Genomic DNA, 245,994 nt, shown 5'->3' with positions numbered 1-245,994 from the left:
AAACCCAGAGAAGGAGCATATTAAGGGAGCTTGTCTATTACAAACTAGATGTTGGGGCGCCTGTGTGGCTCAGTGGGTTGGGCCGCTGCCTTCGGCTCGGGTGGTGATCTCAGGGTCCTGGGATCGAGTCCCGCATTGGGCTCTCTGCTCAGCAGGGAGCCTGCTTCCTCCTCTCTCTCTCTGCCTGCCTCTCTGCCTGCTTGTCATCTCTCTCTGTCAAATAAATAAATAAAATCTTAAAAAAAAAAAAAACAACTAGATGCTGGGTAAGGGGAGAAAGATTCACTTTCTGTGATGTTCCCCCAAATCTCAAGTCAATTATTTTAAACTGGTCACTAGTCAGAAGAAATAAATTACCTGGATGAATTAAAATCATATCCTCAGGGTGCCTAGGTGGCTCAGTGGGTTAAGGCCTCTGCCTTTGGCTTGGGTCATGATCCTGGGGTCCTGGGATCGAGCCCCACGTCAGGCTCTCTCCTTGGCAGGGAGCCTGCTTCCTCCTCTCTCTCTGCCTGCATCTCTGCCTACTTGTGATCTCCATTTGTCAAATAAATAAATAAAATTTTTAAAAAAATCATATCCTCTTTGGTAGAATGCATTTTCCATCCAGACTTGAAATGATTACTACATATAAGTTTCCACTGTACATAAAAGCATTTAAAAATCACAAAATGTGAGGATAAAAAGTACCATGAGCATCAGCAGAAAAAAAATGGCCAGCAAAATTGTACTTGCATATATTTTAATGTTAGAATTATCTGATACAGAGTGTACCTATCCTTCCTTCATGTTTAATTCACCCCACTGCTAAATAGATCAAAAGCCACTCAATTAAAAAAAATATTTTGCTTAATTTTAACCAGAAAAATTATGCATATTACCTGACCCCAAGAAAACAAAAATTAGATAGAAAATATATCAATTTTTTCCCACAAAATAAGCTTATATAACAATAACTTGTAACAATATATATAGTTGTACATAAGCTGCAATGTAATAAAGCCTTATTGTAAACTTTTCTTCCTTCTGCACCATTTCCTTAACCCATTTTTTCAATCTTCTGGGCGGCTTATAGTTATTTTACACTCAAAGTCCAAGTGCAGAATAACATGTTTAGTTTAACAAACCTATGGCTTACCAGGCCTTACAGGACTTGGCTCCTTTTGGTTGCTTTAAGCTCTTCTTCCTTCCTATTCTTTCTTTGGTGTCTGAACTCTGGCCCACTGGCTTCTGTTCAGATCTTCACACTCCACGGACTCTGCTGTGGCTTGGAATTGTCGGATCATTGGCCCCTCCCATCTGGAATGCGTCCTGTGCTTCTCTTTACCTGTGTGGCTCCTTCCCAGGATTCTAATGGCGCATGAAGTCTAAGGGACATGGAGATGCTTCCCTCTGTTTTGTGGGAGTTCGTCTCTCTTCTCCTGTACTACCACCCTCCCGCCAGACCCAGTGATCTCTGCACAGACAGGTTCAAGAGCAAAAGGTAGAGAATACTCAGTGGGATGATTCAGGAGGGCTGCTCGAATTGGGACCTCAAAGCTGATGGAGCTTATTCCCTTAGGGAAAGAACAAGGACGATACCAACTGGGTCAATGTTTTGGAGAGGCCCCATAGCAACAGCAACCTGTGGACCGTCCGGGCTGGTGAGTATTACCTGCAGCTCTTAGTAATACTGAGACAGTTTAGATGTGCCTATTCCCTCGAGCCCTGAAGTGGATCACTTTGTTGCTCTGCAGTCCAAGGATTCCTGGGAATTCGGTGGATAGTCCTTGTGCTACCTACTCCTACCCGAGGCAGGGGACCTTAAATGGGACCAAGTGGACTCAGACTATATATAGATCACTCTGAGTCCCTGATATCCTTGCCCATCAGTGGGAGCCCACTTCCAGGATCTCAGTGGTAATTTTGTTATTCGTGCTTGCTGATGGGTGAGAGGCCTGTCCCTCGCACCAAAAGTTGATATTTTAAAAGATTTTCTGTGGGACGCCTGGGTGGCTCAGTTGGTTAAGCAGCTGCCTTCGGCTCAGGTCATGGTCCCAGGGTCCTGGGATCGAGTCCCACATCGGGCTCCTTGCTCAGCAGGGAGCCTGCTTCCCCCTCTGCCTCTGACTGCCATTCTGTCTGCCTCTGCTCGCTCTCTCTCCCTCTCTCTCTCTGATAAATAAATAAAATCTTTAAAAAAAAAATAAAAGATTTTCTGTGCCTACGGGACCTCATCCAACATCTGGCTCAAGTCTGGCAACCTGGCATCGGTGAAGGTCATTCTATCTGCTGTGTAGAAAATACATGGGAGGTGAATATGATGTCCAAGTACCGAGGTGGTCCATGTGGCGCAGAACTTGAACACTCCCTGTAACTGGTGTATAGATACAGGTAACAAGTCCTGCTGGATACAGGTTCTATATACATTTTGTGGGATCCATTCTATTATGTTTACCGATTGCATGGTTAAGATTTAGGAAATTTCTGTAAGGTTTTTCTTTTGGTTGTCTAACCAAAGTGTCCTGAAGAAGTGTCCTATGTAACAAATTATTTCTCAAGAGTCACCAAAGGGATTGGGAGAGAAAACAGGATTTGGGTTAGTTATTCTGTCCACCAAGTAGCCATTTCTCAGCCCTAGAAATCCAAAGGGCAAGGTGATCTCCCACCTCTACCGAGGGCTTAGCTCTCCTGTTAATATAATTTTGATTTCAAGATTCCTTCTCCGTGTAACTGAAGGAAACTGGAGTTGAGTGAGCATGTGATAAGGTCAGTGGTTAAATGGGTTAGATCCATTTTCTGCTCCTCTTGCTTTGACAGGCATGTAAGTCCCACTCCATTCTTCTTTATGTGAAAAGCCCAGGTGAGCCCAGGAGGGTGCCTGGTCTTGGACTGCATTCATTTCAGAATGCCCCTTGGCCTAGTCCAGCCCAACTCAGCTTTTTCTCAGGCTCCAGATTCCTGGCAGAGGAATTTTATGTGCCCTTCAGGTGATCATAAAGAAATTTCTCTCAAGTTGTAGCACACAGCCTTTCTGGAGAAGAGCATGCATTTAACCCAGTCCCCATCTCCACCAGTGCCCCACACACTGTGGCATTTTCTTACATCTGTGAATAAACCCAAGAGATCCTAAGTAAAACCAATCCCTGGAATCACTTGTCTTTCCACCATCCCTAATGAATTAATCTCAGAATTCCATCTTGAAACAAACAAGTTAAAAATCTGCTTTTAGCATTGTGCTGAGTGAAGTATTTCACATCACTATTTTAGTTTTAATATTAAAAACTAAATTCAAAGGTAGCAGTAAATTCATAATGTTCCAAAAATTTACTTTTGATTAAATGCATTATTAGTAACTATACTATGTAACACTCATTTATTTCCAAGGAGCTGGATGTTAGAACACAGCTAAATTCAACCCTGGTCACTGAAGAAAAGTCATCTTATTTCTCTTTGTGTTTACAAGATCTTATTAACCATCTTCAAAGTTCTCCAAGCAGTGGCTTCAGAAAAACAGAAAAAAAAAAAAATCTTGGCTAGTGGATATCCAAGATTTATCTTCATAGAAAAAATTAATTTGGCTTTAATATATTTAAGGATAGGACCTCCTCAGAATGAAAAACCTCCCTTTTCTTCCTTTAGGAAATTAATGGCTGCAAAGAAAAGTTTCAGTGAGAGAATATAAACTCACATCAACCACTGCCGTTCAATTTCTTATTCCAACGCCTTACTCCTGAAGGAGACAGAAATATGAAAAACAGCACATGTCATTCCTGAGCAAAAAGAGGAGTGAGGAGCCATAACTGTAACAACCCTTAACTAGTTAATCAATTGGCAATGGTAACTGAATTCACAGATAATTTCAAATTCTCATTTTGAAAAAGTTCTCCTTTTTAGAGATTAAAGCGTAAACGGATACAAATTTCAAATACTCTCCTTTTGCCAGTGAGCAGACTCAGTAGAGAAGAAACAAAGACAAAATCCTCAGTAAATGATAGACTGGAGAGTCAGGTTTACAGTCACCAAGAGTTGACTGGCTTTGTTACCATGAAGCATTCACCAGGGTCTGTTGGAAAGGAGACTAAACAGCCATACTACCAAGAAAGAAAAGAATAAAGAAGGTTTGTAGGGAAAGCTTGAGTGAAATTTTTGGGTCCTCCCCAAATCTTCCTTCACTGAAGAAATGTGCTGGTAGTGTGACCAGGAAATAACCGTTAGACCCTGGGCTCCCTATTGAGGGGATATTGGCCTTTGTTTCCAGGCATTCAGGGGGTTGTGGGGGAGCCACTTTTTTCTGTGGGGAAGCCATTCACTTTCTGTGGGGAAAGGGGAAGTGCGTGGTGCCCAGTGGAGAGCTCTTCAGTTTAGACTCTGAGCTTTGAAAAGTTCTCTGTAGAGCAAGTAGTAGAGACTTGAGTTCATCTGTGGGGAGGGCCTTTTCTTTGTTCTGTGAAAAGCTACTCTAACGGGCCTTTGAGTGGTAAGAACTGAAGCAAGTCTTCACCTAACGCAGTGTGTTGGGGGAAAACGGACATCGCAGTTAATTTGAAGGCAGATATTCTAGAATTAGACTGAGTAGCAAGTGAGCTGGTGTGTTAACAGCTGTGTACAGTTCAGTCACACTGTAATTTGGCACTCAAGTAAGGGTACCTGCCTAAATGAAGTAGCTCCGAGTTGTCCTAGATTCCAAATGAGTATTTATTTAAAATCAAAGTACATTATAGTGGTTTAAATTTTTTTTTTTAAATTTAAAATAGGATTAAGAATCAGAAATCAAGATAATGGGGGCTCCTAAAGGCCAATGGGATGAATCATTACAATTTTTTCCCCTTGATTCCATTTCATCCATATAAGCAGAAATTTCTCCACAAAAATTCTGTGAAATATTGAATGACTCAGGGCTCATGACTCCGTTTAGAGTTTTTACCCCTTCACAAAATAGAGCATTTTTAGGATCTTAGAAGGTACTTAAATCCTTGTTGATTGGGGTGAGATTTTGTTTGCTAGAAAAGAGTTTAGTTCACTTAAAAAGTCCTTGAGAAATGAATGCACCATTCAACGCACACACTCTGATTTGACAGAGAGGCTCTAGCTCCAGGAGTCCAAGCTTCCGTCCTTTAAATCAGTGGAAGAAAGGAAATCCAGGCTCTTCAGCTTAGCTTCTGCAGCAGCCATAAACTCCCTGGAGGGTTTCTGCAGCGGAGGCCGGGGGGGGCCCATTGGAATCCCAGAGACCAGAGTCATGATGGCTTTGGTCTGTGACACCCCAAAACCTAGAAAGGAAAAATAAATAAGGAAAAGTGACTGGGACCATTCACTTTGCCACAAACATCCTAAAACAGAGATCACGGTCTAGTGACTTCTACAATAGGATAAGGTGGAAGTAAAAGAGGGGAACATTTCTTATCACTACGGCAGACTGAGCAAAGGAAATCCCTCTTTCTGCCTTGAACATGTAGAAAAGCTGGCAAATTGTTAACAATTTGACAAACTGTAAACCAAAACAAAGGAAGACTCAAAGTCAGCCTCAAAAGGAAGAAGGAGGGACCAAAGGTATCAGGAAGAAAGAGGTCAGTGTGTGAGTTGCCGAAGCCAGGTGGTCCATGAAGATGATCTGATTCAGGGATATATGGCTGTGGATCAGAGGACACAAGACTTCATTGCTAAGGCAGAATTGAGTTCAAGCACATCTAAGAAGTCCCTGAGAAATGCACTCCTTAAGACGTTGCTGTTTTAGAGCTCATGTTTAAAGCTGGGGCAGGAATCCAACAGGAAGCCTTGGGTCTGTGCAGAGCAGGGGTCTGAAATTAAATGCCCTGGGTAAAACTGGGAGTCAGCCTTCTATGAAAGGCAGTGGAAGAAAACCTGGCCTGCTGGCCTGGGGACAGAGAGGCACGAAATCTTGACTTCTGCCAGGCTGTGGAGGGAAAACGATCAAATGAAAGAAATCCCAAGCCTGTGCTATTGATGAATGCTGGATCCAGATTTGCATTACGCACTTGGTGTAAAAACTGTACTAAGAAATTAACCTACATACTGGTTAGAACTGGTGAAACTATAGTGTCCAACAGAGGCAAATGTAAAAATGTAAAAATAGGACAACTCTGAGCCTCAAATTGTTAGGACACTTTATAACCTACAGCTCAATGGATTCTCTAGAAAACAACAGTCTCTGAAGACAAAATCAAAGTTAAAAATTATAAAACACATGAGAAAAAAGCTGCACAAGAGCTTGCAAATGCACAACTGACAAATCCCACATCCTGGGAGTAAATGATGCACAATTCTGAAAGAGATCTCACAGAGATAAAAGGAGGAATAGAAGCCATAGGCTACAAGAAGGGCATATAAATAAAGAACAGGAAAATCTTGGGGTGCCTGGGTGGCTCAGTGGATTGAGCCTCTGCCTTTGGCTCAGGTCAGAATCCCAGAGTCCTGGGATTGAGCACCGCATCGGGTTCTCTGCTCAGCAGGGAGCCTGCTTCCCCCCTTTTTCTCTGCCTGTCCCTCTGCCTACTTGTGATCTTTCTCTCTCTGTCAAATAAATAAATAAAATCTGAAAACAAAAAAAAAAACAGGAAAATTAAAAAAAAAGAAATGCTAGAAATGAAGAAAATATATATATTTAGTGAAATGAAATAGTACAAAGCAGAGCTGAAGATAGAATTAGGGATGTTGAAGGTAGATCTACCAAAACAATACAGCAGAAAGAGAAAGGTATTTATTTTAACTGGCTATACTTTTAGATCCCATATATGAGAAGTAACTTTGTTTTGCTAAGCTAACTAATAGTAACAATTGAGCATCAGGAAGGAAACTACTAGTTTGACCAAAGATATACAGTATATTTTGATGAATGCAAAATGGCCCTTCCAGGCCTATTATAAATGGCAGAACGGGGAGCTACCCTCACAATAAGGCTACAAGTTTATTTTTTTTATTTTATTTTTTTTTTAAAGATTTTCTTTATTTATTTATCAGAGAGGGAGAGAGAGCGAGCACAGGCAGACAGAGAGGCAGGCAGAGGCAGAGGGAGAAGCAGGCTCCCTGCCGAGCAAGGAGCCCGATGTGGGACTCGATCCCAGGACGCTGGGATCATGACCTGAGCCGAAGGCAGCTGCTTAACCAACTGAGCCACCCAGGCGTCCCAAGGCTACAAGTTTATTAAGCTAACTCTCTCCTTGCCTAAACTGTGAAAGTTCCAACCTGCCAAAGAAGTCTGAAATGATTTCTTTAAAGATACATTCTTTTATTTTATTTTATTTTATTTTTAAAGATTTTATTTATTTATTTGACAGAGAGAGATGACAAGCAGGCAGAGAGGCAGGCAGAGAGAGAGAGAAGGAAGCAGGCTCCCGGCTGAGCAGAGAGACTGATGCGGGGCTCGATCCCAGGACCCTGGGATCATGACCTGAGCTGAAGGCAGCGGCTTAACCCACTGAGCCACCCAGGCGCCCCAAGATACATTCTTTTAAATCATAAAACTTATCTTCAAGAGTCCATTTTAGCTAGCTAGCTAGCTAGCTTTCTTTCTATCCAGGGAGGGGGGCAGAGAGAGAGAGAGAGAGAGAGAATCTTAAGCAGACTCCAGGCCTAGCATGGAGCCCAACATGAGGCTCAGTCCCATGGCACTGAAATCATGACCTAAGCTGAAGTCGAGTTGGGCACTTAACCAACAGGGCCATCTAGGTGCCCCAAGTCCACGTCTTTAAAATGCAAATATTCTGCCTAAAGAGTAAATTTTTTTAGCTAATATCTTAGAGCTGTATTTGGCAAAAATGTTGTAGTCTCACTGGTGGTATACAGAATGATCTTAAATAGACACAGGTACACTTTTGGTTCTAGTTTTAATAGTTCAGTATTTATTGGGACGCCTGAGTGCTTCAGTTCGTTGAGCCGCTGCCTTCAGCTCAGGTCAGGATCCCAGCGTCTTGGGATTGAGTCCCACATGAGGCTCCTTGCTTGGCAGGAAGCCTGTTTCTCTCTCCACTTCTGTCTGCTTGTGCATGCACTCTCCCTCTCTCTCTCACAAATAAATAAATAAAATCTTAAAAAAAATAGTTCAATATTTATTTATTTATTTTATTATTTTTTTTAAAGATTTTATTTATTTATTTGACAGAAATCACAAGTAGGCAGAAAGGCAGGCAGAGAGAGGAGAGGAGCAGGCTCCCCGCTGAGCAGAGAGCCTGATGTGGGGCTCGATCCCAGGACCCTAGGATCATGACCCGAGCTGAAGGCAGAGGCTTTAACCCACTGAGCCACGCAGGCGCCCCTCAATATTTATTTAAATGCACCTTAGGTACATACATAACTATCACACCTAACCCACAATCTTGTGAAAAGTACTACTTGGGACAAGGGAATGATAATAGGTAACTAATGATACTTGTGGCACATAATAATGACAGAAATCATGAAAGTGAAAAGCAGATGGGAAACACTGTCTTTGAAGGATTAAGAGAGCGAGCAGAGAGCCCTTCAAGAATGTGGGCCATTGGGGCGCCTGGGTGGCTCAGTGGATTAGGCCGCTGCCTTCGGCTCAGGTCATGATCTCAGTGTCTGGGATCAAGCTCCACATGGGGCTCTCTGCTCAGCGGGGAGCCTGCTTCCCTCTCTGTCTCTGCCTGCCTCTCTGCCTACTTGTGATCTCTCTCTCTCTGTCAAATAAAATATAAAATCCTAAAAAAAAGAAAAAAAAAAGAATGTGGGCCATATCACGTAATAGGTGCTTGGGCTTGGGGGGGGAGTTGCCAGGATAAGCCAGAAAGGCTCTGAAAGGGACGTGGGTGGTCTGCCAAGAATAAACTTAAAACTTTTCCTGGACTTGACCCAGGTTCTCAGGAAGGACCAGTCTCCTCAGAAGTGGAATGAATGGTGGCATCTGTCATCTGTGATGGGATAATATTTAGGAGACTCTGAAAAGGCTTCTCTATGCAAATTCAATGTATTTCCCTCAAATTTTACTTTGTCATATTACCCAAACCTCCATCCATTTGAGCTTACAAATGTTAATAAACTCTTTTTACATTACAAATACTCTTGGGAGAGCTGTCAGTCATTCACCATTTAGTAAGATCTATATTCAGACTGCCTTCCTCCAAGTACTCAGGCTGAAATCAGCCAAGATGCAGTAGAATTTTAATGAGCAGAGGCACGAACAGGGAGCGAGTGCTGGGAAGAATCAGAAGATGGTGCGCAGAGTGGGGAGGCAAGCAAAGCGCGAAGATGGACGGACAAGGTTTGGAGAAGGGTGACAACCAGATTTACTTCACGACTTTATAGGTTGGCCCTGAAGCTAGTATCGGAAATAAAATTCTGCTTGCAACAGAACACTGAAAAGTGTTCTTGTTGAACCCTCACAGAAAGTGATGGTCTTCCATTTCCCTAAAAATCACAGCAGACAAAGTAGAAAACTTACCAAGTTTGAACACAAAGTTGATAAATCTCTGAATACAAAACTGGAAAGGAAAAAAAAAATTGACAGTCAGTATCACTAAGCTATGATAACAATGTAGAAATTTTGGAGGTCAAAGGACAGAAACCCCAAAAGAAAAAGCCCACCACCTTAGTTTTCTGAAGGCCTGTCAGAGTGGAGAAAAACCCCCAAGTGAGGATGGCTGAGATCCATCCAGGATAAGGTAGGCTCTTTTCATACACATAAGCTTTATAAAAAGGGGCCATGCAGAGAAGTGCCAAAGACAGAATTGCACAACAGAGTTAAGAAGGGGGGTGGGCTGTCTTCGTCACCTAGCTGATCCTTATCCATCTAAACTTATCAGCTACTGTGGTTGTTTTCAAACTGGGGTATGCTAATTTCTAAGGTACTCTCTAAAATATCTAGGAGCACTTAGGAAGGCTAAGATTTATGGGAATAAATAATTTCTGGATCCTTAACTTCTGTAAGTGCTATTTTTTTTTGTAAGTGCTATTTTTCTTAAACTAAACGAGACTAAGAATTTGCATGGAGGTGTAGACTGTTTAGATTTCCTTTTCGTGAGTGCTCCTCTTCCCACTTTTGAAAAAAATAAAGATGTACTTCCTATATCATTGCTTCGGCACTGCCTATATTACTTGGGACACCTCTGGGAACTGAATAAACGAGCAAATCAAAATATTGGTACTGGCATCGACAAAGTGAAAAAGCGATTCCTCTAGTTAACAGGTATCACGTCCTCTAAAAAATTATAGGGCTTTCAACTTTTTGCTTTCAATACTGCTTTCAATGTTGCTTCTCAGGCTGTCAGCTGAAAATCACTAAAGCATTCTATGGTTTTTAGCACAACTCAAAAACCTGTTCAAAGAATTGAGTGACATTACTATAACAGAATTTCTTCTATTCTTACTACTAATTTATATGAACAGGGTTTCATAGCATTTATTTCTCTAAAACCAAAAAACAAAAATAGTATTGATGCTGAAATGCAACTCACCCTAGCATTAAGTAATCTTCATCCATGAACGTGTAAGCTAATTCATAAAAACAGGCTCTCATCCATTTCATTAAGAGATGCATTTTTGATTAACATTTTATGTTGTTTTAACCAATTATATACAGTCTAGTAACAAAAAATTCAGTACAGAATGAACTTTTAACACCCAGAGCCTTAAAACCATGTATGTATATGTTCTTTTTTTTCCCTCACACACAAACTGTAGTATATTACATTTACAACTCTATACTCCGCTGCTTTTGTACACTCAATATACCATGAAATCTTTCCAGATTTGTACATAGAAAATGATCTCGTCCTTTTAAGGGCTGCATATAATTCCATCGCATCACTGAAACATGATGTTTTTAACCCTTTCCTTAGGGCTGGGTATCTGGGTTGCTGCTGCCTTTTGCTCTTACAAACAACACAGTACGAAGCATCTCTGCACACGTGTCATTTCACTTATGTAAATACAACAGATGGCATTTAAGTCCATGAGAATGAATAAATTCCGCCCTGACTTGCTGGTCTGCTTCTTCACTTGACTGCAAGTTCCTTTACAACAGAGACCGGCCTGACCGAAGTTACGCACTTGGCTCAGCCCTTGGCATTTGAATAACGGCGTCGATGAGACACACGCGCACACTAGCCTTCTGTAAGAAAAGCCAGAGAATGGGGTAAGCTACACCCCTTACCAGTACCTTTTCGAGCAGGATGACTTATTTGAGTGAGACTAATGGGGGGGGGGGTCGGGGGGAGAGATGGAAGCTGGACCAGTCAAAACAAAAAGAAGCTGCTCAATGGAAGGGTTCCTCTCACAACCGTTTCACTGTTGATTCTGTCCTCTGGTGTCCCTCTCATACACAATTTTCAGAAATAATTTTCACTGGGAAGCTACACCATCGGGGCTGAGCCCTATTCCAATCTTGCTCATGCCTTTCGCTCTCACTTATCTTTTGGGGATACTCCACTCGGTTATTCTTACCATCTTAAAAAGTCCCTACGCCTCTTGACCTCTGAGAAGTCCTTCTCTTGTGCTTATGCGGTTTCTTTCCACCTCATTCCACCGACCTCGAGCACACATCCTACCCAGCTCAGAGACTGCTTCTTCCTTTCGTGAGACTCTCATTCTCCGGACAGCTGCCTGCCCTCAGTGTAACATTAGCGGCAGCCGCCATTTCTCCCCACCTCGGGGCTTCCCTGTAACCCATCAGCTCCTACTGCTTTTCTCTTCCTCTTTCGGAGCCAGTGTCTCCTTTCAGATCACCCGCTTGGCTCTTGTTTCTGCTTCGTAGATGCTTCCAGTTCTCAACACGTGGCAGGTGAAAACGACTGACCTTGACTTTGGATTGAGTCTCCCTGTTCTGGGTTACCAGCATCACGGCTTCTTCATATACTCTGGAGACTTGGGTGTGAAGTCCTCAAGGGGGCGGTCATTTCCCCAGAACACTATCGCTATTATTTTATAGTCACAAAAATACTTTAAACATAAAGTGAACGTAAGATCGTTTCTAGGAGGAACACAGAGAAAGATCATTCCTGTATGGGGCCTGTCCTGATTGGACAATGTGGGGAACACAGACAATCGGGATAGGTTTGGCTTTAAACAAGAACAGGGAAGAAGGGGTGCCTGGGTGGCTCAGTGGGTTAAGCCTCTGTCTTCGGCTCAGGTCAGGATCTCAGGGTCCTGGGATGGAGCCCCGCATCGGGCTCTCTGCTCGGCAGGGGGCCTGCCCCCCCTTTCTATCTGCCTGCCTCTCTGCCTGCTTCTGATCTTTCTCTCTGTGTGAAATAAATAAATAAAATCTTTAAAAAAAAAAAAAGAACAGGGAAGAAGCGGAAGGAAAGTAAAGAAAGAGGCAGTGAGGCAATTTTAACAAGGGCAGGTGGGCTAGGAGTGATGTGAGAGAGAACAAGAACTATCCAGCGGGAAAGGAAAATTAACCTGATGGTTCAGGGCTGAAGAGAAGTCCTTTCGTTCAAAAGCCTCCAACATCTGGTTTGTCTTTTTTCCCAGGTAGTTATAGGTACTGGAAAGAAAACAGTACACACTGCAGGATCAGTGACTCAGCGGGAGACACCTCAATCTTCAAGTCCCTTTGATGCCTAAAAGGGAGAAATATACCAGGCCTTCCAGAAGTCTATTTTTTGGCCCTAGTCTATTAGAGATCAGGTGTCTTCGCGTCTGAGTTATCTAGCAACAGTAAGCGGTGCCAAGAGGAGGCATAGAATACCAAAGACGATAAAGAAAAGAAAAGTGGGGAAAGGATAAAGTGAGAACAAAGGGAAAAAAGCTAGAGATGGAGGTCTATTTGGTAGGGAGGGACTGAAGCCAACACTGCCCGAGGGCACACGCACAGGCACAAAGCTAGATTCGAACTGTGGGTAAAATGAAGTATCTGAGAGGAGGCCTAAAAGCCTTATGCTGAGGAACTGGGTGAAAGGGGCAAATCCCAGCAGATTATCTGAGTTCTCTGCCAATTTATGTATTACCTGTAGTATATACGCTTCCATAATTTATATATTACCTAGAGACTACTTTCTAATAATATTAATGAAGATGATAATAAAATGAGAGATCATTTATTATCTATTGTGTTCTAGGTGCCTGACATAAATCGTGTCTAATTCTCTCAAAACCCTGGCTTCTGTTTGGTTGTGAAGAAACTATGACTTACAGAAGGCTACACAATTGTGGCAGAGGCTTTCATCATTTCATGCTGCCATCTGCTACCACTTAGCAAAAATGCAAGTGAGAATAAGTTATTTGATCTGATAAAATGTGGACTTAAAAAAATAATATCCAACTCTACCAGTAAAGACAAATACCTTAGACGAATGACTGAATTCTTCGAGAAATCAGCAGGGTAGAAGTTTACAGAGATTCTTTTTTTTTTTAATTTTTTTTTTTTTTTGAAGTTTACAGAGATTCTTAACAAGGATGTTTCCCTAGTTTCTAAAACTTCTCATATAAGTCAGTCTTAGAAAAATACATTTATCTTGATATATCAAAAATAGAATGCTGTTGGTATTTCATACATGGAGACCCTGGAGTAAACAGCAAGGGATTGCAAGAATGTGAAGTTCACATTATCTTCTGGCAATAAAATAAGGAAAAATAAAATTTAATAGCTGAGGTAAGTCACTTACAGATGTGAAACACTCCTAAGTCACAATATGTCTGAGGAGTTTTAGAATCCTAAAATTCAAATCCCAGGGGTCTTAGGCATATTTAGTCAGAGAGGAATATAATTATAATTAAGAAGAAATAAACTCTAACGAAACGTACTTCACTTACAGATTATGTTGACAGAATTAAAATGCCTAGGATGGAGGCCAAAAAACAAAAGTAAAAAAGTGTAAGAATTTCATGGTCAGCAGATCCAGGCATTCAGGTTCCCATGGTAGAAATGTCCCTGCAGTGGCAATGGATGTTGCGGGCCATCCTGGCTTGGTGAATAACTTACCTAACTTACTTATTCTTCATCAAAGCTATGGTCAACAAGACATGTTATCAATATTATTTTGCTTCTCCTACCCTTTTCCCATAGGAAGGAAATGTACTTTCAGTTGACATGAATATTTTTCACTCAATCCCTTGCAGGCATGTTTCTAATGAACTAGGTAAACAAGTGCAGTGGACATGCTAATTGAATTGCCTGCCTCTGCTGAGAAGGCATCAGGCCACATGATTCTACTTCTCTGGCTGTAGCTGACTGGACTTGGGCGAGCCAAACAGGCAGTGCTATCTAGTGATACCCTGAGATGAGATTCACGACCGGGCAGCCACGATTGTCCCTGTGCATGCTGAAGTGTAGAGAGCCCACCCAAAGAGCAAAAGAGGGAAAGAGAGAGGTGTGCGGAGAGACGCAGGGGGAGAGTGTCCAGAGGAGCACAGGTGGAGAACCATCTGTCCTGCCTGTTGAGAGCTTTGCGGTCCTAGGTTCTCACCTTAGCTGAGGCCTAGCTGCATTTCCTCCTCTTGAGTTTTACCCAATTTCCCAGTAGTTGATAATAATGTATCTTCTTCCACATTAGCTACTTTCAATGGGTTTCTGTTACCAGTAACTAAGTAATTTCTGGCAAGTTCTGTGCAGGCTCTTAGCTCAAGTTCCTCACCTCTAATTGCAGCAGGCGCTTCTAATAACAGTGACGGAGTTGCTAATAAACTGCTAAGCTCTACTTAATTCCTTTTTACTGAAAGACTGAGGGAAAGAAAGGTAGCTTTTATTAGAAAAGGTGTCCGTGCAAGAAGTATAAACACATATGCAGCAAATGCCTCCCTGGGGGTGCTCTGCAGTTACAAATGCTGGGAGAAATGAATCCGCCTCACCTGCCCACTGCTCCAGTTGCTCCCATCACCAGGGCACTCAACAGTTGCTAAGCAAAAACACACAGAGGATTCACTTGAATGAAAAAGAGTGAGAGAAAATATCTTGCAACCTAAACAGCTTACAGACTGTTCCGGAGGGTAACTTCTCTGCTGGGACAGGCCAGTGGATAACTTACCTCATCCACCCCAAAAAGGAGAGCAAACTGTCGCTGGCGATTCTGATCAACACACTGCCCGAAGTCTAAGAGATCGGTGTCACTGAACTTCAGCCCTTGGAAGGTGGGGATCTTCTCCTGGATCCTGTCCAACAATTCCTCAGCACGAACTGCTCAAAACAGAAAATGCCTCACGAAACTGCACATGTCCAGAAAGTGTTAAGTCCCATCATGTAGAGCCCCTCATATCTGCGCTGAGTGCCAGGGGCTGTTCGCAGCTGGACGTCACTTGCCCCCACTTAGTAGTTCCTATGACTTGTTAAATTTCAGCCCCCAGGCTTCCATTCCTCGAAGACAACAGATGAATGTTTTCAAATCACAACATCTACCTTTTTTCTTTTGAGGAAGTAGAAAGGAACAGAATCCAAAAAATAATCTCCTAAGAAATTTCATCTAACTGTAACAATCCCCTTTCTGGAGAAGCACAGTAGCAATAAAAGAAAAGTCAAAAGAAGGGGTGCCTGGGTGGCTCAGTCAGTTAAGTGGCTGCCTTTGGCTCAGGTCATGATCCCATAGTCCTGGGATCGAGTCCCACATCAGGTTTGGGCTGCATGCTCAGCAGGGAGCCTGCTTCTCCCTCCGCCTAACACTGTGTAAAAACTTTCATTATAAGATAGTGTCAGTGATCGGTAAGAGTGAATTATTTTTGATAAGACTGACTTATTTTGGAGCCAATTCGAACTATCTGGTCAACAGTTTTAAGCTTTTGTGACCCGGGGTGGAGTGCAATGGAGTGGGAGTTTGTTACCGAAACAGGGTAAGATGTGAGAGATGGACGGAAAGAAAGACTGGGAGAAGCATTACTTACTCTTTACCCCTGTCAAGGCTGGAATGTGATAGTAATAAAATGGCAATGCTGGGGCAGCAGCAGCCACCTCCTTTAGGAAATTAATCAAGACATCTGAAAGAACAGCAGGAAAAGCCACCGTGTAAACAAGTATAAAACACTAACTTCCCCTGGTAAAAAATTAACCATCTACTGGAATGCAACCCTCCCTCTCAGAAGCTGAAAATTTTCGATCACTCTCACCACCCCTGAGATTGGTACTGCCATGTCTTTGCAAATCATGTCATTCAAAGGTTTATTTTCCTTTCCATAGAAAGGCCAAAATAAGATGATCACTTTCCTGCCATACTAAAATACTATTAAAAAACTGGTGTAAACCTTCCCACATATTAAGAGAAGCTCATGAAATAATACTCTTATCAAAGCCAGACGCCCATCAGTAGGACTCTTGTGCCCTTATCCCAACAAGGGCTAAATGTGGTCAGTGAACAAGGGATTTGCATTAGGATCAGAATCATCAAGTTGTAACTGGGAAAATTCTACAACAAAAATATAAACATTGGCTCAAAGAGGGAAGTTATAAGAATAGTGGCACATGTCACAATAATTCAACCAGAGGTTGGCACTTCTCCAGTTTTGGGAGAAATCCAGATAGAGCAGAAGAGAATTCATTCTAGTTTACTCAGGATTTGCAATTTCCTACATCATCCTCCGTGAGTTTTCACTGCGACATTGCTAAGGAGGATAAATAAAATCCAGCAGACCTGCTTACACTAGGGAGTGGGAGAGAGAATCTTATGTACTTCATCTGAATACTGTGATGACGTACTCTGCCCATGATAAATACTTGAGAAAATTATTATGTATAACTCATTATCTTTCTTTTTTCTTTTTGGGAAATGTATTGACATAAAATTTTTATAACCATGTGAAAAAAAAGTTTTAAAATATGTTCATTCTGAACTCTCAAAATGGCAGTATTTAAATTACTTATCCTATATTAAGTTATTTTCTCTCTACCAATACTAGATGAATTTCACAATTACTTTGACCCAATTACATTTAGCTATGATTTTATTTAATCATTCATGCAATCATGGATTGTCTGTCTTCAATCCTTTCAAAATTTGTACTTCTTTGTTTGCTAATCAGAAGGATTAAAAAGACTCAGTACACTTGGAAGCCACAAATAATTGCTGTGGAGAAAGCAGAGAGGGAGAAAGCAATTAACTTGGTATTTTGGAAGACAATGGATCTTTCTCTGAAATCTCCCTCAAATTCATTACTCACCCAACCTTGACTAGAACATGAAGTCTCAAGATGCCCATCACTTATATTCCTCTTTTTTTTGAGAAAAATGACCCATGCTTTGCCATGTGGCTCTGACACTACACAACCGACTGGACTAGGAGTGGATGCCTAACCTGCACCTGGAGGTTGACCTGGGGTTTGGTGGATGACCCAATCAGATTACTTGGTAAAAGAGCTGAAGCCCTTCTTAAAGGGGTCTTTTCTTTTATGGATCCAGGGAGACCAAATATTCTGGGCAGTTGCTGTACCACCGCAACTTCACGCCGTCGGTCCACACAACTTTACTTTCAGGACTTCAGTATGATCATTTTGAATGAAGGCAAAAAGAAGTGGACCACGTGAGGCACCGTGTTTAGACTACCTGCTTACCTTTGTTCCCTGGCTTGAGAAAGAAAGGTGCAATGACAGCGATGCCATCAGCTCCGATTTCTGCTGCATGTCGGGCCTTGAAAAGAAGAAAGAAGACCTTTATGGGTCTGGTCACAATTCTGATGTTTGTGGGTTGTGGGGTGGTTTCCCCTCATCAACAGGAAATTCTCCAATACCAGCTCCATGTCCTGCAAGCTTACTCAACTCTGATACTATCTACCTGGAGACAGAATCAGACTGCACAGGTTAAGGGCTCAGTCTTACAAGACAACCCCACTTCCCTGAACTTTAGATGTTAATCACAAGTCCAGGTCATCACCTGTGCTTCTGACCAACTGGCTACAGACTTGGGAGGTTCTAACGATCCCCTCCTTGGGCTCACAGAACTTAGGGGAACATGTGACTTATTAGACCAGCAGTTTATTATAGGAGGATAGAACTCAGGAGCAGCCAGGTAGAAGAAATGCATAAGACAAGGTATGGAGAGAGGGCCTGTAGTTTCCATGTCTTGTCCAAGTGTGGGTGTGCCACTCTCCCCAAATTTCCACATGTTCACCAATCTGGAAGCTCTCTGAAACCTGCCCTTTTGGGTTTTAATGGAGACCTCACTGCATAGGCATGGCTGATTTCATCACTCGCCACTGGTGACGGATTCAACCTCCAGTCCCTCCTTTCTCCCCAGAGGTGGAGGTCGGGTAGGACTGAAAGTTCCAACCCTCTGATCACACGGTTGGTCTCCTGGCAACCAGCCCTCATCTTTAGTTGCTTTCTAAAAACCACATCATTCATACAATAAGAGATAGCTTTATTGTTCTCATCACAGAAAACTGCTTAGGAACTCTGTGCCAGAAACTGGACAAAGACCAAATATATATATATTTATTATAAATCACAATATCACAACTATCTTGGAATAAGTGACCTACTACATTTGCCTATATCTTATATACTGAGAGTAGCAACAAACCTCAAATTTGCCAACTGATGCATCACTAGAGAGAAGAAAATAAGCCAAATTTAACAATGAATGTCAGCAGGAAAAATCCCAAATTGCAAAGTAGAGAACTTGGGTGGAGGTGACCCGTGCATTTAATCTTATACTTCTTCAGACTTTGTCAGCACAAAAAAAACCTTGCTAACAGAGACATGAATGGTTCATTGTAATAATTATAACTATTATTAGAGAAACTTGCAAGTGTAATTTCTCTTCTAGTGTTCAGCCCATTGGATGAAGCTGTTTTTCCTGCCCAATGATATAATAGTCATATTTTAAAGTTTATTCTAAATTTATTTAAAAATTTTAACTTATGGATTGGGAATGCAGTTGAAAAATTTTAAGAAGAAAAAGATTATGCACATAAAGGAAGATACAGTGTACCACTATTTTAGGGTTTTCTTAAATTCCTCCAGAAAAAAAAGACCATTTCCTTCTGCTGGGCCCTTAAAAACATTCTTAACTATTTTGAGACCTAAAATCTACTACATTGCAAGACAGTGTGTACAGTGACAATTCTCAAATAGAATGAGTTCCTACAGGCGGGTGTGAGATCTTACTTACTCTCGTGTATAGTTAGTGAATTATGGTGATAAGCACATAGCAGGGGACTTGCTGAGTCCTTCAGAACATGTCCCCCTACCTAAAAGGGAAAAATGTTTTTCTCTACTACTTTAATAATATCTATCTCGGGACGCCTGGGTGGCTCAGTTGGTTAAGCAGCTGCCTTCGGCTCAGGTCATGATCCCAGCATCCTGGGATCGAGTCCCATGTCGGGCTCCTTGCTCGACGGGGAGCCTGCTTCTTCCTCTGCCTCTGCCTGCCATTCTGTCTGCCTGTGCTTGCTCTCCCCCTCTCTCTCTGATAAATAAATAAAATCTTTAAAAAAAATAATAATATCTATCTCTAATAGATGTGATTAGCTTCCTGCAAAAGTAGGAGAGCCAAAGAGAAGACCAGGATACAGTCCAAGAGACCAATCGTGACATTGGGTATAATTTCATTAACACCAATTGGATGTTATATATTTGAATCATTTGTTTAGCACTCTGTTAAGGACAAGACTAGAAGGATAACCTTAGCTGAAAATAAGGAAAAAGGAAACAGCTAAGAGACAGTTAATGGCAGTGCCCATTCAAACAACATCCAATGGAGTTATGGCTAAGCAGATACCAAATTACAGTCTCATTGGCAAGATTATCCACATAGTAGGGGATTATCCCTATAGCAGGAGGATTACCTCTATACTAAGATTATCTCTGCTCTATTCTAGAGCTCAGCCTGATGGATGACAATCTTTCCTGTCATGACAAAATGTTAAAATTTATATCATACATAGGGGAAAAAAAAGCAATTAAAAAGAGATGAAAACAAATTTCCTACATCATACTACCTTAATTGAAAGGCCTATTGTAAGAACAAATCATGCATCAGAAGGATAAATCAAGTCTTCAAGTTTTGATTCTAGACTTATTAAGCAACAACCTAGCAATATGCCTTCCCTTGTGGCTTGCCTGACAATAGTGAATTACGACTTTGCAAATATATGTTATACATCTCATTTCTAAATTCAGTAATAAGGAAAACAAAGAGAACCCATCAGGAAGATGCTGGGGCTAGATCAAATCATTGTAATCTTTGGAATCAGAATACATAAATTCTGAAAGTATGGTGAATTGAGTAGTGGTCCAGGTACTGGACCATCGGTAAATACCTCAACACTTTCAAGCTTTCTTTTTTCACCCAATTCACAAAGTCCTCAAAACCACCAGGTTATGTACTTTTCTGCCAGAAAGTATAAGTCCTTCCATTCCTGCCCTGTGCACCACCTGATCTGCTAATCTCTAAACCTGGAGCAATCCAGCTGTTTGTATTCTGGAACCTATGTTCTGGTTGGAGACTGTACTAGAAAGAAATTTTCATGACTTTGTTGAATGGTGGTAAGACAAATTTATGACTTATGACTTCAGTTGGTCTTCAGCACCATGGGCAATCTTTTTTAAAAATTTAACTAATTAGGGGTGCCTGGCTGGGTCAGTTGGTAGAGCAAGGGACTCCCGATGTTCAAGCCCTATGTCGACCATAGAGCCTACTACAAAAAAAAATTTGTTTAATTGCGACAAAACCACATAAAATTTACCACCTTAATCATTTTTAAGTGTTCAGTAGTTTTAAATATAATCACATTGTTATAAAACAGATCTCTAGAACTTTTCATCTTGCAAATCTGAAACTCTAGACCCACTAAATAATTCTTTCTCTCTTCCTCTAGCTCCTGGTAACTACCATTCTACTTTCTGTTTTTATGAATTTGACTATTTTAGATACATCACTTCAGAGGAATCATATTTGTCTTTTAGTGACAGACTTGTTTTATTTAAACATAATGTCCTCAAAGAGGTTCACCTATATTACAGCATGTGATAGGATGGATTCCCTTCCTTTTTATGGTTGAATAATATTCTATCGTATTGTTAAAAAGAAAACCACAGGACCCAAATGGAGTCACTTACGTTAAGGCCCCAGGTCAGCAAACCAAGATTTAACACCTAACCTGGCTGTAGTTTCAATCCTCCCAGGAATGTGATCTTTATTTTTTTTTAAAAGATTTTATTTATTTATTTATTTGACGGGGAGAGAGAGAGAGAGAGAGAGAGAGATCACAAGTAGGCAGAGAGGCAGGCAGAGAGAGGAAGGGAAGCAGGCTCCCCAGCAAACAGAGAGCCCGATGTGGGGCTCAATCCCACAACCCCAAGATCATGACCCGAGCTGAAGGCAGAGGCTTTAACCCACTGAGCCACCCAGGTGCCCCGGGAATGTGATCTTTAAACTGTCAACATGGAATTTCCTGATCAGCCCTAGGAAATCCACGGTCAGACCCCTACCTTTCCTCTTTGGAGGGTGACCTTGCTTAAAACAATGTGCTCTTTGCTAATAATTTCCTTTTTCTTGCTCCTTCTGTCCTTAAAAACCTTTCCTTTTCCACTGCTCCACAGAGCTCTTTTCTATTTGCTAGACTGGATGCTGCTGGATTCATTCAATAAAGCCACTTTGATCTTCCAAACTACTCAGTTGTATTTTTGTCCTTTAGTAGTAGGTATATACCACATTCTGCTTATCTACTCATCCATTGACGGGTATTTGGATCGCTTCTGCATCTCTCTATTATAAATAATGCTGATATGAGCATGGGTGGGGACAATGTTTCTGTGTTTCAGTTTTCCCTCCCATTCCCGCAGGCAGCAATTCTCAATTTTTACTGCTCTTCACATCTGAATCCCATCTTCCTTTATGCCCAGCAGATGGCTTTGCCTTTTGCTTCGTAGAGACACTGAGCTTGGCTCAAGTTCTTCTCCTTATTTGCAAACTGAGCCACATCTATACCCACCCCCACTTGGCTCAGAGGAAGAGGTGTCTCTGTCTCCTACTCCAAACTCTGCTATGGGAATTAGTCACTCGGGCTACCCTCATTATGGCTGTGTCTGCTCCTGGATCGTGAGCTCTGACACCGCACATCTCATATTCCCCAATAACAGCATCCAATATACAGCAAAAATGGTATAGAGTTTAATTTCAGCATAAAAAAGGAGCTCCTTCCCTTATTCACAGTCTAAAAGAACCCAAAACGAATAAACAAATAAACAAATACTAGCAATGGACTCGTAAAAACAGAGAGCAAACTGGTAGTTGCCAGTAGGGAAATGGGCAAAATAAGTGAAGGGGATTAAGAGGTACAAACTTTTAGTTATAAAATAAACAAGTCACAGAGATGAAAAGTATAGCGCCCGGAAGGTAGTGAATAATATTGTAATAATGTTGTCGGGTGACAGATGGCAACTATACTTATCCCAGTGAGCTCTGAGTAATGCACAGGATTACTGATTCACTATGTTGCACACCTGAAATTAATATAATATTGTATATGTCAACCATACTCCCATAATAAAAGGAAAAGGAGGCCCCTGGAGTGTTCTCTCCCAGATGGACTTACATACATACCAGTTCTTGTGACTCTTTCAAGCTCAAGGCTCCTACGTGAATTACCACCTGATCCAACCTATAAAAGAGGAAAAACTGTTCATCACTTGGAAGTTTACAGGAATGCAGAAGGGCTGAACTACCCCGGTTTGTGCTGGTTTTGGCAGTTAGCTAATGGCCCTCTAATCTCAACCCCAAAACTATTAAATTCTATGGTGGTCTATTTAAAATTAGTCTAATGAGGGATCTAAAAAAAAGTCCAGGGAGTAAAATTTTGACACCGAGAGTCAGTTCATCAGTATGTGAACGCGTGTTTGGACAAAGCACTGTTTTAGATGGTGTGTTGAGGTGATCTGTGTGTGGAGACTGGGGTAACATGGAGGTATTTCTGGTTGGGGATGAAAATAAAGAGGTTCTTCAAAGAGTACAGCCAGGAACAAGTCACATGAGAAATGAATTCCCTGTAGAAAGCTTTTTCCTATCTTGTAAGTCCTCAGAATTTGGCTTCTTCTGAGAGGTTTCCTCTGAAGACCCCACTATTCATCTTTGGGGGTGTTCCATGTGGCCCCACGGGTGGAGGTCACAGTGAGCCTGGTGTTCTCAGAGGAGGATTAAGAGAGCTCAGTTGTGAGTCCAGTCACCCCAGCGACTCCTCTGAGGGGCCCTGAATAACGCACATGCCATTTTCAAGGGATGGAGACATGGCGTTCTTGTTTAGGCCTGCTCACTGAGTCCCTAGGGACTCCTGACTTCTTGTGTCTCGGGTGAAATGGGGCCCCACTAAGGAAGTATTGTGATCAGGGTTGCATTTTTAAAGATTTTATTTATTTGAGAGAGAGACAGAACAAGGGAGGAGCAGAGGGAGAGGGAGAAGCAGACTCCCCACTGAGCAGGGACCTGGAGGTGGGGCTCAATCCCTTGACCCTGGGATCCTAACCTCAGCTGAAGGCAGATGGCTGACTGAGCCACCTAGGTGCCCAGGGCTGCATTTTTAAAGGTTAAGACCTCTGAAAGGAGAAAGGAAGGCTGACTCAGAGGCTCTTACTCTTATCAGCCGCTTTTCTGTGTGACCTCCTTAAACCTTTCACACTCCTTCTCCTGGCTTAGGTTAAATGAAGCCATTCATTCCTTCTCCCTTCCCCCCTGATGCTAGGTGCTGCTAGAGAAAACCACCCTATGGCTTTCATCCCAACTCGTTCTTTCCCAACTCGGGAGAACAAGGCTCCAAAAAGCCTTCTGGTCATCATGACTTACTTCCCTTCCAATTCTGTGCAGTGGCTACTTCAAATCTGGACTCTTCTCAAGCACATTTCAACCCAATTCCTTGTTCCTGGCAGATGTGCTCACTTACAACACACAAGAAATACACAGAGGCCTCATACACAGATTACCCCATTTTTCCTCTTCTGCATCTCCACACTTGGCCACATCCTGGCCCATGCTTCCCTCCTAGCTTCTGGGCTGTCCTCTAAAGTTACACTACCTACTTGAGGTTTTGTTTCAACCCCCCACCCCCAGACCTTCCCATCAAAGGTATCAGCTGGGGGATATAGCTCAGTGGTAGAGCATTTGACTGCAAAGGTATCAGCTGTCTACACATTCCTACTCTCTTTGCCAATAACTCTCTTTTCAGCAGAGAAACACGCTCAAGACTTCCCCAGTTTAAAACAAACTACCCTTCTTTCCATCTTGCTTCCTCTTCCCTCATCCACCACTCCATCTCTCCTTCCCTTGACCAGAAAATGTTCTGAGAATGAGCTGTGGTCGTTGCCCTCACACCCGCACCTCTGCGGCGATCTGCCCATCCACAGCTCCCTGTGGGCCACTCCTGTTTCGCCAGCCCGGCTGGCTCTGCTCTCTCTGAGGTCATCGGTCACAGCCACTGCAAGTTCACCGAGCATCTTCTCAGCCCTCCATCGACTGACTTTCATAACATCTAAAATTTATTACAAATGTGGTGATGAAACAGCATCTACTGCAAGTAATGATAATGAATTCCTGTATAAGATTTGTGACTACACGCCGGGCACTGTTTGAACCCTCACCACCATCTTATAACATACATACTTTTATTCCAATTACAGGTGAAGCACAGGGCAGTTAAGTGACTTGTCTGAGTTCAGAAGCCTAGTAAGAGCCGGAGTCAGGACCCAAACAGCCCGTCTGGCAGTACCGCCCCAGGCTACACCGGCACACTCCGAAACATTCTTCCCTAAGCGACAGGATTCACCCCTGACCTCCCTCCTGCCCTTCTGAGGGCTTTTGGTCTTTGCCCCCTTCTCCATCTCCCCATTCCTGGTGCTTTTCTTAACGTTGATCCTTAACCTTCCCTGTGTTTCTCTGTCCACAGTCTTTAATCTTTTGGGGCCCACGGTCTGACTGGAAATGAGCTAAAAGCTGATGGATCGGCAGAAACTGCTTCCGTGGCCATGCACTCAGCCTTGGCATACAGTTTCAGAGTACTCAAGGTGCTCTGAAGCCATTTAAGGATCCTCAAGGGTCATGAGCTTCACACTGACGACCTCTGCTCCAGGCTCGCTTGGGACGTACCTCTAATCTTTGCCTCCTTTTAAGGCAACATCAATCATTGCCTTCTCTGATCCCTTTTTATGCTATTTATCAGAAGAATCAGTGTTAAATTTCATGATCTGACTTCTCCATTGGATGGCAAGCAAGCTAAAGTCAGAGAGCGTTCATCTCCCCTGTAGGGCACAGAGCATAGTAACACACAACAGAACAGACAACAGATAAAGTTAATTGAGTGTACTTATGGAACTGATCCTGCTCTATTTGTCTGCCATGGCATGAACTGGGTCCCTAAGACTACAAAAGGAAGCACCGTGGAGAGCTCCACAGAGCACACAGAGCGGATATAAGCATCAGGAACCCATCCTGGGAGGGGAATGAGTTGTTCAGAAGAGCCAGGGGACAGCACAGTCCGTCACCAGCCCCTTCCCCTCTTATTCCCTCAGCCCAAGGACAAGTAACCCAATGGGGCCAGCTTTTAGGTAGATAAGGGGCAGCTTCCAGCTTTCAAATGGCCCCCTTGGGAGCTGGGTGGGCCTCGTAGTCTGGCTGCCCTTCCACCCAGAAAAGAGGGGCACTCCTCTGCCTCAGCTCCTTGCCACAGCGCCAGGATCCCCATGCTTCAAGCCTGACCTCTGGCCAGAAGGTGGGAGGCTGTGTCATCGGGAAAGAGCCATCCTCCAGGCAGCTCTGTGGAAGGGTGCCCTCATCCTGATGATGCCACTCACTTGTTCCGCCCTTGGGTCACCCACTCCTCTGCGACCTGGCGACGCTCTGAGATGCTCAGGGACAGGCCTTCTCCCGTCGTGCCATTCACTGTTTCAAACAGAGAGTCAGTGAGTGGGGCCAACCCATTCCTTTTGCTCTTCCAACATGGACACAGGAAGTGCAGGGTCAGAATTCCTTGCTTAGGGGAAGGGACGTGGGGACAGATCAGAGGTTGGAATCTAGAGGGGAAATGCCACGTTTCCATTTTTATCTAAGATTCTCTTCTTTCCATCTTCACCTTGTTCCAAGCAGTGGGAAGCTTAATTATGACTTCTAATGACAAATCCACCCTTGCGATTAGGGATGGAGAGTGAGTATTTGAACACAGACTGAGATAACTGCCCTCATTTTAGGCAAATGTCCAATCACACCACCTAATTTTATTATCTGGGCTTGAATAGCAGGAAAATCACCACCACCCAATCCTGGGCTGTCAAAGGGATCATAAGGACAGTGGTGCGTACTACAGATCTACAAAGACCTCACTCTATAGTTTAGCATGATGGTAGCGTTCTAGGACAAATTTTTCATGATAATTCATAAGAAAACACCAAGGATATTAATATTTCTTATTTAAGCACTCTTATAACAGCTATTCATTCTCACAACAGCCCTGCAAAGTGCAAATGACTCTTCTCATTTATAGATGCAAAGATGAGATTCTGAATCACTAAATAGATTTGAATCCAAAGCTGTGTGTTTCCAAAACTTTCCCTCCTTTTTTTTTTTTTTAAAGATTTTAATTATTTATTTGACAGAGAGAGATCACAAGTAGGCAGAGGCAGGCAGAGAGAGAGAGGAGGAAGCAGGCTCCCTGCTGAGCAGAGAGCCCGATGCGGGGCTCAATCCCAGGACCCTGAGATCAGGACCTGAGTTGAAGGCAGAGGCTTTAACCCACTGAGCCACCCAGGCACCCCCCCCCCTTTTTTTTTTTAAATATTTTATTTAAAAACTTTCCCTTCTAATATGATAATCTCTTAATGGATCACAGAAAGTATGTAAATGGCACTAAGATACATTACTGGGCCCTAATGGATTTGGATCTCCAAATACTGAGCACTCAACTGGGGTAGAGAAGGCGGGGTGAGAGTAGGAAAGAGTGTTTTTATCACTCCTTTGGGGTCTTAAGAAACTTCCAGTGTGCTGTAGGAGTAGGGATGTTCCTACTTCTTCCCGATACCCAGGGGAGATCTGAGGCCCTTTGAAGGGTAACAATCAGTCTTTGCTGGCCACGGCTTGGAGCCGTAGGGGCACACCAAGTGGTTCTGTATTCAGGTTCTGGTTTTGACATGTGCCCTGACTGCCTTTTCACAGAGTTTTGACCTGACTCAATTATGATCTTATGCTTCCAGTTCTTGAGGGACCCCTGCTGGTAGAGCAGCAGCTTAGAAAAAAGCTGTGGTGGGGCGCCTGGGTGGCTCAGTGGGTTAAGCTGCTGCCTTCGGCTCAGGTCATGATCTCAGGGTCCTGGGATCGAGTCCCGCATCGGGCTCTCTGCTCAGCAGGGAGCCTGCTTCCCTCTCTCTCTCTGCCTGCCTCTCTGTCTACTTGTGATCTCTCTCTGTCAAATAAATAAATAAAATCTTAAAAAAAAAAAAAAAAAGAAAAAAGCTGTGGTGTCCAGTCTAAGGGGCCAATCACCTACAACACCGCACAAGGGGCAACTCGGTCACAGGTAAGTACAGTTCTCAGGCCTTGGGTGTACAAGATGTGATTTGAATCCATCGGCTATGAAATAAGTGAGTGTAAATGCTGGACCTGGGAGTCTTTCGCGTGCTGCCTTTAGAGTCTCTCCACAGTCACCACATAAAAGGTCTGGGTGAGACACAAAAAAGCCCATTCTTAAGAGACAGAAGTCTAGATTTCACCGTTCCTCTACCATTTTTGGCTAAGTGCCTTTAGGCACCCGAAGTACATCTAAATACATCTGAGCCATAGATTTTCTTCTTCAAGGTGGGATTAAAAATAATACCTTATCTGTTTTGAAGGTATACCACCAAACTAGGAAATCTCTTGAGGTGCTTTCCAGGTCTAAAACTGATGAGTCTCTAGATTCACAAATTTTACTTAGCTTAGCCAGGCTCTGTCATAACCTATGACACAAGACACTGTGACCTCCTAACTAGCAACCAGGTGAGAGCTGCTTTCTAAGAACCGGGATAGAGATGTCTAGAGAAATGTCTGAAGATGACTCACCAAAAATACTCTTCACTCCCTGTTCCTCCACAAGATAATCCACATACCGACCGATGACTGAAAAGTTGATTTCTCTACAGGACACAGGAAAAAAAAAAATGGGAAAAAAAGCATATTTAGTCTTCAGATTATTATTCGACCACTCCTCAAATCTATAAACTACTCTTTTGTTAATAGTTATTAAAAGTCCACCCGGGGGCACCTGGGTGGCTCTGTGGGTTGGGCCGCTGCCTTCGGCTCGGGTCATGATCTCAGGGTCTTGGGATCGGGCCCCACATCGGGCTCTCTGCTCAGCGGGGAGCCTGCTTCCCCCTGCCTCTCTGCCTACTTGTGATCTCTCTCCCTCTGTCAGATAAATGAATAAAATCTTAATAAATAAATAAATAAAATAAAAGTCCACCCAGCCATGTTACACTAAGTGAAATAAGTCAGTCAGAGAAAGACAAATACCATATGATTTCACTCATATGCAGAATTTAAGAAACAAAACAGATGAACATAGGGGAAGGGGAGGAAAAATAAGACCAAAACAGAGAGGGAGGCAAACCATAGGGAACAAACTGAGGATTGCTAGAGGGAAGGCGGTGGGTGGATGGGGTAACCGGTGATGGGCGCTGAGGAGGGCACTTGATGTAAAGAGCGCTGAGTGTCGAATGCGACTGATCAATCACTCACCTCTACCCCCAAACTGATAATACACTATATATTAACTAAGTTGAATGAAAAAAAAAAAAAAATTCCGCTTGGCCAATTTGTAAAATACTTAACTTGCTCTAAATAATGCCTGGATTGTTCCTTGTTGTTTTGAGCCTGGTGATTTCTCTACTTCTCCTTAGATGCCTCACTGACATAAGCAACAACATTATTTTATCACAAAGGCTTTACCCCCTGTAAATGTAAACATCCCCACGAGTAACATTTAAAAATTAATTATTTAATAATCTTGTGCCCTTTTGGGGGAAGAAGGATGATTGGGGCCATGGTTAAATGAGAATTTAATATTTTCCACTTGGTGAAAAGCAAACATTTTTTAGGCTTACAAGATAGGAAAGTCCGATCTTAATAAATTTAAGAATTTTTGCACTTAATGTTTGTGACAGCAAATGAAAGCTTCAGTGGTATTTGCCAGTTTTAATCAATGAGGATTACACTGGAGAGGAACTTTGCTCTCACCGCTTCTCAAAGCACAGTCTGTGGAAGAGCCGCATAGGGATCTGGGGCGCCTGCAAGAAGGTCACAGTCCCCGGCTCCACACAGTCCTACCCAGTCAAAATCTGCGTTGTAACAAGATCCCCCTGGGATGTGCATATACTCAGCGGTCTGAAGGGCAAAGACCTTGTAAGGATCTGATGCTTAAGGCAATAAGGGTTCTTTTCCTTAAAATCACATTGATTTTTTAAAATCTAGAAATTGACATACACACATCATATAAAGTGACCTGTTCTTAACCAAAATGCAAGGGGGGACAACGGGGTGGAGAGTGAAAATCCAAAGGAAAACTATGGCTCTGGCTCTAACGGGTGTCATAGGTCACCAAAGCCATGGTTATATTGCCAAGGACAAAAAGTACTAGTAGGCTCCATTTACATTTTTGTCAGTGGGGGCCCGAGAATCCTTGTTTAATTTCAAGCTTATTAACATCCTTTTACTTTCTGTATTCCTTAACAAACCAAAACAGAACAAAAAAATTGGATGCATACAGAAAACAAAGACATCAAAAGGTATTTGTCAAAGGTAACAGGAACAGAAGGGATAAAAGCAAAGAATGCACAGGTGATCACTGTCCACAACATGCCAACGACATCTGATCCAGCCACTTGGGAAGAGTGTGCTTGGGGCAGTTGTAAGGCCCCCAAGGGGAGCACACTCCCTCCATAATAGCTCATGGTACTGTAACATTGCCCTCCCTGCCCCACTTGCTCAAATGTCAAATCGTGGCCTCTCAGTCTTGCTGAGCAGAGAGGCTCCCTGAATGCACGACAGGAACAAACTTAAGTTGTTCTCACCTAAAGGGAGGAAAGGCAAGTTATCTGCCTAGACAATCTATGTCAACACCTTCCTTTAGGTTAGCTTGACCTGCTCAACTTGAAACGTCCACACCTTGGACAGTCCTGACCATTTGGAACCTGTTCCTGGTTGCTTCCCTCAGCCCTTCACCGCTTGCCATAAGCTCTGAGGTGCAGGAACAATCAGCAACAGCTTTGTTTGCAGGCTATAAACCCCGATTTTGACTTGCGATGTTCCCCTACCAAAGCAAGCAACAAGGAAACCGCTCCTAATCACACTTTCGAATCACAGCCTGGAAACAGGAAATAACACCTAGTGGCCACAGCTTATGCTGGAATCACAGATTCCAATGCAATGGCTCCCAAGCACTTTCACTGAAGTCCTGGCACCTCCCCAATCCCATCCCAGCCCCGTATTCAAGATCATCTAGAGTGGGCCTGGCTTTTTCACAGAGAAGGAGCCTGGAGAGGTCTGGATGGTCAAGGGCTGGTAGGTACTGTACTCTGTCTGGTGTGTGTTTTTTTGGTTTAATCTAATGCTTCATCGTTTGGTAAGGGAATCTAGAGAGCTTGTTTCTATTTTCAGAAATACTTAAGGAGAGAAACTGTTTCTGTTGGGGTATGTATGTATATATCCCCAGTGTGGACACTAAGCTCAGGAGGGGCCTACACCACCAAGCCGGCCCCTAGCGGCCGGTCTACTACACGTGCTCCGCATTCTACCTGGCTCCAATGAAACGCCCGGTCAGTATGGCTGTTACTGCTTCTCATGATGAAACCCGGCAATACTTCAAATACACCTCATACCCTCATCAAAGTTCACATCTCTACTACCATGAGGATCATTTTGTAAATTGTTTATGCCCCCCCTCCAGGCTAGAGCAAGGACTTCCTGAAGGCAGGCACGGACAAGGCCTTTTACACCTGACTATTCCTTCCCTGCACCTGCATAGTGCAGAAGCTCAAGGAGGATGAAACCCCCGTGATCTCTGCCTTCAATGCGGCTTATCTCCACACCTGCAGGATCTACATAAACTCCATTATTAACTGAGGAAAGGAGATGGCTAGAATATTAAGGAATATTAAGGACTAGAGTAACTAGAATATTAAGGAATGTATGTTGAGGGCTATGACTGAGTTAGAAAGTATATAGGGATTCAGAAGAGTCAGAAGAGGGTCTAATCTTTCCAGTTAGGGAGGCTGGGAGAGAAAATTTCTTTTTCTTTTTCTTTTTAAGATTTTATTTATTTATTTGACAGACAGAGAGATCACAAGTAGGCAGAGAGGCAGGCAGAGAGAGCAAGCAGGCTCCCCGCAGAGCAGAAAGCCCGATGTGGGACTCCATCCCAGGACCCTAGGATCATGACCTGAGCCGAAGGTAGAGACTTTAACCCATTGAGCCACCCAGGCACCCCAGGAGAGGAGATTTCGAGGAGGAGGTGGTTATGGAATAAACAGGATGAAATTCTGCGCACTTCCTTCCGCCTGACGTTCTTGAGTTGCTGTTTGTCTGGCCCTGCCTGTTCTGGCGCCCTTCTCTTTCCACGGAGTTGGCTGCACCCTTAGGCAGGTGTAGGCCTGCATGTGAAATCCACAGTTCCTTCTCCTTCCTCAGTGAACTGCACACTTCTCTCTGTGGCTTCAGTGAAGTGACTTCTATTTACACTCACCCCCTACTCCTTTAGGCTTTGTTGGATGACAGCTACGATTTCCCTCAGGTTAGGGGTGCTAACGGGTGATACATTCTATCCCTTTAAGAAAGCAGTTTGTTGCTTCTTACAAAATGTCCCTAGCCTACAAGAGTGACACTAACAGTAGAATTTCTGGGCAGTGGCAGAGTCACACCAAAATGTCCTTGGACAGATGGTTTTTTGGAAATACCAAGTCCTCTTAGAGAGAGAAAAAGGTTGAAAAGAGATGGCTCCTAAATGTGTTTTGACTTTCCCAATGCTATTAAACATTTGTTTTCTGGTTAAAAAAAAAAAACTGAAAAGCCAGATCTGATAAGACCAGGCCTGTATTTCTGTAGAGCACCGAATGGTGGGGGAAGAGCCATGGCTGCCCCCTTTGGAGGCTCAGAAGCCCCCAGACCACCTCAGGGATTTCAGGTCTCTGCCTGACTAGAGGGGCAAGTTTGCAGTCCTTGGCACTGTTGTTCAGTGGCTACAGTCACAAGTGAGCGCAGGGAAATCACCCAGAGCTGTTATCCTAGCTGTCACAAAGGTACCCCAACAGCAGGGCCAAGGTAGGAGCAGGATAATTCTCTCTGGGGACCTTGTTCCCTTCCTTGTTTTCCCACTGTAATCTGCCTCTCTGTGGTGGGTGGGCAGCCACTGTATCAGCCATCTGGAAGTCACTAGAGATAGTGGGAGCCGTAAGATTGGATTATTTCCTCCTCATTGGATGGCGGTCTGGGGCTCATTGCTCGTGAAAGTGAGAGATGGCACAAGCCAGTTCTCTTCCAAAGGCAGGACTCGCTTTCCATGGCCTGTCTCTTCCTTTGTGAGCCCCAAGAACACATCTCAGTATTAGCCTCTTCAGGGCTGAATGACTCTGAACCAAATGCTTGCTGAAGTCACTTCCCTACTTAATTCCAATTTAGTATCTTAATTTCAACTCCCATAGGTTCAGATTCTTTGCCTTAGGTCCATGATTTTCTCTTAATTTTTCGTGCTATAGAAGCTTTGTCATTTACTTTTGAGAAGTACACACAATAAAAAAGGACAGGAAAAACCCACTCATTATCTCCTTGGAGATGATCACTCTTATTAGTTTGATATTTTCTATTCATAAACACACAATGCAGGATTTTCTTAAATGAATATGGCCATATTGTACAAATATTGTAATTATTTTTTCACTTAGCATGCCATATTGAGTATTCTCCCACATCTTCAAACATTCTGTTCCTATACTGGCTACACAGCATTTCACTGCATGAATGAAAAGAATTTAGCCGATCCTCTACCTTTGGACTTCAGTTTACTTCCAAACCATGTAAGAGGAGAGAATGTTTTTTTTTTTTTTTGTTTTTTTTTTTAGAGGAGAGAATGTTTATCCAATTATTTTTGCAATAAATTGAGGCCCCGGGTGGATACAGTCTGAAACAGCATGTCGGCTGTATCTCTTTTCTTAGGACAGAAGAGTAACAGAATTTTTGAGAAGTGGCTTTTCAGAGAAAAATCTCGACTGCTGTTCATTTCCTCTCCTAGTGCATGACACAAAGTGAAAGACTTTCACTTTATTTGAGAATACAGAATCACCAGGGAGGTCTTCTTATAATTGGGACACATGTCAGAAAATTTGATGTTCCTTTTTTTCTTTTTGCCTTTTACATATAACTCTCACCATTCAAAATCAGATGGAAGTTATTTGTGCTTTTGGCCAAATAACTACTTGGCTACTTTAAAACTCCTTCGTCAGAGAAGTATTCAGGGACCGTAACTTCCCTGCCTTGCCAGAAAACATTCTGTTCTGGGAATCTGGGTCATACAGTCTCCCGACACAGTTCAAAAGACAATACACAACTCCAACTCCGGCGGTCCAGGCCCCTTCTGACTGGGGTAACCAGCCTGTTTTTACTACAGCGTGTTGTGAGGATTTCCATGGTGAAGCCAAAGGCATCTGAGGGAGAAAACATTTTTTTTTTCTTTTTGACATTTTGGCCAATCTGAAATGGACTTTCTTCTCTCTTTTTTTTTTTTAAAGATTTTATTTGTCAGAAAAAGAGAGAAAGTCAAAGAGACAGAGCCCCAGCAAAGGAGCAGCAGGCAGAGGGGGAGAAGCAGGCTCCCCTCTGAGCAAGGAGCCTGATGTGGGACTCAATCCAGGACCCTGGGATCATGACCGAGTTGAAGGCAGACACTTAACTGACTGAGCCACCCAGGTGACCATGAAATGGACTGTTTTAATGATTGCACTTGGCCAAGGGAATAAGTTACTTCTTGAAACAACTAAGGAAAGCAAGTATCTTCTACAATACTGCAGAAAGATAAGAGTTGAGATGGATAGAGAAAGATGTTTCTCTCTGGCTCCATGGCTGGGTGCACTGTGTTAATGTTTAGGGTCTTGTCTCATCAACTGTGGAAACAAGAGGTAGCAGTTCTCTTTCAGAGTTATTACAAAGATTGAGTTATTACAAAGATTAAAATGCCAGCATGACTGACACGTAGTGTTTAGCCAATCAGTGTTAGCTTCTTTTCCTCATGAAATAACAAAATTTAGCATTCACTGTGCTAGATGATGAAGACCCAAGGATAAATAAGAAACCGGCTCAGTCCTTGTGTATTACCTGATGCTGAGTAAATATCTGTGAAATAAGGTTAAGCAGCTCAGAGCCTACTGGGAGAGGCAGGAATCTAATAAACAGTTATTATAGTAATTTTCATTAACAAATAATTCTGATGTAATGTGAAAAGGTGTGCACAGGCTGTTGTGGGATCACAGGGGGAAGGACTCTGAAATTCTTTATAGGAAATAGGGAAGAAGCAGCAGAGGATGGTTTTGATGGTTGAGCAGAAGTGTTCACGTGGATTCGAGAGAGGAGAGCAGAGTGGCAGACAAAGGCAGAGGAAATAGAACGTGTAATGGCATGGAGGGAAGAAAATACATGACATGTCTGGGGGCAAGAGAAATGTAGCAGGAGAGGTAATCCAGATATCTGGCCTTTACCTTCAGATCCTTTCCTCAGACTTTAATGTGCTAAAGAATCACCCAGGGACAGGTAAAATGCAGGTTCTGATTTAGTAGTTTGTAGGAGGACCTGAGATTCTGCCTTTCCAGCAGGTTTCTATGCGATACGGAGCAAACAGTCCAAGGACCACATGACAGAGTTAGTAAGGCTTCAACACAAGGGGGTCAGCAGAGAGTCTTAAAGAGGGAAGTGACACAATTAGATTTATTTATGAGGATGCTCACTGGGCTGCAGTGTGCAGGTTGGACTAGGGCCAAAGATACTTTGTGTATCTTCCTGGGGATCACTACAATATCCCTCATGACGTAACAGCGGAGAGCTGCACTCTTTGAATTCAAATGGGACCTGGAGATGATACGGCTGAACTCTTTCCAGAATATGAAAGAGAACATTTAGCAGGTGACAAGACCTCCCCAGGGTCAGACAGCTAATTGGTGGTAAAGCTAGGGGTCAAGAACCCAGATACTCTAACTAAAATCCATTTAACCATGTTCTTCCTGACAACTTCCCCACTTCAGAACACCAGCTTACATTCAGAATTGCATCCTGGTATTTCTTAGAATTATAAAGAAAAAGGGAGGGATGCAGGGGGAATAGTTCTTGTTCAGCCATTCTCAGTCACGGAGACTATGGCTTACTTTCCGAACCAGGTTAGGAAAGCTCCCATGACTGGCAGGTCACGAGGCAGAATTTCCAGTTATTTGATTCCATGTGACCCTTCTGTCTCCTGGAAACATGTCATAAGTTCACACTCCCCTGTGGGCAAGTAGGCAAATGCCCACCTGTTCTCAGATCCAATCTTGCTTTGTACCCACAGTAATGTCTGAATGCAGCAGGTGGTGGGAGAAAGGGGAGCTAATATAGCTTACATGCCTACTATGTGCTCTGTAGTGATATACATTTCAATTTAATTTAATTCTGAAGGTCCTTGCAAAAAAAATGCATTCTTATTTTGACTGCACACATCAGGAAAGTGAAGGTCCTAGAAAATCCTAGAAGAGAAAAGAATTGATGAAAAAAAGAAGAAACAGAAATGGAGGAAGAAGGACCAGAGGTATTGCGGACCGGAGAAGGACCCAGAAAACAGAGTCATTTATCTCCATACACAGGGCCTGACGTTCCTGGAAACAGCAGAATAGGGAGGAAGAACACACCAAAACTCTCAGTGAGTCCCAAATGAACAATCGAGCCTGTTCAGGGAGTCTCTTCTAGGCTGCGGGCTCTGATTAAAAAGGTTAAAGCAGCATCAACCAGATGTAGTTGTCGTTAGCCTGCAAACAGGATCCTTCTCAGTAACAGGAAGTGAATCCTGCCTGCTCATGCAATCACATGATCTGTTTTATTGGCCGACAAGCGGCGAAAACATCGACAAAGAGCTGACTTCAGTCTTTCCCTGGACTTATGGAAATGGAGAAGCAACAGGAAAAAAATTGCTATGAATCACTGAGTAATCTAAACGCCATCTCAGCAAGAATTTGATGCAGAGCTAGATGGGATTTTTCATGAAACTTAGAAACTGGAGGTCTTGAACTCCAGTGATCGAAGGGTAAACTGTGATGCGGCCAACTTTGAATGAGAATACTATGTCATAAGAAATGTCACTTATTGGAGTGTCTGGGTGGCTCAGATGTTCCATGATCAGGTCATGATCTCTAGGTCCTGGGATGGAGCCCCATGTCCGGCTCCCAGCTCAGTGGGGGGCCTGTTTCTGCCTCTCCCCCTGCCTGTGCTCTCTCTGGCTCTCTCTCTCTCTCAAATGAATAAATAAAATCTTAAAAAAAAAAAAGAAATTTCACTTATTTTTAAAGGGGTAGGGTTAAGGTTTATAAATCCAGCAACAGAAGACCAAAAAAATAAAAGCCTTTCTGAAAGATCTCTTAAATGCCACAGCTCCCTTTCATCCCTGTCTGGTTCATATAAACATACTGACCTAAGGGCCTCCTGACCCTGTGCTGAGCACCATTATTATCCATGGATTATCTCACGTTAACACCCAGAACTCCAACACACAGGTTAATTATTGTATTTTATAGAGAAAGAAAGGAGAAGCTTAAAGAAACCAGAATTCTGTTTTGGTAGATTGACCTCTCTAATGGGTCAAAAGCATTTAGATCCAGGTGCATAAATCCCCTCTTCATCCATGGCAATGTCCAGAGAGCGGTTCTACACCTGTGGCAGGTGACCGTTAGCAGACAGCAGGAGCAAAGGGCCTGCCCTAACATTCCCCCAGGAGTGAGGGCACTTGTTTGGGGAATGAATTCTCAGCAATCATCTGTGGTTACCTCCCACTCCCACAGGCTCCCAGGGTTTAACCCATGTTGAAATGAGACTGTAAACATACTAAGGGGTCTACCTTGCAGCTAACTTCCCCTCTTTCCTCAGGCGAGGACATTTTCTTCACATCTATGAAGAGGCTGAGATGGAATCATGCAGCTTTCTAGGGACAGGATCTAGAGGGGCCATGCCAGGGCTTGGGAGCAAATCCTGCTAAAATGAGATTCTCCTCATGCAATTCCATTGGCCTCGTTTGGGAAAGCCAGACCTCCGATGAAATCCAAGGAGAATTTATTTCGTGGCACTATAGATCCTGGGAGAAAGGCAAGAATGCCGTATCTTACATTCTTTCTGCACTTTGTGATACAGAGACTCTTCTCTGACTTGGGATCAGAGACAGTACAGGGGAGGGATGACTGACAGAAGCGGCCATTGGCAAGAGTACCGCACAGGTGCAGAATCTAAGTGACTGTGACTATAGAGAACTTCTGCCATTTTGATGGAGAACAGATTCCCCTTAGGGCCCAAATGATAGTTACCCATGCTCAGTCATTGGCGTGATGGTTGCAGCAACGAGACCTTGAAGCTTCTTCTTTGGGGAGGCCATTGAGCTGCTGAAAAAAGTCTGCAAAACATACAGTGTAAGTCTTCTCCTTCTTCAGGGAATGTTCATTAATGATAAAACTCCCAGGCAAAGTCCATTCCCAGTTTGAACTGTGAAAAATGCTTACAAGTACACAAACACACAGAGCAATTGAAAAGAATGTAATGTAAAGCGTAATTCTGCGGAGGAAACTGTTTTTTCAGACAGGAGAAGGCGGGGAGACAAGAAGGGAGCAGTATCTGGGAAAGCACTAAGAGAAGGCTTCCCACATTATCTATACAGCTAAATCAGGCAGTCTGAAACCTCAAAGAGCATGGGTAAACAACAGCAAACCCAAGAAAGAACATGAATATAACTCAGGAAGTCAAGTATATAAAAAATTACTATTACTTAAATTGTAATTTGGTCAGGATAAAAGGGACATCCCTTTCTTTTTCCATATCTTCATTCTTTTAAGCAATAATCTCACCTAAAACCAACACTTAGGAGTTTTAAGGCTTCAGGGTGACTATCTTCAGATTTTACCTAACTATCCTTTCATATTCTAATTTTGACCAGTTTTGCCCTTTTTTTCCTACGTCTAGTAAACCATGTAAACTCTATCATAATTGTCTATTCACCTCTCCCCGACTAGACCAAGCTCCCAAGGACAGGGAATACATTTCACTTGCCTTTGCTTTTCCTGCACTGAGTTACCTGCTGGACACTTTGTGTTCAATTAAAAAATGATGAATATGTGGGTAACTTAGTGTTGTTTCCAGATTGTAGCTGGGTGATGGCTTGCACAGACAGGGAGATCACTGCTCAGAGACTCAACCTGACCCCACTCATCTGGGCCAAAAGGATCCCTCGCCATCTGACAGAGGGTACACATATCATGCCAGTGGAAAAAAGTCTAGAAGTTGTGGAAAACAGGCAATGAGAGGCAACAGAGTATCCTAGTCAATAGCCTGGATTCCACAGGCCGACTTCTGGTTCAGCTCTCAGCTTTGCCACTTACTAATCACAGAAGTCTTACCATTTTTTGAGCTGTAAGACATAAAAAATTCAAAGCCACGAATGCAGAGTCTAACAACTGCAGAAAAAAATTAAGTATAATCAGAGTGTTTTTGGTGACAACTGGACAAAAGATGGCTGGCTTAGAGCCAGCTTAGAGCAAGCACCAGTGATGTTTATGGGTAACAGAGAATATGGGGTATGTTACAGTCCTGAGGTCACTGGCATATTTAAAAACCCAATGCCGCTTAAATTTTACTCACGTAGTGTAATAATTACAAACGATCTCATTTTGTTTGCTCTTTATAACTGTTCATTTTGACTCTCTAAATGGGAGTATAAACTTAGAGAATACATATACTATATCTTCTTTTTCTGTATCTCCCAAGAGTTCTGGCTCTGGTAAGCCCTTGCAGCCAGAATATAGGACAAAACAAGGACAAAGACATGGACAGGCACACTATGGCAGAAGTCACTGCTTTTATAGAAAGCCAATGTGATACTTTCCCTTACAAACAGGTACGTGTCCCTAGCAAAACTTGCTCCTGAAATTAAGCCCAAATCCTTCAAGTAGTTTTGCTCTGCACTGAAGGGCAATAAAGGGGAATATAAAAAACCTGATATACGGGATTCCAGGATTTCCCTGATTTTTCCTAGTGTGAAGATGAGACTAAAATCCTGTAGGAGGTTTTGAGAGATAAATGAGGTCCTTTAAGAAAACACAAGGCCATGACACAGGCCCTGTGTATCCCAGAGGAAGGTCTGTGCATTAACTGAGACGGACGCTATGCCTGCTGCGTATCTTCACCAGGCACTCCTGCAAGTGTCTGAACTCAAGACACCTGCCAACTTGTCCCCCAAGATTTCTTCCTTTGTTCCTAGAGCGGAGGGGTTGGAGCACTAGCTCTGGAGTCAGACATCCTGACTCCAGCGCTTACCAGTGGGGCGACCCTGGAACTGTTACTCATCTTCTCTGCGAGGCAGTTCTCACCCCTGTAAATAATAGTAGTCATATTTCAGAGGTTGTTGAGAGTAAAATGAATGAATTTTCATGGAATGATTAACAAGAGTGCTAGACACATAGTAAGTACAACCAGGAAGTCTTCTCAGATGGCTATAGGACATTAGCAAGTATTACTATTTTTACCAGCACCCTCTTTCCTGTCATCTCAGCTTTACTGGTATTGCTTCTCTGACTCTCACTACTCTGGTCCATTCCGGGACTAAGTCGTTTCAATGCTCTTAGCTTCCTTCCCTGCAATCCTCCCTCCCCCCCACCCCACTGCCCCTCTCAGAACTTACCCTTTATTACCTCTTATCTAGACCGAAGGGCACAACCTCAGGTCCAAGGGGCCCAAAGGGGCTCAAGAAGGTGCAAATGATAAGACTCTCATGAGCTAAGTTCAACTCTAAAATTTCCTAATTCAAACCCTACCAGGCTGTTCCCATCAGACTTCTGTATTCTGAGCTTTTAGCTGTATTTATGTCATACTTAGGGCAACCACGCTGATATTCTTAGGACTGTCAGAAGCTTGGATGGGTAGTTTCATACATGCTTTTGATTGAAAGAAATAAAAATAAGTGCAGGTAGATGCAATTTGGTTAAACATTTTCAAAAATATAGAGGCCGTAGGAGTGTGGGGTCAGAGTTGGGAACTGCGCTAATTCCCACTCTTCTCCTCCAACCCACGTACACTGCCAGGTGAATCTGGCGGCACAGACATTTCTGGTCCTGCCTTTGCCAGGCTCAGAAAATGCCACTAACGCCTCCCTGGCTTCCGTAGGAGAAATACCAAACTCCCTGGTGTATGTCTCTGCACGGATCTCTTCATGCCTGAAGTGCACTAGCTCCGCTGATCCCTGTTGCTCGTTTCCACGCCTGGCCTGCTTTCTCCCTCCCGAGGCTCTCCCTTCTGGAATGACATTATCTCCCACTTCAGCCAACTTTTAAAACTCACTGAAAAGCTGGAGGACGTCCCCTGATTCCCCAAGAGGAAGATAATTTCTTACTCCTCAAAATTCCCTCAAACACTTGTTTTCCTTCAAAATTTTTCAGTTATTAGGGTAGTTTTTGGCTTTCTTCTACAGCGCAAGCCACCAGGGGGCAGGAAAGGCTTTAAAAAAAACCAAAACAAAAAAACTATCTTTCTGCGGAAAGCAATATACTAAGTGAGCAAAATTTGCTGACCTTGTGAACACTGAAACTCCAGGAAGAGATGAGGCAAAAGGATCACAACACTAACAGATAATGGTTGCTATTTCATACAATTGAATTTTTAAATAAACTTGGTAATATCCAGCTTTGGTATTCTTTACAGCTTGCATCACAAGCAAATGGTCAGAATGTTCTCCAGCCTAACTAAGGCTTAGTGTGAACATTGAATGTTAACACGGAAACGCTGGGGAGGGGACATTACTCTTGAAACCTTGCACGAAGACAGCACTTAGTTCAAAGAATTCAAGTTGCCTAAATCAATTCTCTTAAAAGGACAAAGTTAAACAACAACAACAAAAACAACCTCTGGGGGAGAAGAAGGATGCAGATCTGGGTGTGGTGAATGACTCGAGAAATACGTAGAAAAGAAAGAAAAAATGGAGAAATAAAGCAACAGAAAAATAAAAATGCAGAAATATAACCAAGTTCCCACAAATAAAAATGATTGGATCAAGGGCCCTCGCGAAAGTCTGTTTGCTCCACCTCCGCCTGGGGTCACTTAGGACTAAGGACGGAGCCTTAGGGAAAGCTACGCGGTCCTGAAAGCATCCAGGGGAGCGGTCCCTCGGCCCGCGGCGGTGCGGACGCGCGCTCCGGGCGGAAGGGTGTCGCGTTCACACTTCCTCTAGCTCCGCGGTCCCAGCTCTTCTGCCCTCCCCTCTCCTCCGGGCCGTCCCCGTCCCCCTCCCAGCCCCGAGTCCCGTCCCCGCGTCCTCTGCTCCCACGCCCCGGGGGGCTGGTGGTCTCCCTCCGTCCCAACACCCAGCGCGAGCCGCGCTCACCGCAGGCGCCCGGGTCCACCTCGCCCGCCGTGGCAGCCCCCGCCGTGGCTCCCCGCACCGCCGCCGCCGCTGCCACTCCGGGCCCCCGCCGCGGCCTTTGTCGCCTCGGCGGCCGCACCACGTGCCCCGACGCCCGGGGCCCGGGGCCGCAGCGCCCGCCCCTGTACCCGCGGCGCGCGAGGAGGCGCGCCCCCGCAGAGTCGCGCGCCCCGCGCCCCCGAGACGCTGCGCACGCGTGCAGACCCCCCGCCCCGCCCCGTCGGCGTTACCTGGTGGGTGTGGGCGAGGCGGCGAGGGGACGGCCCGCCCCTGAGCTGGCACCTGGGGACCCGTGGCTCGTGCTGCCGCGCGCCGAGATTCAGCGGGGCAAGTCTCTTCCTCTTCTGCTCGGCCGGTCCTTCCGCTTGCCGACGCCTCCTGGGCTCTCTTTCGCCTGAACTTCTGTGCAGGGCCTGCGGCAACAGGTATTCGTGGTTGTGGGCTTTGAAATTCCTGCGGTATCGGAACCTTGCTGAGGACACCGCCTGCCCGTCGGGGATTTTGTGCAGTTCAGGCTGGTGCTGTTGCCCCCAACCCCACCTGCTCTCCTGTTCAAAGGAGGTGACGGATAGTAAAAGCCGATTAGTTACTAAAGTGGCATATTTCCTTTATATTCTGGAGAACAGTTGAGTTTTGAAAGGGAGAAATAATTTTAAACAAAATATCTCTACTTGCAGGGATATCGAGAGTTCATTTTCTAATACACACCGTGCTAATCAGTCACACAGCCAGAAACGAGTCCTCCGCTCCCTCTTGCAGAGGGGAATTAACCTCAATTTCCCATAAAAGGCAGTGGCCGAAGCTTATTTCATTTAGAGGAAATAAAATTCCTAAAGGGCTTTCTAGTTTGCCCCATGCTTTTAAATCCATTCTAGAGGTTCTTTCATCGCACACGACTCTAGAAATTAATTCATTAATCAATTCATAGGACAATCCTTTGTGGTGGCTACTGTTTTTTAAGTTCATATTTTACAGTTGAGAAAAGCATCATCCCATTCAGAGATGTAAAGAGTTTAAGTGATTTGCCAAAGGCCATTGGCCCATGAGTAACTGAGAGATGATTTGGATTCAAGTAGTCTGGAAGGTGATATTTTTAATCACTACTCTTTGTTATCCTGCAGAAAAAGAAAGGGAAAATCCTAGGTTTGTCTGGTAATGTGGACAAAAGTGTTATATCCTAATGGGACAATGTTAGTAATTTTTTTTTCCGGAAGTCAAACTTTAATGTAGGCAAAATTAGATATTTCAGTACCCAAACTGTATAGAACATTAGGTTTAATACTGTCGACCAATAAACTAATATGCTAAATGATTAAATTACTGTTTAAATAAATATGGCAGTACAAAGCAATGCCTTCTAGTGATGTGTTAGGGTTTGCTAAGAAACACATGCTAAAATGGGATTTGATGTGTAGGAAATATATTGGGGGAGGGACCCAGAGAAGGCAGGGAGAGCCTTGATGAACATTCAGGGCTGACATCTGTGGAAGAAGCTGTGGAAAGAAGAGGGTGGGGAAGGGAAGAGTCCCACTGGAATGAGGGAGGGAGCACATAATAGCCTCCACTCTGTGCCCTTAAGAAACTCACAGTTTCTCCAGTGAATTGTGGGGAAGACATTTATCTTTAAAAATATGTATGCCTGTGCAAAGATACAAAACACTGAGGGAGGGGAAGACCTTAATCTGGGCAGAGGGTTGAGGGTATGAGTATGTATATATGTGTGTGTATGATGACGCAGGACGGTGTTTCTGAAAAGTTTTCAGGGGAAGACCTGAGCTGTCTTAGAAAAGGAATAGGTCTTTGGAAGAGGCAGCAAACGGCTCACTACTGGCTGGGAGTCCTCTAACACTTAACTGATAAGTGGAATGAACTCTGTGACCTTTCTTCTGTTGTTATACGGTATTATTATTATTTTTAAAGATTTTATTTATTTATTTGACAGATTACAAGTAGGCAGAGGCAGGCAGAGAGAGAAGGGGAAGCAGGCTCCCCACTGAGCAGAGAGCCTGATGTGTGGCTCCATCCCAGGACCCAGAGATCGTGACCCTAGCCTAAGGCAGAGGCTTAACCCACTGAGCCACCCAGGTGCCCCATTATACAGTATTATTTAATCATCATTACATTTCGTGCTTTTATTTCTTGTCCCCCAACTCCACTGTGAGGTGCTCAAGCCAGGTACCGTGTCCTATTTCTTTGGTTTTTTCCCACAGTGCAAAGTGCAGTGCTTGTCCACCTGCAGGCCAAAAGGGAGGGATTTGGGGACATTTACTCCCTTCAACTCTCCTTTGTCTTAGAAAAATATATTTTGGGGTTCCACATCATATTGTATTCACTACAGTTCAAGTTTGAAACTCAGTGACATGAAGAAAAGAGCTTGGGGGGCGGGGGATATGGTGCACTGGCCCCATGTTCCATTCTTGGAGAGGACACAGGAGCCCTATCACAGCCACCAGAACTGATGTGGGGAAAGCGTGGTTTCCCAGAAGGGTTCCCCTCACCATCTTGTAATGATACTGAAAGGCTCTAGTACCAATTCCGGTGTGTGGGGGCTATTCCCCACACTAAGAAAGAAAAGTTCTCTGACACCAGCTGGGTGTCCTACAATTTAACTCAATTCTGATACTATCTACTCAGATAGCATCGGATTCCACAGATTAAGGGTTCAGTACTACAAGTCTGCCTTCCCCACTCCAACCCCCCTTCAGACATCACATCAGACCCAGGCTCTTACCTATGCTTCTGACCCACTGGCTATAAACCAGACCCCTTCTTTGATTAATTTGCTACAGCAGCTCACAGAACTCAAGGAAACATTTTACTTAGAGATCACCTTTTATAAAATGATAGAACTTGGGAATAGCCAGGTGAAAGAGATGCCTAGGGCAAGGGATGGGGAAAGGGCTCATAGTTTCCGTGTTTTCTCTGAGTAGAAGGGCACCACTCTCCTAAAATCTCCATGTTCATCAACTGGAAACCCTCCGAAAGCCCTTCTTTTTGGATTTTTATGGGGGCTCATCACATAGGCATGATTGATTAAATTACTGGCCATTGGTGATTAATTCAACTTTGGAAAAGGTTGCGAGTGGAACTGAAAATTTCAACCTTTTAATCACAGGGTGATTCTCCTGGCAACCAGCCCCCACCCTAAGGCACTTTTCCAAAGTCATCTTATTAACATAACAAAAAGACTTTAATTGCCATCTTCTCTTAGAAAATGCCAAGAGTTTTAGGAGCTCTGTCCCGGAAAGGGAAGACCAAATATACATTTCTTATTATAAATCACAATATCGCAGTTGTCCTTACTAGAAGAGAGGAAATGGATTATAGACAGAATACTGCTACATAAGGGAACTTTCATGAAGGAAGGAGAATGTAATTTGGATCTTGGAAGTGTTGCTATCCCTTGTGGGCCGGAAAGGGTTCTGTCCACGGGTGAGCTAGAAGAGTCGTTTGCATTTCTTGTAAAGACATAACCAAGTCACAGGTATGAGAATTGCTCTTGGAAATATTATGATTGTGTGTGCGTGTTGGTGTGGTTGATGGAAAACCCAAAGTTTATATTTTCTGCATCAAAGTCCAGAGATCTTCAGAGCAGGGAACAGGCCATGACTAGAAGTGGGACAGATTGCTGGTCCCCAGGACAAAGACCCTTTCAGAGTTTTCTTTCTGAGGCTGAATGCCAATTAGTAGAGGGACATCTCTTAAGGGGAAAAAAGTCCTATGCAGAAACTGGGCTTCAGAGAACCCTTTGGGGAAAAGATAGTTCTGAAAACAGTCCTGCTCAACTGTCTCCTGGCCCCACCCTTTGGCAAACACATACGCGGTTCCAGCACAAAGGAAAAAATGGACAGATCAGGCAATTCCACATTTGGGATTCTTAACCTGGGATCCATGACTCCAGATTTTTATTTTTAATAGCAATAATCTTAATATTTTAATAATACTAATTTTTTATTGAGATACTATTCAATACTGTACAATTCACCTATTTTTAGCATATTTCAATATTCTTTTTTTTTTTTTAAATTTTTATTTATTTATTTGATAGACAGAGAGAGATCACAAGTAGGCAGAGAGGCAGGCAGAGAGGGGGGGGGAAGCAGGCTCCCTGCTAAGCAGAGAGCCCGATGTGGGGCTCGATCCCAGGACCCTGAGATCATGACCTGAGCTGAAGGCAGAGGCTTAAACCACTGAGCCACCCAGGCGCCCCATATTTCAATATTCTCTACTGTAATGTTACAAAATTGCTCAACCATTGCTGTAATCAATTTCAGAGCAATTTCATGATCCCCCCCAACAATCCATACAGTTAATAGTCAATCCTCGTTCCCTTCCTCCTTCTGACCCCTGGCTCTAAGCAACCATTAATCTTTTTGTTTTTATAGATTTGCCTGTTCTGGACATTTCATATACATGTATATGTATATACATATACATATGTATAGTACATTGTATAGTCTTTTTGTATACATTGTGTACATTGTACATCATACATTGTATAGTCTTTTTGTCTGGCTTCAAGTTTTCAGGATTCATCCATATTGCAGAGGAATCGGTACTTCTTCATTTATAGTCAAATAATATTCCATTGTATGGGTATTCCACATTTTATTCATTGAGTTCTTTGAACATTTGGGTTCTTTCTGTTTTATGACTATTATGGTAATGCTACTATTGTCCTGATGGAGTTTAGACCTCCTGGAATATTGTGGTATATTTTTTCCAGTGGAGTTAGTTTATAGCATTTTGGCCTCTGTTTAGTTTTTTCAAAACCCCAAGTCCTTTCCAAGACCAGGGTTCTTACCTGTGCCCAGGCTGCTCTTCTGCAGGCTGATTGCTACTCAATCTTTGGGTCTTGGCCCAAATGTAACCTTCCTGAGAAGTTAACTGGTGCAGGTCCTCCTCACAGCACCCAGTGCTTTCCCTTGCTATCATAATTCGTTAATGTGTTCAGTGGTCTCCGTTAGTTGGTTAAGTTTCATGAGGACAGTGATCTGTTCTCTTCCTTGGGACACACAGAGTGTCTGCTACATGGTGGGCACTCAGTGAGTCGTAGAAGTAGTACCCAGTGCAGAATGAATCCTGATAAGTGAGAGCAGTATTCTAGCTCTGTTGCCTGAACATAGACTTTTGAATTGATGGGAGAAGGGTATTTCCTTATTGATGGGTGTTGACTGGTGTTAATACAAGAGTCAGGACCCCTGTGGCCTGGGATGGTGTCAACACAGAGAATGAGAACTAGGGAGCGTCAGGGACACAGGGGCCAGATGAAGAGGACTGTAATCCTCTCTGAGAGCAAGAAAGATTGCTGACGTGGATTAAATCTAGGGGACGTTGCCTTGTTGCTGATGTTGAGACCCTCTTTCTGAATTGTATCTATGGACTGACATGCCAATGTCATTGATTTATCGTCCCCTAATAATTGGAAAACGCTTTGAAAATTTGGGCCTAGTTTGATGACTGGCAAGGAGGAATTATAAGGGTACCATAGTTTGAAAACAGAAAAGGAGGGGCGCCTGGGTGGCACAGTGGGTTAAGCCTCTGCCTCAGTAAGCTAAGCATCTGCTTTCAGCTCAGGTCATGATCTCTGGGTCCTGGGATTGAGCTCCACATCAGGCTCTCTGCTGGGTGGGGAGTCTGCCCCCCCCCACAACCTGCCTCTGCCTACTTGTGATCTCTGTCAAATAAATAAATAAAATCTTCAAAAAAAAAACAGAAAAGGAAGTTAATAATATTAATTTTGCTTGGCGGGGCTTCTTTGAAAATATTAAAATAATTACAGAGGCAAAACTTCCTTTGAAGGATGTTCAGCCTGTATTAGGTATTGCCTAGAGGCATGTTAGGCTGTTGGCAGTCACACAAATGAGTCTGTTCTACTTGCAACAGCGCTCTGGAAGGTTCCGCAGGGATCTCGGAGAGAAATAAACACATCTTCCCAAACATGAACTTCCAAAGTTCCGGAGCTGCTCATGTTATGAATTAGGTGAAAACTCACCACTAGGTGACAGTCTGTCAGCAGAAATTGCTTTCTCATTTAATGACTTTTTCCCAGCTGTAAGTTTCTGGGAATATCCATAAAAATAAAAATATTAGGTAATCTTTTTCTGACCCCATTTCCCTATCCTTTTCGAAAAAATCTATGGAGCTGACATCTTTTAAACATCCTTCCGTAATCTCTGCCTCAGTATTAAAATAATGAAAAAATGGTGAATGGAACCACAGGGTACATAACCTGCCATCCCTCATAGCCCAGAGCAGCAGCTCTTCCTGCCCACGGGTCCTGTCCCCTTGCTTTAATAAACCACCATTTTGCACCAAAAAAAAAAAAAAAAAAGTGAAAGGAAAATCACACAGAAATCAGACAAAGAAAATTCAGTCCCCCATAAACCAGTTCTTTGGGTTTTGGAGATAAATATGGCAATGAAAAGAGCACACTCAGTGGTCTTGGCTTTTTGATAAGTAGAGGATGCTTAAATCTGGTTCCAGTTTAGTTTATAAGTATTTTCTCCCTCATGAATATAACTCTGCTTCCTTTCAGCATTCGAAGTGAAGATGGAGCTCTTAGGAGAAATATATTTTATCTCATTTATGAAGAACTTTCATTTTATGTCCTTTTTGAGTCAAGGGAAGACTCCTGGAGCGCATTCAGGAAGGGGAGGTAAGCGCAACTTGCAATTTCCTTTGCTCCCACCCAAGGCTTCAGTTCTCGGTAACAGCTGAGCTCAAGCACTAACAGTCTGGGCTCAGGGAAGTTTGGGCCCCTCCTGCCAGCTGGTAGCAGGGGGCGGGAGCTCAGATGGCTTCTGCAGGGGCTTGGGGGAAATTCTGTTGGTCCTGCCCCTCCACATTCCCTCTGCCGAGCCATCCGGGCGCTGCTATCTTGGACTGGCAGACTCCGCTTCCCAAGATATTTCTACTGTCCCCATCGACCGGGTTCTTCTGGGACTCCCTGAAACTTCCCATTAGTTATTCTAAAGTTTGTTGTTCTGTGCTCTGTTTCTCAGGTTAGGTATCTTAGTTACAGCTAAATTCTGTCAACTCCAAAAGAAATGCCTACCATCTATACTTGACCATACATTTAAAGGTGGGCCAACTAGGTTTTAAAAAAAAGGAAGAAAGAAAAGCAAAGTACAGAACAGTATTTATTCAATTCCTCCATTTGTATTAAAGGGAAAAAAAAAAAGGTGTGTGTCGAGGCGTACCTGTATCAGTAGGTCTGTTATCTGGAAGGGTAACAGTGATATTCAAATATTTAACAATGGGGTCAGTGCTGGGAAAAGGGATGGCTGCTGGCTTTAGGTCTGGAAGCATGCTGCAGATTCTCCTGGATCTAAGCTTTAACTCTTTAATGGCTGACTAAAATTCTTGGGTGGGGGCAGCGCTCAAGGGACTTCCAGCAGCAGCTGTTTGCCCATCTAGAGCGTCTTTAAGCAGTTAACAAAGTGCACTTATGCTAGTGGATGATGGCAGCTCTCAGCCTGTTCTCCTGGGAGTGGGGGGGGGGTGATCAACGGTGGGAGGGACTTCTATCTCAGTGTGCCCTTTAGTACGGTTTGGAATGTTTGGTTATTGTCGTTGTTTGGATTCTATTCAATCATGGACTCGGAGATCGAATTTCATTTTGTTTGGCTCAGGGGATAAGTCTTATTTTTAGAATGTGGATCTGGACATTTCTGTCTAGTCATCTGACTCCAGTCTGCCTACAGACTCAGGGCTGCTCTCTCTAATGCCTTCTTGCAGGAAGCTCCCTGACCCAGAGCTTTGCCTACACCCCTCAGCTCCCCTGGCAAACCCCCTTACACCAGTACTCAGTCCCCACCGCAGGTCCTCAGCTTTGCTGTCTGAATCTCGTTCTGTTACTTACCTGCACCTTTGTCTCTCTACCTCACCAGACCTCAGTTCCATTACTGACTAGCACAGACATTGCCCCGCTTTTTCTCGAGACCAGAAAGTAAGTGGTTTTTTGTGTCCACACAATTCTCGTGTCTGGAGAACTTGTACTTCCCTACGTTTTATCTCAGTATCAGCCTGCATGGTAATGGTTATTGTAACCATGGTAGTAACTCACATTGCATTGGTTTGTGCCTCCACCTACCTTGTGCAGAACCACCCCTGCCTCCAAGTCTTCCCTGGGGGTTTGTCTGGGAGGTAGGGTGGTTCTTGCACTGGGCCCGCTTCCATCCTCTCCTATTCTGCTTTTGAGCTCCTTGCGGGTGTCCTCTGCTGTGAAGCCACTCGGGGGCAGTGTCTGGTCTCAGCCGCAGCCACAGCCACTCTAAGCCAAGGTTGCTCTCTCCTGGTGCCTACGTTGTGGAGAGGAGCCTTTTCTCTTCGGCTTGCCAAAGCAGCATGACCTGTGTTCAGTGTCTCACTGAGCCCCCTCCCTCTTCATCTGGAGGATCTGCCTCCAAACGGCTCAGGTATGAGTCAATGGAGCCAAGGCAGGGAACCAAAGACAGAGAGACAAGGCATTTTTTTCCTTTCCATCCCAAAGCTACCCTACCTGTCCTCCTTTCTTTCACCCAAGGCTGCCACAAAACTGTGTTTAAGCAGTGGCTTCCTTCAGTCTAATCAACTCCTAGCCAGGTCAAGTGTTCCCTTAGATTTATCAAACAGAGTTGACCCCTTGGGGTGGGAACGGCTGGGCTCACTCAGGCTGGCAGCCTGGTCACACATGTTCTATTCACACTTACCTCACTGCGTGGTAATTACCCATTGGCATGTCTGCTTCCCCATTTGACTGCTGGCTCCTCCGGTATGAGCTCCTGACTGTGTGGGATTCATCTGTATGGCCAGCACCCAGTTCCTGCCTGTCATGTGGCAGACCTTGATCAATATTTTTTGAAGAATAATCAAACACAGTCATTTTGCAAAGATATGCCAAAGAAAACCTCTTCTCTTTACCAGAGGGACAACCAGGAAACACACACAGGGGAGCAGAGCTATTCTTAAAAGGGACATCCCCTACCCTACAAAATAGCCCTTCAAGGCTCTCTGGGCTCCTTGGGTCCTCAGGGGAGGGCGGCACTTCTGGGAGAGACTTGCGTTGGTCTTGTTTGGAGAGAATAGCTTGTTGAACAACTGCTTGACTGGTCACATCGTATTGTGCACCTGCCAGTTGAAAAAACAAGGACAAAAACACGAGAGGGTACAGTATGGCAAAACATATTGATCGGAAAGGGAAAAGGCAGATGGCATACAGGGACAGAACGTTTTATTTGTATCATCCCAAATTCAGAGAAACGTGTTTAACCCAGGGCTCCAGTCACCTGAATGTTCTCAGCAGAGGTAAAAGTGACAGACTGAGGCATGAATCTGCTAATGCTGGATATCGGGTGTTTCCTCTCTTATTATTTACTAGAAGCAAGTCTGATGTCATGTGAAAGACTACTAAGTGTAAACGACCCTTTGGCACAAGAAAAATAAAGAAATTGTGTAACTACCTGACTTTAGTCTCTGAGAAGCAAACCCACGAATCACAGCTGAAGCAGATACTCTTCAACAGCGTGTGAGACTAACAGAGGCACTAATTATATTTATTGTAATAATAATGATATTTAACACTTACCTCAAGGTGGGGTGTTTGCAGAAATTAGAAAAAAATAAGAATATTCCAACAGGCTTAAGGATACTCAGTGGCAGTTTCCCAAATGATCAGTCATTGGAATCATTTTGGAGATGAGGAACAAGGTTTTAATTGTAGGGAGAGGGATTAAACAATGTGTGGCCGGTCACACAGGTGGTAAGAAGTCTCTTGTTCTAAAGCATGACCTCTTTCTCTGCACAGCAGCACCTCCCTCACTGGAGAACGTGACAGTATAAAATCTTCAGATGAAAAACATGTGATTCTCATATGATTTGAAAAACAGTATTGTCTGGTCACATGGTTTGGTTTTCCTTGTTCTATGTACATAGAAAACCTTGGAAACTAAATGACTGGCTAGGAGACAAAGCCGGTGGTACTGAAGGGGAGTGGCGGGAAGGACCAGAGCACGGGGCCTCCTGCCCCTCAGCGCCTTCCTTCTCGTCAGTTCTCTGTAGCTCCGCCTACTTCGAGCCCACCACAAAGTCAATCTCCCCCTCTCCCAGCCCACCCACCTACCAGAGAAGCACGCAGCATTTGTCGAAAGCCCACTTTGTTGTTCCTAGGGCAGTGTTTGGAATGCTAGAGCAGCACCAGACAGGGCCCCTTGCCACCCTGGTGCTTGTAATCTAGGCGGGGAGACAAGGCAAAAATACGTGACACAATTACAGAATCTGACAGAATGTAATAAAGTGCTAAACTGTGTGGTACAGACAATTAGGGAACAAGACAGTATATAATAAAGTGCTAATTGTGTGGTGCAGACAATAAGTATAATAGGAGTTCAGTGAAGGGATGGATGCGTGTGGGCTGTAGTCTTCAGGGAAGGCTTCTCATCATGTCAGGGCTGCCGTGTTTATCTGGCGCATGACGGGAAGCTGAATGTGAAATAGAGGATGGATGAACAGCAGCAGAACTGTGCTGTACTGTGGTATCTCTTCTCCGTCTGGATGAGGGCAGAAAGGGAGAGAATCCTTTGAGAGGTGGCATTCACCATTTAAAACAAAAATGAAATAGAGAAATATCTTGTTTTCTCTATTAATTGTGTCACAGAAAATTTCCACAGAAACTTAAAATCATATTGTAAATTGAATGATGTTCTACATTGGGCAAGGAGAGTTCTCTGTTTACAGAAATCATGTTGTAAATCCTTTTTGTTCATGAAGAGTACTTCTGCCTGACACATCATCACTCACTAGTTTATGAGAGACTCCTTAAAGGAGGTCAGTCCACCACTGATAAACCGTTCGAAGGTACCTCGGCAGTGGGTACCTCAGACCTTGAAGATGTGCCCATTCTTCAGTAGATCAGTTTTACTTTGGGAATTTACCCTGATGAAGTAATCATGGCTGACTGCAGTAACTCATATACAATGATTCTTATCATAGAGTTGAGAGAAACTGGGGAGAATCTAAATGTCCCCCCGAAAAGAGGACTAAGACATAAATGAACATATTTATAAAAATGGAATGTATAGTCACTACACTGTTACCATGCAAAACCATTGAATGTGGTAGGAAATGTTCACAATATATAGATAAGTGAGAAAAGAAAATTCCACAACTCCTCGAGTATGATTCCATTTTGGTGAAACATATGTTTTATGCAGAGAAACATATCTCAGTGGTGAAGATATATATCACTTCCTTTTCTTTATGCTTTTGTGAAATTTCCAAATGTTTTCCAAGCTACATAGTTTACTCTGAAATAAAACTTGTATTAAGATCCTGTGGTTCTCTGATTTGTTTTGGAGGTTTGGAGGGTCATAATTTGGATTGTCATCAACCATTGAGTTTCCTTACGGTGGGGTAGACCTGTCCTGGGAGGGTTCCTACAGACCTAGGAGGTAGAGGCAGGGGTAGAGATGGAGGTGGAGATAGGTTAGGGCCGCAGATCCCACGCAGCAAAGAATTTCTGGGCCAAGAGACCAGCTTAAGAAGCATTATTCTGTCTACGGCCATACTACCCTGAACGCGCCCGATCTCGTCTGATCTCGGAAGCTAAGCAGGGTCGGGCCTGGTTAGTACTTGGATGGAAGAAGCATTATTCCATTTTTCTACAAATAATAAATAATTCCTTGTATACCTTATTTGCATGAACTCACATCAAACTAGGCGATAATGAGAGGTATGCATACTCTTTAAGGCTTATACAACATGAATTTTTAGCAGCAGAACCTGTCAGGGGATGGAAAGCTCAGGGCATGGATCAGAATACTGGAAAAAAAAAAAAAAAAAAGTTTAGATGTGCCAAAGCAGAGTTTCAAAAATTGTGGTGTTCTAAAAATGCTTATCTTGAGCAAATCAGTACCTTTAACCCAGAGAATACAAAAACAGGAAGTTAAATTTCATTTGAGATTATGTTAAAAGCTCAGATTTGAATATTTGGGTCCAGACTAAATTAGGCCCTGCCTGGAAACCATGTGGGGGAGGTGAAATTGTTGAAAAACATCGGAAACTATCTGGGAAGGATTTTGGAATTTTTGGTCCAGGGGATTTTCCGTGTCTAAAGTGAAGACAAAATCTTCTCTTTCTATTCTGAGAACTTTATTTAGAACTGTGTTGAAAGGGGCCTTTCTCTGAAAGATTTCAGTACCAAAGCACTGTATTTTCTCATCCGATGACTTGGTGTCTTCCATTTTCTAGATTTTGACTAATTTAAGGTCTTAAAATATACATGTTTCAACCCCTTTTAGTTAATAATTTTCTATTTTTACCTTCCCATCTAGCTTTTCGTCTTGTAGTTGGCCCAGTGTGAAAATAAAGTGCAGTAAAGTCAGAATTTCACCACCTTTCCTATGCCCCCCAAATAGAAGGGAAATCCTTGGATACTCAGGTTCTTGGGAAGCCAAACCTTAGCTAAAAATGGGACATGTTTGCTTCTCTTGGAGAATCCATGCTGTAGGAATATTTCCTTTTGCCAAAATGGACTGTATCCCCAGAACTCAAGTTCCTGCACATTCCCTTGTCTTTCAGTTAATTTGGATGAATTAACCCCTCGGTGCTCCAGGCTTTCCATAGTGCAGTGCTCTTCTGAAATATCTGTGACCACTAGCAGCAGCCCGAGGTGACATGGACAAGACTTCCCTCCCTCTACTGCCGCATAGAAAGCCTAGATAAAATGTGGCAGAAATGTCAAATATTTATATACAGCCACTCTTGAAAAAAGTGAGGGTAATAGTTTCATTCTTAGCAGAAAAAAGGAACTCAGCCAGTGTGATAACTGTAGCTAATGTGGCTGGAGCTACAGGTAAGTCCTAGAATCTGCAGGCTCAGATACTGAGGCCATGTAGGGACAGGATATGTGGCCCCAAGGCCAAGTTTAGGCAGGGCCCTGTGACTAGGACTGTCAGATTTAGCATTTAAAAGTACAGGATGCATGGGTGCCTGGATGGCTTAGTTGGTTAAGCGTCAGACTTTTGACTTTGACTCAGGTCATGATCTCAGGGTTTTGAGATCAAGCCCTGCTTGCTGGAGATTCTCTCTGTCCCCATCCCACTCCCATAGGCACTCTCTCTTTAAATAAATAAATAAATAAATAAATAAAAGTACAGATAATCAATGAACACTTTTAAGAAATATATGTTCCAAAAGTTGAATGGGACATACGTGGACTAAAAAAATGTTTGTCTGACATCCATATGTAACCAGGTGTTCCGCATTTTATCTGACAACTCCCTGGCAGAGTTCTGTCCATAAACCTGGAGGGCTGGGGTGGGGGTGGGGGGTGCCTCATCCATGAAGGGATTGGGTAACTACCTGACTATAAATACCTTCTGGAAACATTCACAACTGCTGTAGGGAAGCAGAAAGGAAGCTTTCATTGATCTGGTGCTGTTGGTGGGAAAATGAAGTGTCCCTCAGGCCTTACCATGAGTTATTGTAGGATTCAAATTTATATAAGCTATGGGATATAGAAATCTCAGCCTGAGAAATTACCATAAAAAACTGGTCTAGGACCTTTGAAACCTTAGAATTTCACCAGAGACAGACAAACTGCTGTGTTCGGGGTATTTCTACCCTTACCGCACAGGTATTCATTGGGATAACTAGTCCTGGTGAAGATGAAGTGTTAGTAAAAAATTACAAACCAAATGAAGAAATGAATCACCCTGATGGGGAACCTGGAGATAAACAGGAAAAGTTCGTTACCCCAAAACTGAGCTAACCTAAAAAATCTGAAAGAGGTTATGATATAGGTGTCTTTTGAATGTCAAAGACATGAAGGAATGGACTGAAAGAACAGCTTATTATGAAAAAAGAGCAGGTTTATTTGAAAAAGAACCAAATCAAAAGTATAGAATTAAAAATGTGTTTGCTGACATTAGAAATTCGAAGGGACCCGTTCAATGCCGCATTAGACTTCTGAAGTGAACAAGTGAACTATAAAAAAAGAACTAAGACATTCATCTAGAATGCAGTATGTAGAAATAATGAGGGAGAAAAATAGGAACATGAATAAGAGAGATGGAGGTTAAAATGAGGTCACGTGTGCATATGTGTGCGTGTACACACACCCACCTACATACACATACACACACACGAAGGAACGCATAAGGAAAGGGGGAGTAGAGAGAACAAACGTACAATTGCTAAGATAGAATAGAAATTGCTTTTAAAAAAAAGACCCTAAAATATAGAGGCCTAAAGAAGGTAGAGATTTATTTCTCATATAACAGTCTAGATGCTGGTGAGCAGCTCCGTTATTTTAATCTGTGGCTTCTATTTCAGGATCCCACATGGTTTCTTTAGCTCTGGTCCTTGGGTCTGCATCCTAAACAGGGGTGGAGGCGGTGGGGTGGGGGGTATTGCAGGGAAGGGAAAAGAGTCAAGTCTTGCCTGTGTCTTTTAAAGATTGTATTTATTTATTAGAGAAATCACAAACAGGCAGAGAGGCAGGCAGAGAGAGAGAAGGGGGAAGCAGGCTCCCTGCTGAGCAGAGAGCCCGATGCGGGACTCGATCCCAGGACTCTGAGATCATGACCTGAGCTGAAGGCAGCGGCTTAACCCACTGAGCCACCCAGGCACCCCTTGCCTGTGTCTTTTAAAAGGACTATCATGAAGATGCACATAACACTTTTCCTAATACAGACCCATTAGGGAGGCAGGGAGAGGTTCTATGTTCCCAGAAAGAAAAAAAAAAGGGTAGTTCTTCTCCCAAAGGAAATCGGGAACAGTGGATATTAGAGGACAGCTAGCAGTTCACTCGGCAGAGGTAAGGCAAGGCTAGAAGTCATGAGGTGGAGTTTTCAGAATTGATGAAAGATAAGGGTCCTAAGAGTGAAAAGCATATCCCAAGCAAGGTAACTAAGAACAAATCTCACCATGGACCGCTACTGCTGACTATTAAAGAAAAATAAATAGATGAACCACTAGAAAAAAATAGATTAATCACAAACGAAGGCCAAGTAGATTGACAGTAAACTTTTTATCAGCCTCAACAGACACTAGAAAACAATGAAATAGTATCTTCAAAGTGTTAATGAAAAATAATGTTCAGCATAGGAATCTGTATCCAACTGAACTGTCATTCAAGAATGAGGAAAAAATAAAGGCGTTTTCTGATAAATAATTTATAAATAGACTCTTGCGGAAAGAGCTACAAAAGAATATATTTTTGTAAGATGGACGTTTACTACACAAGGAAAGTGTGGGATGCAAGAAACAATTGGTGACCTCCTCCCTGTATAATATTCTTAAACTCAATGATGCTTAAAAACTCAAATCAAAATATAGAGAGCAAAAATATGGGAGGGTTTTGAAGATGAGAGGAAAGCACATCAGGTCAGAAGATTGGGGTTGTGGCCTTTGCTATAACACTTTATTTTTCAGAACTTCAGGTAAGACTATATATTTCTATCATTTTAACCTCAAAAAAACTCCAGCAACAACTCAGTTCTGATTCACTAGTTTTATGGTCTTGGGGTATAATCTTTCTGATTTAGAGGTGGGCTTTGGGATTTAAATCTTCCGATTTAGAGGTGGGATTGTCCTGGTTCAGAGCCTTGCTCTCTCATTGACTAACTTTGTGATTGTCGGCAGTTTAACCTCCTGAAGCTCAGTTTCCATACTGAGAAATAGCAAAAATAATCATATTAGAGTTCCTGTGTTAGAGTTCTCGAAGCAACAGAGGCTGACTCTTGCTGAATAAATGGAAAAGCATTTTATTTAAAAAGTATCAGGTGGATCCCAGCACTGTTGAATACACTGGAAAACTGAGTTTGAGGCCAACTCTTGGGGTACAAGACCCCAAACCAAGCCACAGATCTGATAGGAAACTCCTGCTGCTCCACGGCTGCTGCTTCTATGTCAGAAAGATATTATCGCAATCCCTCTGGAAGAGTCACCACAAAAAAACTGGACACCTCTGCCTCGCCCTCACCAGCAAAGACACAACAATGGAAGGTCCATGTAGAGCCTCTTTCGTTTGTTGCTTAATTCTGAATCAGTAGCTTATGGTGGTGTCCCTGAAGGGCAGGAACTAATCTGTGTGCCTGAATCCTAAGATTGCAGATTGCATTCTGACTTGTATGTTGCAGTGGTGATGACTCATGATTTGACTTTTCCCCCAAATACAGGAAGGAGATTCAAAAAAGATAATACGTTGCCATGAATAGGATAGATGCCCATAACAGTAATAGTAATAGTAATAATAATATTTGCTGTCCAGAATCAACTCTATTCTCTTTGGGGAACCACCACTTTGAGAGTCTTGCTAGGTGATGGATCTTAATCCTATAGCAGAAGCCAAAAGAAGACCAGATGCTGTTTCACTTGAAGTCTTGACACGAGACTTAATGTATGGACAGGAGACAAGCTCTTGTCCTGAGATGTCCAACAGTAAGAGTGACAGAAAGAAGCAGGGGCAGTTTGGTCATCATTCTCGTGGCAGTGGAGTTGATGGCTATGATGTTCCGCTTCCAATGTTCAGTAGCAATGATGACAATAGGGTCTTATCACAGCTCTCCACTGCACGATGAACATCTTTTTCCTTCTCTGAAAATGAGGGTGCCTTACTTTAGAGGGTGTGTGTAAGCGTTCATCAGGATGTGCCCTGAAAAAGCCCTCTGAGAGCCACCAAGCACCTAATCTGTGCTTCACTTATCACAACTGCCAGCCTTAGGAACATAGCATAATGTTTAAAATTCCAGAAGAGAAGGAGCCATCCATTTGAACGTTAAGAGAATACATAAAACATGTAGGAGGAAACAAAGACTGTTCATTCACTTGACGATTATTATTCATTGACCACTACAGGATTATAAATGCAACACTACATTCACTCAGCTGGGACAAATGACAGATCACCTATTTTGACAAGTGGGTTATTCCATCATTATATTACTGTGCCATCGAGATGTTTGAATTCCAGCTGTAATATGTCTTTTTGAATATATCCATCTGTGGCTCCAGAGAAGGCTGACTCAAAATTCCCTGGCATGTAACAGTTACTCTCGGTTTAAAAAAAAACAACAACTTGACAGCTCATTGTCCGAACCTTGTGTGGTAGGAATGTACAATTTACCAAGGTTTTTCACCTTGTGTTTCTATCTGCATAGTGCTGTATCTCTGTAATGTTTCCCATCCAGTATTTGTGTGTGTGGTGGCAGTCATCTTTTTGTGGCATTTGGCACGGAAAGTGATGGCTGGGGGACTCTTCAGGCCTTTTGGGCTCAGTGAGTGGTGTGCTGGCAAGCTGGCTTTTGGAGAGGAAAAAAAACCCCTCTAATTTATAGCATTTGTCAGTTGCCAGGGTGAAATACTCCCACCATAGCTAATTTCAAGCTACCAATGTGATGTCACAAAACATGGGGTTGGGAGGACTTGTGCAAAATCAGTTCTAGCTAGCTAGAGGCAGCCAGCTCCCAATCACGCCACTGTTTGCATTGTAAGTGTTTGCTCTTAAGGTAAGAAAACTCCATAAATCACACCGTTTAGTTTCATACATCTCAAAGCTATGCTGGTCAAAACTCCCAAAAAACAAGAAAGCAAAAGCAGATTCCTTTTTTTTAAAAATTATTATTTTTTAAAAGATTTTATTTGTTTATTTGACAGAGATCACAAGTAGACAGAGAGGCAGGCAGAGAGAGAGAGAGGGAAGCAGGCTCCCCGCTGAGCAGAGAGCCGACTGGGGCTCCATCCCAGGACCCTGAGATCATGACCTGAGCCGAAGGCAGTGGCTTAAACTACTGAGCCACCCAGGCGCCCCGCAAAAGCAGATTCCTAATAAAAAGTTTTATTCCAAGGAAGCGTTGAAATGTATTATCCTTCTAGACTTCTTTAATACTTTGTAATTTAAATGAACAGGCGCCAGAGACCTCTCTTTCTACTCTAACGTGAAAATGCCCAGGCCTCTGTTCAGGTGGGAGCCCCTTCTAGGAATCAGTACAGGAAGGAGCCTTTTCCAGCTGTATGGAATCATGTCTTAAACGTTTTTATGGTGCTTTACAGTTTTCTTCATTTCATTCTCCATTTTGAAGAGGAGAAATCTTACCAGATGGAAGGATTAAGACTTGATTGTTTGGATTCCAAATCTGGTGCTTTCCCTGCCCTCCCCAGGCAGCCAGAACTTTCCTTGGTTCCTCTCTCTCAGTCCAGCTCAGACAGGATGTTTTTTCCCTCTGCCAGGAAGCCGCTTCTTTCATCCGTCCCTTTTTCCCACTTTCACAAGAGGAAGTTCCCTTGGCCTTCGACAGACTTGCTATTTTGAGCGTCTTCTTGGATCCTAGTCCTGCCAAAGTCTTTTCCCACTGGCGGATAGACTGTGACTAAGCACTCCTGCATCACCCCTCGGAACCGTGACCTGTCCTGGGTCCTAGCAGCCCTGGAGGAATGCAATGCTGGAAAGCAGCTGGGGGAAATGTTAAAGCTTATCTCCAGAGATGCCATGTGCTGGGCAAAGTCCTTCTGCTGACTCCGTGATCACATCAGTCCACTCTGTTAATGGTGCTAATGATGAATTTTTATGATGCCAGCGATTAGTGTACAAACTCTCAGGCACCTCAGAACCTTACCCCATTTGGCTTTAGAGGTACACACAGCAACAGCAATCACTCAGCAGTTTCACGCAAGGACGGGAATACACTGACTGCGTGAGAAACTCAAAAAGCTTCAGTAACATTTAGTTAATGCATTTGTATGTTAACCTTATATCTATCGTGCATCTGTGATGCGGTGATGTTCATGGCTCTGTTGGAAGGCCTAGAGACTCAAAGTAAAGTATATGTGCTGCTGAAGCAAGCCCGAGACTCAGAGTAAAGTGTTGGTTTGCATTCCTCCTATTTGTGCATAGTGGCAAGGCAGGCATACACAACACCGGTGGTTGTAATCGAATGTGATGTGCACTACAGTAGAGACTAACGCAAGCATGCAGGAGAAAGTGTATAACTCTGCCCTCTGCCTGGGGGAATCAACCTTCCCAAGGGTTTAAAGCTGGAGCTAGGATTTGAAGGTTAAGAATGACACCAATTATGAAGTGCTGATTATGATCCATGAACTGTCCTGTTCTAAGCATTTTCCATATATTTACCTATTTAATTATCCAACAACCCTGTTAGGTTAGGTTCACTTATCATCCCCACAGGAACCTGACTCACAGAGAACTTAAATAACTTGCCCAAGGTCACCTCGCTGGGGAAACGTGGAGATGGGATTTGAAATGTGCTATTAACCTCTGTGCTCTATTTCTGTGATTTGCTAGGGTTAGGGGTGTGGTTGGGATAGCTTGAGCTGGGGCGTGGAGGACATTCCAGGCTGAGGAAACAGCGCAAACCAAGGCCCAAAGATCTGAGAAAATAGGACATGTTTGTGATTCTTGCTTTGAATTTTGGTGGGAAGGCCACACAGAGCCATTCAACATACATGCGTCATTTTTCTTTCATTGCAGAAGCTTTCCTAGAGAATGTTTGGAAAGGAATTTATCAACACCATTTCTTAAAATCTGAGCATTTTAAAATGGCCAGTGTCCCACTGTTCGCTCTGCTAAGTTGTTGGGTGAGGGCTGTTTTAAATACATCCCTACCTAGAAGGACACACATTACTTGATTTCCCATTATTCCTGAAATTGATGAACTCTAATGCTACTTGAGGCCAAAATTGCGAATGGATCCCCATAGAAGGCAGTTAGCGTTTTCAAGAAGAAAATAGATGACAAAGTATATTGTTGGTCGTGGCCAAAGTTCTTGCCAATGTCAGTGACTGATCACCGAGGGAGACAGTGTACTCCGTCTACTACCTTACTACATCCTTGGGACATGCAGTGTGTGCCCAGAGGTATGTCCTTTATTTTTTTTTATTTTTTATTTTTTATTTTTTTTAAAGATTTTATTTATTTATTTGACAGAGAGAGATCACAAGTAGGCAGAGAGGCAGGCAGAGAGAGATAGAGAGGAGGAAGCAGGCTCCCCGCTGAGCAGAGAGCCCGATGCGGGACTCGATCCCAGGATCCTGAGATCATGACCTGAGCCGAAGGCAGCGGCTTAACCCACTGAGCCACCCAGGTGCCCCGAGGTATGTCCTTTAGTAGCAAAAACAAAGTGTGGCCACATTTGGCTCAGAGTAGCACCTAAGTGGGGGATCACCTGGCCAAGTCCATATTTCCTCAGGAATTTTCTGCTCTCAATACCCTGAGATAAGTCATTCGTTTATTCATTCAGTCAGCGTCTTTAAAGGCCCACCGCAATACAGGCTAGTAATATCACTTACCGTTAATAGAGCTTAACCACGTGACGGGCACTGTGCTGAGTACCTTAAAGTGATCACATTTGATCTTCCCAGTAACCCCATGGGGTAAGAATGGTATGATCCCCAGAGGAGAAGATGGAAGGATTAGGAAACTTGCTCCGTGTGACATAGCTTATTGAGCTGGCAGAGCTTTCCCTGGCAGATCATCTTGTCCGGCACCTGCTGTGCTATGCCATCTCCTTATGTGCAAGGTTCTATAGCAGCCATGGTCAGGGATGCAAACAGCAAACTCTAATCAAGTCAGAATGAGACAGGCATAGAACACTGGTTCTCAGTCTTTTGCCCACCAAAAGGGATGCCACCTGATGTAGGAGACACATTCTCGGGACAATACCAGCCTTGTGCATAATTCCACTCCTTTTCCCTTTTACCTCACCCTCCTGCCTCAGGAAAGCATATTAGAATGCACATGAGTAAGAGTGACATTATTATAGTAATGACATTGAATCAGAACTAATTTATGAAGATGATAAATCCTTTGCATGGTTTCATACAGGAAGAGAGTAGATATAAATCTCAGGGCACAAATGAAAAGTATCCTTTTCCTTTGTTTTTGTTTCTGTAGATCAACTTAATTTTGGCTCTGGACACTCAGCTCCTTGGACTGTCAGGAAATTTAGCCTCTGCCATTTTGAGCTAACCTCTCTTATTTCCCATGAGCTCATGTCAAGATTCTGGGGTCTTATGCATGGCCAGCACTGTGTATAACAATTATCACTACTGGTTCCACGGAGATGGCTGCCACTTTGGGCCCGCAGGATCCCTTTGGCACTTGGAACGCGGAAACCCGTGAGGAATCTGGGAGCCCAGGCTGAATCCCAATCTCCCAACTTCCCCAAGGTGGTAGAAGCCTTTTCCTCTGAGATCCCTCTGACCTGTCTCTCTTCTCCTTAACGCAGGGCAGTCCTTTTTTTCAGGGAAATTCCTCCCCATTTTCCCTCTAACGCCCTTCTTTTCTGATGAGATTCTAATTCTCCTCTATGACTTTTGCTTCTTGGGAGGGGGAAAAAAGCAAGCTGGGAAGTGAAGTATCTTTTCTATTTGTTCTTGCTGCTAACCTCCTGCGAGGTCTGTAGGCTAGAATCTGCTTGAATTAGGAGGGAAAAAATAGTAATAAAAATAATTGGATCTGGTCATTTACATGGAAGCAGATAGCCTTCATTTCTTGTTCTTTCCCTCCTGTTTCCTTCTCTTTCTTCTTTACAAAATGCAAATAACTTTGTTTTCAATGATAAAAGATGCCACTGAGCAAATTAACACTAAACTACAGTGTGGTGTATATTTCTTCAGACCTCTTTTTACTATACATATAACTTTTAACAGTATTTAAGAAATATTTGAGTTCTTGCTCTGCCTTGGAATCTTGTATGAGGATGTTACATTTTATACGTGTGTCAGCCCACTGGGGAATCTGTAAGGTAGTCATTGAATCTTTTCTACGTGTATTAAAGATGATACCAGCTATTCCATGGCGGGTGCGTTTGCAAGACAATACACTATTATAGAGGTCCAGATAAGAGGTGACAGTGTCTAGGATTGGGTGGAAGTCATGGTGGTGGAGATAAGTGGGGATTCTGGATCTGGTTGGGACGGTAAGTAGACAGGACCAGCTGGGGACTGGATATGGAGGTAAAGGGCAGTGAAGAAGATGATTTCTAGGTTTGGGTCTTGAGTAGCTGGGTATGAGTTGCCATCTAAAGATAGGAAAGACTAGGGGGAGGGTGATGCCCTTCGTTTCTTAGAACTCTGCTAGAAGAACACTTGCTAACTCTCAGGACCTTCTGGAGTCTTGAACCATGAATTTTGGGTGTGAATCTTGACGAGGAGATGCACAGGATGATCCAGTGGGCTGCAGGAAGAACATTTAAAATTGCTATTTAAACTTGTTTTCTCTTCTCATCCTCTTAAACATCTATTTCCACGGATGCTTTATTTATTTATTTATTTATTTATTTATTTATTTATTTATTTGACAGACAGAGGCAGAGAGGCAGGCAGAGAGAGAGAGAGAGGTGGGGGAAGCAGGCTCCCTGCCGAGCAGAAAGCCCGATGTGGGACTTGATCCCAGGACCCGGAGATCATGACCTAAGCTGAAGTCAGCGGCTTAACCCACGGAGCCACCCAGACGCCCCCATGGATGCTTTATAATCTGCATATTAGTGCCATGTGTTTTATATATACACATTGGCATACCACTTAGAGATAAATAAGAATGACTAAATGAAAGAAAGAAGAAACCGGGAGTTGTAGCAGATAGCTGATTGTTCACTGAAATCTGTCCTTCATTCCAGATCCTATGGTTGCATCTGGGAGTAGCTGTAGCTCTAGCTGCTGCTCAGCCAGAGACAACTTTCTCCCACCCCTCAGAAGTAGCTGTTACCACTTCTCCCCAGTGGGAGGTGAGCAGAAGTGATATATGTCAGTTCTGGACCAAAGCTTTTGAGAAGCAGGCATGCCTCCTTTGTAATCTTAGCTCTTTGGCTGGCTTAGATGCAGAAAATGACCCAGGGCGGGGCCGGGGTGGGGATGGATGACAGAGGTGGGAGATGGAAGGAGCTTGCATCCTGAAACATTGCTGAGGGGGAGGACCCACTCACTTACAAGAACATCCACCTCAGGTTATTACTGGTCCAAGAAATAAACTTCTGTGTATTTGAGCCATTAGACAAGCCTCGGTCCCTATTATTTCTGCTTAGCATACAGGGAGCATGCGTAACATTTTTTTTTTTATTGAGGTGCACCTGTAAAATATTTGGAGCCACTGGTCTCAACACATGGCCAAATGCAAATGTCAGGGGGGTCTTAGTAGCCTATCAGATGCAGGGGACAACAATTTACCATTTCTGAGCCATCCCCTTACTTAATCAAAAGTTGTAATTATCATGGAGTGATGTTTAAATCAGCTGAGTTCTAGTTTCGTAGAAAGTAAAATTTTGAGGAAGGCTTGAATTCAGATTGCCATTAATTATATAAAAAGGAACTAGCCTTATTGGTAATCCAAGGATCCTCTTAGAAAATGTGGAAAATACTCAGTGAACATTATTGGAAGAAATCAGTGAAATTCAGCAAGATGGAACATTTGTTTGGCACTGATTTTCCTAACATTTGCAAATACTTTCGTGTGCTCAGATTTTAGCTTAAATTGTCTTCTTTCAAGGTCTGCGGACTTTTAAGATCCAACTCTTTTCCAGTTACCTTTGTAAAGGGGATAACAGTTCTTCGAATTCCCTCCTCCTTCCTCCTTGGGGTTTAGATGGTGAAACTCAAGAAAGCCTTCCTCAGAGCGTTTAGAGAAGGAAGAGAATGATGTATCAAGGCAATATTCCTGGAAGCTGAGATCAACAGACCATGATTAAAGTCAGCTTGCAGTTATATTGGCTGAGAATGTCACACCAGCTGCTTGCACACCCCACAAGATGATGAATGTCTTGCTGCTGTCCGTACTGCTCTCCAGAATTTATCAGCAAAAGAGAAAAATGGGGAAGGTTACAACTCCCAGAGACTCACAAATTCTTCTTGCAACAGTGAGCAGTGAAGGCTTGGCTGACAGTTATGAATGAATCACTGGCCCTGTGTGTGGTGCCGGGAGGAGTGTCTGAACCTTGGCACTGTAATCAGGAGTAGCAGGCGCCACCTGGACAGCAAGGGCAGGTGAGGTGGTAGGAGGGCTCTCGTGGCAGATCCATTGGTCTTTAACCAGAGAATTTTAGCCAGTTGCTCTTGTGGGAAAACTCATTGTCAAGGTTAGGGAAATGAAATAGTATGGTCTCTTCTCACTGTGGAGGAATACATGGTTGTAGAGAATGGAGATCCTGCAGGGGTTCAGGGCCAAGGCACAGGAGTTCTGGTGCTGTAGAGCTAGAGGAAGGGTACGTGGGAGGAAATCTAGGGGCTGCTGGTTAGGGTAGCAGGAGGTTGGATCTGAATCCGTCATCTTGGGTCTTGATGCTTATTTCCTTCCCTTTTCCTCTCCTTCTTCCTATTAAAGGAGCTAAGAATAAAAGCGCTGGAACCTGCTGTTTTATTTTCACTCAAGAGACTGATTAATGAGGGCTGCTGGGTTTAATCAATGGTTGTCTATTTCAGCTTAGAAAACACTATTTTTGGGGAGTGGAAAAAATATTGGCAATCGTTCACCTTGTGGAGAGCTGCATTATTTTGCAGGTGGATGGAGGGATAGACTTTGGCATTCCAGAAGCCTGGGCTGGGATACTTGTGCCTCTGGCTGAGTCAGGATATTTAGTAGCTGCATGGCCTTGAGTAATGACTTCAGCAGAGCCTCGGTCTCCTCACCCAGGAAATAGTGATAATAACGTACTTGTCTCTTATGTTTGCTGTAAAAATTGAGTAAGAGCCATTTATGTCCGATAAATATTAACTCTCTCCATTATCTACCTATCTTTTCTCCTTTTATCTTTTCAGAGGTAAAATAGTGACTGTATTTGTTTATGGATACTTAGGTTTTGAGCCCCTGCTTCTGGTTAAATTTCCTGCGAAGTCTTTTCTACCCCTACTCATCGTTATTGAATCTGGAGAGTTAACATTATCTGTATTCATTTCTGTCTGAAGAAACGCCCTCTTTTTTTTTTTTTTTTTTGCCTTAGGAAGTAAAACAATGAACTGATAATGAAGGGAAGTTTGCTTTAATTTCCTGAAAAAAGCAGTGGAATAATTGAAAATTTACTATTTTTTGAACCTTGATACTGTTAGGAACCCTTAGGTAGTTTGTGCAGAGGTGCCGTCTCTTTTAAGACCATGTAATCTAAGAGAGAAAGAGTCTAGAGGCCCAAAGTCAGCATTGGGTCCATGGTTCAAGTGCACTAAATCCCGGCTATTGTATGTAATTGTAGGAGAGTTTCATTCAAGCCACTGTGTCGCTGTAACCTCTTGTAGTCTGTCTCATATCTGGGAGACAGAGAAACACCAGTCAGGGTTCAGTTCAGGAAGTAGAAACTACTCTAGGTATTTTAAACAGAAGTGGGATTAATATAGGAGATTTGGTGCTTCCAAAATTATTGGAAGAGGTAGAAGGAGTGTGTTCTAGGCTAAGGCTCCAGAATGACCCCCAGGACATTACAGAACTGACCAACAAGAGAAATGAGGACCTCTGCTCCTGTTGAGAAGGGCAGCCAGAGGCTACAAGCATTGACTTTCACAACATAATGACATGGATCTAGAGATCAGAAAGACAGCATTAAGAAGCAGCTACTGCTGGTGTTTTGGGGAATCACAGCGGAATGTGGAGTCTGGGGATCTCGGTGGCCCCTTTAAACATCTCTCAACATCCACAAAAGTGGGGACTGGGTGCTGACAACACGGAAATAAATCTCTGTCTGCAGAAAACAGAAAAAGGAGCAGGAAGATGGCTTACAACCCGCTAAGTAGAATCGGGAAAATGTATCTTTTTGCTTCTGGCCTCTGTCACATTGGAAAGCAGTTGTAAATAAGTGAGAACAGATTTGGAGCCACAATTAATCAAATCCTGCACAGTGCCCTACTTGAGTCCCGTCAAACTGTCCAGTTCAACAGTGTGCGCTCAGCAGAACCAAACCAGTTCATTGAGGGAGAGAGAGAGATTTAAACACAGTGAGCAATTGTGTTGAACACTCGACTCCAGGAGAGAACCTCAGATCTGGTACCTGAGCGGGGACATGGGCTCTCTGTCTCCTCGGTGTGCCTCGCACAGACAACCTTGCCGTGCGCCCTCTGTATTCTCTGAATCAAAGTGAGCAGTGATCGAAGAATCGTATCATTGTCACGTCTGGCCCCAGACCAGATCCTTTGTATTTACAAGATAAAATGGTAAACATGAAGACCATTCAAGGAGGACGATATTTTACAACTGTTTATGAGTTCTTGCCTTCCTGGTTAAAATTTGAGGCCCTTCTTCCCCACCCTACACTCATAAACCACAGCTTCATTGTACTTCACTTAGAATTCAACGGGAACCCAATCAAATGGGAAGTCATGTGAAAGGATGTTGTAAACTGTAAAGTCCTACCCAATGTCAGGTGTTACTAGCAGACATAGTGCCTTACATGGAATGTGTGCATTTAACATTTTGCAAAATTTGTTCTATCATTGTCTCTCTCTCTCTCCATATATATAAAAACATAAAATTTCATAGGGATAAACTCAGTAAGAATAATTATAAAATCTTCTGTTTAAGTTGTAAAAATTCATTTGCAACACATATAATGAGCATTGTGTTCTTAATGGTGTGTGAGAAGAATACAAAAAATTACCAGTTTCTCTGCTAGGTCTTATTTAATAAAAGACAATAAGAAATTACAGGTTTTTCATAGAAGAGAGTCCCAAGTAGGGAATTACCTAGAAATTATGCCAAGCATATGTTACATATAATTATATATATATATATATATATTTTTTTTTTTTCCTGAACTATTTAACAAGTTTCAGAAATCATGCCCCTTTGTTCCTAAATGCTTCAGTATATATTTTCTAAAAAGAATATTCACTTAGGATATTTAATAATGATGTACTATTATATAATTATAGATCTTACATTTTGCTAATTTTTCCCATACTGGTTTTTTTTCTTAATAGCAATGTTTTGTTTTGTTTTTTTCCCCTGGTCCAGGATCCAATCCAGAATCATACATCTGGAATGGTTTTCTGGCCCGTCTTTGATTTTCATGACTGATAATTCTGAAGAAGAATTTAGGCCACTTATTTTTTAGAATGTCTCTCAAATAGGGTTTGTCTGATGTTCCCTCATGATTAGAGTCAGATTGTACAGTTTTGGCAGGAATATTAAATAAGTGGTTAATATTTCTTGAACTAATTTGAAAACACAATCCAACATAGATTCACTAAGTGATAGTTTGAAGATCACTGGACAGGGAGTCAGCCCAAATGCGGAAGCTAACTTCTGCCCCTTGACCATGGGATATTTAGTTACAATAGTAAAAATGATGATGGCGATGATAGACATAATAATGACTTTATTTGGTAATATGTAAAGTGGTTTTTTGTTCATTATCTCTTTTTATCCTTTATCTCATAAGGTAAAAATGAGTCTTACTTTACGGATGAGGAAATAGGCTTGGGGAGATCAAGTTCCTTGCCCAAGGTCACAAAGTGGAGAAAGGCAGAACCAGGGGTTCAAAGCCAGGTCTTAAAACCAGACTTTGATGCTTGTGCTTCTAACCCCACATTCTGGAGTGGAAGTCACATTGCCTTGTTTGGAATTCATCTCTAAAAAGAGAGGAGTAAATAAAACAAAATGCATAAGGTAACACTCCCCAGCCATCTTTATTTCATAGAGCAATAAAAATAGTTTTAAAAATTAGGGAATATGCACAGGGCTTAGAATGCTTTATGCTGCCAAGTAAGAATATTAAAATACAAAACCAATCTAATATCAGTACTATTTGATAAAAGGGTATTTCAATTTAAAAAAAATGTAAAAAAGCCATAATTTCAGAATAAAAAAACATTCTTCCAAATTGGATATATTAGTTTTTAGCATACTTAGTACCTTGTCTTATTTTTCCCAGTTCACTGGAGTCTTGTAAATGCTCTGTGCAGAACAGCCCCCACCTGGGGCCTGGCATTTGGAGAGTACTGTATGATAGTGTCTTTTTCCTCTGCTGTCCAGTGGCTTTATTCTACCTGAGAAAACTATATGGGCAGGGAAGGGAATAGTGCACAGGAGATAAAACAAGGTTGGAGGAGAGTGGGGAGAATTACAATAGCGAGGAGGGTCTATGTTATCGGCTCTTAGGATTTTTGGTTTGCCTTTGATACTTCTTCTTACTTACTTTATCCTTTCACACTTTTGGTGGAAGTATAAATTGGTGTAGCCACTGTGCAAAACAGTAGGGAAGTTCCTCAAAAAGTTAAAAATAGAATTACCATATGATCCAGTAATTCCACTACTGGGTATTTTTCCAAAGCAAATGAAAACACTAATTCAAAAGGATGTATGCACACATATGTTTATTGCAGCATTATTTACAATAGGAAAGACATGGAAGTAACCCAAGAGTCCATCATTTGATGAGTGGATAAAGAAGATGTGGTATAAAAATATAAATTCAAAACAAATGAAAGACCTAAATGTGAGACAAGAATCCATCAAAATCCTAGAGGAGAACCCAAGAAGCAACCTCTTCGACCTCAACCATAGACACATTGCTGGAAGAAAGGGAAACAAAACCAAAAATGAACCATTGGGACTTCATCAAGATAAAAAACCTCTGCATAGTGAAGGAAATAATAAACAAAAATTAAAAGGCAGCCTACGGAATAAGAGAAGATATTTGCAAGCATCATCTCTGATAAAGGGTTAGTATCCAAATCTATAAAGAACTTACCAAACTCAACCCCCCCCAAAACGAATAATCCAGTTAAGAAATGCACAGAAGACATGACTAGACATTTTTTCTAAAGAAGATATCCAGATAGCTAACAGACACATGAAAAGATGCTCAACATCACTCACTATCAGGGATATACAAATCAAAACCACTATGACCTGTCAGAATGGCTAAAATTAACAACACAAGAAACAACAGATGTTGACAAGGATGTGGAGAAAGGGGAATCCTCTTGCACTGTTGGTAAGAACGCAAACTGGTACAGCCACTCTGGAGAACAGTATGGAGGTTCCTCAAAAAGTTAAAAATAGAACTACCAGCAATTGCACTACTAGGTATTTACCCAAAGGATACAAAAATACAGATTTGAAGGGGTACATAGACCCCAACATTTATAACAGCATTATCAGCAATAGCCAAACTATGGAAAGAGTCTAAATGTCCACTGACTGATGAATGAATAAAGAAGATGTGATATATGAACACACACACACACGAATATTAGTCATCAAGAAGAATGAAATCTTGCCATTTGCAGTGATGTGGTTGGAGTTAGACTGTATTATGCTAAGTGAAATGAGTCTGAGAAAGACAAATACCATATTTTACTCATATGTGGAATTTAAGAAACAAAACGGATGAACATATGGGAGGTAGGGAAAAGGAAAGCGGGAAACAAAGCATGAGAGACTCTTCACAATAGAGAAAAAACTGAGGGTTGATGGGGGAAGGTGAGTGGGGGTTGGTCTAGAAGGATGATGGGTATCAAGGAGGGCACTTGTGATGAGCACCAGGTATTGCTGAATTCCGCTCCTGAAAGACTGTATTGCAATGTATGTTTAATTAAACTTTAAGTAAAAATTTTCACACAATGAAATATTACACAGTCACAAAAAGAATGAGATCTTGCTATTTGTGACAACATACATGGACCTAGAAGATATTATGCTAAGTGAAATAAGTCACAGGAAGACAAATACCATGTGATTGCATTTGTATGTGAAGTCTAAGAAAGAAAATGAACGAGCAAACAAACCCCACAGAAATAGACCCATAAATACAGAGAATAAACGGTTGGTTTCCAGAATGGAGGGAGTGGGGAGGATGGGCACAATGAGTAAAGGAGAGTGGGAGGTACGTGCTTCCAGTTATGGAATGAATAATTCACAGGGATGAAAGATACAGCATAAGGAATATAGTCAATGATACTATAATAGGGTTATATGGTGACAGATGGTAGCTATGCTTGGGAAGCACAGCATGAAGAGTAGAGTCGTTGAATCCCCATGTTGTACACCTGAAATTAATGTAACGTTGTATGTCAGCTATACTTCAATAAAAAATTTAAATAGCCGTGATGTTCACCGATGGCAGAGTCACGGGTGCTGCTTCTATTAGGGAAGAGCGATGTCTACAACTATAATAGAAGGAAAGGCCGCATTTCAAAGGTGACTGAAAATCAAGATGCAATCTTTTTTCCACTCCCAAGTTCATTCATTCCCTAAATTCTATTCATGGACCCCTTGGAGGAGGGAGAGAATATGAACCCCAGGTTGAAGCCCTGTTTTAAAGTTGGTACTGGGCGCCTGGGTGGCTCAGTGGGTTAAGATGCTGCCTTTGGCTCAGGTCATGATCTCAGGGTCCTGGGATCGAGTCCCACGTCAGGCTCTCTGCTCCGCAGGGAGCCTGCTTCCTCCTCTCTCTCTCTGCCTGCCTCTCTGCCTACTTGTGATCTCTCTCTATCAAATAAATAAATAAAATCTTTAAAGTTGGTACTCCCTGCCCACTTTCTTATGTTCCATTTAGTCTCTGGTTTAGGATTACTCAGATCTCTGTTGGGTGGGTATTAGGGTAAGCAAACTTTTATAATCTGGTTTTTACCCCCGTGGCCCAGGGTCACTGTTCTCACCAATGTCATCAATGTTCCCCCAAATTCAAAGCATCTTTTTTCATCTCCGTATTCTCCATCTTTGGGCATGCTCAGATGCCAGACCAGTCCGTCCTTGGAACTTTATCCCTTGTCGGCTTCTGCAGTATCCTTCTCTATGGCTGTGACACAGTGACTTTTAAATTCTCACAATGGTAGACTCACATAGGGAATGTTTTCAAAACACAAGGCTGTTCATCCCCCCGCCCCCCGCCACCGGCCCCGTCTGGGTCTGAGGGAGGTTTGTGGTAGGGTCCAATCTACATAGTAATTTCAATTTGTTCCAATGGTTGAGAATCACTCCTAAGTGATTTATGAGTGCTTAATGTATATATGTATGCTTTACACCCACAACTGTAATAATAATAATAATAAAGCTATCATTGTAGGCATTTTTTTTTTCTCATTCACTGAGTTTTAAAGCATACCTCTCAATCTTTTCTTGGCTTCATTTTTCACTTTAAAAGCGAAGACAAAATAAAACACCTTCAATAGAGCAATTTATATTAATGAGGAAATGTTTGCAAAATGCTTCTGGAATCAAATGTATTTTGTAAGAATAAAAATCATACTTTATTTAAGGGGCACCCAGGTGGGTGGCTCAGTTAAGCGCCTGCCTTCGGCTCAGGTCATGATCCCAGTGTCCTGGGATCGAGTTCATCATTGGGCTTCCTGCTCAGAAGGAAGCCTGCTTCTCCCTCTCCCTCTGCCTGCCACTCCGCATATTTGCAGAAAGTGAATTTGCAGATGTGAGGTTTGTGGTAGCAGATCTAGAGCAAAGTCATAGAATCTTAAAAGAGACATTGACTGTTGAAGGTGGAAGGAACCTTAGCATTCCTTCATGTCCATGCTTTATCTCAAGCTGGAATCCCTGTGAAGACACCCCATCAGGGCCACATTATGAACTTCGTACATTCCAGACACATTTGCTTTTGTAGGCCTCTTGTTCCATAAAAAATGTCTAAAATTCTATTTTATGACTCTATTGATACTGACTATAATCCAGGCTTAATTCATGATTATGTATTCATTTTCCTTCTGATTTTAAAAGAAATTAAAATTAAAACATTTTGTGGGTCCCTAAAGAAACCATGAATCCTAGGCACTTGCCTCCTATACTTAATGGAGACATTGGCCCTACTTCCAGAGGGGGACCTCACTGTCTTACAAAGCAGCTCAGATATTCTATTTAAGAGTTATTTTATTTGATAGAAGTTTCTTTCTTATTTTGAGTTGAAAATTTTTTTTTTTAAATTTAAAGACTTTTATAGTAGTTCTTTTCCCTAATGATAGTCTAGTCCCTCTTCCCCAGGTGCTTTGTACTAAAGCCTGGCTATTCAAAGGGTGAGCCATACACCAAAAGCCTTGACACTAATTAGACATGCAGAATCTCAGGTCTCATCCTGTATCTACTCAGTGGGAATCTGCACTTTAAAAGCTCCTCAAGTTTTCGTATCACATTAAAGCTGGAGAAGCTGGACAGTCTGGACAGACTAACAATAGCAGATATTTATTGAGCACTACTTCATGTGTGCACTATTTTGAGTGCCTTGTATGGATTTCTTAATTAATCTTTTCAACAATGTTATTTATGTTTCCCATCTCACAGTTGAGCAAATTGAGGCACAGAGAAGGTGAGCGACTTGCTCAAGATAATCCAGTGTGCACAAAACCAAACCAGGCAGTATGACTCCATGATCTATGCCCTGTCCCTCCATGCTACTTTGCTCATCTTTACAGGCTTCTTCTGAGAAGTTCTTGCTGCCTTGCTCACAGACCAGATTGCAGGGCAGGAGCAATTAAAAAAAAAATTTTATACCACTGAACTCCACCCTCTTACCATAGCTGAGTGGAAGAGAGGTGGATCCCTGGTCCATGCTAGGCCATCCGCAGCTGTACTACAACTTACCATTTGGGTGATCTGCTAAAAAGAGTTTGGTAAGTGGACTTCATTAAAATTAAAAACTTCCGCTCTGGGAAGACAATGTTAGGTGAATGAGAAGAGAAGCCACAGACTGGGAAAAAATATTTGCAATAGACACATCTGATAAATACTGTTTCCAAAATATACAATGAATTAAAAAACTCAATAATGAGAAAACATCTTGATAAACAAAATGGACTAAAGACATTAACAGATACCCCATCAAAGAAGATATACAGATAGCAAATAAGTATATGAAAAGATGCTCCACATCATATGTCATTACAGACATGCAAATTAAAACAACAATGAAGTACACCTATTAGAATGGCCAAAATCTGGAACATTGACAACACCAAATGCTGGTGAGGATGTGAAGCAACAGGACTGCTCATTCAATGCTGCTGGGAATGGCAAATGGCACAGCCACATTGGAAGACCATTTGGTGGCTTCTTACAAACCTAAATATACTCTTACCATGTGATTCAGCAACGTTGCTTCCTGGTATTTATTCAAAGATGTTGAAAACTTATGTCCACACAAAAACCTACACATGGATGTTTACAGCAGCTTTATTCATAACGGCCAGAACTGGGAAGCAACCAAGATATCCTTTAGTAGGTGAATGAATAAATAAACTGGTATATCCAGAAATGGAATATTATTCAGTGCTAAAAGGAAATGAGCTTTTGAGTCATGAAAAGACAAGGAGGAACCTTAAAAGCATATTATTATTATTTTAAAATCAAACTCAACACCCCAAAATCAAAAAATCCCTTCAAGAAGTAGGCAAAAGACATGAACAGACATTTCTCCAAAGACATACAAATGGCCAACAGAAACATGAAAAAGTGCTTAATATCACTCATCATCAGGGAAATACAAATCAAAACCACAATGAGATACACCTCACACCAGTTGAAACAGCTAAAATTAACAACTCAGGAAACAACAGATGTTGGTGAGGATGTGGAGAAAGTGGAACTCTCTTACACTGTTGGTGGGAATGCAAGCTGGTACAGCCACTCTGGAAAACAGTATGGAGGTTCCTCAAAAAGTTAAAAATAGAACTACTCTATGACCCAGCAACTGCAGTATTAGGTGCTTATCTAAAGGCTACAAAGATAGTGATCTGCATAGTGCACCTGCACCCCAGTGTTTATTAACAGCAATGTCCACAATAGCTAAAATATAGAAAGAGCCCAGATATCCCCTGACAGATGAATGGGGAAAGAAGATGTGGAATATATACACAATGGACTATTACTCAGCCATCAAAAAATGAAATCTTACCATTTGCAATGATGTGGATAGAACTAGAAAGTATTAAGTGAAATAGGTCAATCAGAGAAAGACCATTGTCATATGATTTCACTCATATGTGGAATTTAAGAAACAAAACAGGATCATAGGGGGAGGGAGGGGAAAATAAGACAAAATCAGAGAGGGAGATAAGCTATAAGAGACTCTTAACTATAGGAAACAAACAGGGTTGCTGGAGGGGAGGTGGGTTGGGGGATGGGGTAACTGGGTGATGGGCACTGAGGAGGGCATGTGATGTGATGAACACTGAGTGTTATATGCCGCTGATGAATCACTAAACTCTACCTCTGAAACTAATAATGCACTGTATGTTAACTAATTTAATTTAAATTTAAAAAATTTTAAAAGCATATTCATAAGTGAAAAGTCAATCTGAAAAGGCCATATATTGTATGATACAATATTCTGCAAAAGCCAAAACTATGGAGACAGTAAAAAAGTCAGTGGTTTCCAGGGACTGGAGGTGAGGGAGAAGAGGTGAGTAGGCAGAGCACAGAGGATTCTTACGGCAGCAAAACTAGTCTGTATGTTACTATAGTTATGGTTACATGTCATTGTGTATTTACACAACCCCAAGAGTGAACCCTAACGAAAACTATGGACTTCGGGTGATTATGCCATGTCAGGGTAGGTTCATTGGTTAAAGCAAATGTATCACTCTGCTGGGGGATGTTGACGATGGCCTATGTATGTGTAGGGGCAGGGGTATGTGGAGAGTTTCTGTACCTTTGTCTCAATTTTGCTGTGAACCTACAACTGCTCTAAAAAAAATGAATAAATAAAGTCTTAAAAAAATTAAGCCAACCCTCTAGGATTGTCAATGATATTTAAATGAAGAAACTTGAAATGAATTTGCTGGTTGTTAGAGGAAGAAGCAGATGGGTGGCCTGTAGATGAGTCATGTGAAAGGTGACTTTTCCATAAAAAGGCACTTGAGCTTCTGCTACTGTAGGGTTTAGACCACCTTAAGTTCAAATCTACTCCCATCCATTTCTCCAGGAGACCCAGGCCCATTATGGCTCCCTCTCTTGGATTTCCCAGGGAGTCCCCTTGTGAGCACTGTAACTATCCCATTTTACTTGAGATAGCTCGAATGGATTTTTGTAGATTATTGTTATAAAAACAAACTACAATGACACACATTCACATAGTTGGAAACACCTATGCATCTCCTTGAGATGCCCCTTTTCTAAGTGAAACTCCTCCCTCCTACCTGTTCATCTTCATGTGTCCATGTGTCCATGTGTCCATGTGTCCATGTGTCCATGTGTCCACGCCCTCTCTGGGTCCTTTCTCTCTGGACCCTACTGCTGGAGCCTTCAGAAATGAACCAGTAGGAAAGCTGGAATTGGAAGCTACTTTTGTGGAGCAATTGGAAGGGCAAAGAGTGGGTCCCCATCTCAGAATTTCTTCTTGAAAAGACTCTTCCTCAGAGCTTTAATTTTGGTGGTGGTTGCAGGAGGGTCTTTAAAGGGGCTACAGTGGGGGCGCCTGGGTGGCTCAGTTGGTTAAGCAACTGCCTTTGGCTTAGGTCACGGTCCCAGAGTCCTGGGATCAAGTCCCACATTGGGCTCCCAGCTCCATGGGGAGTCTGCTTCACCCTCTGACCTCCTCTCTCATGCTCTCTCTCACTTTGTCTCTCTCTCTCTCTCAAAATAAATAAAAATCTTTTAAAGGAGCTACAGTGTAACTAAAGTAATGGTTAGCAGCTGAGAACGAGGCCTGGTGCCGGCCAGTAAGAGAAAGCAGTGAATATCAGGGATGAGAGAAAGACCAGAGGGGTGTTTTCTTCAACCTGTCCTGGCTTGACGGTATTTCCAAGGAGAGATCCTGTTGGAAGACCTTGTCTCCCGAACTCTGGGGAAGGAACAGGTGTGCAAACTGGCAGGTGACTCATTTGCAGCACTAGAGAGAGAAACTGTGGTCTCTTCCCCCTTGTGGTTGTCGTGTTCAGGTCAGTCCTAACTTTAGCCCTGCTGTCCTCAAATGGGGACAGTCCACTGGTGGATTAAGTCCTCCTTAAATGGCTAAGAAAGTGTTAGCCAGAGATCAGAAGAAAGGAAAAGAAATTATTCCATCTCTTCTTTGTCTGGTTTGTGATGACTTCCGGGGAAGCCATTCTCCAGTGTTTTGTGGCATAATAGCATTTTCTATTTTTACAGCATTGGCCTCTGGGGCCTCCACAAGCATTTTATCAACTGCTCTCACCTGGGTGCCTGAAAGGGTGTGGGAAGCAAGGACAGCATTTGGCTTGTTTTCTTCTTGTGATTTTCTTCTTGTGACTCTTTGAGCTGAGACCTCAGTCAGGCCCTCTGCAAGAGAGGGAGGGAAAGCAAACCCAAAGACTCGCTCATTGTATAAATAGGCCCAACTCTTGCCCCTCTAATGGCTTCATATCAGGGGTCCATGCACCCACTACTATGTAATTAATCTCATTCCATCCCTTATTTGCCTTCCCTCAATGTGGGGCGGATATCCTCATTTCCCCTCATTTTTAGATGGGGAATTTGAGACACAGGAGAGCCATGCAGGATGACCAAGTTCTCCTACCAGGCCACTGGTGAGTCTGAAGCAAATGTTACCAAATGTTCAGCTACGAATGTGTCTCCCCACCTTCTTCCTGCCTGCAGTGAGCCAGGGATTGCTCCAGAGCCGAGCTGGGCTGTGACTCTCAGTCTGAGGAAGTTTGTCCTGACAGAATCTCGAGGTCAAGGGGGACGTTTCACTGGAGCCGGCAAGCATGGCCCCGGGAGGGCTGACTGACCTCCAGACGTGCTTTTCCTGGACCCGCATCCAGCGCTGTTCTCGTCAGACCAGGCTGCCTTTCTGGGACTTCAGCATTTCGGAAAGGATCTGATGGGTATCTCAGATGGTGCTAGGACATAAATAGCTACTTCGGGAGAATGTTGCCTCCGTGATGTGATGAGTGAATCAGCACCACATTGAATTAGCAGCAATCTGGTGCTCAGGGTAATGGAGTGATGGTAAATGAACATTATTACATTTTTACGCTGTGAATGAGTCCTTAGTAAAAAAGATAAATAGCTTCCAGGTGTCTTGCCACAAGAGTTAAACAACTGAGTCACTCACTGGCTCTTGATGGAAGAACAGCGGCAGCCTAGCGTCTCCTCATGAGTCAGCGGCAGCCAACTTGGATTATCCCCAGGTCCGACGTTAGCGTCATTCCTCAGTCGCCACAGCACAGTCAGTGCCCCTGCTGGAGGTGCACGATGAGAGGAAGTTCTAGTGAAGGACACTAGCTGCCCCTGTCCCATCTGACCAAACAGCCCCAGAGGCTACAGGCTGCCTACCCCAGGATAGGCTGTTCCTGAGAGGAACCACCTGTGGATAGTCCGTGTCAAGGCGTGGACTCCGTGGCCATCCCTGAGCAGGCCTGATGGATGCGCTGACTCCTGTGGTGGCCCAGGAGGAAAGGTAATCCCTCGAGAATGTCCCCTCAGCTGGCTCAGCCCAGACTCTGTTGCGGTAGGAGGTGCCATGTTCTCACTGAGTCAGGGTCTCTGTGGCCCCGACAAAAATAGGCTGGAGCTGATTAGCACTGGAAGGACTTGTGAAATCACACAGCATTCTCTGTATGGTATCTTTAAATGGGAAGCACACCGAAATTTATTTTCTGCTTGGGAAACTCCCGAATTAAAGGGAGACAAGGAGCTTGGTATTACTGCTTTTGTTTTCACAGTTACTTAAATAGCTTTGGCTCTCCTGGTTCTTCTGGTTCAGTTCATAACTTCAGTTGAAATTACATGTGTCTGAAGGAAGGACGTACGGGTCAGACCTCCTGAATGGATATTGTGCTTTGTTCAAAGGGAATCTGCTCATTTTAGCTCAAAGCAGTCCTTGGCCCACAAATGAACCTGGAAAGCCCACACAAGTCCCTGGATATGGTTGATTTCATTGATAGTCTCAACAATTCATATTATTGTGTTTGCGTTTAACAGGTTATTAAACGCAAGGTTATTAAAGGCGGCACGTGCGGCCCCCTTTCCATCAGGCGGCTTTGCAATTAAATGGCCACATGGTGGATTTGTATTGAAGGACAGCAGGGAATTGCATCAATGGTTGGTGATCAGAAAGGTGGGTGGGTGGATGGCGGTAGTGTGGGGGTGCAGCGGCAAAAGGGTCTGCAAACCAAGTTGTGAGATGGGCTGGGGGGTGTTCGGCTCAAGGAAGAATCCCCATGGAGGCAAGCTGTCTTCAGATGTTTGAGGGATTCTCTGGCCCAGGGCAGAAATAGGCTGCCCTTCTATTACCCTAGGGCGTAGAACTTGGACTAAAAGAAGGTAGATGCAGGGAGATAGTCATGTATATATGGGAAAAATCTTTAAATTAGGATACTTGGGAAGTTTACTCTAAGGAACAACACTTGAGGTTGTTTGGAATGATGGTGGAATGCCTTGAGCAGTGATGTTCCAAGCCATGGCATGGTTGCCAACAGTGGGGGAGAGGTCATACCTGATGACCTTAGGTTCTATTCCAATTCTAGGAACCTAGCTCGTGCTTTGACTTAGATGCTGATGTCATTTGCTATTACATGATTCAAATACGAGTACTGGTTTAACAAGGTAGGTTGGGGGCGCCTGGGTGGCTCAGTGGGTTAAGCCGCTGCCTTAGACTCAGGTCACAACCTCAGAGTCCTTGGATCGAGTCCCACATCGGGCTCTCTGTTTGGCAGGGAGCCTGCTTCCTCTTCTCTCTCTCTGCTTTCCTCTCTGTCTACTTGCGATCTCTGTCATATAAATAAATAAAATCTTAAAAAAAACCCACACAAGGGGCGCCTGGGTGGCTCAGTGGATTAAGCCGCTGCCTTTGGCTCGGGTCATGATCCCAGGGTCCTGGGATCGAGCCCCGCATCGGGCTCTCTGCTCTGTGGGAAGCCTGCTTCCTCCTCTCTCTCTGCCTGCCTCTCGCCAACTTCTGATCTCTGTCTGTCAAATAAATAAATAAAATAAATCTTAAAAAAAAAAAAAAAACCCACACAAAACCAAGGTAGGTTGAGGAAGAGCATATTTATGCAATAAAACCTCACTGATGTAAAATAATTGAAGGGGAAAGCCAGTTTGGTTGATGAAGTCAATTATGAAATGCTTGTAAATAATAAAAGGCCATTTTATGACTTTCAAGTCCGTGGATGCATGGAGTTATGTCTACCAATGTTGCCTGATCAAGGTTCTGCTTTAATGACTAGAGAATGATTTGTCATCAGCATATCAGAGCACCAGGCTTGTTGGCCTCTACCTACACCAGAATTAAATCATTTGTAATTCAGTGTTTGAAAACAGTTCGTCTCTTAAGGAAATAAAGAGACCCCTCAGAATTTCGTTTTAAGTACTTGCTGTCAGCCCTTCCCTTTTCCTGTTGATAATGCAGAGGGAAGCACTTGATCAACTCCTGTCAAAATGTCACAATAAGAAAACCAGAAATGCCCCATGAATAAATAAGATTTTTGAGGGATTTTTGCCAAACAAATTCTTCATTTTTTACATTGGATAATAGATGGCTCGAAACACGTGAAGGGAAATTTTCTGAGGGTGTATTAATATCTGTAGGATGTGGCAAGAAATCGGACTTTTTTTCATTCCTTCATCAAAATTTAATGTTTGAAATACCACATATTATATGATCATATTTATATGAAACGTCCAGAATGGACAGATCTTATCGAAACAGAAAGTAGATTGGTAGGCCTGGTGTGGGGGGACTTTGGAAGGGGAATGGCAAGTGGCTGTTAACGGGTATTGGATCTCTTCCTGAGGTGATGAAAATGTGCTGATATGGATGGTGGTGATTGTACAACTCTGTGAATATACTAAAAATCCTTGAATTTTATGGTTTAAATAGGGAAATTGTATGCCTTGTGAATTATATCTGGATGATAATGGAGCTGTGCTATGAGCTAGTGCTCTGGGCACTCAAAATAGAATCTTAAACAAGACAAAGACCCTGCCCTCGTGGAGCTTACATTCCAGTGGGGAAGTCAGGTTATAAACATGTGAACAAACACATAAAAACATAATTTCAGGAAGAGATAGCACTATGGATTAAAATAAAGCAGGATAAGGTAATAGTGATTGTGTTTGGACACGTGTGTATGTGTTTATGTTTATGTGTCTGAGGATAGCGTATCTGTATGCATGTGGTTATTGTGTGCATGTGTTATAATGTGTGTGTTGTGTGTATCTGTATCTGTGTGTGTGTGTGTGTGTGTGTGTGTATATATGCACATATGCTTTCTATTTTAGACAGGGTGAATTGGGGGACCATTTCTGGGGAATATAACTTTGAGCAGAGATCCAAATGAAATGAAAATACGAGCCATCCAGATAAGTGAGATAAGTTCATGTCTGGCAGTGCAAAGACCCTAAGGCAGGAGTATTATCTGTATGGCCGTGGAGAAGAGGGGACAAGGAGCTAGTCAGAAATCAAGCTGGAGAGGTTGGCAGGGGTCATGTAGGTAATAATCATGGCAGTATCTGTGAATTACTTTAGTAGCTCAATCTTAGCACTAAAAGCCACCATTAACTTTGCATGACATAGTATGCCATCCATCAGTGCTTTCCCACAACCATTGCCTTATTGGGCGCTCCCAACAGAAGTTGTGATTAGTCATCACAGTCTATGGAAGAGAAAAATGTGGGACCTGTGATGAGCACCAGCTGTTGTATGGAAATGTTGAATCACTAAATTGCACACCTGAAATTAATATTAATTGTATGTTAACGAACTGGAATTTAAAATAATAACTTCAAAAAATTTTAAAACAATGGAAAATATGGGACATTGTCCATAATTCTCCCTCATGATCTCACCTCAGAACATGGCCTATGGACTTGACTTCTTTGAGGTCACAAAGTGAGTAGACTGCCGAGCTAGAACTTACATTCTGGTCCTCTCACTCCAAATCCTATGCTGTTTGCATTGACTCAGGTGGGCCATATTGCTTTTCTCTTCCAATCACAGGATGAAGAGGATGACAGGCTCTTCAGGGGTCTTCTTCCCCAAAAAATTGGCATTTACATCCTCCCCAGCCTATGGGTGTATATGTAGTTTTCCAGGACTCTGCTAAAAGGAATGGTGATCTGATTCTCATTACACAATCCTGCTTTAACTGAGGGAGTATGGTTTTCTTAGCATAGTCAGGTGACTTTAGCATAATTCATTTTTTAAAAAAAGATTTTATTTATTTATTTGACAGGCAGAGAAATCACAAGTAGGCAGAGAAGCAGGCAGAGAGAGAAGAGGAAACAGGCTTCCTGCCGAGCAGAGAGCCCGATGCGGGACTCGATCCCAGAACCCTGGGATCATGACCTGAGCCGAAGGCAGAGGCTTTAACCCACTGAGCCACTCAGGCGCCCCAAGCATAATTCATTTTTATCTGCTGACTCTTACAGTTTGGCAATTTTCATCTCTGCCTTACTCGACAGGCTCCCTCTTAGCAAAGCCTACCATCTCACACCCTCTGTCTGTATAACAAAGTGGTTGAGAACATAAGTGTTCAAATGTTGACCCTGTTCTTAATTGATGTATAGTCTTTGACTACAGGTCCCTCTGAGTCTCCGTTTTCTCATCCGTAAAATGGAGATAATAATGCTGTTGACTTCATAGGGCTTTTTTGAAAGATAAATGTGTCTGTGCAGTGCCCAGTGCAGTGCCTGGAACAGAGGAAACATTGAGTCAGTGTCAGCTATTAGTAGCTGGTATGTTTCTGCCCCCCTCTCACTGTAGGACTATGGCCAGGGAGGCAAGAAGTAAGATAATTGCTTGTCAGTGCTTCTCAGTACACAGTATTTAGGATACTATTATGAAAGGAACAGTTACGTGGTCAGGAAACATCCTTGGATTGAACACAATGTGTGAACAAGTGGAAATTAGACTTGATTAGCTCCTGAGCTGGGGTGAAGGGGATGGTGATCATTGAGTCTCCCCAAGTACACTATTTCATATGAATTCTATCGCTGTCTTTGAACGCTGCAGTTGGAGGCTATTCTTACCAGGTTGTGATGGAAATTGGGGGTTAGAGATTCAGGATAACAATGTGGGCAGGGATAAAAAGCCATTGATAAAAAGAGCCATTTGCTTCCCTTCCTTTTCTGTCTCTTAGATTCTGGGAGAAGCTGCTGTCTCTGGTCTTCACTGCCGTTTTGTCTCCTGTCAGCAGGATTGTCACTGTTGCCGGGTAACTGGCTGGCACCTGCAGGGGCTTCTGGAGGAGTGCCTGTGCTTGGCTGCCCGCTGGCCCAGCGGCTGGGAGGGAGGTACAAGGAGTCAGAGGTCGAGGCCAAAAGGGGCCTTGACGTATACCAGGGCCAACAGGCTTATGGAAGAAGGGGAGGCCTGAAAACACAGAAATCATAAGGAAATTCTCAGCACTTCCTTTTCCCATTCATAATATTCTCTGGCACAGTAAAAAGCCAGTAAATATAAAATTAGCCTTGGAAAAGGAACGATTAGGTTTGTTCTTTTTTTTCCCTTTAAAAAGAAACCTAGGGGCGCCTGGGTGGCTCAGTGGGTTAAGCCTTTGCCTTTGGCTCAGGTCATGATCTCAGGGTTCTGGGATTGAGCCCCACATCAGGCTCTGCACCCCACCACCCCCGCCCGCCAGGGAGCCTGCACCCCACCACCCCCGCCTGCCTGCCTCTCTGTGATCTCTTTCTCTGTCAAATAAATAAATAAAATCTTAAAAAATAAAAACACCAAAAAACTAAAAAAATAAAAAGAAACCTAATTCCTTGTAAATTACAGTTTGGCAATTTTCATCTCTGCCTTACTCGACAGGCTCCCTCTTAGCAAAGCCTACCATCTCACACCCTCTGTCTGTATAACAAAGTGGTTGAGAACATAAGTGTTCAAATGTTGACCCTGTTTTTAATTGATGTATAGTCTTTGACTACAGGTAGTATGTGTATGTATGTATGTGACTTCTGGTGCCTTAATAGCCCCATCCAAAGCATGTCAGTTCCTTCATCTCAGTACTCAAGGTCAGGTGCCCCAGTGACTATTACCATCAGCAGAGGGAAAAGTATGTTGTCTTACTGCGCTGAGCAGAAGCTCCTCGAAAAGCCATCTTTCAGGTGCTTTTTCTCTCCTGTGTTAAGCACTGATTCTCTTCCTAAAGAGGAATAACGTGCTGACAGTAGAGAAAGAGCCGAGAAGCAAAACAGCACCTGACTGTAACCTGCATATTTCATCGTTCACCTGAAAGCTGAGTATCTCCCAGCACACAGGCGGCAGAATGATCCATTTTCACGGGGGCAGAAGCCGTGAGTGTCAGGTAGAAGGCACCGGGGAGATGATCCAGTGTGATACCTAATTTCAGGGATGAGGAAAGACCAGAGGTTAAGTGCTTATCACGTTCAGGGTTGAGACTCCAGAGCAAACCTTCCATCAAAGAGTGAGCACGCCATCTTAATTCTGTAGCCTTCACATCTTTCAGTGTCCTTGCCATGAACTTCCAGCCTCTTGCTCCCCCGAATGCTTCTAATACTGTCTGCCTGGCTCTCCAAGTGAGAGCACAGCCACTTCATTCTGCCCCAGCCACCTAAATTGACCTGCAATCCATCGCTGGACTATTTCCCAGACTTGTACTTGGTCTCGAGGTCTTTTATTAGTTTACTCTGAAGTGTTTGCCTCATCTCTCTCCCTCTCCCCATCAATAAATGTTCACTGACTCTAGCCAGGGAACTTGGTCTTGATTTATCTATTCTCTCATTTCCTGATTCTATGTTTTATACTAACTATGTTTAATGTTTCCAGAAGGATTGACCGTAGAAATGTTGCCAGAGTATAGCTGACCAATGGCCCATGGTGATGGGAGAGTCTATTACAGGAGATGTTAGAGTCTTTTATTTATCTTTTTAAAGATTTATTTATTCTAGAGAGAGAGTGTGCATGTAAGCACGGGGTGGGGCAGAGAGAGAGCGAGAAGCAGACTCCCTGCTGAGCAGGGAGCCTGCCATGGGGCTCTAAACCAGGACCCTGAGATCGTGACCTGAACCGAAATTAAGAGTTGGATGCTTAACTGATCGAGCCACCCATTGACCTCTCTCCCCGACCTCCCCCCCTTTTAAAGTAATACCAAAAAGTTGTCTTTGGAGAACCTATAATTTCACTTAAAAATCTAAGATGAGAAGTCTAAAATATATTTAATTTCTATTTTTAATATATATTTTCTTAAGGCATATAGAAATAGTATTGTTAGGTCCCCCAATAATGAATGGGTCCGTGATTAAAGGAGCAAGATTGATACAAAGCGAAGGTCAAGCAAAGCTTGACCAAGCATCAAGCAAAGCACCAAGCATCAAGAATCAAACCGAACGTTCGGGGCCGCACCTCTTACAAGAAAGTGCAACCTTTCTCTGTTTCACAGACTAGATTTTAAGGGCAAAGGCCATGTGGTTGGGCTTGGCCATGCACAGGTGGCCAGTGAAATTGTAACACACAGAGAAAGCTGCACAGTGTGCTCGCTTCGGCAGCACATATACAGAGAAAGCTGCACAGTGATGCTAGGTGACCAACTGAATTACAATTTACCCTATAGTAGACATCTGACCTAGCCTATCACCTTGGTTAGAATTGGTGCCCAAAAGGCTCCCAAAGGGCGGGGCCCATACTCCTTGGTAGCTAGGGAGACAGTATGCAACCCCCACTGATCGGATGTCTCCACCGGGCCTGACCCATCCTTGTATCTGGGCTTTGTTACCTGGGGCTGGTTTCCAGGACTTGTTTTTAAGTAAGTCCCCTGGGGGAAGGGGAGCAGGGACAGTTTAAGGGTTAAACAACAAGGTTATTGTTTAACCTGGATGGAAGTCTCTGGCTAAATAGGTCCTTACAGTGTAATCTACTATTTATGGAGTATTTACTATATACCAGGTTCTGAAATAGCTGCTTTATATGTGTCATTAAATATTATCAACAACACTATTATGAGAGATGGTTAATGCCATCTAACACAAATGAAGACAAATTCCAGGGAAGTTAAGCGGCTTGTCAAGGTAATGCAGTGAGTGGGCTTTTTCTAATTCTATGGCTTGTGCTCTTGTGACAGTATCAGGTCACTTCCATTAATAAAGTAGGCTTATCCTCTTAGGTAGGTGTGAATACAGTGTAATAAGTTGGCCTTTCTAAAAAAGATTTTATTTATTTGAGAGAGCGAGCATGCACACGAGTGGGGGGGAGGGGCAGAGAGACAAGAGACTCCTCACTGAACAGGGAGCCTGTCAGTAGGCTCCATCCCAGGACCCTGAGATCATGACCTGACCATCCAGGTGCCCCCTAAATTGGCATTTTATGAGCCTTGACAAAGCTCTGCTGCTGGGTAACAAATAACTTCAAACCTAGTTGCTTACAAAAATATTTACTACCTCACAGTTCGGTCAGGAATCTATGCATGGCTGGGTTCTTCGGCTCAAGGTCTCTCAGAGACTCCACTCGGGGTTTCCCCTGGGCTGCAGTCATCTCAAGGCTCCCCTGGGAATGGACTGGCTTGAACTCATTTCCCTTCTGGTTGGTGACTAGGGACCACCTTTGGTGGGCTGAGCGGTGGCCCCCAAAGAAATGACGTCCTAATCTCTGGAATCTGTGAACATTACTTAAAAAAATTAAAAAGCAGGGCACCTGGGTGACTCAGTGGGTTAAGTCTCTGCCTTTGGCTCAGGTCATGATCTCAGGGTCCTGGGATCCAGTGCCACATCGGGCTCTCTGCTCAGCAGGGAGCCTGCTTCCTCCGATCTCTCTCTCTGCCTGCCACTCTGCCTACTTGTGCTCTCTCTCTGTCAAATAAATAAATAAAATCTTTAAAAAAAATTAAAAAGCAGTTTTCAATTGTGGTAAAAACAAAACAAAACAAATCCATAACATAAAATTTACCAAACGGTAAAGCTTCAGTTGATGAGATTAAGGCTTTTGAGATGAAGAGGCGATCCTAGACCATCTGGGTGGACCCTGAATGCCATCAGAAATGTTCCTATTAGGGAGACACAGATGGAGATTAGACACAGAAGAGGAGGAGGCAGTGTGACCACAGAGCCGGAGACTGGAATGATGAGGGCACAAGCCAACGCATGCCAGCAGCCAGCAGCCACCAGAAGTTGGAAGAGGCAAGGAACAGATTCTCCCCTAGAATCTCCAGAGGTACCACACCCCATTGTCACCTTGATCATATCCCACTGAAACTGATTACAGACTTCTGGCTTCTAGAACAGAGAGAACAATTTCTGTTATTTTAAGCCACCAACCTGGTAGTAATATTTTCCAGCACCCTGGGTTCTCATAGCCTGCCCTGAGCCGCTTACTGTAGGGGCCTCTTCCCATGACATCTTACAACATGGCACTTTGTTTTATTAGACACAGCAAGCAAGGAGAGCCAGAGAGAATGTGTGCAAGATAGAAGTTACGGCTGTAGGACCTAATGGCAGATACAACGTCCCATGACTTCCGCTGTATTTTACAGATTAGAAGCAAATCCCTAAGACTCAGCCCACACAGCAGGGGATGATCCTTGACGAGGGCTTGATCCTTGACGAGGCAGGGGTCACTGGAGACCCATCTTAGAAGCTTCCTGCACCCCAACCTGTAGTATTTGGTGTGAGGTAAAGGGAAACCAGAATGCATCTCAAATTGCACACTGGCCTCTGCTGAGTGTTTTTCTCCTTCTCGCTTGATTCATTTGCTGAGGCAGACTTTACCCAGAGGGATCTTGTTAGGAATGACATACTTGACATAATAATGCCAAGAATCCATTTTGATTCTTCCTACTTTGCTGGAAAAGGTTGACCACATAATCTCGACCCCTCTTCTTCACACCAACCTAGATCTCACATCTTTCTTGTAGACTTTCTATATCAAGTGGAAGTTTAATATAGATTCCCAATACCCTAGACATAGTAAACTCGTGACCTTTATCTGTTCTGAAGGAGAAGGAAGAACAAGACAGAAAGATTCCATCTAGGGCTGATGTAACCAGTTCATTCATAATTATCAAAGTAATTTTGTTGCTGGCTTTCTGTTGAAGCAAATAGATTGTTGCATTAAGCTCTACGTATCTGGGAAGGTACAAAATAGTGGAATTGATGGAACTGATGTTTCGGCCCCTCTTCTCTCCCCATACATCTCTTCTATTTTGGAGTCCTGCCACTATCCCAGGATGTTGAATTTCATGGAATAGTTTTGTTGTTGTTGTTGTTTCTTGGTCTCTTTCTGGGTTGTAGTGCTGTGTCCTAGGGTTCTGGGAGCATAATTTGCTGATCAACTAAGTCCTAATCACCTGAAGAGCTTGATTAAAATGGAGATATTTAGACCCAACCCAGTTTTGCTAAATCTATGAAATCTGGTGTGGGACCCAGAAACCTATATTTTAAATAAGCTTCCCAGGTGATTCTTACGTACAACAAAGATGAGAACACTAACCTAAACCCTATTCTCTGCTCAAGCAGTTTTCATGGATGTCTACCTATCTGCTCTATTATATTTATGTTTTCGCGGTCAGTCGCCTTCTTAAGTATTTGGAAATACTTAACCCACCATTTCCTAATTAGTGATCATTTTACCACTGGTGGTAGGCAGAGGGATTTAAGGGGTGACATGTGTGACCATTTAAAATGCTTTTCATTGTCTTTGTATCTTTAGAGTATTTATGGCAAATTGTATAGGTTTTACTTTTCAGGAGTGATATACAGAGTTTTTTTTTTAAATCAATCTATTTTTATAAAAAAGAGTTCATTTAAAGAAAATATATTAAATAAGCAATATGTAGGTGGTATGCAGATCTGGCAGAAACAATGACAGACATAATCAAATGGTTGAAGTTTGAAAAACACTCTCCTAATTCAAAAGAAAAACTCTTTGTAGATTTCAGGCATCACAGTGGGAACTGGAGGAGGCATTTTGGGGGCAGAAGGGCCCTTTGTAGGTCACTGCCAATGCTTTTATGTGGGGCAGGCCCTGGTGATCAATATCCATCACGAAGCTGGTCAGAATAAATAGATGAGCCATCCCTTCACAAGGTGTCTCTTGTGAATATAGAAATGACAGAGCCAGAGTAAGAAGTATTTGGAAGCTGGTGCAATAGAGCTGTACAGAGGCATGAATTTTTTCAATACCAGGACTGGGTCTTGGCAATGGCAGTAAAGCCCCTCCCACCTACTCCTCACAGGGTCCTCTCTCTGTCAGGGGCATGGCGCTGTGCTGTCCTCTCCTTCTTTCTCTTACCTTCTTCCTTCTCTCCCACAGTGACCTCATCATATCTTGCTCTCAGTGATCCATAAAATCCCAAAGGATTGGTTTTCAAATTCTATTGAGTTGAAGCATTTTAGCACAAAAATTAGCTAATGAATATATTTTCTTGGAGATGAAGAAAACTATTTCAGGGACGCCTGGGTGGCTCATTCGGTTAAGCCGCTGCCTTCGGCTCAGGTCATGATCCCAGGGTCTTGGGATCAAGTCCCGCATCAGGCTTCTTGCTCTGCAGAGAGCCTGCTTCTCTCTCTACCGCTGCCTGCCACTCTGCCTGCTTGTGCCTGCGTGCTCTCTCTCTCAATCTGACAAATAAATTAATAAAACCTAAAAAAAAAAAAACCCAAACCCATTTTATTTTCTTAAAAAAATCATTTTATTTTCTTAAGAAAATCATTGCTATATATATATATTGATTTTCTTTAGTTACAAATGATTATAATCTATAAATAATATAGTATGTTAGGGCAACTTGATGTTTTTAGAAATCTGATTTATCATATGATAGAATCATTAAGTGCTTTTTTTTCTATTTGAATTTCACTACCCATTTGAGGTCTTAGGACTGTGCTGTCCTATATAGCAATATAGCAGCCACTAGCCACATGGGGCTATGGACCCTTGAAATGGGGATAGTCTGAACTGAGATACATTGTTAGTGTAAAATATACACCGAATTTCAACAGCTTAGTATAACAAAAGAGAATGTAAAATATACTGTTAATAACTTTTAAATATTGAGTATGTGTTGAAATGAAAATATGTTTGGCTATATTGTGTTAAAATATACTATACAAATTAATTTCACCTGTTTCTTTTTACCTGTTTTAATGTGACTACTAGAAAATTTAAATTTATATATGTGGTTCATATTAGTGTATTAGCAGCTCACATATTTCCATGGATACCATTGCCTTAGAAAATACTGAGTTCAACTTGCAATAAATGCCAGTCTTTTACTGACTTGATACTAAATGGACATGGGCTCTGAATTTCCCAACATCCTCTGAGTGCTGACTGCAAAGTTATGGCTCTTTGGTTCCTAACTTGGGTATTTAGGTCAATTCCCTTACCTCCTTTGTTAATATTAGTAGATTCTATTACAGAAATATCATCTTGGTCAAGCCTAATTCTTATAAAACCATACCTTATAATAAGACAAATATGTAAAAAAGTATTTGGATCAATGACAAAGTCAAAGAAAAACAGAGTATCAGGCAGGATATTGAAAATATGTCTGTAACAAGTCCAAGATTCCTTCAATTATTTTTTCCTTTGGCTTATTGATGAGAATTTTCCAATTTTTTTTTTTTTTTTTTTTTTTTTAGTCTGGCAAGTATTACCCTCTTCTCAGGTAGAGTGTTTGGGCTTCATAAAGGTCTTTTTGGTGCAGGTAGCATAACAGTAGGCATTATAATTGAGTTTTTCAGCTTCCAGTCAATCAGTACCCATCCATGAGTGTAGGATATTAGATCATATTGTGACTGACCTTTTTGTTTACCCAAATCCGAATCCAAGATAAATAATTTTGCCATCCAAGTTGTATCTTTTTTTTTTTTTTTTTGGCCATACCATTAAACTGAATACTGTTGGCTTCAGGAGTCTCTGTCTGTTGGTGTTGTGTCTGGATATATTCCTAATTTTATTAGACACTGTAGATGAACACATGGTATTGGAGGTGGATCTGCCTGGGTCTTTTTTTTTTTTTTTTTTTAAAAGATTGATTATTTATTTATTTATTTGAGAGAGAGAGATTACGAGTAGGCAGAGAGGCAGGCGGGGGGGTGGGGGAAGCAGGCTCCCCACTGAGCAGAGAGCCTGATGCAGGGTTGGATCCCAGGACCCTGAGACCATGACCTGAGCCGAAGGCAGAGGCTTAACCCACTGAGCCACCCAGATGCCCCGACCTGGGTCTTTCTTCATTACTCTTCTTTTCACCTTGAACCCTGGGTGGTCCTTGACATCTTCCTTAGTTCTATTTGCTTTGCTTCCTCAATCCTCAAGCTGTCTCTGGTCTCCCTGTGCTCTGAAGTTTGGCTTCAGAGTTGAGAAACTGGTGTGTCATTCCAATGTACTGTCCCAGTCCTGTCCTAGCCAAACCTAGATCTGGGCCCAAATCCCAGTCCTAGCTCAGCTCCTGCCTGCTGCCTGTATTTGTCTTACCCTGTCAAAATTCTGTAGCCTTTTGATACCTGATGCCCTGTGTCAGCTAACAAGTTCTAGCAGTCATCAGTCAGTGAACCTATAGCAAATGGATATTAAAATGCAGCATCAAAATTCTGCAATCTTTCATAAATTCCCCTAGGTAATTAATTTCCTGGAATATTGAGCATGGTGCATCACTTTTTCTTTCCTTATTTTTTAAGAGATTGCATCTTTTTTTTTTTTTAACTAATCTCTGCACCCAACATGGGGCTTGAGCTCACAAACTTTGAGATCAAGAGTTGAATGCTCTACCAACCAGGCCATCCAGGTGCCCCTTGAGTATTGTGTATCACTTCTTACCTGACACACTTGGAAATGCCTGAAACAAAGGACAAATAATTGTGCCACAAAATTGTGTTGAGATTTAATGAACAGAAAACCCTGTATAACACGTGTATCAGAGAATATGAGGAATCCTTGCCTACAAATACAGCATTCAGGTATCTCTGTGTCCACTGTTTTGAAATCCGTCCACCACACTCATACTTTTGACATGGAAATCCTTTTTCAGAGAAGGCTATGGAACCACGAGATACACTTGCTTCCGTGTTCAGGTTTCCTCTGTGTCTCATACATTGGATATTTAATTTCCCAAAGTGACCTTTCAACTTAGTGGTATTAAACTGTGATGGCTTCACTTTGTGATTTCTGGAAGCCACCATAACATTTGACTTTCTAGCCAGGACTCTGCCTGAGGCATGTGCCACAAGAAATCATCTTTGAAGTTGCCAGGGTGAAGGAATCTTGATTCTTTTTACTGTGGCTGCCAACTTATTTTTTTTTTTTTAAAGATTTTTTATTTATTTATTTGAGAGAGAGACAGTGAGAGAGAGCATGAGCGAGGAGAAGGTCAGAGAGCGAAGCAGACTCCCCATGGAGCTGGGAGCCTGATGTGGGACTCGATCCCGGGACTCCAGGATCACGCCCTGAGCCGAAGGCAGTCGTCCAACCAACTGAGCCACCCAGGCGTCCCTGCCAACTTATTTTTATCTTGAAAGATTCTTCTACTGAATTAACCATTCCTTGTTCTATAACAGCATATTCCTATTTGTCAATCATTACCAACATACAGCATTCAGTTCCTAATAATAAAATTATTTATAACTAAAATAATAATTATGAAATTATTGTATTACTAATATAATAATTATTTAAATTATTATTATTTCTTAGGTGCTTCACAATGACCATCACTACCGTTAAGTTCTCTGCCATCTTTCTGGGAAATCTTTTGCTAAAGCCATATCTTTTGAGAGTTTTTTTTTTTCTTTTTTAAAAAGTAGGCTCCCGCCTAGTATGGGGCTTGAGCTCACAACCCAAAGACCAAGAGTTGCATGCTCTACCAACCGAGCGAGCCAGGTGCAAACTCCTGAGAGATTTTGGCCAAAGGATTTAAATTCTATTGATGAAATTTTAACAGCCATCAGGAGAAGGAATTTGGAGTGATGATATGTGTACTTTCTGGGCTCTTTAATTCTACCATCTAGTTGCTTACTTATTCACTCATTATTCATTTATTCATTCAAGAAATATTTACTTAATACCTGCTTTTGGATAGGTCCTAACTCAGCCACTGGGAATGTAGCAGCCTAGAAGAAGATTCAGAGCATTAGATAACCAAAGTACTGCTATAGTGCTGAGTAAGTGTGTGTGCGGGGGGTGGGGGGGGTGGGGGTGGAGATGGGGGAGCGGACAGAGAAGGAAAGAAAGAGGGAGGAAGGAAGAGGGAGGAAGAAAGAGAGGGCGAGGGAAAGAGAGAAAGGGAATTAAATAGACTTTCACTTCTCATTTCATTTGGGTTACTGATTGTAGATCTAGCAAATATTATTCTGGAATAAGGAGGAGGATTGTTCTGCTTACCTTATGGCAGAGTTTCCCACATGGTCTGGGAAGATGGAATCATAATATCACAGAACACCAAACAGCACCTGCAGAGTATAGCTGGGGGAGACACCCAGTTGGTCACTGACGTTGATTCTTCATAAACTAGCCTTTCTAACTTTGTCAATACCTGTTTTCATTCCCACTGCTGGTAGCTTAGTCCAATTCATTATGTGCCATTACTGGGCCATTGCAATAACTTTCCATCTGGTCTTCAAGACTTTAGTGTCTCCCAATGCAATCCATCCTCCATACTATACTGTTACTGGCATGCTTTTACTGAGCAATCTTCAGCTGTAGGCGTTGCTCAGAGATTAGACGCTGCTAACAAGATCACATAGGTAACAAGTGGACGTAACAAGAATTCTATTATACTGGTGTTTTTAGAACTGTGATCTGTAGAATACTGGAGGTCAAGGACATTGCCAAGTACTCTGTAAACTTTTTCTTTTTTTTAAGATTTTATTTATTTATTTGACAGACAGAGATCACAAGTAGGCAGAGAGGCAGACAGAGAGAGAGAGGAGGAAGCAGGCTCCCCGCTGAGCAGAGAGCCCGATGTGGGGCTCGATCCCAGGACCCTGGGATCATGACCTGAGCCGAAGGCAGAGGCTTTAACCCACTGAGCCACCCAGGCGCCCCCTCTGTAAACTTTTTCATTTAAACCATAAGCCCTTAATCTTGAGCTAGAGCTAGACCTCCCAAAGTGATGACCCTATCCTTGCTGAGGACTGCAACACACTTTCAGTTGTGTTTGTGCTCATTGTCATGTTGAGGCAAGACATGTTGCTTTAATTGGGATTGGCTTTTAAGAAAAAAGCAGATTGTGAAATTTTTTTCAGCAGTGATTTCAAGAATCTTGATTTGGAAGAAGACTTTTCCATCTTTTCTAGCTCTATGGAAATGTTTTAACTATAGCTAGAGGGTTTTCCTATTTCCTTTGGGGCAGGATGGACACACATGGGTGACACAAGGCTTGGGGAATAGGCAAAGAGGAATTCTTTTATAATATCAGGTACATAAGGAATAGGAAAGAATCCAACTGCCGATCAGTCAACCAACAGGCAGTAAATTGGAGAAATTGAAAATACTAGAGGGGAGCCCTGGCTTCCTGCACAGCTAGGCTTGTGAGGGCTGAAGTTGCAGGCTTTCTGGGCTCATTTCTACCTAAGTCTCCAGGTGGGTTAGTGCTTATGTCCCATGTCTGCGCTTGGGAAGGAAAGGACAATGGAAGAATCTTGAGAATTCTGAGAAGCAAATCATGGGTGAGAACAAGAAGATAGAATGCGGGTCCCAGAAAACCTTCAGAAAACCTGCCCTGGTGGATTTCCTTCCAATGGAGGGAAACAAAGTTTTCTCTAACCCTTCAGTCTTTCAGTGCAATGCAGGCCTTTTAACTGTGGGCTAGGGGATAGTTTCCATCAGAATTCCTTATAATGCTGGTTAAAAATACAGCTTTCTGGGGCTGGCTCAGAATCTCAGAATGCCAGGGAATGGGAATGGTCAGTTTTAGTTTCAGAAAATTCTTAAGCATGTTAGAATTTGAGATCTACTGGCCTAGGGACTTTCTCTACAAGGTAGAGTTGCTGGAAAGACTCTTAAATTTTCTTTTTGAAACCCGACCAAACTCTTTACAAGAAAAGGTGATCAGCTATTGGAGTGATAGAGCATACATATTTTAAACCTATGTGGGCTTTTAAAATGGAAGCATCCCCAGGAGAAAGAGAATGCATTAAGTCCCTACACATTAGAATCACCGCATTTCTTAAGGACAGCAAGAGAGATCTGGGCTCCATTGGGAGTCAGGGTTAAAAATGTTAGAGGACAGTTCATGTTAAGAAAAAAATGAAAAGAAATGGCAGGGAAATAAAATTGGGCTTGCCCATTTGGTCCTACTTCCAAGGCCCTTTGCTTATTACCTCCACCATCTTTTCCAACCCTGACCCTTATATGCTGTTGCCTTTTTTCAAGCTAGGGAAACATTTCCCTTCATCAGCTCTTTACTGGATGTATTTGGAATTTTGCCTAAACAAGGTCTTAGGCAAACCTGCTCCTGTGTTATCTTTAGTATCTCCTTTGCATACGTGCCCTGAGGAAGTGAGATCCTCCATGCATTCTTTCTTCTGATGAATATTTGATTGGCAACCTCAAAATTTTTCTTTGTGTTTTAATTATAAACTCACTGCAAGCACAAGGCACCTTTCACAGTCTTTTAAACTACATGTCAATATGTGTTCTTGTAGAGCTATAATTACCTATTATTTCCTAGCTTTCTGAATTAAATATTCATTAAACAAAAGCTGAAAATGGTATTAAATCTATATAAAATTTTTAATATGCAAAAGTTACTAATCAGTATGTTAATGCAGCTTTCTCAGAATTTGACTTATGTGGCGTGGAAGGACATTATGTTTTTTTTACTAATGCTTTGCTTTTTGAAGCCATTCACATTTATAAAATAATGCACATTTTCCTAGAATAATGAATTATTATGTGAGGGAGTTTCAAAATGTAAATGAGAAACAATTTCACTGTACTGTCTTCGGGGAAAGGAAAGGATGTGATTTTTGAATACAAATGGAGGTTTCCCACTTTTGCCAATGATCAGAACTAACACAGCAAGTAGAAGGGAGCACAGGGAATGGATGTGGGCAGCAGTGCTGCTCAGGATATGGAAGAAATCTCAGTCAGGATGTCACCAGCCCAGTCTGCACCCTCTCAGCTCAGGGTTTTCTGGGGGTAGACAAAGAGGAAGTTGAGTAGAAGCCCGTATCTTTAACATCCAGGCAGGTATATGGGTCCTAGGGAAATAATGTCTCTAATATAACCAGCCATGTCATTAAAAATGTTTATTCAGGTAATACATGAACCTTGAATTTAAAAAAGATCATGTAGAAAGCCTTTAAAAAGAGGAACAGTGTCTGTCTTACCCCATTTCCACTCACTGGAGGCAATAATCTTCAAGTGATTTTATTTTTAGTGTTTTGGGTAGTTACCTTTCTATTTCTAAGTAGTACACTTGTCCTACTCAATTTTTGATGGAATATTTTAAGATATATGTATTGATTACCCCCTATCAGACATGAGTATTACACTACTCTCCTCCTTCTAATTATTTATTTATTTATTTATTTATTTATTTTAAAGATTTTATTTATTTGACAGAGAGAAATCACAAGTAGGCAGAGAGGCAGGCAGAGAGAGAGGAGAAAGCAGGTTCCCTGCGGAGCAGAGAGCCCAACGCGGGGCTCGATCCCAGGACCCTGGGATCATGACCTGAGCCGAAGGCAGAGGCTTTAACCCTCTGAGCCACCCAGGCACCCCTAATTTTTTTTTTAAAGATTTTATTTGTTTATTTGACAGACAGAGATCACAAGTAGACAGAGAGGCAGGCAGAGAGAGAGAGAGGGAAGCAGGCTCCCTGCTGAGCAGAGAGCCCGATTGGGGACTCGATCCCAGGACCCTGAGATCATGACCTGAGCCGAAGGCAGCGGCTTAACCCACTGAGCCACCCAGGCGCCCCCTTCTAATTTTTAATGCCTTTGGTAGTTCTGTTGGTTTCCTTTTTTCAGTCTTTAAAAAAAAATGTTTTTCAAGTCTCCTTTTTTTGTTCAATCAACTTTAGTAACAAATAGCACTGTATGTTTGATGAAGAATTGAGCACATTTACCCTTCCTGTATTTTTCCTTCCTCTTTGTTAGTTCCATTGAGTTTTAGATTTCATGGCCATTATTCATATCGTTCAATGGTTATCCTTATGGCCAAACTTCTCTTACCTGTGCTGGCTAGAGTGGGTCTCTATTCTTCAGGATCTGAAAAGTCCATATAGAAATGATTTAGATCATGGTATTTATGTAACTGTATGTCCTGTTTTCTTATGTACTTAATGCAATCATGAACATTTCATTTTTTAAACTTTTTAAACATTTTTAAACATTTAAAAATTTTTTTTTCATTTTTTAAACATTTTTAAAATTCTTCATGGCTGTAGGCTATTCTAAAATGTTAGATACACTGAAGCTTGCCCTTTGCTTTGTTATTTAGCACTGAGTAGCAGTGAATAGCACATGCTATTCAACTTTGGTCTGGGCTTAATCTTTGAAGCCCTACTAGATGAATACCTACTTCAATATCATTTTTGACATCTCTGAACTTGAGTGTGAGCAGTGGTTGTGTAATTGCTTATTCATCATCATAAAATATCTGTGTAACAACACCTGTAAGATGAACACGTCGTGTTATTTGGATTTATTGTTAATATTGACACATTAAGATATTGGAACATTCAAATGTGGGTAAGTATGATTCTAGATGTAATTCGAGTGAAAAATCCCTTTATGTGCTTTATTTAATTAAATCTCTTAGTCAAAAGAAATATAAACATGTTTATTTTTGCAAGAGTAAAACTGCAATAATTAATATGATCGTGAGAACATATAAAAACATTTAGCTAAAACTTTAACAAAATTACTTAGAAATTTCAGGTAAATAAATAGGGAAAGAATGTCAGTTAATATACATAATAAGAAAATACATGAGTCAGATTACTTTAGAGAAAACTATATACTTTCTGAACCGATAAATATTTATAACATTAAATTAGTTATAATACAAGGTAGAGAAATAGAGAATAGACAATTTCAGAATTCTAATCTTGTAGAATTATTTGGTATTTTAAAATCTGTAACATTAATCAAAATAGCCTGTAAAAACTATGTTTAGTTTTTAGTTATTTAATTTGGTTTAGGTCATGAGTCTTTCAAGAAAAGGTTCTATCTGAGAATTCTTCACATTTTATGAGAATAAGTAAAAGGCAGAATGTCAGTTTTACTTCTTGAAATGTCATGAAGAGAAAAACTCCAAATCATGAAAATCAAAATTCATCATAACCGTCTTCAATCCAGTCATAGTATTAGTAGCCAATACTTAAATTTTACTGTTCTACGGGTTCTCTCTACAATCTCACCTAACGTTCCCACACCCACCCTTGAGGTGTGGGTATTATTAACTCATTCTAGAGATGAAGAAACTAAGACGGAGAGATTAAGCCATTTATCCAAGGTCATACAGTAGGACTTGAACTCAGGCAACCTGATTCAAATCTGTGCTCTTTCCCAGGGAGTCATCTGTTAAGTAAGAGATACCTGAAAAGACTTAGATGAGGTTCCTGGCACAAAACAAGCGTCCAGAAAAAGTTAGCTCTTATCATTAGTTGCTTGCATGGTGGGGAATGCTGGAATGAGAGGGGTAGGAGCTGATAGGTTGTTTACTTTTTTTTTTTTTTAAGTTTTTTTTTAAATTTATTTGACAGACAGAGATCACAACTAGGCAGAGAGGCAGGCAGAGAGAGAGGAGGAAGCAGGCTCCCCACTGAGCAGAGAGCCTGATGCGGGGCTCGATCCCAGGACCCTGGGATCATGACCTGAGCCGAAGGCAGAGGCTTTAACCCACTGAGCCACCCAGGCGCCCCCGTTGTTTACTTTTTAATCTCCCAGCTTTTGGGGGAGGGGCTGGAGGGTGAGAGGTGAGGGGGCACGCATGGCCCCAGATATCCAAGAAGTCATCTTTAGCCAGGAGGGTGTAAGGTAACAAAAGCTTCCATCCAAAGCCTCAAGTCTGGCTGTGGGGCTCCAGGAGGCCAGGCACCAGCTGGTGCCCACAAGCTCCAATGGCTGGGCTCTGCCACCAGCTTCCTTCTCACTTTGTAAGAGTAACCATGGAAATGGCTGCAACATTACAGTTTCTTTAACATTGGGTGTGTTACTGTCTAGATCTGCTGGGGAGGATTGTGGCGGGTTGGGCATTTCAGTGGAGTGGGATGTCATCACAGCACTGGGTTTGGGGGGCTTCGTAGAACTAGCTCTTCCCTGAGTTGAAAAGAAGTAAGGTTACCTAGGGTTGCTTAGAAGATAGTTGTAAGCAGTTCTACAGAGAAAGCTTAGTAAAACCCAAAGCTGTTTTCTTTAGAACAGAGAAGGTTTAGAAACTACGGATTTTTTCTGGGATTAGCCCTACGTAGGCACAAATGAAATTCTTTCCTAAGGGCAATCACTGCCAGTTTACTGTAATTAACTAAGAACTGCAAACTGCAAGCCACTGAGAAGCCAGTGAGTAGGAGTTTGGGGCCCAGATGTTAAAGATCCAGAGGAAATTGAAGCAGTGCTAAGAGCAGTTGGGGAAGCTGAGAAAGCTGTTTCACTTGTGCCCGAGTGTTCATAATGTATTAACAGTCTTCTTTAAAATGTGTGCAAATGGTACTCGTGAATTGTTAACATTCATGCTTTGTGACTTTGGTGGGGTTATACTTTATTTTAAACCTCAATGAATGGGTCTTTCTTTTGCCTGTGACTAGGGAAACTGTGGCTAAATTATGTCCCATTAACCTCAGGCCCCTCTGTGTAACTGAGTCTACCAGATGTCAAGACAGAGAATCTAGTAGAAAACCCGCTACCTCTAGAATACCAAGAATACTAGCTTCACAAAGTCAACCCTATGACATGGTGGCGCATTACCAAATTTCATCTTTAGGTCCTTCTCCCCCACTCTTACGGTTCCAGGGATCCCATAGCTACCCCACCACTTCTTACGGCTCCTCCTCTTGTGAGGTGGTCTTGGATCCTGTCCTACCACTGCCCCGAATTGCCATCGCCATGCCCCCCTTGCGTGTGTTCCCTCTTGTCTCTCTGCTGCGTGACCAGTTGGTCTCCCTGGTTTTGAAACTGGAAAGGTTCAGATGCTCTTCTTGGTCTAAGAACTATGCAAAGAAGTGTTAAGAGACATCCAGTCTGGGTCCAAAGAACTTAGCAGCAGTTCTGCCGGGGAGTATGGTGAGCGTCTCCTACATTTTTTAGGTCTGTTTTAGCAATTAACTTTATGACACACTCCTATAATACTTTTACAATTCAGAATCGTTAATAATCCTGGATCAAATGCAAAATTAATCTGAAATTAAGGTATACAATGAAACAATTGTTAGAAACAGTTAAAAATGGTTCTCATGGTATACTAATATAATGGTAATCTCATTGTTACTGTGATAGGCAGCTCCAAAATGGCCCCCAAGGACCCCAACCCCCTGGTTTTCACGTGCTTGTGTAGTCTCCTCCCACACTGTGCCAGATTTGGTCTGTGGGACCCACAGCACCATAAGTAATGGTGTGTCGCTCTTGACATTAGATTATGAAAGATTGCAGTTTCTACCTTGGGTCCCCTCTTACTTCCTTGTTCATATTCTCTCTCTCTCTCTAAATCACTACTCTGGGGAAAGCCAGCTTCTATGTCATGAAGAGACTCAGGCAGCCTATGGAACCAAGCCCCTGTGTTGAGTGACCGAGGCCTAAGGCCCTCCAGGGCTGTGAGAGAATACATTCTTTATTGTTCTAATCCACCTAGTCTGTGGTAATTTGTTATGGCAGCCCTAGCAAACTAATACAGGCTAATCTGTGAGGCAGCAATGGAAAGCAGAGACAATTATATAACCAAGTTACCGTTAAACCGTATTCATTGACTTTTCAATGAATAAGTATCTTGATAAGACACTTGTTTCTTTGGGTCATTTTTCTGTGTTTTTGGCAATTTTGCAAAATTTTACCTGGAAACACCTTTTTCATCATGGCAAGAGGGGTCGGTCGTGTTAAGGTATGATCCCCTGGGATGCATAAGCCATGTAACTTCAAACACAGAACCTATGGTGTGGCTATAGGTTTGGGCCCTGACACATAGCAATTCTGATATGTTTGGTTTTGCCTATCTCTAGGGGAAGATATTTTATAATTACATGCACTGTGTTAGGAAGTGCATATTTTGACTAGACATCAACAAAACCAAATTTTCTGCTTATAATTTTATATATGATTGGAAGTATTTTCCATAGACTATGACTCCAAAAGCTTTGGACCTGGCTTTTCTACTACCTACATACCTCCAATGTTGCTCACTTTCATGTCATGATATGACCTCTGGCCAGGGCATCTTTGTGTTATAAAGTGGAATGAGTTAGCACAGTGGGTAATAGGAGTCCTCCTGGAAAACCATTCCTATCCCAGGGTGGCTAGAAATGACTTGAAATATACATGAAAGTGACTGATAGATACAGAAAAGCTCAAGCTAAATGTATCTCTGGCTCAACTTCCCCTTAGGAGATCCCCAAAATACCCTTTCCCTGGGAAAGAAGCACTCTCTTTCTTTGGCATTATTGCCTGTAGGGTGATGCAAGCATAATACTGCCAGTGGCCATTTCTATCTCTCTGTGAAGAAATCCTGCCAGAGAGTGAAGCATATCTAAGCAAAGCAGAATTAAGATAAGGGTAGGGGTTGGGAGAGGTGGGGAGATAGAGACAGAGAGAAAGAGAGATTTATTTCTGATGACTTCCCTAGATCCAGTTGGATCCCTAGATCCAGTTAAAACCAAATATAGTGTTTTAATTACATGAGCCAAGACATTCTAGACTCCCCTATTTCTGCTTAATGGAGCCTGAACAGTTTGTCTTTTCCTTCTTTTTTCACTATTCCATCTTCAGCTTTTAGAATTTGGCACATGATAGGCGCTAAATAAATATTTATTGAATGAGTGAATAAATTGAAATTTTTTTTTTTAAAGATTTATTTATTTATTTATTTGTCAGAGAGAGAGGGCGAGAGAGCGAGCACAGGCAGACAGAGAGGCAGGCAGAGGCAGAGGGAGAAGCAGGCTCCCTGCTGAGCAAAGAGCCCGATGTGGGACTCGATCCCAGGACGCTGGGATCATGACCTGAGCCGAAGGCAGCTGCTTAACCAACTGAGCCACCCAGGCGTCCCTGAATTTTTTAAAAAAGATTTTATTTATTTATTTGACACAGAGAGAGCATAAGCAGGGGGAGTGGCAGGGAGAGGGAGAGGGAACTTGTGGAGCTTGATGTGGAACTTGATCCCAGGACTCTGGGATCATGACCTGAGCTGAAGGCAGATGTTTAACTGACTGAACCACCCAGGCGCCCCTAACTGGAGTTCTTTAATCCACAGAAGGCCTTACTAAATCAGGAGGATTTTTAAAAAATTGATTATAATCAAGGTAGAATTTAAGTGCTATAACCATGTGCTAAAGGTAGGCTGTTGATAAGTATATGTAGTTAAACACATTAAAAACTAAGGCCTAAAAAAAAAAAAAAAGAAAAAGAAAAAATTTAAAAAGCTAAGGCCTAGAGAAAGGAACATACTGGGGATGCTCAGAGTATGTGAGTGTAGTGATCCTGTTTCTGGAGGTGTGGGGATGATGTTGAGAAGGGAGGTAGCTCACCACTGAGAGATTTGGATGACTAGCTAAAGAACTTGGCATTTGTTTGGTAGCCAATGGGGAGTCAATGGGTGATTTTTGAGTGGAGAAGTGAGATATTATCTCTTCCATGGATACTTCCATTTTTACAGAAAACCCAAAGCTTCTGCCTAAAAGGGTTTACTTTTACATAATTTAAAGCCAAAAAAGCAGTTTAGTGAAGATTTTTGTGAAAGAACTTACTTTCTTCTTCTTTTTTTTTTTTAAAGATTTTATTTATTTATTTGACAGAGAGAGACACAGCGAGAGAGGGAGCCCAAGCAGGGGGAGTGGGAGCACAAGCAGGCAGAGTGGGAGAGGGAGATGCAGGCTTCCCATGGAGCAGGGATCCCAATGTGGGGCTCGATCCCAGGACTCTGGAATCATGATCTGAGCCAAAGGCAGATGCTTAATGCCTGAGCCACCCAGGCATCCCTCAAAGAACTTTTGATAGGCTCAAATTATACCATGTAGGCCACTGCTGTCTTATGACTATTTTCCTGTGATAATCTGGGGTTAAGTTCAGTCATCTTACGAAAACCTAGTTGCAGCTTTTAGTACCCTGAAGTAGAAGCACAAAGACCTGAAAGGAGATAAAGGAAAGAAAAAATGAAAAATGAAGAAAATGCTTTTTTCTCTTCATGTTCATTTTATCTTTTGGAAAAATTCAAAATGATGAATAAACTATTTAAGATAAGTTTTCAGCAATGATAAAACCATCAGAGGATTTAAAAGTGAAACATCTGAAGAAGCAAAAATTGCATGAATAGCCCAGAAACGAAGACCAATTAAGCATACTCTGATTGGAACCTAGGGTAAGTGATATAAACTGGACTGGAAAAAGTAGGGTGTGGTCAAATTCCACAAAGAACATGGAGGAAAAAACCAATTTTGTGAGCAATCCAGTTAGAGTATGTAACATATTTTATACCCTTAGCTAACAAAAGGACTGAAATTATGTAAATGTAGTGCATTTATTTTGATTACTCTGCAACATGTTGTTTCTTCTTTCCCCCATCTATATAAATAAAAAAAGCATTTTCCTTTTGATGTAGATTTCAGATATTTTATATTTCTGGTTTCAAGGTAACCTGTTATTTCTCTTGCACTTACATCGATTTTCTTCTTCTTTACATGATCTCTCTTCCCCACCCCCGATTCCCTCCAGCAGTCACTGAAATCCCCCATACTCCTCCAGGTTGTTTCTTGTCTCAACAGCTCCTCAGACCCCCATCAATCTTATTATTTGTAAGTACATTATTAGGATGAGTTTAATTTTTTACTCTCTTCTAACTTAAAATTATACTTTCTGGTTTTGGTTTCTGTGATAGAGGAAAAAATGATCCTAAGTGTCGTCACTGCCTTCCTAGGGTAAGGTTACTTAGTGCTGCTCAGCTTCTGGCCCATGTGTTGATGAGCACAGTTAAGTGATAGACATGGCAAGGACAGAGAGCTGGGTATAATAATGAAACATATGGGATTGATGGGGGGTCTGAGGAGATGTTGAGACAAGAAAGAATGTAGAGGAGTATGGGAGGATTTCAGTGACTGCTGGAGGGAATTGGGGATGGGGAAAAATATTTTTATAAGCAATTTTAAGCAAGTTTTAATTGGGGATAAAAAGTGTCATACCTATCACCGAATCCCTTCAAAAATCCCATAAAAGCATCCCATTTCTATTTTTTGCTCTTACGATCAGATTTGTGAACATGCAAGGGTTTTTCTAATTTACCAGTATGTTGAGATTGGATTCAAGGTGAGAGGAGAAGATGGCCCAGTTTTATTTGGGTTACTTTTTTTAAAAAAAAAAATATACCATTCTATGGTGATTAAAGCTATAAAAAGAAGACTTTCTGCAAAAGAGGGTCATGACAACAGCTATAAAACAGCATTTTTCTTCTTTAGTCCTTCTCAAATTTTTTACATCTTTTTAAGGTTCCAGATTCTGTGCTACTTGACGTGTATTCATGCACTAATCGTCTCAGCTTCCATCTGGTTCCACGAATTTTTTTCTTTTCTGGTCAGCTTAGGTGATGTCTTTGATATCATGGCCACCATCATGTCACAGGTGTCCACTCAAGTCGTCACTGCTGATAACCACCAAGGTGTGGCTGACTTGCCAGTGCTGCCAAAGTCAACCAAAGATTTTGCAACTACTGTCTTATGAAGGGGATGCCTCTAAAGGTACCAGGGTACTGCCTATATTTGATATCATCTCATCTCTGGCATTTCCAATTCCAGATGTTGTCCACTACTCCAGCTGTGGAATCCATTCTGTTTTCTTATGGTTTTTACTTTCATCCCCTCTCTCTGCAACGCAGATATGAGACCATGGTGAGAGGACATCCTGGGAAGCAGAGCCAGACTAGCCTCAGATATACTCCCTGGTTTGTTCTGGAATCTTTCTTATAGGTTTCAGTGCTCTCTTACCTGAGGCCATGTTCTGTCTTTAGAGGTGCTTTGGTTCATCACATGAGGCTCCTCACACTCCTGGTCATATTTAGACTCATCTTAGTCTCAGCATGAAGTTCAGGCCCTCACATCAGCTACGTGGATGATAGTATTCATAGTCCTTCCATTTGTATTTGCTCCTTGGAGAAATATTAGTGCATATATCATTAAGATGATTGGTTTCTGTCTCATACCCAATAAAAATTCCAGTATTGAAAGGGAGATGTCCTTGTCTCTGTTATTTAAATATCCATTCATATATTTGTTTGTTGTTCATTCAACACATATTTAATTAGTAACTACTAGCAGAGTAGCACAGCGGAAGCGTGCTGGGCCCATAATTAGTAACTACTATACCCCAAGGACTGTTCTGTGATTGAGGACATACTAGTGACAAAGACAGACAAAATTTTTCCCTTGTTGGAATTCACCTTCCCATGGGCAGACAACAAGTAAACCAACATAGTGATTTCAGACAGCACAAAATTCTCTAAGGAACTACAACCAGAAAGGGAATCAAGAGTGACAGTGGGCACAGGTGTAGGGGGACACTCTTTGAGATAGGGTGATCCCTCAGGGCAGGCCCCTCAGAGTCTCTGAAACATCAAACTCTTAGCCCTTTTACTTGCAGGTAGTCCCTCTAGGTGTCGTCATGGAATGAGCTCGGGAAGTGATTATACCTGTGTGTTGAGGTCACAGTTATCAGCCTGTTTCAATAATTTCGGCTCAGAGTCATCAGAATATAAAAGGAAGGGGACACAGACACTGTTGGTTTCAGGAGAAAAATGGGCCTGAAGTTATTGGTGTTTCCAGTAGCCTCTTCTGCCCCGCCCTCACCCCCACCTCCCATTCTCAATTTTCACCTTCTTACACCAGGACAGAGTGTGGCCCTCATTTAACTGTATATAACCATAATGCAGCAGGTTGTTCAAATAAACAAATGCACAAGGCATTTTCTCAGCGCTTATATAGTCCTTCCAACTATTTTGTACAGGTGAGTGTTCTAGGTCACAGAGTTAGTCATAGTAATGACAGCTACTCAGAGTGACAACCTGCCATGCACCAGGGACAGTGAAAGTATTTTTACCACATACTCGCTTCAATTTTTCCAGGAGACAAACCTTAGTGTGCTCATTGTATGTTGAAGGAAGTTGTGGTTGGAGAGATGAAAAGACTGTCAAGTCACACAAGTACTGAGTATAATCTTGTGCCTGATTCCCAGACACCATTCAGTTTCCACCAAACGATGATGTTTCTGAAGGTGAAATCGGGCATTTGTAGATGACTGCAGAACCACTGTGATTTGAGTCATGGAAGAATAGCAGGTCGAGAATTCAAACTCAAGTCCCTAGATTGCATCGTATCTAAGACCATAGGTCGTGGTGGGGGTCCCGTAGATCTCGATTGAAATCTAGGCTGCAGATCTTACTAGCAGTGTGACTGTGGGCAATTTATGTAGCCTTTCTGATTCTCAGTTTTCTGATTTATAAATGGGCATAAGAAACACCTATCTCAAAGGATTATTTGGGAGAATTAAATAATGCATATTCTGTTTTTAGAGCAATTTTTGGTGCATATGAGTTTCTCAGTACTTCCTAGCCATTATCATTCTGTTTCACTGCGGCAGGACCTACTATGGCCAGTCCACAGCCAACCACCCATTTCCTTGCAAAGGAAACCACAATTCTCTGTAGCTCTCAAGCAACCACAATACCCAATAGGCTTGATCCTCTCCCCATCCCTGGTAGGTGGATCATGATGAGTCTAAGCCAGAATTTCTCAAAATGTGGTCTGAGGATGAGCAGTATCAGTATCACCTGGGGACTTGTTAAAAATGCCCATGTTTCGGGGCGCCTGGGTGGCTCAGTTGGTTAAGCGTCTGTCTTTGACTCAGGTCATGATCCTAGGGTCCTTGGGTTGAGACTCTGGCTTGGGGGAGAGCCTGCTCTTCCCTCTTCCTCTGCTGCTCCCCCTGCTGTCCTTTCTTTCTCTCAAGTAAGTAAATAAAATCTTTATAAAAATTTGCACATTCAGGCTCCACCCAAGATCTATTGAATCAAAAAAACTCTGGGAGTAGAGTCTAGCAATCTGTGCTTTCGCAAACCCTCTAGGTGACTCTGTTAAAGTTTCAAAACCACTGATCTAAAACATTCGTGATAATCTTATTCCCCTTTCCAGTAGTTGGGGTAAGCACGGCCATATGACCCAGTCTTGGTCTATAGGACCTGAGGAGTCAACTGGGGAGGGAGTGTGCTCACGTTTTCTTTGCACATTTAAAGGGGTGCATTCTTCTTTGCAGGATGCTATTTGCAGTGTATGGAACACCTGGAATTATTCCTGCTCCTTTGAGACTATGAGGAAGATGTTTCTTAAGAAAGGCAGAGGAGGGGCGCCTGGGTGGCTCAGTGGGTTAAAGCCTCTGCCTTTGGCTCAGGACATGATCTCAGGGTCCTGGGATTGAGCCCCGCATCGGGCTCTCTGCACAGTGGGGAGCCTGTTTCCTTCTCTCTCTCTCTGCCTGCCTCTCTGCGTACTTGTGATCTCTGTCTGTCAAATAAATAAATAAAATCTTAAAAAAAAATAAAAAAGAAAAAGAAAGGCAGAGGAGAAAGGTAGAAAGAATTGGATCTTTGTTAACACTCCTGAACTGCCAAATTAGCCAAACTCTGGACTTCCCCTTCTGTGCTATGATAACATTATTGATATGTAAGCTAATTTTAGTTGGTTTTCTTATCTGCAGTTGAAAACAAACTGTCTGATATTCCCACATAACAGTTGTCTCTTTGTAAACCAGCATTCTCTGAAACGTGCAAAGATTATGGTGCGTGGAGAACGTGGGCTTTAATCACAGTTATTATTTATTTTAGTTTTCTTAAAAATTATTTGTATTTATTTAGTTTTATTGGTGGTGGAGGGGAAAAACATTCATTTTGCTTTTTCACTGGACTCTGGACGAGCCAAGAAGATGTCAGACAGCTCGATGAAGAGACACTTAGTTCTTCCCATGTGTCTAACAATCCGGATGTTTGCCTTCTGAAAATGAAAACATCAGGAGCATGAAGCAATGTTTTCACTTTTCAGCTAGATCTTGGTATTGTCTTGAGACCATTATTAAAAAGAGCCAGGAATGAGGGATCTATGCAAGAAACAGGATCACCCTAGAGCATCAGGGCAAGGTACGCTGCCTGTCTAGCCATTAATTCCTTCATGTTTTCAGTCATTCAAAAGAACTGAAATCTGCCATGTTCAGGATACTGTGTTATGGGGGGGTAGTTATGACTTCATATATAAATATTTCTTCATAGACAGTCTTTGTCTTCCAGGAGCACATAGTTTTGCAGTGAGCCACTGGTATAATGAAATAAATTGACATTGTAGAGATTGGTAAGGTGTTTGTTGGGGTGTGGAGAGGGGAGCCTCCATTCATATCGTTATTCAACACATACTTATTGTTGTTTAATGACAAAGATGCTGTTTTAGGCTTTGGGGGTAAAGTGATAAGCCTTATTAGCTCTGGTCTCTATTCTCATGAAGCTTACCGTCTAATGGGAAAGACACAAATGTATAAACACACAAATACACAGTTATAAATTCAGATAATGGGATGAAAGGAAAGTACTGTGCTATCAGAGAGAGTAATTGGGGTGATGCATTTTGCTTTGGGTGTTCAGGAAAGGACTGTCTGAGGATGTGACATTTAAGTGAAGACCTGAAGGGTGAGTGGGAGTGAACATGATTAAGTCTGGGGGAGGCGGGGGAGGAAAGGTTAGAAGCATCTTCTTACAGGAAGTGGCACTGGAGTGGAGTCTCCAAAGTCAAACTGGTGTGGTACAAAATGCCTCTGTCTGTGAACACAGAGAAGACTGTAAGGCATATACTAAAATGCTAACAGGGTTCCATCTCTGGGTAATGAGATTGTGCTACTTGTAATTCTCTTCTTTCTGTTTTTATTTACTGTATTTTTGGTATATTTTCTAAAAATAATGATAATAATAAACTTACTTTAAAAAAAGTAATCCTAAAGAGAAGGGGAGGGAAAAAGGGTGTTTTCAAATAGGCAACGATGGGGTCCTGGTTTAGGTGTACGTGTCTCTGGCCAGGCAGGGGTCGGGGCGGGTGGGTTGTTTTACTAGGCAACAGCTTGCAATGTTTAAATAACTGCTCATTACTTGAATGTCTTTTTAATGACTACAGCGTAGCGTGGCAGTGGGGATGGGGGTGAGAGATGGAACAGGAAAGTAGGCAAGAGGCCAGGTCAGGAAGGACCTTTGTGGTCAGGAAGAGTTTCAGGTCAACGCGGAATAAGGTGATCAGATCTGTATTTTAGAGACACACCCCTGGTGATGGTGGAGAGATTACATGGTACAATGGTAGTCAGCAGGCTGAGTAACATAGGGCAGGTCAGGGGGATGTTGTTTTTTTTTTAAGTGGCATATTCAACAGAGGGACCTCAGCTGCTCTTCATGGCTTTTTTGCAAATTTGGAGATTCTTGTTTGTAGGGACCAATGCGGACGAGTTGAGTAATTAAAACATTAGCTTCAGATGATTCATTTAGGACCACTTTGATGGGGCATCTGGGTGGCTCAGATTAAACATCCAACTTTTGATTCCAGCTCAGGTCATGATCTCAGGGTTGGTTGTGAGATCGAGCCTCGCATCTAGATCCCTGCCCAGTGGGGAGTCTGCTTCTCTCCTTCTCCCTCTGCCCCTCTACCTGCTCTCTTTCTCAAATAAATAAATAAATCATTAAAAAAAAAAAACCAAAAGACCAGTCTGATGCCAAACAACTGGATGGGTGCAATTTGTCCTCTGTGGGTCTTAGAAGGATCAAGAACACCTGTCCTTTTCCTGCCTTAGTGAGAGATCAGAATGAGGTCATGTCTGTAGAATGATTGACTTCCTCATACACAAATACCATGGAAATATAAACAGTCATCATTATTTTCTCTGATACCAACTTTCTGTGCAGGTTTTAATTTTGTCTGTTCATTTCAACCAAATCTGAGGTCTCCATGACTACAATAGAAGAACAGAAGGAAAAGAATACTTCTGTCTCGGAACATCCTAAATGACATTGTTTATTGTAAAATGTGGATATTTTAGAGGATGCCCACATTTTAAAAGGTGTAAATGCTGTTCATCTGGTGTTCCAAGCCAGGGACCCATTTTTATGTGCTAGTCGTGGGTGGTATGTGAACACATTGGGAGGATATATCAATAAAGACTCTAGAAACAGACTAGAGGAGTCGTGGTAGAATTCAGATGCAGCAAGGTATGTTTATTTACTTAGCTTCTAGGGCAGATTCTGGGGCTCTTTGAGACTTGGGTAATAAGGTCAAGTGTGGCTGTGGATTGATGTCCAAGTAGTGGTATGAGTTTACATTCTGAACACCTGAACAAGAACTCCAGGAGGAACGGTCAGGTGTTCATGCGTCCTTCATGTATAGCTAGTCTTCCCAGCATGTTTAGGGCATGATGATAAGTCAGCACCTTTTTTTCAAGAGGCAATGAGTGTGTGAGAGGCAGTTAGATCTGGGTCCTAGCTAAGCTGCTTATTATCTATGTGAACTTGGACGTGTCCCTTTACATCTAGGCTTAAATTTCCTGACTTGTTAAACAGGAGTAACAAAGCCCACCTTCAGGATTATTGTAGGGAAATAAATGGTATTTATAAAGTCTCAGGCATTTAAGAAAATCTTTAATTTAATTGTTGCTCTTACTGCTATCATTATGTGCACTTTTAAGCCACAGAGAGCTATGTGTGCAGTTACTCAAGAAATTTTTTTTTTTAAAGTAGGCTCCACACTGGGCTCCAAGCCCCGCTGTGGGGCTTGAACTCACAACCCCGAGTTCAAGATCTGAGCTGAGATCAAGAATCAGATGTAGGGGCGCCTGTGTGGCTCAGTTGGTTAAGTGGCTGCCTTCAGCTTTGGTCGTGATCTTGGGGTCCTGGGATTGGGCCCTGCATCAGGCTCCTTGCTCAGTGGGGGGTCTGCTTCTTCCCTGCCTGCCATTCCCCTTCCTTGTGCTTGCTCTCTGTCTCTTTCTCTCTTGCTCCCCCTCTGTGTCAAATAAATAAATAAAATCTTTAAAAAGAGAAAAAGTGGGGTGCCTGGGTGGCTCAGTAGGTTAAAGCCTCTGCCTTCAGCTCAGGTCATGATCCCAGGGTCCTGGGATCGAGCCCTACATTGGGCTCTTTGCTCAGCGCGGAGCTTGCTTCCTCCTCTCTCTCTGCCTGCCTTTCTGCCTACTTGTGATCTCTGTCTGTCAAATAAATAAATAAATAAATAAATCTTTTTTTTTTTTTTTTTTTTTTAGGATTTTATTTATTTGACAGACAGAAATCACAAGTAGGCAGAGAGGCAGGCAGAGAGAGGTGGGGGGTAGCAGTCTCCCCGTTGAGCACAGAGTCCGATGTGGGGCTCGATCCCAGGACCCTGGGATCATGACCTGAGCTGAAGGCAGAGACCCTAAACCACTGAGCCACCCAGGCGCCCCAATGAATAAATCTTTTAAAAAGAGAGAGAGCGAGAGAGAGAGTCAGATGCTTAATTGACTGAGCCACCCAGGTGCCCTGCTACTACTAGAATTTTTATTTCTAAACATAACATAGATATGAAGTGCTGGAGTAGTGGAAAGCCAAGGAGGAAAATGGGGGCTGACATGGTGGGAAGCCAGAGTTAGGGTTTCTTGGTGCTCAAGGAGCTGAGATCTCAGGCTATGTGCAGTATCTGAAAACTTAGGGAACTTAGACAATCTCTGGGGCCAGCATGTTCCTGGCTGTCAGTGCAGATGCCAAGTGCTTGGCAGCCAGGGGCGTTAGGATGATGCCTGCCTGCGGCCACATCCCTAAGTCAGGGGGTCCCACCGCTGAATGTGGGCCCAGTGCTGGTTGCCCCCAGTCCACTGAGCAGCCGTCTTGATATTTGTCATTGGTGTGTGTCCCCAGACACTTCTTAGTCCTCCTTTCCTTCCTCCTGGGTCTTGTCCTAGTCAGGTGTTCTGCTTCCAGTCAGGTACCCGGACTGTGTCCTATTTTGATTCTCAGCTTAAAGAGAGCAAACCTCTGCAAAGGTATTTGCTGACAAGGTGGGACCTGTGTTATTTGGAAAAGAACTCTCAGAAACCAGAAGAATTACATACTCATGGCAGAACGATAGGCAACAGGTTGACGTTTGACATCCAGGGGCTCAGTCCAGCCTTGTGATTAGAACACGTCATGATGCCATGGCCAAACTTTCAGCTCAGAAGGCCACTAGTTGCCAGAAGTAGTGTTTTTAACTCTCACCAGGAGGAGGGAAATGATCAGGGGAAGGCTTCAGTGCAGGGAGGTATGGGTTCATCACCTGTTCCCTTCCAGCCTGATGCATTTTGGGCTGACAGTGACTTTAATCGCAGAGCAAGGTGCTTGTGTGATGTACTCCGGGTGCCTCATCCATCTGCTCAAGTCAGGAATCCCACGCAAGGGGGTGTCATGTAAGGGGGTGTTCCCTCTGACTTCCTGACGCCTGTTGCTCTGCTCTGCTGGGAAGGTGCTGGGGAGAGGTGCCAGGGAAGTGGGCAAGAAGGACACTATAAACACGAAAATACTACAGTGGGAGAGTCTTCTTGGGGACTGTTGATTTCTAGGACAATGTGGAAATAATATTACTACTACCTACATTTTTGGGGATCACTTTCTGGTTTTCAGGCTCTGTGTTGAACACTTTTCATGATGTACTACTGAACACCTGTTGTTTGTGCTTTCCCTGCATTCCTTCCCATCTTCTGGTAAAACCACCTGGATTTTTCTCTTGGAACTCATCCATCCTCCAGTATATGTGATCTTTGGGCACCTGTTTTATTCACCTCTTCTTCACCCCACTGGTGCTGGCTATAGGAATGGCTGGACACATGACACATGGTATGTGTCATGGGATTGTATGTATATATGTATGAGATTGACAGCAGTTTCTTAGTCATATATACTCAGGGGGGAGAAGACCGCATGTCACACAGAGCCACAAGGGGGTTACGCTTAGGAGTAGAGTAAACCAGCAAGGGCTGTGGGAGGCAAACTTCATAGTATCAAGAGGACAGGGTGGCCCTTGGTTCTCACATGGAGATGGATTGGGTTGTTTGAGTAATTCCATGAGTTGGCAGGGAACTAAAGCCAGCTACTCAGGGATAAACAGGAATTGCACTACATAGTATCTGTTTGATACAAAGGTTCATTTGACTAGGAGACCTTATTTGCAGGAATGGAGTGGGTGGAGAATGAATTTGTGGTTAGTCCACTTGAGGTCCTCCATGTTTCCCCCAGATGTAAAGGCTCAGGTAATATTGGATCTCAATTTTATACCACACCCATGAATCCAAGTTCTGAGCCTTCCCCTGGTAATGAGGATGGATGTGTGACCTATTCTGGACCAATCAGGGAATTACGAAACTTGAGTTCAATGAAACAAGATGGTAAAGATGAGTAGGGTTGATTAGTCCATATAGGGCTGCCCTGGGGAAATTGTTCATTTATGGAACCAAGAATCTTGGTGTTTTCCTAGACTGTGCTTTTTCTGGGACCTGAGCATTCCAGTTTTTCCTCTGGAGTTTGGGAGCTGTCTCATTAGTCAAGTTGTCCAGAGTTGGATTCTATAGCTTGCAACCAAGAACTGTAATGTTTCACATTTATTTGTCACAGTAGTCCTAAAGGATAGTGGTTTTTGTTATCCCTGTTTTAAAGATGAAGAAACTGAAGCAAAGACATTGTTAGGACTTCTGGAGTTCACAAAGCAAGTAAAGGGCAGTAGTGAGGCTTGAAAAAAAGAAGAATTAACTTGACAGTAGTTTGCAACTTGATATCCTCTTCTTAAAGACGGAGAATAGGGAGAGCTTGTCAGAACCAAAATTCTAACTAGGTAAGGAAGTGCCAGTGAGATATGGTGTCATTCAGTAGCAATGCCTGGTACCTTCTCACCCCACCATTGTAGGTACCCAGCCGGCCTTTGGCCCTACAGTTCACTAAGAGTGAGGCAGCTGAGTGCCTGGGTTCTAAAGACAATTAGGTGTGAGGCGCCATACTGATGTGGAGACCGTCATCAGACCATAAAAGAGAAATGTCATTCTTTCAAAGGGCTCTGATGAGTTTGAGCCAAACATATTGTGGCTGAATGGGAAGAGCACATGTGTGCATAGCTCAGGGATTCTTGTGTCTTTTCCTTTAGTTAAGCACCATGCCTGGGCTTTCGTGAGCAAAGAGAGATGGGCTGAGGAGAGCAACATTGTAAATGATGAGACCCTAAGTTTCCCCACTAAGACATAGACCCATAAAATGGGGATTTTGTAAGAGAGGTGTATGATGTCCTATAAAGTATATATATATAAAAAAACCCAACAACACAGCCCTACATGTACATAAAAGCACATATGCAAAAGGAGGAGAAAAAGCAGGAAAAGGATGAGCCACTAAAACCAAAAAAGAAATGAGGAGAAGGAGATATGTGGAAAACGAGAAAAGACATTTCCGTTAGGTCCCTCTTTCTAGGTCAAAGGACGTCGGCTGTCCTGGCATTCCACACAGGTGATTCTTCCCTTCCCCGTCCTCTTCCTGTGGAGAGCTGCAGAGGGGAGCTGTGTGTCAGTGAGCAGATGTTAGGGCAGCAGCGTCTCCCTGGATATTCTTTCAGAGGTCCTCGCCTCAGGCCTGTGGTCAGACAGGAAGCGGTTTCCTGCCCATACATGGCTCTATCCCTTAGGGTGAGAGCTCATGGTAGCCCCAAGCCCTCTTCAGCACGGAGGCCCAAACTTACTCCTCAGACTTTGCAGTCAGTGGTTCTCAGCAGGGTCCAGGAGCCTCAGAGCAGAAGGACATAATTGGCCTCTGTCTGGAGCCAGCCTGGTGGCGGGAGAGATGGAGCCGTGTTAAGACACGCAGAGCTAAAATTATCCGCCCTTATTTCTGCAGCTGAAAGACACATGCTGTGAAAGTCATGGGTATTGTGCTGTCAGTCCATTGATGGCTTCAAACCCCTTGTCTGAGCCATGATTTCATCTCAGGGGTGGGGGAGCTCAGACATGCCACTGTTAGAGAGGACTGATTTTCAGCACAGGGCTAACCGGGCTGGGAGCCAGGTCTCGTCTCTCCTTCATGCATCTCCTTGAAGGACACCATAGGGCCCAGGCCAGGTTTTCCTCTCTACTACAGCCTGGGACATACTATGAGCAAAAATTCTTTTGGCGGGTCACATTGTGAAGAGATGAGGTCACTGGGTAGAAGACACACAGCAGGAAGCAGACTTTTCCTGGTTGACCTTCAACTAACTAGCACTGCTTCCCAAGAGTTGCTGCTGCCTCACCTACTGGTTATAAATTTGGAGTTGGACTGCCTTGGTTCAATTCCAGCTGCACTAGTTATAAGCCGCGCGACCTTGGCTTAGCCTCTCTCAGCTTCATTGTTATCACTGGGCAATGATAAACTTACCTCACATGTTGTTGTGATGATCATAAGAAATGATCCACATAAGAAATGTAGCACCATGCGGACAAATAGCAAGTGTCTAATACCTGCTACTTATTGATGATGATGACCAGAGAGTTGTCTTAGGTGCCTCTGCCCCTTGAACTTTTTCTGGCCACAGCATGAAGATCATTTTGGTTCCACATTAGAGGGTTATTGGAATGATTATCCTGATGCTAGGTAGAAGTAGGAGTAGGAAAAGGAATAAAGATGGTTTGACAAACACTGAATTCAAATTCTTGACATTTCTGGCCACATCTTACCCTGCTTCATTCTTGGCTTTGGACTTCTAGGTCAAAACCAAGCTCAAATGCCCAATATTCTTAGAAAGCTGGACTTCTAGGTTCCAAGCCAAGCTCAAATGGCGAGTGTTCATAGTTGCTCCAGTGTTTTTAGTGGGCAGGAGGCCATCTTCCTCAGCTGGACCAGCTCCAAGCAAAGCAAAGTAGAAAGGCTGACTTTGCCTCTCCTGCCATCTTTGTCAAGGCCCTGTTTACTATGGTGGTATCCTCCAAGGCTTGTGGGGTCTTCATGATCCTTTCTAATTTCTATCAGCACCTTATTTTAGAAGATGACCTGAAACAAATTCACATTGAGATGTAAATGACTGACAATTTAAAGTGTTACTTCTTCAGGGGAATTTCTCCCCTATTAATTTTAAGAGATGGGAAGGCATTCTGGGGACATCAGGTCTTCCTACTTAGGTGGTTAATTACCTGCTTTATCTTGGTCCTCAGATCTCTTCTGTGTGGCTCAGCCTTCATGGGTGGCATGATGAGCCCTGGTTGAACAGGAGACCCAAATTATTACCCTGATGTATAGGATCTATTTCCAAAAAGTTTCTTGGGGAGTCTAAGGCACTGGATCTCACCTTCTCATTCCCTGACTTGTTCCTAAAACTCTTCAGTTATAGGAGAACCTAATAAAGTCAAGGGCTGCTTTTTCCTTGCCGAGTCAGGGGAAGGAGAGGCATTTCTGGAACTTGAATGTTCTTGTTTTCCAAGAATTGGAAAGGGCCAACAGTTCTCCTATACAGACTTGTTTTAAAAGAAACCTCACCCTCCACATCCCTTGTCCTTTTATTTATGTTGTCATTTGCTTTTACATGTTCAAATATTTACTCTTACTGTAGCATTGATTCAGTGAATATTATGGGATCATTTCTAAGGCTTTCTGCTTCAACGCTCACCTATACTAATGATGCATACTACAGAGTTGCTTTTTTATATTAAAAAAACATGATACAGAGTAAGAATACCCATAATATTTGTCATTTCATTTAACAATAGTTACCTTCACTGTGTGAGAAAAATGTTGTTTGACCTCTGAACTCCAGAGGTCAAACAACATTTTTCATAGACAGTGAAGGTGTGAAATGGAGTTCAGAGGTCCCTTGCTGTCAGGAGGCCAGGACTTACATTTGTACCTGGCTTGTATGAGCATCAGTGGTGATAGGTATAGTGAGGGCCTCTGAAAACGATGCTAAAAATGTTGGCCCTTGATAATCCCGGCTGGAGGTGCCTTTCGTGAATTCTTCACTCATTCCTTGCATGAGGACACTCTCCTTGCAATCTACCAAGGATGTCTTGAGTCTGCGATGGGCTCCTAGAAATGGGGGCAGGAAGAGTGGGTCTGGGATTCACAGCTAACAAGAGACATGCACATAACTCACATAGCCATTGGTGTAGTGGAAACGACAGAGAGGGAGTGGGAAGGAACCAGTTTCAGTGGGGAGAACCAGGGTGAAGGTTTAATTCATGGTGCTACACATTTGTGCCACTTTCCCTGTGGATCCAAGACAGCTCCCTTACTTGCTTTTCCCAAATTGGCATGCTTTACATCTTGAATGTCAGAATTGGGAAGGCGGAAGGCCTCTACCCTTTGACGGGGAATGTAACTGATTCCAGGCACAGGGATATAAACCAGAAGCAAATCTGTGGTGGGGCTTGCCTGGAAATCGTTAAACTGAGGACAATGTGAGACATCAAGTATTTGCTTCCTCAGTGATTAACTTGTCAGTGAATTCAGATGTCGTCGAGTCTCAGGGGGAAAGCTCTCCAACCCATTATTGTGAATGCTCTTGTACTTTGGGAAGTGATTCCTGTGCTATTTCATATAAGCTGAAATACTTGCATTTTATAAGCAGAGAAACCTGGAAATCTGTGTGGTTATTGGAGGAATTACTATTTATCTGCATCCCACTATATCACCTGGACCCTGTGGATATTTGGGTTAAAAACAGTGCTCTTTATGGGCGCCAGGGTGGCTTAGTAAGCTAAGCATCTACCTTTGGCTCAGGTCATGATCTCAGGGTCCTGGGATCGAGCCCCACCCCCATATCTCCCCGCTTCTCCCTCTGCCCTTTCCCCTGCCCGTTCTCTCTCAAATAAAAAAATAAAATCTTAAAAAAAACCCAAAACCAAAACCATTTAGGCTCGTGTTTAAAACTACAGTGAAATCTCAATTGTATAAATGCAGAGTCTTTACACACTCTTGTTAAGAAGGTGGAAACTTCTTTAGGGCAGAGACTATCTCATTCCTACTGTGCATCTCCTGCAAAGCCAAGTGCCATACTATCCCATTTGTTACTGTTCAAGAGATATTTGTTAAGTGAATGATGCAACTGGAGGTTTCATGCCTATAAATTTTTATCTCAAACCAGCTTTTCTGAACACTCAGCCCACTCCACGGCCCCCTTTCTGACTTTCTGTCAATGCGTGTTGAGGGAAGGCCACCAAAGCCTAATTAGGAAGGTAAATCTACTTTGAAATGGACACATATAAACAAATGTGGGCCAAAGCCAAATTGAAATTATTCTTCAGAATTGTCTGTGGTTATTATCCATGACCTGTGCTGACCCAATTTTTACAGATAATCAGGTTATAGTTGATATTGTTTCTGCATTTCTACTTTAGAACAGAGGGGGAAAAATGGGAGGATGCTGTAAGCATGGATTAGGAGAAAATAAAGTTATAGAAACCCAGGAGTTGTGGTGAGTTGAAGATCCCAGATATAAGGGTAGTATTTTTCTTAGCTGAAGTCTGTACAGATTTACTGTTAGGTCACCCCTGGATGACTTCTATTTGCTCTCTCTCCAGGTTGTTCAAAGCGGGGGGGTGGAGTGCAGGGGATAGGTAGGATTCGAGAGAGCAGAGTAGTTTGTCATTCGGACCAGATGCCGTAATTTTCCCAGCCCTCAGAGGACAGTTCTGGTTTATAGCTTCTGCTACTAAGCAAGCATTTTCCCCAGAAATTTGGGTGGCAGGAAATAGTGTCCTTCCCCTTCGGAGGGAAGGAGCTGGGAGTTTGTAGAAGTTGAAGCCTAAGGGGGAAGGATCTGTTTTTTTGTTTTGTTTTGTTTTTTTAGGATTTTATTTATTTATTTGACAGAGAGAGAGAAAGAGAGAGCACAAGCAGGGGGGCAGGAGGTAGAGGGAGAAGTAGACTCCCTACTGAGCAGAGAGAGCCTGACATGGGGCTCAATTCCAAGACCCTGGAATCGTGACCTGAGCCGAAGGCAGACGCTTAACCGACTGAGACATTCAGGTCAGGCCTCTTTAGAGGGGGGGAATGTTGAAAAAGTTATGTCAGGGCTCTGACTTGGAATTGTATGCTGAGTCTGGAGCCTTCTGGACCCCTCTATCTTGTCCAGCATTGCAGAGTGCAGGGCACATAGCAGGTTCTCTGATGAATGAGTATCCGGATGAGCTCATGAATGAACTTGCTGGAAACAACCAAAGTGCTCCTGCCCTTTTGTCATTTGCCTACTTAGTCAGTGACCTACGGCACTCGCATTTAGAGGAGGTGACTTACTGGACCATGTGCTTGAGCAGACAACTGTGATATAAGTAAGCAAGATACCACGAGACAGAAGCTTTTATCTCTTTGAAAATATTGGGTCATCCCCATGCCTTTGACCTGGTCTAAAACTCCTATCACTGTTATCACTTAAGGGTTAGATAACAAAGTTAAAGAATTGAATTTCTTTAGGAGGTCACAGAAAAATGGAATATGTGCTTTCTTAGGACATCACAGATAATGGAAATACTTTACTTAGGATTGGACCCTTACCCCTCTCCCAGGTTAGCTTGTTGATTCCTTTGTTAACAAGTACATGACATACAGGGCAAGTGCTTTAAAGGCAGAGAAGCAATCAGTGATGGAGGAAAGATCAGAGGACAGGTGACAACTCAAGGATTTCAGCTCCAGGATTGACTGTACTTTTGACTCTGTTTACTTAGACAGAAGAACCTGCTTCCCAGTTTCAGCCAGGCTGTGCCCCATCACCAGCTGGAAATCAAGATCCTTTGTGAATAGCATTCAGTTTTTCAGGCTGCTGGATGTGACAGATGCTTCTAAAGACTAATCCTGAGGTCAACCCTGAAATCGTAGCTCATCCTAGGAGCAGCTGCAGGAACCTCATTCGTGGTATGCTTTGAGGAGCAAAAAGTTGCATTTGTCCAATAGCAAGATTGGGCATGAATACGGCCCAAGAGAAGTGATAACTGTGATCTGCTTTTCTTCAGCATCTAGTGCCTTGCTCCCAGATAGAGTTTCCTAAAATAATGCTGTTACAAGGTCACAGTTCTGCTCAAGGACATCCACGGGCTGTCTGTTGTCCATCAGCTCAAACTCCCTCTCTGCCACCACTTTCAGTTTTTTGCTTCATTTGAGATAGAGCTGCAGATAGAGGAAGAGGGGCCTCCGTGCCACGGGGGCACCATGTAACAGGTTTGCAAGAAAACATGACACACGTGGTAGGTCAACTTATATGACAGTTTTTTAAAATAATGATTCATGAACTATGTAGTTTATTTATTAAAATTGGAAACTTGAAGAGGATATTCAGCTGGGATTGGGACGACTCGAATATGAATCCCAGCTCTGCTATATGACTACAATAAATCCTTCGATAATTTCGTTTTCTCTGGTGTCTCAATTTCCTCAAAGGCACTTAGCCCACTGGATTGCGGTGGTGATCCAATTAGTTGATTGCCAAAGAGTCCTTTCAAATATTAAATTTTAAATTCAAAGCAGTTTCAGATATAAAATCCCATCAGTTAATAAAAATTAGAGATTGCGTTAATTCTTTTTTTTTTGTTTTTATTTTTATTTTTTTTCAATTGTTTTTTTTTTGATTTTTTTTTCCAATTTATTTATTTTCAGAAAAACAGTATTCATTTTTTTTTCACCACACCCAGTGCTCCATGCAAGCTGTGCCCTCTATAATACCCACCACCTGGTACCCCAACCTCCCACCCCCCCGCCACTGCAAACCCCTCAGATTGTTTTTCAGAGTCCATAGTCTCTCATGGTTCATCTCCCCTTCCAATTTACCCAAAAGCACATATCCTCCCCAATGTCCATAACCCTACCCCCCTTCTCCCAACCCCCCTCCCCCCAGCAACCCACAATTTGTTTCGTGAGATTAAGAGTCACTTAAAGTAAAGTGTTGTTTCAGATTTTCTTTCTTTCTTTTTTTTTTTTTTTTTTGGACTTAATAAAATGAGAATCTAATAAAAAGTATTCAGTCTTCCTGAGACACCTATGATTTCCAGCCTCTCTGCTATTCCGTGAAGACTATGGAAATTCGGCATCTGGAGAGCATTCCCACATCTTCTGCAGACAGAGTCCGCCTGAGGAGAACCTGGAGTCTCATCCAGGATACCACCGAGGGCTGGCGTTTCCTTTCTCTTGTAAGAGAGGTCAAGAACAGGGTTGCCCTCGGTTTCATTTTAGGGAAGGGATGCGAAGGGGTCAGAAATTGGCACGCTTATTAAAATGTACAGGGACAAAGTGACTCAGTTGTACAGTATACGTGGGGGCGGAGGGGGACATTTTGGGGGGTCAGGTTGGGGTGAGTGGTTACACCTGCTTCCTTCCATTTTCCAGGGCAAATGGCTTCAGCTGCTGCCCAGCAACAAGCCGGTTCATCAAAGCCTTTGAGAATGGCTTTCAAAATGTGTCAGCCAATAGCCAGTCAGGACCAGCCTGACAGCTGAAGGGTGCCCCCTCCCCTTCCCTGGAGCAGAGAATGGGGAAGGAGCAGATGGAGGCCCTTCTCCCCTTGGCTGGCTCTCAGGGCACATTGTTATGCGTTCAGGACTCAGAAGCTGAGACCAAGGCACACTCTTCCCACACTTCTGCCCTCGGCCCAGAGCTCCGGAAGGAGTCTCACCAGGCCCTCTGCAGTCCTCTTCACGGGGCTGTGAGGTGTCGGATCTTATCCAGGGCACGCACCCTGGAAGGGTTTGCTCTCCTATTAAATTTGCCTTTTCATGTGGCATTAATCAAACAGCTGAACCATGCTGGCGGCTGGAGCACCGCATTCATTACAGGCCCCGAGGGATCCTTTTCTCCAGATTTCAGACCTTCAGCTTCTGGAATAGAGATATCCGTCCTGCCGGGAAGGCCCCTCGCTCTGCAGCCACTCAGGAGATCCTCTTCCCTTGCATCCTCCCTGTAGTCCCCATGGTGCTACGAATCCCCTCGGATTGCTAACATCCCTGCAGCAATCGAGCTGACTTCGGGGAGCCACCGCACAGGGAGAAGAGCCTCCAACAGGGACATACATGAGGGTTTTCTGAGGACACAGCCATCTGGCGCGTGGCTAGCCCCTCCTCTAAAGTCCTTTCCATGCTCCCTGTGGCAAGCGCTGCTCCCCAGAGGCTGGAGTGGGGAGAGCTCTCGGGCCTGCCTCCCTTGTCCTGCCACGGAGGGTTGGGTCTCTACACTAGTCTTTGCTCCCTGGGAGGTGTCTGGAGCAGCTAGGGTATGCAGAAGCCCACCTCCTCCCTCCCCTCTGCACTTCCTGCACACACACTGGAGTGAACTTCTCTGATTTCCAAACACTGGGCCTCGCTGATAAAAACTCCCACTTGGTCATAGCTCCCCTTTCAATATCTTTAATGTCAGATGGAATAGATGAAATGGATGAGGGTCTGTTTCTATCATGATGTGGAAAACCCTCTGGCCCAGGGATGGAGGAGCTCGGAGCGATAAACATAGAGCAGGAGGGGAAACTGCCGTATGTGTGTGTATGTTTTTAAATGATTTTATTTACTTATTTGAGATTGAGAGAGGGAGCGCACAAGTGTGTGAGAAGCAGATTCCCTACTGAACAGGGAACCTGTTGCAGGGGTTGATCCCAGGACCCGGAGATCATGACCTGAGCCGAAGGCAGACACTCAGCCGACTGAGCCACCCAGGCTCCCCTTAATTCCAGTGTAGTTACCATAGTGTTATATTAGTTTCAGGGGTACAGTGTAGTGATTCAACACTTCCACACAACACCCAGTGCTCATCACGACAAGTGCACTCCTAATCCCCATCACCTGTGTCACCTATTTCTCCCATCACCCCACGGGTAGTAACCGCCCGTTTGTTCTCTGTAATTAAGAGTCTGTTTCTTGGTTTGTTTCTTTTTATTTCCCTTTGTACATTTATTCTGTTTCTTAAATTCCACGTATGAGTGAAATCATATGGTATTTGTCTTTCTCTGACTTATTTTACTTCTTTCTTTTGACTTCTAACTCCATCCATGTTGTCATAAATGGTAAGATTTCATTTTTTATGGCCAAATAATATTCCATTGTAAAGATAGAAAGATAGATTGCTCGATCGCTCGAGCTCAGATCTTCTTTATCCATTCATCTGTCGGCAGACCCTTGGGCTGCTTCCATAATTTGGCTATTATAAATAATGCTGCAATAACATAAGGGTGTTTTTGTATTCTTCATGTAAATACCCAGTAGGGAAATTACTGGATCATAGGGTAGCTCTATTTTTAATTTTCAGAGGACCCTCCATGTTGTTTTTCACAGTGGCTGCACCAGTTTGCATTCCTACTCCTAGTGCACAAGGGTTCTTTTTCTCCAAACATCCTTGACAATACTTGCTGTTTTCTTGTGTTTTTGATTTTAGTCATTCTGACAGGTGTGAGGTGATAGCTCATTGTGGTTTTGAGTTGCATTTCTCTAATGATAAGTGATGTTGAGCGTCTTTTCATGTGTCTTTTGGCCATCTGTTTGTCTTCTTTGGAGAAATGTCTGTTCATGTCTTGTGCCCATTTTTTTTTTTAAGATTTTTAAAATTTATTTATTCATTTGACAGAATGATCACAGGTAGGCAGAGAGAGAGGGGGAAGCAGGCTCCCTGCTGAGCAGAGAGCCTGATGCGGGGCTTGATCCCAGGACCCTGAGATCATGACCTGATCTGAAAGCAGAGGCCTAATCCACTGAGCCACCCAGGCGCCCCTCTTGTGCCCATTTTTAATTGGGTTATTTGTTTCTGAGGTGTTGAGTTGTATAGTTCTTTATATATTTTGGATACTCTTTCTCAGATATGTCATTTGCAAAAATGGAGAGGCTGCTTTTAATATGAAAGAATGAATCAGAATGCAGTAGTCCTGGCTCTGTCTACTCAATAACCTGTCTTCTGTTTAATCTTCTGCAGGATTGTAAAAAAAAAAAAAAAAAAGTCTAATTTCATCCAAATAAATAGTTAATGTTTCTCTGAGTGTTTTGTTTTGTTTTCTTATGTTTTTGCAGACATACAGTATGTCTCTGAGCACTTACATAGACATGCTGACTATAAAGAACTACACATTCATTATGAAGATGTGTGCACACAGTTGCTAATTCCTCCTGTTCCAATTTCCTCAGTAAATTCTGTGCGTAGGAAATAAGACTTACTTCAGGGTTAAATGAAATAATGATGGCATCTGACTCCGGCTGGGACCACTTGGCCTTTTCTCATTCAGGACTGGTGAAGTTTTGAACACTGAAAAAGGACTTAGCCCCGTAGCAAATTCACCTTCACCTGAATAATATTGCTGGTTTTTTTTTTTTCACCCACAAAAAGGAAAAGCCTGGGGAAAGGTATATATGACTTTAATCTTGGAGGCGAAATAATTCTCCATCACGGAAGGATGTAAGTTTTTTCTAGGACTTAATGGCATTCTTTTTCAGCTTTCCAGAGAGAAGGGATTTTCTTTTTTTTTAAAGATTTTATTTATTTATTTGACAGAGAGAGATCACAAGTAGGTAGAGAGGCAGGCAGAGAGAGAGGAAGGGAAGCAGGCTCCCTGCTGAGCAGAAAGCCCGATGCGGGACTCGATCTCAGGACCCTGAGATCATGACCTGAGCCGAAGGCAGCGGCTTAACACACTGAGCCACCCAGGCGCCCCGAGAAGGGATTTTCTTTAAGGAAATTTCAAGTAGGAAATAATAACAAATGACCTATTGAGTGCTTCTATCTGGGAGACATTTCTGTAAGTGTAAAGGTATCAACTCATATATGATCCCCATTTAACAGATAGGAAAACTGAGGCACAGCTGGGTTCAGTCATGTGCCTAAAGTCACACAACTTTTAAGCAGTGGAGCGGGGATTCAGATGAAGACAGTGTGGTTCCAGGATCGTCCCTCTTTAGTCCTACGATGGATATAATAAAACAAAAATATAAACAAAGATACAGACCCTACAATGACCCAGATGGTGTCAGCTCCTTATTCAAAGTCTATCAGCTAGTTTCTAGAATCTGCATGCCTTTGGCTTCTTTCTTCTCCCTGATTTTATGTTGTTCTTCATTCTGTTATCCAGTAGCTCCTGTGCCAGAGGGTAGCAGGGGAAGGAAGAGACAGGGGAACTCAAATCCATTCACTTCCAATGATCATCAGCCCTTATAGAAACTGTCAAGTGGGGAAAATGATTATTTATGCCATCCTTCCCAGTGTTACCTCTGGTTCCCTGAATTAGAGACATTATTAATGCATTAAAGATTTTGGAAACCCTACGCTTTCCCGTGGATTTTCTTTTCTCCTACTTCAATTTGAATCATTTTAATAAGCACTCACTTGGCCTTTGGCAGTGAAGAGTCATGGCCCGCGACATTTTCTCAGTTATAAGATTCCATCAATTGAAAGATGAGTTATGTTTTTAGTATAGCTTTATTATTTGAGGGACACTGACACGGATGGGGGTCACCAACCTTACCACATTATAAGTATATGCTGATTATAAAATGCCTTGCTACAGAAATGTTCAAATGTGAGGGAAAATGTGTTTTATAATTGAGAAAATATATTTTATTTCCATCTTTCAAATAAGGAATAAGCCTCATTAAGGTAGTAGTTTGTAAGAGTTCCTCTTACATGGTCTGCCCTCTCTGGGTATCAAAATTTTGATTACAGTAGTCAGCTGGAGTTCAGCCTGGTTCAGATATCTATTTTTAACAATAGCTGAAGGGTTGCTCTTTTTCAAGGCAAGAGAAAGATTATTTAAGAATAAAGGAACTGACTCATGGAAGGGTCAGATCTTCCTTCTTGTTAGGAAGGGGCTAGCTTCCAGGGTTGCCCCTTAATGGGCTGGAAACTGAAATTGAGTGGAGATGCCTACCTAAGGCAGAACGATTGGAAAAGTCAAGAGAGGTGAGGCAGGTTTGAGATCACCTGGGCAAGTAGAGAAATTCTCTACTTTTAGAATAAGAGTTTAGAATAAGAGACTAGGTTTAGAGAAACAACAATTGAAAAACAAAAGATGGGCTTATTAGGTCATCTTTGAGAAAGACCTTGGGATATTTATGAATTATAAATTCAGGACTAGCTGGTGGATTCTGAAATTAGGTGGGTTTTGACAAAGGGATGAAGGCAGAGTAGGGGAAAATAAAAACTAGAGAAGAAGTCAAGATTATTTTGTTCATGGGAGTATTCCTAGCAATGGCATCCTTGGCCCAGTGCCTGACCCATAGCACAGTGGGCTAAATAAACATATGTTGATTGAATTAATAAATAACCCATATCTCATGTAGAGGTTCATTTGTTCATTCATTCATCCGTTCAACACATTTTATATTGAGTATATACGGTATAGATGCTCATAAGTGGGTAGATGCAGGTGCCCGATCTTATGGAAGTTTTGAAATTCCACATCTACCAAACACAGGATGTATATAAGTGGTTGACTAAACATGTATCTTAAGCATGTGCACAACACGTACCCTGAACTGGAGTGTGTTCTGCTCTTTGTGTCTAATGTCTCATATCTAAGGGCAGGGTGCAGGCTGGGAAATCTCTTCTGTTCAGGTAGTAACTCTCTTATTCTTTCATTTGCTTCTGCATTGTCTAGTGACCACTTCTGTGTACTGGGCCATTCATGTTCGATATTAGTCTCAGAGGGAATGCTTTCCTAAATGCGTATTTAAGAGTGATTGTAAGCCGTGTTGCAGTTTCTCAAAATTCAGACTTGATCCACAGAGTCCCCTCGATAAGATTCCTGAACTCCATTAGCTGTACCCTTCTGAGTGTGCTGGAATAAAGGAAGATAATTTTCCCTCAGCTGTGTTCTGGGAAAATGCAAGTTGGCAGCTATTTGTTATAACATGTCCACTTTTATGGTGCTGCAAATTTATCTCACTTGTATCAGCTGCAGTGGTGGGAAGGGTCAGAATCTGCTCTAGTGTAGGCTTCCAGGTCAGTCCGGAAAAAAAACAACCCCTTTAGTAGAGGTTATGAATGTTAAAATATCCCCTAAGTGTTCTACCACGCAATTGTTTTGTATATGCAGTGTTGTAGGCTAGTGGTTCATATGTCAAGTCCATCCATAGGTGCCAAAGGCAAATCAGTGGTCAGAGAAAAATGAAAGAAAAAAATAGCACAGTGTACTGTGTGTGTCTTTGTGTGCATGTGCGTACATGGGCATATGCATGTGTCTGTGTTTAAATATTTCCTTATATTAATATTTATGTACCTAAATGTGGGTGCTGGGTTGCCAATTGTACTTTCATGGGAAGAATTATCTTTCATTCAGAGATTATGTCATGTATGTTTTGGCATCAAAATTACCTTTATTTTATAAAATGATGGCAATGGTAGATAAATTTTTAATGTTCTTATTTGGAAAAATAATGGCCTTGCAGTTGCCATTTGGGAATTTTATAAATGTAACTGGGCCATGATTTACAGGTCTGGAAATCACCAAAAAGCTACCCTAGGGACTGTGATGGGCAAAGAAAGATGACCGTTTGCTTTCTAAGAGTAAGCAATTCCAGTGGAAAAATTAGACACTTTGGCAAAGTCACCTGCACAAAGTTTACTTCCAAAGCTGTGTTTGAGAAGTGGCTTCTGCCCTGATAGGTGAATAAATTTGTGTATCTATTTATATATTATATAACCACCCTGAGGCAAAGAAAGATTGTCCAAGGTTTCAGATGAAACAAACACAAATTGAATCTCTCATAAAGCCTGGATTTCATTTAGTTGCCTATGTCACTTTTTGCTTTTTAATGAAGTTGGGGGGGAACACAATAAAAAAGACTGATGTTCAGGGAATGGAGCTAGAAGTACCAGAATGGGCTTCAAAATATGGGCTACTCTATGATGTATCAGTGAGCTTTTACTGTGTAACAAAACCTCCTAAAAATGTCTTGACTTAAAACAACAATCATTTATTGAGGTCGTAATGATGTAGGTAGGTCATTTGGGCAATCTTGGTTGGGCTGGCTTAGCTGATCTTGTTCATGTGTCCACAGTCAGCTGGTATATTGGCTGGTGACTGGATTATCTAGTATGACTTCACGTGTCTGGCAGTTGCCTGGCTGTTGGTTGGTAGGACAGTGGTGACTAGCTCACATGCTTCTATTCACCCAGTAATCTAGTGTGGATTTCTTTACATGGTGGCCACAGGATTCCAAGGTAGCAAGAGACAGAAAACTCCAGTTCACAAGTGCTTCTCAAACCTCTACTTGTATCGTGTTTGCTCTTGTATGACTGGTTAAAGCAAGGTACTTGGCCACATCTAGAATCAGCGCAGGAGAGAGTATCCAAGGGCATGGGTACAGAGAGCTGTGAACAAACCAAGGGCCATCACTTCCACAGTCTACACTCCTGGTGATAGATCATAACTGAGGAGTGGTCTTATCAAATTACTAAGCATCCTTTGTCCAAAGTCTTCCAAGGATTTATTCCAGATGAGCAAGAGAAATATAGTACAGGATTGTAGAATTATGGAAATGGAAGAAAATGTATAGATAACCTAGCTTAGCGCTGTCATATAATAGAAGAGGAAATAGAGACTCAAAGACGTTGGATGGTTTGCCCACAGAGAGCTAGTACAGATAAAGGTTTTAGACATCTATGCCTGTACTCTGGGAATTAAATCTTGGGTAAGAAAGAAAACTCTATTTCATCTTTGATTTTTTGAACACATGAATGAGGTTAGGTGAAAAAAGCAGAGTGAAACAAGGTATAGCTTCTGCTTTTGTGGGGCTTATAGTCTAGTGGGAATATGCAGACAAGAAACCAGGTAATTAACATTGTACACACACACATATACACATTTGGATAAGTATAAGATGCTATGAGCGATCAAGGGGGATCGTGAATCCTGAGGGAGCAGATGGGATATCCATTATCCATAGTCTAAACTTCTTACATACAAACCCATCAATTTTCATAGCCTCCCTATGAGGCAGGTGCTGTGAATATCCCAATTTAAAGGAAAAGAAACTGTAGCACAGAAAGGTTAAGTGATGTGCTCGAGGTCACAAAACTGGTAAGTGGCCGAAGTGGAATTTGTATACAGAGTACCTGTTCTTGATGTACCAGAATCCATGTTCTTTATCATTTCTATCTGCTGCCTGCGGAAATGGGGATAGGGGAGAAGTGTGTATGGTTGAAGGATCATTCAGACCTCCTACAGAATGATCTGGTCGAGAACAGAATTCCTGGATAGATATAACTCCTATTCTCTATAAATAACCTCCAGATACATGCACGTTTCAAACTCTGCGAGATCACTCGCATGTGCTCATGTGTGTGTTTGCACGTGAACATGTGCAGGCCTGTGCCCTTATGCATCCAAGTATAAGGACGGTTGAACTCCAACAGACCTCTATATAGATTGGCCCACAGGGTGAGGCTCAGCAGCTCTCTCGGCCCCTTTGACTAACCGTGTCTATCCATTCTTCTATTCTGTTCCCTTCCTATTCAGAATCTACTTCTCCTACCCTGGGACAGAGTTATTTTGATTTTGTTTCTGTTTGTTTACTTTCTTTGTTCAAGTTGGCAGCCTCTGCTTTCTCATTGTCAGAGGCTCTCCTCTGCTAAAGGAGGTGCCCCCCTCTCTACTTTTCTCCTCTTAAGCCTTAAGCATTAACTGTTTCCTTTGACAGGTGATACTATATGGGAGAGCAAAGAAAGCCTTTCTCGACAATGGCTCATTAGAGAGAGGTAGCCGCTTTTGCCAGAAGTAGAATATGCCTGGGAAGGGGAGGGAGCCTAATGAATCACTTAAGACTGAGCTCAGACATTCACTTGTGGGGTGTGTGTGTGTGTGTGCATGTGTGTGCACATGTATGTGTGCGCACGCACACGTGTGCTTATATTTGCGCATGTGTACGAGGATGACATACTCTAAGGGAGATATTTAGACTTTGCACCTCACTAAAATGAGGAGGTTATCTAATTTCTGATGTTGGTTCTTCCATGGTTTCTGTATGTCTACACTGAGCAAGACATGTCATAACTATGACCAAGGACAGCTCCTCTCTATTATTTTCTACAGCTGCTGTAACAAATGATCCCATGCCAACAGTTCTGTAGGCTGGAAGTCTGACACGAGTCTCACTGGAATAAAAGCAAGGTGTTCGCAGGGCTCTGTTCTTTCTGGAGGCTCTAGGGAAGGGCGTGTTTCCTTGCTTACTTGGGTTCTTTAGACTCATTAGGTTTCTTGCAGGGCAGGACTGAGGTCCCCTGGCCTTTGAAGCCAGTTTTCAAATGAGAGATTGTAGGGCCATTCTCAATTCCTTCCTACCCTTCCCTGTTCTGGACTCTCCCTTATTCCTCACATCAGATCAAGTCTAGTTGATCTAGCTGCCCCGAATCTCTGTACCTTGTTTTTTCCTCTTGGGTATACTGTTTCATGTTGGTGCTTGTCTACTCACTTGGGGATTTACAACGTAACCTTGACTGGATCCCACCCCCCGCCCCCGCCAAGTCCTTCTCCACTCAGTGTCTTGTCAAAGCACAGGTCTGATCATGAAAATGACTTGCCCATCATTCTTTTATTTGAAGTTTTTTCCTACCTGGTCACAACGTGCCCCTTCACTCACATCTTCCACCATGGCCTCCTCCTATCCCACTTCATGTCCTGCTCCAGCCTCTCTAGAAAGAACACTCACTATTCTTCACACCATACCAGGCACCTCTAGACTCCATGCCTTTGCCCAGGCTGTTCCTCTGTCTTGAGTTCCCCCCATTAAACTCAGGCTTGTCAAAATCTACAGGTCACCTTCAAGGTGCAGGTCAGAAGAGACCTCCTCTGGGAGGACGAATGTGACGGCTCAGGTGGCTGTCTCTATTTCCCCTTGGTGTGGTGGTGGCACTGAGTCTTCCGCTTACTTATCCATGCGTTAGAGTCACTTAGGCAAGTCTCTCCCCTCTGGATCATGTGAGACCTAAGTCAGTTATCTTCCTTGCCTTTGCTTCCCCCCCAACACGCAGTAGGCTCTGATGATGGCTTGCTGCATTGACCTGATTTTGTGAACTGCTGTGATGTTTAATGCATCAGTGACTGTGACCGTCTGCAGAGGCAAGGTCCAGCACCCCTGCGGGGTCATCTGGGGAAGCGCTTCTCAGGACTCTGGAGACAGGCCTGAAGAGTACCAGGGGTGGGCAGCTCCCTAGAGCTTAAAACAGCACACTGGTTCTCTACCCCCTTTGCCTCCTGTCCCCTCCCTCCAGAGAAGCCCTTCTCCGAGATCTCTCTTCCCCTCATTAGCCAAGCTTGTTGTGTGTTATCCCAGCTGCAGCTTCCTTTGGTCTTCTCAGGCTTCCACTGTTTGTTTATTTTCTTCCCTGTCAGCCTCTTCCTCTGCTGTGGTTGTAAACAAAGCAGATGACTGTCAGCTCTGGGGCCTGAGCAGTGAACCTCGCTATGCGCCAGTGGCAGGTCAAGTAGACTAGCATCAGATGCTATGGGGTATCCCTCAGGCTCAGAAGCTTCCCCAGGCACTGGCCCAAGCTGGCCAGCAGATTTTGCTCCTGACCATCCAAATAGAACTTCACAGACAGAAGCATTTCAAGACACACTCCATCCCCTCCTGGGGGGGAGGGGTGCTGCCTCTTTCTCCTGTTCTTAACACCACAACCTCCTGGTCAGAAGTTGGGCAGATGACAGAGGGGACACTTAGACTTGCCTGCAGGGTAGAGTGACATATGACCCCAAATAGTTCATGCATTACACTCTTCCATGCCAATTCCTTTTTCTTCTCTTTGAGAAAGTTGGAGCTGTGCTTGATCTAAAGTGTCTAGCCATTCCAAATTCCCAAGGCAGAGTGGCTTTGCTGGTTGGTTCTGGAAGGGGATAGAGACCACCTTGAAGGCAGGCCAGGAGTATGGTGCTCCGGTATCTCCCCCACACCGCCTCATGAAGGGATGTTTCCAACCTGGTCTGTTTTTGAGCCAAAGCAGGTCATCCTCTCTCTCCTGCGCCAGTTACCCCACGTCACCTCCTCCCCCCCTGCACAATCTGGGGATCTCCTCCCTCCCCACCTGCCGGCTCTGCCGCCCCCTCTGCTCTCTGCCTCTCCCTGAATTTTCCAGAGCAGCCGGCCCCTCAGTGACGAGCTGTCAGCGGGAGAGCCACACAAGGCAGTGCCATCCTGCTCGAGGCTTCGGTCCTCCCCCGACTCTGCGCATCATCTGTCAGAGTGCCCCTCTCCCTCCCCCCGCTTCCCCACCCCCTTCCCTCGCCGCCCGCTCTGCTCGCTCTTTCCCTGTTCATGAGATGCAAAGCCCCAGGCGAGCAGAGCCAGCGGGAGCGGGGAGCCACACAAGCGGCATGGTGCGGCAGCTCTCCTAGGGACGCTGAGGTGAGGGGCGCCGCCTCCGCCACCTTCTCCCCTGTACCGGGAGGTGGCTGACTCTATCACTCAGGGCCTCTCCGAACCATGCCCAGCTGGGGCCCGGGGCCAGCCACACCTTCCCTGCTGCACTGCCCACTGCCGGACAGGTAAGAGAGAGCTGCTCCTTCCAGCAGGGCCTGGAGGGCTCCCTGGACTGGCCATCCCCAGCCTCAGTCTTGTGAGAAGGGCAGGGCACCTCGGGGCAGAAAAGGCACTGTCCTCCCATGGGTCCTCCTCGTTCATTCTCTAACAGAGTTCTGCAGGGGGGGGCAAGCCTGTCACCCCCGCCAGGAGCACGAGTGCAGGACTTTGCCATTCTTCCCACTCAGTGGGTGCCAAGCTGCAAAGGTTCTTTTTTTTGTTGTTCTCCCTTCTCCTCAGTCCTAACTCCCCAGGTCCCCTGAAACCTGTTTTCTGGCCTGGAGAGATGCAGTTTCTTCCCTCAGATCCCTGCAGGCTCTGAGAATATTGTAGTTTGCTATCTGGACTGTGACACTGTCTCTTTTCGTTCCATTCATGTTTTTTCTGCTGCTGTTTTCGGTAGATCGCCTGCCCAGCAGTCTGGCTGCCCACGGCATCTGTTTTGTTTTTTCAGCGTGCAGGTCTCCAGCGTTGCTGGTGACTAACCCCAGTGACACATGCCGATGCAGAAGGACTCACTATCCCAATGAGAGGAGGGAGATTTAAAGTACATCTGAGGTCACCGGTTTCTTCTGTGTCCCCCCGGCTCCCAGCTTTATGGAAGTGTAATTGACAAAATTGGGAGATGTTTCAAGAGTACCATGTGACGATCTGATACACAGAGACATTGTGAAAGGCTCCCCACCATCAAGTGAACTAACAACCATCGGCAGGGCGCCGATTTCTTTTATTTTAACTAAAAAGATTTTTTCTATTATTATATACAATGCTGAAATAACATCATAGTTAAAATTTAGCTTACCTTCCGGATTGTTTTCTTAGACATATTCTTAACACTAGACTTGCTGGGGCAAGCGTTCTTTTTTTAAAAATATAAATATAGGGCGCCTGGGTGGCTCAGTTGGTTAAGCCGCTGCCTTCAGCTCAGGTCATGATCTCAGGGTCCTGGGATCGAGTCCTGCATCGGGCTCTCTGCTCGGCAGGGAGCCTGCTTCTCCCTCTCTCTCTGCCTGCCTCTCTGCCTACTTGTGATCTGTCTCTGTCAAATAAATAAATAAAATCTTTAAAAAAAAAAAAGATTTTAAAAATATAAATATAATTGATATGTAACATTATATTAGTTTCAGGTGTATGACATGATGATTTGATGTACGTACGTGTTGCAAAGTGATCACTGCAACAAATGTGGTTAACATCCATTTCCATACATAGCTACCATTTATTTATTTTGGGGGGGCAGGTCACCAATTGCTAAACAGTGAGTTGAGGGCACATTTGCCATTTACAGGAGGTGACGAGTCCCTGGCATCAGCTAAATGGGTCCTTCTGAGGGCTGTGTTGGTAGTGACTTTTGGAAGGCGTGGAGGAGGAGAGCGGCTTTTCTCTTTCTGTGTTAGAGCCACTCACTCTCAATGCATTGTTTCACACACACAGGCTTTCAGGTCCTTCTAAGTCTTGATCTTGGGGCGCTTTCAACCTAGTGAAGTAAGGAAGGCCTACCCCAGCCTGCAACTGGGGCTGTTTTTGGATTATTTGTTCCTACAGATTTGGAAACCTTGAGGGTTTTCTTGGAAGATGGGGGGGGTGCTAGAAAGTGGGGCAGCGAGACAGCTGTTATCCTGAGAGCCTATACAGGTTTGGGGAAATCTCAACACTGTGAACGCACAATGTGATATTTATGATGCTATTGATGGCGCTTATTATTTTGTGAATGATAGCCACGTGAGCACCCAATCAATTTAGTAAACTAGCTTTTATTAACCATTTGCTCTCTGCTCAATCTTCAGAGTAGGTCGATAGGTCTGGGGTGAGCAGGGTTGGAGTCTGTAGAGAGCCCTGTAGCCCACTGTGGCCAGGCATTGGTAAGCTGCCCCAAGGAACCTGGTCCGACAGGCACTTTTTTCTTTAATTTCACCCAGTGCCAAACACACGAAGAATCTGAAAACTTTCTTTTCTCCACCCCCCTTTTTTCATTTATTTTGTTTATTTGACAGAGAGTGAGAGAGTACAAGTAGGGGGAGGGGCAGGGAGAGGGAGAGGGAGAAGGCACCCCCCCTTCCACCTGAGGTGAGCAGGGAGCCCGATGCACTGTTCAGTCCCAGGACCCTGGGATCATGATCTGAGCTGAAGGCAGACTTAACTGACTGAGCCACCCAGATGCCCCTGAAAACTTTCTCATAATCGTTGTCTAACTGAATTAAATCTCTTACTGAGGTCAAGATCTTTCTTTCATGGGTCGGTTAACTCTGACCTATAGATCATGTTTGCTTGGTTAATGATAACCATTTCCCAAACGCGAGGTAGTCCCAGGGGATTGAGTAAGAATGTGGTTGGATGGCTGACCAAAACCCATCATATTTCCATTAAAAAAAAAAAAAAATCCTCCAAATGCAGATTTCAGTGATGGGTATGCAGCAGCAACTGAGTCTGCTGAAATGTGTGTAAAATAGGGAAAGCCCTGGGGGTCCTGGTTTCAAATTTCCCTAGGGCTATTACTTTTCACTCAGGGCTGTTGGACAGCTTTGCTTTTGTGGTTTGTAAAATGGGCACAGGAACAAGCACTCAGCTTACCTCCAAAAGGAATACCTCTAAAAGGAATAGTGGTAGCTCCATTACCAGAGCTAGGCATTTTCCCTGCACTGTGCTGTTGCATCTTCTCAACTTCCCAGAGCAAACTGAGGCCCGTGGAGGCTAAGAAACTTGGTCAAATTCAGCCAGAGAAGTGAAGGCTATTGTAGGTTGTGACTGCGCCGTGTGAACCTGAGTTTTGCTGTGCATAATAACTTTATGACTTAGTGTTTTTGTGCTGCCCATCTGATCCCAGGCTCTCTGTTTTGTGCTTTTTAATTTCCTCTTTGTCCAAACACCTCCATCTCCAGAAATGCTAGAAATGTTCCTTGCTTCTGTCTCTGCCTCAGGGATCAGGAAATTTTTCACTGTCTGGACAGCATCAGCCTTCCCATCAGGGCCTTTATTAGTGTGCTGTGTATGGAATTTCCAAAAGGCTTTTGAGGTTTTCAACAAAAGGTCCAAGAAGGAAGAAGGCCTCAGAAAAGCTGAATGGCTTAAGGAAGATTCCTACCTTCCTACCAGGCCTTGTCTCCCAAGGAAACATGTCAGAATTTGCTCAGCATCTGTGTGCATCAGAGCACACCCACACAGCCCCGGCCCCTCCCCCTGCCCCCAGTGCAGACATTAACGTGCACCCCGCACAGGCACAAAAGCGAGTCACCTCCACTCCCTGAGGGCTCTGTGCAGGGAGGAGCAGATCCCAGAGCGAGATCGGTCCTTGCAGGTGGCCCAGACTCCACTCCACTATTTCCCACCATTATCCTGCTGCTCCAGGGCCGGAGCCCATCCCTGGTCTGATGGCTATGGAGTTTCCTTTTTGTGTGACTCTAAGTGGCTGGCCAGAATGGAGCTGGGAGGAAGGCTAAAGTTGTTGAGAATGGAGGATTAGCAAGAGCTTGTTTTATATTCAGAGGAGGGGAGAGGGCTGGAGCTGCTTTCTGCCCACAGCTATAGACCCTGATGGCAAGTGGTAAAGCTTTTGTGCCTGCCTCAGGAGGGGAAGAGATTGATAGCCAGTGCCCTGGCACTGTGAGATAGGAGAGAGCCACACTGCAATTATGATGGCCCCTCGTACTGACATCGCAGCCCCAGGGCTTTGAGAACTAGGTCCTGCTGCTTTCGATTCGGGCCTGCCGCCCCTTCTTCTGCAGCCTCCAGCCCCGCCCCCATTTGGTGCTGGGCCCCTGCTTTCTAGGACTTCGATGCTGTCAATATGACTTCATGTTTTCATGACGCTGAGTAATGCACAATCCATGTTTGCTTACGCAACAGGAGGTTGGCATGGCCTTAGGAATTCTGATTTCATAGATAAGAAAGCAAGGTCTTCAGCCAAGATGACCCAGCCATGAATGGGCAGACTTGGAACTTGAACCCTTGTCACCAGACACTGGAGCCTATGCCGTGTCTATGACTTTAAGTTGCCTCTCCCTGCCAGCATCCTGCTGTAAACATGATCTCACTCGCCTGTCCACTGTCCTCTCCCTGCCAGCATCCTGCTGTAAACATGGTCTCACTCATCTGTCCACTGGCTGGCTCAGTTATGTTCAACAAACATTTGTGGAGCATCTTCTTGGTACCAGGCACTGAGCTAGATGTTGGAGATGCAGAGATGAAAAATACAGCTTTCGTGTATACAGTGTGCATAGATAATGTACTATGCCTGGTACGCTGCTTGGCACTTAGGAGATACCTAAATGTTAGCTGAATAAATGTATGAATGAATGAATGCATGAGTGAATGAATGAATGAATCCACTTTCTTGCCCTTGGTGGGGTTAAGAGTCCAGTGAGGAGAAGAGAGTTGTGGGTACCTAATCACGGCATGTTCTGATGTAGAGAAGCATGTCTGGATCACAGAGACCAAAGACAATGAAAGTAGGAACCAGAAACCATGGAGCAGAGCATGGAGCCGAGCAGTACTAGTAAGGATGGAGAGGAGGGGACAGATGTGAGAACTGCCAGGGAGATTCAATCAGTGCGATTTGGTTAATTGGCTGACTCTAGGAGATGAGAGAAAAGGAGTCCTGTCTAATTACTTCCCTATTTCTGGCTTGAGTTACTCAGTGGATGGTGGTGTCAGAAACTGAGACCAGGCTTTCCAGAGGAAGAAGATGTGTGTGTGTGTGTGTGTGTGTGTGTGTGTGTGTGTGTGAGGTGACATGGGGCTGGGCGATAGAATGGGTCAGGAAAAGAAGGGACGATTGTGTTCTCGATTTTGTTGTGTCTGTAGGATACCTGAGGGGGTATGTTCAGCAATCCACGGGCCATGACAATTTATATAATTAGAAGACGGTCTGGAATTAGTAGAAAATATTCAGAAATGATCAGAATACCTGATACAGTTGGGACTCTGAGCAAGGATGAGATTTCCCAGGAGCATTTAAGGAGAAAAGTGCAGGAAGCCAAGGCTGGAGGGCAGGAGAATGTCAGCATTATGGGGGAGCAGAGGAGGTGCCAGCAAAAGAGACCCACAGGAAGACCAGTCAGGAGAGTGTAAGGCTAAGGAGGTCAAGGGGATGGAGGTGCCTGGACTGAACGGTCACCATGACAAATGAAGCTAACAGCTCCATAAGGGTAAGGACCATTGGACCGCTGAGCCTCACAATATAGAGGTCACTCTTTCAGCAAAATGGTAGGGATGGAAGTCAAAGTGTAAAGGTCTGATGAAAGGGTAGGAAGTAGGGAAACAGGAAATGTTTTGGGGTAGTTTTGCTGACAATATGAGGACCCCTCCCCTACCCCCAGGGAGAATTCTTTTTAAATGAAAGTATTTTTATTTGTAAGTGTAGAATAACATGGGGGGAAGGACAGAGTAAAGATAAAGGGTTGGTGAAGCCAGGCAGGTGGGAAGAGGGGCTCAAGTCCAGAGGAGAAAGGATCTACCTGGAGTAGACACATCTGTGAGTGGTGGGTAGGAAGTAAGCTTGTGTGTAAATTTGGATAGACTCGCAGGAGAGGAGACAGGGAGAGAGGTTGAAATATTTCATACTTGAGGGCTTGATTATCTTGGTGAAACAGATCAGGCTGGGGGTGTGTGAAGGATTGTGTTTGTTGCCCTCTCTTTCCCTGTACTGTGGCTTCCTGCCCTTCAGCTGCTGGCCTCTGGAAAGCTTGTTCATAAAAACCAAGTTTGCTGTTTAAGGAATGGAGAAAGTTTGGGGAGGTAGACAAACAGATCATCGTTTGCAGCCTCGTCTGCCGCCCTAGATTCCAGATGTGCGGGTGGGCAGCTCAGGAGTGGGAAGAAAGGATGTAGTGGGATTCCATCCCTGGAGCTTTGGGCTGGAGTCCTGGCCATGCCTTAAAAAATGTGATCTTGGGCAAATTCTTTAAAATTTAATTTCTGTAGGTGATATCTAAGAGTCATACCCATTCTAAGCCTCTACGGATTTTGGCACCTGCTTCCTGGAAGTCAAATAAAAGGCTTTTCTGAAAATGGATTTATTCATGGGGAAGAAAACTTAAAATACAGGAAATAAATACCCCATTCGAATTGCCTCTTTCTATATTTCAATTTCCTTACACTAAAAGTTTACACTTTGTAGGCTCATTTTACTGAAGCACATGTTGTCAATGGTCACACTATTTATAACATTTTTACGCATAATTTCAAATATACACAAGTCAAGAAAATAGAACAATGAGCATCTGTGTACTACCTCCTGCTTCCCAGCCTAGATGATTTTGAAGCAATTTGCAGACAGCATAGCATTTCAACTCTAAATATTTCAGAATGTATCTCTAAGTAAAAAGTTGCTTAAGAAAAAAAATAACCTCAATGTCGATATCATACTAATAGCAATATCTAATCAGTGCTCAAATTTCCCCAAATTATCTCATGATATTTTTTATGGTTTTAAATTCGAATCAGGATCCAAAATATATTCCACATACTACATTTGGTTGATGTGTTTCTTTAAATACGTAGATATATATCCAATGCTGCTGACCACTGTTTGAGAGACAGTCCTGTAATTCCTATAATCCTATAATGTCTCCTGATTTTGTGTCGTTTTGCCCCATCTTCATGTGCCATTTAATTTAGGAGGCCTAAGGAACAATTTCCGTTTAGAATCCAAAGTCTCTAAAGTTTAATTTTAAAATTCCTTCTAGACACACTTAAAAGGCGAAGCGTAAAGATAGTAAAGAGAGAAAAGAGGGAGAAAAAAGAAAAGGCTGTAGTGAGTAGCAAGGAGACAAATGATGGATTGAGAGGAACAAAATACAATGAAAAAGGTAGTAGAGACACATGTCACCCCCTCTACGCCTAGACGCCTAGACATTTGAAAATCCTCCTAAACGTGTTTCACTTTTGTTTCACCTCCGCTAGCAGATAGTAAACATGAATCTTTAAATAATAACATTGTATTTATTTAGTACATTTTCCAAAGCAGTTTATCAACTAGTTGAGCAGGTGTCAACCAAATAATCTTCTATGGGAAGTAGGGAAGGAGCAGGAATTCTAATTCCCATTTTACAGATGACGAAGCTGATGAGATAGCTAATATGACTGGCTCACACTAAACACTCATTTGCCATTTGCCGAGCATTGCTTGAATCCCTCAGTGAAGCTGTATAACAATCCTTTAACAAGCCTATGGCAGTGGTACTGTGATCTTCCTCTTACCTGTGAAGAAAATGACTCAAGGAGAGTAACGTGCCATAGTCACAGATCTGGAAGATTACAGAGTGGGGATCCAAACTCAGCCTAGTTACTCACTCTTCTTTTTTCCAGGTCAGTCTACTTACCACTAACTCAGCAATCTCTCTCTTTCTCTTTTAAAATTTTTTTTGCATATACTTGCTTGTTGGCAAAATTCCCTTTAAAGAGAAGCCCAGAGCATCACAAAACATAACACAGATTTTCCTCCATTTAGGATGCGGTTATGTCCCGAAGAACTCATCATAAGCTGAATATCCTACTTTGAAATATCATCAGTTGAAAATGCATTTAATGTACCTAACCTACCAAACATCATAGCTCAGCCTAGCCTACCTGAAACAAGCTCAGAAAACTTACAGTAGCTATCGATGGGTAAAATCAGCTAACAGAAAAGGCTATTTTAAAATAAAGTGTTGCAAATCTCCTATAATTTATTGAGTATTGCACTGAAAGTGGAAAATGGCAGGGTTGTAAGTGTACAGGGTTGTTGTAAGGGTATCAGTTGTTGACTCTGGTGATCAGGTGGCTGATTGGAGCTGGGGCTCGCTGCCACAGAGCTGTATCACCAGAGAGCATCCTGAGATCGCCACATATCACCAGCCTGGGAAAAAGAGCAAAAGGCGAAATTCAAAGTGTAGTTTCCACTTAATGCGTATCACTTTCTCACCATGGTCAAGTCAGACATCATAAGGGAACCCTGATAGGTGGAACGGTCATAAGTGGGGGACCGACCGTGGTAGGGTATATAGTGGACTAGAATTTGCAAGGCATTTTCATTCCCAGAGACACTTTCATTACTTTCTTATAACCATTCTGAGAAATAGGCAGATAATTGTAGGTTTTACAGAAGAGGAAATTGAAATTCAGAGCTCTTCATCATGTTAGTGATTGCATAGCTATCTAGTTTAGGTAGTTATTGTCACAGAGCTAGTTAAGGTAATTAGAGTCACAGAGCTAGTTAAGGTAGTTAGTGTCACAGAGCTAGTTAAGGTAGTTAGTGTCACAGAGTTAGTTAAGGTAGTTAGTGTCACAGAGCTAGTTAATGGCGGAGTTAGGACCAGAGGCCCTTTCTTCCCATTCCAGTTCCTGTGCTTGTTCAGTTCTCTTGGCAAACCTCATGGGCCGACAGCTTTGACTGCTGACTTCTTTCCACTACCCCTCTGATGTTCCTTGTGAGAAGTTGAGCAGACTTATTACAAATTAAATATCCGGATGCTCGAACTGATGAGCAGGAAATGAGGCTGTTAATACTCAGAGGAATGAAATTGAGACTTTTTTTTCTTTTTTTTTTAGTAGATTTTTGGGCCGAATGGCCTCTTTCTGTCCTTCCTTTCCCTGTGTCCTTCCAGTCTCCATGGAAACCCCAAATCAATGCAGCATATGTTGATTCATGTTTCTGCTGTTACTAGGAAGCTACAAAGTGGAAATTGCTTTTAAAAGATTTGTGGAAGAGCTTTAGCATGCTGACCAGAATTCAAATCTAATATCTGAATGACTGTTTTATTAAAAGCTTTTAATATGGTACTGTCCTAGGTGGTATGTTGATTAAATAACCATACAGGGGGCGTTTGGCAATAAACCTCCACCTCTACTAACATGGCTTTTAAAAATATTATATTGCAGACTTTAATTCCCTTTATCTTCAATTTAATTACATTTTTGTGGCCTGTGTGACAATGCCAGGTGCTCCTTTTGCTCTTGATTAATTCTAGCCTGCCCTAACCGGGCTGTGGGGAACAATAGTTTCCAAATGCCTTAGGTACCCATGCTGCTGCCCCGAGAGTCATTAGCATTAGACCGATTTCAGACTTGACCCAGAGACCGCGGAAGTCTAACATGTTTCCTTCATAAGAAATCCTCAGTGATTTTTCAGATTTTTTTCATGAACTCAAAATCAAATGCAGCTGACATTTATTAAACACCTGCTTCATACAAAGCAATGAGAATTGATAGCAAGGGAGTAAGTCATAGAGTCTTCGTGGAACACATAGTCATTTGGGAGGATCAGAAAACATAAATCACAAGGATAACCTACAGACTATTTTATGGGCTGTCAGAGAGTCACGCAGCAGTGTGGTGGTATTAGGATGGAGGGATTCCTTCTTATTGAGACCGTTCTGAAAAGCTTTGGAAAGGAGAATTTTTATCTCGAAGGTATTAGGTTTAGAGAAGGAATTGGGAGTTAAGAGGCAGATCGAGGGGGGCAGGGGGAACATTTTGGGCAGAGGGGGCAATGAAGAATCAGGTGTGTGTGCGCATGTGTGTATGCACAATGGGATACAAGACTGGATAGCTAAATGGGACCAAATTGTGAGAATGTCAGGAAGGACAAATCGTTACCACGAAGTCCATCAAAAATTACTCTATGGACCATTTATGGTACCTGATCGGTGGGTAACTCTGGTAGTAGTGTAGTGTGCCAGGAGGTTAATGGGGATGGGGAGGCGATGACATGTGGGCAGGAAAATCAGCTGCTTAGGAGGAGGTGGACGAGACATACACCATGGGAGGTGCCCAGTAACCTCTGAGGGGCCATGTCAGTGGATGGGGGGGCGGATAAAATTGAGAAGTGTTTCAGAAATATAAAGAAAAGGTTTAAAAATCAATTCAACAGGGCAATAGAGAAAAAGAAACCAGAAATACCTACACTCATTACCCTGAGGGACTAGGACAGTCATTTCATGAAGAAGCAGAGGGAGCCCGGCAGGAAGGGAGGACTCGGAGGGCAAAGTGGGTGTTTCCGACACAGTTGCATCTGCAGAGTCTGGGAAGGATGGAATTGTCTAGCTGTCCCCTGGAAAAGCCAGTCTGGAGCTCATGAGAGGCAGGAGTGAGCATCAGTGCCAGAGAGATGCAGCAGCCCAGGCCTGGGAAGGGTGGGTTTCCCAGGAGGAGCAAACCAAGAATGGGAAGGGCTGAGGTGGGCAGGGCAGCCTGGGAAGCCAGAGCAGGGCTCGTAATGCCTGTTTGGCTGGGAAAAACCATGTGTCCCCGCCAGCGGAGATGTCCCGTGCCCAGTCTCCAGCCAGAAACTCAGGAGTAGTAACGAGAAAAGAATCTAGAGCTCTGTATCCCTGGGCCAGGGCTAGAAGTCCCAGGACACAGAGTCCAAGGAGACGAGTGTGTTTCTCACTAGCATTCCAGCCTGCTTGCCTTTGCGTATCTCTCTCCTTCAGGAAAGGAGACCAAGCCAGAAAGCTTACGCTCTCCGTTCTGCTTCATCTCAGCCTCCCCACCCTGCCCCTGCCCAGCACCTGGAATTCCTTATGCACCTGCCTCTATGGAAAGGAAGATTTAACTTAGAGGCCTCCCCTGAGAGGGGGCCAGTCCTAGGTCTGTGCTTCTCAAACTAGGGTGCTGTGTGGTTACGTTTCAGTGTTCAGGAACATTTCGGTTAAAAAAATAGTCTTAATTTTTTCTTTCTACTCATGCCGGAGGCACGTCCGCATACTCTTGTCTCTCTGCTCTTCATATTCCTGCTCTTTCTTGAAACTTTGTTAATGATTTTATCTTTCCTTAAACATTCGGGTTGGTTTATTGACTTCCTATGACCATATTATTTCTCCAAAAGCTAATCGAAGATTCCAATGCCTTAATATTAGTCAGCCTCCACCTGAGACTTGGGTCCCTCTGCAGCCCTGCCCTATCTCCTCAATGCCTTTCCATCCTGGTTGCCAGATGGGACAGCATGAGACTTGGAGGGGCCCTTTATCTCACCATTTCAGCACCGGACAAGGAGTCCCGTGAGGATACCACCTTTGTGTTAAAGCAAAGGGGCAGAGCAAGCGTTGGGAACAGGAAGCTTGGTAGCAGGCACCCGCTCTGCCACTGTAACTGGCTTGCCTCTGTTTCTCCGTCTGTAAAATGGGGTTGATAAAGATGTCAGTCTTGGAAGTTTGTTGCGAGAGTTAAGTAAACAGCGGTGTAAGTTTAGCCCCGTGCCTGGCACATAACGAGGGCTTGTTGGACAATGGCTCTGTGCATGAATTGGAGAGGCTCCACCTTACCATAGAACCCTAATCTTGGATTAGGGAAGTGCTTGTCAGTGGGCTTTTATTCCCCGTTTAACTCTGAACCTGTTTTGTACAGTGCAGTGTATGAATAAAATATCCAGAAGCAAAGGATTCGCTAACATCAGCATGCAAAGCAGGGGTTCCAAAGAATGGGAAACATTTCTTTGGCGTCTCATTTCGTAACACTAAGTTCCCTTTACCTAACAGAGGCACACTGTGGACACTTTGCGAGAGAGACAATGAGTCACTGTGGAGGCAGCATCAGACTTTTTATTTCATCCCCTCATCCCACAGTGTGGGGTTGCGGCAGACTCATGTCACTGCGGGAATACAGGTCACGCCACCAGTAGATCTGCCAGGAATCCTGGGTCCCGGCATGACGTGGTGGGCAGAGCTCCGCTGTAAGAGTTCTGAGAAAACAAATCCGGTTCTTGAGTTGCCTCAATTTTCTCATCTGTAACTCAGGGATAATAATAACCTCTCCGGCTCTGGAACAGAGTAGTTGTTAACAATACACGAATATGCTTTCTACGTTATAGGAGGTTAAACAAATGCAATCTAATATTTTTAGTATCAAGCCATCACTTTCCCTGGAGATTTCTGATGCCTCCAGCAAATGTCACCTTCTGGGTATCCAAAATGACTTGTGGTAAAGGTTAGGTGCATTTGGAGCTAGTTCCTGAGTGGGAGCAGGAGACTAGAGTGAAATGGGGAGAAGGGATGCTTTGTCCCACGGCAGGGATTTGCAAACTTCAGACGCATCAGAATCACCTGGGAGGCTGAGCTCTGTCCCCTGAGTTTCTGATTCTCTAGGTCTGGGGGTGGGGCCCGAGAATTTGCATTTCTAACACATTCCCAGGTGATGCTGACGCTGCTGGTCCAGGGACCATACTCAGAGAACTACCATACTAGGGCAAGCCGGCAGAGACAGCCCTCCTTCTGGAACTGAAACAGGCAGTGTCAAGATCCATGTGGGTAAGGTGGTTTGGAAGAAAAAATTGCAGAAGACAGAAAAATTAGGGATAATGTACCGATTGGGCAGAACAAAGGAAAAAGTCTCACTCCATCACGAATGCAAGCAGGGGGAAGTTGCTAGGTGATGGATGAGGGAGAGAGGTGAATTTCCACTGGAGGAAAAGCCAGGAGCACAGAGTTGGAAATGTACATGTTTTGAGGAGGCAGAGGAGGTGGAAATTTCTCATTAAGAAGTGAGGAGTGGTGTGTTTGGTGCTGGGGGGTAGAGACAGACGGGGTGGGGGGAGAAATGCCTCTGCAGAGTCAGGGGGACAGCTGAGATGTGGCAGAGGGGGTAATTGCAGGGCTGTGTGGTTTGGCTTGGTAGTGAAGCACAATAGAAATTGGGAGAAAGGGGGTGGAATGTAGATGTGTGACCTGCCCCGTAGCTTTCTTGCTCTCTGCATTTATCACATCACATCACACCCAGCAAGACAGCCCCCCTCCTCCTGGCTCATTAGGAGATTTGATTCGGCTCGGCTCCTGCTGTCAGCAGCTGTCTGGGGCAAGATCTTTATGCTCCCTGCTCCCTGAGCAGCACCAGCCTTCAGCCAGCAGCGGAGCTCATTAGAAGAGGGCCCCCTGGACACTTGATTTTCAGCTCATCGGTGGCCGGAAAGAGTTAATACCTACGGCTTCGCTGCCCCCTGCACAGCCTCTGGGTGCAGAGGGAGGCAGCTTTGGGCTGTGGGGACTTCTCCCTGAGCTGCAGCCCGAGAGCAAGGAAGCAGGTTAGTGAAGAGGAAGGTACGGGAGGAGTGCCAGGCGAGCTCTGCTCAGGGGCACCTCCTGCATCCTGCCAGCGAGCACGGGCGTGCAGACTGTGCCCGGGAGCTGAGCCGCCGCCCGCTGGGTGTAGGCTGCTTCAGTATTTACTGGATGTGACAAGCAGAGAGAAGAGCTTTCCGCGGGGCCGCTTGCTGCCCAGCTCAAGGGGTGGGAGGTGTGTTGTGCATGCATGCGTGTGTGTGTGTGTGCACGCACGAGTGTGCCCGTGCATTCGTGCACGCGTGTTCTTCACCCAGCAAGGATCTGACTGCTAAAAGATAGATCTACTCTTTCCCCAGAACTCCTTAACCTACAGCCTCTCTGACCACCCAGTTGGCAAAGACCCGCAGGCCATGAGGACTGGTCAAAGACAGTGAGTACTGCATTTGTTTTTCTCTTTGCTCTTCAAGGTGCCCATGTGGGCTGATTGCATTATCCATATTTAATTAACCTGCCTCTCCGTGCATATTGATTGCTTTCTCCCCGCTGAGACTCTTAGTTTCTCTTCCCCTCTTTAAAAATCTTTGCTCTTTGCTTTTAACCTTTGTTTTTTGTTTTTTTGTTTTTCCTTGAGTACCCGCTTTCCATTGTGTCCCATTCTGTCTGCCCCAGAGTCACCTGTCACTTGATGTCCACCTAACAGGGCACATTGCCATGGGCCTTCCCGGGTTCTAGGGACCCCAAACTCCGTCCCCACCAAAAGTCAAGGGCCAGATGGAATTAGTGCCCCAAGGTGCTGGGATGAATGAGGAAGCTGGGGCCACAGTCTCCTGCAGATTCTGATTGAATTGAAGTCAAGGCTGAGCTAAGTGAAGGGATGGGGAACGGTCTGGGGGGCGGTGGTGGGCAGCACGGGATTTGGGAGGGAGAGAGGCGGGCGTGCAAGCAGTCCCGGCAAGCCAGGGTGAGCTAGCACTGGGAACGGGAAGAGCGACAAGGCAGGGACTGCAGGCCTGGTAATGCCTGCCCCAAATGACCTTGCCTGCTGTGTCTGTGGGGAGCCATCCCTGGTTCTGTTCGGCACCAGGGTAACCAGGGCCCCTGGTACGGGCTTTCCCTCCTTCCGGTGATAGACCACGAGCAAGAGAAAATGAGGCATAGGTGACCCAAACAGTGATTTCTTGCAGCTGGAAGACAACCTTAAAACTGGGAAAGGCTTCGATTTCCTGACTCCTGGGCAGGCAGGTGGATGCCCCGTTAGGACAAAGGTCAAGGGAATGTCAGTCTGAGCTCAGTCTCCTTGAGGATGAGCTTTGATACAAAGTCTAACTATTTTTATGTATTTGTTTATTAATCTTTAGTTTTAACAAAGCCATCTTTTAATTTTATGAATTTTGGTATTATTAGAGAAGGTATTTAAAAAAAAAGTTTTTGTGAAACATTCTGTGTAATAGCAAAATAATTTAAACGGAGTAGATCGAGTAGGGGCCTTATCTATCTAAATTAGGTTTCTTTTAAAATGGATTCTATGTTTGGTGTCAGGGATCCCCGGGGGAGCCCTTTACGGATAGGCTGCTCTCTTCATGTGTTTCTTCCTATCATTTCTGTGGAACAAAGGGTGTGAAGCACTGAGAAAGGGGACCCTCAGGAGAGACAGATGATCAGTCACCAAGCCCTCAACCTCAGTGTCCCCTTTCCCGCTGTCCCCCTCGCTCCAGGTCAGGAATGGGCTAGTCCCCAGGCTGCAGAAGGAAGGTCGGTGGCCTCCATCTGGGCAGGAGAGAGGGGCTTGCATATTCATTTTTCCAGCATGGGCCTGGGATCCTGCAAAAGGAGCAGGCCTGTGCAGTGGCCAGGGGGCCTGACAAGTCTCCCTAGGAGTTACTCTACCCTTCCCTCTACTCACACCCTCCCAACGCTCTGGGATGGGTTCCCCGAGAGGGAGGCGAGAATCAGAAGAGCAGCCAATCAAGTAATTCTGGAGCAAGTGCTGACCCCCCTCCCCCATCCGTGGCTGGCTGGTCACTTGGGCCCTGCTGGAATGAGACAAAGAGAACAGTAATTTTTGGCTTGCCGGGCCCCAACCTTCCTCCCCTGGGGCATGTGCCCCATTTCACTGTCCATGGCCAGTTCTTGGGGAACTAGATGCTCCTGACCCACAGGCAGCAATGCGAATCCAACCAGCAGGTCCTCCCGGCTCACCCTTAGCCTGTCACCCTCCCTTAGGACAAGCAGGCCTGTGTGGGGAGGGGCTGTGTCTTGGGAGGCATTCTGCCAGCAGACGGCTGAATGGATCTGTAGCACAGTCAGACCAGAGAGGGCCACCCCCCTCTTACAGTAGATTCTTTGATTTTAGGTGAGAGGCCGCGAAAGGGTAAATCCCTGTGCCCCGCAGTCCTATCTCCCGCCCTGACGTCCCTGCACACCGGCCAGAGGGTTAACCGTAAGCGCGTGCCTGTATGGCCGCTTTACTGATGCCACGCAGGTAATGATGCTCACCTATCTCCCCGCCCCTGCCCTTCCCCCTCCCTGCCCCTTCCCCCGCTCCACCTTGCTTCTCAACCCCGTGAGCCTGCCCCAGCCGACCACTCCCTTGGGTGGTCCATTCCCTCAGGCCATCGGTGTGGCTGGTGCTCCCCTTCCTGTTGCCCTTCTTGCAAGGTTGTGGCCTTGCAAGCAGAACCTACCTCAGGGCCAAACCCTCCCATTGACTGCGGGATTCAGGGGGTGGGCCCGTGTGTGAGCTTGCATTGAACCAATTAGGGACGGCTGTAGGGTCCTGGAACAGGGAAGAAAGATGAGGGCAAGTTACTTCTTTCTGCTTTCCCTTCCTCCCTCCCTCCCTCCTTCCTTCCTTCCTTCCCTCCTTTTGAAGTAACCTTAACCTTTGACTCTCACTTCTGCTCCCATTATTTCAAACCTAACTAACAAGGTTATAATTCAGATCTCAGCTACACAAGATGGAAAATCAAAACCATGGGGCCCCAAAGAATATTTTGTGGAAGATTTTTCCAAACTACTGGGGAGAACCACCGTTGTCTCGGTAACGAGTATACCCTTTACACGGGCCCCCACGGAATGTCGTTAGATGGCGTGTGTGGATTTGCTGTTTTTTTTTTTTTGAAGTCCTCTTAATTGTTCTTGGGGGCCTCGACCTGACTATTATGTTATTGATGATCCTGAGGCACCAAGGAGTGAACTGGCTTGCTGGAAGTTGGGTTTTGGCCTTGGTACAGCCCAAGCAAGACCTTGACTTGAATTCACGGAATGTGGTGACTCTAGGGCCCTTAATCCGTTGCTCTCACCTGGCCTGGTGGCAGAGCACCCTATGATTTATAAGAGTGAATAGCCAGGTTGCTCACCGTCGCAGGAGAGAGAATGGCTATCACCAGTGTTTGGAAATGTCACAAAATCGATGGCTTCCTCATGCGCCTGGCTGAGATAAGAGGTTGGAGCCCAGGACGTGCAGGCCCGATTTTCTGCAGGAGAGGGACTATTTCTGGGAACTTGGATGTTCCAGCTTTAAAAGGCGCTCAGAGACGGGCTGTGGAATACAAATGTTGTCCATCCTTGCCAAATATAATACCATCCCAGTAGACGTTTCTTGGATAAGATTTCTGTGAATAACTAGCTTGGGTCGGGGATGGAAACCCACTTGGAGTGACAGGAAGATATTGAATTGGACGGCCTCTGGCGTCTCTGCCCAGGCCCAGGATTCACAAATCAGGGGAGGGGAAAGTCAGGCTGGAAGGACTTCCTTTCCACACAGAGAATAACATCTCTGGGACTATTCCCGTGGCACATTGTTCCCAGCGTGCACGTGGCTGTGCCCTTTTAGAAGTCACGCTTCAGTCCTGATTTGATTACACCCAACTCTTCCCACTTACCTTTGCTCTCCATGCGAGGAGTTCAAGGTCAGGGGTCAGTAAACTTACTCTAACAGGGGCCAGAGAGTAAATATTTTGAGTTCTATGGGCCATACAGCCTGGGTGGCAACAACCCAACTCTACCCTCCTGCTGGAAAGCAGCTTTAGACAGTGTGTCAATAAACGGGTGTTGTTGTGTTCCAGTAAAACTTTATTTACACAAACGGGCATCTCGCATGGCCGTAGTTTGCTGATCTCTGGTTAAAGGCAAAAAGGGGCTAACGTTGGAAGTCAGAAAGAGTGTAATTCCTCATCGGACCTTTGGTAACAGATAACATGTAAATGTCTGGTAATTAGGAAAATAAGAAAATATGAGAATTTGAAACATACATGTTAGAGTTTTAAACATGCTGATTGAGAGAAGCCAAAATAGAAATAGGAATATGAGAGCTTCGTTACGTAAATAAAAGAACAGAGAAAGGGGCCCGGTTCTTAACTGCTGATTGTACCAGCTGCTCGGGCCCTCCCCTACAGGTGTTAGTCTGCTGCTCTGTAGCGGTTCATGCATCTTTATCCCCAGGTTTGGGGATGAGTAGGGAGCACCTGAGCCACAATCAGTTTGCCTGAAAACTTCATTTGTGCTGGGAGGTTCTGTGATACGCACCCCTGTATTACGCAGGCAACCCTCTACTCTCCGTGCGGGCGCCACTTCTGGGGCTTTGCAATTAGGAGCTGCGGCTGCTACTCTGCCCTCCTGATGGGAGAGCGAAATGTGGATTGTTATTTTGTCTTCACTGTATTTCCTTTCCCTACAGAGAATCCTAATTTAGAAATTCTTCCAAGCTAACGACCTTCATTGACTTACTATCAACTTGAATGTGAGCTTTGAAAGAGCAGGAGGCCTCTAGGGGCAGGGTACCTATTACTATTCCAGCAGTCGAGTTAGGGAGTGAGGATACATCCCTTGATCTTCTAGGTATTTCTCCTCTTGTTCACGAAACCCTTAGGGACCCCCCTGGGGAAGGATGGGGCGGGTCAGGGGAGGCGGCGCAGGCCGTGCAGCCGCAGCTCCTGGGGCCCTTTATAGAGCTGACAGCCACGATCGTGACAGTTCCGCGTCCTTCTGCCCCTGTGCTTGTTGCAGGAACAAAGGGATGAGGACCCGCCTGGGATGCCTGTCTCACAAGTCAGACTCCTGTAGCGATTTCACAGCTATTCTTCCCGACAAACCCAACCGTGCTCTCAAGTGAGTAGTTTGGCCACACGGCACTGCCAGGGCGCTCCCCATGGGGCGCCCACCGCTGGGCTGTAGGACCTGTTCTTCTCTAGTGACACGTTAGCCAGATGAGCCGAGTGACAGTAACCCCCCGCCCCTCGGCGGCTCCTTTTATATCCCCAAGTGCATGGATGAGAATTTTCCTTTTCAGAACAGGAACCCTCTTTTTGCCTTTCAAGAAACCCGTATTATCTCTTACAAAGCTGTGGTGAGCGACGCTTCTTGGTTCTGCTTAGTTGTCAGTCTGAGCTCTCTGTTTGGAAACAAACACTCAAATACATTCTACAACTCTGCTTAGGTTCAGAGAATCTGGGTTCAGTGCCTATACTGGGTTCGATGATGTCATAGATGCACCTCATTTAACCCTCACAGGGTTGGGGGATGAGGGCACCTCAATCCCCATTGCAAAGGTGAAGAGATTAAGGTCACGTAAGATACGGAGTCGGGGAGCTCAGCGCACTTTTTCTGACCCTAAGGGCAGCTTCTTTCCGTTGTTACCCTGACACGTCTATAGCCTGTGCTTTTTCAGCTTGGTGTTTTAGACTGAAAGCCAATACACAAATACCGTGAACTCCAGTGCTGAGGTCTGCGTACGCGGTTACGGCAACAGACTTGCAGGAATGCAAGTGGTTTTCTTTGGCACCTGCCCCCCCCCCCCCCCCGCCGCCCACCATTGTTGAGATTTGTTTTCCGGAGCAAACCCCAGGGGTCTGCTGATGGAGAGGGAGGGGCATTACAGAAATATTTAAGAGAGATGTTTCTTCTTCCCTAGGAGACTATCCACAGAAGAAGCCACGAGGTGGGCAGATTCCTTTGATGTGCTTCTGTCCCATAAGTGTAAGTAGAATTTAGGCTTTGTCATGCCGCAGCCAATGATCCGTTTAGCCAAAGAGGCACCAAATACCCACCATGATCCAGGTTCTATCCAGGTTCATGTCCGGGTCCCCCAGACAGCTCCAGTGTCTGCGCTCACAGAGCCTCCTGCTTAGGGCAGTATATAGATAACAAGATGTAATTGAAATGTAGTGGGAAGAGGGCCTTTTTTCCTGTGTTCTGGGTTGAAAGGATGGTCCCAAGAAGCCTTCCTGTTTTCAGCGGTTTCAGCATGAAAGAATTTAGTTTGGGGAGTTGGATTGATGGACTCAGTGGAAATGACGGTCTGGTGCCCAGCCTAGATCTTGTATATAAAATTAAATGACTCCCCCCCCCCCACATGTCCCTGGAAAGTCTTGGTTTACTCATCCATCAAATGAATAATATTCTGTGCACTTTGTTAGTCACTTGAGTTGGCATAGTTTTGTGTTTGTTTGTTGCTTCTTACTTTGGGAGCTTACTACCCTGGCTGTAGCTCACTCCTCTGTTTCTGGCTGGGTGTGGGTTTGACTAGAATGCATTTCTGCTCTCTCTCCTCCTCTGTTTTCCCAATACCCGCCCCCCGCCAACTGCAGAAATAATCATGCGTATTTTCCTGTGGCAAGGACACTTTGTCATTGGTCAAACTTTTCAGTACTTGCTTTTTTCTCATTGCAAGCAAGTCCGAATTCATCGGGCTTCAAAATCCCCGTGCCGTGAAACACATGGGAGAGGCAGAGCAGGGGCCAGGAAGACAGAGGGTCTTTCGCAGAGTAAAGTTTTCACGTAGACCTTCAGTCCTCCTTTTAAATTCTCCCTGTCAATACTAGAAATCCTGATTGATCTGGGAGCTGAAGGGTTGCTTTTAGCTTGGAGTCTCGTTTCTACTTAATTGGGGACATGATTCTCTACAAGGAGGTTAAGGGCATTGGCTGGTAGTCAGACCTATGTTCTTGATCTGGACCCAGCTCGGCTACTAGATAATTGAGTGGCCTTGATGGAATCTCCCAATCTTCAGACGTCCTCAGGAGTGATTTTGCTTTCCTCTGGATCAGCACTTCCCTCTGACTAGGCCCCTGATCCTAATACCGGTTACCAAATGCTCTTGAATACATTTTAAAACGCAATACAAGATCTAAGAATAAGCGTATATTTGCAGCATGTAGTTTTGCGAGACAAATAGTCATTTTAGTGTTCTGCAGATTACACTTAGGAAGGAAAACAAGGCAGCAGAAATACAGCGTGTGTGACATGTGGCTTATGTCACAAACAGCAAGCTTATGTGGTGACTTTGCCAAGGTAATGGCATATGTACAATGATAGTCAGGGTTTCCCAGTAAGGCTTGTTCCTTATGGGGCCATTTTTGACTTCTTTTTTGGAGTCCCAGTAGGCTAAACAAGTGTTGCTATTAACTTAAGCCTTCTTTTCTGGCTGCATTTGCTTCAAGGTCATCTTGGAGTTTGGTTTTTATTTCAACCTCGTGACTGACTCCCTAGTTCAAGTCCCTGAGGCTGTTTCCTCATTCTGAAATGGTGATAGAAATACCTGTGTGCTGCCTGTCACCGGGGTCAGGGAATCTTCATAAGAGGACACCTTCAGATGATTTGGGGTTCTCTACTTAAAGGTGTTTTATAAGAATATGGTGGTATTTGAGTGATGGTTTTATTTATAAAATGCAAAATAAACATGCCTGAAGAATAGGTTTGCAGGGACGCCTGGGTGGCTCAGTTGGTTAAGTGGCTGCTTTCGGCTCAGGTCGTGATCCCAGCATCCTGGGATCAAGTCCCACATCCGGCTCCTTGCTTGGCAGAGAGCCTGCTTCTCCGTCTGCTTCTGCTGCCACTCTGTCTGCCTGTGCTCGCTCTCTCTCTCTCTCTGACAAATAAATAAATAAAGTCTTAAAAAAAAAAAAAAGAATAGGTTTGCAAATTTCGCCAATTATTAATGCTGAGCCATTATAGACAGAGTTTACAGTGGGTCAGTCAACAGATGCAATCTTGGGGTATATTTGGAGTGCTGCTCTGCAAGACCTGGAGATTTAAGGGCTTCCATGTTATGTGATTCAGTGACTTGTGACCTGAAGAGGGGTGCTTCTGCTTCTGTGGGGGATGGCTTCGGTTTCCAGGGACTCTTCTGAGACGGGAATTCCACTAAGGGGTTACAAGCTGACGCCAGATTGCTTCTTTGTCCCAGACCTCTGCAGATAAAGGTTTTTTGAACTGTGCAGTTCTGTGATCTGTCTTGGAGTCCGATGTTCTGTTTTGATTTCTGTTTCATACGGAAATAAAAAGCCAATGGAGTGCATGCGTTTGAGAAGAGAGAGACCTGTATTCATGGGTCGCTGGCAGAATTTCCAGGTTTTAGAGCTTGACCGCTCTCTTCCTGTGAAGGCTAAGGGAGGAGTACAGAGCCAGGTTACCTTGAAGGGTGTTGACAACTTTCTTAAAGTCTAATTAATTTGGGCTAATATTGTGACTCAATTAGGGCTGATTAAGCTTTTCCGAAGGGATTGCATGTGTGCTGGTCCCTTAGGAGGGACAGCGGTTGATCAGAGGTGTGCAAGGCTTTCAATTAAGATAGCAAAATGTCCTCAAAAGTAAAGAAAGGAGAATCACTGAATGAGCTTCCAGAAAAAAAAAAGAAAAAAACGTGCATTAGTCTAGAAACCAACCCCTGGTAATCCTTCATACCTAGGCACTGTCCTCCCTGAGTTTTCCATTTCAGATAATTCAGATCATTATTTTTGTTCCCATTCTCAATTTATAGAGCATTTTTACCCTCCCTGCGCAGCCTGGCTGTTTGGGGCCCTCATTTATTTAAAGAAAGGTGTACTGAGTGTTTATTATGTTCGAGGTCTGTGTGAAGCAGATGTTTGGGGGCGGGGGCACCGAGAGGAACAGGACAGCACCTCCCTGGTGGAGAATGCAGCCTTCGGAGACGCGGACATGCATACAAATAACATAAAAAATAACCCAGTGTGCTGCCTACAGACAAGGGAGCTTCAGGATTTCAAATAGAATCCCAACATCCGATGCTCCTCGTCGGTCCCGTTCTGTGGGTATTAGAAGTCCTCACCGACCTGACGGCAGCAGGGCTGCTTTGGGTGTAGAGCCTGGTTTCTACTTAATTGGAGAAGATGCTTCTGTGCAATTAAGTTACGAACATTAGCTGGTTGTCAGACCTGCGCATGAACGGTGCTAACCCGCCTCTGCTTCCAGAGAGCTGGGTCGCCTTGACGGAATCCGTCCCGTCTTCTGGAAAATCTGGTTCTTCATCTATGCAATGAAGGATCTGGAAGAGGATGTCTCAGACACTGGATCCAGTCCTACCCTCTTGTTCTAGGATGCTGAGACGGGGCCATTAGCAGACACCCAGGCAGGTGCTTTGAGTCAGCGCTGCCTGCCGGGTTATGTAAAACCCCTTTAAAGCTGAGATGGTTCAAGCAACCAAATGAGGGGCAAAAGCACCTGTGTTGGGAAGCTTTCTCTCCTTGACAGGGTCCTGCTGTGTGGGGAACACTTCTCAGGCTCCAGCCTCAGGAAAAGAAGAAAACAACCTTGTTTTTAAAACTTGACAGTGAAAAGAAATCTGGAAAGCAAATATTTAGAGCAGTTTGGTTTCCAGTCACATTTGCTTATAAAGCTGAAGAGGCATGCATGGAGGTCCAGGGGATAGCCACTTGCTGAGGGCTTTTTATTTTTTTTCCTTTTTAAACTAAGAAATGAAAAATAAAATTGAAATTGCTGATGACTTTATTAGCAAAGGATTTCTAATGTGGGTTAAGTTGGCATCTTTCTCCTGCTCACCAGGGGACAGTTAGACATGGTGTCTGAGCTGTGCACTTAGGCTGCTCCTGGGTGTGTGCGTGTGTGTGTGTGTGTGTGCGCACACCGAGAGGCCTTCCTGTGTCTGTAGCTTATACCCAGGAGAAGGAAGGCTCCCAGCTTACGGGAGATGTGTTTTCTGACGGGTTGCGGGTGAGTGGGCACAAAATTGTCTGTCTTCTGCTTTGATTTCCTCATGAGGCTCAGGCATATGCTTGTTATTTGTCCTGCTTTTAGCGGGACATTCAGTCCTGAACTCTGATCCAGTTCAAACTCTGAATCTCCCTCCTTCTGTTCTTCCTCCCTCCTTCCTTTGTGGGATTTTTTTTTTTTTGAAACATAAAAGTTAGATTATTCCAGTTTGAAGAGGAAGCTGTAGACCGGGTTCCTTCCCCTTCTTCTCTCTTCTTTCAGCCTGATCCCACACCTGGGTGACAGAGCACTTTCCCCTGGGCCTCCATGTGGTCCTTGGCTTTGTTTCGTTGTTTGCACAAAGCACGGAGGGTCTATGCTGAGCTGTCCCCACCAGGCCCAGGGACTCCAGATGAGTGGACTAGTACAACTGAAAGCTCTTTTGCATTCACAGAATTAGTATCCATCTCTGCGAAAAGGAGTCCAATAAGGAAGCTTTTAGTTTTTTAAAATTAGCCCCTTTGGGATAATGATTGAGATATAGAAAAATATAACAACTTGGGGCGCCTGTGTGGCTCAGTGGGTTAAGCCTCTGCCTTCGGCTCAGATCATGATCTCAGGGTCCTGGGATCGAGTCCCGCATCGGGCTCGCTGCTTAGCGGGGAGCCTGCTTCCTCCTCTCTCAGTCTCTGCCTGCCTCTCTGCCTACTTGTGATCTCTCTCTCTCTCTCTGTCAAATAAATAAATAAAATCTTTAAAAATATATATATAACAACTTGATCTGGTCACACAGCAGATCACACAAGCAGAAGACCTCAAGCAAGCAAAAACATGAAAGTTACGAGCAAATGAAATTCCTTAATTATCCATCCAAATGGTCATTAGCTTTAGAATGAACAGTTTAACCATCTAGTTCCCACTCACTGCATAGCCCTCCCCACATCCTTCGCCAAGCCCCCCCAAATCCTAGAACAGTGTTAGTGCCAGTGTGATCCAAAGAAGGCAGCAGCTGCTGGGAGCCCGTTAGAGATGAAAATTCTGGAGTTCTGTCTCAGACCTGCTGGGTCAACATCTCCGTGGCCTAGGGGCACAGTAAATTTTTCTCAAGCCCTCCAGTAATATTAAGGCCCACCGAAGCTTGAGAAGCACTTCTCTAAAACCTAAGGGAGTAACGCGATGAATCTGGAACATCTTGGTGAGGCAGGTGGTCTGTGCTTTCCAAGAAACCCACTGAGCTCTGGATTGCAGCCTTCCAACGTCCCGAGGCAACATGTCCCTTCGATGGCCTGTCGTCCGTGTATCGCCAATGCCGGCTACGTAGCAGGTATGGTGAACGGGGGTCACAGTAAAGAAACAAATAGAGCAAGTGTGTTTTCTGGATAAATGGAGGCTGAGGGTTAGAGAGATGGGAGGTCTACCCAGGTCGGAAGAAACTTCTCTTCCTCCTTGCCAACCTGTCTGCAGTGCTAGAATTTTTACTTGCCCCCCAGGAATGTGGGTGCACTTAGCCTTTTAGAAGGAGTGCCTGGAATTGATAAGACAGTGACTCTTCCAAGCCTGCTGCAAAGTCGAATGGAAAGCCCCTGGATGGGCCTCCAGCTCCCATTCTGTCGCTTACCAGCCGTGTGACCTTCGAGGATTAAATGTGATTGTGGTTGTGAAATGCGAAGCATGATAATGTGGCGGAGAGGGGGGCTCCATAAAGGAGACTGGTTTTGATGATTTTGGTTATAACCCAACATTAAATTCACTGAGAAAACATGGATTCCTGTTTGCTGGAGACTGCATCAGCTTCTTTCCCCAGGCAGCTGGATGTTGAACACAAGGGTTGAGTGGGGACTGTGTCAGAATCACAGGGGGGCTTATTCAAATTCCATAATATCTCACCCCTCTTTGCCTCAGGAGCTTTTGTCCGCTCTCCCTCATCCCTTTCCCGTTGCCCCTCAGGCTATGTGAGAGACTCCCTCTGGGGATTCGGGTTTCAAAAGCCCTGCAGGCAAATCTGGTATGTTTCCTCTTTGAACCTCCCTGCCGTGTTCCTATGTCGCTCAATTCGACAAATATTCCTGGACTTTTTAGAATCTTTTAGGTGATGGACTAGTGTACCTCGAGTTTTATAATACTTCTCTTGTATTGAAGGAGTCATTTGTGAATGCTTTTACCCTGCTAGGGACCCCTTCTCTTTTGTCTTCCCTTCAATAGAAAACTCCTTGCTAATTTCTCACGATAGCTGCAAATACAGATTCTAGTTTGACTTTTTGTGGTTGTTGTATGATAACATCTTCTGCTTGACAAAATAGGAACAGACATTAGAATAGGGGTTGTAAGACCCACGCTGTCCCCTGTCTGCTGCTACCATGTCCTAGGAATAAGAAGTCACCCAAACTTAGAGCCTTGTGTCCAGTGTAGGGCTTGATCCTAGGGTCTCTCATGTCCTTTCTGGCTCAAAGAGCCTAACAGCTGTCAGGTCCTACTACTATTATAACATACCATCTTGCTGAATGTATACTAGCAGAGTGAAGATCATTGAAGAAAATTATGTTAATCATAAGACTGAAGTATAATTAGCATGGCAGTTGCTTCCAATAAATGTGAGTAACTGCAGATAGTTTATTCTCTAAATAACCTCCTTACCTAAACCTTGCTAAGCCCCTGTGATGTGTTTAAAAACCTTTATTTTATAGATCACACACACACAAAAGACTTTGATCCTAATGCTGTTCTCATCACAAATTTCAAAGTGGTGAACTCAGTTCTGAATGAAAGAGATTTTTGGCTTCAGCATCAGTATATGTAACCTGGGTTTTATATATTTTCCTTTCCTATCCTCTGTCTGACCTTGGAACCAGTTTATTTTTTTCCTATCGATCAGGGATGCAAGAGGACTCTGGTCTTTTGGGTGGCACTTTAGTAAACAGAGAGGTTTCCTGCCACCCCCCCCTCATCTTTCCTGTGATCTGGTATTTTTCCAAGCCTGGGAATTGATGGAGAATCAAGCCCACTCCCATGCCAGCTGAATCAGGGCTCCCGGACCTTGAACTGTTTACCTAAGCCACCCTCCCTGCTGCACCAGCTGCACGGCTCATTCATAGTGACCCAGTTTCTTCTCTTATGTAAGCACCCTGCATCCCAGACCCGAGAGGGAGAATGCCGGCGGTAGGCGGCATGTGCGGACACGGGGATGTTCTTGGAGATTTTGTGCATGCTCAGGGGGATGCCAGGATTCTGCCGAGTGTTCCAGGAATTCTGGACACAAGCCTTTCCGTTCCCGTGACTAGATCGACACTAATTTCAAAAAATATGTAATGTTCATAGAGCCTTGACTTCTTAGCATGCCGTACAAAGAAAACCAAAGTGAACTGAAAGAATGAAACTAAAAAAAAAAAAAAAAAAAAAAAAAAGGCAGATCCTCCTGTCTCTCATTTCTCCCAGGAACCCTTCACCTACTACCTTTAAGTGACCAGGGTTGTTTCGGGGAATTAGGGATGTTTACTCTGAATGATGACTCCGTAAGCCACCCAAGTCCCAAACACGCACGGAGTGCTCCCTGAGGGTTGGGCCCTGCGTGTATTAACACAGCTCACCCCCAAAGCCCCCCCGGAGCTGCTGGGATCTGCATTTCACAGATGACAGAACTGAGGCATGGAGAGGTTCAGCATGGTGCCCAAGGTGACACCGAGCTAGTTTATGGGTCCAAGCCAGGACAAAAGAGCTTCAGGACAGAACCCCAGGCAGAATAGCATCAGGGATCAGAGACAGGTGACTTCCCAGCTTCTTGGAATCTGTGGAGGTGCTAAGGGGGGTCTCCAGTCCCCTAGGTATCTGGGAAGGAGCAGGTTCTGGGGCACCCAGGGGCCCAGGTGTTAAGCCCCCCAAAATGGGTCCTTGATTAAAGACCGAGATGGTGCAGCGCGAAGGTCAAGCAAAGCTTTATTTCGCACCAAGCATCGAGAATCTAACTGAACGATCAGGGCTGCGCCTCTTACAAGAGAGAGAGAGACCCTTCTCTGTTTCATAGACTAGCTTTTAAAGGCAAAGGCCATGCGGTGGGGCCCGGCCACGCACAGTTGGCCAATGAGATTGTAACACACACAGGAAACTCCACAGTGATGCTAGGTGACCAATTAAATTACAGTTTACCCTATAGTAGACATTTGACCCAGCCTATCACACCTTGGTTAGAATTGGCACCCAAAAGCCTCCCAAAGGGCGGGGCCCATACTCCTTGGTAACCGGGAGACAGTATGCAACCCCCACTGATCGGATGTCTCCACCTGGCCTGACCCACCCTTGTATTTGAGCTTTGTTACCTGGGCCTGGTTTCCAGGACTTGTTTTTAAGTAAGTTCCCCTGGGTGGGGGTCGGGGGACAGAGTCAATTTAAGTTTTACAACAAAATGGCAGTTCAACAGGGTTGAGGCTGCTCTGGCTGAATAGGCCCTTACACAGGCAGAGGAGCGAAGCAGGTCACAGGGAAAGAGGCCAGCAAATGCTCATGAGCCTTTCAGAAATAAATGAGTATCCTTCATTTTTAACCAGCCTCAGCTTATGGACGAGCAGAAGGGAAAGAGAGGGTCCTGGTGGAGAGAAGGAAGGGGGAAGAGGGAAGCAGGGGCCAAAAGGGACGGAGGACCGAAGACAAGGATGAGGGCTGAGCGAGATGCTGACAGTCAGAGAGAACCAGACAGAGAGTTCCCTGGGAAGAGGTGGGAGGGGTTAGGAGGAGAAGGAAAGGATCTAGGCGAGAAGAAATGCCCTGGTTCTGGTCCCCTGCCATTCCTTTGCTGGGTCCCCTAAGCAGGAAAGGGGGGCCGGGTCTGGGCCAGGTGGTCTGCCTACAAGGCAGCCGCTGCCACCTGCTCTGGGAAGGGAGGGGCTCCTGCAGCCTGGGGGCAGGGCGCTCCACCCGCTTCTCACTTCCTTTTCTCAGGTGAAGTTTTTCTTTCCACCGTGGATCCTCCCCGCCCTGTTCCTTCCTCTGCAGGCCTGGGAATGCGGCAGGGTGGGGATCGAGGGGGACTAGAGGGCAGGGTGAACAGAGGAGAGGCTGTGGACGGCTCGGTCCGTCTGGGGCTTTTGTGAGCTTTTTCTTTGCCACAATCTGTTCTTGAGATGCTGCGGCTTTTCAGATCCGGACCTTCCTAGGCCTTCTCCCACCCCTTTCCCCATCTCTCCTCAAGCCCTTCTTTTGATATCCCTGACACATGTTCTGGAGCCAGCCGTGGAAATGCAGGTGACCACATCTTGGGTTGAGGCGCCTGAGAGAGCTCGAGGTCTTTACAGGGTCACTCAGCCCTGCTTGATTAGAGTGTCCCCAGGCCACCATTGGGGAATGCGCCAGTCTGCTTTGTGTGATGCCTCTGTGCCTTAGGGAGGTGGCCCCTGCCGTGGGAGACAGGAGAGTTTTCGGCAGAATCCAGGTGGTTGGTAGCACCTAGTGACCTCAGTTGTCACCGCAGATGAGGTGATGGCAGGTGTCCTCTTGCAGGAGAATCTCCAGCTCTGTAAGCCAGAGGTCACCTTTGCCCTACTGTGATGGGTTTTCAATGTGATTGCTTGGTTTGGGGTTTTTGTCCATCCTTCCTTTGGAGGGAGAGCTAAGGTGGGGCTCTCCGGTGATCACGAGGGGAGACACAGGCAGTGGGCTCTGAAGTCATCCGGATGTGTGTGCAAATCCACTGTCCACCTCTTACTGGCTGAGTGACCCCACACACTGAACTTGAGCTCTCCAAGTCACTTTCCCTTGTAGCGAAACAAATTTCTGTAAGAGCGAACATGTGTTGACTTCTGATAGTGAGCCACGGGGCACTTAAACGTGGACCGCTTCATTTCGTCCTCATAACAATCTGGGGGGAGTAAGTCCCAGTATAATTCCCATTTTCCAGATGAGATGAGGCAGGCTTCAAGACATTAGGACCCTTTTCTGAGGTCATGCATATTTAGACCCAGGCTGTCTGACGCCAGGACCTCTGCCTTGACATTAGGTGGGTGTGAGGGTGGAAGGAGTTGATACACGTAGATTGGACAATAGAGGACTTGGCCCCGGGGTAAGTCCTCTGTGTGTGGCGGTGACGAAGTGGCTGCTGGGGAGGGTGGGAAGCAGTCGGCTGAGAGCTGTGTCTGACGTAGGCAAAGAGAGTGCAGAGCAGAGCACTAAGGTCCCCAGGGAGACTTAATCAGATCCATCCCCCTCACTTTGCAGTTGAGGAGGATGAGACCCAGGGAAGTTGAATGTGTTGTCCAAGGTCATTGAGCTAATTACGGGTCTGACTCTGATCAGAACGGATGCTCCCAACTGGGACAGTGGCACTTCTGTCCCAGGTGCCCCAGCAGGGGTCCGCAGGTTGCCTCTGTGAAGCCAACAGGTGATCCTGGGCTGGGTATGAGTTTGCCACACATTTTACTTCAAAGCCCCACCCCCACCTGTATCAGTCTCCACTGCCTCCATGGTCATTCAGTTGAACTCTGTTGCCCATGTCCATCTTTGTCTCTGGGTTGTTCTGCTCCCCCAAGATACTCCTCTGCCTTCCACGGTGACTTTCGATTTCTCCCCACCTCATCTGTTGTCATCATTCCTGGAAACATCTCCATCCGTGGAGTTACTCATGGCCCCCTAGTCTTGGGCTGAGACGGCACCCCCTGCCCTCCCCCTCCAGCCGTTGCTGGTGTAGGCATCCTTTAGGCCCTGCCGTCAGGCCCAGCCAGGGACTGGGCCGCCGACTCCTGTAAGAACGCTGGCTTTGTAGCTTGGTATCCATGCCACTTACTAACCATGTGACCTTGAGTGACTGATCTCTCTCCAAGCTTCCTTTATCTTCTATAAAACGGCAATAATTCAGGGCCTATTGTATAACTTTGCTATCTGGAGCAGATGCCTGTGGCTCACAGAGCATTTAGTGTGATGTGTGGCCCAAAGTGTGCAGTCAAGGCCCGCAGTGGTCGTTTCCAAAATTCCTTCTCTAATGTCAACATTTTTTTTTTTTTCAGCCTCCTGTTATCCTTCTCCCCTTTTCCCATGTTCCAACTTTTAGATCCTACATCCCTGCTGTCTCTGGGTTCAAGCTTCATTTGCCAGCTGAAGCTGATGGTCCTTTCTTTGAACGTTGGGTGCATCCCTGGAGTAAAATGTCTTGCTCCCTTCCTGGTGCATCGTAGCCTTGTCCAGGAGCTAGAACCTAAGACTTCATAAGTCTTTGCCTGTTTCTCACCCGATTCCTGCTCGTTCTTTCAGAGTAGCTGTTCTGTACCCTTCCCAGACCTCTCTAGCACACACTGGACTTAGAATATTCAACTAATTATTTTTAAATTGTTGCTCAATGTCTGTGACAGTAGACTAGCTTTTGAGTTCTGTGAGGTGGTGACGTCATCTGATTTACTCATGCCTAGCGCATGGAGGTCGACCGTCTTCACAGGGACTTCACCCCAAATTAATGAAGATTGAGTTTGTTCAGCTTTATACATCTCGGAGATGCCCCTTCCCTGAGCAGTTCTTTCTATCTTCATCCACCCCACTTTCTTTTTTTCTACTTTTGACTTTAAAGAAGACAAGTTCTCCTACTTCTTCTTGGTCCCCCTCCTTGTCTAGGATTTGCCCTCCCCAGATATATTCTTTTGATTCCTTCATCTTTCTCTTCCCTTGCTCTTTTCCTTCTGCCTGCAAATGCGTCTGAAAAGATCTTGCTTTGGCGTCATATGGACCTGGTAGTGAAGCTTGGCTCCTCTTGCTCAGCTGTGGAACTGGGACACGTCTTCGACTTCTGTAAGTAAGACTTAATGTCTTCGTTTGGAAAACCAGAGTGCTACTATCTATGGATCTGCATTGTTGTGAAAATAAATTGAGCTGGTGTTTGCAAAATCCCCAGCAAAAAGTATGGCATATAGTAAATAAATAAAATTTCCTGCCCCAAATCCTAAATAAATACATAAAAATAAAACCCTGCCTTCCCTAGGTCCCACCACCTTCTCAGCTAAAACCAGGCAGGAACTCCTTCATTTTCCTGCACCCAAACTAGAAACTTCCCTGTATCCACATGCAGCCCCTTCTCTTCCTCTCCGTCATAATTCTCTTCTCAGGCCCATTTCTGTACTTTCTGAGGGGCAGCATTTGATCAATTAAACTCTTTCTTTCCTTTAACTGCAACTCCTTCTAGGCGACCAGTCTTTGCTGATTAGATCAGCTTTCAAACACACTCTAGACCATCTTACAACAAAACAAAACAACACAACACAAACACGCACAACAACAACAACAAAACCAGAAAACCCCCAAACCTTCTTTCCTGACCTCCTGTTTCCTTCCGGTTATGCTGTCTGATCTCTCTCCTCCCCGTGTTGCCAGAAACATCTAAATGGACTGTTTCTGCTTCCTTTCCTCTTACTCACGCCCACGTTCACCCCCGTGCCCAGGGCCCCCATCCCAGCACTGGAGCTGCACCTGCCCATGGTTGCGGAGCCTTATCACCAAGTCCAACAACCGTGTCTCAGACCATAGCTCGCTTGACCTCTGGGTAGCACTGGACACATGGCTGTTTCCTCCTTCCTGAAACCCTCGCTTCCCTGGCCTTTTGCAGTCCTCTGTTATCCTTCTGTCTCTCTGGCTCTTTCAAGGACCTCTTAATGTGTCTTGTAAGTAGGCTCGGTCATTGTTGGTCATTGTTTACACTTGTCTTCCTGAACTCTTTCTAACGACTCAGACATTCTTAATGATGGGCCTTCCCGGTGTGGCTCTCCCTTCCCGTGATTCTCTTCTCCACGCCCCCCCACCCCCGACCGCCCCGCCGCTCCCGTCCCTTCTTGCACAAAGCTTCCTGCTGCTCCACTTCACGTCCCAGCCGAGAAGCTTCTCTCCCTCCTGCAAGTCTTCCCTCCCGTCCTTAGATCGGGCTCAGGCATCCCCGCTGGGTGCTTTCACAGCAGCCCGTGCTTCCCCTGCCGTCCCACTTACCACGCACACCGTAACTACCAAATTATGTTTTCTTGGCTCACATGGCCCTTTCGCTGCAAGTTCTGAGGGCTTCGTTGTGGCTGTTTCTAGCACCCCTCGCAGAACGCCTGGGTCCCCTAATGGGTGTGTGAATGAGCGAATGAATGAACGGAGGCGGCATCATGGCTCTGTTGGGTTGGGGGTTTGTATACGTTGTATTTTTAATGCTACACAGTCTTACCTGGGCGAACTCTGTCAAGCCTGTTCTCCAAGCATCAGCTTCGTCCCCTGCCAGACTGGGAGAAGTACAGCGACATTCCTGAGAGGGCGTGCGCGCGTGCTCTCTTTTTCACTCCTCACAAAGGCCCAACAAAGCGGAGACTTCGATGATGGGAGATAATGTCTGTCTCTTGCCTTCCGTGGGGTTGGAGAGGTGCCCTAGCAGTGTTATCGTGACCAGCACCATCAAGGGAGGCAGAAAGGTAGTTTTCTTGATCTGTGACTGGAGTCAGGTTGCTCACAAAGCGCCTGTTTCTGCTCGATGGAAAACCAACACAAGAATCTGACACAAGCAACAAACTTCAGCTTTGCCATTCGGAGTATTTGCTCTCTTCCAGACAGAGGACGTCCTGCCAAGTTACTCTTCCAAGCCACTCTGAATTTACTCTTTTCGATAAATGCACTGTGTTTTCGGGTTCTCCCCCCGCCCTTTCCACAGAAGACGGCTTTTGGCCTGTGGTCCTCATGTCCTCCCTGCATTCACCGATCGCGTCCATGGCTCTTGTCATGTGTGAACCGGTCACTGCTCAGAGACTACCTTGCTGGACCAGCTCCACGTTGGCTCTCGCGGGCACTGAGTCTCCTTGGAGCTTGCACAGCTTCGGGGGTGTTCCGTCCAGCCTCTGCCCTGTGGCCTCGGCTACAGGGGCCCCTTCTGCAGGCAATGGCAGTCTCCTGGCGGGCAGGCGAGCTCTCAGATCTGAGTTCCTCAGAGCCTGTGGAAACTTCTGGAGTCCATCTGTAAGAACTTGGAGGAGAGAGGTGTGGCAAAATAGAGCATCCGCGGGGCATTTTTATGGGCAGATTCTATGACCTGTTTTCTGATGTATTTGTATATTAGCAGTTAAAAAAAAAAATCGTTAAAACCGAGTGAATGATTCTCCGGTCATCTCTCTGCCTAATCGTCGCCATGTTAGTGTTTCACGCTCTCTTCGATTCCCGTTTTATCTTGGGTTTCTACTCCCTCCTTTCAGGGTTTTAAACCCAAGGTTGGAATGAGGATACATGGGGTCCTGAGCCAACCTCTCCTATTGGTCTAAACTGTGCTACTCTCCTCTTCCTTCCCTGGCACAGGAGCAATTTTATTTCCATCCTGCCTGATGGGAAAAAACCTTACATCATATTCTGCTTTCTCCATACTCCTTATCTTAGAGAACTATATGTCTTGTCTTTTTTTTTTTTTTTTTAAGATTTTATTCATTTATTTGATGGAGAGATCACAAGCAGGCAGAGAGGCAGGCAGAGAGAGAGAGGAGGAAGCAGGCTCCCTGCCGAGCAGAGAACCCGATGCGGGGTTCGATCCCAGGAACCTGGGATCATGACCTGAGCCGAAGGCAGAGGCTTAACCCACTGAGCCACCCAGGTGCCCCTATATGTCTTGTCTTAAGGTGATCATATGTCCTGGTTTTTGTCTGTGGTGAGCATGGTTATGCTCATTGTGTCTGTGTAATTAATAGGCATGCCCCCCTTCACTCTCAAAAATGTACTGGCTTGGAGGGTAAAATTCATGGCTACCCTACGTCTGTTAAGCACTTTACACTCAGGCCTCCAAACTTAGATTTCTTTTCAATTTAAACCTTAACTGTGGCAATTCCATCAAAACCCTTTTCTCTCAAGTTCCTGGCTCTTGCAACTAAGAGTCTTGGTTTTTTATGACGATTGTTCCAGTGTAGGGCACTACCACATCTATTTTGAAAGACAAAGATACCCAATGACTTTTTCTTTTTTTTTTTTTTTTTACGATTTTACTTATCTATTTGACAGAGACACAGCGAGAGAGGGAACACAAGAAGGGGAGGGGGGGGCGGAAAGCAGGCTTCCTGCCCTGCAGGGAGCCCGATGCGATGTGATGTGGGGCTTGATGGGGGGCTTGATCCCAGGACTTTGGGATCATGACCTGAGCTGAAGGCAGACACTTAATGACTGAGCCACCCAGGTGCCCCCCTCCCCATGACTTTCTAATTAGAAATGAAACTGGTTCACAAAGGTAAAGACAGACATTTAAATATGTTGATAGCAGGAGGCACCACGAATCCCTGGGTCAATCCTGGGCAGCTCCTTGTCCTAGGTCACACCTGTGGGCCTCGGATGCCCAGGTGATCCCCTCCGTCAGCATTTAGAATGTTGACATTTTGTCCTCTTAACAAGTTTTAGAAACGAAAAACAAAACAAAACAAAAACAACATTCTTGACAGAGTCATTTTTAACCAATGCAGTAACTTCCTTCTAGGCTGTGTCTGCCCATCCCCTGAGGACAATCTGTAGAAGGAAATAGCTCTTATTTGAGTAGAGGAGAATGTGTTGAGGGTTAAGACAATTTATAACCTATATTTTCATATAAAAACATTAGCTGAATGTATAGGCTATCAATGGATGTTGTTTTCCGAATCTACGTGGTAACCCTACTCACCTTATTCTGATTGGAAACTCTCCTTGGCAATATGCATGACATGGATTTTAAAAAAAAAATGAAAAAGATGTGTTCATTGTTAAATCATTTGGGAGGAAAATTATAATTAATCTTAAATTAAAACATGTAATTTGATAAGCAAGATCTTTTAAAACAAAGTATCCAGAGGCTAAACCATTAAAACACAGCACCTCAGAAGTTTTTTAGAAGAGGCTAGGAATCCTGTGAAGGTAACAGAATGGCTTTAGTGACTGAATTTCAGTGTGTACTTTCAGGCCTTCTTCTGGTAGTATTGAAGGATTTACCCTGAGGCATTCACCCGCTCCTGTAGTTTGTCTTATAACAGGTTGTTTTTTTTCAGGGTGGTTAACGTGGATTAGGGTAGAGAATGCATTACAAATATTACTTTGGCCTAATTAGAAACACAGGTTCACCAGTGGACTCAGGGGACAGAGGACTCTGCATTAAAGGACAGGCAGTGACCACCAAAGATTGATGAAGAGTGACCAGGGCCCCTATAGTCATTATTACTATGGCTTCCTCAACATTTCTCCCTCCTATCGCTGCAATCCTTGAGCCCCAAGTAGAGCTTGTCTCCAAGGGTACCTGTGTGTTTAAGAGGTAGAGTCTTCAAGCAGATGTGGGGCAGTGGGGCTTGGACAGTCAGGGCTGGTCTCACATTATGGCTGCCTTTCTCTCTTGCTTCTGCAGTTCATGAGCTTAAGCCCCTTCCTATCTGTCTTCCTTTCCCCCTCCCTCCACATCCACAGATGGGGTGGCTGCATTCCGCGCCTTCTTGAAGACAGAGTTCAGCGAGGAGAACCTGGAATTCTGGCTGGCCTGTGAGGAGTTCAAGAAGACCAGGTCAACTGCAAAGCTGGTTTCCAAGGCCCATAGGATCTTTGAGGAGTTTGTGGATGTGCAGGCTCCGAGGGAGGTGTGTTGGTGGTGGCAAGAGTCTTCTGTCCATGGCTCCTGGCCATCCATTGCGTTCCTTGTGGGGGTTTGAGCCAGTCTTGATGAGTACTGTCTTATAAACTGAGCCTTACCTCTCTGATGGCTCTTAATGGGGTAGGGGGGAAGGAACACTTTAAAGGTGCAGAGCCTGGGACTTCTAAAAATTAGTTCTTTAAGGGAGTGTTTTAGCTGTCAAGCACGCGCCTGTAGGACCTGTGTTTCTATAGTGATTCTGCAAGGATAGATGCCGTTGAATCCATGTTAGTTTCCTAGTGGAAGGCAGCAAGCCTTAGTGGGAGGAGCATCCACTTGTTCCCAGCTGTGTGGTCTTGGCCAAGTTAGCTAGTCTCTCTGAATCACGTTTTCCCCAGTGTAGAAGTGTATAATACCCCGTATCATTCAAGACTACTCTGAGTATTAGGGATAAAGCACCTGGTCAACATCTGTCACTGCTCCTTAATGAGTAATTACAGTCATTTCTATTATCTTATGATAACTTATTAAAATAATAAAATGAATTTCTATGTATGGCTGTGCTGAGTTATAAAACAGACTTTTACTTGGGAAGGTTTTATAGAAGAAAAATATTTGCTATCTATGAGTTTCGGTGCATTATATCCCTGAAACTCTTCAATTATCCTTTGACTTCAGATGGAGGAGGACTTTGGCCAGTGGCCAGGACATTGTAGGCTCCTTATAATACTGCTTGGAACAGAGACGTCCATTATAACCATAGTCTCTCCTCTTGGGGCATCTGTTTCCTTAGTAGTTAAGAAAGAACAAGAGGGCAAGCTTACTTTAGAGAATCCACATTAATACTTACTTTCAGTGTTACCCTTTGCCTGGCATGGTGAAGCCTCCTGGCTTAGGAATTAAGTGATTTGGGGTTTTGCCTTGGCTCTGTTACCAACTCTCTATAGTACTTTAACCAGCTTTTCAGTATCTCCTTTCTTCAGTGTCCTTATCTGTAAATTGGGATGAGGAATATTGGGTCTTCAGACTTCTCAGGATTCTTGCTGGGATCGAAGAGAATGACCTTTAAGAAAACAGTTTGAAAAGTATGAATAAGCTTACATGTGTAAGACACTGTCATTAATAATTATTGCACAGCTAGGAGCAGTTGTCAGACACCTTGGCCCTTGAGGGGCTGTGACCATGCTTTCTGTTTGTGTCTCCAGGTGAACATAGACTTCCAGACCCGAGAAGCCACGAGGAAGAACATGCAAGAGCCATCCCTGACTTGCTTTGATCAAGCCCAGGGAAAAGTACACAGCCTCATGGAGAAAGACTCTTATCCCAGGTTCCTGAGGTCCAAAATGTACTTAGATTTGCTGTCCCAAAGCCAGAGGAGGCTCAGTTAGACCTCAGATGGGGACTCTTGGAGATCACTGGCTTTTCCCCTCCCTTTGCTGCCAAGACCATATTCTAACATGATATGTCATAGGTGTTCAAAAAGCAATGGCACTTAGGTTGGGAGCCTGGGGATGAGAAATGGATGAAAGGCCATTCCAAAGTAAGATCCAATCACCAGAGCTTGGACTCTATTCCATTTACCCATGTTTGTGTTTCGGTTAGTGGTAGCACCTTGCTGCTATTACCCTTTTATTGGGTCAGCAAATTGCCCTCCATAATGCCTTGGGTCATTGCTGCTGAGAAGGCAGATTTGCTATGCTGGGCTATGTGTAAATAATGCAAATGCAATTTTCACCACTTCCACACCCTCCTCAGTTAGGATTCCTGACTCTAACTTGTACCATACTCCTGTGAGGAAGAGCTTAAAGACTCTGGCTCATGTTTGTGATTTGCTGTCACAATGTAATGGCCAGTCCTGGGTGCTGGGACCTCACAATGGAGAGAGGTCTCTGGGGAATCCCAGGTTTCTAGCACTGTCATTAACAGGTGGCCTTGGGAGAAGAGGCAAACTCCATGGCTATTTCTTCCATTTCCATTGGACCAGTATGAGAAGCTGTGATCACTGCCCATCTTAGCCTAGGAAATTCACAAGACTTTTTTACCCTCACAATTCCAGGGAGGGTCTTGGGAGATGCCTTTCATGAGTTCTGGTGTGGATCTGCTTTTAAGAAGGATACAGCTTGCAAATCTTCTTCAGTTCTACCAAGAAATATTCCAGAAGTCAAATGACCAGGGAACATAGCACCAGTAGACTTTTGTGCAATGGGGCACCATATATCCTTTCCGTTGCTTACTATATTCTCTGCCCTCACCTCCCTGAGGCATCACACATCATGATCTCTTAGACTGACAGACAGCTCCACAAAGGGAGGTGAATTCCCATAGCATGGACAGCTCTCATGGTGCCTAATACTTTCCTTGTCTCTCCCTGTCCCCCCTTCCATGCAGGTCATGTAATTATGATGGGGGAGAATAGGAATTTAGGCTGTAACTCTCCAGCTTGCTTCCTGGGAGCATGCTTTCTTAGAAAGGTCTCTCTCATGAGGGCCACCTTGGCTAATCAGCAACTTCCTTCTTGATCTCTGACTTTTGGGGATTGAACACGGAACAGGAGGTGAGGCTAAGATCACTGTGAACATCTGGCTGTGGAGAATCTTCCTAAAATGCTTTCACGGTACCCTGAGGCTGCTTTTGGAACAGTGTCAGGAAACTCTTCCTTGGAGGACAAGCGTAAAGCTCTAGCTGACTGAGAAAAAGTGGACTTTGGCACAAGTCTGTAACGCCCAAGATGTGACTCCTCAGCAGAGAGACCAGAAAGTAGAAGAGGAGTCTAGAAGAGGTCAGTCTCCAGCTGGACCAAATCATGGAGAATATGGTAGAAGTACTACTGGGATAATTCACAGTCAATGGATTTGGATTCATTGCAGATCTCCAAAACTTTCAGCTTGACTAAATGAAAGAACTACGATTAGGCACAAACTCTGGAGTTCCGGTGACTGAGAACTGGGCTGAAGCATTCTTCCCGTGTGGGGCGATGGGCCTCTTTAGATGCACCAGATTCCAGTGTTTCATTCCTTTCCAGACACTCTGTGAAACTCTTCCTTCTTTGGCTGCAGCTAGACAAGGCCAAGGAGGCTCTTGAGTCGCCCTGGTTTTAGGGTCCATTGCCCTGCCATGACACATTATGTCTGTAAGCGAGGGTTGGCGAGTCTGTCTGAACCACCAAGGAGAGTGAGAACACATGCCACCTGGCCCTTACACTGAAGCATCCTGTGAAATCTCACGTTCAAGAACTCTGAAGCCTCGAACGGATGTTCCTAGTTAGATCAGGTAGTGTCCCCCTACCCCCACTGGTAAAAAACCATTCTTAGCTAAAGCTGCCAGAATTAATTTAATGATCAAATTCTTGAACAGGGTATTTTAAACATTGTTTACACATGAAATGTGCAACTGCTGCCAACTCTACTGTTGAATATGAGGTGCGTGTAAGTCAGAACAGCACAGAGATCCCCAAAAATGGAATATTTAAGAGGGGCCTTTTTACCACTTCCACTGTCCCCAGAAGTCTGCACAAGAGTGTTGGGCCGTGGCCTCCCCGGAGGCCTGGAGTTCTTGCCAATGGAATGAAGGCTGCAGATGGCGATGTCATGGCGCCTGGTGACTCCCCCCCACGATGGGGAGGCGTGAAGGACCAAGCTAGGGTGTCCTGAATTTTGTCGCTATGGGAGGGTATGTGGGCGTGTGTCTGTGTGTAGAGGAACGTGATAGCTCTATTTATGGTACTCCCGTGGAGTGTCTGCGTGCGTGCGTGCTTATGTGACCACTGTGAGCGTGAGTCCAGTACCCCACAGAGGTGGTCTTCCCATGCGGTGGAGCTGTCCTCACACGCTTTCTGTCCTGCTTTCCACAAAAGGCACGGAGCTCTCTGCTCCGATGCCTAAGTTCAGGCACTTAGGTCATGCCAACCCAGATTTTGGTCTGTGATGAAACAAAGAAAAATGTTTACAACATCTAGAGCAATATCAAAGCATACCTCATCCCCGACCTTCCATGTCTCCCCGTCCTGCCCTCTCTCCTAGTTCCTCTTCCATGGGCCCTCGTCTGCCCCATTACGTGGGCATATGCAGGAGCCCCTTCCGTGTAAGGTCTTCCTTTGGTCCTCATGCCGGGCTCGTGCTGTGGACTGCCTTCTGGGCTCAAGGCATGCTCTGGGCCTGGGCACTTTGAAGACCCAGGGCAAGCCAGGGCAGGAGGCCAGGCAGAGCGGTGGATTTTAGGACTGCACTCCACCCCACAAGTGGCTTTTCGGCCCCACTTGAGTGTCAGCCTGTTTTTAAGCCAGTGGGAGATGACCTGTTTCCTTGGGCAAACCAAACGGAACCGAATCTATGACAACCCTTCACAGTCGCAGGGCGCCTGTGGGGTGAGGACGCCCAGCATCCTCGGAGCGTGCCCAGGGCTTACTGGGAAAGCCTGTTATAAGTGCTAATTCCCAGGGCGCACACCACAGATGCTGATCCGAAAGTCTCGGGGGGGGGCACCCAGAAAACTGCAGTTTTAGTAAGTTCCCATGCAGTAGGCTTGGAAAGAAGATGGTCTAAGACAGTGGCTCGCAGCCCTGGCGGCTCCTAGGAATTCCCTGGCGAGTTTTCAGACCTAAATGTCCAGGTCCCGCCCCAGAACAGCCTGGGGATGGGACCCACGGCAGCAGTTGTTTGTTCACAGCGACCCGGGTGATTCTGCGTGGATGAGGTCAGGAAGCACCGGCCTGGGGAGGGAGAAGGAACACGGCCGAGATTAACGGGGGGGGGGGGGGGGGGGGGGAGGGCTAGGCCTAGAGGGTAGAGCGCACGCAGGGGCAAACAGGCACAATAATGGGGAACCTGCCAGCCTTGAGTCAGACTCTGGGGGGCTGCACCCTGTGCTGTCTCAGTCCGATGTGATCCTTTGAGATATAAATGGTTTTGCCCCAGTTGCACAGGGCATGAGGCAGCGATCGGGTCGGCCGATGACCGGGAGCTCTGGAGGGTGTCTGGAGGGAGCTCTGGAGAGGTTTCCCCACGCAGCCAGCCGAGTCTCTCATTCGCAGTGCTTCCTCCAAGCTCGCCTCCTGGGCCTCTCCATCCTTCGTGAGTGTTCATGCCCTCTGGTCATTAGCCTTAGGTCGTGCCTCTGTGTCCAAGGCCACGGGACAGGGTAGGTGGAACTCAGGCAGTGGGCGAAGGGTGTGTCCTATCCTGGGACTGTCATGCCCTTTGGGGCTTTCTTTTCCAAGGCCACAGTGGGGTTGCAGTTCCTGCGCTAAGCCCTCACGAAGCCCTCACGATTCGCTCTTCGGTCTCGGGCTGGATGGGCAGCTGGAAGATTCCCAGTGGATTTTCTTCTTTGGTGCTCGCCCCAGAACTTGCTGCTCGGAGCAAACCAAAGCTGTGAAATGGTGTTCTGCCCAGGCAGCCGGCCCAGCCTCTGGGTAGGGCGAGGGCCTGGGTCCTTTTCCTTGGCAGGGCCAGGGTGACCGCATCCCCCGGGGCCCTGGACTGTGAGGGAAAGTCACGAACCCATTGTGTCAAGAGGGTAGGAGTGGGGAAGACTGAAGAGGAAGGAACAGGGCGGGAAAGGCAAGCGGCTGATGTGGCGTCCGCTTCTCCACGAAGCAGAAGGGACAGTGAAAAGCGGCACGTTCAGGGGCAAGACGGCCCCCATCGACATGAGTGCCCAGAGCTCTCCTGAGCCTGTGTGTGCCTAAGCCCAAGCCAAGCAGAGGAATTCCACGTTCCGTCTGACGCTGTCCTGCAGTCGGCCGAGGGTCACCCTCTCTAAGTAGGTGTCTCTCCGGGTCAGAAGCAAGGGACGCGGAGAGCCACCCCTGCCTCTGAGAACCTGTGCCACTCGGCATGAGGCTGTGGAGGAAGCCGCCGAGAGCAGCCGTGTCTCCCGGTCCCCCTGGCCTCTCAGGACCCCACAGGATGCTGTGGGCCCGGATGGGAGACGGCAGGACGGGGCCGCCAGCCTTCCCAGGCGTGAGGGCCAGGCCGGCTCGGCGCACCGTGCCCTTGGTGGTGGTTCCTCCCTGCGGACCCTTCTGCTGCCGTCCCTCTGCCGCGTGCAGGGAGAGGCGGCCACGTGGCCGGGTCACACGGCGTCCGCGGGAGATGCGCGACAGCTCATCTGCCGTAGGAACCGTCGGCTGATGGAGCCTCATTGAGTTGTTTCATTCCTGTGCAAAGTGGAATCCTGTCATTCGCCTCGACTATACACAAGGCTGTGAGAATATAATAAACAGAGAGCCTGAACACGCGGCCCTCCGCTCTCTGCGCACACTTCTGGCCCGCTGGTTCTTTGTGACGAGACAATCCACCTGACACGTGGACTCCCCGCCGGGGTCGGGGGGGTGGGGTGGGGGTGGCGGCCGGCAGGGGGCTGCCCGGCGGCGGGGAAAGCAGCCATGTGGGTGGAACTGGGGTGGCAATGGTTTGGGGTCGTGTGGGGGGTGGAGGGTGACTTGGGGCCCACGAGGCTGGCCCTGGAACGGTAAAGTGCCGAGCAAACACGAGGTGGTGTTTTTATTAGCACCACCTACTGCTTGACATGCAGAGAGAGAAAAGGCGGAGGGATGGTTTGTGTTTGTTCATCTGGAGCCGTCTGAAAACGGAGTGGGCTGCTCTTGCTTCTAACGGCACTTGGCTTTCTACAATCAGCGTGTCCCCGAGGAGCGTGCTTTAGTCATCAAGCCTTGGCGTATCTCTGGTGATCGGGTCCCGTGGAGAGGACTGGAGGAGAATGAGGTGTAGTGTCTGCTTGTGAGACTCATCTGTCAGGTGTGGGCATCACGTGGACATGCATCAAATCTTAGTGATCCAAAGAAGTAAAATGCACCAGAGAGGGTCTATCTAGAAAGGAAAGCTGATGATTCTTTTTTGTTTTTGTTTTTTTCAAAGTATTTATTTATTTGACAGAGAGAGAGAGAGAGAGAGGGAGATCACAAGTAGGCAGAGAGAGGGGGGGAAGCAGGCTCCCCGCCGAGCAGAGAGCCCAATGCTGGGCTCGATCCCAAGACCCTGACACCATGACCCGAGCCGAAGGCAGAGGCTTAACCCACTGAGCCACCCAGGCACCCCTGTGATGTTTCTTCAAAGGTGAATGCTTTGGGTTAAATGATAAAGCCTCTTGCAACTCAAATGTTGGCTTCTGGGTTCCAATTTGGTGGACTTGGCTATGCATGAATGGTAGCAGCCTGGGCTGGTGCAGACAGGAGGCTGCCAGTGGGGTGGGCGTGGGACTGGCTCCTCTCTTTCCAGCGTTCCCCTTTGGTGCCCCCCACCCCTATTGCCACTTGGGCTTCTGTCTCCTCCAGGACTGAGAAGAGCAGGGAAGAAGGAGAGGGAAGGGAGCAAGGGGGCCCTCCTTGATGCGTGTGCTTTCTGGGATAGGCCTCAGGCTCTCTGGGCCTAAGAGAAGTCTGTTGGGTCCTTCCTGGGTTCACTGGAGACCCTGTCTCTGAGGAGTCCTCCCCCTCATGTCCCCAGCTCCCCCAAACAGGCTGAACTCTTTCCTACTCTGGCTAGTGGCTTGTCCCGCCCATCCCGGGAAGTGCCCTACCTTCTCTCTGCTGCTGTCGGTTTTGGAGAGCTCCTCAGATGACCCCATGCCAGTCTCCTCTCAGAGCGCCGCAGCTGGTCCATTGGAAGCATCTGGGGCTTCCTTGTCCCCAGAATTACAAGGCCACAGCTGCTCTGCCTTTCCTCTGCAGCCAGGGCCCCCCCGGCCAGCCCATATAGCTCATGTTTTTGATTTTTCAAGCTGGGATCAGGTTTCCAAGCCTCCCTCTCTGAGGGACCCACTGTACCACTCTCCCTGGGGGTTAAGTGAGAGGCAGGCCCTTAGCCCCATGGGAGGGGAAGCTACACTCACCCTGTGCTAAAAGCTCTTTCCAAAAACCTTCACAAATTCTCTCTAGCCCCTGACCTTTTTCTCTGTGGGACAGGTTTTATAGGCCCCTCGCTGGGTTTTTTACTCCCTCTCTGCAGTGTTTGCTTGGTCTGGAACCCTTTGGATCTGGGATCTGTCTCCAGGCCTTGACAGATCCTCTTTCAGAGGAAAACACTTAACACTATGTTGAGCATCTCATTAAGCACAGTAAATGTGGGGAAAACAAGCCCAATCCCTTCTGGTCCTATTGTCCACATCAACAAAGTGGCCAGAGGAAAACAAGAGTACTCATTGATGTAACTCCCTCCTGTGGCTGCATTTCTTTGTTGAATTCTGTCCTTGTCTCCTGTCCAGTTGTTACGGGACAAAGCCATTCCGAAGGCTAGAAGAAAAGTGTGGGGACCCGTCATGGGTGCTGCCTCCCCTGTCCATGACTGATTCTAGAGCACAGAGCGGGGGCCCACGTCCCCAGCCCACATCACAGTGGCTGCGTATCTGGCCATGGAAACAGAAAACCACAAGCCTGCGAGAACTGTCTTTGACCGGCGTTCCATGAGCACACTCTTCCTGCTCATTTGGGCTCTGACGCTAGACTGCTTGAGTTGGAATCCCAGCTGTGAACTCTTACACGTGGTCGGAGCCTAGGAAAGTTATTTCCCTGTGCCTCCATTTCCTCATCTGAAAAACTAAACTAAGAACAGAGTCAACCAGTTGGGGCTGTTGTGCAGACAATGTACGTAGTAGGCACTGGGCAGGTGCTAGCTGCTGTCTTCTCTCTCCCCGGGCTCACAGAGACTCAAGCCAGCACCTTCATTCAGAGCTCACCTGCTTTTTGGTAGAAGCAAAAGGATACTACTCAAAGCAAGTGATGGTACACGACCAGTGTCTCCTCCTTCCCTGCTAAATCATCAACGTCCTGAAGATGGTCTGTCTTGTTCCTTACTCCAGTCCCTAGCTATTTCTAGAATATTATATCTACATATTTACATATCTACATATCTACAATATTTCTAGAATATTATATCTACAAATGTTTTTGAGCTGCCCTTATAGATTAGGCCCTTGGGTAGGCTGGAGGCAGAGACCAGATATGTACCCCCGGGACCCTCAGAGAACTTCCTTAGCTCTCCCAGGAACTTACCCCTTCACAGCATAGGCATAAGGCTTACCAAATGGGGGCTACAGAAAGCGAGGCCGTACTCACAGACGTGGCCATACTAGTAGAAGACACTTAGGAGCCAGGAACTTTGCAGAGCAATTTAGATGCTCCATCTAGTCGGAGGCCCTCAATAGTGCTTTCAGGTAGGGTATGGATTTGCTAGGCTTCCTATCACACAATACCACAGACTGAGCAGCTTAAACAACAGAAAGGTGTTCCCTCCCCATTCTGCAGTCCAAGATCAAGGTGCAGGCAAGATTAAGTTCTTCTGAGGCCTCTCTCCTTTGCTTGTAGAAGGCCACCTTCTTGCTGTGCCTCACATGGCCTTTCCCTGGAGACCTTACCCCTTGGTCTCTTCCTCTTGTAAAAACACCAGTCAGGTTGGATTTGGGCTGACCCCAACAGCCTCATTTTAATTTAATCATCTCTCTAAAGGCCTATCTCCAAATTGAGTCATATTCTGAAATATTGGGGGGGGGGGTTAGAGCATCAACATACGAATCAGGGGAGACACAGTTCAGCCCATAACAGGTAGATACTGTTTGGGGGTTGTTATCCCCATATACAGATACAGAAACTGCAGCAGGAGAGCTCAAGTGTCAAAGGCAAGGTCATGCGACCTGCAGGTGGCAGAATCGGAGTTAGAACCCCAGCTCTGCGAATCCAGGACAGGTCCTGCTTTGTAGAGGGGAATGCAGGGCCAGGGTGGGGTGCATAGGTGCAGGGGAGAGGAACAGATGCCGGAGCTGAGTTCCCCCCGGGGTGGGAAGGATGCATGTCAACGTCAGCGCAGGCCGAGGGAGAGGTGCGGGGAGACGTGAAAACGAGGGTCAGTTCTTTATCTTTTTGCTCGTTCAAAAATCTGGCCTCCTGGAGGAGCTGAAGGCGTGGTGGAAAGCGATGGTGGCTGACATGCACCACCAAGCCGGCTGGAAATCGGATTAGCCAATTATCTGCCCGAGCTGTTCCCGAGCTGCGCATTCAGGTGCAGCTGGGCTAGTTTGTTTTGTTTCTGCCCTGCTCTTTGTAATATCTTTCCATTAGGAGGGCGATCAGTTCACTGCCATCTCACAGGGCACCTTCTTCCAGGGGGAGGCTGAGTCACAGCCCCGCCCCAAACCCCCAGACAAGCATAGTCTTTGTCTCTCACAGCTGTGGGCGGAGGGGGTGGGAGAGCACCTTCTTGGGGTTCGGGCTCCCGGGGCTCCCCCCCCCCCGAGGAACAAAGAGCCCCATCCCCCCAGACATTAAGACCCGTCTTGCAGGCACCCAAATGGGCAGGGGCTCTCCTCTTAATACACGTGGCAGGAAAGAATATGAGGATTTGGATGCCTGAGATTGAATCCTGAAACTTACTTATTCTGGGTGTGTGACCCTGGGGAAGGAATTTGGCCTCTCCTAGTCTGTTTTCCTGTTAGCAAAAAGGGGATAATAGTACCCACGTTTCCAGGCAATGTGAGGTCTGGAGATGAGACGGGCAGAGGACCTGGGCAGGAGCTGGTCTGTGTAGGTGTCCTCAGAATAGTAGCCACAACTATTGGAGATCCAAACTCTGGTTTGCAGTCATCCCAGAGCCTGACCTGGGGTGGTCGGCAAGTTCATCACAGTAGGTAGAATGTAAGCTGTATTTGAAAAACAGGACCTCTGTCCCTAGAAAGAAAACAAGGTGCCTTTCATTCAACAGGGGGCTTGACCCAGCCAGAGTACTAGGACCCCTCCTTACATGCCCTATGACCCAAATAGAATAGGGATCACTCTCACTTGTCATGCAGCTTTCCAATGAGACACACAAAATGCAAACAAATTAACTGAACTTTGAGTTGGAAGAGCCTAAAAACAAAATCCCACGTCGTGCAAAACCAAATCAACTGCTCGGCCCTTCTGGTATGCTCTGACCTAGTTTATGCCGGAGCCAGGATTAGACTTTTGACTTGTAGCCTTTGGAGAAACACGGGAAATGTAGCTGATGGTGGACGTTCTCAGTCAAGGTGCGGGGTAGTAGTGGTGCTGGAGTAGACTGAATGGAGCCGGCCTCGAATACAGAAAGGCAGTGTGTGTGTGCTGGGATGTGAAGGGGAATTATTTCAATCCTGCGTTTTAAAAATGAAATGGTCAGGGTTTTCCAGGAGGTGCTTTCTCCGGTCAGTTGTAACCAATACGGGGGATGATTTAAGTTCCTAACTGTTCATGACCTAGGTTGGCAGCATCTCATGGGAAATGGCAAGGAAGGGGTGAGGAGCTAGGAAGGGAGCTTCTAGGACCTTCTGCATCATAATCACCTTCAAAACACAGAATCCCCCAGACGGTAGCCTGCTGATAGGGCAAACTTCCTCTCCGTTCGTGGAGTTGAGTCTTGGGGAGATGAATAGACAGCAATTACCTGTGAGAATATATTGGTTTGCTTTCCTGACTCAGGGCTGGCAGTTGCTAAGAGAAAGGGGTCTTGCGGGAGAGGAGGGGAGATAGTGTCTGTGGACAGCCAAGGGGAGCTGTGGGACTCAGCCCCTCCCCCTGGCAAATGGCCCTTTTCAGGCAGCTCTGCCAAGGGACTTGTCTCAGCCAGGAGGAAACATTCTCACGCAGAGGGGTGGCATCTGGGCCTGCTTTGTAGCCACGGAGACAGTCTTGCCCTGTTGAGGGAGCAGCTGTTGGCCACCTGCTCACCAGCCTGGGTTAAGCCCTCTTTTGAGGAGGAGTGAGGGAGTCCGGCCTGGAGAATAAAGGGTGCGTTCAGCATGGTCTGCCCGGGCCATTAGCTTTGGGAGGTGAGCCGTGAGCAGGGTGCGGCGGCCCAGATGCTCATCACGTGTCCCCCTCTCCCCCCGCCCACCTCAGGCCCCACCCACAGGGCCCCCGCCACCCTCTGGCAGCTGGCCTGTCTGCCAGCCTTTTTGTCTTGGTAGCACCTGCCCCTGCTTCCACCTCCCTGTCCCCGGGGAAGCATCTGTCCTGGAGCCAGGCAGTCCAGCAGCGGCTGTGGAGACATTCAGGGCCTTTGGCTTCCTGCCCTGGCCCTTGAACAGGGACCAGTCCAGCTTTCCCTCCAAGGCCCACCTTTGGGGGTGGCAGGACTGGGGGCTGGGGAGTCGGTGCTTGAGGAGGGGGGCTTGGCAGGGACAGGGGAGCAGGGAGATATTCTTTAAAGCTGTGGATGTACACATCCACAACCTATCAAGGAAGAGAGGAAAGAAACAGACAAAGTGAGGAACTAGAACGTGTCCGATAATCGTCCTGCTGGAGCGGAGAACTCGGTGTGGGCCCTCAGTTCTTTATGGAGGGATCAGCGCTATTCATAGAGTACTATAAGCCCGTGTCCTGCGGACGCTTTCTTTTTCCCCCTCATCATCACAGGCAGGGCTATCCTTATTTTGGCTTTTGTTTGTTTGTTTGTTTTTTGAAATTGAGATATTATTGGCATCTGATATTTTATTAGCTGCAGGTGTACACCCTCATGATTTGCTCTTTGTATATATTGCAAAATGGGCATGAAAAGAGTCTAGTTAACACGCATCACCTCACATAGCGACACGTTTCTCTTCTTGCGATGAGAACTTTTAAGATAGACTCCCAGAGACATCGTTTTGTTAATTACAGTCACGCTGCCACACAGGCCATCCCTGGGACGTACTTTTTTTTATAGCTGGCACTTAAAAACATCTTATTGTTCAATCCGTACCGCTACCCCAGGGAGCAGGCATTATTGTCCCATTTTCTAGAAAGGCACATGTGGCTCTGAGGGGTTTTTGCCACGACCCCAGGTGAATGGCAGGATGGGACTGAAGACTGAACGCGTCCGGTGAGCACCGAGCTCCTGGCCACGGCCTCCCGCTGCTCCCTGGGGCTCTGCTTTGCCTTCCTGAAGCAGAGACCTCTCTAGATCCCTTCTTCTACAGGAGAGCTAAGCTATGTATTTAACTTTTCATCTGTCATGCATTTTCTTCCTCTTTTAACCCAGAGTATAAGCAAGGGCAAGAGTCAAGTTCGAACCTTCTTGGAAGGTAGCCTCTGCTTTCCAGGGCTGTTAAACGACATACAGGGAATGCCTGGATGCTCCGTGATGATCCAAGGTGACACGGGGCTGTCCTCCCTGTGCATAGATATCCCTGACCCTCTATCTATCGGGCTTCGATAGGAATTTGTCAAATTCGAATCTTCCTTAAAACGGATTGCAAATTCCATTAGAAGTTGAAGGCGTGGGTGAGGGCAGGTCTGTGGACATGGGAAAGAGTGAGGCCTCTCTCCAGAACAGGATCTGTGCCTGGGGGCCCTCTGGGGAGGGGTTTTATAGGTCTTGCCATTACTTAAATACACGCAGATCTGGGAATCCTGTAAGCCTGAGGCCTGCGAACAGCTGCTTTGCCAAGGGTGTATTTGCCTGGTAATTCTCATTTTTATTTGATGCCCATCTGCCCCATCACTGACATCAGAGCACAGCTGCAGGTCCTGTTTTCCCTTCCCGGCGCCTGTGCCCGCGGCGTGGCCTTGCACTCAGCATGATTAAATGGCTCTTTGGGTGGCCTCACTCTGTAGTGTGTGTTTCAGGGCGGAGGGGGCAGGCCGGCAGCCCAGGGCGGCTGAGGATTGAAGCTTCCCATCAGGAAGGACAGGAGAGGCTCTGGCGGAGTCTGGGTGCCGTAGGGGAGGGTGGTGCTGGGCAGGGGCAGAGTATGGAGGCCTTCTGTGGTAGGAGGGAGGAGGTGCCCTGGGAACAGGAGGCTTCTGAACCCCAGAAAGGTTTGCCACTTTAGTAACCAAGCAGTCAGCCCTGGGGATTAAAAGGCAAGTGGTTTCACCCAAAACCAGGGCTGGCTCCAACTTCTGGAGCCTCCCAAGCCCAGCACGGGCCAAAGCCATGAGGACGGGTATGCAAGGTGCTGAAGACATTCAGTAACTATAAGTTCTAGTCTCACGATGACAAAATATAGTTTCCTTGTTATTCCTTTTGCCCCCTACATCCCCTCTCTCCCAGCGCTTCCTTGCTTCTGTTCTTCATGGCAGTCCTGGATTCAGATCCTGGATCTGGTTATCAACCAGTTTGTGTAATCTTGAACAGTTTCCTGAACCTCTCTGAGCCTCAGTTTCCATATCTGGAGAATGGGCCCAGCTATTTCCATTACTAGATATATAACTGTCAGAAATATTTTAATATGTGGACATTAAAAGAAGTGCCCAAGAGTGTTCTTAGTAGCACTAAGTAGCAACAGTAGCACTTAGTAGCAATGGTAAAAGATTGGACACCACACAGAAGGCTCTCAAAAGAAGAATGGATAAATTGTGGCACATTCACACAACCGAATTCATACAGCTCTGAGAATGGATGGCCTGCAGTTCTACTGTAGCAACAATATGCGTGAATCCTAGCAAAATAATGTTAATCTAAAAAGCAAGTCCTTTTATTAAAATTTAAATATAATCAAAATAAACAATATATTTTAAGGTTCCCCTGTATATACAATAAAACTAAAAAAGAACAAGGAAATGATAGGGGATGGGGTTGGCCTCTTGTAAGGGGAGATATAGGGAAGGATTTTTCTTAATCATGTAGAAAAATTTATTTATTTTGTTATCGAGAGATAATGGACAAGACAGTCGAAGCCGGTCTTACTAGTCTCTTATGAAAATTAACTATAGGAGAGGGCTGGTACATCATTTTAATTTATGACAATGTAGGGAAGGAACACATGAGTAGAGGTAAATTACCATTAGTATTCTAATTCTTGAGTTAGATGTAGGTTCAAGAGTGTTCTTCAGATCACTAAAGTAAATGATTGAAATAAATATAATTAAGATCCAAGCATGGACCAATAAGGATAGTGTGAATGAATAAAGTATTATAAAGATTAGTTCAGTTTTGTGCCCTGAAATCCCTTAAAAATATGATTGCAGAGATTACAGGATTGTATTAATGAGGTAATGTTCATAACAAACTACTAATGAACTGTCTGGCATCCAGTAGGTACTCAAGAAATCAAGTTAATCTCAATGTTTCTAGCCACCCATGGACCTGGTCTTGCCCTCTATAAATCAGTATCCTTAGTGCTTTGGTCCTTTAAGAATGGATCCTAAGTCACTCATTAATTTCCTTCTGCTTCCTTCCTCCCTCCCACTCCTCTCTTCTCCCCCACCAGAGCAAAGGAAGCTTGTCTATCCTGTGGTACAGAAAAATGTGATCAATATATATGAGAAGGCTTTGAGACTGTTAAGTGCTCCCAGGAAACGGTTGCTTTCCTACATGCCCTGCATCCTATCAGTGGATGGAAAGAACGAGACAAAACTCTGAGCCTGGGCAGCTTCTGCCGGTGAAATGAACATGTGGCCATCCTGCTGGTTCTGAGAGGTGAGAGCCTGATGTGGTCTGTAATATTCTAGGAGGATGCTAGGGGAGGTGGTCTGGGCTTGCACCAGGAGCAGCACCAGGAGCGGTCGAATGGAAAGAACAGTGGATTTGGACCTGGAGCTGTAAACTTTGGTTAGAAACCTGACCTTTCCACTTGCTGCCTGTAGGTAGGCAAGTCCCTCAGTCTCACTGAGCCCTGCTTTGCTCATCTGTACTGTGCAACTGGGAATAGAAATTAAACACACACACACACACACACACACACACACACACTACAGTGCCTACCTGACACGCAGCAGACATCCAAACACTGTTTGCTGAATCTTAAAGCTCTCCAGAGCTCCAGCTTTCCTCCAGAGGATTGACAGACTCACTCCAGTTAGAGTCGAAAATGCCTGATTCAGACTTGACAAGGAAGTGTCATTTTGAGTTTCAGTGCTGTTAAGTTTGGTGGAAGAGCTGGGTGACATCCGTCATGGAGTTGGAAGCAGTCCCCTGACTTCTATCCCCGCATCCCGAGCCTCCTCTGTGTCAGAACAGGATGCCTGGAGATGTGGCAATCACACGTACTCCCCTTCTCTCAGCTCTTGTGTCTGATAGAACCGAGGGAAGGAGACAGCCACAGTGGTCCTGGAAAGGAAAAGAAGTCACTGGGAAGCAATTCTGGAGAACCCCAATGGTGATGGAAGTTGGACAGATGGTTTGGGGATACGGGTGATTTCACAACCCATGGGTCTTTTAAAAGTCACCGGGCTTGACCTGAGAAAGTTACCTCCTTTTCCCTCAAAAAAGTGACTTAACCCAGCCCAGCAGCATGATTAGGTCTAGGTCTGTGAGACAGACCGGAAGCCCAGGGTGAACTCTGTACTTATTTTCAGAAGATGTATTGAACATTCATGATGTGCTAGGTCTGGTGCTGAGTTTTTTATATACTTAAGAAAAAAATCTTCACAGTATCTAACGATCAGAATGTCTCCAAGTACTCATTTTCTAGGTGTGAAACAGATTGGGACAGTTTCTTAGGTCAGATGGGGTTACCCCAAGATCAATAGTGAAAATGTGGGGGCAGAAACCAGGCGTTGAAGTGGGGGAGGCTGCCACAGACAGGAAGTAAGGGCATCCTGTATTTTAGGTCACACCTGCCTGTCTAGAGGTGGGGGTGGGGGCTGTGGGTTTCGACCAGAACACAGTTATGAGGCCCAGAAGGGAGACCCTGGAGGCCTTCAGCTTCTGCACTGGAAGTATGTCCCCCTATAGCCATTACTGACCTTCTCACACCACCTGCCCTGCCTCAACACATTGAAGCTGGAGGGAGACTAGAATTTGACTGGGATAAAGGCCTTCACCTGAAGGGATAAAACTTTGGGAGATCTTGAGCATCACTGGGAATTTGGGGGAAGGGGGGCTGCTTAAAAAGGGCCCTTTCAGTGTCCTCATCACTCTGAGGGGTCAGAATCTGTCCATCTTGTAAATATGGCCAGACTCCTCTCTCCCTGTTCTCTCCCATGTATTTGAAACTCTGGGGGTATTTGCCAGCTTTTTTTTTTTTTCCCCTAAGATTTTATTTATTTATTTGACAGAGACGGAGATCACAAGTAGGCAGAGAGGCAGAGAGATGGGGAGAGGCAGGCTCCCTGCCGAGCACAGAGCCCGATGCCGATGCCGGGCTCGATCCCAGGACCCTGGGATCATGACCTGAGCAGAGGCTTTAACCCACTGAGCCACCCAGGCACCCCTATTTGCCTGTCTTTACAAATAGGGAAAGGTCTTTTTTGGGGGGAGGTAAGGTATATGAAGGTGTTTTATAAATAGTAAAAGTTACATAAGTGTAAGGCGATGCTTTTCTTACTGCTTCCTATGGAGACTGCTGCAGGCAGGGGCCTCTGATCTCATTCCCACTGGGAGTCTTTCTCCCTCATAGGAGCCTGGCCCAGATCTGAAGCCCAGGAGTACATATTATGTAAGATTTGGCTAAACTGAATAGAGTCTCTCTTCCCATTTCAAGTTTGGTTAGATTTATTTCAATTAAGAATTTGTTTTAAGTGTTCACAAGGTGCGCAAGTACTGTGCATAATTGAAGACATAACAGAGAGCAAAAGATTGTGTAGTTCCTGTACTCAAGGAATTTACAGTCCAGTGGAGTGGCCAGAAAGGCAAAGAAAGAAAGAAAGGAAGAAGGAAGAAAAAGAGAGAAAGAGAACAAACCTTTCGGTTAAATTAAATTTTAATTAAAACCCCAGTACAGGGGCGCCTGGGTGCCTCAGTGGGTTAAGCATCTGCCTTTGGCTCAGGTCGTGATCTCAGGGTCCTGGGATTGAGCTTGGGCTCTGTGCTTAGTTGGGGGGGGGGTGGCCCACATCTCTCTCTCCCACTCTGCCCCCTCCCTCCCCACTTGTGCTCTTACTTAAAAAAACAAAACAAAACCCAAAAACCCAGTACATAAAATGCAGAGGGAAGCCTGCTTTGATTGAGGTGGAGACAGAGGAAAGAGGAAGCAAAGGAGGTAGAATGTCTGGGTGAAGCTGGCTGCACTCACCCTTTCTCTCCAGGCCTTCCTAGGGCTTCTCAGAGGCCAGCTCAAAAAACACAAAGTTTCTAGACGAAAACAGGAGAATACTTTTCTGACTTGAAGATAGGTAAGGGCTTCTTAGGACACAAAAAAGCACTAAGCATACAAGAGGAAAATGATAAATGAGACTATATAGAAATTTAAAACTTCTGTTTATCAAATGACATTGTTAAAATAAACAGGGAAGCCAGGCTGAGAGAAGATATTCACATGCATTCTATGTATTTACAATACATACATTAGACAACAAACTTGTGGCCAGAATATGTGAAGAACTGCTACAACTCAATGCAAATCAAAGAACAATTTTAAAAATTGGTCAAAGACTCACACAGACACTTCACAAAAGGATGTCTATTAATGTCCAATAAACCAAATTGAAAAAACTGGTTGACACCATCAGTCATTAGGGAAATGCAAATCAAACGGTTTACCAACAGCTAATTTGTAAACAGTGTGCCAGCATTTGAGACAGCTTTGTGTCCTTAACAGTTTGGATGGACTCCCAAGTGCTTCTTCAAATCATAGTTATAAAACTTTTTCTTATATCCTTTCTCTGCCTCCAAATTATTTTTATCCACAGCACTGAACCCATGAAGGTACAGCTAGATTTTTTTTATAGATGTCAATGGTTACGTAATCTTTCACTTGTGGCCTCTGAAACCTCTTTTCTAAGTTCGCAAATGACATATGAATATTTCTCTTTGCCAAGGAACGATCTCTCAATGGACTGCAGTTACTGCCCTCTGTGAACACAGAAACCCACGTGACTTTTAGCATACTATCCTAATGATTCTCTCTTGCCCATAAACAGGCCCACTTGTGAAGGACAAATGACAACCCAAAAGAGGGCTCAGAGACCCCTGCCCAGAGCTCTAAGAGGCTCCCCTAGGGACTAGGGAACATTTGGAAAAATTATGCCAAAACCACCAGTGAGGATTCATTGCACACCCACTAGAATATGTGAAATGAAAATTCTAATCACAAGGTTTGGCAAGGATGGGGAATTACTGGAAATCTTATCCAGAGCTGGTAGGAACACAAGATGGTACAAAGCACTTCGGAAAGCAGTCTGACAGTTTCTTTAAAGCTAAATGTGGATCTACTCTCTGGCCTGGCTGCTCCACTCATGGGTCTCAAAACACGTCCACAAAAAGGCAAGTACAGATGTTCATAACAGCTGTATTCACAATAGGCAAAAACTTGAAATGACCCAGACAAACAGAACGATGGATAAGCAAATCATGGTCTATCATATCGTAGGAAACACTATTCAGCAATGAACAGGAATGTATTACTGATACACATAATTAAAAAAAAGAAGCCAGGTACAAAACACTGCATTCTCTGTAATTCCACTTACATGAAATTCTACAACAGGCAAACTTATCTATGCTAAAACAACAATAATAAGAGCAAAAACAGAAGTTAAGTGCTTGGTTGCAGATGGGGTAGGATGGTAGCAGGAAACTGGGAAAAGATATGAGGAAACTATCTGGGGGTGATGAGAATATTCTAGATCTTACTAGGGACATGGGATACATGGGTGATACGTTTGTTAAAGCTCCTTGAACTAAAACAGGTAAGACCTGTGCATGTAGATGATATTTCCATAAAAAAAGTGTTAGGCAAAGAATTCATTAGTTTTCAATGTCAAGAAAGCAGTGTAAATAACTTTCTGGACCCTTCCTCTCTGGAGAACAGCTCACAAACAACTAAGAGAACAAGAAGCTTCAAAATAAACTTTAGCTCGGTGAAACTAGGTAACCCACAATATGTGGAGACAGCAGATGGAGAAATGATGAATGACTTATGAGAGGACAGAGTCAAACCTGACCCCAAAGGGGAGAAGGTGAAGGGATGGGGTTGTTGACTGACAAGAGTCAAGTTCATTGGCCTGCAGAATCCCAGAAGGGCTTGGGTACCAGAGAAATCAGGAGGGAGAAGGAGGGGTGGATGCTGTAGCAGAAGGACTGTTTGAAAACCTGGTTCTCTACACCCTCCCCACTACTTCCCTAAGCCACCATCGTTATGAACACACAAAGCCCTTCTTTTACTTTTCTGCAAACCTGTACCCTTCCCAAGGCTGAGAGTCCAGAAATCTAAAGCCAGGTAGATCTGTAGACTGATTCTGTTTTCCCACTCTATACAATACTTCCCTGACAAAAGAAGGTACAGAGTCAGTTACCATGTCATTTTCAAGCATACCATGATCTTGAAAAGAGGAAGGGCAAGAGGAGATTTTAGGTAGTGAAAAAAACCATCAAATTAATACTGTCAAATATCATCTAGCTACATACATGGGGTATGTAATATATCTTCTAGTATTGTACCTCAGGTAGTCTTTTTAATGACCATAAATGAATCTGTGAGGTAGTACAGACTCTATTATTCCCTATATTACTGGTAAGAGAAATTGAGGCACAGAAGTGTTACATGACCTGTCCAAGGTCACACAGCCTGTTACTATCTACTCAGAACAAGAGTCCTGGTCCTTTGGTTCTATGATCAGTGTTCCTCCACCATCCAATGATAACTACTACCCCTCTTCAAAAATATGAGTGGACAGACAAAAAGAAGAATATGCTGTGATTCCCTTTATATTCAATCCTAGAAAATGTAATCTAATTCTTAGAGACAGAAGGCAGATCAGCGGCTGTCTGAGGACAGGAGAGCAGAGCCAAGTGGGAAGCAGAGATCACAAAGGGACTTGAAGGAATTTGGGGGGAGGTAATGGATTGCTCACTGATTTTTTGTTTTGGTATTGTTTTGTTTTTAAAGACTGTATTTATTTGAGAGAGAGAGAGAGCAAGAGCACGGGGGCTGGAAGTGCAGAGGGACAAGCGGACGCCCTGCTGAGCGTGGAGAAGGGCTCCATCCTGGGACCCTGAGACCAGGACCTGAACCAAAGTCAGACACTGAACTGACTGAACCACCCAGGCACCCTGATTGCTCACTCTTTTGTGATAATTTCTCTGGTATTTACATAAGTCAAAACATCAGATTTTATACTTTAAATATGTACACTTTATTGTGTGTTGATTATCCACAATAAAGCTGTTTGAAACAATATGGCCAGAAATGAATCAGTTGCAGGGAAGCCCTACATTTACCATTTCCACTTTTTGAACTTCTACAAAACATAAAAAAACATGCTAGATCTACAGAATAATATAGACCCTGCCTTTGTAGGGATATGCCTATAGAAGAGGATGTCAAAAAAGAGAACCAACATTTATATAGCATCTGTAACGGACACCTTGTTTTTGTCCCCTCCCCCAAATTCATATGTTGAAACTCTAGCCCCTACTGGGATGGTATTAGAAGGCGGGGGCTTTGGGAGATGATATGTAAAGATGATTCAAGAGGGCAGAGCCCCTATGATGGTGTTCGTGTCCTTATGAGAAGAGGAAGAGACCAGGGTACTCACTCTCCTTACCAGGTGAGGCCAAGATGGCCCTCTTGTAGAGGGAAAAGAGGCTGGCTCTCTGCAGAGTATGCATACCATGATCTTGGACACCCCAGTCTTCAGAATAGTGAGAAATAAATGTTGTTGAAGCCACCTGGTCTATGATATCTTTGTTAATAGCAGACCAAACTAAGAAACATCTAATGTATTATCTTTGAGAATTTTCATTGAGCCCTATGTGATGGCCATTACCATCACATCCATCATATTGGTAAGAAATGCTCAAGCCAGTGATAGTTGGTGTCTCAGGGAGACAATAACTAACAGTCCTTTTCTCCACTCACTTCCTGACTTCTGAGCTCTGACTCGGGAGTCAGGTGTACAATGATGAAAATGTCAACTTTATTACCGATAAAAGCTGGTTTGGAAGGTTTGGCTGAGAGGTGCTGCCAAATGGGTCTGCTAATAGGCTCTCCTGAACTGAACTGAACTCTGAAATTGCAAGCTTCCCCCCTGGGGCCCCACTAAACTAGCGCAGAGTAGGGTTTGCAGGCTTCCTGGAGACAAACCACTTTGGGCATGCCCAGTTCCTTTTTCCAAACTCACGGACTAGTGGGACCATGGGTAGGACTGGATAAAGTTGGGGAACAAGTTGGGGGGAGAATCTGTAAGTATAATTTTAGGGCAGTCCCTTCACAAGAAAACACAAGCAATCAGAAAAAAGTATACCCCCAACAGTCAAGAGGGATTCAGACACAGGTCTACACTCCAAAGCATTTACTGTGTCAGTGGGTTTCATGCTAAAAGTTGTGTGCAAAAATAATTTCTGTGCACTAGGTCCTAAATTAAATGGACTAATTTCTGTGCATCTATTCTGCCTAGGTGAGCCCATGATGAGACAGGCTAAGTTAAATGTCATGGTCCTTGTCCTTGAGGAGTTCAAGGACTGATCAGCCATTCTTGAGTTACAGCTTTGGCCTCAACTTGCCTCTTCAATATGTCTTCCACTGATCCATTGTGGCCTCATATGGCCACAAACAGGACTACTATGCATGGCTCCAATATATACAGCTCCAACCCTTGCCTTTATTCTGTTATCCCTTTTGCCTGGAATCCAACTTAATTAAGTATATAGTTTTTGAGCATCTTCTGTCTTAGGACTGCAGAAGTCACCAATATCCTGGTGACTGGATATTGCAAACCGTGGTCTTTGATGTTTAAATTCTATCGATCTTTCTAGGTCCACTTCCTTTAGGAAGGCTTCTCAGGTTTTCCAGTCAGGCATGATCTCTGATCTTTGCTTCTTTGGAGTATCTGAATTGTAGATTTGAGTGGCGCCTCTGACTGCTCATCAGTGACTCCTCAGCCATGCCTATCAAGGGACACACGAAGGAAACTCTCCATAATTCCACGACTCATCTCCACAGTAGAGTCTTGAAAAGCTGGTCTTTCATTCCTTTGACCCCAAATTTTGCTGCCTAGCTTACAGTGGGCAGAAGAGGAAGAGTTAATGGGTGACAAGGTACCACTTATCGGGCGGCACTTGAATCTTGCTCTGTCACCTCCTCCTCTAATTCACCTTTGCCTTAGTAGCTACTGACCCTGCTTCTCACCTTTCTGTTGCTGTGGTTACTTGTCCTCTTTGCCTTCCCCTGTCAGTCATCCAACCTCCGCCTCTGACTTCAAGTGCGAACGAACCTCAGCCAGATGGCCTTGACTTCTCCTACAGCCCAGTATCTGTTCACTCTTTGTTTTGAGCCCATTCCATTATCCAAGTCCATCCCAGGAAGCAGAGCTGCTCTGGCCTGGGCCCAGAGCCAGATTCTATCTCAGTGAAACCCTCAGGACTCCTTTGGGTTTTTCCAGGTTTAGATTTACCAAATGTCTCACCAGACCAAGGAATATGGTCATATCTTTTTTTTTTTTTTTTTCCTGTCTGTACAGGAGCAAGGAGTGGGAAGACCTCCTCTATTACTAAAGAAATTTTGGTTTGCAATATAAATTGAATTCAAACAAACATTAAATAAAAGGGGGCTTTGGGGGGCACATGGGTGGCTCAGTGGTTTAAGCCTCTGTCTTCTGCTCGGGTCATGATCCCAGGGTCCTGGGATCAAGCCTCACATCGTGCTCTCTGTTCGGTGGGGAGCCTGCTTCCCCCCACCCTGCCTGCCTCTCTGCCTACTTGTGATTTCTCTATCAAATAAATAAATAAAATTTTAAAAAGGGGGGGCATTGGCCAGAGTACTGGGCCATCCCTTGGAATCTAGACAGGGCTGTAACCTGGTTGGGATCAGAAACAGTGAGCAAAACCTCAGGAATCCAGAAGCCCTGTCTCTCTTCGCGCTTTGGTTTCTCTCTGTGTATCTGCCGCACTGTTTTCTCTGCTTACAGACTGTTTTTCTGTTTCCTTGTTCCCAGTTCCCATGGCAAAAAATGGCCAATAGCTTTAATGTTTACATATAAGTCCTGACACAAGGAAATCGAGAGAGAAAACATTCTATCCCTCAGTCTTGGGTCCAAAATTCTCAGGTAAGAGCCTGACTGGCTCAGCTTGATTTGGATGTGTTTCCTGGGTCAAGGAGGCAAGGAGGCAGGACATAGCAGCTTCTGCTGCTACTGCGTGGAGGCCAGAGGGAAAGGCAAATTCCTAGAGAAAGGGGTACTTGCTGAAAAGTGTATGAAGAGGCATCTAAAAAGTGTCTCCTAGGGGCGCCTGGGTGGCTCAGTGGGTTAAAGCCTCTGCCTTCGGCTCAGGTCATGATCCCAGAGTCCTGGGTTTGAGCCCCACGTCAAGCTCTCAGCTCTGCGGGGAGCCTGCTTCCCCCTCTCTCTCTTCCTGCCTCTCTGACTACTTGTGATCTCTCTCTCTCTGTCATATAAATAAATAAAGTCTTCTTAAAAAAAAAAAAGGAAAAAATAAAAAGTGTCTCCCACACCCTTGCAAGGAGTGGAGCACATATCGACAGCCACCGTCTCTAGGAAACAAGCCCCCCCATTCTGCATCGCGCTGCTGGTCATTATTGCTGATAATATGCTTATTTATAGGTGTTCCCTCTTCCCCAAACCCTACCCCCTCCTTAAGCTCCTGGAGGGCAGGGATAGGCTTAGAACTCTTTGTAATCCACACACCCATAACATACACCCCCAACATACGCCCCCAACACACGCACACACGCACTGCTTATCCGGTGCCCGCATTCAGCAGATTCACCTGGTGGAGCTGAGAGAATACTGGGATGTAACAATAATCGTTCTGCGCCCCTTATACATTAGCTCATTTAATCCTTGAAATAATCCTGTGGGGTAGAAACACTTGAGGAGACTGAGGAACATAAGTAGATTGTCCAAAGCGATGTAACGAGTAGGTGGTAGAGACAGGATTCGAACTCAGGCAGTGTGAGGCTCGGGTTTGGAGTATTAACCTCAGACCGTTCCACCTTTCCAGGAATGTTTGATGAGTTTCTACCTTGCTTCTCAGGTTTTTTCAAGTGAGCCACCTCTGTATTTGTACATAGGCAGCAGTGTCCCTGAACAAGATGAAAAAGCAGAAGTCAGGACTTAATTGGCCTTCCTCCCTTTGGTGGAATGATCTTCTCTCTCTTTTATGTCCACACCATACACCTTGTGTATGGGTAGGACCTGTAATGCTTTTCTCTACTGATCTGTTTATGCATCTGTTTTGTGTACATGACCAGTGGGGTTCATTTTTATTCTTTAATTAACATACTTTCATTTTAAATAAAAACATTATTGGGTAATTAGTTTTAAGTTATGTATGTAAGAAAAAAAACCATAATAAAAATTAGCGATTTCTTATTCCTCTCCCTCTGTCCTGCTTCCTTTTCCAAAGAGAAAGTCACTTTCAACTCCAAATTATTCATGTTATGTCCCCTATATTTCCAACTCACAGAGTTTGCTGCTTGCTTATCAATTTTAGATACTAGTTATAGATTTCTGATATTGCTAATGAGGGTTTTAAACTCATGTACATTCCGTCCTTCTCTTCTTCTAGCCCTCTCCTATTTCTGGTTAACAATGTTTTTGTTATCCTAACTGTATAAATATTGTTTATTATTAAACCAATTAATGTATTTTAATTACATATCAATTCTAGCACATACTTTTTTTTCCCTGGGGTTAATAATTGCCTTTAATATTCCTTTATGTAGTTTTATGTCGACACTTGACTAAGTTCTCTTACATACTCTCATAGCTCTGTGAAACTCTGCTCGATAACATTTCCACGTTGTTAAGACTGTCAGTTATCGGGCGCCTGGGTGGCTCAGTGGGTTAAGCCGCTGCCTTCGGCTCAGGTCATGATCTCAGGGTCCTGGGGTCGAGTCCCGCATCGGGTTCCCTGCTCAGCGGGGAGCCTGCTTCCCTCTCTCTCTCTCTCTCTGCCTGCCTCTCTGTCTACTTGTGATCTCTGTCTGTCAAATAAATAAATAAAATCTTTAAAAAAAAAAAAAAAGACTGTCAGTTATCCCACATCTAGACGGCTCTCCTGGAGTTCTCGGACTCCCTTATTACAAGTTGGTTGATCTTCTGGCTGTCTATCTGTTGTAACCCTTTTCTTTGCTGACTTCCTGAGAATTCTTTTCACCTCTCTCTTGTCTCCTAATTCTCCAGTCTGTCCTCTGTTTTTATTTCAACAGAGCATATTTTCCAGAAGTAGCTTTCTAAGAAAGAGTACATTGGAGATTTTTTTTTTTTTTTTTGAGACCTTGCTCACTGAGAATCTGTTTCTCTGCCTATTCTTGACTTGGGTGATATAGAATTCCAGGCTGGAAATTGTCTACACTTAGAATTTTGGAGGCATTACTATTGTCTTCCATTTTCAATATTGTGATTGAGAAAACTGATGTCATCCTGATCCCTAGTCATCATTTTTGGTCTGTTCCCCAGTCCCCCTCACTATGTTCTCTCAACTTTTAGGATCCCCTTTTTGTTTCAGAGTCTGAGTTTATAAGGCTGTAAGATTTGATGTGGGGCTTTTTACATTTTATATGAACACGTGGTAGGCCTGTCAGTTTGTAGATTTATGCTTGACTTTGGGGAAATTTTGCTTGTATTATTTCTTTGATAATTTCTTTATCTGTTTTCTCTGTCCCCCCACTTCCTCCTTGAATTCCTACTAGTTAGAAATAAGACCCCTACTCTTTACACTCTAATTCATTTTCTTTTTTGCTAACATATTTTTAACATCCGAGAGCTTGTACTTTTTCTCTGATTATTTTTTACAAAATAAAACTCTGTTCTTGTTTCACAAATGCAATATTGTCTCCTACTTCTCTAAGGATACTAATGATGGATTTTGTTTTGTTTTAGTTTATTTACTTTTTATTCTGTTCCCTCCATTGTTCTGTTTCTCCCAGGTTCCTTTTTACCATTGTTTTGTTCTCTTTCATGTTTGAGATTTTGTTCTAAGGTCTGGCAATCCTTAGTTGTTCACTCATATTTAAGAGCAAAACATTAAGAGTGTCATTGGAGGCTCTTTGTGCATGAACAGGGCTTTTAGAACAGTTTTGTTTGTTTGTTTGTTTCTTTTTTTTCCATGGGGAGCCCCAAATGTCGGCATCTGTAAGTCTCCTTTTTGAAGGAGTTTGGTCTTACCATTCAAAAGAGATTCTCCTGGGGCTTGGGCAGGAAGGAGTAAACAGCTTCTTGGTTATCAAAGCAGAGGGGGCCTGTGATCTGTTTTCCAGGGATGCCTCCAGGGAGTAGCAAGATGCTAGAAAGGAAGAACTGGAAGGGCAAGGAGACCATAAGACAATACTGTAAAAGGTTCTTGTTCAGCAAGAAAAGTAACACAGTAGCAGGGGGCTGCTGGACCTAATCACAGATAGGGATTGTAGCTGTCTGAGCAGAAACCTGAGTGGACACAGACTCAAAGAGGGCTACTCATTCCCACTGCTTCATGTCTTGGTGCTCTAGAAAGTTTCATAACACTGATATCGTTTTGTAGAGAGGTACCTTAGGTAGATCTGATTCTTATTTTGTTTTTTTGCTTCTCAAGCAGTCTGTGGAATAGATGCTCAAACTGAAAAGATTAGGTTAAGCTATAGGAAGTAAAGAAAATAGTTTATGGACTGGGATTCATAGCTACTACATGTACATTTGCATATAAACTAACGCCAAGTGTCCCAAATACTACTGACATAAAATAAATTCCCAGGCCTCGGGTGCAGGAGTTCTGGATAGGCTTCTGTTGGCTCCCTGGCTGCCCCCAGCTTCTACATCCACCACTGGAGGAGGCTGCAGAACATGTCTTCCTGCTTGCACATCATCAGGGGATTTGCCAGCCCTCCAAAGGGAAGACAAATGAATGTAGCTGAAGCTGCTGACGTTTCTGGAGAAAATTTTGGTCCTTTAGCTTAGGAATCACACATGTGTGTGCACACAGGTACACATGTATACGCACACGGATTAGGCTCCTAATTCAGGTAATCAGGGGACAGATGGGGGAACCAAGCTCACTTCTAGCCTGATTCCAGCCCAGGGGTCTCCGGGGAAAGCCCCCGTGCCTCCAGAGATGCCATCACCGAGTGTCTGGGGTAACTGGGGGCCTGCTCAGCTTAGAGCTTCTTGGAGAACAGAGATGGCGTCAGGGCATGGAGGCCCAGGGGAGGACGGGAATAGGGGCTGCAGCGCTCCTGAGCCCTAGTGCAGAGCAACCCTCCCTCCTCCCCTCCATCTCCCTGAGAGTCCTCATGCTGAGGCAAGGTGTCACCATATTTTCAGCAATTCTGCTAAGTTGTGTCTCGGAGAAGTGAAAGACAAATCTCCAGAGGTTTACATGTTTGATTCACACCTAACGCGGCAGCTGTCTGCTGCCGGGGGAAACGCTGCTGTGCAGATTTCCAGCAGCAGCAGCCAGAGACTAAGTCTTCAACCTTTCAGCCATTTTGCTTGTCTTGTTGTTGGGGCCTTGGGGAAAAGAGCGAATGAGGCTGTCCCAACCCTCCTTGCTAGGAACAATTCAGACACCAGCACTTTGGGAAGGTAGAAACCTGGCCAGGGGCGGGGGGCACTTAGCAAGGTGTGGCAGGAACCTCTTCATCATCCTCATAAGGTGAGATGCTGCTCTCTTAATAAATGCATACCGATTGCATTCTAATAACACTCTGTGCTTATTGCAAAGGACCTTGACCAGAGAGCCTCATTAAAATCTCATGACAGCCTCATGAAATATACAAAAGATTCTGTGTTCTGTGTGTCAAGGAGAGAAACTGAGTCTTGAATGACGCTATGTGACCCACGATTAACCTGTAACAAAAAGGCCCAGAAATCCATATTTATTCTCATTGTCTCTCTCTTTCTTTCTTCATTGTCTTTGAGCAAATTATCCATTTAATAGTATGTTTTATTACTAGACCACTAAGTATATACATGGAATCTGATGCATTAAAACCAAGGGGGGAAAAAAGCCCAATTCATAATATGAATGTCTTAGGGGATGATCTTTCTTATCAAGGAGCAATTTTTTCACTTTAAGATGATTTCCCTTGGGGGCGCCTGGGTGGCTCAGTCATTAAGCATCTGCCTTCCGCTCAGATCATGATCCCAGGGTCCCAGGATCAAGCCCCATATTGAGCCCCGCATCAGGCTCTCTCTGCTCAGCAGGAAGCCTGCTTCTCCCTCTCCCACACCCCCTGCTTGTGTTCCTTCCCTCATTGTGTCTCTCTCTGTCAAATAAATAAAAATAAAATCTTAAAAATAAAAAAAAGATGATTCCCCTTGGAAGTCCATTAATGGTAAGCTTCCCTGGTATGTTTAAATATTGGCTGCTGGATCTTTTCACAGAAAAGTAGAGAAGGCAGAGGGGGATGCTGTCTGAAGCTGAAGTACCTGTTTGTCACTGAGCAGCAGAGAGCAGTTGGAGATTAACAATGATTTCTGAAATGATGGTGTAAGCTGGTGAGTACATAGAATTGATTCATAAAAATGCAACTTATGTACAGTTTCAGGGCCATATGCATTTTATGAAAGTGAGCCTTGCCTGTAGCGGTATAAACCCAGAAGTGTGGAACCCCAGAGGGGCTTGGAGGCTTTGTGGGGTAAGACTCAGCAAGGTGGAGGGCTCTCTCTTGACAAAGAAGACACCAGAGATCCCAGCCAAACGGCCTTATAGAACAAAGCTGCCTGAGAGGCTGGGACAGCTGCAGTGTCAAGACAGCCATAGGTGATTGGCAGGTAAAGGGCTGTAAAGCTTCTGGTCCTAAATCCAGATGGAGTTTACTGGTCCTTCCCCTCCATGTAGGATGTCTTGGATTCAGAAATGCAGGATCGCTTCAGTGCTGAAAATTTGCCGGAATTTTAATCCCCTTGGGAGGTAGCGTGGGCTCCTGAGAACATAACAGACCAGCGTTTGAATACGGGCTCAGCCACTTCCCCACGAGATTTCTCACTTCCCCAAGCCTTCGATTCTGCATCTGAAAACGGAGAGCGTAATTAACTACCTTGCAAAGAGGTGGTAAGCCTTAGAGATGATGTCTGTGAAGGATTTGCATTGAGCAGGCACTCAAAATTGGTAGCTATTACTTTTCTTGGAAGAGAGGCTGAAATCCCATGGTGGCGGGGGGCGGGGGGAGGTGGTGCAGAAAGACTGCCTCAGCCACACCGGGTTGGGAGAGGACTTCAGTAAAGAATGGATGGGTAGTCAGCATCCCCTCGCATCTCCCCCTCCCCGTGCCTTAAGTGCAGGCCTGCACATCCAGCAGCACTGGGGCCGGTGCCAGAAGCTGCCCATGCCTGGCAGGCACAGCTTGGAACTTTGCATCAGAAGCAGGATGGTGCCAATCAGACACACCCCTCTGGGACCTTGAGTCAGGTGCCAGTGATGCAAAGACATGGGGTGGTGGAGAATCCACTTTGGGGTGCGCGGTGGCGGCTGCATCCGGTTTCCAGGCTGGGTCTGGGGAGTTCCAGCTGTGGTGCAGGGCAGACTGAGGCTTGTAGCTCTCAACCCTGGGACGTGCTGGGCGTTCATCAGAGTGGTTTTGTGGAGGGATTTTTGGCTGCTGAGCCTCCTTTGTTCTGATCTGTGTTCTGAGACTGCCTGAAAATTCTGCGGGTTACCCCAAACACCCTTCAAATTTTTTTTTCTCTCTTTAAGTCAGAGAAAGTTCATTTCTGTCCTTAGCAACAGGAACTTGACTCGTATGCCTTTCAAAACCCCCTGACTTAAAGTAGTTCCCCCTGTTTCTAGTTCCTTGATCGTGTTAATCACTATTGGCAATGATTTTTCCCAATTTGATATTTGTTCACGACCTGTTTTCCTTCCCTGAAAGCTGCCTGAGGGACCTTGTCCCCATATTCCCCCGGGGCCTCTCAACTGCCAGGGGCCCAGCAGCTGCCTGGCCTAGTGTATCAGTGATACCCATGGGCCCTGGCACCAGACTCACTGGCTCTGAATCATGGTGTTGCCACTGTGTGATTGTGGACCTCTGTGTCTCTCAGCTTCCCCATCCGTAAAGCGGGGGTGAGGTCGGTTCCTGTATACAGTTGTGACAATTAAATGAATGCGTGTATGTGATCAGTTGAGTGGCACCGATCGTTTATGAATGAATGGAACTTAGGAGATATTAAATTAGAATAACGGCTGCTTTTCAGGATTTTATGACTCCTGTCTCATCACCTCAACCTTCACACTCCGGAAGGCCCCTCTCCCTAGGACCAGGCTGAAAGTTTACCAGATGAGTTTGTTGGGTCTGTTGGCTCACAGAGCTGAGGGGGCAGGCTTGGAGGCATCTCTCCACACCAGAGTCTGCCCAGGTTTTGTACATAAGCATCCCCAACTTAAGCATTCACAGCCTGGGAAGTCAAGCTTTTCTGAAACCCGTGAGTCATGGCGCCTCTCCCCTAGAGGCCTGTCATTGTCTCTCCCCAGCCTGCTGTGGCTAACAGGACTGCCACTGCTTCCAGGAAGAGCTGGTCCTTGGGGGAGCCCCTGGCCTTAGAGGATACAGGAGCATCAGGGCAAAGCATCTCATCCGGACGGAGGGAGCTGGGGTTGGGCAGCCACCCAAAACACTGCATTCCTGGATGACTGCTTTTCTCTGGAATCAGTGAGTGACTTTTCCACGGCCTTGGTCTTCCGGCTCAGGGGGCTGGGTGCCGCGTGAGCCGATTTCTCTCTGTGTGTGCTGTGTGAATTGAGTGATGGTGCAACCGAGCCTGGGGCAGAGAGTTCAAACATTTGCTGCTCTATTTTAAGGTCCCCAGTTCTGTCTGTTTCCCAGCAATCATCACTTGGTCAGAAGAAAGGGAGAGCGGGGTGCGGAAAGGGAGGCCCAAGCCACAGTCGCTCATTACTTCCAGCTGGGTGGAAATTCCCATTCTCGACAGACGCAAAGCATCTCCCCTGCCCTAAAACCCAGTGACTCAGAATTCTTCACCCGTCAAGGTCAGGACAAAGTCTTGCTCAGTTTAATAACAAAAAATCAGGACAGCACTGCATTCTTTGCATGTATCTTAGATTTCTCAGACCTCATTCACACACTTTCCTCCCATTCGTTGGGCAAGACAGACAGACATCACTACCCCCTGTTTACAAGGGAGAAAACTGAGACACAGAGAAGTCGGTGATTGCCCATGGTCACACAGCTTAGTCATAGAACCAGTCACAGGGGCTAGCTCTCCTGAGTTTTAAATTACATTCTGTCAGTGCCAGTAAATGGTCCTTTATTATCTTCTCTCCATAGCAGGTGCCTTCCCTGTGCTCACGATCAAACACGTGATGGAGAGCGGGACATGAGAGGGCGGCTGGAGGATGGTAACTTCCTGTTCCTATGGCTTCTTGCTCCTGCAGGAGAGGACAGTCGCTCCACAAATAAACAGTGTCCGTTGTGTGCAGCAACTGTGGTTTTGCAGGTTGACAATCCGTGGAAGAGAAAGTTGCTAAACACAATCCATGCAAAGAGAAAATTATAGGAAAATGTAGTGAGATGCTGTACTGTTGCAAACCCAGTGTTATGGGAATAGAGAGAAAGGGCCGATTCATTTTGTCAGAGGCAATGAGGAAACGATCAGGGATGAGGTCATTTTTTCCCCCTCCAACTTATAATCATGAGTTTTTTCAAGCATATGGAAGAACTGAAAGATGATGACCACCACCATCCAGATTCAACCACGGTTTGCCATATTGTCTTTGTCTCTCAATACACAGATCACTGGACATAGACACGCAGATACTTAGGTGTTTACGTAGGCATATAGCTGAATCATTTGGCAGTAAGTAGGAGGTGTCGTGACATCCGCTCCCGAGAAGTTCAGCAAGCATCTTCTAAGAATGAGGACATTCACAGAGGTGAATTTTGAGTTGGGTCTTGTCAGATAAATAGGAGTTTTTCAGACAAATGAGGAATGTCATTCCAGGTAGCAATGACGATGCAAGCAAAAGCAAATGGGTGAGCCACACACATGGAGTAGTGTCTGGTGGGAAGGTTGAGGGTGACCAGAGCTGAGGGGGTGTGGGTGCTGGTAGAAGAGGAGGTTGTAGCAACTGATGGGAACCAGACTGTGGAGGAACCGGGACGTCCTGGTAAGGAGTTTCAGGGCGACCCTGGGGAAGGTGGGCGACGCTGAAGGCTTTGAAAGAGAGAAATGCCATGCTCTGATTTATCTTTGTCTGGCACCAGAGTAGGTGGAATGGGTAGGATGGAGAAGACGGGTTAGCCCTTGAAAGGGTGGGGACAAAGGTAGTGAAGATGGAAGGAGAAGATTCCAGAGATCAGATCAGAGTAGACAGGATTTGGAGACTGGAATTAGGAGGGATGGAGGAGAGGGATCACTGATGGTGAGTGAGGTTTCTTTCAAAGGCAACTGAATAGATGCTTTCCTGCCATTAATTAACGTCATTAGTCTAGTCAAATGTGGTGGTATGTGCAAAAAACGGAATCCGTCTTGGACAAGTTAAGTATGAAGGCACCTAACTTGCCTTAAACTCTAGCAGGGACCAGAGAGATAGACGTGGTTACAGCAATAACAACTTAGTGTGGAAGAGGCTATCATACAAGAGGAGAGGCGGGTCAAGGCCACAGCCCTGGACAGCACCTGAACCGGACGGACAGAGAGAAAGCGAGAGGAGCTGCCACTGAGCTGGGGGATGGGCCGCCGCGGCCACCCCACCTGGCAGGTTCACGGTGAGCGATACATGAGCTCATATGCGTGAAATTCCAAACTCCAGGTGAGTTGCTCGGTAAGTGAAGAACCATTTCTAGAGTGGAGGGACGTTCTAGATGAACTGCATGACCCCAGGGTCAAAAGCTGCTGGGGTCCCAAGGCTGGCCCTCCACAAACTGAGTCTTGGAAGCAGAACGTTCTTTTCCTGTGCCTCCTCTACTCTTCCCAAAAGGTGAAGACCAGATTGAACTATGAGAGAAGATAAATCTTCCTCTCTCAAATCCTTCTGGAGCTGGAGAAATGAGTGTTTTGAAACCCAGGGCAGAAAAGAGCTTTCTGCAACTCTGGAGGAGGCGGGGGCAGTGTGTGGAGTGAGTGGTTAATGCACGGGGGCTGGAGTCAGATGACCCCATGCCAGGCCATTGCTCTGCCTTCCGTTCCTTCCTCAGTTAACCTCTCAGTGCCTCAGTTTCCCCACCTGTAAAACAACAAGAGGATACCTTCTCCGGAAGTTAGTGCGAGGAAGAAACGAGATGAAGACCAGAATCACCGTAAACGCAGAGCACAGAAAATGTTCACTGAAGGCTAGCGATGATCACCGTTTTTACCGCAGCCCGGGGGTTCGGCAAGCCCGGGGATTTGGATCTGGCAAACTCCCCTGGGGCCACACTTGGAGCAGCACAGCCAGACGGCTGGTGGAGAAGGAGGGGCTCCCCCCGCCTCAGTCACACAGCTCGCCGCGTGTCTCCCCGTGCTCAGATGTGTGGGGCCCATTAGGGAGAGCTCATTTCTTTCTCTGCAAAACATCACGGACCCCCCACCGTGTTCTTCCCTCTGTCCACCTGGGCCTGTTTCTAGGACAGCTGCTGTGTCAGGGGCTGATGGCCTGGGAGCTTGTGAAAGGACCACCTGTTCCCATGGCTGCCCCTGCCCCCTCCCTGCCCACCCCAACCGCGCCAGTGCCGGCCTCCAACTGCTCACACAGCACAGCACGTTGCTCCCTCTGCTCAGGTGCTGCGGGCACACTGTAAGAGGCACGTTTCCTTGCAGCTTGGCCGGCGCTCGCAGGCACGGTTGCTGCTCCTCGAGCCTCCGGAGTTTCCTACGAAACTGCTTTCCTCTGCTTCCCTGCAACGGCCCTCCGTACCTTCACCTACTGCTCTCTACGGACATGGGGGTGCATGGAAGGTGACTCAAAGGATGGGGAGACGCCGCACGGACAGCAGGTCCCTAACTCCCAGGAGACGGGCTAAAGCCCTCCTAGGGCTCCAACCTAACATCTCTGCATGTGTGTGTGATTTCACGTGTTGGGTCTGCTGTCCCATGGGCCTGCCATCTCATCTGCAGCTTACGTAAGCACCCAGAAATCCCTAACTAGGGCATGTGAACACAGGGCCTGAAGTAACACCCACCTGCGGTGGGAAAGCCACTCACAAGCAAGAGGACAGGCCTAGAGTAGCCCGTTGGGACCTGCTAGACAGAACGGGATCCCAGTCCTAGCACCTCTGTTTACGAGGTGTATCCCTTTGGTTGGATTACTTAGCCAGGGCCATCTGGTTCCCCGTCTGTGGCCCTGTCTATACGGCACTGAGCTCAGCATTAGATCGCGCTGAGGCCTCCAGATGGCAGTTACCCTTCCTCCTAGGTGGGGTTTACAGCGGGGCCAGGTGTCAGTCAAGCAGCTGAAGTCTGTTCCCACTGCGTCCAGCCCCCAGCTTCTTCCCAGCACGTGCCTCTCCGAAATGCCTACGAGAGGGGGAGATGAGGACCAAATGGACTGGGGTGTCCTTGCTCAAGAACTTCAGAGAAGAAGGACGAGGTGGCATAGATTCCATGCCTGTTTGGTGTCCTGTTTCCAAGTTAAGCTGGGCTCTGGAGCCATTCATTCTGGCCCGACCTTTCCCTGGCTCAGTGCCAGTTTGCCTGCACTGGGGGACTCCCGAAGCCACCGTGGGAGGCATGACTGGGAGAAGCTCCGTCATGTTTCCCTGCATGATCCGGCCTGTCTGTGACCCATTTCCAGAAAGCTGTCTGGTTGAAGTTCAGCCAAGAATGTCTGTGATCCCCAAGATCCTGGGAAGCCGGGTTGACAAGGTCCCTGAAGATATTCGCTACATCTAGAGCGGGATACGTTTCCTTCCTTCCTTCCTCATTTGCCATTTAATGAGTCTCCGTGCTGTGCCGGGCACTGGGCTGGGCACCAAGATTCAGGAGGCCAAGCCTCCCTGAGGCCAGTTTAGATCTGCCCAAGTGGGCACCCAGATCGCAAAGGTGGCTTTGCAACCAAGGAGAGCACAGGGTGTGTCTCTGAAATCGGGGATCATCTGATGTGCTGAGGTTTCCTGAGAAAGGAGTGAGGTGGATTGGGGCTGAAATTGATAGGGCTGAGGCTCCCCTCTGTGGGGGGCTTCCAGTCCCCTGCCCTACACACACACTCACACTCACTCAGTGTGAAAGCAAAACAGTGCTTCCTCTTCACCTACTCTGTACCCCTCTCCCCCTCGAATCAACAATCAGGCTGTTGTCAGAGTCTTCCCAGACGGCAGTATGCCTTGTCCTTATTCATTTCAAACACAGGTGGCTGTCCTGGTTGAGGAATAGGGCAGAGTGAGTTGGTCAGAATCCCCCTTTCCTCCCCAACTAGGGGGTGGTGTCTGTTAGAATTCCCCCCTCCCTGTCCCCACTCCCCCGGGGGGCTTGTTTCCCACCTGAAAGAGGCCCTTTCCAGGACGCAGCACCTGCCAGACTTTCCAGCTCCGGAATCCAAAAGTCCTCACTCAGCCTGGGAAGGAGCCGGAAGCTGGAACTGGAAACAAACCCCTTTCAGTGATATGCAGATCCCAGACCTCCCTTTTTGTGCCTCTGCTCTCTCAACCTAAGTAGTTCCTTGGGGCCTTGAAAAATTATTAAATGAGAAAAATTCACATTGCGATAAACGTGTTTCTCTGTCTCAGGGAGTGGAAGTGCAGTGCTATCAGGAAGGGACATTCGTGACAGAAGCGGACAAGGGGATGAGGAGAGAGGGTGAGAAAGGGGAAGACATGTAGACACCCAGGGTGCTTGAGTACTTCTCCTATTTTCAGTCTTAGGATGAGACGGGGCTCATTCGTTGTCGTGAATTGAGTTGGTATTTGGGGGAATGCATCAAAGTGATGGCAGAAGCATTTGTAGCTGAGAGCGGACGCAGCAAGGGACGAGTGTGCAGACAGGCCGGGGACAGGCGTGCTGTGCGGGGGACACTGGGCACTGGTAGTCAAGGAGAACTCAGGAGTTGGAGGCGGGCTAGCTGTTACGATTTGCGTCAAATCAAGCTTCCCGTCTAGCCAACATTTATTTAGAACACACTCCAAACTGCGTGTGATGCTACGGGCTGAAGATGAAAAGGTGACCAAGGGAATGGTCCCTACCCTCTAGGAGCTCATAAGCAAACAGGCTGGAAATCAAAATTAGCCCTCAAAATTAAGTTTAAAAGTTAAGAAGAGTCAACACTGGTTCCACAGTTCTAAGAGTAAGAATAGCGGTTGCCTCTGATGGGGGTTAGGGAGGACCGGCTGGAAGGAGCATGAAGGACATTTCTTTTAAACAAGTGGTACAGAGAGGAAAGGGACATTTGGGCCAAGAGAACCTCAGGCTCAGGGTTTTGTACGTGCAAGGCGGGGTGGAGCCTGCCAACTGCTGAGTTTGGTGGGGATTTAGGGTGAAAAGATGACGGATATGACATCAGGTGGTCAGAGCCGTCTATGCCATACAGAGGAGTCCAGACATGTCTAGACATGCTCCTCTAAGCCATGGGTACCGCTGACAATTTTCAGCCTCCTCCTCAAGTGGCTGAGGCTGCCTTGTCTTGGAAGCTAGGGGTCGGTGGCCTGGCTAGGGAGAGAAAAGCAGGCCTCCCAAACTCCCATTCCCCCAGAGCTCCTCCCAACAGGAGGGAGGAAAGAGGAAGAGAATTGGGAGAAGCATAAAAAAGCCATCACAGTAAGATGTACCCAGTGCGCTGGAGGATTATGGGGGGTGAGGGTAGGAGGGGGAAGCAACTGCTTCTTGTATCCAGGCTGAATTCCTGCAACTCCTCCCCCTGCCCAGGAGGGACAGTGCCTGGAGTTTTTGTCTTGACTCTCCAGGACGATGGTCCGTCTTTCCCGTCTTCAGGAGGGGATTTCTTTCTTTCCTGAGCTGACTCACGATATATGTTGCTTCAGCTGTTTTTTTGCTTCTATCAGTGACATCCGATGTGCAACCTACATGCCTGAGAGCCTTTGCTGTCTATAGGGAATTCCTAACTCTTTCTGCACCGCCCAACTACAACTGGTTTTTCGTAGCTATATCTCCCACGTGGGGCATCTTCCTTCCTACCTGTCCAGCATGTTCCGGCTGTATTCCATCCTGCTCAAATCCCACTCACTCGTCGTTCAACATGGCAGACCCTCCCTGATCTCGCCCCTTCCAGGACTTCGGTTGCAACTCCTGCCAATAACTTCCTTTCATTTCTCCTTCCCCGCCACGCTAGTTCCGTTTCCTCCGCGAGGAGGAAATAGAAGGTCATTAAACTCAGCAAAGAGCCTAAAAGCTGTGTGATTTCCTCACCGGCTAGGGAACATAATAAATTCTTAATAAATATTTATCAGTGGATCGATGATTGAATTGGGAACATCCAGACCCCTGTGGGGGACCATCCGTGCCAAATCAGAAGTTGAGAAAGTATATCCATTTCCCCTGACCCTTTTCAGGAGCTAAAGGTCCTCCCTGGACTTCCACTCGGGGGAGAGCATGGGGCTGGGGCTGGGGTGGACGGAGCAGCAGAGGCGGGTTCAGGGCAGTGTGGCTGGGATGTCATGGGATAGTTAATCCCAATCTCAGATGACCCAGGCTGTGGAGCTGTGTCCCCACACCCTCCGTGAAACACAGCACAGCTGTGCAGCGAGTGCTGGGCAAAAAAACGAGGTCAGGTTCATGTCAAAGCCAGTGCAGCTCACAGGTGGGCTCAATTTGCTGGATTCACAGCAACTGTCGAGTCATTACCGAAATTGCAGATGTGAACCAGCCTACCTGCTGGGGAGAGAATTTGGGATATATTGTGAACTTCAAAAAGTTTCTGCCTGGAAACCGAAGGGGTAACCATGGCAACCAGGAGGCAGGTTGAACTCAGAAAAGGCTCTTCCTCTTGAGCCCAGAGCTTTGTGCTCTTGGATTGGATGTGCTTTGTCTCTCTTGCCTCTTTTGCTTTCTTTGTCCAGTGGGAGAAAGCACCAGCTCAGGAATCTGGAGAGCTGGCCCTGATTCAGCTCTTTTCCGATGCAGGGCACTTAAGTGAGGGCACCTTAGGCACTGGCTGTTGTGTTATCTGCAAAATGGAAATTAAAAGGCTCCTCTGGCTTATTCACAGGGATGCAGACGGAACAGGAAGGTTTAGGGAGATTCCGAGTATAATCACGATTTTTGTTGTGCTGTGGCCATGTCTGGGCTGATTCCAACATGGCACTCCTGAGGGCAGGAACCGGCATTCGCTTCGCTTCATCCGTAAACTTGTTTTCATCGCTTGAAGAGAAGCTGTCCCAGACACCACCCACGTCCCCACCTGGCAGCTGCACAATACAGTCGTGCCCCAGCCCCTGAGGAGCCCAGGTGACACAAGAGGTCTCCCCTCAGCGGACCCACGCCTCCAGAGAACATCCTGCTGGTGGGGCGATGGGCTGCTACCTTGTGTGGATGGAGGATTATGCTGAGAAACACAGATGTTCAAAAGGCGTCCTTCCATTCATTGCCTGTTTGCACACCACAACCCTTGCCCTCTCCCTGCTCCAGGCCAACCCAGTTGTGGCCTCGTGAGAAAGGAAGAACCAGAGATGGGGGGTAGGGGGTGGATCGCTGGCACCCGGTATGGAGCTGCCAACGTGTGAGCTTCTCCGCACCGGCCTTGTCTACGAACCCACTGGGAGGTTGGGGAAAGGTCTGACGCTCCTCTTAAGGGTACATTGTGTTTTTGATGAACTGAGTCACCTTCTGCGGGCCCTGGGTTAACTAGAGAATCTGCTTTGACAGATAACCCCACACGTTGCTCTGATTTGGGCTTCTTTTGCTCAACTACTATCTCCAGGCCTTCCTGTCCCCTCCCCCTTTGTGGTTTCAACCTTTCCTTCCCCAACCAGCTTTTCTGGGCTGTCTCACCCAGCTGTCTAAGCTGGGGATCTCTTCTCTAATCTCCCTTTCTCTATTCTGACCCTTTATTTCCAGGACTTGCTGGAGAACCGCAACTCCTAAATGCCCCTCATGAAATAAAAACCTAAATTCCAAGAGATACAAAAAGCATACTACTTTTCCTTATTGTCTAGCAATTCTTGTGTCCCTAGCAAGTAAGCCTGAGAGCTAACATTTATTGAGTGCTAACTATGTGCTCGGCACTGATCTAAGCATCTTACTGTGGGTGTTGTGGTACACGACCATCATCCCCTGTTCCGGACCTCAGCCCTCACTGTCCAACCTATTGTCTGCAGTAGGCTGTCAGCACAGTCCCTCTGGCCTTAACAGAGGGGGTTGTCTTGCTTAAGATTAAGCCACGTTCTCGGGAGAACCACTTCCAATGAATGGCCAATGAGTACAAAGGCCCTGGGGCCAACTGCATTCTCTGTTGCAGCAACCTGGCATTTAACTCTTCCCTCTGAGCAACGCTGTTTCTCTCACTCTCTCTCTGGTCTGAGAACCCTCGCCAGCAAGACTCTGCCTCAGGGCAACTCTTTCCCATCTCCTGGGGAACTCAAACTAAGAATTAACGTAATCCTCACATCTTTATGAAATAGGTGTACCATATGTTCATCTTAGAGATAAGGAAACTGAGGCAAAGAAAGATAAGGAAGTTTGCCCAAGGTCTCCTATCAGTAGGTGGTGGAGCCATGACTGGAAACCTGGAAACCCAGCTCTGGATTTTACACTCTAAACCTCACAGACAACTTCATTAATAGTAATCCCAAGGGAGAACTGAGGGGAACGGTGTGGGAGGCGAGGGGGTCTGTAAGGCCTTTATGGTAAGGTGAGAGAGGGAGGACATTTCTTACCTTGACCTCAGAGATAAGGACACTGAACTAGCTGCTGCTTAAACCCAGGATCATTCATCAGTTTACAGAGAAGTGGGGATTCTAATTTTGGCCGGGAGGGCAGTGGAAAAAGCGTAGTAAATTCGTATTTGAATTCTGGTGAAACACTAATTGCGTAACGCTGAGCAAATTATTTAACCTGACTCTTAGTAAATGATACCTGGCGCACAGATGCTCAAGAAAGCGTCCAGCCCCGCCCCCACCCCACCCCCGGCCATTGGTCTGCTAATTCCAACCCTCTGATCTTGGGTAGGTCTCTTAACTTTCTGACTGCGTTTCTTCGTCTCCGAAAGGGAGGAGAGGAGATGACGAGCTGCGGTAAAGGACTTCCTTAGCCCCACGAGCGTGAAGGAGCACAGTAAAGGGTAGTCATCAGTGTAATCCCGACGCCGCCTTGCGCCGCTTGCGCCTCCCGCTCCCGTCGGCGCGGACCGGGCAGGTTCGGGCGCAGGCTGCGATCCCCACGGTGCGTGTCTCCCCGGCTCGCCACCCCCTACGCAAATCCGCCCGCTGCCGCTGAGCTGGTTTTCTGCTTTTACTAGAGGCGGACGGGTTTTTTTCCTACTAAACTGAGTGGGCGCTTCTCGGGCCGTGTGACTTCCCCGCCGCTTCTCCTTCCGCACGCCGGTGCAGCCCGGAGGAGAGGGCAGCCGCGTGCGCCCAGCTGGGGGCAAGTTGCGGGCGCCCCGCCCCGTCGAGCTCCCGGGCCCCGCCTCCCTCATCCCCGCTCGCCGTCCCGCTCTCCGATTGGTCGGCAGCGCTCAGCCCCGCCCTGCTCCCTCCGAGGGAATAAAAGCCGCCGGGTAGCGGTGAGTCCGCGCGTGCAACCCCATAAAGCTAAGAAGCCTTGGATAGTGCCAGCCGCCGGCCCTGGTCCTCGTTCGCCGTGACCGCTGGAGCCCGTCACCATCCTCCCCGCGACGTGCTGCCCGGAACCCGCAGCCATGTGCCGGACCCTGGCCGCCTTCCCCACCACCTGCCTGGAGAGGTACGAGGAGCTTGTCCGTGGGCCTTCCAGCTGCCCGCAGCAAGTACAAGTCTCACCTGTCCTTAGGGAGTGGAGGGACAGGCTTGGGGACCGGGCGGGCAGGAGAATGGGACTCTAGTGACTTGAGTGGAGAGGCAGAGGTCACCTTGGTTCCAGGTTTTCAGATGCCTCCTTTAGAGTCTTAGAGCAGCGACGGGCCGAGAGAAGGGAGGAGAAAGAACCGCGGGAAGCAAAGGAATCACTGCTCTCTGTCATTCCCTATCTTCTGAGGAGTGGCAGTCCTCAGCCGACCTGCGAAGACGGGGCTGCGGAAGAGCTCAGCGGCACCGGCAGGCGGAACTCCCTTTTCTAGTTTCTTCAGCACTCGGTTTTCATTCTATTTGTGGGCTGTGAATCCCATTCACAGCCCAGGTCTAGGAGCGTGGTCTGTCTGGGCCCTGAGAAGGCAGGGAGGTGTTTTTTTTGGGGGGGGGGCGGGGGGACCCGGTGAGGAATGTGCCCACTTCCCAGGGAGTTACTGAACCACGTCTCGTCCTTGCTGGAGCTGGTGGCTGGGAAGGAAAAGATGAAGAAGGTGAAAGCAGGAATCCATTTCCCCACAGTTCCCAAAATATTCATGATAAGCCTAGAGGGTGCTGAACTGCCTTCTGCTCACCAACAGCCACAAAGATAGAGCAGTGTGGCTTAAGTGGGGGAAAAGCCCACGTGTGCTGTGCTCTAAACTCATAAAGTTTAAGCCCTACTGAGAAACAGCTAAAGGATTACTTCCATTGTTCTGGGTTGGTGATATTAAGAGACAAGCAGAGTTTAAGCCCTGGGAACAGCTGAAGTTTCCCAGGGACCCTTGAGGCTGGAATGAGGGGACACCAGCCTAAACTCTTTGGGACCCCATAAACCTTTTTGCCCTGGCTGAATCCGTGTAGGATCCTGCATGTTCCTGCTTTGTCTTCCAGAGCCAAAGAGTTCAAGACACGGCTGGGAATCTTTCTTCACAAATCAGAGCTGGGCTCTGATACTGGGAGCGTTGGCAAGTTTGAGTGGAGCAGCAAACACAGCAAAGAGGGGTAAGCCGCTAGCCGACCTAGGTTCCTGGAGGGGAGGGAGCCAGATTTAGGGAAAGAGCCACAAGAAAGAAAATACAAGGAGAAATTAGGTCATGAATGGTGGGCCTTGGTGACCCCTTCCTGGAGACTTTAGTGAAGATTCCTGCTGGTCTGCCATGGGTGACTGGATAGGGGGCGCCTGGGTTCTGAGGTCACCGACAGACCAGGGCTGTCTAGTTACCAGACTCCCCCACCTGGAGATGTCATTGTCCATGCAGCCAGGGCTAGGACAGGGTCTGTGAACACTTGAGGCTTTTCAGTCAATGACTCTTCCTCCATTAGCGTGCATTCTGCCTACAAGCCCTTTCACATGAACAGCAGTGTTCAGTTGCCAGGTGCTGCTCTGGTCTCTGGCGCTATGGGTAGATTTCACTTCTATCCCTGAGGCCCTGCTTTTCATGAGGGAAGTGTAGAAAACAAAGTTCAGAGTCAGAGGAAGAGAAAAAATTTTGGACAACGAAGAGACCATCTTAGGGTTATTTACTGAGGGGCAGAAGGTCCTTGAATTTGGTCTCTCGTTACTGAACTATGCTCTAGAAAAACACCTGTAGCCTCAATTAAGATTTCGGGAAGTCAGCTCCAATAATCACCCAGCGATGTGAATCCTATAACTTCCATCAGAGTTCTGGCTAGGATTTATGCTATGCATTCCTATGCTGTTTTTTTTTTTTTTTTCAAAATGAAAATCTTGGCTTTTCTTTTTTCTCTTTTTCTTTTTTAGCAGAAACTTCTCAGAAGATGTGCTGGGGTGGAAAGAGTCATTTGACTTGCTACTGAGCAGTAAAAGTGAGTAGGACCCTGTTGTGTCTGTCTGTGGATGGCACATGTGTACCCATGTGCTTTGGAGCCAGCCTGAGGGATGCTGAAAAGCGTGGGCAAAATAATAGTCGTAGTAATAATAATAATGATCCCCTAGTGTGCCAGCCTCTGTTCAGAACACAAAGGCAGGTCCTTGTTCAAGAAAATTACATCCTAAAAATAGAACCATTAACCACAATTGCCGTCTTTCTTCCTTTATTCCCTGCTGTCCCGCTGTCTGACCTGTCTCTCCCTCTCTCCCCTCAACCCCAGATGGAGTGGCCGCTTTCCACGCCTTCCTGAAGACGGAGTTCAGCGAGGAGAACCTGGAGTTCTGGCTGGCCTGCGAGGAGTTTAAGAAGCTCCGCTCGGCCACCAAGCTGGCCTCCCGGGCTCACAAGATCTTTGAGGAGTTCATCCGCAGCGAAGCTCCTAAGGAGGTCAGAGCCTCAGCAGGTTCCGGGGCTCCTCCAGACCCTGACTGCCCCTTCCCCGCCGAGGACTGGGGCTGGGGGCGGTCTAGTGGGGAAGGGTTGACTTTAGAGAGCGATCTTATGTGGCACAGGGCTGAATGGGCTTCTGTGGCCGGAGACTAGGAGAGCCAGGCGCCCTGGGACTCCCGGTTGCTGTCACCCTCAGATTCGCTGAGGGGGGCTGGAGGGCTTGGCAGGGAGGGGTTCTGGCTTCTGTCCATACCCACTTTTGCAAAGAGGCTCAAAACACACGAGCGGAGAGACGGGTCAACCTGGGGACCTCGTGTGACCCGGTTCCGTCTCCTGACTGACCTGCCTCTGGCTGGCTGGTCCGTGGGTGGTGAATTTTTGCACTTCCCTCCGGTCTTGGCTCCCTGCCACCAGTGTTTGGCAAAGCGAGTGGGGCCACCTTGTGGAGAGAGAATAGTAATGCCTTGCTTTTGTAGCCTTCTCTGTATTTTTCTGAGCACTTTAATTTTTTCCACGTTATTCCATAAAGACTTATTGAGCACCAATTACATGCAAGGCACGGTTATAGTCACTGGGGACATAGGAGGGACAAGAAGTCTCTACTGTTGAGAGAAGATGACAATAACCGATTAAATGAGTAAATAACATGTCAGGGGAAGGTGCGTGTTCCGACCCAAGCAAAGCAGGATTTGAAAGGGAGCCCTGGAGTACAGGCTGGCCGCATGTGAGGTCTTTTTGTTTTACAAAGGGAAGTGAGGGGTGGGTCACCCCTTTAGGTGACAAATGAACAGATGCACCTAAGAAGGGAGGGAAGAACATTGCAACACAGGAAATGGCAAGTGCAAAAGCCAGCAGGAAGGGGGCCTGAGTGGAGCTCAGAGAGGGAGGGAGACAGAGTAGGAGAGGTCAGACCAGGGGGCAGGGGGCCAGATGTGGGCCCAGGGGGCTGCATGGGCCCAGCACACACGCTGGCTTTTCCTCTGAGTGACACAGGAGGACAGCACTGCCGCTGGCAACCTGACGTGAGTTTTCCGAGGCTCGCTCTAACCGCTGGCTCGGGAGCCGGCCACAGGCGTGAGGGTGAAGGAGAGAGACCAGTTAGCAGGCTCTGGCGTTAACCCGAGGAGAGAGGCGACGGGGAACTGAACCTGGACTGTTCGAAGGCAGGGAGGAAAAGGCGTTAGATCTGTATACACTCTTCATACATCCTTGATAACTTTGGGAGATCGGAGGGCAGATCCTGCGTCCAATTGCACGGACGGGCCCAGAGTTGAAAAGTCAGTTAATGGTCAACTCAGGAGACCCCAGGCTCCTGGTTCAGGCCTGTCAGCCTCCCCCACCCGCCCCCACCAACCCCATGGCCCTCTGGACCCCTTGCCTGGCCCACCCTCCCCTCACCCACGTGCTTGCCTTCCTTCCCACAGGTGAACATAGACCACGAGACCAGGGAGCTGACCAGGATGAACCTGCAGGCTGCCACGGCCACGTGCTTTGACGTGGCTCAGGGGAAGACTCGCACCCTGATGGAGAAGGACTCCTATCCACGCTTCCTGAAGTCCCCTGCTTACCGGGACCTGGTGGCCCAAGCCTCGGCCGCCTCTGCCTCTCTGGGCAGCAGCAGCCACGCAGAGCCCCTGCACACCTGAGCCTCGTGGCGGGGAGGGAGCCGGCCCGGGGGGAGAGGTGGAGTCACTCGTCCCTAAGGCAGATTCCACCAAGCAAGCGAGAGAGGACAGTGAAGAAAAAAGCCCTTTGGCAGCCTGTTTTGGAAGCGGCCTCTCCTCCAGATACTGTGGGACTGGGCTCCATGCACGAGAGGGCCCCCTCCACCCCCACTTCCAGGACTGGGCGGATAAGGGCCGAAGATGAGGGTCGCGTGGGGCTCTCTGGGGAAAGGAAAGGCGACGTAGGAGTTATCCTTGCTCTTGTCATTCTCCACGGGGCAAGAATTATTCCAGGGTGGACTGGGAAACACGGATAAAGGAAACTTGAAAAGGAGAGCAGGACAGCCAGACCAGCTCTTCCTCCGGGGAGGAGCTGACTCCGGCTACATCCTGTTTTCCTAGTGGCCGGGTGCCCGGGCCCAGGAGGGAGCTGCGGATGCGGTGCCTTCCCACTCTGCGCTCCTCACCTGCCTCCGGGCTGCCTGGGGCTCCCTTAGCTTGCCCTTCCCCACATGTGTGTCCAGCCTCATGGTCTTTGCAAGGCCAGAGAACAATTTGACGCTTGCCCAAAATGAGATTTTTTTTTTTTAATACCTCGAAAACTGGCCTTTTGAGCCCCTTTCCACATCAGTAGGGAGCCTGGAAAAGGGGCCATTGTGCTCCTGTGAAATTAATCTTGGTGCTCTTGGTGACCTTTGCAGGTGGTCCCTGGCTCTGTGCTTGAAGCAAGGTCCATCTGTGAGTAGGGCCCCCCGAGGGCCTGATGTGGGGGGGCGGAGTACCCTTTCCTGGCCCCGTGCCGCCCTAGACCATAGGGCCCATGAGGCGGAAGGTGTGGGACCTCTCAGTGAGCGGCTAGTTCAGCTCTTAGGCTCTGTAGTATGGAATGTGGAAGAAAAGGATCCTAAGAAATACCTTGGCAGTTCCCAAAAGTTCCGTTGAAATCAAGCCAGCATTTTTTCTGGGTGTGAGAACAGGGAAAGAGAGATGCCCAGAATGGAAGGGGAACCTTATGTTTCCTTCCTGTGGATGTGAGGTGCACTTACTGGAGTGTTGGGGGAAATTGGACCAGGGACCACAGTGGCCCTTGGAAGACAGAAGCCAGGGGTGCAGCTGGAGAGAGAGGCTGCTTGGAAGAACCTGACTGGGGTGGGGGTGGGGAATCAGGACCTGCTTGTCACCTCAGGGCAACCCCAAACACGCATTTTCCTCATGGAACTTTTGCGGGAGCCCAGGCCCAGGAACTGAATGAACCAGGCGGCCCCTTTGACCCCAGGAGAAGCCACACTGTTCTCTCTATGCTCTGAGCTCCTCCAGGAGAAAATTATTTAAGTATAATGTGTTGTTGGTTTTGTGACAATTGTCATACCATATTATTTTTATTACTGTTGTGTTGTTGGTATTGTTATTTATTATTGTAATTTCAGTTTGCCTCTGCTGGAGAATCTCAGCGGGAGCTGGTAGCCTGTCTCCCTCTCCACCAGACTCTACCTCTGAACGTGCTGGGAACCTCTTAGCGCCTGTCAGGGACTCCTCACTGCTTAACTATTTATTTATTGTTGACAATGGAGCTGGTTTCCTAGATAAGAAGGATGTACTTTACCCTTGTTTCCCTGTTTTAGCATGTTATATTCTTGTAAAATAAAAATAAAACCCAAATACGAGATCCTGGCTGCAAGTTCTGTGCAGGTGGGAAGAGGGAGGGGAAGCCTGGGGCAGGAGCTGGCCTCCGGAGAGCCCTCCCCACACCTGCCCCAGCTCTTGGGTCACAGCAGAGGCCCAATGGGAAGGCCCATGTTTGGTGACTGGCAGAGTTGATGAGAAGGCCCAGGTGCTAAGGGGGGCCCCCGAGATTGGTAACTTCCTTTAGCCGATGATAGTCCCAACTTGCGTCGGGCTGTTGTGTCAAAGGGACCCAGTCAGCCTGCTGTCACTGGAGAGCCCATGTCCTTCACCCAGTAACCATTTCCAACCTGGCCTTTCACAACATGAGGGGAGGCTCCCCTTGGTCCAGTAGCCGCAGGTGACAAGTTGGACAAGGTAGCTTTCAGGGCATACTCACTTTTGCCCATTTTTAATTTGCATTAGGATTTCATAGAAATTCAAAGCATTAGTATTTTGCAAATAATTTCATGGACCGGCTCTGAGATGAGCTGTGGGAAGCCGCTCTGTACATGACACTGTTCCATCCCATGGGCTGACAATGCCAGAGGGTTGAGCTGGGCTTGCGCGGATTGTATCAGCTCTTCCTTCGCCAATAGCCTGTTCGTTCTCTCTCTTCTTACCCCACTTGTCCTCTCCCCCACCCCATTACCACTATTTAGAAATTCCTTTTCTATCGAATTATCTGTCTGTACTCTCTGGTTTATCCACTTGCAGACGGATGATATCTAGTTGACCATGTGGGATGGGGTGAGCCCAGGGTCTTCCTACTGTAATCCTCCCAAGCCCTTTCTTGAATTACCTATTTATCCACAGATCTGTACCTTCTCTTGGCTTTTATTTCTCCCCTATTGTTTGTCTGAGTAAGTGACCAGACTCCAGCCAGGAGTGTCAGCTGGAAAACCAGGTGGATTCTCTCTCTAAGCCCAGGTCTAAGGTATGTTTCTCTGGGCATCTCCAGGAGGGACTCAGAATTGAGGGGCCCGAGAAGGAAGATATGGTCAGAGGCTATGGAGGGGCCCGATCTCAGGGAGTCTTTCCACCAGCTCCATGAGGTTTGTTAGCCTGTGATTTGGGGAACTGGGGCTCATGGGGCGAGGAACGGATCCCGGGCAGCAGGCTGGAGAGAGCAGTGGGGTTGGATGGGAGCGATGGGAACCCAGTTACAGCACCAGGGGTCATCTGGTGTGCAAGAGATGGGTGTGGGAAGGTGATTGATGGGGGAAGAAGAGAGCTGGGTACCCAGGGAGGCTGGGAGGCACTCACATGTCCTCTTTTCCTTCCCTCTTTTCACCATTTTACATGCCTTCGAGTGCATCCCATGTGCCTGGCAGAAAACCAAAAGCAGTAACTACTTTTATTCAATAGTGGGTAGGGATCCTGAATATGGTGAGACAAGGGCACAGATGTGTGCCTTCTGAAACAATGTGGGCAGCCAGGAGGAGAAGGCAGGTGTAGTCAGTGAGTGATAGAGAAAAGAACGGGGATGATGGACAGCCAGTGGTGTGTGTGTGTGTGTCTGTGTGTGTGTGCGCGCGCGCTAGCGGGCCACACAGTCCAGTGAGACCATCCTCAAGGGCCATCCCCATCCCCCTAACCCTCCCTCTCACATAAAAAGTGGTCTTGGCTTCTGTGCTGTGGCTGAAGGTGGTAGGTCCACATTAGAGAGGAGAACAGTCCTTTGCTGACCTTTTACATGTCCCAGGTGCTAGGTTCAAAGCAGTCCCAGGCTGTAATGCTTCACTGAGGGTTTAAGGGATTTCCTGAAGATCAAACTGTTAGCAAGTGGCTCTGATGTCATCAGACCTCTGCCCCCTCCCCGGGACACTCTAGGCTTTGGCTCAGCAGGGAAAGCATTTCCTAAGGAGGCTGTGGCTGGCCTCTGAGACCTCACTTGCTACTCTCGACCCTGTAATGAAATGAAAACAAATGTGTCCCAGTTCCCAGATTCGCTGTTACTGTCTCACATTTCTTGACTTTCTTATCCTGGACCACCCTGCTGTCTCATTGCTGTCCTCTACCTCCTTAATCAGCTAAGGAGGCATCTTCCAAAAGCCATCTCAAGGGTCTTTCTGGGGAGACTTGCCTGAGCCTTTGGGTCTGATTACAGACCTCTCCATGTCCCACCGCTGCCAACACTCACCTGAACTGGAGCACTTAGATCCCTGCTTTCTGCCTTTCTGTCCCTGTGGTGAGGTCCTGGGACTAGGCAGGTCTCTTTCTCCCCAGGGTCTTGCAAATAAGCATTCAGCACATGTCTCTTAAGTTACTGATTGGTTTTAAATCCAGCAGGAGGAAAGTTCAGATTATAACTTTGAGCTTCAGACCTGTCCCTGGATGTCCTACAGGTTCTTTACACGTAACACATTTGAAACCAAGGTCACCGTCGTCCCCTGCAGATGCACACTGCCTTCCGTTTCTCTAACCCTGATACGTACACAGAGGCACTGGCCACTCAAATTCAGGCTGTGCCATCTCTTCTGCATGTCAGCTCATCCCGTTTTGGAAACGGGTCATGTCCAGCTTCTATTCTCCAGGCTCACCGAGACTTCGTTAGAGGAGCATTTTGTCCTCTCCAGTCTGAGCCATAAAAACAGTGTTCCACCTGGTCTCCCGCCCCTCGTCTCCCCCACCCATTGCCCATGCTACCAGTTTTTATCCCTAAAGCACAGATCTGACCACGTCGTGGCTGCCCTCAAACTCCTTCAATGGCTCCCCTTTGACTCCAAAAGAAAGTCCGGATCTGACCACGGCATCTGAGGCTCATCCTGAGCTGACCCAAGTCCCTCTCCTGATCTGTCTCCTGCCCAGATGGCCTCTATGCACATCCTGTTCTCTCTGCTTGGAATGCTCTCTTCCTCTCTTATTTTTTTTTTTTTTTAACTAGGAGTGATGTGGAGGGGAATGCCCACCTCTAAATGCAACAAAAGCATCACCTCCTCTGTGAAGCCCTCCCAGATGTCTACTGAGTCAAGTGAATCTCCCCCACATCTGTGATTCTAGGACACACTCTTGACTTTGCTGCCCATTCTGCACGGAGCACTTCACATGTTTTCCTTCCCCTAAACTGGTCTCTTCAAGACCAGAAGCCATATTATTCACCTAGATAAGATGGCACAGAACAGACTGCAGCAAAGCAGTTCACAGGCCTGGCCGTGGAATCAAGATAGTTGGAATCCTGGATCATTCGCTCTACGACCTTGGGAAGTTACGGGCCATTCCTTCATCAGTAAAATGAAGATAGAATAGTGAACCCCTCCGAGGGGACATAGAATGAAGTGAGTGTTTGGCACAATGTTGTCCCATGAATATTAGTTATAATTATTATGATCATCTGATTCCTAGTACTCAGCACAGTGCCTTGTACACACAGGTATCTGACCGTCATCTTTTATTGACTTCTTGAATAGAATGCAAGAACCAGATTCCAAGTCTACGTTTCTTTCAAGAATAGTACAGCTGTTGGGGCGCCTGGGTGTCTCAGTGGGTTAAGCCTCTGCTTTAGGCTCAGGTCTTGATCTCAGGGTCCTGGGTCCCCGCATGGGGCTCTCTGCTCAGAGGGGAGCCTGCTTCCCCCTTTCTCTCTGCCTGCCTCTCTGCCTACTTGTGATCTTTCTCTCTGTCAAATAAAAAAATAAAATCTTAAAAAAAAAGAGAATAGTACAGCTGTTTCATATAGTATATCATCTGACATGCAGAGCATCACATCAGATTTTTCAAATGAGGAAATCAAGGGTTGAGCCATTCATCAGCTCCTTCAAACCCGGGTCAGCCAGCACGCTTTCCAAATTCAGGCTGTGGCTCCCACCTGACGGGAAGGGCCCCCAACTCTGGCCCATCCCTCAACCTTCTGCTGCCTCCCTGTGGCCATATCAGGCAATGCAAACGTTTTCCTTGGTATTGCTTGACTTTTGTCCTACTTTGTTTGGCTCCTTCCTCTGGAATGGTATCCAAGAGATATAATTTATAGTTTTGTTTACTGACACATTTTAGTAAATATGTGAACGTTTAATATAAATGCGAATAATTAGAATAACTTTTAAGAACCAGTGGGTACAAGGTTTAAAACAAGAGTTCTTCAGTCAATAGGGTAAAATTAATTTTAGAAACTGAAGCTTTTAGGTAAAGAGAGAAAGGTGTTCGGGGCATATTAAGGGCTGATCTCAAGGTAATTCCCTTTCACTGAAACTTTTAAATTGGTCCAGCTCTTCAAATTGCTTTAGGGAAGAAAAGAAAGATTTGAAATTTAAATAACGGAGAAGAAATCCCAAGGGTGAGGGATGTAATGCCGTCAGTGGCTAGATAATGAAGTTTGAATCTCCATCATTTAGAAACGATACCTCTTGACTTACAGTTTTGGTGATTCCCAAGCGTTGGTCACCAACCTAGACAAGGATTTGATTTAAACTTCGAGAAAAGCAATAATGTGTGGATTAATCCTTTATTTGGATTAATTTGGGCCCCCACTTAAGAGAGAGTTCTGTGCTGGACAGTATCATTGCCTTAACCTACTCCATCTTGCCAGTTCCCAGAGGTGGTTGCACAGACAAGGTAGTATCAAGCTTTAGACCGCAGGCCCTGAATTCAGTCCCATATCTGCTCCTTATTAGCCAAATGATCTCAGCACATTATTGGATTTCTCAGAGACTCACTTTTTCCTGTAACCTGTGAATAAGAATAGGACTGGCTTCATAGGACTTTTGTGATGACAGAAGGAGGAAATTTACGGAAAATACTCAGCACAAATTGTAGCTATGTACGTGTGAAGGGCACTATTCCAAGTGCCTCACGTAGGTCCATTTCTGCAATCTGTACCATATTCCTGTGAGGTAAGTTATGTTATTAATATTGTTTAATTTCACCATATTGCAGATGTAGAAATCAAGGCCTGGAAGGTTTAAGAAAATTGCCCAAATCCAAAGAGTTAGTCGGTGGCTGTATTGGTGAGCTATTATTGCTGCATGACAAGCCCTTCCACAACTCTGTGACTTCAGATAATAAGCATTTATTATTCTCGTGACTCTGTGGGTCAGCTAGGCACCTCTGCTTATCTCGGCCAGGCTCAGCTGATCTCCACTGGCTTGTTCTTGTGTCTGTGACCCACTGGAGGGCTGGTGAGAGTTGACGGGAGTGGACTGGTCTAGGATGGCCTTCGTCATATATCTAAGGAGGATGGTTGTTGGCCTGGGCAATGGTGGTGTCTGGGTCATGTATCTCCATCACCCAGCAGGCTAGACCAGGCTTCATTCTATGGTGGCAGGGTCCCCAGCCCAGATTCAAAGAGGGGGAGTAATGAGAGTACTTAGTGAGAAAAAGCATGAAGTTAAATTGTGGAGGGCATGAGTATAGAGAGGGTTGAAAAAAATGTGGCTATTTTTGTAATTTTTCTATCATAGTGGGAGAGTCTGGATTTGAAGCAGGGTAGTCTGGTGCCAGAATCCTTGCTCTGAAGCATTCTGGAGACTTAATGCCTTGACCTCTGCTAGCAAGAGTCTCGCCATTTCCTGCATGGAATGCCCTGTCAACAGCCTCATTTCACCAGCAAGTGCTGGAGAGTTTCTAGCTGTGCCAGCTGTTTTGCTTTGCCTACATTTCTTGCTACTCCTTTGTTTATTCCTTTGGAGTTCTGCTTTATGATCACTTGGGTCCTGAGCAATTCTGGTTTTGTTTGTTTTGTTTTGCTTGCAATTGTTAGTTTCCTATCTTAGCTGCACCTCTACTTCCTCGTCTTTTTATTTTGAACACGTCACAGAATACATAAGATGAATGTTTACTGCAGTCGCAGGAAAGTGGGAAAATCTGGATTTAATTAGCAAAATTATGATGAAGCTGTGAGAATGTCAGTAATACGTCTGATTCAATTTGACCCCATTGTCTCCTGGCCAAGATTGAAGAAGAGCTTCTGGTGAGCCAAATGCAGTTTTCTTAGAGCACATCCTTGCAGCCTGAGGGATCTTTCTGGACCAAAGAAGGGAAGGGTGAGGACACTGTGTCCACATATCAACATGTTGTGTGTGGAAAGGGGACGCCAAAGGGATGGAGGGGGACAGCCTTACATTTATAGCCTTGGCCTAGGCTTCTCTGCATGTTCTCCCCCTTGGTTTCCCACCGGCTCCTGGGCCTGCTTGCTTCTGCTGTTGGAGGTGCTCCTTCTTCGGTCTGGAGCTCTGGACCCAGCCCTATGGCTGGGGTCTCTGGGCATTTTCAAGTCTCCTCCTACCAGAACAGGTGTCACTCCCCACATGTCTCTTGGGCCACCCCTCCTGGATTCTCCTGGCTCAAGATGGTCAGGAGTTGGTCTCCCCATCAAGACTGGCTATTCCTTGAGGACCGGAATATTTCCCACGGGGGCCTTCAGCACACAGTACGCATCTCCGTGCTAGGAAAGTGGCAAGAACAGAACTTCTAGACCAGAAGGAATGTTAAAAAACCATGTTGCATGAGAGACCTTGAGACTCCACATGGTTAAGCCATCCACCCACCTGAAGTCACTCCCCTAGAAGTCCACCGCGCTGGCTACGGGACCAGCTCTCTGGCTGGTGGCCTTCTGGGCAGTGAGAGCATTGCGTGTGCCCAGAGGAGTGAGCGAGCTTGGGCTCTGAGTTTATTGAGCTTCTCTGAGCGTCAGGTGTGTCATGATCAGGACTGTCAGGGGTCAACGGGGGTCATGTCACTTGCAAAGCAATGGGCAGGAAATGTTTCTTTACTACTCATTTCCCTCAAGCAGGTAGGGGAGATGACGCGGGAAGCTGTGGCCCGGAAGCCTCAAGGGCGGGAAGGCGATGGGCTGGGAGGCTGACCCTCAGCTGGGCCCTCCGCCGTCCCGCCAAGGGTTAAATGCGCCCCGCTCCTTCCTCACTCGCTCTCTCTCAGCCCCGCCCCGCGGGCCGGGCACCGCCGGAGGAGGTGCTCTCCTGCGGGCCCCGCCTTCGGCGACCGAGGGCTCTCCGCGGAAGAGCCGAGGGCCGCGCGTCCGAGTTCAGGAGGTAAGAGGGGCCCCGGGAGGGCAGCGGGGCGGCTGGCGAGGTGGCTCCCTCGGAGGGATTCCCAGGGCTCCGGGGCGGGCAGCGGGTGCGCGGCTCCCCACCGAGCAAGGACCGCGACACAAACCTCGACCCCAGGACCCTGAAACCATGACTTGAGCCACAGGTAGACGCTTCACGGACGGAGCACCCCGGGGAGTGCCGGGTTCGGCCGCGGCCCCCGCGGCGCCCAACCAGCCCCCCCCCCCTCCGGGAAACCCCGCTGCGGAAGCGAGAAAACGGAACCGGAAGCGGCCCCTTCCTCGAGGCGGGGTCTCCTCGCTCCCGCGGGGCGCGGGGTGGAAGCCTGGGGTTCGCGGTTTCCTGTCCTGCGCCGCTCGGTGATTCCCTCCTGCCTGCCTCACACCTGTGGTGGCGCGAACGGGCGTCTCCAAGTTTTCATGGCCGGGTGAAGGCGCTTCTGCAGCACCTTCGATCTCCGGCTCTGCCGGCGAGGGCTCGGCGACTGTCCCCGCGGCCGGGTGGCAGGAACGCGGGCGCTTCCGGGCTCCGGAGCCGGTGGAGTCGTAGCCATCTGCGGGCAGCGGGGCGTGGGTGCTGGCCGATGGCTGAACGGCCGCTCTGTTGCCCACAAGGGACCGAGGGCGGCTGGACTGCGCGCCACCAGCCCCTCCGTGTGGGCAGGGTGTGTGCGCGCTCGGAGGGCGAGAGTCGGAATCGCTGCATTTTGTGTTTCCCGAAGGGACGTGATTCAGTCCATCATTTATCGAATGCCTCATTTTCGCCATACGTTACAGCACGAGGGAGCGGAAAATTGAGAATAACCTAATGCGACACAGTGAGGAAGGAACGGTCTGAAGTTAAATGGGCAGGGGTTCAGACTTCAGTCTTGGGAGTTTGGAGTCTAAGCTCTTTCCAGTTCTCTCTACTACTTTGAAAAGAAGCGCACCTGCCTGAAGAAGACAGGCCCGGAGCCGGCACACGCACTGAGAGCTCTAAGACAGGCAAATAGGTGTAAGAAATGCAAACTGACACAAAACACATTTCCCCCCTATATATGAGGGTACTTTTTCTTTTAAGAGACCATCTATTTCTAGTGAGAGTATGTGAATATAGAAGGTATTTATTAACATAGCCTGAGCATTTTTGAAACAATGGTATTGTTTTGTTACCGGACAGAGAATGGGTTCTAGACTCAGGTTTGGCTGTTGGCTGCTCACGAATCTGTACCGGAGAGGCTGGTGATGGTGGGAAAGGAAAGGCTGCTTTATTCAGGATAGTGGCAGCCTGGGAAGATGGCAGACTCATGTCTCAAAGGCCATCCTCTTGGGGCACCTGGGTGGCTCAGTGGAAGGCAAGAAGCCTTCCGCTGGGGTCATGATCCCAGGGTCCTGGGATTGAGCCCCGCATCGGGTTCTCTGCCCAGCGGGGAGCCTGCTTCCTTCCCCCTCTCTCTCTGACTGTCTTTTTGCCTTCTTGTGATCTCTGTCTCTTTCTCTCTGCCAAATAAATAAAATCTTATTAAAAAAAAAAAAAAAAGCCATCCTCCCCATCCTAGGGGAAGCAGGAGGGCTTTAGAGGGCAAGGGATGGGAAAGATGGTAGGGGTGGGTCGAAGCTGTGAGCAGGAGTGGCAGGTGGCCGGTCAGTCCTGTCAGTATAACCCTAAACAGGCGGTCCGGCGTCTCTGGCAGCTGTTCCGGGATGTAGTCAGGACTTATCTTCTGGGAAATTCTGGTCCTTCACTCCTCAAGGCCAGTGGTCTGCAAATCTCAAGGAAAGTACATTAGTTCTGCTACAGGTCAGGGAACTTAGGTCGGCAAGCAAAGAGCGGATAAGCTCGAAGTCAATTAACACTTCATACCTGTTGGCGTGTTACACTTTGACCAGTCATTCAGTTCTTGGAAATCTATCATAAGAAATCTACGATAAGATTTAGCATAAGAAAACAAGCTTCAAAACATGAAATTGACTGCAACATTATTTAGAATTGTTAAAAAATCCTAACTTTAAAAATCTTGTTCAAAAATTGTTTTTAAAAACTGTTCAGTAATAGGGAAATGAAACAAGTGATCGATGGCATATTGCAGAGCCATTAAAAGTGTTTGCAAAGACTTTGTGATAAATAGGAAATTATTTATACAATGGCATTAAATGGAAGAAAGCAGGATATTTATACAGTATCCTCACATAACATGATCTCAACTATTTTTTTTAAAGATTTATTTATTTAGTTGACAGAGATTAGGTGGACAAGTAGGTGGAGAGGCAGGCAGAGAGAGAGCGGAGGAAGCAGGCTCCCCGCTGAGCAGAGAGCCCAATGTGGGGGTCGATCCCAGGACCCTGGGATCATGACCCAAGCTGAAGGCAGAGGCTTTAACCTACTGAGCCACCCAGGCGTCCCGATCTCAACTATTTTTTAAAAATTTATAGAAATATACTAAAATAGGGTGGTTCAGTTGGTTGGGTACCCAACTCTAGATACTGGTTCAGGTCATCATCTCAGGGTTGTGAGACTGAGCCCTGTGGCAGGCTCTATGCATAGTGCAGAATCTACTTGAGATTCCCCCTCCCTCTCCCTCTGTTCCTCCCCTGCTTGCACACTCTCTCTCTTTAAATAAATTTTAAAAATCTTTAAAAATAAAGAAATATACTAAAGTCTAAAAAAAAGTTTTTTTTTTTTTAATTTGTCAGAGCACAAGCAGGGGGAGCTTTGGGCAGAGGGAGAAGCAGGCTCCCCACAGAGCAAGGAGCCCCAACACAAGACTCAATCCCAGGACTCTGAAACCATGACTTGAGCCAAAGGTAGACGCTTAACTGACTGAGCCACCCAGGCATCCTCTGAAATCTTAACAATGCCTATTTCTGGGTGGTGGGACTACAGTGTCATAATTTTCTTGCTTTTAATTTATATATGTTCACAATATTCTATAGTAAAAAGTTCTATATAATTCAGTAGATGTATTTTGAAGAAGTCGCTAGTAAAAGTAACTTTTCTGATTCAAATGCTTTCTCACTTTTATAAAATTACAAAATGGCTCATCTCCTGGTGGAATGTCAGAAGACTTCCAAGAATATTTCCTTCCTCATATTGCTGGTCCACAGCCAGATAGTCCCTATTTATCCTGATGGTTCAAAGAACTCCATGTCTCTTTGATCAAGTCCCAAGGAGAGAAGTTTTCATTTTCTCAAAGAAAAGGCACAGAATCGTAGCCAGTGGTAATTACCGTCATGGAGACCAAGAGCCCTAACAGCCTTCAGGAGAGTCCCACACCCTCTGGCACTGAGAGGACATCAGAGGATGGCATTCAGTTACTCAAAGCTGTTAAAGAAGGAAACATCGAGCTGCTCCAGCAATTGCTGGAAGGAGGGGCTGAGGTCAACTTCCAGGATGAATGGGGGTGGTCAGCTTTGCATAACGCCGTACAATGTTGCCGGGAGGACATGGTGAATCTTCTGCTTCACTATGGTGCAGACCCTTGTCTAAAGAAGAAGAATGGAGCCACTCCCTTCATCATTGCTGGGATTGTGGGAAATGTGGAGCTGCTCAAACTTTTCCTTTCTAAAGGAGCAGATGTCAATGAGTGTGATGCTAACGGCTTCACAGCTTTCATGGAAGCTGCTGTGCATGGTGAGGAGGAAGCCTTAAAATTCCTGTATGAGAATGGGGCAGAGGTGAATTTGAGTCGAAAGACAAAGGAGAATCAGAAGAGGCTTAGAAAAGGAGGGGCCACAGCTCTAATGGATGCTGCTGAGAATGGACATGCAGACATCTTGAAGATCCTCCTTGATGAGATGGGGGCAGATGTCAAAGCCCGTGACAATATGGGCAGAAATGCTTTGATCTATGCCTTTAGGAAGTCTGATAATGGAAACTTGGTGGACATCATTTCCCTTCTGCTGTACCACGGGGCTGATGTCAATGTGAGAGGAGAGAAAGGGAAGACACCCCTGATCCTGGCAGTGGAAAGGGGACACTTGGGTTTAGTGCAGATGCTTCTGGAACAAGAACATATAGAGATTGATGACACAGACCGAGAGGGCAAAACAGCGCTTCTGTTGGCTGTCGAACTCAAACAGAAGAAAATTGCTCAACTCTTATGCAACAAAGAAGCCAGCACAGACTGTGGGGATCTTGTGATGATAGCGAGACGCAATTATGACGCTCCCCTTGTAAAGCTGCTTCTCTCTCATGGGGCCAGAGAAGATGGTCCCCCTCCTGTGGAAGACTGGAAGCCTCAGAGCTCACGCTGGGGGGAGGCCTTGGAACATCTCCGCAGAATATACCGCCCTATGATTGGCAATCTCAAGATCTTTATTGATGAAGAATATAAAATCGCTGACACTTCTGAAGGGGGCATCTACCTTGGGTTCTATGAAGGGCAGGAAGTAGCTGTGAAGCGATTCTCTGAAGGCAGCACACGCGGACAACAGGAAGTCTCCTGTCTGCAGAGCAGCCGAGCAAACAATGACTTGGTGACATTCTATGGGAGTGAGAGCTACAAGGACTGTCTGTATGTGTGTCTTGCCCTCTGTGAGCAGACCCTGGAGGAACACTTCGCCATGTGTAGCGGGGAGGCTGTGGAAAATGAGGAAGATGTGTTTGCCCGAAATGTCCTCTCATCTGTATTTAACGCTGTTGAGAAACTCCATCAGCTGTGTGGATACACACACCAGGATCTACGCCCACAAAACATCTTAATAGGTGAGTCCCCAGTCTTCTCTTAGAAATCATGGGGTCTTTATTTATAGAAAGAAAGGAGATTCATTACAGGTCGGAAAGGAGTAGAGTAAATGTGGATCATTCAGTTTGAGTATTAACACAATGGATTCAGGATTATAGTGCTGTCTCTCCTGCTACCAGGTAGAACCTTACCCCACATGGAGGTCACAGATGCCAATGATACCAGGCTAACTTCATATTTCCTTTGGCAAATACAAGTATGAAGGTTATGTCTTGGATGGAGTCAGCTCCAGAATTTTTAGTTCCTCAAGTAGCCAGCAAATCAGAGAATCCTGAAGGTGTATTCCTTCAGCTAAGATGGTAGCCAATGTGATCTTTTTTTTTTTTTTTAAAGATTTTCTTTATTTATTTGTCAGAGAGTGAGAGAGGGCACATAATCAGGGGAAGTGGCAGGCAGAGCAGGCAAAGGGAGAAGCAGGCTCTCCACTGAGCACGGAGCCCAACATGGGACTCGATCCCAGGACCCTGGGATTATGACTGGAGCTGAAGGCAGACGCTTAACTAATTGAGCCACACAGGCACATTTAATGGCAAAACCAAGGTCAAAATTGGGCGTGCCAGGATAAGATACAGCAAGGGGGCAGATGAGTCAGCACCCACTGGCCTCAGCCAAAACCAAAATCAATGAAAGCAACATTAACGGAAAGAAGCGGAGCTGAGTGTCCAGTCCCAGGCCATGTGGTGCAGCCGGAAGAGTCTTGGCTTGCTGCACCATGGGGTGCAGCAGAAAAAGTCTGGTCACGTGTAGGGAGGCTTGCAGCCTAGTCCTGCCGCTTTGTAGCTTTGCACCCTCCAACAAGTCACTTAGTTCTGTGAGCCTTAGTTTCCTCACTAAGATGGACCATACGTCTATCATAAGGTCGCTATGAGGTGCAGTGTGTTAGACAAGTTACCTGTATGTTGTAGGTTAGGTACTCAGCAAAGGCCAGGTACTTGCCCAGAGGGCTAAGCTGAAACTAATACCTAATCTACAGGCATGCACTGAGATTTAAGGTAGGTATAAGGGAACAAGACAAAAAGAGGGTTCAGGTATTGAGAGCAGAGAACAGTATTTAATTAAGGTCCTGGATGAGACCTGGAAAGAAGTATGTGGACATCAGAATACAACTGGAATCTGGCTTTTAGTTTGAGGACAAGGGCTAGCGGCATTCCTTCCTGGTTTTAAGCAACTTTGCTGGGGAGACTGACAAAGGCCAGAAATATGTGCAGCTTTACAAAGTGAGGCAGAGTCCTCAAGATGCAGCCAAGGGCAGGGTCCTTTTCAGTTCTAACCGCTCATCTTGATACAAAAGAATCACATATGTTCACATATCAAGTTCACAGCCACATATCACTACCTCTTCTTTGGCATTTCTGATACCACGTCTTCTGTTCTTTTTTTTTTTTTTTTAAAGATTTTATTCATTTATTTGACAGAGATCACAAGTAGGCAGAGAGGCAGGCAGAGAGAGAGAGAGAGAGAGAGAGAGGAGGAAGCAGGCTCCCCGCTGAGCAGAGAGCCCGATGCAGGGCTCGATTCCAGGACCTTGGGTTTATGACCTGAGCCAAAGGCAGAGGCTTTAACCCACTGAGCCACCCAGGCACCCCCACCTCTTCTATTCTTAACCTTGAACAATAGAGACTTGAGAATTGATTATGTTTCTGCCTCCAAGTGGTGAACCTAAACATACCACAATTTGTTCCTTGTATTAAATCCCTAAAACGACAGGAGAAGATTGTTTAATGAATTCCTAGCTGGAGTCAAAATAACAAAAGAACTTTTACAGGACAAAATCTTTGAGGAATTGTAAAGAGACTGAACATGGTAGGATGGGATGAGAGAAGGACACAGGAGCCCGGGACAGATGCAGGATGCCACAACTAAATATTACTCATGAAAGTGGGAGTAGTGCAAAGAAATGCCACTCAGGAGTAATGGAAACCAGAAGCAGGAGAGGACACAAGACCAGCTAATAGGCAGGTTGCTGCATCAGTAAAAACTAGGAAGATCACACCCTGTGCATTCCCCACAGACCAAGCATCTGTGTCCAGCCTGTCTGTCTGCAGACTGGGCTACTACTTGAGACACTAGAGGTTGATGATCTCAAGAGAAACAAAGAGCAGTTAAATCCACAAGATTTCTGCCAAAATATCCTACTAAGTGGCACGTCCTGCTTACCTCCCAAGTTTCACTGAGCAAAACGCAAAGCAGAAGTTCTGACAACTGCCTCCATCTCTGCCCTGTGTTGGGTGGCATTAACAGAAGCAGTTCAAAGGGCATCAGGGATTCTCAACTGCAAAGTAAGGCTTACGGTCAAAAATCACTGAAGATATTTATGATGTGCTGATAACCATAAAAGGGGTGCATGAAAAAGAAGAACTTAGACCCAAAGAAACAAAGCTAACTGAGTATGTTAGTTTCCTATGGCTGCTGGAATAGATTATCACAAACATGGTGGTTTAAAACAGTAGGAATTTATTCTCCATATCAGATACATGATTCATAATTTTTTCCCCCATTCTATACATTGTCTTTTCATTTTGTTGACGGTTTCTTTTGCTGTGCAGAAGCTTTTAGTGTGATGTAGTCTTACTGGTTTGTTTTTGCCTTTGTTGCTTGTCCTTTTGGTGTCATATCTAAAATATCATTGCCAAGAACAATATCAATGTGCTTTTCCCCTATGTTTTCTTCTAGGAGTTTTATGGTTTCAGGTTTTACATGTAAGTCTTTAATCCATTTCAAATTAGTTTTTGTGAGTGGCATAAGATAGGGGTCTACTTTCATTCTTTTGCATGTAACTATCTAGTTTATCCAACATCATTATTTGAAGAGATTTTCTTCTCCACATTGAGCATTCTTGGCTCCCTTGTCAAATATTAGTTGACTGCATATGTGTGGTGGGTTTATTTTTTGGGCTCTTTATTCTGTTTCACTCATCTGTGTGTCTGGTTTTATACCAGTACTGTACTATTTTGATTACTAGGTCTTTGTAATGTAGTTTAAAATCAGGAAGTGTGATGCCTCCAGTTTTGTTCTTTCTCAAAATTGCTTTGGATGGATTAGTGCCATTATAAAAAGAGCTAGCTAGTTGTCTTTTTACCATATGAGGATACAGCAAAGAAGATGGCTGTCTATACACCAGTATGAGGGCCCTCACCATGAAGCCAATGCTGTTGACACCCTGAGTTCAGATTTCCAATGTTCAGAGCTGTGTGAAATAAATTTCTGTTGTTTAAGCCACACCCATCTACTGTAATTTGTTATAGGATCCAGAATTGACTAAGACAACTATCAAATTATTATTGTTCATACATGATTCAAAATAAATATAATATTTTGATATTTTTAACATGCAGTGTTACATTAGTTTCAGGTATACAGTATAATGAATCAACAATTCTATACACTGCCCAGTGTTCATCATGAAAAGTGTACTTTAATTCCCTTTACTTCTCCCATTCCCCCACTGACCTCCCCTCTGGAAACCACCCGTTTGTTCTCTGTATTTAAAAGTCTGGTTTTTTGGGACACCTGGGTGGCTCAGTGAGTTAAAGCCTCTGCCTTTGGCTTAGGTCATGAGGTCATGATCCCAGGGTCTTGGGATTGAGCCCCACATCAGGCTGTCTGCTCCCCAGGGAGGCTGCTTCCTCCTCTCTCTGCCTGCCTCTCTGCCTACTTGTGATCTCTGTCTGTCAAATAAATAAATAAAATCTTCAAAAAAAAAAAGTCTGGTTTTTTGTTTGTCCTTTCCCCCCTTTGTTTGTTTATTGCTTAAATTCCACATTATGAATGAAATTATGTGGTGTTTGGTTTTCTCTAACCGACTTACTACACTTAGCATTATACTCTTCAAGACCATCCATGTTATCACAAAAGGGAAGATCTTATTTTTTGATGGCTGAGCAATAGCTATATATATATATATATATATATATATATATGCCACATCTCTTTTACCCACTTATTTATTAATCCACACTTGGGATACTTCCACATCTTGGTAACTGTAAATAATGCTGCAGCACATAAGGGTGCGTATAAATTAGTGGTTTTGTTTTCTTTGGGTAGATACCCAGTGGTGGGATGGCTGGATCATAGGGTAGCTCTATTTTTAACTCTTTGGGGAGCATCCATACTGTTTTCCACAGTGGCTGCACCAAGTTACATTCCCACCAACAGTGTGCATAAAGGTTCCTTTCTCTCCACATTATTGCCAACACTTACTATTTCTTGTCTTTTTGATTCTAGTCTTTCTGACAAGTGTAAGGTGATATCTCTTCCTGGTTTTGATTTGCATTTCCCTGATGATGAATGGTGTCGAGAATCTTATTTCATGTGTCTGTTGGCTGTTTGTATGTCTTCTTTGGAAAAATGTCTATTCAGGACTTCTGCCCATTTTTAATCAAATTGTTTGTTTGTTTGTTTTGGTGTTGAGTTGCATGTGTTCTTTATACATTTTTTATATTAACCTGTTATCAGATATGTCATTCACAAATATCTTCTCCCATTCAGTAGGCTGTCTTGTCGTTTTGCTGATAGTTTCCTTTGTTGTGTAGAAGCTTTTTATTTTGGTTCAGTTTTGCTTTTGTTTCCTTGCCTAAGGAGACATATCTGGAAAAATGTTCCTATGGCCAATGTCAAAAGAATTACTGCCTGTTTTTTTCCCCCTGGGGGTTTATGGTTTTAGGTCTCACATTTAGGTCTTTAATCCATTTTGAGTTTATTTTTGTGTATGGTGTAAGAAAGTGGTCCAGTTTCATTCTTTTGCCTGTAGCTGTCCAGTTTTCCTAAGCACCATTTGTTGAAATACATTTTTTTTTTTTAAATTTAAGGATCCAGGAAGACTTTCTACCTGCAGACTATATATGAAAGAACTGCTAGAGAATACGCATAAGGAAGGAGAGAAAGAGCCTGGAAGAAAACAGTGACTTATAAGCAGTGCAGAATAAGCAAACAAATTAAAAAATTGTTTAAGTAACCTAATTATGTGTTATTTTAAAATTTTTTAAATAAAAATCATTTTTTATTTTTAATTTTTTTTAAAGATTTTTATTTATTTATTTGATAGACAGAGAGAGATCACAAGTAGGCAGAGAGGCAGGCAGAGAGAGAGGGGGAAGCAGGCCCCCCGCTAAGCAGAGAGCCCGACGTGGGGCTCGATCCCAGGACCCTGAGATCATGACCCGAGCTGAAGGCAGAGGCTTAAACCACTGAGCCACCCAGGTGCCCCTAAATAAAAATCATTTTTTAATGAACATTTTTGATGAGAAAATATCATTTTAGATGGTATCCCTCGGGTGGGACTGAGGAGGAAGGGGTTCTCGATTCACTGAGAGCGGGATGGGATATGCAAATCTTATCCTAACTCTGCCCATCAACTCCTAGCTGTCTGTGATTCTGTAAGTGCAGAAACTAAGTGTAAGAGTTAAAAATTTTTATAGCACTCTGTCGATTGAATCTAAAAATTAAAAAGACAAACAAACCTGGGGCTTGTTAAAAAAATTAAGTGTTAGAAGAGATGTGCAGTGTTCCATTAGACACTTGAAATTTAAGTAAGAGAACTCAAAGTGGCTTAAACAGTGAAGGTTTATCAGTTCCAGTAGCTGAAACCAGTCCCAGGCTTCCCAGGTGCCCCCTCTACCCCTTGAACCTCATTGCAGGCTACTTCCAACTTCATCCCTCCTCTCCAGGCTCTTGGGCCTCCTTCCTGTCAGAGTGGAATTCCTCAGGTTCCTTTCTGCCTTGGGAAATGCTATCTAGAATTCTCTCTTCCCTGTTCCACTCATCCATGTGAATTCTACTGATCTCTGTCCGAGCATCATTCCTTAAGGAAACTTCTCTCCCACACATAGCCATGTGGCTCTTGTTATACAGTTCCGAGCATTCTGCACTTTTGGCTAGCATTTTTATTATTTATTTATTTATTTATTAAAAATATTTTATTTATTTATTTGACAGACAGAGATCACAAGTAGGCAGAGAAGCAGGCAGAGAGAGATAGAGTAAGAAACAGGTTCCCCACTGAGCAGAGAGCCTGATGCGGGTCTCGATCCAGGACCTGGGATCATGACCTGAGCTGAAGGCAGAGTCTTTAACCCACTGAGCCACCCAGGCGCCTTGGCTAGCATTTTTAAAGTTGCAATTGGGGTACCTGGGTGGCTCTGCCAGTTAAGGGTTTGCCTTTGGCTCAGGTGATGATCCTCGTCCTGGGATCGAGCCTTACATGGGGGCTCTATGCTTCTCATGCAGAGTCTGCTTGCCTCTCTCTGCCCTCTTCCTCCTTGCTCTCTCTCTTTCGGAAGTCAATAAATAAATCTTTAAAAAAAAATAAAGTTGCAAGTAATTTTACATTCACTTGCCATTTGTCTCCTTGCTGAGAGACTCAGAACTCCAAAGGGTCTGTGCTGTGTTCTCCTCCTTCACTGTCATTCTTCCCCCTCTCTGGACCCTTGTTGAATAATTTAATGGGTTTGTTTTTGCTAGACTGAGTTTCCACCCAATCTTGATATCTAAGTTCAGAACCAAAGGGGTTGGAGAAGCACACAATTGTGCTGCCAACCCTACCGCCCAGAGTTACCCAGCAGCTTTCTTAGACACCTTCAAGCCAGAAGCAGGAGCCCCTCCTTCAAGGACAGATCGCTGACTTGCTCTCCTCTCGTCTCGTTCCCGACCTCGCCCATCCATGCATCCTTCTTCTGGAGGACTCAGCGTCTTCCTTCAAGGGAGAACAATTCTGAAGAGGGCTAATAAGCAGTGGCTCATTTCAAGCACATGGTTAATCCGTGGTAACTGATGACAGTGTCCCAGGGGCTGTGGTTGGTGGGCTTGACTGAGTGGGGGGCTGTGGCGAGCTGCTCTTGGATTTGGAGTCTCGTTGGTTAGTTGTTACTTAGCTTCAGGAAGTCAGCCATATCTCCTGCCAGCAGTTCCCTTATAAATCTGTGCTCACTGCCCCCAGGAACTGCCCGAACGGGGAATGGGTTAAATTTATCCTCAACCTTCCCCACCCCCAGGTCTAGAAAAAAAAGAAATTTAAATCCTGCCCTTGGCAGATACCTAACAGGTCAAATGACACAGCGTACATGACTCTTCCGAGGCGTAAACAGCCATGCAGATATAAGCTTTATTATTGCCTTATTCAGAGAGGATAGCGCATCGTGGTACATATTTATTTAAGTTAATTACAAGGTGAAGAGAGAGGATATTCATGGCATCTCGACAAACTGTCCCTTAGATTCCAAGAATGCTATTTGCCTGGCAGATTTTGATGAAAGCATCAAGTGGGCTGGAGAGCCGCAGGAAATCAAGAGAGATCTACAGGTAATTTCTACAATTGGTTTACTTTCCCATCTCTCTGCTTCCTTATTTGTTTCGTTCCTTCCCTTGTTTCCTATGGTCAATTAGACATCATTTCTATTTTAACTCTTCTAACTGACTTTCAAGGCGTTCCCTCAGGGCTCACTGCCTCCATGCCCTTGCAGACAATGGCATCTCTCTGGCCTGCAGAGGCTCCTTTCTGTATCTATTTGGTTCCCTCTCTTCCTCTACCGGGAGATAGTAAATGATTGAGCATGCCACACCGCTTCTAAAATTACCTCCAGGAGATATGTCCAGATGACCTCCAGAGTTCCTGCAGGAGGTATTTCCTGCCTGAAGACAAAGCAAATGGGATTTTTCCTCCCCACTCCTTTGAATTTGTATGCTGAACTCCTAGGAGGACCAGATATGAAGGCCTTCTGAAACCCATGGGAGGGATGGGATTGATCCCCTGCTTGAAAGAGACTAATCTTGGCCACAGAGGTGAAGAGCCTGAAATAGCTGTTTTTCCTGGGAGGAGACAGCAGAAACAGAGCCTGACCCCTGGGGACCAAAGCTCCCGGATTGACTCTGACACTGTCCAGGCAACTCGGTCCTGGGGGCTTCTCCAGGACGCAGAACGTTCAACCCTGGGGCAAGAGCTCTCCAGCCACCTCTGGCCCTTGCTGCTAAAAGGATTTTAGCTCCTTCCTTGAGTAGTGTTTTTCTGCTATAGGAAGTGCCTATGCTGGCCCCCTCCTTGGCCTTTTTTCCCTGTCACGGCCTAACTCTTGGGGCTGTCATCCTGTCCCATGGACCTAGACTGGCTCCTTTTTCTGCCACTTGGCATAGTCCCAACCCAAAGTCCCAGTTTCCAGCCAGAGTCCTGGCGTTTCCCTTGTTGAAAACAGTTTTCCTCTCCTCTGTTTATTGACATTTGATCCAGACTTTAAGGTCCAGCTCAAATTCCTCTTCCTCTAAGCAGTTTTCCCTGACCACTCTGACCTAGGATTATCTTTTGCTCCTTATAATCCTAAACCATGGGGACTATATACTGTCTTGAAGGGTTCTCCATGCTGAACCTGTGTCTTCTCTCCCTACCAAGCCTGTGGACTCCTCGAGATTTCTCTCACTTTCCGTTTGGTCACAACCTGCATCACACCTCCATACAAAGTGATGATTTACAGATAACTTTGACTTGATTTGTGGCTTTCCTGCAGGCCCTCGGATGGCTGGTCCTGTATGTGGTAAGGAAGGGAGAACTCCCTTTTGAGACACTGAAGACGAAAAGCAATGAAGAGGTGATTCGACTTTCTCCAGATGAAGAAACTCGGGACCTCATTCGTTGCCTGTTTAATGCAGGAGACAACGTGCAGGGGCACCTGAACGGCCTGCTGGGTCATCCCTTCTTTTGGAGTTGGGAGAAGTACGTAAAAGTTTATTGCATATTCCAGGCCTCCTCCAGAAGGGAGACAGTGAGTGTATGAGTCATGATATCTATCTATATCCAAATGATAAATATAAATATAGATTTATTTAAAAATATTTTATTTATTTAGAAAGTCATAAGTAGATGCTGTGCTGAGGAGTGAGCCTGATGTGGGGTGCTGTCTCAGGTGCCTATATATATATATATATTTTTTTTTTTTTAAATAAGGAAATAGCTCATGCAGTATGAAGGCTGAGAATTCTCACCATCTGCCTCTGTAAGCTGGAGACCCAGGAGAGCCCACAGTGTAACTGAGTCCAAATCCAAAGGCCTGAGGGTCAGGGGCACTGAATGTGGGTTCCAGGAAGAGTCTGAAGGCCTGAGAGCTGGAAGGACTGAGGCCAGGAGAAGACTAATGGCCCAGATGAAGAAATCAGATAAGCAGGGGTCAATTCCATCTTTTGTGGGTTGGATGAGGCCCATTCACATTGGGGATGGTGATCTGCCTTACTGAGTTCAGCAGTTCAGATGCGAGTCTTATCTGGAAACAGCTCACAGATACACCTAGAATAGTATTTAATCTGCGGCCAGACAATTTAACACCTAGTATTAACCGTAGTGGTAGGTTGGTACGGGAAGGAGTCAGGCTGGGAGTCAACAGACCCAGGCTCTCCTCTCAACTTGGCCTTTCCTAGCTGTGTATCTTTGGAACAGAGACTTAACCTCTCTGAATTCTGGTTTTGTTTTCTGAAGAAGAGAAGAAGAGAGGGAGAGAGAGAAAGAGGGAGAAATATGCCCGCCTGCCTCTCCCATCATGCAGAATTTTTAGAGAATTTTTTTTAAACTTTTTTTTTTTTTTTAAAGATTTTATGTGTTTATTTGACAGAGAGAGATCACAAGTAAGCAGAGAGGCAGGCAGAGAGAGAGAGGGGGAAGCAGGCTCCCTGCCAAGCAGAGAGCCCGATGCGGGACTCGATCCCAGGACACTGAGATCATGACCTGAGCCGAAGGCAGCGGCGTAACCCACTGAGCCACCCAGGCGCCCAAGAATTTTTAAAGAATGGTTTTACTACCTAATCTCTCTCTGTCAAATAAATAAATAAAAATCTAAAAACAAAAAAACAAAAAAACAAAAAAACACCAAAATGTAATGTTTTCTTTCTGAAAAGAGAGGGCAGAACGGAATGACCATGATAATTCTGTTATCCTCAGCCGCTATAGGACCCTGAGAGATGTGGGAAATGAATCTGACATTAAAAAGGGTGCCGTTAACAGCGAGATTGTCCAACTCCTGCAACCTGAAAAATCTGAATGTTCCAGAAGTTTTGCCAGGTGGACTTATGAGGTATGAACCGTTCCTATGGTCTGGAAATTATTCCAGGAATAAGTATCTATGTAATGTGTTATGTTAGTTTTTCTAACTTTTTTTTTATATTGTAGGCCTGGTTCAACCAAGGCGTGGAAAAGGGGAGTTCCCTGCCTTCCTCTCCAGCCCAGTCCCCCTCTGCCCTGTTGGGTCAGAGGCCAGGCCTTCCTGACAGACTCTCACCTAGACTCCTCCTTAGGATTCCCTTATCCCAGGCCAGGAGACTTTTTCCTTTCTTAGGGCTCTTTCCCTCCAGCCCTGGTTCTGAGAGAGGCCTGGCTAATGATCCTATTACCGTTGGGACAAGAGTGGCTGATTAAATGAGGTTATCCCTGAGGAGCTGCCCCACCATGAGGCTCCTCATCCAGGGAGAGCCTGGCGGCCGCTGCTATTTACAACCCAGTTCTGAGCAGCTGCACACACCTCCCTTCTGCCTTCACACCATGAAGAAAAGAGGATCTTTCAAATTCCTCCTTTTCAGGAAAGGGTCCATCTAATGAACTAAATATAGTAAAACATAAAAAATAAGTCATCGTCTCGATCTAGTCAGTGCTATCAGAACTTTCATTTTTTTAAAAAAAAATTTATTTATTTATTTACTTGACAGACAGAGATCACAAGCAAGCAGAGAGGCACCCAGAGAGAGGGGCAGGGGGAGCACGCTCCCCGCGGAGCAGACAGCCTGATGCGGGGCTCGATCCCAGGACCCTGGGACCATGACCTGAGCCAAAGGCAGAGGCTCCAACCCACTGAGCCACCCAGGCGCCCCTCATTTTTTTTTTTTTTAAAGATTTACTTATTTATTTTCAGAGAGAGAGAGAGTGTGTATGTGTGTGTGTGTGTGTGTGTGTGAGGGAGAGAGAGATCGAGAGCAGGGAGGTAGGAGGGGGAGAGGGAGAGGGAGAGAGAGAAAGAGAGAATCTTAAGCAGACTCTATGCTGAGCATGGAGCCCAAGGCAGGGCTACATCTCTGAGATCAGGACCTGAGCCAAAACCAAGAGTTGGATGCTTAACCAACTGTGTCACCCAGGCGCCCCCCAGAACTTTCATTATTACTTAGCAGACATCTATCAAGTACCAGTTATTTGCTGAACCTACGCGAGCCCATGGGCATGTGAAGCAGAGTACAGCATGGTCCATGGGGGGCTAAGAGACCCACAGAAGCACTGCCTGTGTGATGCACGCTGGGGAGCTCAGAGACTGTGCAAAGCACTATGGGAAAATCCATAATCCTCAGGTCTTTGACTGAGACCCACAGCTCTATCCTATGCCTGATCTAGGATGGCTTTTCCCACACCTCTTTGTTTCTGGGTCTCATTTTGCTTTCCTTCCCTCACTTACCTCTAGATGATACATCATACTCCTAATTGCTGCCTTGGTGTCCATCTTTCCTGCTCCCCTTTAAATTCTACAAGGGAAGAGACTGTCCATTGTCTTGTCCACTGCTGAATTCCTGGCATGGAGTAAGAGTGCCATAACTCTGCTAATGAATGTCTATAAAACTTCAGCTAAGGGGTGACTAAGTGGCTCAGTCAGTTAAGCATCTGCTTTCAGCTTAGTTCCGGATCCCAGAGTCCTGGGATTGAGCCCCATGTGGGGGCTTCCTGCTCAGCGGAGAGTCTGCTTCACCCTCTCCCTCTGCCCCTTCCCCCTGCTTTCTCTCTCTCCCGCTTTCAAATAAATAAATAAATAAATAAATAAAAATTTTTTTTTTAAAGAAAAACTTCAGCTGGAATGTAAACTTGTAGGAACAGAGATGTTGGAAACCGAAGCAGATAACAATAACAGCTGACAATTCTCTGGTGCTGACTATATGGTGGTTATAGTTCCCAGGACTTTCTGAGAGTTTCCACAGTTAATCCTTATAACAGCCTTTGAGCTAATTACCTTCATGTCAGAGGTGGGCCCACGGAGGCACAGACAAAGCATTTTTCCAAAGGTCCAGAACCAGCCCCAGGATCTGCTGCCAGGCAGTCTGGCTGCTGAGGCCTGTGCTAAAGCTGCTCACTGCAGGAAGCTGTGATGCCATCAAGTCCACCAAAGCATTTCACGGCTGAGCTCATGGAGACTCAGACGTGTGACCTGAAGTAGGCATGGCTGGAGAGGTGGAGGTTGGCACAATCGGGATCGAAAACCCATTCTTTCTTTTCCCAATTCATCAGTTTTTTCCCCTAAGCTTCACTGACTTACGTTGAATTCTGAGGCCTTCAAGTCTTGTCTCTTAGCTCCCCTGTGAGATTTTGATTTTCTGTTGCTTTTTGTGACTTGCCCATTTTCATGGTTGGTTGGTCAGTTTTGCGACTGCATGGAGAAGCCAAGTTTTCCCGTGTTTGCTGCTGCCTCCTCTCCACAGGCCGCTCCATCCTGCCACACAGACACGCTTTCTAAGTATGACAGCTATCGACACGGGTGCACGCACAAAGAGAGAGGCAGTGACTTGAGAGAAGCTGCTCTGGGACACTTAGAGGCAGGGAGAAACATGACACCTTTGGAAATAGAATTCAAAACGAAGCCAAACAAAAACAAGGACACTCGTTTTGGCAATGGCTGCCAGGTTTGATTAGTCTGAATGAATCCTCTTCAAAGGGGAAACGTAACCAATTACCAACTCGGGTAGGTGGCCACAAGGATAAAAACTGTGTAGTATGATGAACAAATTTCTCAGTATAGCAGTCAAAGAATTCCTAAACCATGTTTGAATACATTTAATTTCTCATGGAAAATAGTTCGCTTGGAAAATAGAGACTGGAATGTAGAGTTACTTACGATCCTTCATCCAGACAGAACTATGGATAGCATTTTGGTGTATGATATTTACTTCCATTTGTTTCTTTCTATTAATTTGCATTATTAGTGGTAATTTGGGCATATATCCAAATTTGCAATTTGCCTCTTTGTATTAACGTCCCGTGAGGATTTATTCTGTGATGCTACCACATTTTTGTGTAATGTTTTGTTTTTTAGATTGACAAATATGTTATGCATAAAATGAATAACTTTTATATAACTAAAAAAAGGCCTGCTTATAAGAACACTCTGAGTGATCTGTTAAAGTTCATCCGGAATTTGGGAGAACATATTAATGAAGACAAAAATAAAGAGTGAGTATTATTTCTGTTCCTGGAAGTCATATATGACACAAGGATGATTAAAAAATCCCATTCTAAATTGATATCTGCTATTTGTTAGAAGGAAGAAAATTTATTTTGATGAAATGAAAAGTAATTCCTTTCCCCTATTTGGAAAAGGGCCAACACAAGGGTCTTACAATGAATGGACGTGCCCAGCAAGCTCTCCTCTTCCTTCTTAGCTTTTGCTGAGCCCTCTTGAACAGAAGGGTGGTAACTCCCTTGTGGGGAGCAATATTGGAGACCGGGCAGCTGGGTAAGGTGAATGTAGTGATGTAAACATCTAAGAAGTAGACCCGTGTTAGTGAAATCAGATTTTGCGACCCAAAATGGTAGCTGCAAACTCACAAAAAAACCTTGCAGTTTTTATGGCTCTTTTGGATTTTGGAACTGTAGGTAAGAGATTGTGGAACTGTATCATCTTCATGTTCTGGATGATAAAACTAGGGTTCACAAAAATTAAGTTGCTAGTTAGCTGAAGAGTTGTTAGGACATGAATCTTGTTCTGTCGGATTCCAAAATCCTTACTTGCTCTGCTCTAGAAATGGAGGGAGCAAAGAAATCTCCAGGCCCAGATGCTATAAAGGGGGAAGACGATCTGGGGGGCAATCATGTGAATACATTTATGTTTCATTTCAGCATGAAGTCAAGAATTGGAGAACCTTTCCAGTATTTGCAAAAGAGATTTCCCGATCTGGTCATGTATGTCTATAAAAAACTACAGAACACGGAATACAGAAAGCATTTCCCCCAAAACTCACAATCCGAAAAAGCACTGGCGTGATGCAGGTCAGCCCCAAGTGGTGGCTGAGGCTTTCGACTTCAGGGAGGCCCTTATTTAGCTGTGTGATCCTGGGCACGTCACAATTCTCTGGGCCTCCTAATTAACCTGATTGCTGGTGAGGATGTGACAGGTCCTGGCGCAGTGTTCAGTATTCCCCACATGCTTATGACTAGACAAGAATACACTCAAACTACCCTCCGGGACCTTCTCACAGCTAAAGCTTACTGGCAGGAGCTGGGGGGTGGGGTACCCCGCTAAGACTTCTTTTGTCAATGGCACCAAAGGAACCAGTGCCTAGACCTCTAGGGCTGGATTATCTCCTTCGGTTCTCCCAATGACCTTGGAAGCTAGGGTTTGTCATCTCCACTAAAGAACTAACACACCTGGGGCACCTGGCTGGCTCAGTCGGTAGAGCATGCGACTCTTGGTCTTGGGGTTGTGAGTTTGAGCCCCATGTTGGGTGTGGAGATTACTTAAAAAATAAAATTAAAAAAAAAAACCAAAAAACCAAAAAGCCCACAAGAACTGGCAGACCTGAGACTCCGAGAATTGGACCTACTTGCCCAAGATCATACAACGTGCACAGAGCACTATATAAACGCACGTCGTGTTATTGTTATCTTTCATGTGGGTACTTTTGAACTTAATTACTAGCCCAGGGATCTTTTGGATGGATCCCAAAGGGAATATGTCAAGGGGTTTCCAGGAAGCTCATTCATTCACTGAGTCCACTTATTCATTCATTCACTCTTTGTTGATCACCGAGAATAAGCCTAGGACCTGATTGTATGAACTGCATTCCTTCTAGAACCACCTACACTGGTTTTCCATGACCTTATGGCAGTAGTTCTTAACTGCCCCTCAACTGGGGGCAGTTTTGCCCCTGAGGGGCCATTTGGCAGTGTCCGGGGATGCTTTTGGTTTCAAATCTGAGAGATAAGGGGGTGATACTGGCATCTGGTAGGTGGAGGTCAGGGATAATGCCAAATATTCTATGATGCGCAGGATAGCCCCCCATAGCATGGAATTATCCAGCCTAAAATATCAGTGGTGCCAAGACTGAGAAACTCTGCCTTAAGGGACTGGGACACCTTTGAACTGACTTGGGGCCCAGGACCATGGATTATGTGGACCACCTCACAGAGGAGTGACTTGCATTTGTTTTCTTGCTTCTGAATTTGTAGTGAAACAATTTCAGTGTCACCTCCCAAGAAGTCTCCTGAACACCCTCACTTTCCACACCCCAGTCCGGGGGCTCTCTCTGGCTCCCTAGCACCCATAGCCACACCAGAGCATGCTTCTCTCCACCTTCGCATGCTTCTTCCCTACAGCAATGTAAGATCTTAAGGGCCCATATAGCAGATATATATCAATATCAGTATCAATATATAGATAGATATATAGATATCAATATATATCAATATCAATATCAATATATAGATAGCAATATAGATATATAGATATAGAAAATGAGACAGATATCTATAATTTATTTGTATCATTAATGCCTAGCTAAAAGTCTGCCACATACATATTCATTGAAAAATGAATGAGCGCCTGGGTGGCTCAGTGGGTTAAGCCGCTGCCTTCGGCTCAGGTCATGATCCCAGGGTCCTGGGATCGAGTCCCGCATCGGGCTCTCTGCTCAGCAGGGAGCCTGCTTCCTCCTCTCTCTCTCTGCCTGCCTCTCTGCCTGCTTGTGATCTCTCTGTCAAATAAAATGAATAAAATCTTTAAAAAAAAAAAAAGAAAAAAGAAAAATGAATGAGCCATCTTCATACATGAATAATAATGCTACCTTACATTTTAATGGTGCTTGATAATTTATAAATTACACCCACATATTTTCTCTTTTAGTTTTCAAAACAATCCTGAGGGGTAGGTCCTGTTATCCTCGTTTTGCAAGTAAGGATAGAGACCTGTTGATTTACTCTAATACATAGCTAGGAAGTACCAGTGTCTTGACTTGAGCATATTTTTGGCATTAAGTCTGATGTATTTTCCACTCATTCTTGTTGTGGTGGTCAAGGTGGAGCTTTGTAATGGGAAGGTTAAGGAGAACAAAATGAAACAAACACGGTATCATAGGTTCTTTCTGAAGAGATGGTGGCCCGAACCAGACTTCATTGACTTCATTTAAAGTCGAGAAGTTTTAGAGTTAAAGTAAACAAAATTGACGTTGATGTCTTCCGCTCTCACTGGTAACTGTATGGATCATTCTCTCCTTGCTTAAAAAAAGGGAAGTACTGGAAGAAAGAAATTTTAGGCTGTTCTATAAGGTTTTAGGAGCAGGGATATTGCTCTGGGTTTTAAAAATTACGTTTTGGTTTTCTAATTTGTTGTAAATCTCTGGATATGTCAATCAAAATGCCCATTTATAAAGCATATTCAATAAAACTTGGAATCATCTAATTAAGTCTGATTTTCTCAACGTGATATTTTCAATATAAAGAGTAGTGATAGCTATAATAGAAAATGTTCAATGAGTAATGCCTGGGTGTTTTAAGAAAGGGCATCTTGCTCTTTAGTAATGGGAAAAGGAGCCTATTTTCAGCCCTCCAGTAATTCTGTAACAATAGGCAGCTTGGGTGTCTTTGCAGAAAGGGAAGGAAGGAACTCAACGTTTTTAACCTCTGCTTTAATTCTTTGAAGGTTTCTGTGGACACTCCGCAAATATTTCTCATGCAGCCATCATTATCACAAACATTTAATTGAGTGTGTGGCTCGTGTTAGGTGCTGTGTTAGGCAAGGTGATGCTATGCCTGAGCTTGTCAGGCAGAAGCGTCAGTTACAGAGAGTTGAGGGGAGCCTGCCTGGCTGGAACGTACTGGACAAGCCCCATAGGAGAGAAAATTACAGTAAGGTCACAATCTCCACTTCTTGAGCACCTGCTGGTCTCCAGTGTCGAATGCTTTCATACATGATATCTGGCAACACCCAGGGCAATGCTATGAGATGCAATTGTTCCCATTTTACAGAAGAGGTAACTACTGTGCAGAAAGCATTGATAAGTTGCCCAAGTTCATGTAAGTGGTAAGTGGAAGAGCCAGGATGCAAAACCCAGGTCTGCAAGCCCATAGAGTGTGGGCTTGCTGGAGTGCTAGACAGTGAGTTTGGACGGGTTGGATGATCACCTTGAGTAGTGTTTATTGGGGCTTTTATCTGTTCCCCCAGTGAAGCCGAGATGGTCAAAGTTACCCATGACCTTCATAGCACCAAATCCAAAGGCACGTCTCTGTTTTCATCTGGCTGCTCTTCTTACATCTGGCGTTGTCACCTGTCCTTAGCACCATGCTCACCTGCTTTTTCTCTCCATTGATTGCTCCTCCACAGTGTCCTTTTCTGCCAGCTCCTTCTCTGCTCATCCCTAAACATTGAGTGTCCCTGACTTAATCTCTGAACAACTCACCTTTTTCCCTTTCTCCTTAGATGACCTCTTCAAATACCATGACTGATATCATCACAAACTGGCAGATGATACCCATGTTTGGAAATACAGGTTTACCCATGACTGTTCCTGCCATCCTCTGCCTAATTGCCCCCAAATTATTAGTTTTGTTTCTTTTTTCCAACCTCTGAACATCTAATCTACTAAGTCCAGTTGGTTCCCCGTCTACAATAAATCCCAAATCTGCTCACAACATTTAGTGTCCACTGGCTGGGTCAAGCCGCCATGATTTTTTTTTATTGGAATGAAGCATAAGCCTCGAACTGATTATTGGGTTTCCATACTTGTTCCCTAACAAGTATTTCCTCTTAAAAAAAAAAAAAAAAAAAAAAAAAAAAGAAGGAAATCAGATCAGGCTACTTTCCTGCTTAAAATCCTTCAATGACTTTTCATTGCAGTTAGGATAAAACCAAACAGTCACCATCACATACATGGTCCATTGCTTTCATTCTCCTGTCGTGCAGGCTCACCTCCTCCCATCCTGACTTTATCTCTGTTCTTCAAGAATGCTGACACCAGGGATGCCTGGGTGGCTCAGTTGGTTGGACGACTGCCTTCGGCTCAGGTCATGATCCTGGAGTCCCAGGATCGAGTCCCACATCGGGCTCCCAGCTCCATGGGGAGTCTGCTTTGCTCTCTGACCTTCTCCTTGCTCGTGCTCTCTCTGACTGTCTCTCTCTCAAATAAATAAATAAAAATCTTTAAAAAAAAAAAAAAAGAATGCTGACACCATTACCTTCTCAAAGGCCCTGGCTTTTGTGGTCCCCTGTGCCTGGAGTTTTATCCTGCTGATCTTGGCGTGGTAATTCCTTTTCATCTGCTAGGCCTCAGCTGCTGTCCTCTAACAGGACTTCCTTCTCCAGAGTTGTTCACAACTGTCATTATTTTTGAAGACCTAGCACTAATCATTACTGGAAATTATCAAACATATTTGTTCACACTTAGAAAACAACTTCTTCCACATCGTGAAGGAAATCAGGAAAATCTTATCAGGAAATAACCTGGCATCTACCTAATTCCATAGCTTAACCTAAACAAGTGGGCGTATTTCCCTGGAAAGGGAGAGCTGGGCGTGTTTGGACTTCTTAACCACGGTGGGCAGGGTTAGGTTGCTGGTCTCCGTGCAAGCAGGAGACAGCAGGGAGCCCCGGTTGCTGAGGCCCGGGACTGCATCAGGTAGGAAGTCCAAACGAAGGCTGGGGGTTGGTGTA

The 245,994-nt window shown here is 45.2% G+C and overlaps 4 protein-coding genes across 20 annotated transcripts; 3 read left to right on the top strand and 1 right to left on the bottom strand.

The window, feature by feature from the left end:
- Window positions 1-4,703: 4,703 nt before the first annotated feature.
- NPL (N-acetylneuraminate pyruvate lyase) lies at window positions 4,704-41,834 on the bottom strand. Of its 5 annotated transcripts, none has more exons than XM_044267256.1 (12): window positions 41,732-41,834; window positions 37,405-37,490; window positions 27,893-27,966; window positions 25,657-25,744; window positions 22,424-22,481; window positions 17,431-17,506; window positions 15,772-15,864; window positions 14,925-15,073; window positions 14,749-14,795; window positions 12,361-12,445; window positions 9,401-9,440; window positions 4,704-5,252 (listed from the first exon to the last, which is right to left on the bottom strand). In XM_044267256.1, the coding sequence occupies exons 2-12, from the start codon at window positions 37,470-37,472 to the stop codon at window positions 5,068-5,070; spliced, it is 963 nt and encodes a 320-aa protein (XP_044123191.1). In that variant the 5' UTR covers window positions 37,473-37,490; window positions 41,732-41,834; the 3' UTR covers window positions 4,704-5,067. The 5 variants fall into 5 exon arrangements, with proteins under 5 accessions (XP_044123191.1, XP_044123188.1, XP_044123186.1 ...); XM_044267253.1 differs by lacking the exon at window positions 41,732-41,834 and adding an exon at window positions 41,463-41,496; XM_044267251.1 differs by lacking the exon at window positions 41,732-41,834 and adding an exon at window positions 39,404-39,450.
- A 5,996-nt stretch (window positions 41,835-47,830) lies between these two features.
- On the top strand, window positions 47,831-197,605 carry RGS8 (regulator of G protein signaling 8). 11 transcript variants are annotated; one of them, XR_006386639.1, is made up of 9 exons: window positions 47,831-48,159; window positions 146,279-146,352; window positions 148,276-148,404; window positions 150,930-151,031; window positions 151,834-151,898; window positions 168,252-168,418; window positions 169,617-169,747; window positions 183,568-183,776; window positions 197,558-197,605. XR_006386639.1 is itself a non-coding variant. In XM_044267257.1 (7 exons), the coding sequence occupies exons 1-7, from the start codon at window positions 145,167-145,169 to the stop codon at window positions 183,620-183,622; spliced, it is 600 nt and encodes a 199-aa protein (XP_044123192.1). In that variant the 5' UTR covers window positions 145,101-145,166; the 3' UTR covers window positions 183,623-183,839. The 11 variants fall into 11 exon arrangements, 3 of the variants coding, with proteins under 3 accessions (XP_044123192.1, XP_044123193.1, XP_044123195.1); XR_006386641.1 differs by having other exon boundaries at window positions 48,128-48,159; window positions 146,262-146,352; XR_006386637.1 differs by lacking the exon at window positions 47,831-48,159 and adding an exon at window positions 132,697-132,777.
- Window positions 197,606-209,804: 12,199 nt separating this feature from the next.
- On the top strand, window positions 209,805-215,630 carry RGS16 (regulator of G protein signaling 16). Its single transcript, XM_044266291.1, has 5 exons — window positions 209,805-209,956; window positions 210,910-211,020; window positions 211,781-211,845; window positions 212,131-212,297; window positions 213,725-215,630. Exons 1-5 carry the CDS (start codon window positions 209,913-209,915, stop codon window positions 213,944-213,946), a joined length of 609 nt encoding a protein of 202 aa, XP_044122226.1. The 5' UTR covers window positions 209,805-209,912; the 3' UTR covers window positions 213,947-215,630.
- A 6,911-nt stretch (window positions 215,631-222,541) lies between these two features.
- On the top strand, window positions 222,542-242,960 carry RNASEL (ribonuclease L). 3 transcript variants are annotated; one of them, XM_044267248.1, is made up of 7 exons: window positions 222,542-222,612; window positions 225,670-227,313; window positions 234,567-234,652; window positions 235,849-236,054; window positions 237,270-237,402; window positions 240,388-240,524; window positions 241,191-242,960. In XM_044267248.1, the coding sequence occupies exons 2-7, from the start codon at window positions 225,840-225,842 to the stop codon at window positions 241,333-241,335; spliced, it is 2,181 nt and encodes a 726-aa protein (XP_044123183.1). In that variant the 5' UTR covers window positions 222,542-222,612; window positions 225,670-225,839; the 3' UTR covers window positions 241,336-242,960. The 3 variants fall into 3 exon arrangements, with proteins under 3 accessions (XP_044123183.1, XP_044123185.1, XP_044123184.1); XM_044267249.1 differs by having other exon boundaries at window positions 222,552-222,612; window positions 225,673-227,313; XM_044267250.1 differs by lacking the exons at window positions 237,270-237,402; window positions 240,388-240,524; window positions 241,191-242,960 and adding an exon at window positions 236,286-236,774.
- Window positions 242,961-245,994: the final 3,034 nt, after the last annotated feature.

The sequence above is a fragment of the Neovison vison genome, chromosome 10, assembly GCF_020171115.1.
Source record: "Neovison vison isolate M4711 chromosome 10, ASM_NN_V1, whole genome shotgun sequence".
NCBI lineage: Eukaryota > Metazoa > Chordata > Mammalia > Carnivora > Mustelidae > Neogale > Neogale vison.
This window is presented reverse-complemented; position numbering and strand designations above follow the sequence as displayed.

What these genes read in the sequence shown, in the direction of transcription:
- RGS16 (XM_044266291.1), top strand. Translation starts at nt 209,913, where the DNA reads ATGTGCCGGACCCTGGCCGCCTTCCCCACCACCTGCCTGGAGAG. An exon ending in CCCACCACCTGCCTGGAGAG is followed by an intron (nt 209,957 to 210,909) that starts GTACGAGGAGCT and finishes TTTGTCTTCCAG; the next exon opens with AGCCAAAGAGTTCAAGACAC. An exon ending in AGCAAACACAGCAAAGAGGG is followed by an intron (nt 211,021 to 211,780) that starts GTAAGCCGCTAG and finishes TTTCTTTTTTAG; the next exon opens with CAGAAACTTCTCAGAAGATG.
- RGS8 (XM_044267257.1), top strand. An exon ending in ATGAGGACTGGTCAAAGACA is followed by an intron (nt 146,353 to 150,929) that starts GTGAGTACTGCA and finishes TGCTTGTTGCAG; the next exon opens with GAACAAAGGGATGAGGACCC. An exon ending in AAACCCAACCGTGCTCTCAA is followed by an intron (nt 151,032 to 151,833) that starts GTGAGTAGTTTG and finishes CTTCTTCCCTAG; the next exon opens with GAGACTATCCACAGAAGAAG.
- RNASEL (XM_044267248.1), top strand. Translation starts at nt 225,840, where the DNA reads ATGGAGACCAAGAGCCCTAACAGCCTTCAGGAGAGTCCCACACCCTCT. An exon ending in CCCACAAAACATCTTAATAG is followed by an intron (nt 227,314 to 234,566) that starts GTGAGTCCCCAG and finishes ACTGTCCCTTAG; the next exon opens with ATTCCAAGAATGCTATTTGC. An exon ending in TTCTTTTGGAGTTGGGAGAA is followed by an intron (nt 236,055 to 237,269) that starts GTACGTAAAAGT and finishes TGTTATCCTCAG; the next exon opens with CCGCTATAGGACCCTGAGAG.
- NPL (XM_044267251.1), bottom strand. Translation starts at nt 39,433, where the DNA reads ATGAGTAACAGTTCCAGGGTCGCCCCACTG. An exon ending in TCTCAAGCCAGGGAACAAAG is followed by an intron (nt 15,865 to 17,430) that starts GTAAGCAGGTAG and finishes CTGTTCTTTCAG; the next exon opens with ATGTCTTGATTAATTTCCTA. An exon ending in TCCTTTTTGGGGTGGATGAG is followed by an intron (nt 14,796 to 14,924) that starts GTAAGTTATCCA and finishes GTTTTTGCTTAG; the next exon opens with CAACTGTTGAGTGCCCTGGT.